Genomic DNA, 288,358 nt, shown 5'->3' on the forward strand with positions numbered 1-288,358 from the left:
TGACTATAGCCCCATTTGTTAAAACATAGCAAATGATAAGAGTTTATAGGAATGAAGAAAAAAATTACACTTAATGGAATACCCTTTTCAAAAATCATTTAAAAATTAAGAGGACAAATTTTAAATGAAATCCAAACTAAAAATTAATTTCATAAAAATATCACTGCAGTTTTGAAAAATACCATAATTTAAATAAAGCATGTACATTTTCCTTTTATTTCCTCCCCAATGCCACCCCCCCAAAAAAAAAACAACTTAATTGAGTGAAGGACCCAAGCAATGCCGAGTAAATCTGCTAATGAATTATAATCTAACTTTGCTCCCTTTCCATTCAGCTGGAAGAGTTTTTAAATGGAATAAACCTCGTCTGACAATGTCCTAGACAGTATTAAAGAAATTAACAACTGTCCTTTCCGGGGAGAAAAAGAAGTAGTTAAAATGGGCTAAAGCTGTCTGTTGCTGCTGTGGTTAAAGTCTGGTACCATTTCCCAGAAGACAAAACAAGATGAACATCCCAGAACAGGAGAGAAAAGAATAACAGAGGTAGAAAATGCAGCTTCTGTCTCTCATTCTGACTCTCATTTGCAACCTCTCTAAAGGAAAAAACCAGAGGCATAGCACCTGGTTTTAGTAGCACTCCAAAAGCTGGCAAACTTGTACCATCATCAGACTGTTCACAGCGTTGTATTTCTGGTCATAGGCAGACAGCAGTGACACAAAATATACAGCCATGGATGGCTGGAATTTAGCCACAGCCAGCAGTAGCAATGTCATATGGGCATCTCTTTCCTGCATGGTCTGGTCAGGACTAAGTTCATGAAAGCCTAGTATCCTAGGAGGCTGGTGGGGGTGGCAGATGAAATTTGCTCCCTTTACCTAACATACCTTTCTTTAAAGGATGTCAGAGGGACTGGTGGGTAAAATAGCTCCTCTCTTCTTTACTTTGTCTGCCAGTTAGGCCTAGTTTCTGAATTTTGTTTAATTGATTTATGATCTCATGCTGTTCTTGTTTATTCTGGATGATCTTAATGCAATCCTTGAATTATATCAAAAGGGCATTTTGTTGGTTCTAATTTAATCTTTCCATCTCTCTTTTGTAACTTTCCCCATCAACACTTTTATAAGTTATTGTGATATTTTATGAACTTTCATTCACATTTTACAGTTGGTATGACAGTGAGACTCTAATGACCATTTGTTATGACATCAGTGAGATATATATTAGATCAGTTTGGGAGCAGATGTAAGTATAGTAGGAACCAAATTATCCACAATATTGCTCACCTGTGTCCTGATGATATTGGTCACAGCTAAGGACTGATGATGAATGGCTGGTCAACACAGAAATGTTACTTTGGAAGAGCTAAGTATCGCAGGGGTGTGAAAAATCCACACTCCAGAAATAGAACTAAGCTAATCTTACCCCAGTGAAGAAAGTATGAGGTTGTCTGAATTATTTCTGTCCTAGCTACTACTTCTTAGAGAGATGGGTTAACATTTTGCTTTCACAATGCAATCGTGTTTTAATATCTCCTATTTTACAAATATTAGGAAAGTTTTACAAATTAGGAAAAAGTTCCTAACTGTCAGGGTGGTCAAACAGTGGAATAAATTGCCAATCGCCAAGGGAGGTTGTGGAATCTCCATCGCTAGAGATTTTTAAGAACAGGTTAGATAGATGTCTATCAGGGATGGTCTAGACAGTACTTGCTCCTGCCATTAGGGCAGGGGGCTGGACTCAACGGCCTCTCGAGGTCCCTTCCAGTCCTAGTATTCTATGATTCTATGATTCTGTGAAATATGATCCCTTGACCCCATTTGTCTCTCTAAACATAGCCCCAACTCTCTTCCGTTTCTACACTCTCCAAACATGCTGTTTGAAATTGCTGTCTGGAGTGCCTTTCCTCCAATTCAGTTCTAGACCCTCTCCAATCTGATTTCCATCCCTTCAACTCCACTGAAACTGCTCTCACCATTAATGACCTCTTCCTATCAAATACTGATACTCAGTAGGCCCATCTTCATCATCCCTGAACAATCAGATGCTTTTGACACAGCTCACCATATTTTTTTCATACTGAAATTTTGTCCTTGCTTGGCCTCTGTGACTCTCTTCTATGGTTCTCCTATCACTCCAGTCCTTCAGCACATTCTTTAGAGGATGATCCAACTTTAAAAAGATTTCCACAGAGTTCTTAGCCTCTCTCTGAAACCTCATCGGGAACGATTAGCAGTTGCCTAGAATATCATACTCAATATGGCTACTGTAGAGGTCTTAATCTCCCCCATCACTTCCTTTATTGATTGCTGTCAGGGGCACTACCATCTTGCCTATTACTCAGGCCCATAAACTATATTGGACTCAGCCATTTTTCTAGGTCTTCACATCTGGACTATTCCTAAATCTTGCTGATTCTTTCTGTAACATCTGTAATATCTGGCTTTTCCATCTACATAGCTGAAATTCTGATCCAGGTTCTGTTCTCCCGTTTTGATTATTTCAGGCCTCAGCACAGGCAGTCATGCTTTACTCCTATCCAGGCAACATACTGCTGCTGCAGAGATCATCCAGTCCATCATTTCCCCCATTCTTCTATTTGCATCCCTCTGCTGTCTTCCCCTTCTCTTTTGAATCAAATATAAGTTGCTTGTCTTCACTTTCTAGGCCCTTCATGGCCTAGCCTCATCATGCCTATTATCATTCATTTTCTACGATGATGTCAGTTCTCTCAGTTTGCAAACCTCTGCCAAAATGCTTTTATTTTCCTTGTTTGAGATAGCTTGTTAGATATTAATGTAATAACACATTTTCCTCCTTCAAATCCCTCTTTAAAATGTTTTCTTTCCATGATTCCCATAAAATATTTGGTAGTGGTTAAGCTGCTGGTATGTTGATACAACTGTGTAGCATGCTGAAGAATACTGTCACATGTTTCTTTGTACGCTCGTTTGCCTGTCTGCATCCGTATATTATCTTCTCTAGATTGCAAGCTCTTTGGAGCAGGGTTTTCTATTTCTTTTTCTATTTTGTGTGTGTGTGCGCGAGCGCGTGCGCGCGTGTGTGCATTATCCATGACTAGAGCTCCTAAGCACTACAGCAATAATAATAATCTCTGGGATTGTTTATTCTATTATTGCTATTTACTTCCAGTTAAAAATTGGGACTCTGCTGTGCTAAGTTCTTCACAAATTCCATAAATCTCTCCCAGATCCTTTTTCTTTTCTTTAAGACAACAAAATGATTTTCCTTTTCCCAGATTCACATTCATAGCCACACGGGAGGGAGATGAAATAGCTTTCTTGGGATGGGCACCTCACATCCAAGGACAGGTGTTTCCAAGCAACATGGATTTTTAAGTGCAGGACGAGATGATCTCACTTCCATTAATCCTCTTTACCCTCAGGCAGTTCTTGGACACACTTTTACAGGTTTTCTTGGGGACTAGCCATCTGTTTTAGGTTGACCTATACTCTGAATAGGTCAGCCTGCCACAGAGCCATCATCTGTGGCCTTTGAGGGCCTGCGTGGTCCACAAAATTATTGATATATTGTGCTTTTTATTCCTTCTTGCATGAAATCTGAAATCATCCCTAACATTCATAGGTCAAGTTTTGTGCAAGTTAACAACTACATCAGACATCAAAGTTTCGTACAAAGGAATTTTGTCAAAGTATTCTAGGGGCAAAATAAACTGTATAAGCTTCTTAAGTCTCTCCAAGCGGTATATGCTTTATTGTGTACTTAAAATGTGCAGTGTGCTAAGGGTTAACCAATTGTGAGTTTGAACTTTGACTGTCGTTGATTTTATTAAACAATCTTATTCTTGTAAAAGGTCTTGGGCATTACTGCATTGCTTTTATTGTTAATACTATATAATATTATTTGTTACTAGGGGTGAATTAAAGCTAAATATGGCCAGTCACACAAATTTTTCAAGGTAACAGAGAGTAAGCCGTGCTAGTCTATACACTATCAAAACAAAAAGCAGTCAAGTAGCACTTTAAAACAGCCACAGTCTATACCCCAGGAACACCAGTCCTGGAACCTTTCCCTGCAACAAAGCCCGCTGCCAGCTTTGTCCACATATCTTCTCTGGAAATACCATCACTGGACCTAACCAGGTTACTCACAGAATCACGGGCACTTTCTCATGCTCCTCTACTAACATCATATATGCCATAATGTGCCAACAATGCCCAGATGCTTTGTATATTGGACACGACTTCTAACTCCCTTAGACAAAGGGTCAACAGGCACAAAACAGACATCAAAACGCTCCAGATCCACAAACCAGTTAGTCAACATTTTAATGGAATGGGCCATTCTGTCAATGACCTCAAGGTATGTGTGTTACTGAAAAGAAATTATCGCTCCTTTGTAGAAAGAGAAGTGGACGAACTGACATTTATATTCAAATTCGGAACATTAACACATGGTTTAAATCGTGATGGGAACTTTCTGAGTCACTATAGGGGCTCGTCTGCATACTTGACTCAGTCTAATTCTTGATCTTCCCCCCCACCCCTCCACTCTCTGATTTGCTCACCTTGATTGTCTTTTTCTGATTTGTCCTCCTTGCTTAATGTTTTTGGTTCTCTGTGTCTTAAATATTGAGTCTGTTCTGGTATGGCTGTGGTCTGAAGAAGTGGGTCTGTCCCACGAAAGCTCACCTAATAAACTATTTTGCTAGTCTTTAAAGTGCTACTTGACTGCTTTTTTTAAATTTTTTTCAAGGATTCCACATGACAGCATTTCACCTTTCAGCTCCTTCACCATCCCAGAATGTCTTCTCTAGTCATTGATTTCATTCTTGTTTGAACCTGGGTGTTGTCTTATGTCAGTGTAGCCATGTGGTATGGTTGCTTTAATTGTCATTTCCGCAAAGCAATGTGTGCAACACACTGGGAACTACTTCCACATGTATCATCTAGCTTTCACCTGCCTGGTACTGCCATTTTCCTACTTATTGGGAAGTGCTGGGGAGTGAGGAAGAGAAATACTCCCTCTAGATATTTTAAAGCATGAAGAATGAAAAAATACTTCCTCAACCCTGTCATCACATTGTCCAGGCTGCTACTTATCTTAAATTCATATTGGTGCTTTTGTAATGCCCATCTTCTCGGTAATACATGCCAAACAGTCATGTAGCAAGCAGAAAGATGACCATCACGGTGTTCTCTCAAGCAAAGTTTCATTCCTGGGACAATAGGTAGGATACTAATTTTCCTTCATGCAGCCTTCCAGAACCTGGGAGGACGCTAAGCATTCTTCTATCCTCAAAAAATGCTTCCTGGTGTGGTGATGAGGTCTTGGTTTTGCATCCCATGTGAATTACAGGGTTCTGGAAATCTCATTTTCATCCATCCCTATGGATTGGGAAGGAAGTGGCTCTAGTATTTTCCAACAGTTTCTCACAAGGGCAGAAGTAGTGAGGCTGTCTCCAAAACACTGTTAGGCCCTCTTTCTGAATTTCCTGGGCAGTACTAGCTGTCAGACCAGTGAGCAATGGTCAGTACATTCAGTATAAGGAGAAACAGTTTCTAGGCATGAATTATTGTTGAGTGACCATTAGTACTCAGCATTTCCAAATGCTTTATTCCAGGCCCATGACCTAAAGTCCTAAGGAGCCTACCTTAATCCACCACTGTCAATGATATTAAGCCTTCACAATTTCATGAGAAACAGTCTTCCTTATTTCAGTCTGTTTCAGCAAACACAATGAGGAATCCTGCGGCACCTTAAAGACTACCACATTTATTTGGTTATAAGTTTTCATGGGCTGAAATTGTGAATTTGTTAAAGTGCCGCTGTCTTCCTTATTAAAGGCAAACTTCATTATATTCCACTTACCTTCAGCCCCAAACAGATAACCACATTGCTGACAGCAAATAAAAAGAAAACTTGGAAGTTGTGTTTTACTCCGGCTTTTGTGTTTGTATGTGTGTGTGATATCCAGTTAATCAAAGAGCACTCTCCCTTTCATAGTTAAGAACCCAGGCCAATGACACAGCTGAAGCTAAAACTATTTCAAAGGGAGTGCCAGCTTTTGTTGGCTTTGGCTGGAAGTCATAGCTTAGTGGCAGACAAGAGTACTCCTTGCATTGTAAAGGAACTTTACAAGGCAAGGAACTTTAAAGAGGGTTGACAGCAAAAACTATTGGAAGATTAATGAGGATCCCCACAGCCTGGTCTTTTATGGATCACCAGTTTTTCTTTCATTGGCTATATGTAGTGGGCAAGTAAATCTATTGCAAAAAATATGAAAGGCAACTCCCACGGGGTTGCTTAAAGATAAGAGTCCCTATACAAAAGAGTTAACAGCATTCTAGCAACAATGAAAGCCCTAATAAAACATAATAAAAATAAACACCTAAGATAATCATCCTTGTGCCTGCCAATTAGTCATTTTGCTATTCACTGCCATATAAACTCTGGGTCTGTCTTTTCTTAAACATAAAGAAGATAACATAGTGTGGTTAATCATATCACTGTATTGATCTTTTATTAATCATTATGTCAAAGCTCTAAGATTGTTAATAAAACTCTAATGTATTTATGAAACCCAGCATTCACACACAGAGTTATGACTCAAAGGCTACATCTACACATGAAGCCTACATCGAAGTAGCTTATTTCGATGTAGCAACATCGAAATAGGCTATTTCGATGAATAACGTCTACACGTCCTCCAGGGCTGGCAACGTCGATGTTCAACTTCGACGTTGCGCAGCACCACCTCAAAATAGGCGCTGCAAGGGAACGTCTACACGCCAAAGTAGCACACATCGAAATAAGGGTGCCAGGCACAGCTGCAGACAGGGTCACAGGGCGGACTCAACAGCCAGCCACTCCCTTAAAGGGCCCCTCCCAGACACAGTTGCACTAAACAACACAAGATCCACAGAGCCGACAACTGGTTGCAGACCCTGTGCCTGCAGCATGGATCCCCAGCTGCAGCAGCAGCAGCCAGAAGCCCTGGGCTAAGGGCTGCTGCCCACGGTGACCATAGAGCCCCGCAGGGGCTGGAGAGAGAGCGTCTCTCAACCCCTCAGCTGATGGCCGCCATGGCGGACCCCGCTATTTCGAAGTTGCGGGACGCTCAATGACTACACGGTCCCTACTTCGACATTGAACGTCGAAGTAGGGCGCTATCCCCATCTCCTGATGAGGATAGCGACTTCGACGTCTCGCCGCCTAACGTCGAAGTTAACTTCGAAATAGTGCCCGACGCGTGTAGCCGTGACGGGCGCTATTTCGAAGTTAGTGCCGCTACTTCGAAGTAGCGTGCACGTGTAGACATGGCTAAAGTGCATTTAGGCACGGTCACACACTAATGAGGTGAGACAACTTCAGGGTATTCAAAATGCATTTATCATGATAACAAAGTGTATATATCTATCTATCTATCTATCTTAGGGCTAGATCCATAAAGGGAATTTAGATTTAGCATTGCAGCACCTAATTTTAGGCTCCCTGCCACCCAGTAGAATCCACAGCCTTGAGTTAATCAACCAGGCTCCCTAGCCAATGCATGGGGAAAATTAGGAATCTAAGAAGGGGATCCAGGAAAAACAGCATGCTGGGTAGGGAGCTTTGCTTAAACTAGCAAACAGGATGCACCAAGGTGAAGCGGGGGACTTACACCTCCTCCCAAATACTAATTCTGGGCTGGAAGGATCCTCTATCTCTGCTCCAGATCCACAAACATGAATCCTTTTCTGTAATGAGAGGCCTAAGCCAGGTCACCCTTCTCTCTCGGAAAAAAAAAAGAGGTGGGGGGTGCAGAGCCATCTGACTCCCCATTATAAGCAAAAAACCAGGAATTGGAACCCAGGTCTCCCACCTTACAGATGAGTATTCTAAGCAGAGGGCTATTGGATATAGGAGAGGGATATTACCACCACGGTGGCTGTATTTTGAGAAAGCTAATTATGCTTTGGGAAAATCAGCTGGATCAGGCCAGCATGTGAGATAACTGGGATAAAGCCTAGTTTGAGCAACCTACCAGGATTTAGAACTGAGTTAGAGGCATCAGGACTGAGATACCTTTGTTCAAGCCCACAGGCAGAAAATCTAAGCACCTAGCAAATGCACAAGCTTCTTGGGTGAGGGGGCAGCAGAAAAATAATTATGAGGATGTGCCTATTGGATAGAGGAATGTAAAGTGGCGACTGAGCACCTAAATCCCTTTGTAGCAGAGGGGTAGCCATGCTAGTTTGTGGATCCAGACCTTAATGTTTCAGTTAGATGCTGATGTTACAAATGCAGTTTATTATGTGTTAATTTATTACAAATTATGCTCATTGTTTTATGTAATAGCCTATAGATGTACAACTATATTGCCAGTTTTCATATGCTTGTATGTTATTTTCTTGATGGCATAGCAGTTCACACACTTTTTAAAAAGACCATGGTAAGTTCAGCCTAGAACATATCCCCAAGGAGCCTTTTCCTCCAACATCACCCCTACGCTTACATGCACACACCCATAGTGAACATGTCTGTATTTTTCAACGTCATCCAATTGCTGAGACCCTAAGTCAACAAGGTACTTAAGGCTGATATTAACTGTAAGCATAATCCCACTGAAGCCAATGTGACTTAGAGAGCTGAGGGTCTGGAACAGCCTTCCAGTAGGATTTCTGATGGCAAACATTGTAATTAATCTCAAAAGAAAGATATACAAACATATGAATGGGATCATATTATAAGGATGCTATGCTTGTCACGCAGGTCATTGGTGACCGAGCCCTTCGGCTGAGTCACAGTCCATGTGCTGAAAAAAAACAAATCCCTTCAGAGTTATACAATCTGAGATGTCCTCCAACACCCTAACTCCCCCCATGGGCTCAGTCTGGTAAAACAGTTCAACAGGACCCTTCACATTACCCTTGGCCAGAGTGTCCTTCTCTGCGGTCATCCCTGGGCTCCTCTTCAATCAGTCCAACAGGGCTGACCATGGTGACTTCACTTGGTCTGGCTATGCTGCAAGACTCTACTCCGGAATTGAGCAGCAATTCTTCCCTGGGGACTCCTTGCCCTTACTTGAGCCCTCAGGTATGCCAGCTTTCATGCTGAGCCACCCTTCTTGGACTCAATGCACTGCCCCAGCTCCCTGCTCAGCCTACTCCCTTGGGGTGCCACAATTACAGATCCCTTTCTTAGAGCATAGCCATGCCCTGCCTCCAGTGGCTCAAGGAGGGGACTCAGTCCCACCCACTGCTCTAGCTCCCAACCCAGTGACTCTTTAAGTGGGTACCTTACACTGCCCATCAAGGTCTCCACACCTACTAATGGAGTGGGAGAGGCAAAGGGGACTTAGTGTACAAAATCACATGATCCTCACAAGCCCTGTCAATGTACTAAAATCCTTCACTCAAATTCAGTGATCTTTTTAAGTTGAGCCATCTGCCCCAAGAAGACATATGGAACAAAACTCCAGTGATTACAACTCATTACTAACAGAATCACACTGTAGAGTAGATGCAGGCTAGCCCCAGACAAGTGCCTCTGGTTCTTCAATGCCTTTCTATAATTTCACCCGCACGTCCAGAAAAGATAGAGAACATTACTCACAATAAACTGGGAAAGAATCAACAGAGGGGCAGTGCTTACTGCAGCACTATGAACACGGGATGTCCCCCCAAACGTCCTTGCACCTCACACAAAGTAAGTAAAACACCAGTGTGGATAGCAGAATGCACGTTATTTCACAGTGTGACTGTTCTCATTCAAGCAAGGCTAACTCATGAAGAATAACTCAAGTGCAGATAATTAGAGTTAACACAGCAGCCAAGAGCTACCCTACTTTTCCTTTCCTTTGATACTGAAGCAGAGGCGTTACTCTAGCTGCACTGTTTAGTTGGAAGACAGTACAGTAATTACTCCTAGCTGGAGCTGCTCAGACTATTGGTTAACAATATTCCAAGCAAATCTAGACCCACTTTCGGTTAGTGGATCATACCCTGTTTTTGTTTTTCTTACTACTCACTAAACAGTTGGAGAAAATAATTTTCATGCTATATGGGTTGCTCCAAAACTGCTCAGTCCAGTTTGTCAATGCTAAGTGGTAGGCCATCTAAACCTCACAGTGTTGGTTCTATCTTCCCCTTTTCTCCTCATTTTATTGAAACAAGAGAATAAAATACAGGGAATAAACACACTTCTTATGAATAATTGTGCATGAAACATTTAGGATTGACAAGCATTTCCAGAAACACCAATTGGTTGCCAACACAATAATATAATCCCACAAATCAGAGTGAACTGGGATTATAACATATGCCATGAAAATATTAATGGAACAGGATTTGGGGGAGATTACTATTTCATCAGCTTTGCTTTTCATTTTCTGCAAAAATATAAAATGGATTTATTGGTAATTGGAACCAAGCGAGCATTCCAATTTTGAGTTATAACTAACAGCAGGAGCCCTTTACCACACATTTTATTTCAGTTAAAACAATCACCGTGTTGAAATGGCTTTAAGAGAAGATGACATTTGTAAATGAAAGTTGCATTAAATTGTTTTCTCCATGTATGTTGGGGGGTGTGTCCCTTTTTCTGACATGAATAATTTAACAGTTTGACTCTTCACATTGCCTACAAGTACACTGATTTTCCCCCATCCTAGATAATTTTATACTTTCAGTTTGGGTTCAGTAACCTTTGTGCAAATTTTCTACTATCCCCAGGATGATATACTCTGCATAAAGAAAGTATTACAAGGAATTAAATCGCAACTAAGAAGAAATCTCAACTGAATGACATAGTTTGCAGAACCGAGCATGGAGAATAGGATAATTTCAAAGCCTTATTTCAGAACAAAATAAGAAGTTTTAAATCTTTATTTTCCACAACCTCTGCTGTACCTATAATCCAAGCTTATCATATCATCAGACTGCATTACAGTTTGCAGTTCTTTCTAATACAAAGTCTCCTAAATGGAAGTGGAGATGATAGACCATGTATTTTTGCCATTACACCCAGTATTTTGAGGAAAGATTATAAAATTCATATATTTCACCATAACAATACTAATGCCATAAATAATAATGTCGGCTAAATTATCCCATTTTTAAACACCAGAGTTGATCAAAACCAAACTTTCAATTGGGTGATGTTCATCAGATTGTGCAAACATATTCTCTTCAACAAGTAAATAGTTCTTTGAGCGCTCTGAATGTTTGTTTTATTTTAAATTGCAGAGTTTCTTGAGCCTTCATCTTCTCTTCCTCTGTGGATTTCCTTTTCCTTACATTAGTGGGTTGTATTTGTAATATATTCATTCTATAAAGTAGCCTGAGAACCTTCATTTTCTTTTTAGTACCTATTCATTTCCAGCCTCTTCATTATCCAGAGGTTGTTGCCCAACCCTGCTCCAGTTCTAAGATCCAGGTTCATGCTTTTTGGCCGGGCATGCCTAATGAACATCAAGAAATAAGGTGCAGGTATATGTTTCTACAAAGGTATGGTTATGCTAATTAGTCAGACTGGATATGCAGAAAGACCATTTTCTGAAAGCACCCTTATATTGGATTCAGTTTGAAAAGGATACCCACCTGCAGGTGGAAAGAAGTAACTCAAGACTTAGGCTGATTAAAGTGACCTGCCTCTGTCAGGTAAGAGGGGTTATCATGCAGATGATAATTTCATATAGCCATAAATATTCAAGCCTAAGTAAATCTGGTTTTTGAAAAAAAATGTTATTATATCCTTTTAGGAACTTCACTAGCATTCAATCATTTAGATAAGGCAAAACACCAATTGTATTTAAAATTGTATATGACAGATAAGCTGTGTCTACACGTGCACGCTACTTCGAAGTAGCGGCACTAACTTCGAAATAGCGCCCGTCGCGGCTACATGCGTCGGGCGCTATTTCGAAGTTAACTTTGACGTTAGGCGGTAAGACGTCGAAGTCGCTAACCTCATGAGGGGATCGGAATAGCGCCCTACTTTGACATTGAACGTCGAAGTAGGGACCGTGTAGACGATCCGCGTCCCGCAACGTCGAAATTGCTGGGTCCTCCATGGCGGCCATAAGCTGGGGGGTTGAGAGATGCTCTCTCTCCAGCCCCTGCGGGGCTCTATGGTCACCGTGGGCAGCAGCCCTTAGCCCAGAGCTTCTGGCTGCTGCTGCCGCAGCTGGGGATCCATGCTGCATGCACAGGGTCTGCAACCAGTTGTCGGCTCTGTGGATCTTGTGTTGTTTAGTGCAACTGTGTCTGGGAGGGGCCCTTTAAGGGAGCGGCTTGCTGTTGAGTCCGCCCTCTGATCCTGTCTGCAGCTGTGCCTGGCACCCTTATTTCGATGTGTGCTACTTTGGCGTGTAGACGTACCCTCGCAGCGCCTATTTCAATGTGGTGCCGCACAACGTCGAAGTTGAACATCGACGTTACCAGCCCTGGAGGACGTGTAGACGTTATTCATCGAAATAGCCTATTTCGATGTTGCTACATCAAAATAAGCTATTTCGATGTTGGCTTCACGTGTAGACGTAGCCATAGGCTACGTCTACACGTGCACGCTACATCGAAATAGCTTATTTCGATGTAGCGACATTGAAATAGCCTATTTCAATGAATAACGTCTACACGTCCTCCAGGGCTGGTGCCGTCGATGTTCAGCATCGATGTTGGGCAGCACCACATCGAAATAGGTGCTGCGAGGGAACGTCTACACGCCCAAGTAGCACACATCAAAATAACGGTGCCAGGAACAGCTGCAGACAGGGTCACAGGGCGGACTCGCACTTCCGGGGCAACAGCTAGCCTCTCCCTTAAAGGGCCCCTCCCAGACACACGCAGCCTGCACAGCACGCGGTCTGCAGAGCCATAGGCACGCACACCTCGAGCGACGCAGTCATGGACCCCTAGCAGCAGCAGCAGCAGCAGCAGCAGCAGCAGCCAGAGGTCCACACAGCTGCCCCTGTAGGAGCAGTGCTCACCCTGCTCCATGCCATGCAGGAGACAGCTGAGAACATCCTTGCCACAGAGGAGAAGCTGCCCGCAGGGGAGGAGGACGCAACCCCCAACCCTGCAGCACCCCGCCCCTCCGCCTCATACGTCGCCGGCTGTGGAGCTACCCCACCAGCACTGACTGGTGGGAGCGGCTGGTGGTCAGAGAGTGGGACGACGACCGCTGGCTCCAGAACTTGCGCATGAGCTGGCAGACATTTCTGGAGCTATGCCAGTGGCTCACCCCCGCACTGAGGCACCAGGACACCGCCATGCGGCGTGCCCTCAGCGTGGAGAAACGGGTCGGCATCGCTGTCTGGAAGCTGGCCGCTCCAGACAGCTACCGATCTGTGGGCCAGCAGTTTGGCATCAGCAAGGCCACCGTCGGGGCTGTCCTCATGAAGGTAAGAGGACCCACGGGGGAGCGGGAGGCAGCCCTGGCAGGGGAGGGGAGGGGAGGGGAGCCCTGGCAGGGGAGGGCCACACACACACTGCACACCCCTCATTGGTGCTCTCCCATGTGCTTCCCCTGCAGGTCGTCCGCGCCATCAACGCCCTGCTCGTCCACAGGCTCTTGAGGCTTGGGGACCCAGATGACGCCATCACGGGGTTTGCCACCCTGGGCTTCCCCAATTGCTTCGGGGCTCTGGATGGGACCCACATCGCCATCCGTGCCCCGGAGCAGACTGGAGGATGCTACTTGAACAGGAAGGACTACCATTCTGTGGTCCTCCAGGCCTTGGTGGACAGCCGGGGCTGTTTCTTGGACATTTATGTGGGCTGGCCTGGCAGCACCCACAACTCCTGAGTATTCTGGAACTCGGGCCTGTGCCGCCGGCTGGAGGCGGGGACCTACATCCCCCAGCGGGAGATCCCTGTGGGGGACACCACCATGCCCCTCTGCGTCATCGCAAATGCGGCATACCCCCTCCGGCCCTGGCTCATGCACCCGTACACGGGCCACCTGTCAGCCAGCCAGGAGCGCTTCAACATGCGCCTGAACCATGCACGCCAGGTGGTTGAGTGCACATTTGGCCACCTCAAAGGGCGCTGGATGTGTCTCCTCACCCGCCTGGATGCAGGCCCCACCAACATCCCCCAGATTGTGGGTGTGTGCAGCGCCCTCCACAACCTGGTGGAGAGCAAGAGGGAGGCCTTCTTTCAGGGCTGGGCTGTGGAGGCCGGCAGGGCTGATGTGCAGCCACCCGCTGCCCCCAGTTGCCAGGTGGACCGCGAAGGGCCCCAGGTCTGGGAGGCCTTGCAGGCCCAGTTCGACGAGGCCGCGGGGTGAATGCTGGCAGACGCCCCACTGCACCCCCCCATCCTCCACAACACTCCCTGCCCCTACGCCCACACCACAGAGCACCCAAGAGCACCCCCCCACACTTTTCTTGTAAATAAAAGCAGACATTTGTTCTTCAAATCAAATATCTGTGGAACTCTTATTATTATTATCATGACTGACTATTTACAGGCAAAATCAAAATTATATATATGTATTATAAATAAGATAAGATGAAAGGGAAAGACAAGGAAGGGGAGAACTATGTATATGGGGGGGCAGGGATCAGTATAACAACAGGGGTCTAATATAGAAACTATTTACAAAAGAACATTAAACTGAGGGGAATATATACAAAGGGGGGGCGGGCACGTCCTGGGCCCCACAGCCCCTAATGTCCAGCGCTGGGGGTGGGTGGCCGCGACCCACGCCTCGGCCTCAGCCCTGGCCGGGGCTGGCTGGGGGCCGGGCGGACCAGGAGATATGTCTGGCGGGTGTCAGCTGGCCCCAGGTCCCCCTCGGTGGAAGGGCCCTTGGTGGCGGGTGGTGGTGCGACAGCGGATGGTGCAGCGGGTGGAACAGGCAGGGCGGGCACAGCAGCAGCCGGCACGGCATGGGGGTCCAGGTAGTCTGCGATATGGTTGAATGTCCGCATAAAGGCCCCCCATGCTTCCTGGCGCCAGCCCAGTGCCGATTCCTGCAGCTGGAGGCGGCGCTCCTCCACCCGCAGCCGCTGCTCGGTGACCTCCAGCTGCCAACGATGGATGGCCAGCAGCTGGGGGGTCCATCGCCGTCGGGTGGTGGTGCTGGGTCCGCCGTCGTCCCCGCCGTGGGGCTGGTCGGTCCTCCGCCGAGGGGCTGGCCTGGACTGATGGCCCCGGTGGGCTGTCCGGGACCACTGACGCCTCGCCGGTGCTCTCCGGTCCTTCCGATGGTGCAGCTGCGGAACACAGGAGCGGGGGAAGAAGAGTGGAGATAGCCGTTAGTGTGGGCCCCAAGCCGTGGCCCTTGTCCCCCCACCCCTCTGCTGCTGGTTCCCCATCCCCATCCCTGGGAGATACTGCTGCTGATGATGATGGGTGTCCCACCCCGTCCCCCTGGGGGACCCTAGAGGTTCCGCTCCCCCCGTCCCGGGGATGGGGCATGGCACTGTCGTGCTGGGGGGCAGGGGCTGATGCACTCTTCTGAGGGACATGCCACTGCTGTCCTTGGGGCCATGGTCATCTGGGCATGTGGAGGGCCCTGGTCATATCTATTACCCCCGCCCCTCAACCCGGGGGGTGTGCAGCAGGAGGGGTACATACCTGATGGTCCATTCCCACGGGCAGGGGATGCCCAGTGGGCGGACACCCTGCTGGAGCTCTTGGATGGGATGGCGATCCAGAGGCCGGTGTCGTTGGAGGAGGACTCCCCCTCCTCCTCCTCCTCCTCCTCTGGTGCCCCGGGGGTGGGCTTCTGGGGGGGCCCCCAGGGTGCAGGGCTTGCCTCCGGGGTGGACTCCGCCTCCGGGGCCTGCTGGGGCTCGTCGGCCGAGGTATCAAGAGTGGCTGGAGGGGAGGAGGTGTGCCGGGGGCCCAGGATGGCCCTGAGCTCCCTGTAAAAGGGGCAAGTGACGGGGGCGGCCCCAGATCGGCCGGCCGCATCCCAGGCCCGGGCATAACCCTGCTGCAGCTCCTTCACTTTACTGTGTACATGATCCAGAGTGCGGGTAGGGTGACCCTGGGCGGCCAGGCCCTCGGCCAGCCAAGCAAATGCATCCGCGTTCCGCCTCTTGCTCCCCATTACCTGGAGCACCTCCTCCTCACTCCAGAGCCCCAGCAGGTCCCGAAGCTCAGCCTCCATCCAGGAGGGGCCCCGCTGCCACTTCCCCGCCTGGCTGCCAGCCTGCGAGCCCTGGCTCCCCTTGGGGGGGTGCCCTGGGGGGCTTAGGGGGCTGGGGGGCAGCCATCGCAGCGCTGGGGTTTTTTTCTGGCTGCAGAAGAGCGTGCAGGCTAGCCGAGTGGCAATGCTGCTGCCTGCATGCTCTCTCAGCTTCCTGCACAGGAAGGCAGGGGGCGGGGAGCTTTAAGGGGCCACTGCATGCGGCGACCATCGAGCTCAGGGGCTGGAGAGAGCGTCTCTCAACCCCTCAGCTGATGGCCGCCATGGCAGACCCCGCTATTTCGATGTTGTGGGACGTGCAACGACTACACGTTCCCTACTTCCACATTGAACGTCGAAGTAGGGCGCTATTCCCATCTCCTGATGGGGATAGCGACTTCGACGTCTCGCCGCCTTACGTCGATGTTAACTTCGAAATAGCGCCCAACACGTGTAGCCGTGACGGGCGCTATTTCGAAGTTGGCGTCGCTACTTCGAAGTAGCCAGCATGTGTAGATGTTGCCATAGAGTGCAAACGAACTCATTTCTACTTATTTTGTCAGATTTGAGTGAGAGTACAGGGCCAGAAAATCACCAGATTAATACAAAAGATCAGAAATCCTATTGGATAGAATAATACCTGGAATTCAGAAGACCAATGCTCAATTCCTGGTTCTTCTGCTGGGTGACCTTAGGCAACTTCCCCTCTATAAGCTTCAGTTCGCCCACCTGTAAAATGGAGATAATGGTACTTACCTTTTTGTATTATAATATCCTGATGAAAATCACTAGACTCAGAGAAGCATAGGATTGGAAGAGACCTCAGAGGTCATTGAGTCCAACATCCAGCTGAAGAGCTCTAGGGAAAAAGATTCTACCACCTCCTTTGTCACCCCTTCCAGAAGTTCACCTCTCTCCCAGTGAAATAGTTTTTTCCTAGTATCCAACCTACACCTTCCCCATCACAACCTGAGACCATTGCTCCTTGTTCTGTCATCTGTCATCACAGAGAGCAGCCTGTCTCCATCCTCTTTGGATTACCCTTTCAGATAGTTGAAAGCTGCTGTTGATTCCCACCTCATTCTTCTCTTCTGTAGACTAAATAAGCTCAAGTCTCTCAGCCACTTCTCATAAATCATGTGCTCTAGTTCCCAAATCATTTTTGTTGCCCTCCACTGATTCTCTCTACTGTATAAGGGCTATGTATTATTTTTCTCAGAAGGTGTGTATCAGCATGATTCCATTGGCTCCAGGGGAGCTATGTTGAGTTACAACAGCTGAAAATCTGCTTGCTCATTGTGCATACATGTGGAAGTAAAGGTTAATTACCTTAGCTAAGAGTCTGCAGTTCTACAACTAACTCCCATTCCTATAGCATGCAGGCATGCAAATCTTCTGTTGACCTTTTATAGACTTACATTTAAGTATTACAAAATCAGATCCTGAAGATGTGGTAGCAGATGTAGCACGTATTTGGAGGACTTATCAAAAGGTGATACTGAGTTCTTCTCTAACATATTCTCCTGCAGCAGTAACTCACTTGGGGCTGCAGAGGCAGTACAACTGAAAATATGTATTGGATTTCACTAGGTTAGAACAGGATGAAATCACTGTTACCCCTTTACACATATACACATATATACACGTAATCTAGGATAATTATGTGGTCATGATCTTATTTACACCAACTAAAGATGCGTCTCTTTATTTGAATTTGGTGGTGTATGTAGCAAAGTTCCTAATATGAACATTCATACCATTCTTGACTCCTCCGCCACACTTCTGCCCCTCTACTCTCTGATTTCCCCACCTTGATAATATTTTTCTGATTTGTCAACCTTGATTACTATTTTTGGTTCTCTGTGCCTTAAAAATACTGAGTCTGTTCTGGTGCGGCTATGGTCTGAAGAAGTGGATCTGTCCCACAAAAGCTCACCACCTAATAAATTATTTTGTTAGTCTTTAAAGTGCTACTGGACTGCTTTTTTGTTTTGATAGTATACAGCCTAGCACTGCTTTCTCTCTGTTACTATCCACACCATAGCTGACTAAAGATGATTTCAATTTGCAGTTTTTTCACAACTACAATAGAGATAGCCCCAAAGCTCAGCCAACAGACATGGATCTACTCTTGAATTAAAAAGCACCAGACCTTCTTTGTTGATATAAAATTACTATGAACAGTTTGTGGGAACCATACATGTACTTTTCGTGTTGCACACATAGTAAAATATTAGCCTCTAAATAGATACACTCTGGTATCTCTTCAATAACAATACGATATTGGGTTCTTCTAATGAAGAAGATATTGGGTTTCCAACGAAGCTGCCCCCCTTTCAGGCTTTGAGCGCAGTAATGCATAGGTGCAGTAGAGACAGTACAGACTTAAAAATAGGACTAATTTCCACAGGAAGGAATGTGACCAAATATGGTGATTTGCTGAGCCTAATTAAGTGCTCCAAATCTATTATAATTGCTTCAACTGCCTATATGTAATGCACATTATATGGAAGGATACAAGGGCTGGAGGTTCACCAATTACACTAAGTCTGTGTTTACCTGGGCAGCCTTGATCAACAGATGGCACTGGCAGCAGAGTTACTCCAGCAAAACATCTGTTGACAGAGAGCGTCCACACATAAAAGCAGCTTGCCATAGCGAGCGGCTCTGTTGACAGAGAGAATCTACGTGACACGCAGATCTGTCAACAGAGGGAACCCCTTAACCCGGGATGCATGGCTCGCATGGAGGGCAAGCCCTTACAGGACCACCAGCTGTGCACACTCTTAAAGCCCCCCGTGCCCACAGGCACTGCGTGTGGCAAGCCTTGCAGAGGCCTGCAGGCACAGCCAAGCCCCTGCCAGGACCCCAATCTCCACTGAGATAGCTCGTCCCTACCACCCAGCAGAATGTCACAGCAACCCCCCAGCTCTCCCTAGAGTGAGGGCCAGCTGCTGCTGCCTCTTCCCTTAGTCCTCATTGGGGTGTTCCATCGCCTCTGGGAGGACAATACCAAGGAGGAGCCTGCCGAAGATGGCCCCATTGTCCTGGCAGACCTCTCTGCCTCAGGTGCCCTGACGGGTCTGGTGGTACCTCACCAGCTCAGATTGGTGGACCGGCTTATGATGGGGCAGTGGGGCAACCACCAGTTGGTTCGCAACTTTTGAATGTGGAAGGCCACCTCACTCAAGCTGCGCAACCAGCTCACCCCTACCCTGCACAGACAGGACACAAACATGCAGTCCACCTTCACCCTCGATAAGAGGGTGCCATAGCTTTGTGGAAGCTGGCAACACCTGATACCCACTGTTCCATGGGCTACCAATTTGGGGTCAGGAAGTCCAACATTGGAGCTGTACGGATGCATTTAAAGCAGCCTTGGGCTGCAGGGGGAGAGTGAGACAGGAGAAGTGGGAGACTGTGGGATGGGGGACAGAGGGAAGAGGAGGGGGATGGGAGGGGACTGTGGAGCTCACAGGGTCCCAGGGGTGCCATCCCCCCAGTGACTCACAGCCATGTTCGGTCTCCTGTCCCTGCAGGTGGTGTGGGCCATCAATGACATACTGCCTTGCAGGCTCGTCTGCATCACCAGTGTGGACTCCCTGGTAGCCAGCTTCAACAGGCTGGGCTTCCCCAGTTGTTTCAAGGCAATGGGTGGCACACACATCCCTATATGGGCCCCAACCACAGCACTGGATGCTTCATAAATTGGAAGGGGTACCATTCAGTGGTCATGCAGGCTCTGGTAGACTACTGAGGCAAGTTTCTCAATGTGTATGTGCACATGCATGACACCCAGGTGCTCTGGAATTCGAGCCTATTCTGGAGGATAGAGGTGGGCACCTGCGACCCCTGCTGGGAGCTGGCCATTGGGAACATGCAGATGCCTTTGCTCATCACTGGGGATGCAGCCTACCAACTCCTCCCATGGCTCATGAGGCCCTGGAGCACACACGAGTACAGTTCAATGGCTGCCTCACCTGGGCAACGAACCCCTTTGAATTGGCCTTTGGCCACTTGAAAGGGAAGTTCTGCTGCCTCCTGATGCAGCTAAATGTTGGGGAGCAGAACAGCCCTGCAGTCATGGTAGCCTGTTGTGCCCTCCATAACTTGGTAGACAGGAAAGAGGAGGAGTTCCTGCAGGGCTGGGCACCAGAGAAAGGGGGCTACTACAAACAGCTGGCAGGCACACGCAGATGGGGTGTGCATGCACAAGGCCCTACAGGGGTCCTTTGCCCACAGCCCCCAGTGACTCCATCTAGGCCACCAGTCCCACCACAACCCTCTTCTACTGCACAAACTCACCCCTAGTCCACCTTCCCGCAAGGAGGGATGCAGGGGTTGTGTGAAAATATATAATCAATTGAACTTTTCATTCAAAAATAAACATACAACATTGTAACCATAAGGTGTGTTAGCTATTTACAAAAGCAGGGGAGGTGGGGACCCTGAACTGGTGGGGAGAGAGGGCCGTGACCCATGCCTCCCACAGGAGCCCCTCTTGCCCCATGGCAGGGCTCCCCCTTGGGGCTGGGTTGGGGCCAGGACCACGGGAAGGTAGGGGGCCGGGGGAGCTGCTGCTACATCCAGCTTGGCAGAGGGGCAGGAGAGACTGGGCGGGAAGGTGGGGGTGGGGGTCCCTGCCGGAGATGGATTCCGGCCATATCCACCACCCACCACAGTGTGTGAAACATTACATGGGGCATGGGGTCTAGGGGAGCAGGGGTGGGAGCAGGGCACTGGCTGTGAAGGGGACAGGAGCGGCAGGCTCAGTGGGTGGGGTAGTTCAAGTTACCCAGGCCTCCACTATGTCCAGCTGTTGGCTCACCTGGGCCAGCCACTGCTCAGACTCCTGCACGCAGTCCCGAAGCCGCTCGTTCTCTTGGCACATCTGCTTCTCTGTCAGATCATTCTGGCACTGGAGGGTGGCTGTGTAGGGTGCCATTGTCTGGCCAGCGACATGTCCCCCAGATGCAGGCACACCCTGGTGGTGGTGGTGGGCTGCCAGCCCCTAGGGGTGCCACTCAGGTTTCTGCTGCATCTTCCTCCTCCCCAGGGCTACTTGGGTGCATGGCAGGGCTGCCCAGCCCTCAGATGGTGCCGCTGTGGCGAGAGATGGGAACTGGATGATTCCTTCTCACAGTACAACCCGCAGGCCCTGTCTCCTGTTCCCCCCACCCCAGAAGACATAGCCCCCACCCCTGTGCTGTTGGATGGAGCTGGCCTGGGTGCACACATCTGTGGCCCCGCGCAGTGGGCCCTACCACACAGTGAGCCTGAGATGTTGGAGGAGAATGGCCTGACCACTTTCCCCTGCCTGGTAACATGTGGTGATCCCAGGGTGGGTGGGGGGGCAGTGTTGCCTCTCCCTCCCTGGGGCCCACCCCATATGTGTATGGCTCACACCACTATGCAGGGGTGCGGGCTTGGGGTTGGGCTGTTGGCCAGGCAGCTGTCCTGCACCCAGCCTTGGCAGAGGTGGCCTGGTGCCCACCCCCATGACCTGGGATTTCAGAGGGCCCCCATGGGGTTGGCATAGGGCTGATGGCAGTGCGCTGTGTGTGGGTGGTATGCACTGCTTTAGGCATGGGCACATGTGGTGAGTCCTTGGGGCACCTGCTTGACCAAGTCTTCCCAGCTGGCCCCCTGGCACGACTCACCTGCCCCCTATCCCCCATGCCCAGGGGGATGCAACAGCCAGGGTACTCACCAGATGCTCCTATGAACAGGTCTGGGGATGCCCAAGTGGATCTGGCAGTGCTGGGGGTAGTTGAGTCCAGGGCAATGACCAGCATGCCCTGGCTCATCTCTGGGTTCAATAGGTGCTCCTGGGCTGGCTCCAACAAGCTGGTAGATTCCTGGGAGGCATCCTGTGGTGGGGGAAACCGCTTCCCAGAGTTCACAGGGGCAGTGCTGGGAGCCCTGTCCTTGCTCCTGAGTAAGTGGTCCAGCTCCTTGTAATATGGGCAGGTGGCAGGCCCTGCCCCGACCACTGCCACACATCCCAGGCCTGCACATAGCCCTGGTGGAGCTCTTTCACCTTCAGCTACACCTGCTCAAGGGTATGGATCGGGTGGCTGTGCTCCGCCAGGGCTTTGTCCATCCACACATAGCTCGGGGTGTTCCTGTGCTTTGTGGTGGGGTCCAGCACCACCTCTGCTTCAGCCCAGAGGGCCAACAGGTCCTGGATTTCCAGCCCACACCAGGATGAGCCCCACCTCCTGTGCCTCTTTGGGAGGCTGGGATTCCTCCCCTGAGCTGTGGGAGGGCCCAGGACAGTCACCAGCTGCCTGGAACATTTTGGCTCTTGTGGGGAGTGGCTGGCAGGATTTTTCTGCAGCCGTATGCAACAGGCCTGTAGCCACGCTTCCAGTTTCCTGCCTGGGGCTGCCGGGGCTGCCAGACCATTTAAATGTGGCCGGGTGCATGGATGAAAGAGTTGTGCCTCTGGGGGAAGGGTGCTTTTTGGTGCCAGTGAGCAGGCACCACAGAGGACTTGCTCTGTCGACAGAGCAGGCCCCATGTGTGTACATGGAAGTTTTGTTGACAGAGTACTGTCAACACAGGATGCTGCTACACTACCATTGTCCCTTCGGAGGAGGCATGGTAATGAGGCAATTCGAAGCAGGCTAATAAGGTGCTGACCTGCATATTTAGCACCTCATTAGCATAATGGTGACCACGTGAACAAATGTTGCATTTCAGATTGACAACAAAGATGGGGGCAGCTTTGAAATAAGAGCCCAGCTTCAACATTCCCTTAGGCTGTGTCTACACTAGCCAAAAACTTTGAAATGGCCATGCAAATGGCCATTTTGAAGTTTACTAATGAAGCGCTGAAATACATATTCAGCGCTTCATTTGCACACGGGTGGCCGCGGAGCTTCGAAATTGATGCGGCTCGCCTCCGTGCAGCTTGTCCTGACGGGGCTCCTTTTCAAAAGGACCCTGCCTACTTCGAAGTTCCCTTATTCCCCTCTGCTCATAGGAATAAGGGGACTTCGAAGTAGGCGGGGTCCTTTCGAAAAGGAGCCCCGTTGGGGCGAGCTGCGTCAATTTCAAAGCACTGCAGCTGCCCACATACTAATGAGGCGCTGAATATGTATTTCAGCGCTTCATTAGTAAACTTTGAAATGGTCATTTGCATGGCCATTTCGATGTTTTTGGCTAGTGTAGACAAGGCCTGTCTCTGATCTAGTTCTGTGGGAGTTTAAATTATACAGGGAACAGTCTAGTCTAGACTTTTGCATTAAGTGTTCATCTAGTAACATCTAGTTCAAAACTACATTAAACAAAATTACAAAGTATGAAAAATAGTGGGGGTTCATTTAGCCTCCAAATATATTCCCTATTGTAAAGATAATCATTGCAGCTCACATACCCAATAGTTTGGACTCCCAACAGAACATAATACATGAACAAACTACTGCAGTTTACTTCAAGGCATCTTACTTCCAAATTTCCTCCTTCTGTAGATTTAAATTAGCCAGTTCAGATTATATGAGCTCATATATGAGGTTTCATTTCATCTTATTGTTTATGATCATATTTAAAAAGAAAGAATAAAATTAAACACGAAATGAAACAGGCGAGTCCCTCACAAGAGACTATTAAGGAAACTGAGTTACTGCAGGCTGACAGCTAATGTTCTGTCAGATTGCAAACTAGGTGAGAGATAGGAAATAAAAAGTATTAATAAATGGTAAATTTCATTACAGAAGCAGGTAAATTTTGGGGTAGCATACTATGACAAAGACCATTGAATACGTTTTTAGCAGTGATCTCAAAAGAAGTGAACAACGAAGTGGAAAAATTTGCCGATGACACAAGATTATTTACAGTACTCAATTTTAGAAATGGCCGAGGAACTCAAAAAGCATCAAAAAAGCTGGGCAACCAAGCAACACAATGATAGATAAATTCACTGTAGACACCTGCAAGGTTATGCAATTGGAAAGAAAAATGGGAATTACTCAAACACATTCAGAAGAAAGATCTAGACATCACTGTAAACACTACAGCTCAGGGACAACTGCTCAGTGTGTCATCACTGATAAACAAACCAAAACAAAAGAAGGCATTAGGTTGTATTTAAAAAGTCATATTGAACAATGCCAAAAAATATAATATATCATTTCAGAAATTCAGGCTTCAATTTTGTGTTCACTTCCTGTCACCTCCTCCTCCGAAAACATATAGCTGAAATAGAAAAGAGCCATTAAAATGATGAGTGCTACGAAATGACTTTCATCTGAAGGGGAATTAAACAAGATTCTGAGTGTTCTCTTTAGGGCCTGATTCTGTCATTCTTGTTCATGGTTAAAAAGTACTTTACACTCGTGGAACTAAAAGGACCTACTCATGGAGTAAAGTATTGCCTGAATAAAGTTGATCAAATGTAGTCCTTAGAGAAGAAATATGTAAGAGATGACAAGATGGAGGTATAGAAAACAGTGAATAGCATAGATGAAGTCAGGCAAGTGCTTCTAATGCCCTTTGCCTTAAAACAAGAAAAGGAGTTTAGAAGTCAAACAATAAAATTAAACCAAGCAAATTTAAACCTAATACAAATAAATACTTACTAAAAGTAAAGTATTGCTAATATATGGCACTCACAATCACAAGTAGCCATCTATAGTTACAGTGCTTATGAAAAAATATGCAGAATATAAAACATCATAGGTCACGACAATATGTCAGCACTAACTGGGTGTAAGGAGAAACTCAACAAACAGGAATGTTAGATTAGATAATGAGTAATTGCTGGTAATCTATCGCACGCTCAGCGTCTAACTGATGACCCCAGGTGAGGTTGAGAAGGATTCTCCCCATTGTGAGATTGGCAATGCTGGGGGGGGGTTTCCCTGCAGTATGGAATGCAGGTTGCTTGCTGGTGTCCCTTTATCATTTCTATGCTTTTGCTCACACTCTGGTGTACCTCAGCCTGTTCTGTTCTCTTGACTGCGGCACATAACAGTTTCCTGTGAGCTGCATTGATCTAATTTTGGTTGTTGAGTTTAATATGCAGCTGCTGCGTGGTGTGGGTGGCCTCTAGTACACAGGAGGTCAGACTACTAGTTCTACCGTCCCTTCTGGTCTCAAAACTATCTCTTGAAAATAGGAAGAAAGATATCATTTTTGGCAGGGGGAGAACTGATTTAGTGCGGGAAAACAGCTGATTGCATAGAGGGATTAAGACTTCAGGGCTTGTAGGAGTGATCTGGAGGAGGAGAAAGAGGGAGTTATGTAACAAAAAGTTTTCCTTGGGGGAATTAATTCACAAACAACAACATTCCTAGGACAGGAAGAGGCGGGTTTACTTTAGCTTGGAGGGCAGAATGTACATCGAGAAGGAAGAAGTGAGTAATGAGACACAGAGGAGGGAGTTAGCTGTGAGTATGCAAAGCGCATACATATTCTGTAAATGGTAAAATTAGTTCTCAAGCTCTTCGATGAATCAGTGTGGTGAAGGCTGATGGAAAGTGGAAGAGCAAAAGGCCTTGAGGGAGGCATCGGTAAGCAGAGTTAGAGTATGTTGGAAGGGAGCGGTGAAGATTCAGTGGGCAGGTTCTATGATGTAGAGGTTGTGAGAGCAGTATGCTGGTTGCAAAATAGAATGACACTTCTGATAAATGTTGCCCCCTTTGTTACTTCAAGTGTGGACTTAAACAATCATCTCAATTTCAAATTTTGCAATATTTCTACCACTTCTAGTAAAGATCTGCAATCAGGGCAGAAGCAGTGACTGAAGAAACCATTGGAGTACCACAGCCTAGCAAGCACCATCTCATTCAACCCCAAACCATCTATCCCCCTGCCTAAAAATAAAACAAAACAAAACAAAACAAAACAGAACAACCCCCCCAAAAAAAAGAAAAACAGAAAAACATTGATTAACCTCTTCCTTCATAATCAATCATGGGAAGAAACAGACTACTATGGCATATACTCATCAAGACGGCATACCTAGCATCAATGTTTATTAACAGTACACACACAAACTGATCACACAAACACAGTGAACCCAGCATACCAAATCCACTCCTCTTTTCACCAACACACAAACACTCTTTCACATATCCTTTCAGATCACATCACCACTACCCCTGCCAAACCTAGGGGGGAGCGCACTAGAACTTCTGCCACTGGTTTCTGCTCTGTCTCCTCTGACTAAATAGGGGGCTTTTGCCCCTTCTATCATCATATCATGCATCAAAGGAGGAATTCAAGAGCTGAAGAATCTTTTCTCCCCCTCAGACATAATAGTGTTTCATAGGCACTAGAGGAGATTGGAAGAGGCCTACGAGAAACTCGTGTGAGCACAGGGTGGTCTTGCTGGCTTGACCTTTACCTCGACAGTGCTGGTAGAGCCACAGTGAGAAGGAGTAAGACACAAACAAGCAGGACTGAACTAGAGAAGGAAGTAAGTCACCCCAGCTGGAGAGTGCTTCAAGCTGTGGGTAAGAATTCTCACAGGGAAAATACTCAAGAGGAGTAGCCCTACAGCTCCATAAAGCAGGCCACTTGTGAGGCACATCTCCAGCAGAATCTTTCAGAAAAGAAGAAGACGTAAATTAATTAACATAGATGTTTTATCTTTAGGAACAGCATTGTCAAGAACCAACTGGCTGGATGACTTCACTGGGCCCTGATTTCAAGAGGAACTCTGTGGCGTATGGAGATGTGCTAACAAAATCCTGAAAAGAATGTTGATTTAGAGAAGGCTAGCAAGGGATCTAAAGGCTCAGTCCTAGATAAGGAGGTCAGCATTTCATGGGGAATTGTGTTTTGGGTCACTGAGAAGGGTTTTTTTTTTCTTTATATTTTTCCCTTTTGTGATCATTTGTAATTTTGGCATTAAAAATGTGTTAGATGGAATTGCAACATTTGATTTAAAAAAAAATCTTTCCAATGGGTAGAAAATGAAGTTTGCTGAATATGTAAGATAAAACTACACAATCTCAAAAAGCAACATAATAAGCAAAACATTGAATGTACAATTAATACACACACCTTACACAATTCCTTACTACTGTTTCCTGTGACTGCTGGAATATTCATTATATTTCAAAGAAATCCAGATCTTTCCAGGCCTCCTATTCCAGTCTATAACTAGAGGAGGGACGTGCTAGTGGTTAAGACACTGGGGAGATCGGGGGATGTTTCTTCACCTGTTTGACCTGGAGCACCTCTGTGCTTCTGCTCCACATTAATAAAAGTAGAAATGATATTTTCTCCCTCACAGGGGTGTTGGAAGATTAAATACTTCAGAGATAATGAAGTTCTCAAATAGGACAGTAATGGAGTGTGGTCCAAGTATATAAGAGGGCAGAAAAATGCTAGTTTGTATTTATCATAAAGTCAACCTATTGCATCAGTGGTAGCAAAGAGTGAGACATCGAGCATAGAGAGGGTTCTGGCCAGCTGCTTGCATTTCACTCTCTCTTTTACACAACTCTGTTCAGAGCCACACCAGCAGCTGTGGGAACTCTTGGAGGGTGTGGGGAGAGGCGGAAGAAGTACAGAATACACAAAGCTCATACATTAAGGCTACAGTTACACTGACCCAAACTGCAATCAGCAGCATGCAAATGGGCGGTCTCAAAAATGCAAATAGATGGTCATTTGCATATTTTCTGACCAGCAGAGACTGCTGCCAGCAGAAAAAAGGCAGTGTAAATGTGGTTCTGCTAGCAAAACCTCTCTTTGTTGGCAGCCTCTTATGCCTGATTTTTTTCTAGGTAGAAGAGGCTGCCAACCAAGGGGTGTGGGGGCGGAGAGGTTGCCAGCAAAACCACTTTTACACAACTTTTTTTCTGCTGGCAGCAGTCTCTGCTGGTGAGCAAATGTGCAAATGAGCATCCCCTTTGCATTTTTGAGACCTCCAATTTGCATATTGCTGCTGGCAGTTTGGGTCAGTGTAACTGTAGGCCAGATGTGTTTTCAATTGTTGGAAAGGGTAGTCTGCAACATCAGCTCTTCACTGCTAGTGGTGATTAATGTTCCCTCTAATCTTGTCCATCAATATGTGGTATAAACTATATTATGTGTACCAAGGCATGTGTGAATGTGCGCTAGGAGGAGAAACCCAAATCTAGCTTTGGGTGCTCTGCTAATCAGCTGGGTGGCACTAGATTCTTTCCTGAGCAGCCACTCAAGCACGCAGTTTGCCAGGGACACAGCTGGTGATCGACACTTCTGAGTAATACAGGAAGTATCCCTTTAGGAAGGATAGATAGATGGAGAGATAGAAGCACTGGGCTCTGGAACACACAGTCTTTTTGAAATCTAGTAAGTGAAAATCTGACACAATATTATGTCTACAGCATTTAGGTACTCTCTATTAGGCTCTCCAGTCTGAAGCTTTTATAGGATTATGAGGAGTTTGTATTAAAAGAGTTATAAAAATCATTTGCAAATCCTACCAAAATCATGAGAGTATTTTGTATGAAAGTATGTTTGAGGCCAACCACCCCATTTTGCAATTTATGAACTAGCAGTAGTGATTTATAATGGAATAATTTTGATGTATAAAAACTGCCAAAGGATTAAAATTACACCTCTGGACTAGATTTTGATAGGTAAATACTGCTGAATTTTGACAGCTAAATGTTAAGGAATGCTCTTATTCTTAGCAATCATTTTTGGTAAATCATGGGAGACGGGAGAGATTCCAGAAGACTGGAAAAGGGCAAATATAGTACCCTTTTATAAAAAGGGGAACAAGAATAACCCGGGAAACTACAGGCCAGTCAGCTTAACTTCTGTGCCAGGAAAGATAATGGAGCAGGTAATTAAAGAAATCATCTGCAAGCATTTGGAAGGTGGTAAGGTGATAGGGAACAGCCAGCACAGTTTTGTTAATAACAGATCATGTCAAACCAATCTAATAGCTTTCTTTGATAGAATAACGAGTCTTGTGGATAAGGGAGAAGCGGCGGATGTGGTACACCTAGACTTCAGTAAAGCATTTGACACAGTCTCACATAATATACTTATCAATAAATTATGCAAATACAACTTAGATGGGGCTACTATAAGGTGGGTGAACAACTGGCTGGATAACCGTACCCAGAGAGTAGTTATTAATGGTTTTCAATCCAGCTGGAAAAGTATAACTAGTGGGGTTCCGAAGGGGTCTGTTTTAGGACCGGTTCTGTTCAATATCTTCATTAACGATTTAGATATTGACATAGAAAGTGCACTTATTAAGTTTGAAGATGATACCAAGCTGGGAGGGGGTGCAACTTCTTTGGCGGTTAGGGTCATAATTCAAAAGGATCTGGATAAACGGGAGAAATGGGCTGAGGTAAACAGGATGAAGTTTAATAAGGACAAATGCAAAGTGCTCCACTTAGGAAGAAACAATCAGTGTCACACATACAGAATGGGAAAGGACTGCCTAGGAATGAGTACAGCAGAAAGGGATCTGGGGGTTATAGTGGACCACAAGCTAAATATGAGTCAACAGTGTGATGCTGTTGCGAAAAAGGCAAACATGATTCTAGGATGCATTAACAGGTGTGTCGTGAACAAGACACGAGAAGTCATTCTCCCGCTCTACTCTGCGCTGGTTAGGCCTCAGCTGGAGTATTGTGTCCAGTTCTGGGCACTGCAGTTCGGGAAGGAGGTGGAGCAATTGGAGAGGGTCCAGAGGAGAGCAACAAGAATGATCAAAGGTCTAGAGAACATGACCTATGAAGAAAGGCTGAAAGAACTGGGCTTGTTTAGTTTGGAAAAGAGAAGATTGAGCAGGGACATGATAGCAGTTTTCAGGTATTTAAAAGGGTGTCATAAGGCACAGGGAGGGAACTTGTTCTTCCTTGCCTCTGAGGATAGAACAAGAGGCAATGGACTGAAATTGCAGCAGGGGAGGTTCAGGTTGGACATTAGGAAAAAGTTCCTAACTGTCAGGGTGATCAAACACTGGAACGAATTGCCAAGGGAGGTGGTAGAATCTCCATCACTGGAGCTATTTAAGAAGAGGTTAGATAGATGGCTTTCAGGGATGGTCTAGAAAATGCTTGGTCCTGCCATGAGGGCAGGGGGCTGGACTCGATGGCCTCTCGAGTTCCCTTCCAGTCCTACTCTTCTATGATTCTATGTGTGGTAGTTACATTTTACATTTCAGCTAGTTCTAGATCAAGGATCAGCAACCAAAATGGCCAGCTGAGCTGCTTTTTTTTTTTTCAAATTCAGTAAGAAGTTCAATAATTCAAGAGCTGCAATGCATGTGAATACAAGATGGTCCTTAATAGATAATGTTAAACCATACCCTTTTAACCCCTATTTTAAGAACAGCACACACTCACTATGATTTGTAATGGGATATATGTTTACTGAAAGATGTTCACAAACTTTTTACATATTCTACTCCCTCACACTTTACAAGTGTGTGTTTGTGCCACTATCTTCCTGACTTTCACTTCCAAACCTATTTTAGTTATGCCAATTTTACTTCATGTTTAATTTCAGTTTTCTTTCTTAAAATATGTGTTGCCCTTCACAGCAGGAATGCCGTGAGCTTCCTTTTCCTTTTCAAAATCAAGACTTTATTAGCAACATCATCAAAATACAGATACAGTATCGCATCACACAATGCTCTGTGCATATTAAAGGTGGAGTTATCCAGTGTTTTGAGATCACATATCATTTGCTATTTAGAGATGAGTTGTTCATTGTTGGGCTTTTACACATTCACCGTTTATCAAAAATAATCAGGAGGGTTTTTATTTTGTTTGTTTTTTCACTTTGCAGTGATAACACTGGGAGACACAAAGAAGTCCTTAAAGAGCTGCATGTGGCTCCGGAGCTGCAAGTTGCAGACCCCTTCTCTGGATGGTGCTTGATCCTGCTATGAGTGAAGGGGACTGGAACTGAAGACCTCTTTCTGTTTTAGTAGTCTGTGGTTCTAAGTATTCTATATAAGGTGGAAAAAATCTTCTAGTATATATAAACAGAACATGAAAATAGTTTTCTACACATAGAAATGATTATTAGGATTTAGACTGAAAAAAACAAGAAGCCAAACTGTTTCTTATCACTTCTAGTAATTGAGACTGATTTCTACTTCCATTCACTGTTTTAAAACAGCTCTTATGTGACAGCTCCTTGAACTGGTTTTGCGGGTACTGGCTTATGTGGATGACCCTATATTCAAAATAGTTTTCCTAAACCATGCCTGCGGCTATTCTTGGATATCTTTATAAGTTTAGTTTTGAACTTGGTTTAGCCCTGTAAACATAGCAAATAAAGCCTGTTCAAAATAAGATCAGAGGAGAGCTGTGCGTGAACTGATTTTTGAAATTATTTGCAAATTCATGTCTTCCTCTAATGTTAACCTGTACGAGCTCAGAATTTGTACAATTTTTTCTGCATCGTTCTTTTATTAATTCAGAATAAATTATGACAAATGTGCATTTTCACATTTGCTAGGAAGCCAATTCACTGAACAGTGGTTCAGATTGTGTTTTTATACACCAGTGTCAACCCATGTAAATGTCAGCGTCAACAAGATTACTCCAGATTCACACTAGTTTAACTGAGAGCAAAATTTGGCCTGGTAAATGTAAATTTTCAATCAGAAAAATAAAATTACCTTTAAAAAACAGACTTTGATTTTATTGTTGCAGTTAACCATTTAATTTGATGGTTTTTGAGTTGTAACATACTGAGTTGAATAGAATTTCAAGTTACTTTTTTGTTAGGGATTTCTAAGTGAAAATTGATGGTTACAGTCCATTCCCCTGAGCTATTTCAGTTTACTTGTAAGTAATATTTCTTCTTTTATAATCTGTTCTTTTTCACAGAAGGTAAATAGCAATCACTCAGCAGGATGAGACAAAGTAACTTTCTGCCTCTTATAGAATAAAAGGAAGTATTAAGAAATAGTATCAAAAGGCCGGAGAGAAGAAGAAAAATCAAAATAACTGAAAAGGATTTCAACTTCCATGTACATCTCATAAAGATTTCTTGTGGTAGCAGTTGAAAGAATTACAAGTATGCTTTTCTTTCCTATCCATATGACCACAGAAGAGAGAGAGAACAACAGAAGAGCATTAGGATGCTTTATTATTGTATTTTAAAGTTGCTTCATATAAACTGTGAAAAAATCCACTACTGTCTTTAAGATACAGTAGGTACCGAAAATGTGTAAAGGATTTTGCAAAACTGCAAGCTTTAGCCCAGTTTCTGATGGTCTGGTAGGCAGATCAGTTTGAATTTGGTGCTAGAGAGGAAAGAAAAAAACAAATATTTTTAGAAATGCAGAAATTTTATTTGTGTTTGTGTACGAAAATATATACACGTTATTTTTGTTTTCAGATTTGGATGAATGAAGTGTTGAAATAACTCACATAATACAACATGGAGGAAATACAGAGAATTATAAGGATTTGTGTATAGTACAGGTGATAAACATAAGTGTCTGCTATTGTATTACTATACCCAGGATATGTATGTACATCTTTATTGCCTACTTCCCTAGCTTTCTTCTAAAAAAGCTTCTATGTTCTCGTTTTCTTTTCTTAGCCAGCCCTAGTCTCAACTACAAATATTGGATCTAGAGCTTCTGGGGGTGCTGCTGCTTCCCTGCCTTGAAGTTGTTTCTATCACATGCAGGGTTTATAGTTTGGTTCAGTAGCTCTCAGAACCTCCAAATTGTTACAAATTCTACATTTTTTTTCCAGCACCCCTGTCCCATTTAAAAAAAAAAAAAGACAAGTCCTGTGACACCTGATAGACTATCAGATTTTTTGGATAGTAACAGAGAGGTAGCCCTGTTAGTCTGTATCCTAACAAAAAAAAAAAAGTGTAGATTGGAGCATAAGCTTTCGTGGGCAAAGACTCACTTTGTCAGATGCATTGTGGTTTTTCTAGATACAGACTAATGTGGCTACCTCTCTTATACTCGTCCCATTTGCAAACCATACATTGTTCTTTACTTTTGCAAATGCTAGTGAAAAACACCTTGCTGACTTTGTGATCCTGAATTAAAATGTTATCACACATCACAGTTACATTAGGGGACTGTATTAAGGACTTTTTGAATTTGACTTTATTACTGTTATAGGCTACATCTACATGACAGAGCTTTTTTTCTGGCAAAACTGGGCTTTTGTCCGAAAAACCCACAGCACGTCTACACGCAAAATGTGCTTTGTCAACAGATTGTTGATAAAACTCAGCACATCTGTGGGCACTGTTATAACACCTTTCTCAACAGTTGCCTGTTGACAAAACACCTGTGTAGATGCTCCAGGGCCCTTTTGTCAACAGACAGGGCTTCCAGTTCACCAGGCACCCGTTTACAGACCTTCTGGTCAGCCGCTCTATCGAGGGATGGCCAGGCAGTCTGGCTGCTCTCTATTGACAGAGCAAATTGCTCTTTTGATCTGTTTTTATGGATAGATGCAATCTGTCAACAGAAATTTTGGGGGGAAATCCCTTCTGACTGTCACTTTTGTCCACAGGTGCTGCTTGTATAGATGTAGCCTATTGTGTGCTATTTTGATGCTATAGGAAAATCAAATTTACCTGTGAAAACTTTCACGGAAATTACAAAATACCTGTTCATATGGATTACATTTTTTGTTTGTTAAAAACAGCCTTTTAAACATATACAAGCAAATTCACTTTCTCTCTCTCATTGTATCCATGTACGTATGAGTGTGAGACAGACAGCAAGAGAATAAGAGCACCAGAAATCATGTCACTATATTAATAAAAGTATCCACAGTAGCTAAAAATGCTGTTCAAGAATTTCTTGAATTTAATAGAAAAATATTTAAACTTTCACAAGTAAATGTAAGTTATTCAGTAGATTCAAGGAATACTATAAACATCACGTGCTACCTCCATGTCATTCTCAGAAGTAATGATGAGACCACTGGGGGGAAGTGTTGAAAGCAAGGAGGAATTATTTCATATTGGTGGTTGTTTATTAGATAATGCTGCCTCATATGGCTTTTTTATTTCTAATTTTGTTTTAGCTACTCAAATATCCTACAAACAACCTCCCACATTGTACTTTTTTTATATATAACATGCCATTTTTCAATAGCTGTGTCTCCATTTATGGAAGGATTGTCTCAGATTCTGATATCATTATCCTGGCACTGTATTGGTTTTATATTCCCTGTGTTTCTTTATACTTGTCTGCTTCAATGCTGGTCAGTTTATACTTTTTGTATTCTTTTAAAGGGCACAAACAAGATATTTATACACTTACATAACACATTAAATGTAATATAGAATAAATCTATGGACCATGCACATTTCAAAATAAAAACTATTAAGCCAAGAATTTGAGAGGAGGAAAAGAGAAGCTAATTTACAGCAAGACCCTACAACATAATAGCTGAAAAGTGGAGGGTTCACGTGCCTTTACAGCACAACTGTGCATGTCGCAGTTGTTGACAAATTTAGAATGTGTATTCCGTTCAGACAAAGGCTATCCATGATAATATTCCCATTACAGTCATCAGTAACACCTCTCCCCCGCCCTCCATCCCTACCCCCATTCACTTCCCCACACTCTTTAAGGCTTCCTTTAGGGAACACAAACTTTGATTCACTAATTAAAATGCAAGACATACATAGCGGAGTGGGGACGGTGGATCTGCTGAAAAATCAGTCTTCAAGTCGGTGGGGGGTGAATTTGTTAAAGGCAGATTTAGCAAAATGCTTTCTTTTTCTTATTATCTCATTGTTCTCGGATTACTCCTCGTGTTGGATTACATTCGACACGGGACGGGGGAGGGAGGAACCCGGTGTAACAGCAAAAGGATTTATGTTGTCGTTAATTGGTCTCTTCATAGTTTTGGGAAAGCAGAGAAATAAAACTTTAGTGTTATGTCTCAAATAGGTTTTTACAGCCCCCTCTTAAAAATGAAACCCAAAACGTCCAAAAGTTCTGAGTTTCAGTCGCAGAGTTGCTCTGTTATAGGCAGCATCCCAGAGATGGGGAAATGTACTTGTAAAAGATTCTTGCAGAGGTCAACAATCCCGATCTTTCCCCACCAACCCTCGCTTCATCATTAGTTATGCTCCTTGGGGCACGGATATCGCGACCGAAGAGGACATAAAAGGGATCACGGTGTTGCGGGGGAGAGGGTCCTTTCTTTTCCCCCTCTGCACTGTGCGAAGCTCGTTTAAAACTTGCCAACGCGCAGTTTCCCTGCGATCAGTACCACTGTGGTCATCAGCCACTTCGAGCGGTGTCCGCTCTGGGGAGCTAATTTGGAGAAGGGGGGGGGTGGGGCGGGGACTGCAGGGAAGATCATTAACGCCGTTAACAGGCAAGGCTGAAAAGTCAGCTCCCGGAGAGCGAATCGCTTGATTGAGAGCAACGATCACAATCCCCGGGGCCTGGGGCTGGTGCGCAGCCAGCCTCCTACAGCCCTCCGGGAGATCCCCGCGCCTTCTTTCACGCACCGCTGCTGGCTGGGTGCATTGCAACCCCCCAGCCGCAAGGAGCCTGCCCGCAGCGCAGCTCCCCACCCGACCATACCCACTCCCCACTCGCGTCCCGGCTACGCGCTCAACCTGCGGGGAAGCCAGTGCCAGGCGCAACCCGACACCTTTCCCAGCTCATTGGCCAGCGCCGCCGGCCCCACCTCCGCGGCCGGGGAGAGTCGCTCCTCCGTTCAGCCTCCCAGGGCGAGATCGCCGCTCCTCTTAGGCCGGCTGCGGCTGCCAGTCATTTTGAGGGACGGCCCGCTGGCCAGGCTCCCGTCCCGCCCCTTTCCCGCCCCCCTCCCCCCCCCCATTGATATTATTGGAGTGTGGAGCTCGCGGCCGAGCTGCAGTCAGAGACTCGCAAGCTGCAAATACGGTGCGCGGAGAGGACTAGGCGAGAGGTACAGGCAGCCGGGGGACAGAGCTCCGTGCAAAGGCAACGTAACGCACACAGCAGAACAAACCCTTTAATCCCACCAAGAGGCGGCAGCAGCAGCGGTCGTACAGTAAATACAGATATAAAATCGCCTCCTCCTGCATCATGGTTTTCCCAACTAGGCTCCCTTCTTGGATTATGTTATGCGCTATGTGGCTGTTTCGCTTTGCACACACGGGGGAGGCACAGGCTGCAAAAGAAGGTAAGGTGGTGCGCAAAACAAACTTTGGGCTTTATTTATTTCCTCGCGACCCCGGTGCAATGTTTCGGTGCTTCGTCTGTTGCAAAGTGCATGGCCCCCCGGCCCTCCCCCATGAATCAGCCTCTTGCTGAGATGGGGAGAGGCACCCTGCACGGGCGGCGGGGGGGGGGGGTCCCCGCCACGCTCGCGCGCTCTCTCTCTCTTAAACTGCATTTAATTTGAGACGTGGGGTTTGCAAGGCATTGCACTTGTGGCAAAGACGTGGCTCGGGGGAAGAGCGGACATAGGATATGGGGTGGAGGGGGGGGCTCAATGCAGGGGAGACTCGGCTTGTGAACGGTAGCAGCCTTCATTACTCCTGCCACTAAAGGTGAGGCTAAGCATTTGTCCCCCTCCAGGCGGAAGGGGCCCGAGTTTGTCAGGGGCGCGCAACCCGAGTGCCAGAGCCAGGACTGCAGCACACATCCGAGCCTGTGGACGCTTGCCCAAGGGGTTGGGGCACTTTCCTCGTAGTGCCCCAGCTAAAAGAGAAGCTAGCTAATAAAGTCCGCTCTCCCTTTCCTGCTAGTGAGGGCCTGCAGCTCTCCGAAAGCCATTGGGGCTGACACACTAGGCGCAAAGATAGACTCTGGTGGGCTATAATTAAATGGATCTCCAGGAGGTCCTGTACACGCGTTATATTTGCATGCCGGTGTCTAGCTTATGAGTTGGTCATCTGCAGGCATCTCTGAGTACATGGAGGGAGAGGTTTTTGTTCCAGCTGCGTGTCACAAGCAGGGCTCCCGAAATCCCACCCTGCCAGCATCGCTACAGCAAACCAACGCCTAATATTGCGGATTGGGAAAGAGCCCGGGCAGGTTTCTAGCAGGGACTAGCCCACTTCAGTTCACAAAGTCAGGCCGGGCATGTCTTTTCTGGTTGGCCGGGGGTGGGGGTGGGATGAAAAATTCGAAGACCCCCTTGGTTTGGGGGTTCCCCCCGTATGTCATTGGATCATTGGCATAAGGAGAAGCCCCTTATCACAAGCTCGCTTCCAATGAAGAGGAGGGTCTTTCTGGGGGGGTAGTTGGAAAGTTGATCTGAAGAGCCTGAGCACTGGACTCGCGAAGTAAGCCCTGGACGGGCGAGGGAGGCTGAAAGGGGGAGGCGAGGGGAAGCCAGGAGGGCTGGCCTGGCCTGGTAAGCGGCCGGCTTGGTGCCGGCTGCGTGGGGAGGGCGCCTGGAGCTGGGACAAGCTGCTGGCCAGGCCGGCGTCCCGCGTCCGCCTTGAGTTCGGGTGCCTGCCTCTAGCGCCCCGGCAGCCGCTGCTGGGCTGTCCCTAGGCTGAGCTGGCGGGAGGAGGGGGGCGGCAGGCGGGGATCTCGGCCCGCGAAGTTACTTTCGCTGCCCCCTGTCCATCCCCGGCTCCGGGGGTGAGAGAAGCCAGCCCTGTGCGCGCCCCCGCTTCTCCCTCAGAGCCGGGGGCGAAGGAGGAGGAAAGCGCCGAGGCTCAGAGTTGGCCCTGCAGGGGGCTGGGCGCATGAGCGCCTGCAGGGGGCGGGCGGCCGCGGGGCGGAGGTCACCCGGGCAGGCGGCGCGTGGAAAGTTCAGACGAAGGCGATCGGGGCTGTTTGAAGGGAGCCCGGGCCGGAGCGTGGCGGTGACGCGAGACGCGGGCCCGCTGGCAGGGTGCACGCTGGCCTGCGCGGGGCGGCGAGCTCCGCTCCTTTCCCTGCCGCAGCGATCCGGAGCGCAGCGCCTGGCGCGCTGGTTCGCGGGTTAAATCGCGCGTGGGGCCCAGCTCCTTCCTGCCTCGCCTCGGCTCCGGCTGCCCTCGGGGCAGCTCCCGCCCTGCTGAATACGAGGGTTGCCTTTGCCATTGTTTTCGGGAGGGGGGCACGGCTGCACCCGGGAGTTGGGCACGGAGGTGCCCTGCCCGCGCCCATTGACGGCCTTTGAAGCCCAGTCCCGAGGTGAGGGCCCGGCGGAGGTTTAGGGGGAGACAGCGACTCCCCGGAGAACACGCGTGGGTCGGTGCGCGGAGGCGAGAGGCTGCCCGTGGCTTGTGCGCAAACAGCGCGCCCCTCTGGCTGGGCGCAGGGCCCGCGGAGGGAGTCCCAGTGTCCGGCAGCGCACGGGAGCTCAGCTTCAACGGGCACCGTGTGTGTATGAGAGAGAGAGGATGATTCAGGCAGGATTAAAGGCCCCCATTGACTTCCCCAGGACCTTGTCTCTCTCTCTCCCCCAACTCTGTCTTGTGCCCGCTATAGCGCAACGAACCAGGCGGACTTGACTTTCTTTAAAACAGGGTAGCTAGTCAGTTTCTGCAACCAGAAGTTGTGCCGAAGCTCAGCTCCGGGAGCTGGAGCGCTGCCTAGGAGAACTTCAGGGCTGCTTGGGAAGCAGATGGAGAGTGTTTCCCACCGCTTGGGGAAAGAGTTTTCATCTCAGAAACGGGACATGCTGGATGTAGACTGCAACTGTACTACTACTACTACTACTACTACTACTACTAATTAATAATAATAAAAACGCTATCACCCATGTAACTTTTGAAAAGAAAGCCAGCAATAGGAAACGAGCATTTCATATAGCATTTTACCTCTTCAAGGCAGTGCACAAACATCTGACTAGGAAAGCTACTTCCCAATAACTTTTAATGCAGTGGGCAGTACAACACATAATTATGCAAAGGTCATCTGTGTATCACTGGTTTATCATACAGCATTTTTATTAATGAGTTATTATCTTAGATTACAACCTGATGTGCCATCACATATTCCCTAGCCATGGCCATGAAAGGGTTAAACATGTACTTGTATCTAAATTTTCAGCTAACTAGGATTGTCCTTGATTAGCAAGTCAACATACACATCGGCAACTCTTCTTTAGGTAATGGTACCTGCTAATGCACCTTAGTTAAATATTAATTGTTTAAGATAATTTATGTAACAAGAGAACAGCAAATTTAATTGACTGGCTCAAGTGCATATTAACATATGGAAAGGGAAGTTATGGTTTCGTCTTCCAATTTCAGCAAATAATGTAATGTACAGAGAGTAGTAATTCTTCTAAAATATTTTTAAAAACTATTCTTCTAACTTTTATTTTGATATAGATTGCAAATCAAAGACATTGGTAAACCTAACAAAGTTTATTGTAATCTATTTAAGAATTAGATCAGAATACCAGAATTATATGTAACTCTTTGTTCATGTACCATTTTACATTGGTAGAGATGTAGTTTTTATTATTCAAATGTACATTGCGATCATTTGAAATCGCAACATACTTCTCTTTTGTTACAAATAGGGCATTTATTTATTAAACAGTAAATATGGCTTTTTTTTTCTTCCAAAGAAATAATGTCTATAGACAGAGGTAACATTGGGATTTATGTCTTTCCAGTTTACAAGATTATTTTTATAGTGCAATTTAATAATTTATTTCTTAGAGTTACTTAGACATATCAGGCTTAACTAATGTAATAGATATTTAGAGATTTTGTGAAAACATGTAATAGTATGTAGAGGTTTATGATTATAACTGCATATAATCTCTTGAGTATGGCCAATTAAATATGAGTTCCCAATGTGAAATAAGGTGGACATTTTTGTATTTTGTTTTAATGGATTAAGATTAATGGAATACATTGACTGGACTAAGATTTAGAAATAAGCATTAAACACTTTTACCAGCAAGCTGAATCTTACCAACAGTTTTGTCTATCAGAACTTGTAAAAGTCATATTGGATGTGTACAGATATGAAAATATTTAAATAATAAAATGTTGTACGTGAATTAATTTTACTAATGTGTATGTATACTGTTTTGAAAATGCAGAATGCTATGTAAGTGCAAATTCTTGTTTTGTGGAACTTTATTTGTCTTGTATTCACTTGTTTGAATTAATATTCTCATAAAATGTTAAGGGACCATCTATTCTTGTGCACTACCCTTGACTTCAGAGTGGGAATCCAGGTAGGATGCAACTGTCAGCTGTTTCCAAATGAGTCTGAACAGAGTTGAAATATTGCTGAACTGTTTAAAATTCTAATTTTAAAGGGGAATATTGTTTGTAAGGAATGAGAGGAACAAATATTTGCTGCTAAACATTAGAATTTTTATGACACTTAGGTACTATATCTATACCTATATGGCAGAGACAAAATCAAAAATTAAGAACTGAATACTTTTGCTTAATAAAAATGTGAATGCCATACCTTAAATATATATGAAGACTTTCCTAATTACAAATATTTATGTGGTGGTGAACAGAGAAAATATATTTATCCTTTTATTCAGATATGATTTTATATATATTCTTGTTGAATTTCATCACAAAGCTTTTGATTTAGATTTTTAAAAATTCTTAAGTTCTTTCTTTAGTACATTGCAGATATTTTTCTCTTTCAGTAATATTACTGGACTCTAAAGCACAACAGACAGAGTTGGAGTGGATTTCTTTTCCTCCCAATGGGGTAAGTACTCAAAAAACTAACTTGTCTCCAAAAATTGTCTGGTGTCTGATGTAGGCAAATTTTTAAACATACTTTAAACAAGCTGGTATTCCCCAAATTTCCCTCAGTAATCACAGTGAGTGTTTACAGCTCCTGAGTGTCTCTTGTGAAAAGAAACATACCTCAGGTTACAGTGTACAAAAGCAAGCTAATTACAAGGAAGCGTCTCTTCAGTAACTCACTTAAACCCCTTTATTAGCTTTCTGTTTTGTGGTGTAATCTTTTATGCTGTACTCAAAGGTTTTGTGTACTTGTGACACTGTATTCTAAATATATTTTTCTACTCTCTTTCTATTTTTAGAAGTACTGTAGACAACAGACATATTTGATATGGAAACTGGCTAAGGATACATTACTTGATATTTTTCAAATAAACAGTGCAAAGAAATGTGTATATATTTGTTGTAATTAAATAGCATAACGTGAAGTGCTCTGAAATGTAAACATCTGTACTAGAGAGTGATCCAAACAGCCCCGGATCTTGAGGAGCTTGAAATCTGGCTCTAGGTCCAAATTTTGAGGCTTCAGCATAGCTCTCATTCGTGTGCCTCAATGCCTTTTCGACAAATGCATTCTCAGATGTCCTGTGAAAACCTGTCAACGTACAAATACATCATTATACAAAAAATAAACTTAGCACATCCTATTTTAATTGCCATTTTTGTCTATTAAAAATTATCAAATAGTTGTGTCTTCATCTCTTAAATAGAAATTAAAAAAAAAAAGATCCCTCATGTCTTGAGAAGAAAATTTAAAGAGAGAAGAGTATGCCCAATTATATTTACATTAGAACTCAGTCCTACAAACCTGAAGTGAGTGATTCCTGCTCCTGGAAGCCACGTCACTGACTTTACTGAGGCTACTCGCGTGAATAAGGGGTTGTGGGATCAAGCCCTTAATCTTCAGCGCATTAAGAAATCTGGAGACAGAAGAGCATGGCTTGTGAGTGGGGATATAAAAGCGTAATAAATCCTTTAAATAAGAACAAAAATCTGAAAGTGTCTTAGTTTAAAAGCAAGCGCGTAAAATCAATACAAGCAGAAACTGGAAATGAGTCTGAAGACTTGAGAAAGTACATAATGTGAGCTGAACACTTAAGATGGATAATAACTGTGGCATTAACATTTTGCATTGATTGAAGCCTTTTAATAGAAGTGTCTGAAAGATTAGTTAGAAGAATTGCAATAGTCTAGCCTGCATGTAATGGAAGTGTGAACTTTGTCAATGTATTTGAGAATGAAAGGTGGAAAATATAGTAGACTAGTATTGTATAGATTGTAAAAAGGTGACTTTGTAATGTGGATTCAGAAGAGCATAGAGTATTCAAAAAACAGTGAAATGATAGTAAGGATGCCTGAAAAAATAATTTTTTACATTAACAGAATACACTTTATTATGTTTGAAATTAAAAATATAGTATTTTTTAAAATTCAGCTGCCTTTAATTCTCTTCAATCCAGGACAAATATGGAAACATGCCACAAATAGAAGAGAAGTTTTTTTTTTTTTATAGCAAGAAACGAGTGCATAATCATGTGCTTGGTGAAGTTCAGTAACAAATGTATTCTCTGGCTCTGAATGGCATCAAATACCTTTTAAATAACAAAGGAATTAACATGCATTATGGCAATATGTATTAGCAGAAGAGTACTTCATGTCTTACTCATATAACAACTTTATTTCTTTTTAATATCATTAAGTGTCAGAAGAAAATCAAACATACTTTTCAGATTATTGCAAGGTGATTTTATAAACAGTAGTTTTTACATATGGTAGACAGAAATAGTTATGTTCCAAAATATCTGTAACATGAGGGAGGAAATTCTGAATCCTTTCAGAGTAGCTAGAACTCCTGACAATTCTCAGATAAACATAAAAAGAAACATGCACATCCTTTTGATCTTTTCTGTGGTTTTAGAAAGATGAGGAAGGTGAGATGATGAGTGTTGGCAAAAAAGATTATCTCTGCTGGAATTTTTTTCCATGCAAAGGAGTAATCTGAACATCTCTGATATTATTTACATTGGTGTGGTAGGATCTTAACAGAATCTCTGCTCTTCTGGTTTGTGTTACCCTACCCAAGGCAGAGTTCTGTATTTGTATGATTTTTTTTTGGGGGCGGGGAAAGGGGAATTCAGAGGTTTTCAGATTTCAGTGGTCTGTACTCTGCTTTTTGGATATGCTAGGGTAACTCTCTTGACTTCAAAGGTATAACACTGTTGTAATTTGGGAATATCTGAAAGTAGGCTCTCAATCATGATGTGGAAACTGCTTACATGAGATAAAATATAAAATCCTGAAAATGAAACTGAGAATGAGAGTATCAGAGTGAAACTCTTAGAGTGATCTTTGGCTCTTGAGCGTTTTTTGTGCATTGCTCCATGCGTGCTCTCTCTCTCTCTCTCTCACACACACACACACACACACACACACACACACACACACACACACACACACACACACACACACACACACACTCTCTCTCTCTCTCTCTCTCTCTCTCTCTCTCTCTCTCTCTCTCTCTCACCTTATCTGTACTAAGCTGAACAGGAGAAAAAATCTTAGTTAAAATCTATTAAATGTATACTGAGGATAAGCTTTCTTCCTCTCTAAGAGAGTATTAAGTTTTAATATGTACTCATTTGTTACCTACAAAAGCATTTAATAATATTTTACAGTAAGATAATATCAGATGTGTGTTACTATATCTAACATAACTATAGTAACTGAAATACTTTGAAACACATTTTAATATTTACAACTTCTGTGGATTTCAGCACTTACAACCATAATATATTTAGTGGTAATAACTTCCAGCATCAGTTCATCAACGTTTACTTTTCTTGGAGCAGTAGAACAACTTGAAATGATCTCATTTGCTGTCAAGTAGGCTCATGAAGTATTACATACTGGGTGAGTTTTGGTCTGGGAAACCAATATCTGTTAGTGATTGCCTTCCCAGTCTGATTACCAAAGACAGCACCTTCCATAGGGGTTCAGTTCTGGAAGTTGTAGTGTGCCAATAGCCAATCCAGAAGAGTACATGCATAATGTTAAGCACATGAGTAATCCCACTGATATTAAGCATGTAGTTAAGTGCTCTGTTGAAACAGGCTGAGTGCTTGGAGGGACTGAGCTCTAGTTAGCTATGTTATTTGACAGCCTTTAACTTACTGATCTCTTTCAAAGTTTTCCCTTTTAAGATGTAATTTGCGTTATGAACTGAGCACTACAGGACATTTATAAAAGGTACAAGGGCTGGATTTTTCTCTTAATTATCTCTGGGTAAATCTGAAGGATCTAACTTTAGCCCAGCTGATGTCAGAGGGATTTTTTTCCAACTTAATCGAGATAATGCAATTATTCTGCATGTACCATTTTAGCACCTCCATACCGCGGAGACTTGGAAATAAGAAGAAAGGAAAGGCCCTGAACTTGCAGATCTTTATTCACACATGCAGCCCTTACTCAAATGTGTAACCTCAATTACTTAAAATGAAATCCCAGTGTAGTCAGGTAAAATAGTTTTACCATTGGTCACTGGGCCTATTCATATGAGTAGGGGTTTTCAGGATCAGGTCTGTAGCTTGTAAATGGGAGATGAAATTGTCCCTAAATACGTAACAAGATAAAAAGCTGGATATGTCATCTTTGTGATCTCTTTTCCAGTTTGTTATTTTCCCTGCAAGTGGTGGTCACAATGAGGGCCATATACTGAAGTGTAAAAATATTTTCAAGTGCAGATTCTAATTATTAATTAAGATTCAGGGCAGGTTGCTTGTGCACCAAGAATGGCACTAAGGTTTAGGTATGCAAGGATATAAAATGAAAGGCTTTCATTTTCTAAGACTACATGGTTGATTACAGATGTGTTTCTGTCAGCACATCATTGATCATCTTCATTCCTTGCTCACCTAAAATTCTGATTGATATGAGAGAACATAGGAGTGAACCCCAACTATAATCAGTGTGTGAGTAAATTGTATAGTACTTTATAGAACTTGCAATCAACATAACTGTAACCTGTTGTAATATGAATAATGTATTTTGAAGGTTATTTATATGCTAAAATTCATGGAACACAAACTAGAACACCATTAAAATTTGTGCTTTTCTTATGCAAAATATTAGCATTTTAATAATTCTCCACTATTTTTGAGGCATCACTGTTTACAAAGAATGAAGACCAAACCTGTGTCAGAATATTTTTATACATGTATAAATTTAATATAGCGGTAAGATGCTATCTTGTATTAATAACTGTTTGTTGCTGTTTTAGTGGGAAGAAATTAGTGGACTGGATGAAAATTACACTCCTATACGAACATACCAGGTATGCCAGGTCATGGAACCTAACCAAAATAACTGGCTGAGGACTAACTGGATTGCAAAAGGCAATGCACAAAGGATTTTTGTAGAACTGAAATTCACTCTGAGGGATTGTAACAGTCTTCCTGGAGTACTGGGGACATGTAAAGAAACTTTTAACTTACATTATTATGAAACAGACTACGACACTGGCAGGAATATCCGAGAAAATCAGTATGTAAAAATAGACACAATTGCAGCAGATGAAAGTTTTACCCAGGGTGATCTTGGGGAGAGAAAAATGAAACTTAACACAGAGGTGAGAGAGATTGGACCTTTGTCCAAGAAAGGATTTTATCTTGCATTTCAAGATGTGGGTGCCTGCATTGCTTTGGTTTCTGTCAGAGTCTACTACAAGAAATGCTGGTCTATTATTGAGAACTTAGCTATTTTTCCAGATACAGTGACTGGCTCAGAGTTTTCCTCTCTAGTTGAGGTCCGAGGAACTTGTGTGAGCAGCGCAGAAGAGGAGGCCGATAACTCTCCTAGGATGCATTGTAGTGCAGAAGGAGAATGGTTAGTGCCTATTGGAAAGTGTATCTGCAAAGCTGGATACCAGCAGAAAGGAGACACTTGTGAACGTGAGTAAACCTACACTTTTAATAATATCTTACAATAGCGGTTGTGTTTTGTTCACATTTTTGTTGTCTTTGCCTCAAAATATATTATTAGGCCCATCCTAATACATGGAGCATTTGAATCTATACTCTTCATGCTGGCTAACCTAACTAAATTAGCTCTTTTGAGGATGAAAGTCAACAGTTGCATACTGCATTTTCAAATATAAAACCAATAGGCAATTCAGAACACAATTCAATGTAAATACAGTTGCAGAAGTTATACTTCAGAGAGGAATAAGGTAAGGATGACAGTCACTGTAGTTCATTGTAATGGTACTGAACAGATCATATCTTGCCAAGAAGACCTTATTAACATTCTTGTATTTGTGCATTATATAAACTATTTGGTGTTGTTCCATGCTTTGTGGCAGAAAATTGTGAGGAATGTTAAACTTTTCTTGTAGAAGCACACTTGTTCGCAGTGCTGCAGACAAAAGGTTTTCCAATAAATGTGAAAGTGAGAAAACACCAAAAAGTAAAACTATTACAGGCATTAAATATCAAGGGAGTGACATATCTGACTTACGTTGAGATTTGTCTAAAACTGAATTCTGCAGTCAGTGGGTTTAATGGGAGTTTTGCCTTTCTAAGGATTGGAAAAGGACCACTCGATTTGGCCGCTATTGAAAGGAAGAAAACAAGCAGTGTCTCATCTTGAATCCCTAGTCTTCAGGAAACTTACATCTTTCCTTTCAGCAGGGGTTCACAGTGAAATATTTGGTAGGTAGTTGGAGTGTGTGGAGTTGATCTGTGACTTTTCCAGCATTGCACAAATCTTTCAGCATTGTGGGAAAAGGACTGAGTTTCTACAGTAATGAGGGTGATCTCATTAAGAGTTATAATGTGAAAAACTGCCCACATGAATCAGTTCAATACCATTTATCTAAGCTCTGTTAAAAGAATTAAAATAATTCCGCCTAAAGTTCTGAAACTTTAAAAGACTTTTCTTTGGGACACTATTTTTTTGTTTTAAAAAGCATCTTAGGTAACTCACACTTGATGATGTGATCGGTGGATAGGTCTATAATTATAATACTAATTTTCTTTGCCTTTTTGTAAAAATTTACAAAGTGCCTGGCTGAAGGGAAAACTGGAGCAGTGGGGGAGGACAAGGGAATCAGTGTTTTGATAATTGGAATTCAAATATTTATTTTTATTAAATAGGCTTCTTAATTTCTAACCACAGCGATGTTGACAAAGGAATTAAATGATATCTTGTACTTGAGTATAGCACTGTGTTCATTTGCAAGGAACACTGCCCATTTTTGGCCTGCTTCCAGAGCAATTGCTAAGAGAGTACTCAACTCTGGAATCAATCCAGAAGCACATGGATAGGATTTCTCCTTTTTTCTTTCAGTGATCTTGTTAAGAGTTCACAAACAAATTTTGGCTCCATATTGAGGCAAACTGATGTCTTGGGGAGAGAGAGGAGGTCGGATGCAGTCATTCACAGAATGAATGTGTTACCAGCTTGAAGTCAAAATGGTCTAGGTGACGCTGACTCTGTGATAGTTGCAGTCTGTGATACTGGTTAAGATTCTCTGCACTTGAGGGTGTTATTAAGCATGATCAACTTATAGTGACTGATAATACAGCTGACACACTGATACAGTTGCTGTTTTTGGTGACATATTGAAAGAATCTTATCTGAACGTTGACACTAATGCAAGTGGCTATCTGTTACTGTCAAGCTTTGTGACAGATCAGGCAGAAGCATGTTGGTGCATGCTTCCTTAATCCAAAGCTTCTATGGCTCTTCTTAAGGGCTCAATTCTGAAAACAAAACAAAACAACAACAAAATACAAAGAAACAAACAAAAAAACCCCCATAAGACCAGGCATTGGCTTCTTTGCCACTACTCGTGCTAGTAAGCACCAGGCATAAGATTCTATCTTGGTAGGCGAAAAAGAGAGGTTTTTTTCAATCATGGTTAACTCAATGGGCTTAACTGAACACAACTGAAAACCCAGTTAAGAGGGAGGCTAACATGTTGGAAGATGTATTATTTGGTTGTGCGGCAGGCAAGAGAGAATGCTTGGTGAGAGCACAGGCTACAACATAGCCATCTAACTCCTCCTCAGGTATGTTACTGGCACCCTAATAGCGCTTTACAGTTGCGTTATGTTAGTTCATTTGAGCTATACTGATTGAAAAAGTCATCCTTTTTGTCTCTCCTGACATCTCTTATAAGTTAGTATTTTCAGCATCTTAAGAAACAAAGTTTATCTTTCAATTTTAACATTGACTACCAATATTTTGGCAGAGGATATTTTTGTCATATAAACAAATACTCTGCAAATCGTAGTAAGTGCTAGAGCTTACCAAAAAAAAAAGGAAGAAGAAAAAAGATATTCAAAGATTGAATTCAGGTTGAACCTCTTTAGTCTGTCACTCCCTTGTCTAGCAACATCTGTAATCTGGCATGGTTTGAGTGATTTGGCCAACCACTTATCATGGCTGTGGCCAAGTTTCCCATGGTCCCATAAAGTTTATTTACAGCCACCAGTCCTGGTTCTCAGTGTTCTGTGCATTTATTTAGCTGTAATCTACCCCAAAATGTCATCAAGAGTCCAGTAAGTCATGAAAGTGTTGATAATGCTGCTAAATATTGACCTCCCAAGGTCTGGCAAATTCTCTTTTTCGGCACTGGTCTGCTCCATAGGATGCTGGACTAGAGAGATTCAACCTGTACTGAACGTTGGCATTAGTTTTCCCTTGTGTTCTATCTCCAGATTTGTTAAAATATTGATCCATATAAATACTCTTATTTGGGATATGCATTGAATAAGTCACATAAAAATTTGCATTCCAGTAGCACCTATATGCATAAACGAACTTACGGCTGCATTCTGCTAGGTACTGCACACTTATATGGTAAATAGCTGTCTCTGCCCCTAGAGAATTTAGAGTCCTAGTTTTAGGCAAAACATAATAGCTGGGTCAAGTGAAGAGGGGGACTGGTTAGTATTACTATGAGCTGCTTATGTGTCGGACTCTATTTGCAACATGCATATCCGTTATTTCTTTAGTGCTGGCAGCATGTTCAGTGTTGTGTGATATACAATAAAACATTGTCTTATCATTCAAGAACTTGCATTCTAGGGCTTGATCCTGACAGTACTTAGGAAATGGTGAGCCCCGAAGACATCCTCAGACATAGCGTTTCTGCTGCTGTAAAAACAAATGGAAATGTTAGCACTCAGGAGCACTCGTTCCTGCAATTCTCACATAGCCTATGACCTGTGCAGTGGGAATTTCACCTATTTTGTCTATGCAAGGACCACATTTGGGACAGTATCTGAATGACTGTGGTCTGTTGGGAAGGAAGGGAATTCTTTGTAAAGTTCTAGTGTAATCCACTTTCCATATGGTTCACATTATTTAAAAAGAAACTGTACCCATTTGCTCCTGAGCAGCAGTATGATATTTCACAAGGTAGGAAGTACCTCTCAACATGAATGAACTGAAAAAATATATATGAAAATTAATTTGGCACCACGGCTGAAAATTCAAACTTCTGGAATAAGCCAGACAGGCATAATTTACTCTTATATGTGCATTAGAAGAACACAACAGAATAAACTTTGCTTTCCCCAAAAATGAGTGTTACAGCCTGTTGTGGAATGTATATCCCTGAAGTGAAGGGTGGTATATACCTGATTTTTTTTTTGGAGTGGTATTGTGCATTCCAAGCAGCAATTTGCAAAAAGCTACAGACTGCTGCAGTAACTTCTGATCTCTTTTGGGATGTAAACTTTTGGTGCTAGTAGATGTGACTTGACAGAGAAGTCCAGCCAATGAGGTACATTATATTTGACATGTAGCCCCCTCTCCGCTTTCCTTCCTGGGTTATGTGGGAGAAGGAAATACTCATTTATGTGTGGGGGCACCTGATGTTGATATTAAAGGAGATCTTGAGTATGCCAGTGGTTATGTTGCAATCCCTTACTCGCAAAGGAATTCACAATTAGTGGTGCCTCCATCTGGCTGACCCCTGTACATTCTAAGTAGTATGTTTTCACAGCATCTTCTGGCAAGGAGTTCCACAGGTTCAGGTGACCCTTGTAATAAGACTAATAATCTGTGCCATGGTTCTAAGGCCGTGGATCAAAAAATCTGGTGCCATGAAAAAAAAATTTTTTTTTTGAAAAACGGGCCCCTGAGGCATCTATCCATCATTTTTTCCCAAAGAATCTTTTAGAAAAAGGCACTCTTCCTCATCCAGGAGCAGGGAAAAAAGTGCCACATTCTTCTGGTTTAATATCTAAAGAACGCATTTTGTGCGTAGACGTTCCATGGAATTTTTCGAAAGAGCCCAGGCTTTTTCAAAAAAAACAAACCCCTCACTAGTATAGATGTAGTCTACCAGTTGTGTGAATCAATGATCAATGTAGGCAAGGTGACAAACTGCACAACCCCTCTGAAGCTGTGAGCTGGCTCCACTAACTGCCAGCAGCTCTGGTTCCTGATTCACTGAGAATATCACTCTGTGTCAACTCAAGACTCTGACTCTCACTGCTCTGCATATTCTCTTGTAAGCATTTTACCAAACAGCCAAAGTTACTCACAGTTTTTCCCTGCACGCCCATCTCAGTCAGCTCTAAGCACAGCAAGAAATCTCTCCCCAGGATCCATGAGAAGCTGCAACCATCTCTGAAGCCCCAGCAGGCTCTCAGTACCAGCTTCCAGCATCCTAGCAGTAGCTCCTGTTAAAGACAGAGATGCACACCAGCAGTCTCACTATATGTCCCTCCTTTTTTCCAAGGTGTCATGGGAGTTGAAGTTTCTAAAGCCAGACTGCAGCACACAGGATCTTCCCAGTAAAGGTTTGAGGCTCCTATGGTAAAGGGAGTCTACAGACATACTTGTGATATGGCATTTTTTGTTATATTTTCAGGCATATTCCACTTCAGAATAATTTTTCTGAGGAGTCTGAGTTCATCCTGAGCTAATGTTCTAGCTTTCTGTTAGAAGGATTGTACTGCTGCAGATGCCTGCTTCTGAGGCTTAAAGATTGGTTATTAAAGATCTCATAACACCTCTAACAAGAGTAAGTTGGATGGACTGTGAATCAGGGTAGGATTTGGCCTAGAGTATCTATTTCAAGAACTGGCTAACCTGCAGTTCACAGGTAATTATCACCCATTTACCTAAATTCTGTGCTGTTTCAGTTTGCCCTGTTTCTCTTCATTTGCACTTCGTATCTCTTCCTTTGTTGAAACAGCTCATATAGGACTAAAACCACCTTCATGTCCCTTGCTGGCATACAGCCCGTGTGGCTGGATCCTGTCTCCCACCCCATACATCCTGGCACAGAGGAGCTGTATTAAGTAGAGCATTTCAGGGTGGAGAGGTGATGTGCTTGGTATATAACACATTAGCTCTTCAAGTTGTGGCTCAGGAAGAACACAGGTGATCTGGTAGCTGATAATGACCTCCCTCCTTTCAGCACCCAGAAGAAGCTGGATGCGGGAGATTCTGCTTCAGATTATTTTTCCTTTACTGAAGTTTTTCTGTCAAACAGTTGCTGACTTGGTCTCCAAATGTGACTCTGTTTCAGTGGTGGCTGTTTCTGTATATGTCAATTTATGAAGAGTTTAGGCAGGCTTTGAGGTGTGCCTGATAGGTACTTGCTGAAGGATGAGAACTACTGGATGGACTGTGATTCCCGACCATCCCCAGCTGTTCAGAAGGGAACTGGGATTTCCATAGTCTTTCCTGAAGATGCTGCTTTTTATATTTGTCTCTGGCAAGAAAGAATCTCTAAATTTGAAGTTTCGTTCCCTTTCACTTGCTAGGAGGTAAAAGGATATTGGTTTGCTTTTCTTTCCTGGAGTGTTCTGGCTGCCATTTGTGATCTTGCCTGGTGGAAGAATCACAGAACTGGAAGAGACCTTGGGAAGTCATCAAGTCTAGCCTCTAGTACTTATGGTAGGATCAAGCACTATAGACCAGTGTTCCTTAAAATTTTTGAGACCACAGAACGCCAAACAATATTATTTTTCATGTGGAACACCTATGAAAATGTTCTTAAAAATGTTGTCAGCCCTAAAAACCGAAACAGTAACATATACAACAAAAACAAAATGAAGTAATTTAATCAGGTGTCATATCAATGAAGTAACATTGTATCTGAGTTTAATAGCAGAAAATATATATACCATGAGCGTATCAAAAAAGTGTCAGATGCTTGCAGCACACTGGCGAGTTGTTCATGGAACAACAGAGTTCTGCTGAACGCAGTTTAAGAAGCACTGCTATAGACTATCCTGACAAGTGTTTGTCTAACCTGCCCTTAAAAATCTTCAACAGCAGAGATTCCACAGCTTACCGAGGTAATTTATTTCAGCGGTTAACCACCCTATCAGGAAGTTTTTCCTAGGCTGTGGTCATGCTAGCCCTCCCTTTGGGAAGGGGCATGTTAATGAGGGAGTTTGGAAAATGCTAATGAGGCACTGACATGAATATGCAGTGCATCATTAGCATAATGGCAGCCGCACACGATTTGGAAGTGTTGCTTTTGGAACTCACATTGCCTGTGTAGCTGGGAGCCTTTGAAAAGGATCGCCAGACTTCAAAAGCCCCTTCTTCCTATTTAGTTTTAGGAAGAAGGGGCTTTTGAAGTCAGGGGGTCCTATAGAAAGGCCCCCAGCTACACAAGCAGTATGCATTCCAAAAGCGGCATTTTACGTTGCGTGTGGCTGCCATTATGCTAATAAGGCACTGCATATTCATGTCAGAGCCTCATTACCATCTTCTGAACTCCCTCATTAACATGCCCCTTCCAAAAGGGAGGCATATTGTGGTCGCAGCCGTAAAGTCTGTCCTAAACCTCCTTTTGAAACAATTTAAGCCCTTTTGTTACTTGTCATGTCATCAGAGGTTAAGGAGATTTTTTTTCTCCCTTCTTGTAACATTCTCTTTGTCTTTTATTTTCCAGATGAAACAAACCCAGTTCTTTCAGTCTTTCCTCATAGGTTGTGGTTTCTAGACCTTTAATGATTTTTGTTGCTCTTCTCTGGACTTTGTCCAAATTACCCCCACTTTTCCTCAAATGTGGTGCCCAAAACTGGGCACAGTACTCCAGTTAGGATACTCTGCACTGATTAGGCCTTATCTGCTTATTTGGACATTGTCAGCTTCATTAACCCTTCCAGGCTAATGTGGAGATAACACTCCATCACAGATGCCTAGAGAAATGGGAGTCAAATGTGAACATTTCCGTTTCACACATACAGACTGTGGAGAGACTGTCTAGGAATGACTACAGCAGAAAGGGATCTAGGGGTTATAATGGACCACAAGCTAAATATAAGTCAACAGTGTGATGCTGTTGCAAAAAAAGCAAACATGATCCTGGGATGCATTAACAGGTGTGTTGTGAACAAAAGACGAGAAGTCATTCTTCCGCTCTACTCTGCGCTGGTTAGGCCTCAGCTGGAGTATTGTGTACAGCTCTGGGCACCGCAGTTCAAGAAAGATGTGGAGAAATTAGAGATGGTCCAGAAAAGAGCGACAAGAATGATTAAAGGTTGAGAGAATGTGACCTATGAAGACAAGCTGAGAGAATTGGGCTTGTTTAGTTTAGAAAAGAGAAGATTGAGGGGCAACATAAGAGCGGTTTTCAGGTATCTAAAAGGGTGTCATAAGGAGGAGGGAGAAAACTTTTTCTTTTTGGCCTCTGAGGATAGAAAAAGAGGCAATGGACTTAAACTGCAGCAAGGGAGGTTTAGGTTGGACATTAGGAAAAAGTTCCTAACTGTCAGGGCGGTCAAACAGTGGAATAAATTGCCAAGGGAGGTTGTGAAATCTCCATCGCTGGAGATATTTAAGAACAGGTTAGATAGATGTCTATCAGGGATGGTTTAGACAGTACTTGTTCCTGCCATGAGGGCAAGGGGCTGGACTTGATGGCCTCTCGAGGTTCCTTCCAGTCCTAGTATTCTATGATTCTGTGATTTCCCAAGTGTGAGTTTAGGTGTGAGCAGTTACAAAGCCAACGCTCACCAGGTATGAGTCATAAATACAGTAAATTATTTCTGTTTTCACCTTTTATGTTTGTTTAGTGGAATCCAGGCATGGGGGAGACAGGGTGTGTGTGAGGGAAGTGTGGCTACAGCAGTTCTCAGACTGGTTTGGAACTGCAAAGTGGATTGTGACCCCATTTTAATCGGGTTGCCAGAGCTGGCATTAGATTTGCTGGGGTTTGGAACGGAAGCCTAAAATCCACCTCCTGGGGCTGAAGCCAAAGTCTTCAGTGCTGGGGAATGGGGTTTAGGTTACGGGCCTCCCTACCTGGGCATGAGGCCTTGGGGCTTTGGCCCTCAGCTTCATGTGGGGCTTGAGTTTAGGCTTTGTCCTTCCCACGACAGGGCAGTGGCTTTTGGGTGGGCTTTGATTTCCCTCTCTGTCGGGGGTCATATAATATTTCTTGTTGTCAGAAAGCAGTTGCTGTGCAAGGGAGTTTGAGAACCTCTGTGTTAGAAGGAACTGCAAGCCAGGAGGAATTGAGGAAGGGTCAGAGAGGCTACAAAAGAGGAGGGAGAAGACAGCAGTCATTTTTGTTTACATAGGAGGGTTGGAGGCCTTTGTATGTATGTCTGGCTTCTGTCACATTGATACCAAGAGCTGAAAAATGGACAAATGTGTTTGGATAAATTATTTTTGAAATACAACGGGATTGTTGTGGAATAATAAGGGTATGCAGAAATAATAAAGAGGCGGGATTTGGCATTTTTTGGATAAGAGGGCCTATAGCTGCAACTCTTGGTACAGTAGCTGAAGGCAACAGAAGTTCCATGCACAAGTTTTTTCTTGTTTTTCTTTTTGCGTGATTGGGCTGCTATTTCAAGAGTTTTGTTGTATCTCAGAGCTTTAACAGTGTATAACATGAAATCATGTTCTCACTTTGTCCCAGCTGGTCTGTTCATTAGTATTGATTAGCTCAGGCATTCTAAGAGTACCTGGTTCTTATTACCTGAGAAATCATGAAAAGTTGTTCTTTCTTTGATCTTTAGGTGGGTCAGCAGTTGCTATTGTATTTATTACCACTTAAGAATTTTAGAGTTAAAAAAATCAGTTATTGCTTTCTCACTTTTAGCCTCCACATTAATAATACACAGTTTCAATATTTTCCCTCCATTCTATAAGTCCTGTACTGCTGTGGTAGTCTACTAGATTTAAAACACTAAATTCTATGAATAGTAACAGAGAGGAAGCCGTGCTAGTCTATACACTATCAAAACAAAAAGCAGTCAAGTAGCACTTTAAACACTAGCAGGATAGTTTATTAGGTGAGCTTTCGTGGGACAGACCCACTTCTTCAGACCATAGCCAGACCAGAACAGACTCAATATTTAAGGCACAGAGAACCAAAAACAGTAAGCAAGGGTTTTTTTGTTTTGTTTTAAGTTCTATGAATGTGAATGTATATTCACTTAACCTGAAAGACTATGAATTGAATTATGTCAAACTACTGTCTCTGCAAAAGGCAAACTAGAATTTTCTATGTGGATTTGCTTACTGAACTATTTCAGTAGCTCTCTAAAAATGGGTAAGTTTGTTTTACGTATTACTCTTCTGTAAATATTAGAACTTATTCTTTTAGTAATCAGAACTAAAGTTTTGTTGTGATCTGAACTAAGAACAAAAAGAACCAAACCGGAATTATCCATAAAATCACATGCATCCAGTCCAGGGTTTATAGTAAATATGACCCTCTCCCTCATGTAAGTGGAGAAACTTTCTCTTTGTCACTTTTAAGTCTTCACTAAAAATGTGTTGTGATTGAGTTTTTCATCAAGCCCAAGAAACAAAAGGCAGCTCCTATTTAATTCAGCATTACCTGTCATTTAATCCCCTGAAGTGACCTGCCGTTTACAAGATTTTCTTTACCAGACAATGAGTCAACTGTCCAGCTTCTCCTTTGGCCTTCAGCTGGTGCAATTCATAGATTCCAAGGCCAGAAGGGATTGCTCTGTGACCATCTAATGTGACCACTTGTATAACACAGGCTATAGAACTTCCCGCAAATAGTTTTTCCAGAATATCTTTTAGGGGAAAAAATCTTATCTTGATGTAAAAATTGTCAGTGATGCTAAATCCTTTCAAGGGTTAATTTGTCTGTCACAAATTTTCACTTTATTGCACAGAGATATTTTCAGGGTTGAGGTTACCAGACACTTAGAATTTCATTGATAATTTAACAGCTCACAAATTATTAAAGTTTAAACCTCATTTAAGAGCTTTCATTCTCTCACATTTGAAACTCCTTTAACTGTCCATAAGCATTGAAAGCATTTGGTCACTAGAAGAGGTACAGTAAATTCTGTTTTAACCGTTATTCAATCAAGTAATCAGCATTAACAATAACTGCCACCAGGCACTATCTCAGCACCTAGGTTTCTTCTTGCTGCTTCCCCTTCTTAACATGGGACAGGTGGTGGGATGCAGATGGGGAGCCAAGACAAGGCTGCTGCATCTGCAGCTCCCCATCCCTCCCTGGGCCTGGGCTGAGGAGGCTCCAGGGCTGCTTGGCAACTGCCACCAAGGGGGAGGAGGCGGGCACCCCTCCGCCACGTGCCAGCTCCCTGCGCGGCAGCATGGGCCGGGGCCTGAGGTGCGAAGAGCTGCTTAACCCTGGTGGGGAGTGCAGCGGGATGGGTGACCAGAGCACAGGGAAGCAGCATGGGCTGAGAGCATCTGACCCCGTGCAGGGATAGTTGGGATTATTTTTTCCAATGTGCATTACTTTACATTTATCAACATTTAAATTCATTTACCATTTTGTTTTCTAATCACTCAGTTTTTGAGATCTTTTTGAAGCTCTTCGTAGCCTATATAGAGTATATTTTCTGTTATTAAAGCCAGATACAATGTTACTTATTCATTACTATGATACCTGGTTAAATTACTTTATTTTGTTTTTGCTGTGCGTGTTGCTGTTTGGAGTTTTGTTTTGTTTTGGTCTGGCAACAATTTTTTTGGAAGAAAATTTTCATTGGTGTTCCATATGAAAATATTATTGTTTGGTATTCAGTGGTCTCAAAAAGTTTAAGAAACACTGGTTTATATCATAAAAGCATTCTTAGAATTTTTCCTCTCAGACATGTGGCAAAATCTTCCTAGTGTGTAAGGGGTCATGCAGAACAGCAATTTTGTTTTTAAAATCTTTGCAGCAGCAACAGCTTGTGACTTTCGTTGAATGTCTGTAGTAGACAAATGTTGCCCAATGCATTAATCAAATGATGAACATTTTGGAAACCAAACTTATGACTTCTTGATTACATTGATTTCCGTGTGGAGGTAGTTTACTACATCTTTTGAACAACAATCTTACATGTAAAATAAAACTTCTGCCTTTGTTCTAAATCTAATCTGACTTCTAGTGGACTAAATTAGGAATAGTCCTGCTAAAGGCAAGGAAGAGTAGAAGTGGTGTAAGTCAAATCAGAATCTTAGTGAATTATTATACCTTAGAAACCCCTGTGCATTTGTTTCAGTAGCCCCACTGATTTCAGTGAAAACAGTTTATGAGGGTAAATTAATGAAGGTTAAAGTTAGGCACATGCAAAAATGATTGCAGGACTAGAGCTTAATATTTTGGTTTTTATTTTTTGTTTTACAGGCACAGCAGCTGTAGTAACCCTCTATTATTGATTTGTGTTTTTAGATTATAACTTTATGTGACTCTTTTAAATAACAGCAGATCCACTGCAAAAATAGCATCAGACATCTTCAACAAATAAATATATGCTAATTAACATTGCTAATTTGTATAGTTTCTGGTGCTTCATATTTTCTACTAAATATATGTGAGCTAGGATTTTCATAAATGTCTTGGCTTTAAACAGAACTTTACTGTGCTTATCTCTTGCTGCATAAGATGTTGTGTAACTATTGACTAAATGTGATGACCAAATTTTCAAAAGTTGCTTTTACAAATTGTGCACTCAATGATCATTGTGAAATTAGCATTGTATAAAATTTTCCAGTGTAATCCCAACATATTTCCCTTGCATTTTGTTTTGGCTGTGTGTTGTGGAGTTACTGCAGACCACCAATGATTTTTTTTCTTTTTGAGGACATTGGATTATGTGACCCAGTTTTGGGTATATAATACCCAATCCTACAAACTCTTCATTTAAAGCAATGGAATGATGGGCCCAGTCCTGATCTATCACAGTCAATGGCAAATCGCTTATTGATTTCTGTGGAAGCAGTGTCATACTTAAATTATATCTTTAAATCCCGTTGAGGTCATCAGCAATATAGCAGGTAGTTTAAATGCTTTCCTGAATATGTATGGTTTCCGGGTTTGGGTCTATGGATAGGAGTAGACATATATTTGTGAAGTCAATATATGATGAGTCAAGAGTTATCACCTACAAGTTGAACTTCTGTAGTCTGACACAGTCTGATCTGGCAACATCCATAGTCTGACATAAGTTTTGCTGGCGATCCACTTATCATGGGCATGGCCAAGTTTCCTGTGATCCCATAAAATTTTGTTTGCAGCCACCAGTCTCTCAGTGTTCTGTTTTATTATGTAGCTCTAATTTACCCCACATCTTTTCGGAGCCCAGAAAGCAGTGGAGATGTTAGACAATATGGACCTCCCATGGTCTGGCAAATTCTCCGATTTGGCACTGGTCAGGTGACAAGGATGCTGGACTGGAGAGGTTCAACCTGCATTGATGCACACAACAAGCTAATTTCTCTCATTAGTGACTGCACCATTTGTTATATATTTCTTTCTGATTTATTCATGAAAATAAGTGACATCACAGAAAGCATCTGCTATTTATCTATATATCACAGATGGCCAAGATGAAATTATTATATTAACATAATGTATTAGGACTTGTCTTCATTATGGCAATAAGGCAAAATTATACTGCTTCAGTTATGTAAACTACATGACAGATGTTGGCATGACGTATGTCAACTTCATGTAGTGTAGATATGGCAGTATGTCAGTGGGAGAGAGCTCCCTACGATATAACTCAAGGGTCAGCAACCTTTCCAAAGCAGATGCTGAAATTTGATCTTTTGACCTCTGTGCACAGTCTGCATGCTTGATATGTTTTAAAATCACCAATAATCCTACTTACAACAGCTTAATTAATAAATAAAGATGCAGATCTTTACTCTTTAGATGGTGGTTGGAAGCATTAGGTGGTCTTTTGTTAATCCACAGACGTCATGGGTTTGAGCAAACTCTTAGATGCATCGGGGAAGAGGGGCAGGACTGAGTTCCCACCTGGTGTTGCAGATTGGCTCAGGTGCTACTCCTGGCACCCATGCTGATCCCTGATGTGACTTATATCCCTCGTGGAGGTGTATTTCAGAAGTTGATGGGAAAGTTCTCTGCCACCAACTTCACATGTTTTATCCATAGCTGCTGAATCAATGTCAGTGATATCAATTTTGTGCCATAGTGAGGACAAATCTTTATCTATTAATCTCCTGTCAGTAGCAGTGTGTATAGACTGGTAAGATAAAATCTTGGCCCCAATGCTGAACATTTTTGCAATTAACTTCAATGGGCCAGGATTTCACCCCTAAATTCTTAAAGCTAGAAGAGACTCTTAAGATCTAGTCTGATCTCCAGCGTAACACAAAATACCAAATCCAATGTCCTGTATTCAACATACAACTTTGGACTGAGATAAGGTATGTATCTGAGACTATGTCTACATTACCCAGAAGATACATCTGCTCAGGGTTGATCTTTTGTGGTTCAGTTTCATGTGCCTGGTAGGGATGCACGCAGTCGACCTATCAGGGGTCGGCAGTTGACCCCTGTGCTCCTCACTGTGGTGAGGAGTAAGGAAGGTTCTTCCACTGACCTTCCTGAGTGAGGACAGACAGGTAAGTCGATTGCAGATAAGTTGATTCTAGCTATGCAATTGCCATAGCTAGAATTGCATATTTGCAGTCATCTTACCTGCCTACTCTAGACCAAGCTTTAGACAGACATCCTGCGATTTAAAGGTTTCAAGTGATATAGTATCCCATGTGCTTATTGGTTGGTTAACCTTTACTGTTAAAAGAGTGTCCTTTGAGTTTGTCTGGCATCAGCTTCCAGCCATTGGATCTTGGTTTTCCTTTGTCTGCTAAAGTGAAAAGCTCTGTACTATTAGAAATTTTGTCCGAATATAGGAATTTAAGAGTTGATTTGATCACAGTCTATAACTTTCTTTTTGAATAAATGTATAATTGAACTTTCACTGTCAGACAGGTTTTCTTGAGTCACTGATACTGTTTTTGATACACAGTGTTCTAGTAACTGTCTCACTAATGCATGGCCTTTGCCATTGTAGTCTAAACTAGCAAAGGCCTTGACCAGGTTTTTAAAGATGTTTAGATGCCTAAATATACAGAAGTTGCTTCTGTTACTATACAGAAGTCAGTGGGAGTTAGGCAGCTTGCCACTTTTGATAATTGCAGTATGCGTCTGTTTTCATCTTTAATTGCTTAAATTTATTTAAAAATCTGTCCCTGAGTGCATGTAAAGCTATTTTCTATTTGCCTATGTTATCATCCTATTTATACAGCAATGTAATTCTTAACAATACTTATTCCTAACTGGATTTTCTCATGTTGTGCTTAAAAGATTGTTTCTCTTCTTTGCAAGTCTCTCCTATGTTCTCTGACTTGTTTTAATGCTTCTTTCCAGGGCTTTTTTCTGCTAGAACACAGTGGAACTGTGTTCCAGCACCACTTTCCTCCCCACTGGGGTTCCTTGGCTGAGACTGCCAGACAGGGTTCCACGCCCCAGCCATCTCCAGGGCCAGGGGTCTGCAGGGTCCCCTTCGCCACCCTCTCCTCTCCCCCTGCTGCAAGGGATCCCAGGGCTAAGGATGCTGCCAGGACTTGAGTTCTGGCACTTTTTTTTTTTTTTTTTTTTGAGAAAAAAAGCACTGCTTCTTTCTTAATTGGAGTTATTTCAGAACATGAGCCAAAGCCCATTGAACTCATTGAGTGCCTTTTTATTTATGCAGTGTTCATTCAATCTTTTAACTTAAGTTGGATGTTAGAACTGGTCATAGTCTTTCAAATTTCAATACTTCAACATCTGCTGTTGGATTTTGGTCAAAAATGTGATTGAACAACTTTCATTGTTTTTACTTGTTTCATTTTGACAAGTTATATTGGTTGTGTGTTGTTGTGCCTTTGACTCCTGGACGGTAGGAATAGATACAGATTTTCCACACTGAGCGAGCCTACTATAACTAGAAAATACTCTGAGTCTTAACATTCTTATTTTCATGTTTGCTATTTATGAAGAAATCTAAAAATATGCCCAGTTCCTTTTGAAATTAGGGGGAACTGTTTTTTATTTTTTGCAAGATTAAGAAAGTGACATCGATATTTTAACTTGCAGCAAACCCCAACATTCCACAGTCTCAGCTACTAATCACATTTCTAGCCAGGCCCAACCTGCAGCCTCTTTAGAGACCCAAAAGTACCACATATATTTAAAATATTAAGGAATATGGAAAAGTTGGTTTGGTCATGAACACAATATTCGATCCAGGGACCAATTTGCATGGGTTTTCATTCCACGCACTTTTGCCTTTCATTAGTTGTGTAAGGGTGTCACTGGCTGAATGAAAAGGGATGCATTTTGGCTTCCCGGGGACTGCGGTCTATTAGTTGTTTCAATGTGTCAGTTAAAACAAATCTGTTTATGTCTGACTAGCCTAATGTAAAAAAAATTCTTATCAGTGAGATTGCTAGTGAATTATGACAAGAAATAAGGAAGAGTGGAATAATAATGTCTTTCTAACATGTTTCTTGGAGTGTGAGAGAGGAGTGACACACTTCCTTTTGATCTTTAGTTTAAAGATTTCCTGTCATAAGTACAGAGTTGCAGAGTAGTGTGTATTAGAATGGTTAAAAAATGCATATTCAGAGATCTGAGATTTAAGCTTGTATAATATAAGCTGAGACAGGGTTGCCTTGTTAGAAAATAAAATCATTCATGTTCACAATAGCTCAAGTTAAATATGAATCTTTCAACACAGATTTTTTTGCCCATTCTGGTGCAGCATGTAGATGAAAACGTAGATTGATCAGGAAAACCATAGACTGTGTTTTAATTCCACCATTTTAAAGAGATGCATGTATGTTTAAGCAATGACAAGGTTATTCATCATTCATTAACATTCACTAGATAGCTGACTGCCAGTTGTCAGTCAAAATGGGGTGTGGGTGAATATTGACATTGATTGATGGACATTCTCTCAGAATATGCGCAAACAGCCTGCTCAGGTCATTTGCACACATAAAAACCACTGTAGCTAAGCTCCACAGAAACAAAAAGACTATTTGCTTGGGATTTCCTTTCCTTCTAAAGCATCCCAGAATATGCAGGATTCACATGATTGATAAGGTAAACCTTAGTTTTCTAATAGCACTGTCATCAGTTAAGAAAAGTGTCTTGTTTGATCTGGTAAATATGGGCAAATTGTATTCATGCTGCTTCTAGCTGTGAGCTGAGTGTCTAAGGGGGAATCTGGTGCTTCATCATTCAGGTTGACACATTTTTATGTTGTTTTGTAATGTGCATTTTATATGCATACCTAAAGATGATTGGTTCTCTCCAGGGGGTTGAGGAAGCAACCTCATAGAACACTAAAAATGCAGAGATTCAGGAGTTCACATGTTGATACTACACCACCCAGTATTCCAGCAAAGCTGTCTGTCTCCCAAATAATGCAGAAATGAACAGTAGTTCTATTTACTTAGTGCAGTAACTAAGTACTATAAGGGACTAGATTATGGTTTTGCCACAAACGCAAGTTAAATAGCACTCTTGTGTTGTGCTTCCCTGGGAGGTAAACCGTTGGTCATATTATGACTGCAGTTGGGCTTTTGGTTTCTGATTCCAAGGGGGATGTAGAATTTGTGCTAGTCTTCTAACTGGTACAGATTACTTCCTGTCCATGCTGGCTCAGCTGTGCTGCCAGGTGCCCACTTCTCACTGCTCCCCACCCACATTGTTGCATGAAGAGGGACAGCAGCCTATGCTGCAGCCTGTGATTTTTGGAGACAATGGAGAGGAGTCAGGAGGCCACCTCTAACTGTCTTGGGCAGGTATACAATATGAGCAAGTCGAAGCTGTGGGGTGCTATATAAGCACTAAGCTTTATTATTAGTGTTTTTCTGCATCTTAACACTAATGTCCATCAGCAGAGTGATCATATTTGACTTGCATTACGTGGCCAATGTTAAACAGAATGAGGGGAATCACTTGGACTAAGGATTTCCCTAGTGTTTGCCAGTGGGGAACAGACCCTCCATATAAATCTCCCCTGCCTCATGTGCTTATTGAATCTTAGTAATGTAGGGCTGAAAGTGACCTCAAGGGTTGTCAAGTCTTGGCGCCCTGTGCTGAGGCAGGTCTAAGTATGATTAGATCATTCCTCACAGGTGTTTGTCTAACCAGTTGTTTGGAAACATCCAGTGATGGGGGTGCCACAGTCTGTCAGGAATCTCATTCAGGAACTTAACGACCAGGGTTAGCCAATGGATCTCTCATTCTTCTCAAGGGCCAGGCCTATCTATATGAAGACCCAGTCCCCTAAGCCAGGGATGATGCTGCATTGCTGGGCCCTCTCTACTGCTTCCACTTGTTGGAGTTTGTCACATGGATTGGCAATCCAATGGAAGTTACCATAGCTTCAGGCCTGGATGAGGAAACTCATCTCCCACTTGTGGCACCCCCCCTCCAGCTAGGTAGAGGAGACCCCTTTGAGCTTTCTTCATGGAATTTTTCACAGTGGAGTTTCATTGCAGGGGCAGTCCCCTTTCTTTGGACACAAATTTCCTTTTCCCTACATCTTGGAGTTGAGCAGGTGACCACAAACTCTTTTCTCTGTCTCTCTCTTTTTTTTTTTTAAATACAAAACTGCTTATTTTCCCTTGGGCAAAAGGCTGCTTGTGTTAGACATACAAGTAATTAGTCCCATGGGATCACTTGTGTGAGTAAAAAGAGCAGGAGATGGCCCCAAGTCGGAACCATCTGTTGTTAAGACAAAATACAAGGGCCCAAACTTGCTGTCCTTACAGAAACTAAACTCCCACTTTAATAGGAGCTATTTTGAAAATAGGCTTCAGGATTAGCCTCCTTAAAATGCAGTTTTCATATTATCAGTGTGATATTTCTGATTTAGTGTGTTGGTGGTTTTTTTTAAAGTGTTTGCCAACAATCATGAGTGTTGGCATAAGCTTACACAAACATCATATATTTTAAGTTGTATAATGCTATATACAGTAAGCATCACATTTTAGGCAAATAGACGTATTGCAGTATTTTCAGTGTTAACTTCATATGCATTTATGCAATCTGTCATTCACAGTACATCTGTATTAAATTTGTGACTGGAGTTGAGAACAGATTTATTTTTCTGCTGGTTTAGGGATAGAGGTAAACTTCTATTTTTCAACTAGTTACAGTTAAAAGTGATTTTTTTTCTCTGTGGGACATTTAGACTTTTTTGGCCAAAAAAAAAAAAGGGCAAAGTATTTCAGCAGAAGAATGAAATAATTTAATTTGGAAATACCACAGCGGTGGAGTTGTTTTTCAGATGTCTCTTACTTCCATTCAATTCTCCAGGCTAGAATCCACATTTGTAGTTGTAATGATAACTGTACAAATGCTTTTCTTATCTGTCACTGTTCCTCAGTAGACCTCAGAGCATTTCACTGTCTTTCTGAGTATTTATCTTCACAACTTCCTGTTTAGATAGGGAGGCACTATTATCCCCATTTTATAAGTGGAGAACAGAGGTACAGAGATGACTTGCCCAAAGTTACACAGAAAGTCCATGGCAAAGTATTGAGTTGAACTGAAAGAACATATTAGGCAGGTGCCCTAGTTACTTCACTATCCTGCCTGACTGCAGCACAGCCTGATTAAACAGTTTGAATTGAAATATTTTGGTTTTTGAGCATTCGGTGGCTTTGTTTTTTGGGAAAAAGTGCTTGGAAAATCCCCTCCAATTCTGAGTTAAAATCCGTTTAAATGAAAAAGATTTTTGACCAGCTGTACTTTTATCTATTTGGGGAATCCGTCAATTAAATAGTGAAATATTATATTGGCTAACTAAGCCTGCGAGTCTTTCGGAAGTCTTGGATTCCATGATTTCTGGGACCTCTGTGACTTCTGCAGCTGGCATGGCTGACTCAGGAGCAGCTTAAGCAGCCTCTTGGCCAGAAACATGGCTGCCAACAGTTTCAGGGCAACATGTGCCAAACTCTGAAGTAGCAGTGACAGTCTCAAGCTGCACCTCCCAGTACCAGTAGGGGTCTGTGGGCCACCTTCTATCCTGCCCCATCCCCACAGTAGTGGGGGTGTTGGGCTGCTGTTGGCACCAGTGGTGGTCCCAGGGCATGCGCCACTGCCTGTCCCCTGAGGACCAGAAGGGTCCTGAGCTGTGTGCCATTGCCCCCTCTCAGAGCCCCCTGGGACACCCATGCTCCAGGGCATCCAATATTTAGTCAGGTTTATCTAGTACATATCATGTCATAAGCCTTGAATTTTTGTTTACTGTCTGTGACCTCTTCATGACTTTTACTAATAATACCCATGACTAAAATGCGACCTTATTAATAAAATATATTCTCACCTGTGGCCATGAAATATGCAACATAGCTCCAGGAGACCTGAGTGCTGTTCTGTCATGTGCCAATTTCAAATCAAAGTGATGACGTTGATGTATGTGACTATTTTTCCTTTACTCCTGGTTAGGCACCCTTATTGGCGCTGGTGGAAACAGCAGAAAGATTGTCACATGGTCTGTATACCACTGGAGGATCAGTTTTGCATTACTAGCTATGCTGTTTGTAGAATCACTGTGCACCACCAGTGTGTGTGTGGGTATGCGCGCACACGTGCGCATATGCATGTGTGCGTGCGTGTGTGTGTGAGAGAGAGAGAATACAGGTATTGTCCCAGAACACTGGGACATATGGGCCATGTCTACACTAGCCCCAAACTTCGAAATGGCCATGCAAATGGCGATTTCGAAGTTTACTAATGAAGTGCTGAAATGCATATTCAGTGCTTCATTAGCATGCGGGTGGCCGCGGCACTTCGAAATTGATGTGGTTCGCCGCCGTGCGGATCATCCCGATGGGGCTCCTTTTCGAAAGAACCCCGCCTACTTTGAAGTCCCCTTATTCCCACGAGCAGATGGGAATAAGGGGACTTCGAAGTAGGCGGGGTCCTTTCGAAAAGGAGCCCCGTTGGGACGATCGGCACGACGGCGAGCAGCATCAATTTTGAAGTGCCGCGGCCTCCCGCATGCTAATGAAGCGCTGAATGTGCATTTCAGCGCTTCATTAGTAAACTTCGAAATGCCCATTTGTGTGGCCATTTCGAAGTTTGGGGCTAGCGTAGATGTAGCCATAGTCCATTATATTTACTGTGGCAGTGGCCATCGGTGGATGATTCAGAGGAATGTGCTAGAACCCTGCAAATCTTTGCTTCTCTCTGAAGCATTCTCTTTAAGATTTTTAATTTTTTCTTCTTGTTCTTGTACCCTGCCTGCAACTTTGATATGGGATTGGCAGAGAATTTAAGCCTTTAATAATTTTTTTAGCATATCTAAAGTAGCTGTGGATATTTTCATTTATCTACAGCCTTAAAGCGTTTTGTCAATCTCACCAAGCTCTTGTGTCAGCAAATTCCACAGGTTAATTATATGTTTTTTTTTTAAATTGGTTCTTCAGCCTTTTACAGTCTTTCAGTTTGATTGCAAACAGCATAAAAATAAACTTCTGTTGTGGACAGACAGATTTCTTAACACTGCTAGGAGAATTAATAGCAATTAATAGTATTTTTTGTTATTTTTGTCAGTGAAATTAATTCGTCTAGCCATTAAGGCACTGTTGCCTGCCTGGCTGCAAAATTACAACAGTTTGCTTCTTTGCTTGCCTGCACTCTATGAGCCATGAAAGGGTTAAACCCTCCAAGCAAACTACATATCACTTTCCTTAAAATGCCATTGGGAAACTGCGATAAATGGTGAAACATTTTCTGTGTTGACATGATGTTCGCCTGTCCAATTGCATCCTTCCCAACAGACAGAAGAGAAGCAATTACAGAAAAAGACATCTGTGCCAAGGTTTGGCTAGCCAAAAAGGGCAAGCTCTTGTGTTTAAGAAGTATAGAATCCAATCGATGAAAATGTCTGGACCTGTTAGCACCAATAAAGCTGAAGGCCACTGGGAAGCTCAGAGAGGGTCTTTTGTTATGGAGAGAGAAAGGAGGACGAAACTGTGACACTTAGGGAAGCATGGGGTCAGCTAGTATGATCATCCATCTTCCTCTGTGGCAGCTTTTTGTCAGCTTCTAACCCTGCTCAGCAGAGGATCTAAACCTCTATTGTTGACACCAGCCAATTCTCAGCCGAGTGTAAATGAAGTTAATATTCACTGACCTTATGCATAGCCAATGAAGGCACTCTGATGACATCTTGGAAGTAATGATATCTGACACTTCAAAAAACAAATGTTAGCGGGTTGAAGCTCTTTTGTTTTTGTTTTTGTTTCTGAGCAGGTAAACAAATATATATTGGATAGTAACCTCACATTTTATCTAAGTCCCATAATAATTACAAATGTCTTTTTGCCCTTAAATCAACTTGGTTATGTTTTTGGTTTATGTATCATTACATCTTACTCTGCGTTTGTGAGAAGTAGCTCGGTTTGTCTGGGTTAGAAATTCAGAGGCCAGTGAGCAAAGCTGTATGTATATTGATAATCAAATTAGGAATGTTGAAATGGGGTTAGCTGGTTAAATGATAGCACGTAACTGGTTAACTGTTTTAAGACATGTCCTGCCACCCAGACTGCCAGAACTGCTCTGGTCCAGCATATCTGACTGCTGCCAAAGTTAACAGGCAAGGGCAGTTAAGTAGTTAATGGGTAAGCCTCATGCTTACAGGGTAACTGGTTAACATTCCTATATTGAGTGGGAAATTAGAATAGTTTTAAAGATAACCTGTGAAGCAAGGAAGTATATTTTTCAGAACTTAATGAGTTAAAAGTTCAGTCTAGAATTGAACAGAAATTCATTGAGGGAAAGTACAGTATTTTAAAACAAGACTATGAAATGCTTTGAGAGACTTTATTGAGAAATCACTCAGCTCTTCCTTTGTCTTTGCTGCTGTCATGACCAAAGCTTGTTAATCTACCAGCATGTCAATTATAGAAAATCCATCAGTTGTCACAATCCTGATTTGCTAGAAAATTATGTGAGGGAAAATATCAGCACGAGCTTTTGCAGAGGTACTTATAAGTCAGGAAGATATTAGCTAATGAAGAGCCACAGGATGCGGTATGTATATGGTTTTCTTGAACAGGTACTCCTGACTGTTGATTATTACGGAAATAACACTATTTATATTGTACTTTTCTTCCAAATGGATCCCCAAACATTTCACAGGCTTACTAACTGCATGCATATGCACCATCTCTGTGTAAAATCAATTGGAGAACAGCAACTCCAGTTCCAAAATGAAAAACTGCAGTTATTTTTAAATCACAGCCCTGATTCAAGGAAGCACTTGGGCTTAAGTGCTTTTATGAATAAGCACCTAGTGCTGGAGATGAAAACTACCTTATCAAGTATAAATGCTTGTCCACCTTCCGTTAGTCTTCCTGGAGGTATGTCAGCTGCATGCTGTCCCACTGCAGGCATAGTTAGTTTATGAGAGATTGCAAGATCACAGTTTGTGGTACCAAATTTGGCCTCAGGATGAGCAGTCATTATTAATCATGTATGTCCAGCTGTATATACCAGCAAACTTTACATAGCTGCATTAATCCCCTGGCCCACCATGATCAGAAAGCCACAGTAAATACCTATTGCATACTTAAAGATAAGTCAGTTACCAGTCTTTTTGCAAATTCAGTTAAATTCTGATTATCAGTGTTTGGGCTATAACCCATACCAGTATCTGCAGGGAAAAAAAATCTAAGCCATGACATTTTTGGCAAATATTGGGGTATGGTTGAAATGAGTGTTACTATCCCAGAAATTGGTGATGTGTGATTATCTGGCATGATAGCTATCTTGACAATCATTAGAACAGATCTGTATCTAATTGGGATCACTCATATTTGATCTGAAAGTAAACAGTCCTAGAATATTTTGGAAGCTGTATACTGATTCTGTTCATCTCATCAGTTTTGTTATTTTTGTCTCTTAAAGTTAGGAACCTCTTTCCTGTAATGACAGAGTTACTTTGACAGTATCTGATCAACTAGATATTTTACTGATGTATTTTGCTTGATAGTAACTCAGATTAGATGGAATTTAAAAAAAAAGTGAGTCTAAGTATGTTCCTGGATTTATGAAATCACTGATCCGTTTTGTTTAATATACAGTACTGTGTTGCAGTAGCTTTTTGATAGTCACCTGTGGACTAGATAAATGTCTGTCTCACAGAGCAAATAATTGATAGATCCACTTTTGTAGTGATCAACTGGAGTGGTCAACAAGACCAATCTGTAGAGACAAATTAATTAAAACAATACATTTCCATGTTGGCTTTTAATTGACAATATTATTATTCTCAGGTTACCTGGAGAAACAAAAGAATTGCTAAAATATAGTTATACACTGAACTGTGCAATGCATAACCTCGACCAAAACCCATTGAACACAATGTGAATCTTTTCATTATCTGGCTTTGGAGCAACCCATACAACTACTAAACGAGCAATTTACTACCTACAAGACTTTTTAAAAGGATCTGTTGATTGTGCAGCCAATATCCAGTAATAGCTAGATTCTGGGCCAGGTCTTGATTTCCTAAATCCGCTGACTTCTGGCTCAATTCTGGTATTCCGTCCCTTGGTGAAGTTTATCCAGGGGAACACCAAAATCATACTAGAACTCTTTTTGGTTTTGATTTTGCCATTACTTTTACAATAAATGACTGGTGGAATATGCTGTGGCATTTAATATTTCTGATGTAGCGCTGTGTTTTGCTTTGAGGGAGAAAAACCTGTTTCTCTGAGGCCATATCTACACTATGAGGCAAAGTTAATTTTAGATATGCATATCCAGCTATGTGAATTGCATAGCTGTAGTGAATGTATCTAAAATCAATTTTTGCAGCTGTCTCCACAGTGGGAGGTTGATGGGAGAAACTCTCCTTTCGAATTCCTTTACTCCTCATGACTGCTTGGAGTACCGGGGATGACAGCAGGGCTATGACAGTTCAATTTATCACGGCCCCACTAGGCACAGTAAATCAAACCCTGGAAGATCGAATGCCGATGGGTCAGTCTTACCCCATGTGTAGACTTACCCTGACTTATATCAGTGGGAAGTTGACTGATTTTTTTTCATTTGGTATTGAATGTGAGTCCCATTTAAGTTGAAACTTTACACAGTCTTACGTTTCTATAATCAAGGAACTGAGCAAGTGATCCAAAACTAATGTAAATTGAAAATGTTTGGTTTAATGTACTCTTCTGTTTGTTTTTCTCCCTTAAAAAGACAGAAGACAGGTTCTTTGTACTAAATGTCAGTGGAAGATTCATTAGGCCAATGGTGAACGGTGGGTGTTGGAGGAGGTTCCTGTTTTCTCTTTGTTGTTGTTTGAAGGGAGAAATAAGCCTCATAGTACCAACAGCTGGTTTAACATTGTCTCTCTGTCCAGCTGTTCCTGTGGTGGAAGCTGGGCAAAAGAATATACCAGACACTGGTGATACAACACTGGAAGCTGGGGTGATTTTATGAAGATTAATCTAACTTGTAGGGGGTGAGGACACCAGTGGCAGACTTTGGCTTGCTTCTGTTGCTCAGAATAATGGGTAATTTTCACCTACTACCTCTGGGTCTCTGAAGAAAAGATCTGTATGGATCGGTGTTCATTCTGAATTGCATTGTCAGCATAGCTGTGATTTTCTTTGACAGTTACATCAGTGGGGATGAGGGGAAAGGAATTAGGCATGAAAAAATTGCTTTGTTCTCTTGAGTTCTAGACAGTATTTTGAATGTGTACCATGCATTTCTGCAGCGCATCTGCAGATGATTACACTTTTAAAGAATAAACATAAAACATTGTTTGAAAAACATAATAGTGCTAGAATAAAACAAAAAAAAACAATTTGAAAGAGGAGACTGAATATTTTATAGTGAGTAGCCTACAGTATTCAGTCAAAAATAGCATGATTAATAAAGAATCAATCTTGAAAGCTAGAAGGATTAGAGTCTACCAGGTAGTTAAATTACTGTTAGGCTGACATGCAAAAAGTTTCTTCAGTTAAATCTTAGATATTTTCTGCAGTCTCCATTTTAATAAAGCAGTCCTCCTGTTCTCAGTGCTGGGACAACTTCAGGATAATGCCTCCAATTGGTGAAAAGGTTTTTCATGATGTTCGTACAGTCATATAATTACCCTTCAACCGTGGTACTGTCCATCATGCTGAAGATCAGTGCTTGGGGTTAGCCACAGAAAGATACAGTTTAGGCAATAGGTTTATTTGAGAGAGTCTTAGAGGTATCTTTCAGTTTTGATAAGCAAGAAGTTGATAAAATGAAAAGAAATGAAAATACGGTTGGGGCCTGATCCTGCTTCTCATGAAGTCAGAGGGAGTCTAGATTGTTGCCATCAGTGTTTAGTTTACACTTTGTATCTTAAGATAACAGTGATTCCAGTTTTATTTTACTGGAGACAGAGACATATTGTCTGATAGATTGAAAGACCTTAACCTGGAGAAGTAAATTAGACAACAAATAGGCCCGGTTATGAGCCTCACTGTGCATCCACACAGTGAAATAAGGAAGTATGTGGTGCTACCTGACTGTACTGTGTGGGCTGAGAGCATCACCATACACTGCGCTGGAGTTCACAGGAAGGGAGTAGGCCCTGGGCTTCTGTCACTGGCCTTCCTGCTCACATGTGTAGGAATGGGCATACAGAAGTGGATAAGGTTAGAGGCTTTCTCTGTGGCCTGCCTGTTGCCAGAGCCTTTTCCTTCTGCCAAAGCCTTTCACTGCTAAAAATACTGTAATTGGGGCTTGCACAGCTTGGGTGCACAGAGAGATGTGTAGGGTATGTACCTTGTGGGCTCAGGCACGTAGGGCACTCTACTTGTCTGAGCTGTGCCCCACAATCTGTCTGTACCCATGCTAGCTGTGAATGCAGTGTCCATATATATTCCATACATCCCCATACGGGCTCACCTTGAGAGAAGCACCTAATGTCATGCAAATCCCCATAAAATCATGTGAGTTCCTTTCTGAAATTCCTGCATAAAAATACTACCTTGTTACTGAATAGATATGTTCTGTATCTGTATGCATAGTCAGACCTGCTTACTGTCTTGCTGGTTTTTAGTGCTTTTAGCCCTACAGAATCAACACATTTCAGAAGAATGAACTGTGGATGCTACTGTATCTGATCATTGCCAACAGCGTTGTGCACTGAGTTCCAATAGATTATATCTAGGCAATCACAGTGAAGATAAATGTGTTGCAGAGGTCTGTCTAAATACGGTGGGGTTGCAAAGGTATAATTCAGGGTGTAATTTAGCTTGCAAAAACTTCATTATACCTGAGATGGAAAGAAGACAGTTTGGCTTCCACAGTGCAGAAGCCTGGATGGAGTTTACCTGGCTGGCAACTACCAAAAATACCTCTTTACTTGCAAACTGAGCAAATTTTATACAGAAATAATTGATGGCCCATAAACATGGAGCCACATGAATAGAAACACACTTTAAGGACTGTGTGCTGAGCACCCCCAACTGACAGGTTAAATAGGACATTCAATACATAATGGAATGATCATGCAAACCCTTCTCAGGTAAACATCGTGGAGCACATATGAATGGAAGCTATGTATGGGCTCAGGTTGGGCTCCGATTTAGGTATATTCCTCTGCGCTGAGCAGGATGGGTTCAGGGACACCTATTCTGTGTACTCAAAAGTGCAGAAGGAATGGGGTAGAACTGGTGAGAAACAACCATATTTGAGGAAATGTGGGTTGAAAAATAATCCTCAGTTTGCAGATCAAATTCTTAGCTGTAGAGTTCTCCATTTGGTCTCACTATCTCTACTGAACTGGAGCAAGTTGGTGGCTTTGCAGAGCAATCACATTATTTTAGGGTGGGTTTTCATTGCTTGTCCTATCCTGTACATCTTCTTTAACATGTACAGCACTACACTTCCACAGTGCAGATCTAGGACTATCTGTTTAAAACTGTCTTTTTGTTTCTCTCATGTCTTGCCATGTCTAGCTCTGCTTGGATTACCAATTCCTGCTTCCTTCTAATATTTGGCATGCCTTACACTTGTGGAGGTGGCCCTGTATGTCAAGTAATAACTCCCATCTCTCCACTTGCCACTTTGCTCAATGTGATGCAGTAGCCACTTATACCAGGGCAGAGATTTACTCACTCATCAAAGAATGGTGTTGCCAAATTGCAGAATTTTATCACAACTCTAGTAGTACTGTGTGGGGTTTTCTTTCTTTTCTTTAAAGATCCTCTTCTTGGGGCCATGAAGTTCAGCTTTCATTTTTGATTAAGGAGCAAAACTGGAAAATGTGATCTGAATATACTTGAGAGGTTCATAAACCTGAGAGCAATGGAAAAAATGCTACAATTATTATTTAATATATTTTGTGACTGTTAAGCTAATTTCATGATTTTGGGGGCCTGGCTTATACTTCTTTTTTATTTAATACTCGATATTGGTAGTTGTGAACATATCGCCTTTTCATTTCCCAGTAGCATGTGCTTGCGTTCTCTCTCTCTCTCTCTGTATGTTAGTGTCTGTCAGTTGTTTCCACTTGCTGACAGGGAAACATGATTTGAGTATGATGCCACATCACTTTTACACCACTAACTCCTCTAAGTTCAGCAGTTTATTCCAAATTTTCATGGGCATGAGTAGGATCAAAACAAGGCGGTTGACATGAACAGATCGTGCCAGTTTCTCAAGTTTGTGCATTCATGTGACAGGTATGCGTTTTCTATGTGGGGACTACTCTGACAGCTGGACTAAAAATGTGTTTCCAGTCTTATTGTACCCCATAGAGTGTAGGAGGAGAACTCTGTCATAGGAAAGCAATCACATCCCTGTCGTATGGGATGCTAAGTCATGTGCCCAGAAGAAAAGAATCCGGTAGCCTTCTAAGAGTACAGGGAAGTATTCAGATTGGACTGCTGTATGTATGTCTCAGTAGACAGAAGTCTAAGGAGCTGGGCAGAAAGACTAGAAGGAAGAGATTTGGAGGGGGGGAACCCAGAAGAGTAGAGGCAGGACAGTCACATTAGCACAAGTAGGTGACGTTACATGTCCCGTGGCAGGACTTTCTGGATGACTGCCACATTACTAGGCAGGGGACAGTAGTTTTTGTGAGGTTTAGGGTGAACTAACTGTACCTACCTGCTAGACCCCTTTGAGCTTCCAAGAGAAATATTCATGCCTTGGAGGAGGAAAGTAACTAATATTTGGTTGTATTTTTGGGCAGAGAAGACAGGTAGTTCTGATTTTTTGTGGGCTCATTTCCACTCCTCACGGCCATTTCTTTTTAATTGCCTGTTATGTGCTTCAGAGGTGGAAGAAGAAGAAATCTGATCTATTTATTAATAACAAATAATGGATTGTTTTTGTGAATAGTGCCTATCAGCAGGAGTATCCTTGATGCTGCCCAGAAGCATCCCAATTAAACTAATTGGAACTGCATTGATATAGTAATTCCCACCACCATGTATTGATACCATACACTACTATCAGTATCTTGCTATTGTGCATTTTCAGGAAATTGCATTCTTGGGTCAGCAAATACACTTCTTTTCTATGATAAATGAGCAATGTTAATTATCAGGGCAACAACAGATTAAAAAAGTTTAGATGTCAGCTTTTTATTTGACATTTTGGCTATTTTCCTTGTGTTGCTAAAATGCTAAGGTAAGTGGTGATTAGGTAGTATGTAGTGTTTGGACAAAATATGCCATAAAAATAATGTTATATGTGCAGTTTATGAATTACATATATTCTCTCTGGACAGACCACTTAAATTGCCCCAGAGAGTTCCACCACAACTTCAGCAATCACCACCTGTCCATTAAACTCTCTCTGGAATGCTCCACTGGTGGTATCCAGTTTCAGGACATCATAATCAGTTTCTACAGTGGAACCCACAAATACCAGAAATTAATGGATCTTCATAGCTACCTTCACAGGCTCAATAGTTATCCCAAACACACCAAGAAATCTGTTAGCTGTAGCCAGCCGTTCAGATACCACAGAATATGCTCTGAGAGGAAGTCCAGGATATGTACTTTAACACACTCATGGCTAGTTACACTAAATAAAGAGGCTCTACTGGAGTAGTGGATTGCATCATAGAATGGGCCACCCAAATACCCTGAGGCTGTATCTACATTGCAGGGCTTTTTCAGAAATAACTTATTTTCACATTCTAATGTCTAAATAAGTTATTTCTGAAAAGAATGTTCACACTGTAAGAGCATTTTGAAATTCAGTGTTCACGCCTGAGAGCCCAAATTCGAAATAAGAGCAATGATGGGATGACTCTCTGGAGGCCAATTAAGTCATAATTACTGTTGCTTAGTACACACTGAGGCAATTTTGAAATTGAAAGGGGGCTCGGCAAAAGTTGTTTGTTTTGGAGGTGTTGCTATTTGGAGTTAAATGACCTGCTATTCCATAATAACAGGCTTTACAGTGTGGACACAAATGTTTTTTTTCCAGAAATTTTTTTTTTTCTCCCCACAAAAAATGCTCCAGTGTAGACAAGCCCTGAGACAACGTCCTTCAGTATTGAACTAGCACCCCATATCTGTAAAGAATATGAAAGTTTCCTGATGGTCCCTGTGCTTTTCCTATCTCTGTCAACAGTGCTGGTACCACTGTCTTAGTTCATGTGATAAAAAGGCTTTGCCTTTTGGAAGTGCCATTGAAGAAGCAGCTTCCAGAGATTCCCCAGATTTCTCATTCATAGAAGATGAAATATTTTGAGAAATTTTTAAAATACTTGCATTCTCCTGGTTTAACTTACCTGTTCTGATCAATATCTCAGTCTTCCAAGGTTATGAGTGCCTTTGACATCTAACTGCTTTGATTAGAGTTGAGAACACAGGCACCACATAATAAATATTAATTAATAAACATTTCATACTTATATAATGCTTATATATATATATATATATGTATGTATGTATGTCAGAGTGCCTTACAAAGAAAGATGATGTCATCATCCCAATTTTTATAGATGAAGAAGCTGAGATACATGGGGTGAAGTGACTTGCTCAGGGTCCCACTGCAAGCCAGTTGCAGCAGAAAAGAATAGAATCCAGCCTCTGAGTCCCACTCAGTGACATACTGGAACATTTTCTTCTGCAGTCACATAGTAAAAATCATTGTGGCTTTCCTTCAAAAATTTGTGATGGTATCACTAATGGTGACAGAGACAGCAACTTTTATAGTATCAGTTGCATAACAATTAGTGCCACAAGTATAAATAGATCATGTTTCATAAACTTCTCCCACTCAAGTCAGTAAGATTCAGCTGTTCGATCCACTGATTGCTGGTGGAGGGTTCCTTTAAGTTGATGAGTAATATTTCAAAATATGACTAATAACTTCAGTTGGAGCTCTTGAGGTATTGTCTCCAAATTGTTGTCTAATAAACATGCACTGCTGCTTATTTGGGATTTTTTTTGCTAAGAAGTACAGTTCTCTCAAAGTACTGTACCTGGATAGCAATATAGAAAAATCAAGAAGTATAATGTGGTCCCTACAGGCTAAATAAGAGTGAATAAAATATGTCTTTTGATTTAGGATCTTCCTACATCCTCTTTTTCTAATTTTCAGTGTTCAGAGTCACAGTGTCAAACAAAGTCAGGAGAAGTGGAATTCCGGAAAGCACTGCAACCATTATTGGAATGCTCTGTTCCAACTACTTATTAGATGCAAATAAATCTTGATATTTATGTGACTGATTACAGTGAAATTAAATGAGAAAAAATAGACATAATGTGATATGTATTTTGAGCTTTTATTTCTAGCTCAGTGAAAGATCCTGAGGTACAGTAAGAAGCAAGGAATTCTGTAACTTTTGGGAATATATGTTTTGTTAGTGTTTGCCCTTTGCATACTTCATTAATCTTTATGACAGATATAACCAACCAACAAAGGATTCTTCAGTGGGCCCATTTTTACACTTACGATTGCCAACCCTCCAGGATTGTTCTTGAGTCTCCAGAAATTAATTACTACTTTTCTATGAAAGCTACTGTGCTCATGATGAAACCTCCAGGAATATGTTCAACAGAAATTGGCAACCCTATGCTACAATTCATCTAACTGTTTCTCTAAAATTATTGTTTGCAGTTTAATTATAAAATGTTCAAGGCAGAACTAAAAGCGGAGTGAGTAAGCAAGCAAGGAAGACAGATCTTTTGCAGCTAGTAACAATGTTAAAATCCATGGTTCCCCTTTTATAACTGCATGCATTGTAAAAGCACAGAAGCTCTATGTTCACACCAAATCAATCCTCCATTTACCCCTAGACATTTTAATCTGTTTCCTTAAAAGGACAGGTGCTGATAAAGATTTGAAACAGAGCCTGAATTAAGAAAATGACAGGAAGAAAGGATCCCTGCTGCTGGTAAATGGCACTCTCACTGGGATTGCATTTCTTGAATATTCTCCTTCAAGGAGAAGAGCATATCAGTTTTTACACTTCAGCCAGGGAAAGCGATAGACTGAAATAAGAGCTGCTAGACCCAAACAGGTACTATGAAATCTAAGGAAACAGAGCACAGAGACCTTAAAGGGGGGAAAGGGGATAAAATTCTCTTTATCCTAATAAAATCGGCACATTATTCCAACTGAGCTAACAGGCTTAAGTGTAATGTAGATTACAAGGAAGCTGAAGACAAATGTTTCATTCAGAAGTCCACCATTCACAGCCAATAACTTTCTGAACAAGAAGCATCGTAAAATCACCTCTCTTATTAAATTCACTACTCCTGTTACTTTCGAAGATACTTTTTTTTTTTTAAATGTAGTTCATTGATGTGTTGTGAAGTGCTCCATGCATAGTCTGTAGCTACAAATTTCAGCATGGAAAAGTAGCCTAACACTAGTAAGCATATTTCAGAAGGTTGGCATTCTTTTTTTTTTTTGGTTTTGCACATCTTGCCAGTATTCAGTAAGGAGCTGCTGACTCACCAAAATCCTATTCCCCTCCTCTACCTACCTCCCCCGCCGCCGTCAAACCTTACATATCACATACTTCTCTCCTTTTTGTTTTTTTTAATAATCTGATATTATAAAACACTTTCACATAAAACACCTCTTATGTTGTTTAAAAGTTTATTTTTTGCTAATATTTCTTATCTGCTGTCACAAGTTTGCATAGAAATGATTATGGTTGAATAAAGAGAATATTCAAAGTCAAATACTAGAACCGTTGCACTCAATGGGGGAGGGGCAGCTTTTCACCAAGTGGCTTCAGTTGAGAAACAATCCACTGGAACTGAGCAACAAAGATCCAGTTTTCGTGCAGATATTTCTACCAATCCTGTACTAACTAAATTCAATATTTTTGCCATTTATTTTTACAGGAGTACAAGAAACCAATCATTATAAATAGAACAGCAGTAGGAATAAATACACGCACACATGGGAACACACATGAAGAAATATTTCTATGCACTATGGAATGTTTTTCAGCCTTTTCACAAGGAACTAGTAGTTCTTTATAGTGACCGCAAATATATTTTTGTACAATCGCTGTAACTTCACCAATGTTTTTTTGTTTCTGCTTTCTCTCCCCTATCTGAACATAACAAAGGGAGTAGAACTGGGTGGAAAATCTGCTCCTTGCCTACGTTAAGAAATATGTGTATCTTAAAAGTTCTTTTTAGCTTTTCTTCATGTATTGAAATATGTGTGCCTTATATGAAGGCCAACTGCATCAAGGAAGATTAAGAAGTAGCAAACCTGTTCTGTCATGGTACTGGTTCCATCTCCCTTGTCCATCACACTCTGGATCTGACTGGTCTGGGATGAAGGAATTTTCCAGATGAAGGGAGATCCCCTGCTCCAGCCACGCAGTCTGCTGCTGGCTTCTCTTTTGCCCATCCCCTCCAACTCCAGCCCCACGGCCCCCTTACCTCCTGCCTGGACTTCGGCCCCTGCTAGGCCTACACTGACCTGGCCACCTTGGGCTGCTGGATATGGAGATGGCTCCAGTTCTGGCCAAACTGCCAGATATGGTGTGAGCACCAGCCCTAGATGTAGCTGTGGCCACAGTCACATAGTGCTGGCTCAGGCCCTGACTGGGCTGCTGTCATGGCCCCCAAGGACTCACAAAGAGTGGTTCTGGTCCTAGCCGGGCTGCTGGCTGTGGCCCTATGGAGCCTGGCTTTGCTCCCAGCCCTAGCTCCAGCCCTGCAGATACTGGCTGTGGCACAGGCTGGGCTGCCAGCACAGTCCTGTCCCCATGGAGACTGGCTCTGGTCCTGGCCAGGTTGCTGACTCTGGCCCAGCAATGCAGCCTGGTGCAGCCAGGCTATCAGTGCGGCCCCACCTCCACAGGCACCAGGTACAGCCCCAGTCCCACGAAGGCTGGCTCTGGTTGGCTGTGCCTCTGGCCAGGGATACAAGTCCCACAGGGCTCCCCCCACCCAAGGTAGCCAGACTCTCTCTTGTAATGTCCCATCCCAGCATCTCTGGTTCAGTAACATCCACAGTCCTGGCGGAGGACAAATGTTGTCAGATGAGAGAATGCCGGTTTTGGGTGTTTCAGCCTGTAGGTGTTAATTGAACTCACCCAGCAGAATGGATCAGCAGTGATTTCCTTGTATTTTAATGTGAGGTTGTAGTATTTCAGCCGAGGGTGACACAACATGAGAACCTGCATTCTCTTGCAGGGTCTTACAATCTTCAGACTTATGGAGATATGCCAGTTTTCATAGAACTAGAATGCACCTTGAGAGGTCATTGAGTATAGTCCCCTGCACTCACAGCAGGACCAAGCATCCTCCCTGACAGATTGTTTTTATTCATTTATTTATTTATTTTTCCCCAGACCCTTAAATGGCCTCCTCAAGGACTGAACTCACTTGTTATGGAGTGTTACAAAGAGCAGGATAATGTGTTCTCACCTGTCAGTGGCAATAAATAAAGATGTTATGTGCTTAAATTTCACCAGGAATCTTTGTGTTAGATTTTGGGGAAGGCAGAATTAGAGAGTCAATTAGACAATGGGAGAAGCTACCAAGCAATGTTGTAGAAACATCATCTTGGAGAAAATCATGTCCTGATAGCAAGTGTGATAGACTGGGCATTCTGGAGTAGCTTAGTTAAAGCATATGATGGTTGTGCCATTGAAGTAAATAGGAAAACAGGTTCAACTGATACAGGATTCCCTGTGTAACTTTATGAAATTATGTTTATTTTCGGCTGCCTCCTATTTTCAGACTGATGTGACAGATTTGTCCTGTTGCTGATGCAACATTATATGGCATGTGTGAGGAGGGAGATCAGGAGGTTTTACAGCCATGCGTTTGGCGCTTTGGGCACCTGTGGAAAGACAGGAGACAGTTTGTGGATCGGAAGCAGGACTAAAGTTGTTTTAATCTGAAAAATAACTTCTTACACAGTTTTGTTTATACTTGGGCTGGATCCTGAAAACACACTTAAATAGAGTTATTCATGTGAAAAGTGTCATTGATGTCAAGCATGCAAGAGTTTGCAGGATGAGGCCTTCTGTTTTAGGTGAGCTTGGTGTTCCATTTTAATCTTTCATTCATGTTACAACTAGCCAGGTGTTTCTGTTTTACTTGGCAGAGTCATCAGCCATTTTTTTATATATATATATAAAGTGCTGCAGGTCAAACAATGTTCAGCTTGGTCCATTTGGGTTCCTTATTGGGCAGTAAAGGTCAAAACAGAAGTGCTTTTTGGTTCAAATAGCGAAGGAATGAATGGTTAGGCAGAGGAGCTGGCAGCCTCTTCGGTGTAGACCATGATGGCAAACTGTTTATTAGGGATTCTCATAACCTGGCATTGTCTGTGTTTTCTGCTTGTTGTGCCTCATGTACATGATGGCAGAGTACAAGATGTCACTCTTGCATCTGTGATTTCATATGCATAATGTGTCTCAAAATTTGAAAGGAAAATACAAGGGAAAAACTAGTTGAAGTGCTTTGCTTTTTTCAAAAAAAAATGTGTAATATTAGGTTCCCAACGCATTGTCATTTTTCTGAGCTTTTGCAAGGCCAGAAATAACTGGTAACGTTTAACTGCTCTTGGATTCATCTCAGTTACCTAGCTGTTCCTGACACTTACTAGTTTAAAAATAAAAGACCAGAATAGAGCATAATAGTACAAAGCAAAATAGCAATGCACTTTTGGACTTTTGCTGATTTGTTTTACTGTTACAAATAAAATAAAATAAAATAAAATGAAGGAAGTCTAACATTAGCGCTTAACTTTAGGCACATAAATAACTTCGTTGATGTCAGTAGAACTTGTGTACTTTTATTCATATGATCAAGTCTTAATAGGTACAGTATTCATGTTAGCTTGAATTACCTTCAATATAAAGCAGTGTGTAATTTTTTTTTAAGAAAGTTATTGCATGATTAACCGAGTTTGGTTCTGGGACTTTCAGGAGATTTAATATGCACTGTATGGATTCTTGTAAAACTAAATGTATCCTAAAACACACATACCCAAAATGCATCCACCAATTTCTATTTTGCAGAACATGTCTACTGTAAGTAAATGTAATACAATCATTTTCTCAAAATCACACAAAAAATACCAAATAATGAGTGAGATATGGAAACAAAGAAAATCTTAAATAGAATTTCAATTTTTCCTGCTTTCCATAAGATTACTTATCCATGTAGAAAATTACCAGTTTTAACATATTTTTTTCCTGTGGCTTTCCAGTCCCTGGTATTGCTTTTCACTAACTTTATTTAATTTAAATTTTATTAAACTTTATTTATTAAAATGGTAAACCATTATATACCACTGCAATGCAAAGTCTTTATTTTCCTTAAATTTTTTTTTCATTTTTATAACAGAACTCATTTCTTGTAAGTGAAGAATCAGTTTCAGGTGTTTGAAATCCCTGATAAATCCTTGCTTCCTGAATATCAATAACACCTTGTAATATTCTCTTTCTTCCAATATCTTTCTAGGGTTTAATTTGTTTCTGTACCAAAAATCACTGTACTACTCTTTTTGGTAAGTGTTAGCAAAAAAGATGCTCAGTTCTTTTAATACTTTGTTGTCTTTATGATATTTTTATGTGCTGTTTTCTGTAGCAGGATACACTTTAAATCCCTCATGTGATTTATTACTCAATTTCTACATTTTACTTTCTGAATGTATACTTTTAATTATTGTAAAGGCTCATAAAAAGAAAACAAAAGAAAACAAAAATAGCTACACATTTTAAGCTGTGGAACATAAATTATTCCCTATAGATTCAGTTCTTCCTTAATATAACCACAGACATGACCACAGAGAAAATTCTTAATTTATGGTCCAGTGTATGTTCATTCAGTACAGTCACTGAAAGTCAAAGAAATTACCAGCTAAGCCAATGTTTTCATTCACACCAACTCTGTCTTAGTACCTTATCATAAAGTTGTAACATTCCTGCCCCCAACTCCAAAAAAGTCTCTCAGAAGATTCAGCTCCATAATTGACTCACTTTCAGTTCCAGCAGATAGCCAGTCACAACACACTTGACCAGTTCTTCACATGTTCACTCAAATATACCAGCCTCAACTGATTAAGATCTATTCCCCCATAGACAGATTGTTGGCCTCAGTCACTTGAGACATTGCTGGCATGACAGAGCAATGCAAGTGTGGAGGAAGAAAACCCAGACCCCTCTGGTATTTATCGGGGAAGTTATGAGCTGCACAGGATAGCTTTACACACACTGTAGGGAGAAATGCACTTAGGGGATCCATCTCTCAACTTTAAAACCTGTTATTCAACAGGTAAACTTTTTTTTAAAAAAGGTGGTGTTTGTTCACGGAACAGTGTAATATTGGCCATGTGACTGTGTGTTGGAGTATGATTTGAAGAACTGGATGGGTGTATAAGGGTTGGCTGTATACATTACAGCTTGCTTGAGTAGCTGAGAAACTAGTTAGTCAGCAAATTTCTTCACAGCTTTGTAGGGCACACCTTGGAGTTAGTTGTAACACCTCAGCTCCTGAGCTCCCTTGCAGATTTATTCATGCCATTCAGTCACCATACATGCCTCCGTCTCAACAGCCTCCTCCCCTCCCCCAGCCTCCTGAGCTTTTCTGCAAGTGGCCGGTGGGCACTCCTCCCTCCCTCCCTCTCTCTCTCTCTCTCTCTCTTTCTCTCAGGCTATCTAATAAAGGAGTAGGGGAAAGTGGCATTTTGAGCTGCAGGATTCTCAGGCGTAGGGGTAGCAGGTCAGCTCTGGAGAGGCTCTCTCCCTTTAAGCACCCTGGACTTCTCCAGAAGGCAAACCCATTTCACTGAAATGAGCAGGTCCAGTGGGGCTGACAGCCTCACTTGGCTCCTGGGCTAGGAAGGAGGGCCTGCTCCATGCCCCTGGATGGTGTGTGGCCTCTGGTGGAAGGGGTGGGGCTGGGACAGCCAGTCCACAGCACTCCACAGCCTACAGTGCACTCTTCCTCCAGCCCTCAGCGCTGCCCATGTGGTACACCAATAATGACTTAAAGAGCCCACAGTGTCGGCTGCTGCTGCAAAAGTGACAGTGACAGCTATGAACTCTGTGCCCTTTCATATTGCTCAACCCTGGGGCAAGTGCCCCCTTTATACCTACCACCCCAGTCGGCAGGTCTATCGGACTGTATGCCTATTGCCAGATGTAGCTGTTTCCAGGGGATCTCAGGTGGAAGGAATGTAGATGTAATAGGTAATGGATAATAGATGTAGGCAAGGGAACTAATAGGTAGGGTTCTTGGCTGATCCCGTGCCACTCCTCACAGCAGAGCTTAGTTTCTTGTCATTTATTTGGCCTCCTCACTTCTTCCCTCCCCCCACTGCTCATCCTACTCCATTTCTTTGTAAAATATATTTTGGTTAATAAAATTAAAGGTAAGGCTCATTTTTTAAAAAGGGCATGAAGGCTGGTTGGGGTTGTGGGGCAGGTGGAGTGGCTGAAACTGGCATTGGTATCAGGCCTCTGGATTGTGCAGTGGGACTAGAAACAGATACATGGTGGAGCCCAGAGAAGCAACAGGGAACGCCGTCTGCCAAAGTCTGCATATCACATCCTGTCCAGGCACCTTCAGCCATGCCCATCACTGCCTCCCTGGGATGTGGTCTGTCCTCTTCCTTGAGGCAGCCCATATGTGAGACTGACTCCTGTTGATGGTCCTCCCCTGCACAAACTGAAGAGATTTAAGATTTATTTACCTGAATGTCCACAGGTAATCCTGCTTGCTGTTCTATTGCCCGTGGTTCGCTGTTCCCAGCAGATGGAACTTGAACCGCGCCACTTCCTGTGGCTCCCATTGTCAGGGAATAGCAAGCCGTGGCCAATGGAGAGCTGCGAGTGAGCATACCTGTGGAAAAAGTCTATTGCTTCAGAGAATGCCATAGTGGCACTAAAATGCTTTTTCTGGAACCCAGCTCCTCCACTTTGCATGGTGTTTAATCACTTTTAAAAGCCATGTGTTGCTGCATACTCATCAACCAGGCACACGATCCCTTAATTATATACAACTGAGCCCCTCTTGACTATAAGATGCTTTGTTTGTTCAAAATAATTTACAAATACATTTTCTTACTAGTTCCTTGTTGAATACTTACACAACAGGGAACTGTTTAAGTATGAAAACAAACCATTTAAAACAAAAAAAAAAAACCTTGTTTGACCCACCCACCCGCCCTCCATCTGTGATTGTTCTGTTTTCACAATCTGTCATCTGCTGTTCCTCTGCATGTTCTTTATTATTTCAGATGGCTGCTGTCTTTGAACTGCTTTACTATCCTTCCCTATTTTCTCTGAGCTGCTTAGTGTGAAGTGACATTTTCATATCCTCAGGATGATCCAGGCAGGTTTGATATCTTATCAGCTATAAGATACAGTTGTGATCAGGCTGTGCAATTAGCAGAGACAGCTTCATTACACAGTATTGTGCCTCTTGCTTTACGGTTTGGATCTGGAGAATTATGAGATTCGGGGAAGTTTCCCTGATGAAAACTTAGAGCAAATAAATCTGTCTTGGGGTTATCACCCTTTCTATTACCACAGCCTGACTGAAGCAAAGTGCAAAAAATAAATCTGTTCACTTTTTATTCTAACTCCATTTGATTCTAGTACATATCCTTCTTCCTGAATGTCTTTCAAATGGGGATGTTAGATATTTTTATCTCTTCAGAAACTACTGCCTATTTCTTTAGAGTAAGTTACATTAGGTTTTATTGACATTTGTGTTATTGTATTAGAAGTGAAGCTGGAGATTCTGAATTCAGTGTCAAATGCCCCAGTGCCTTCAGTGGGAATGGAAGTGGGCCCATATTTTGAAAAAGTTAAATGTGTTTTTAATTTTCTTACCCATACCCTCTAGTCCAGCGGTGGGCAACCTGTGGCCTGTGGGCTGCGCATGGCCCACTGGGATTCCACCTGCAGCTTGTGGACCTCCTGGCTACTTCCCTCCCTCATGCATCTCTTGTGTACCAGGACACTAGACCCCCACAGTTCCTTCCCATCCTTCTAAGCACTTTCAGAGGAACCATGAATTGCCTGGTTTGGTTTCTACCATTGCTGCTTTGCCTTCCTTCCAGAGCTTGAACAGCTGCAAACAGCTGATTCGTTCTAGTTCTGAGAGAGATGGGAAGGAGTAGGGACTTTTGCAGTGCCCCAGAAGTGCTGGGAGGGAGGGGGATGAGCTGGTAACTGTATGGCTCCGGTGGCTCACTGTGTGAGATGCATTAGAGAGAGAGTGGCCATTGGGCAGCAGGTGGAAACCCAGGGGGCCGCTGGCTGATGTGGACCACTGATGTGAAGGAGGGCCACTCATGCAGCCTGCTCATGATTCGTGGTTGTCCATTACTGCTCTAGTACCCGCACCCAACCTGTGGAGTACAGGGCACTCGTTTACATAAATTTCCCTCCATAAAACACTGGTATGCTTATGTGCTTCCTTAACTGTAGCCATGTGACTGTTCCCACTGACTTCAATGGGGATACCTATTGTTTAAATTTAAGCACATGAATAAGTATTTGCAAAATAGGAGCCTAAGATAGGTCCTCCCTTCCCCAGCACAGAGATGCAGAAAATGGTCTGTTTTGCTTTTCCTTGTCACAAGAAGGCTGACCTTTCTCTGAGGCTATATTTACACTAGAGCGATCTGTTGACAAAAGTTTCTGACAAAACTTCTGTCGACAGATCACAGACAGACTGCCAAGCAGATCAAAAGAGTTATCCGCTCTGTTGACAGAGAGCAGCCGGACTGCCTGGCCGCTCTCTTGACAGCACGGCCAACCAGAAACACGCCAGACAGGGCTTCCTGGTGGCCTGGAAGCCCTGTCTGTTGACAGAGGACACCCCCCGGAACGTCTAGAGCAGCTATTTGTTGACAGAATCTGTCAACAGAGGTGTTCTGCCTCATGAGAGAGTGGCAGAGTGCTGTCAATAAAACTACTACTTTGAGAATGTGAACACTATGGGTTTTATTGACAAAACTCTCTAGTGTAGACGTAACTGTAGATAGATTGGCCTGTTGTGTTGTTGGGGCATTTGGTGAACTCGCTGTACTCCCCCAGATATATTCAGCTGGGTCATGGCCTGGAACACTGACAGGAGATCCAAGTATCGGATATTACCTTTTTTTAATTATATTTCAATTGGAAAGCCAATTGAGATATCTGCTTCTGTTTCGCATTACGAAATAAGCCATCCTGATGTATTTCTTCCTGGCTCCTCATTAAGCATTGCTACAATTAAATTAAAAATTTAAATCTAATAGATTACGTGAAAGCATTAAAATTCTACACTCAGTGCTTTTAAAAAATATACTAAAACGGTTTTCTCGAGAAAATCCCTGTAATTCAATTTGGGACTGAGATTTCATCTAATGAAGCAGAATTCTGAGATTATCCTCTGGAGATCTGTGCGTGTATGTCAGGAGCAATGGAATAATTTTGTAGTGAGGATGCAGAGAGCCAATGTCTTAAGCTGTAAAACCTGTATATAATGGAAACTACTTCAAGATAGGAGGTGTAGCAGCACTTGTAGTTCCAGCACCTATGATGCAGGTTGTCCTTTGTGTATGGAATAAGTTGGTCAACAACTTTGAGACACAGAGCTCAGATATGTCAGAAATCTCTCTGTAGGGATGAATCCAGGACCGAATAGATTTGAGGATTGACGGGAATACTCTTAGGCCATGTCTACACGGCGCTGCTTTCCCAGCAGCTCCATGCTAATGAGCAGTCCCACAGTTAGAAATAGCTGCTCATTTGCATACTTGTGCAGCTAGTTAGCATAGCTGTATGAGATTTCGCTGTCAGCAGAAGGTGAACATGCAGCATGGATGTGCCCCTGCTGGCTAAACCCTCCTCTGTCACCAGTCAGGGATAAGGGACTGATGACAGAGTGGGGTTTAGCCAGCAGAGGCATGTCCACACTGCGTGTTTACTGCTGGCACCACCCTCTGCAGAGAGTGAAATCTCTCATGGCTATGCTAATGATCCATGTGAGTATGCTAATGAGCAGTCATTTGCAGTTGTGCCGGGAGAGCAGCTCCATGTAGATGTAGCCTTAATGTCCTTTTCTCCAGGTCTGGGGGAATGTCTTGCAAGTTTGTACATTACAATATTCCTTGTTTTTCCCCATCCATACGTGGAATAGATTTTGGTATGTGCACCGAGGTATGTGCAGAGGTGCACCACCAGTAGAAACATGCTGCTGGCTGTGAGGGCTGTGTGTGCTCTGCTAGTCAGCCAGCTGGCACCTGAATCTCTCCTGCTTCGCCGGCTGAGCACTCAGCTTGCAGGGATAACTGGTACTATAATTCCTGAAGTCACTCCTCTGAGGCAAGGAGCCTCCATATGGAAGTAGTTCTAGGGGCTGCTGCTCCATCAGAGCTGTAGTAATGTGGAACCAGAGCAGAGCTGTATTGAACAGGGAGAGGCACAGGACAGCTGAACACCTCCCTTGATAGAAGAATTTGGAAGAAACTCCACAAAGAGTATGTCTTGAATTTTCTTTCAACCAATGCCACAGTCCCTCTCGCAGGGTCTTCTGCCTGAGGCAGGGATAATGCAGTATGCCTTTGAATATTTGAATGTTAAGATCTGATGAGAAAAATATGGAAGACCCAGCCACTGACTGCAGTTCTTCACAGCAGGGTAAAGGAAATGACAATGTTTTGGACACTCTTCCTGGCTGACTTCATTCTGAAAAGCTGCTTCTGACTATATGACTCTTCTCCTTATCTGATTGGCTTTAGAAGCCTTCAGTCTGTTCACTGTATCCTCTAACATCATTCTCATGTGCCCAGTTGCCGTAGGCATTGGTCCTTACAGAATGTGTGGCTCCAGCCCCACGAAAGGGAGGATATATTTGACGGCATCATAATGCTTAAGCTAGTGATAGCCACCAAAGCAGAAGCTCCCATTGTATTGGGAACACTGTATGGCAGTATGGTTGCAGTCCTTTCCCAAGCTGCTTACTGTCTAAAGCCTTGGCCATGCTATGGTCATGGACAGACCCCTGTGTTTGGGCAAGTAAGTGGCTGTGCCTACACAGAACTCCACTGATTATGATAGAGGCAGAGTCCAAATTACAGTGAAGTTGGGTGGAAAAAAAAGAGAGGACAAAATGTAGCTGGTTTGTGGGTCTATATCATTGGGAAGCTTGACCTTTGTTAAAACAAGTTATGATGAAAGGAATAGCTGAGGAAAATAATCTATTTTATTGATTTCCTCTCTGGTGATTTGATTGCTTTTTTGTTTGCTCTTGGAGGTTTCTACATACAATCACAGAATAATATAGTGAAACAAAACAAAAAAGCAGTCAAGTAGCACTTCAAAGACTAACAAAATAATTTATTAGGTGAGCTTTCGTGGGACACACCCACTTCTTCAGACCATAGCCATACCAGAACAGACTCAATATTTAAAGCACAGAGAACCAAAAATAGTAATTAAGGTGGACAAATCAGAAAAAAAAATTATCAAGGTGAGCACATCAGAGAGTAGAGGGGCAGGAGGAGTCAAGAATTAGATTAAGCCAAGTATGCAAACGAGCCCCTATAATGACCCAGAAAATTCCCATCCCAGTTCAAACCATGTGTTAATGTGTCAAATTTGAATATAAAAGAGAGTTCATCACCCTCTCTTTCAACAGTGTTGTGAAAATTCCTCTTCAGTAAGACGCAAACTTTTAAGTCATTAACAGAATGGCCCACTCAATTAAAATGCTGGCTGACCAGTTTGTGGATCAGGAGTGTTTTTATGTCTGTTTTAACTCATTGTCTAAGAGAGTTGGAACAAAGTCTGTTCAATATATGAAACATCTGGGCATTGTTGTCACTTGATGGCATATATGATGTTAGTTGAGGAACATGAGTGCCGTGATTCTGTGAATAACCTGGTTAGGTCCAGTGATGGTATTTCCAGAATAGATATGTGGACGAAGTTGGCAATGGGCCTTGTTGCAACAAGGAAAAGTTCCAGGACTCGTGTTCCTGTGGTATAGACTGTGGTTGTTGGTGAGAATCCTCATACGGTTCGGAGGCTGTCTGTAGGAGAGAACAGGCCTGTCACCTAAGGCCTTCTGGAGTGTGGCATCCTGATTAAGGATAGGTTGTAGGTCTTTAATAGTGCGTTGCAGTGATTTGAGTTGGGAGCTGTAGGTAATGACCAGTGGTGTTCTGTTCTTGGCTTTTTTGGGCCTATCTTGGAGTAGCTGGTCTTTGGGTATTTGTCTGGCCCTGTCGATTTGTTCTTTTATTTCTCCTGGTGGGTAATTCAAGATTATGAATATTTGGTAAAGATCTTGTAGTTTTTGGTCTCTGTCAGTAGGATCAGAGCAAATGTGATTGTACGTAAGGGCTTGATTTAAACAATGGATCTAGTTATGTGCGCAGGATGGAAGCTAGAAGGGTGTAGGTAAGTATATCGATCAGTGGGTTTCTGGTAGAGTGTGGTACCAATCAGGCCATCCTTGATTTGTACTGTAGTGTCCAGGAAATGTATCTCTCGCATGGAGTAATCAGGGCATAAGTTGATGGTGGGGTGCAGATTGTTAAAGTCTCTGTGGAATTCTTCTAGTGTCTGTATACCATGCGTCCAAATCATAAAGAAGTCATCAATGTATCTTAAGTAGAGGAAGGGTAATAGGGGATGAGAGCTGAGGAATCGTTGTTCCAGGCCAGCCATAAATATATTAGCATATTGTGGGGCCATGCGGGTGCCCATAGCAGTACCACTAATCTGGAGGTATACATTGTGCCCCAATGGGACATAATTGTGGGTGAGAACAAAGTTACAGAGGTCAGGCACCAGATTGGCTGTGGTGACATTAGGGATGGTATTCCTGTTTGCTTGTAATCCGTCTTTGTGTGGAATATTAGTGTACAGAGTCTACATCCATTGTGACAAGGATGGTGTTGTCAGGAACTTTTCCGATGTTTTGTAATTTCCTCAGAAAGTCAGTGGTATCTTGGAGATAGCTGGGAGTGTTGGTGGCATAAGGTTTGAGAAGAGAGTCCACATAACTGGATCGTCTGGTGGTAAGGGTGCCAAAACCCGAAATGATAGGGCATCCGGGGTTCTCAGGTTTGTGGATTTTGGGAAGTAAATAGAATAATCCAGGCTGGGGGTCAGATGGTATGTCTGAGTGAACAAGGTCCCGAGTAACAGCAGGGAGTTCCTTAAGTAGTTGTTGTAATTTCTTTTGCAATTCCAAAGTGGGATCAGAGGAGAGAGGTCTGTGAAATGTGGTGTTGGAGAGTTGTCTGGCAGCCTCCTGTTCATAGTCTGATTTATTCATGATGACAACAGCACCCCCTTTGTCAGCTGGTTTGATTTTAATGTCTGGATTATTTTTGAGATGCTGGATTTTTGGTTCTCTGTGCCTTAAATATTGGGTCTGTTCTGGTGTGGCTATGGTCTGAAGAAGTGGGTCTGTCCCACAAATGCTCACCTAATAAATTATTTTGTTTGTCTTTAAAGTGCTACTTGACTGCTTTTTGGTTTTGATAGTATATAGGCTAGCATGGCTTTCTCTTTGTTACTATAGTGAAACAAGTCTGCAACCTTTTTTTCAGCATAAACCGTATGTTAAACTATTTAGAAAATGTTGCTGTACTTGTATTGAAAGGCTTCTTGAGTTTGTGTAGCTGGTTTTATTTTGTTATAACACACTCTCGTGACTAGAACCAGCAAGGCTAAATGATCTGTCAGTACTTTTACATTATATAATCTTAAAACTTCACTGTAAGTAACCTTTGGGCCGATTGTTCTCCTGAGGTGCACTGACGGTGGTTATTTTCCTGTACTCATGGAGGTGCCTTCCACTCTGCTGTGGATTCCTTTAAAGAGCCTTATCATGATAGACCCATCAGCAATGAATGGGATGGGCCAGTTGCTGAGATAGAATTGCAAAGACAGACTTGGGAGGGGAGAGATTTAGTGTATCATTCCTCCAACATCACCGATACTTTCCCATGCACAAACTTTGAGCAAGTGTGGTTGCACAAAGTTTCCAATTAAATGACTCAGGTTCTGGAAGGTGGAATCCATATTCTTCTTTGTCGGGGGGCGCTGGCGGTATAGTATGCTGTTCAGATGATGGATTGAAGGATCCATTTTTACTTTTCCAGCCATCCACACTCTGCATAACACTCATAACCAAGTATCAGGAATTCCACCCAGAGGGTAAAAGGTTTTATTAGAACATGTTAGCTAAATTAGCATGTTCAACTAATGGATTATAAAATTCTAACATCTGACAGGTTGTACTGAGCAGTACATACTGGAGTACAGTGTGACTCATATATATGAAAGTTTTAGAAGCTGTTAATTACAATGTGCTGGCTAACACATTCTATTGGGGAAACAAACAAACAAATAAACCCTATTTATCCCAGTTTTATCCCAGTTCACACAAATCCAAAAAGAATGTTTTGTACACAGTCTACCTGGAAAGATAAATATATATATATATATATATATATATATATATATATATATATATTGCTCTGTTCGTTTTTAACTGTTATTCCCTCCAGAATATCAGGAATTCTTGTCTTTGTGGCAGTTTCTTCAGCTCATATTCTAGGTTAAAAAATCTGTCCTCTTTTTAAGAAAATTTTGACCAAATATTCCAGTTGAAATCTTAACATTAAAAAGCTTGCTTTTGTTATTAAAATTACTTACTAAGTCAAAAATGATTTTGAAGAAGAATCTATATTCAGAACATTTTTACCAGCTCAGCCCTTTAAAAGAATAGGTATGTTAAATAATTAACAGTACTTTTTATACTTAATTTTTTTTAACTTCACCAGTTTTTTTTTTAAAGGCTACACATTTCCCTATCTCAGTCATGTTTTTTCCATATTTGTAATATCATAATCCCATTAATTCTTTAGTTTATCATAGAATCTTTTGGGAAAACTACGTTTCTGGGAGGAACTGAAAAAACCCAGGAATTCTCTAATAGGTATGAATCTGCAAGGTACTTGAGTTCTATGGTCTTTAAGGTGCACAGAATTTCATGCATTACAGTGAGCAGCATTTGAAGGTCTGAGACTTATGCTTTCATCAAGAAACAAAAGCACAAGAAAATTGTAAATTTTCCGATTTTCCCCATCCCTTTTTTGCAGGTCATCATTAACAGAGTTTCAGCCTTTCTGCATTATCTTCTTTTTTTAGAGAGTTTCACATGTACAGTTCTGGAAGCTGTTTGTGGTGATTTAGCTGTGCCTTTCTCATGAAGGTTCATGTGAGGTCACAAATCTCAGTCTTTACACACTTTGAAAACGTAGGGGACAAACGTTAGGTACTATACAACAGTAAAATTTGTCCAAGCACTTAATTTTGTTCAAGACTGTGCGAGTCCCTTTAATTGCCATTTAAATGAATTCTTTATTTTAGCTTTTTCTTTTATAATATTTAGTCTCTGAGTAGTTCTGTTGTTGTAGTGTAGTGTAAACATGTATTCTCTGATTTGCAGACTCAAGAAGAGAAGGATTAAATATAAGACAGCAAAACATTTGAGAGTATTGCTCTACAATTGTTGGATTGCTTTGCACCTAGCGAAGTTAAAAAAATCATCTGGCATTTTGCTACACTGCTTGAATCCTAAAAATAGCAGAAAGAACCTCTTATTTAAGAGGATCTATAGGAAGAAAGAATTTTAATTTCCTCTAATCCCTGACCCCTCCCCTTTAATATTACTTAAATGTCCAAAACTGACCAAAGCTATTTGCACAAATCAACAATATGTGAACTATTACAGGGATGACATTAGGAAGGTTTTTGACAACAAGGTCTTATTAGTCTTGGGAGGTGAGTATCAAGTCACAGAGATTCTTGACAGGCAACAGCAAACATTCTGCTAGTGATGGTATGCAGTCACAGGACAGCCCTATTTAGATATGTCATTCACACTACTGCTGATGCACCATTAAAAGTCTTGTGTTTACTCTGGCTAAACCATACAACATAATTCTTTGATTGAAACATACATAATCTTTAGACACTATTGCAGTTAGAAAAAAACATTTGCAAGATAAAATAAACATCTTTTTCAGCCAGACATTTATCATTGCATAGTCGTTAGATAAATGAAACACTACAGTCTGGGATCCTTATAAAACACTATATATTAGGTGCCATAGAAGGCATAACAGATGCCATCGCTGACTATAAAAATAATTTACACTGTCTAACTTAGTCATGGCTGGAACACACACACGAATGATTGGAAATGGGGATCTGGGATTATAAAGTCTCCCTTTGCTCTTGGATTTGTTCCCAGCCTCCACTTCCACCCCCTTAGCACTGAGATGTGCATTTGAGAATTATTATAGGATGATCAGCTTTCACTTACCTAACCTTTGCAAATAGACTGACTGTGTAATGTTATGAATTGCTAGTCAAACCTATGTTGTAAAAGAGTAAAACTTTTTCTTTTTTAAAAACTTCTGTTTATAACCATATTTATTGCCCATATGCTTACAAGTCTTTGTATGTCCAGTGCCAAATTGTCCTGTGTTTGCATCAGGTTAACACAGAAGGGGTCTCACAGATCTTAATATAATCATTACACCATGTCATTTTCATCCTTCCAGTCTGCTGTTCATTTTCATTGTGAAAAATCGTAGTATATCAGTGACAAGAGGGTTTGCGGCTGACTATTGCAATTACTCCCACTGAGGCACTGTCAATAGGATTAAAATAAAGATTCTGGACCTGTCCATCCTCAATGAGGTCAGCAACACTAGCAGTGGGAGTACTGTTTCTGCAAGGTGGGCTTTCAGTTCTGAATTGTAGAATTATAGATGGATATTAATATGATGCAAATATTCAAAAGCTACGCATGTAGAAAGACCAGCCTTCTTCTGCATTTGCAAAAGTGTTCATCTGGAATTCTGTAGAAATGTCCATCTCAGTCCTGAATATATATGTATGCTAATTTCCAAAAGTATCAGAACTCGAGAGAGTTACAATTACAGAACAATCCATTTTATGTTTTATAATTAATAAACTCCTTGCAGCTGCATAACGTCAGCCAGGAAACATCTGCTCAAACTCCTACCGTATACATAATGTCTGTAAGAAGGGTTTAGCTGAATTGTCTATAATGTCTACCAGCTTAAAAAGTGGTTTTGTGATTTGGTTTGCCCTGTTTAAAAATGTTTATGTTTAATGTGTACACTTCAAAACAAAACAAAATCTACCCACTGCTTTTGGAAAAATAATAGTCACTGAACAGAGCAAAACTAAAGGGTTCAAAGTTTACAGGAGGAGTGGAGTAAGGATGAAAATCCTGAACTCAGTTGGAGACTTGCCATTGAATTCATTGGGATCAGGATTTCTCCCCATCATCTGTAAGCAAATTGCTAACAGTTTAACCCTAATCTTCACTACAGTCCACTTCTTTGTCACTGTTAGATTATTAACTTTTTTAGAGAAGAGGCTAATATATTTTATCATTACTTTTCATCTGTACTGTGCATAATGCTGTCATTTATGCTAGTATGATTTGCATTTGATGGCAGAGTAAATTAAACATGACGTACCAAGAATTAGTGACTCTGAGAGAGGTAGCCATGTTAACCTGTACCTTGAGAAATAGCAAGCAGTCTTGTGGCACCTTAGAGCTTTCATGGGTAAAACACACTTCTTCAGATGAAAACAAATTCATGAATGAGCTCTCTTACTCTGGTAACAGGGTACATTGTTTATTTCTTTATACTGATTATGCCAGTGTTATAAATTGGTGACAAACTAACTGCATGCACCATAGATATATATTTTTTACTTTTCATGCAGACTGAGAAGTTATGTAAGTCATGTTGTCAAGTGTCCACCATGCCAAAAATGGTAGAGAGAATAGTTGCATATTTTTTGATTCCTGACTTGTGCATTAGAAGCAATTTTCATCTGTAATCCGCTTTCATTAATCTCATTTCTTTATAACAAATAATTCTCCAAAATGAATGTATCATTAACCTCAGTCCTATTTATCATCTTTCCTCCATTATCTGAACAAGATTTATTACTAATCTAGCTATTTTTTCGATATTCTCTTAGTTTAAATTCAGACCCAGGAGTTCTACTACAAAACAAAACAAGTGGAAATAACAACAACCACAACAAACAAAACTTTTCTAGCTTTCCACAGGTTTTACACCAGAAAGTTAAAGTTAAACTTGAATCAAAAATATCAATATCTCACCTAAGTTAACATTTTCCTTTGTCCTCTTTGTCTCCCACAAGTGAGACTCCAAATACCATATAATGCTTTTCATATCTGCTCCTTTCTCTTTTGTGGAATTTCTTGGAAAACTCTTCCTCAAGTATACAAAGATTAAAAAAAGAAGAAATTATTCAATCACCATTGGCCCTTAGGTCGCTGAAGCTTGTGCCGGGCTCATTGAAGAGTAGCTACCGTTTTTGTGGGAAGAAGGGTTCTTACGGGAAGAAGTGTTCTTTCAAAGATGGGGTTTACTTTTGAAAGAGCGACTACACTGCTTTTCATCTTTCAAAACAAACTCTTTTGAAAGAATATGCAAATGAGGCACCAGATATTTAAATCTGCTCCTCATCTGCATTTTTGAGTTCCTCATTTGCATGCCCCTTTCGAAAGTGCAATCCTATTGTAGACACAGCCATTATGTATATATGTGAGAAAATACCACACTACGTCAATGTCACCTTTCTATTCTATACACCATATCATACAGATGCAAAACATAAACTTTCAGGATATATATACAAGGGGTGTAAAAAAGAAAGCAACTTACTAATGCCAAGCCAAAAACAATTACTTTAGCAACCGTCACTGGCTTTAGCAGCTATATATCAAGGTTTTTCGTTGTATGATGGCTCCACATATGGACAGAATATAGAATGTTACTGCATATGTAAAGTTATCAAGACAGGAGCGGTTTAAACATAAATGATCAAAACCCCTGAGCAATTGCAGACTTCAGCTGTGCAGGCCAAGGAGTGTGTGTCTGCTGTGTGAATTCTTCCCTGCATAGCGGAACTGCACCAACTCTGTTCTTGGAGGATTCTTTCCTCTGATAGGGGAGGTGAGATAATTTATTCTTAAGGGCAGGCCAGGCTGTCTCGTATGAGTACACAAGGCTAGGATGCCCACATTGGTCAGGCTGAGACAGACTTTAAGTGAGGTGCTGTGCCCTGTGACTTCTTCTCTGTATTGCTTGCATGTTGCCCAGTGAAGCCTGGATGTTGTGTTATAATGTTCAAGTATTAAGAACAATAATCTTCATGTATTCATTATTTTTCGTATACTTTTGAAAGTGCCAGTTTGGGGGCTTGCTGTATCTTCTGTGCTGTTTAGCAAAGTGCTTTTGCTGCTGTCGGTTTGCAGCTCCCATCTGGGAGTGTGCACTTGCTTTCACTGAGGCAGTCTGGCCTCCTGAGCAGCTGTCTGAATGATGTACCCCTCATCTGAGGAAGAGCTATTCTGTTCAATTAGCAGATGTGAATAACACCCAGAATTGGGTGCAGGTCAACTAGGCATCAGTTTTACTTTTTTCTTTTCTGACTAGGCAGCACCCCACATGCCCCAATAACAGAACCCCCCCACTGGCCCATACTTTGCTTAGATTTTAATGTTAAACGAGCTCATACCAGGAGTTGAGTGGCTTCAAACCACACCAAGCTGCCCTTGCAATTAGAATTTGCTATGCCTTTCATACATTATTCATCCCATGATGCACTGTTATGCATCTTTAATATCACTATTTACGTTTGTGTTACCATTTGATTTAGCAGTTACAGGCTGAAATGTGCAGTAGGGGTTCTATCTTGGGTGAACAGTGCTGGAGGTCTGAGCACTGCCTCATGATGATCTGGGAAGATCAGCAAGTTACCGTTGCTAGTAGGCACCAGCGCTGCAACTCCCATTGGCTGGGAACTGCAGGCAATGGGAGCTGTCGGGGCAGTGTCTACAAGCAAGGGCAGTGTGTGCATCCAAATCTGGGCGCTGCCAGAGGTAAGCACCCATGTCCCCTCCTTCTCCCCAGTCTCCTTCCCCAGCCCTGGTCCCCTTCTCACACCCTAACATCATCCTCCCAGGCCCCTCACCAAAACTCCCTCCCACAGCCTGCACCACTACTCTGATCCACCCCTGAGCGCAATCCAGTACCCTAGCTCCCACCGCAGTCCCCTGCCCTGAGCCCCCTCCTGCATCCCAACACACATCATAAGTCTCCTCCAAAGTCCGCACCCCCAATTGGAGCCCTGTCCACGCTCTCACACCCCAGTCCTCTGTCCCACTCTGGACCTCTCCTCTTGGCCCCATTTGAATTATAGGGTTCCGGGCTTTCCCCACTGGACAGACTGGACATCATTTGCAGCAATGATTTCTGGTCTGCCCAGTTGGGAAAGCTGACAACCCTGAAAATCCAAGGGGAAGCCCTGAGCCACCTCTGCCCCCACCCCTGCAAGGCTGTGTGCAGCTTGCAACTGATTTTTTTCTTTGGATCAGTGGCCCTTCACAGGAGAAAGGATCCTCACGCCTGCTGTAAGAGACCAGAAACCAGCTCAGCTTTTAAAATACAATTCAGGAAGGTAAAAATCATTAATAAGCAAATATATTTCTTTAATTCTGCCAGGAAAGGGAGAGCATTGCCCTTTTTAATATGATGCATTGTATCTTTAACATATCCCTTTAACATATCTTCAGACTTTTTTGCATGTGATATTAGTAAACATTTGCTTTTAGATTTTATGTGGTAGAGCCAGCTTTTTAAGGCTGTGATGGAGTGCATTGCAGGAATAATGTTGCTATGTATTTATTGGGTGCTTATGTTGAAGAAATAGTAACTAATTGCCATCACATGGGCTCTTATTAGAACTAAAGATGATGGACATAGAAGCATGATACAAAGAGTGTCTGATCCTGCTGCCTCTTGTATCCACTGCACAAGAATAAAGAGCTTTAAGTTAGACTAGTAGGAGACATTCAAATCCATTGAACTATAATAAGAAATGCACACTGACTTTAAATAACAAGTGACTGAGCATATAAATGTCTAGATCAAGCTATCAGGAAAAATGTAAAAGGTTTTTCTGTGTGTTTTGTTTCTCTCTGAAATCTCTATTTTCTTTTGGCATCTTTGCTTTGTAATGCTCCCTGCTGAGAGGGACAGACTGAATTCACAGTAGGCGTCTGTACCTTTCAAGTTGCTCTTTGCTCTGCAGAGGGCTGCAAACTGGAAGATGCAGTGTGTTTGTCCAGTGCTTTCCTCATCTCAGGAACTTGACTAGCTAAGACAAGACAGGAAATGTACTATTTGGTCACTTGTCTGGATCTTTACTGGGGGTGCTGGGTTAATGGATTAATATTTATTTATAATTCATGTTTACAAAACAGTTAATGTCAGTACTGTCCACCCTTGACCTGGAAACCTTAGAATAATCTTGAAAGAGAATGAGAAAGGCATTTTATTTGTACTCTTTGTCTGTAAACTCAACAGGTCAAGTTTATATGAATGTTTGTTCCAGAAAGCTCTGATGAATGGGTACTAAGGCCTTGTTAGATCTTGTTTGTTTTGTTTAGTGGTGATATATTTAGTGTAATCATGTTACCTTGTAGTGATACAATCAGTCAAAGAGAGCATGTTTTTCAAACACGGGGCTAAATTCTCCCAACTTAATGAACTTTCATTGAAGTAAAGCATATAATTTGGCTTAGAACCCCTACCTTTTAAACAGGACAGACTCCAAAATATCATGGATGTCTTTTTGGACATGCTTTTTCTTTAGCAAATTGAAAAAAAAATGAGGTAAATCTTCAGATTTTTTATTTATTTCATTTGTCTTGAACTAAATAAACAGATGATTTTATCAGTCCAGAGGACAAAAAATTGACCTGCATAATTTTAATATCACAGTTGCACAGTACTCATATATAGTAGGTGGAATAGTATGGCTACAATGCACCCAAACTAAAGCCCACTTAAGTCCATATGACCCTTTTTTTCCCTCTTTCCATTGATTCTAATGGACTTTGGAGGAGGCCCAATGTGTTTTTATACTATGCCCTTCACTTCAGTATCTGATCTCCAAAATCACATGTAAATCTTTTAAATATTGTGTCTTTGGGACAGCTCCATACCTGCTGTGAGACAACCTCACCAATCAAATATGAAGGTTACTAGAGCAAATGTTCCCTCTGGGTATTTATAAGGAGTATTGCACTTGCTTTTGGCACCTGATATTAAGCTTCTCCCACAATACATTTTTCATACACACTCATGCAGTGGCTTATAGGTTAAATTGTCTGTGCTGTGATTGCCTGATTTATTGGAGAACAGAAGTTGAATGAAGCTGTGCAGTTGAAAAAGCCTGAGTTTCATTAGAAGCTTCTAGAGGAATTCTGTACTCTGGCATGCTTTCTGTTGACAATGGTTGCTATATTATCAAGTGTGCCCCTGTAACCTTCTTCTCCAAAGGTGAAACAGGGTCATAATGTGTTTAACATTGGTAGCATTTCCCTTTGTTTAGTACGATGCAGTCATCCTCCATTTAGAACATTCCTTCGGGTTTGGTAACCAGAAGGATCACTGAGAAAATAATCCTGTTTAATAATGTGTGCAGGTTGTTTTTCCACCTGGTAGTTAACAAAGATAAAGGTTAAATGTATATCCACTAATCATATTCAGGTAGGTTTTTAAATGTGTTTGCTCTACAAGTAAGAAAATGCACTGCAGTCTGCTTAATAGAAAATAAATGGTGATGATTGAAAATGTGTTTAAAATCACTGTTTAATAGCTAGTACAATAAGCAAGCAAGCAAATACTGTAACTTCACAGTGGGCTAGTTTATCCATAGACCTTTAGCAGGACACTGGAGTTGGATTGGAGATACAATGAGCCATTCTTCCCTCTTGTACCCCTGACACAATCATCCAGGAGAGTCACAGACTGCAATCATGGGGGAATGCTCCTTCTGCACTCTGACCTGCCTGCCCAGATAGAGTGGAAGGGAGGGAAAGGCAGAAGGACCTGGCTCCATTTCTCAAACTGGCCTATGATGTTGGTTGGACTCACTGGTGAAAACAGAATGCTTAACCTAAAAGAATGGGGTAGCCTGCACACTTTCTCTGCATACTAGGGAACTCTGGGAGGAATTATGCTTCCCCTTGATTGGAGAATAGCTGAATGTCACAAAATGACCCACTTTGTGCATATAACACAAGTACTGACTGCAGTTATGACGTTCATTGTATGCTAGTTACACACTCAAAGTAGTTTGACTTTTCCTGAGATAACATAACTAGAGGAGCATAATGTTCGGAGACACACATTTTTGAGGCCAGACACTATAATCAATGTGTAGTACAGAGGGTTACAAATCAGAGTTGTGCTGATTATAAAATCTGACATTCTGGCCCACAGTTTTCATTAATTTCTTCGTATGTGAATGGAGAAGTAGGTACTGATTGTCCTATTTCTTTGGTCTCCAGAGTCAGAATATCCTGCCACCAGCTGCTGGTGCAATTATATTGTGCATTTGCATTGCATCCAGTGCTGCAAAATCAAGTGAATGGTACAAGATGAAGAAAAAATACCTTTTTCATGATGCAGTTGAGCACAATACTTTGCTTTTGCTGAAATAATTTGAGGTAGACAATATCAATGCTGTGGAAGCGTAGGCTACGTATAATTGATACAGAGAAGAAAGCAAAGCAGATGACTATGCAAATGCATCTCTGAGGTTTTTTGTTCCTTCTCCCCTTAGCATGTGGACGTGGATTCTACAAATCGTCTTCACAAGACCTACAGTGCTCCCGCTGTCCTACTCATAGTTTCTCTGACAAGGAAGGATCTTCCCGATGTGATTGCGATGATAGTTATTATAGAGCACCTTCTGATCCACCATTCGTTGCGTGCACAAGTGAGTCAATCATGAATTCAGTAGTGAAGGACGTTGCTTAACCAACTGAGTACATTCTTGTTGTCACTAGTGCTTACTCTAGGCCTTCAGTGTGTTTGCAAAGTAATAAATGAAACTGATAAGTGAAATTGAACTGCAATGGGAAATTGTAAACGGAATATAATTTCTTGTTTGCCCAATATAACCTTGGGAAAGACAAGATACTGTGTAAATACATAACTTGGTTTAACAGAAAGAGTACAAGCATGGCTTTCGTGCAATCTTAAAATTGTCACAGAATGTGTTCCTAATGTGATAATACACAAAAATGAATTAAATGCAAAATGAAAAGTAACTGTGTGGCTTTGAACTTTGATTGAAATTTAATGGGATGTGGCTTAACATACCATGTGCAAATAAACTAACCTACACAGAAAGGTGGTTCAGGTAACAAAAGTTTCCAAAATCCAAAGCTGTACCCAAATATTGCTGATTAAGGAATGTCTAAATGAGTGTAGTGGTGTTTGTTTAAAATTGGGGGAGGGAGTCTCCATACAAAAATGCTGTAGGAGTAAACTTCTGAGGTGTGTTAACTGAGCCTTTTAATCACCCAGAAGAAAAACAGCTAAAGTCAGTTGCAGTAAATATATAGCCAATTGTTATCCTGATTCCGTAATGGAAAATAAATAAATAAAACTTTCCAAGTGAGCTCAAGGAGACTTCTGTATAGCTTGTACACTTGTCCCTCATTAAATGAGTACTTTATTTACAAGTACTTGCTAAAACAAGGGGCACATATACCTACTTTTGTTTACTTGACGAGTGAACTCCCCCTCGCTAATACAAGCCTTACCCCAGTCCTTGCAGACCCAAAGCGTCGCAGCCTGAACCCCCTGCCAGCTCTGCAGCCCCAACCCACTGCAACCTTAACACCCTGCCAGCCCCACAGACTCAACCCCTACAGCCCAACCCCTGCAGCCACCTGCGCTGCGGCCCCAACCTACTGCAGCCTGAAACCCTGCCAGCCTCACAGACCCAACCTGCAACGGACTTAACCCCCACCCCCATCCCACGGACTCAACCTGCAGAAGCCTGAGCGCCCCCTGCCCGCTTCATGGACCCAACCCACCACTGCATTAACACCCCACCCTTCCCGTGGACTCAACCTGCCACAGCCTTAACCCACCCCCACCTGCCACCAGGTTTTAACCCTCCATCCCACTCATGGCCCCAAACTGCCCCCAGCCTGTAATCCTCTCCAACCCCTCCCAACCCAATGTTCACTTACCTTTCAAAAGCAGCACCACGTGCTGCCCCTCCTTCGTCAAATTACAAGCACTTGGAATGAATCAGAGATTTTTCATGCATTTTAATGGGAATTTAGTGTCCTTCTTACAAGTTTTCACTTATGAGCGGAAAGTTGGGACCCATTGTGCTCGTAAAGTGAGTGATGGGTGTAGTAACATGTTTACGGGAAGAAAAATATTTCATAGATTGAACCTCAGTAAAGAAAAACACCGGGTAAATGTCCCTCAGTGATTTCATCGTCTTTTTGTAACAGAGAGATAGGCTTGTAGTCTATATTCTATCAAAACAAAAAAACAGTCCAGCAGCACTTTAAAGACTAACAAAATAGTATATTAGGTGGTGAGCTTTCATGGGGTAGACCCATTTATTTAGACCATGAAAGCTCACCGCCTAATGTATTATATTTTGTTAGTCTTTAAAGTGCTACTGGACTGTGTTTTTGTTTTGTTAGAATGTAGGCTAACGCGCCTATCTCTCTGTTACTATTCAACATGCAAAGCACTACATTCAGCTGTTTGGAATGGAGATCCATAGGTTCTGCTGTGGCTATGGTCTGAAGAAGTGGGTCTATCCTACGCAAGCTCACCACCTAATATATTATTTTGTTAGTCTTTAAAGTGCTACTGGGCTGCTTTTTTGTTTTGATCATCTTTTTGTGTGTGTTTGTGTGTGTTACAAAGGACCTCCATCTGCACCACAGAACCTCATCTTCAATATCAACCAGACTACCGTGAGTTTGGAGTGGAGCCCTCCTGCTGACAATGGGGGAAGAAATGATGTGACTTACCGAATTTTGTGCAAGAGGTGCAGCTGGGAGCAGGGTGAATGTGTTCCCTGTGGGAGTAACATTGGATATTTACCCCAACAAACTGGATTAGTAGATAACTATGTCACTGTCCTGGACCTGCTGGCTCACGCTAATTACACTTTTGAAGTGGAAGCTGTAAATGGGGTATCTGACTTGAGCCGTTCGCAGAGGCTCTTTGCAGCTGTCAGTGTTACCACTGGGCAAGCAGGTAAGCTTTCATGACATGCTGTGAGAGGAAGAGCGACTGTGAACTTGCAAAGTGAGGGTGCAGTTGATCAGGTTTATGTTTGATGAGTTCCACCTCATGAATATTTTCGTTTTGCCACATAATGAACTAAGTATATATGACATGATAACCTCCTACCTTTTCTTGGCATGACAATTGCTTGTGGCAAATAGTTTTACAGAACACATTTCTCTCCATTCTTTAATATAGGTTCTCTTGGCTCTGTACAAAAAGTCTCTCTTCTACTGATTAGGACACTAGTGCCACAAGGAAGAGAAGAAAAATACAGTGTGGCATGTCTTCTGAACAGTATCCCTTTCAGAGTATTTTACAGCTAAGTTTGTATCCTGGGTGCCTGGAACATGACTTAGGTATCTGAGAGCGTTTTCAGCATTCGTGTCTTCCCTCAGGATTATGCTTCTAGTTTTTTAATAGGTCCAGGTATTTGATAATGGGACAGTGAGAATATTACATTCTTTGTTTATGATATTTATCACAATCTGACAGGTGAAATGTTAGGGAAAATAAAATCAAACTAGCATATTGCCCAAGGAGGAAAATATTTTAGTTTTCTTCATGTGGAGTAAAAAAACTAGGAAATCTCATCTGAGGACAGTGCTTGTTGATAAAAAAAAAATGGTCTTGGAACTATACTGCATTTTGCTTTTGTGGCCTAATCTTGGGGGAACATAGTAACCCTGCCAGGAAACTGACCACCTGAGGTTTAAGCAGAAGTTGAACCAGCACAGTAATTGCATTTCCTGGGTTTCTGAAGGAGTTTGATGTGGCGAAGAAGAAATGAATGTGTGTAGATGGTTTAAAAAATACTGTGGTTTGTTTTTAAGTATTTCTCGTAGTTTGTCATTTTAGCACTGTTCATTGATCATCATAATCTGATTTTTCTTTTTATAGAGCAGATATTTATTCTTTTCTCTAAAAGAATTCATTATTCTAGTGCATTTAATTACTGTCTACCCACTTAGGTCTCCATAGTGCACTGAATTCATTTGCTGTGTGCGGGTCTGTGGATATAAGTAAAAAAAGCAGTAAACCCTGAACATGTTTAAGGATATCTTTTTGATGAAAAAGGGCTATATATTTGCCTGAAATTGAGATTGTCTGTGATAGTTCTAGGTTCTGTGAATCATGGTCCTCAAATTTAGGCTTTGTTAGGTAATTCACCTATCACGACACTGCTTTGCCGATGTATCTCCATTTTTGTGTGTAGGTGATCTGTTTCCTTGTTTATTCAGCTTTTAACCTTTCTGTTGGAGTTATGAATGTACATTAATAACATTCCAAAAGTTACCCCATTTTGGCATCCTACTTTTTTATTGCCTTTACATGACTCTGGCCTGCACTGTTTCCTGCAGCTCTCATTGGCCAGGAACTGCAAACCACTGGGAGCTGTAGGAGGGCTCATGCCTGTGGACGGTCAACATAAATAAAATGTCTAACAGCCCGTCAGCAGATTATCTTGATGGGCCACATGCTAAAGGTTGGTGACCCTTGCATAATATGTATCTTAGTGATCCAGTAGCATGCTAAATATGAAAGAGGAAGTGGGTACAGTGTCTGGATTCATAGGTGAGGAACGAAAAGACCTATTAGAGCATCTGCTTTATCTGTCTGCCAATATAGGATTGTTGCTAGTGTACTTTCTAGTATTTTCAAAGTCATGGATTTATAGATCTGTAAGGCCAGAGGGGACCATTATGATCATCTAGTCTGATATTCTGTGTAACACAGGCTGTAGAATTACTCCAAGTGATTCTTGCATTGAAACCATCATTTCTATAATAAATCCGGAAAGATATGCAGTCTTAATTTTAAAGCTTGTAAGTGACGGAAAAATCTACCAGATCCCTGGGGAAATTTTGTGACAGCATAGGAGTCGAGAGACCTGGATTCTGTTTTTAGCATGCTTGTTCTCTGTGGTTTGTTTTCTGATCATGAGGATGTCACTTCAGCTAGTGTTTCCAAGAGTCCCCTGATTTTGAAAGTTCAAATTGTGGCACAGAGGAGCCTAATTTCAGTTAACATTTTGGGTGCTAATCATTTCTGAAAATCAGGAACTAGAAATCTCTGGTTGGGCAATCATATAAGGACATACTCAGATTTAGGGTCCAGTTTTGAAAATTTTGTCTTCAGCCTCTTCACTACAGTTGCCTCTTCTGTGTAAAGGAAACAATACATATCCATGTTTAGAAAGCACTTTAAGATCTTCTAATGAAGAGTGCTAAATAAATTAAAAGTAGTTTTTCTATCTCAGCTCCAGAAATCCTAAAGAAAAGACTAGCTTCCTTTTTATATTTTTCAGAAGCAAATATATTCAGAAAAAAAGACATTCTCATTTATATTATTTTGTAGCAAATTATTTTGGTGAATACTGATGATTTCTTTGGTTATGAGGGAGAAATGTTTTATGTGTAATGGACTGATGGCTATAATTGAAAATGCAGGTACTGGTTGCACAAAGGAGAGTGTAATGCATATGTGCTCCTATTAGCTATAGTCACACTAGCCCCTCCCTTTGGAAGGACTATGGTAATGTGGCACTTTGGGATATGCTAAAGAGGTGCTGCTATGAATATGCAGTGCCTCAGTAGCATAATGGCAGTCGTGCTCTCTTCGAAACTGTTGGTTTCGAAATGCATGCCGCCCATGTATTCAGGGGACCTTTCAAAATGACCTCCTGATTTTGAAAGCCCCTTATTCCCATCTAGTTTTAGGAAGAAGGGGCTTTCGAAATTGGGGGTCTTTTTGAAAGCCCCACCCCCAGGTACACAGTCAGCGTGCATTTTGAAACCGGCAGTTTCAAAGTACACTTGGCCGCCATTATGGTAAAGAGGCACTGCATATTCATAGCAGTGCCACATTAGCTATCCCAAAATGCCACATTACCACAGCTCCTCTGAAAGGAGGGGCTAGGATGGCCACATCCATTTTGTTTTTACCCTAGGAGAAAAATGTAAGATTTATTTGTAGCCAAGTAAACTAGGGTTCATGCGGCTCTCATTTGTGATTACGACTATTCTATCCTACATGCAAAAATGGTTCTTTTTGTGCCCATATTGATTTTTGTGGGTGTAAATGTTTGTGTGCCTAAATCCTTCACACTTTCTATTGTGTTGTCCCATTAGGTAGATAAATGTAATGACTGGGCACACCACATGCATGAAAAAATGCAGTAAGACTTGGACCTTTCTACTTCATTTCAATGAGTGGGCCTTTTGGGGCTATATTACAAAATTCAAATAATTATATAATGATAACATGAAATTATTTATGCAGGAATGGGCTTATAAGAGTACTTCCTGCTCATTAATGTGCTTTAAGTTTCTTATATGTATAATGCCAACAGATGCAGATTGCTGGCCCTAGGGATAGAACCTGTGAGGATAGGGTTTAAAGCCCTGCACTTTACCTCACGAACTAAAGGCCAGCTTGCTCTCAGGTAACGTTGTGGAGTAGAGACTTCACTCACCCCAGCTGAGGTCTTAGGGCCTCTGGGTACTAGAAATATAAGAGTGTCCCAGTGGGACAAAGAGAGCATGTCAGGGAAGGCGATGCCAGGTTGGCTAACACAAGAGGCTAGATGTTTAGGATCAAATTATTTGTGTTTGTGAAATAAATATTGTTGGAGTCAGTGGATAAATGGATTAATGACATTCTCGTGTCACAGTGCTCACACTACATATGTGTCATACATAACTGTTGGATCTTGTGTTTAAAAACTGAATGGTGGCTAATACAGCAGATGCTATGTGGTGTCATTCTAAGCTGTATCTGGACCCATGCAGTCTACTTAAAGAAAAACAAAAAACAAAAAAACCCACATAGGCTATGTCTACACTTACAAAAAACTTCGAAATGGCCATGATAATAGCCAAATCGAAGAATACTAATGAGGCCCTGAAATGAATATTTGGTGCCTCATTAGCATGCCGCCAGCTGCAGCATTTTGGCAGTGCAACGTTTCGCTTACCTGTGGCTCCTCTACATGCGGGTGCTTTTCAAAAGGACCCTGCCAACATCGAAATCCCCTTATTCCTATCAGCTGACTTCCCTTGCTCTTCCCGTCTAGGGTAGAGTAACAGCACTGACTACTGAGTGATCTGCAATCAATTTGGCAGGTATTCATTAGACCTGCTAAATTGACTGCTGGTGTATTGGTCTCAGAGCACTGATCTGGGCTGTAGTCTCAGATGTAGGAAAGAAACACAGGAGGGCAGATAATAATCATGTCATTTAGGGTTCCTGCACGCTTGAAGGAAGTTCTGTCACTGCTTCAGTAAGAGAAGAGTCTGAGCCTTAATGTACTGGCTAGAAGGCAGTGTCACAGTAATGTTGGGTGAAATATATAGATTTTAAAATGACAGCTTCTGCTCTGTCGCATTTTACTATTTATTGCTGACTAAAGCCGTCTCATTTTCTAAACTGCAAAGGAGTTGGTCAATATTAGATAGTTTGGTGAAGTACTGGTTTCTTTGCAATTTTTTGTTCAAAACTATGTCCCATATTTTGGCCAACTCTACACCTGACAGTTTTCCAGAGAAGGATGCCACAATCGTTTAAAAGAATACAGCAAGTATCCTTGGCACAGATTATATTACATTTAATGATAGTGGTCTACTTTAACCAATGCATGGGAAATAGGAGATTGGCTTATAAATTAGCAGCTACAGTCAAACAGCAATGTGGAATAGAGATAATCAGAGCTGGCGATGTGACTGTTAGATGTTCAGTCTTGTGCACTGAAGCTACTTTTCACTTCCTTTGTATCATCATTCCTCCTCCCTTCCTAAATTTGTTAACTGATGTCACAGGATGGTGTATAGGATGCACAGAAACAGCATGCGTAAAAGAACATTGGCTTACTAATGGACTGTGCAATGCTAATGCTGCACAGTAAATTCACACAGAAAAATGGCTTTGTCCTGAACCTTGCATTATGTGAATTTAATTCTTTGCAGTCAGATTTTCCACTTAAACTCTTTTTTCTCTTTTTTTCTTTTTTTTTTTTTGCTTTGTCTTGTCACTGCATGTTTTGTTGGTCTAGGTGGAAGATGACTCTATGGAGAGACTATAGAAGAGGTGTGTTAGGTAGCCTAGTGTAAGCAGGAGATTTGAAGATATGTTATGATGATTCTCCAGAAGGGGAAGTAAGCTGTGGCACATCTTTAGTAAATCTCCTTAGTTCTCTTTGATGAATTTTTGAAAGTGGAACATGAAATCAAACTTCATCATTCTTTGCTGAATGGTGCCTGTTCTGTTTCAGGCAGAAGAGGGCATTAATCATCACTCTGTCATGGACTGTCACACATATCAGTTATTATTTACTGATTATAATATTGTAGCATGTTGAAACCCTCATCATAGTCCAGGACTCCATTATGCTTGTAACACGGCCTCAAAGAGCTGACCATCCAAGTTTACGATGAGACAAGGAGATGGTGAGGGGTTACAAGGAAACAATGAGACAGTATTGGTCAGCCTGATAGACCATGGTCTGAGGTAGCAGTCTGTTAATCAAGTAACAGAGAGATAGCTGTGCTAGTCTATATCCTATCAAAACAAAAAAGCAGTCCAGCGGCACTTTAAAGAAAAGGGTCTGTCCCACGAAAGGTCATCACCTAATAAATTATTTTGTTAGTCTTTATAGTGCTACTGGACTGCTTTTTTGTTCTGTTTATCAAGTTTTTTTTTTTGGTGTTCCTGAAAAAAAGGGTGTTTCAGGGTGGTTTTGAAGGAGGGTACTTTATAAGAGTTGTGGATATTCTCCCCAAATATGAGCCTTGGAGAAAACATGAGGAAGTTTCACTAGTGTGTGAAGAAGGCAGCTGGCATGTACCAGTAAGTTCTTCTTGGATGATGCTGAAAACCCAGTTTTACAGTTTTGGGTGTTTCTTTCTAGTTACTGTTTGATCTATTCACTGAAGCTAAGTCTACATGGCAGTACTATTTTGGGATACAAATGCATCCCAAAATAGCTACTCTATGTCTGTGAAACGTGCTTGTTATTTCAAAATATTTTTCGAAATTTAGGCATGCTATTTTGCATCCCTGTACTCTTTGTTGCAGGAAGAGTAAGGGAAGCTTCGAAATCATAGAATCATAGGGTTGGAAGAGACCTCAGAAGGTCATCAAGTCCAGCCCCCTGCTTCCAGCAGGATCAACCCCAACTAAGTCATTCCCCTCAGGACTTTGTCAAGCTGGGACTTAAAAATCTCTAGGTATGGAGATTCTACCACCTCTCCAGGCAACGCATTCCAGTGCTACACTACCCACCTGGTGAAGTAGTTTTTTCTAATATCCATCCTCTGCTTCTGTAACTTCAGACCATTGTTTCTTGTTCTGCCATCTGTCACCACTGAGAACAGTTTCTCTCCATCCTCTTTAGAGCTCCCCTTCAGGAAGTTGAAGGCTGCTATCAAATCACCCCTCAGTCATCTCTTCTGCAAACTACATAAGCCCATATCCCTCAGCCTCTTCTCATAGGTCGGGTGGTCCAGGCTGTTAATCATTTTTGTTGCCTTCTGCTGAACCTGTTCCAGGACATCCACATTGTTTCTGTACTGGGGGGGCCCCAAAACTGGATGCAATAATCCAGATGTGGTCTCACCAGTGCTGAATAGAGGGGAACAACAACTTCTCTAGATTTGCTCGAAATGCTCCTCCTAATGCACCGCATATGCTGTTAGCCTTCTTCACTAGAAGGACACACTGTTTACTCATATCCAGCCTTTCATCCAGCATAATCCCTAGATCCCTTTCCACTGTACTACTGCTTAGTGAGTTGGTCCCCAGCCTATAACGATGCTTGGGATTCTCTGTTACAGGTGCAGGACTCTATACTTCTCCTTGTTGAACTGCATCAGATTTGTTTTGGCCCAATCTTTTAATTTATCCAGGTCACTCTAGATCCTGTCTCTACCCTCCAATGTATCTACCTCTCCCCCTAACTTGGTGTCATCCACAAACTTGCTGAGGGTGCAGTCTAGTCCCTCATCCAGGTCATTAATAAAGATGTTGAATAACACTGGCCCCAGAACCAAGCCTCAGCGCACTCCACTTGAAACCAACCACCATGCAGATATTGAGCTATTGACCGCTACCCGTTGGGCCTGACTGTCAAACCAGCTTTCTGTCCATCTTACAGTCCATATATCCAATCCATACTTCCTTAACTTATGGGCAAGAATGTTATGGGAGACTGTATCAGAAGCTGTGCTGAAATCAAGGTATATCACGTCCACTGTCTTCCCTGGCTGCGTCTACACTAGGCAAAAACTTTGAAATGGCCATACAAATGGCCATTTCCAAGTTTACTAATGAAGCACTGAAATACATATTCAGCGCCTCATTAGCATGCGGGTGGCCGTGGCACTTCGAAATTGACGCAGCTCACCGCTGCGTGGCTCGTCCAGATGGGGGCTCCTTTTCAAAAGGACCCCGGCTACTTCGAAGTCCCCTTATTCCTATGAGCAGATAGGAATAACGGGACTTCAGAGTAGCCAGCGTCCTTTCAAAAAGGAGCCCCGTCTGAATGAGCTGCGCGGCGGCGAGACGCATCAATTTCAAAGTGCCGCAGCCACCCGCATGCTAATGAGGTGCTGAATACGTATTTCAGCGCTTCATTAGTAAACTTCAAAATGGACATTTGCATGGGCATTTTGAAGTTTTTGGCTAGTGTAGATGTAGCCCCTGTGTCCATAGAGCCTATTACCTCATCATAGAAGCTAATCAGATTGGTCAGGCACAATTTGCCCTTGGTGAATCCATTTTGACTACTCTTGATCACTTTTCCATCTTCTAGGTGCTCCAAAATGGATTTCTTGAGGATCTCCTCCATTATTTTTCCAGGTACTGAGGTAAGACTGACCGGTCTGTAGTTCTCTGGATTGTCTCTCTTTCCTTTCTTAAAGATGGGCACTACATTTGTCTTTTTCCAGTCATCCAGGATCTCTCCTGGTCTCCAGTAGTCTTCAGAGATAATGACCAAAGGCTCAGCACCATAGTGTGGGAGCTGTCCTTGTCCATGAAGACTGAGGCAAAAAAAAGATTGAGTACTTCAGCTTTTCTTACATCATCTGTCACTAGGTTACCTCTCTCATCCAGTAATGGACCCACAACTTCCCTGATAACCCTCTTATTGTTAACATGCCTTTAGAAACCCTTCTTGTTACCCTTTACATCCCTTGCCAGCTGCAGTTCCATTTGTGCTTTCGCTTTCGTGATTACTGCAAATCCTTTTCCAGCCATATATTAATACTCCTCCTTAGTCACATGTCCAAGTTTCCACTTATACACATCCTCTTTGAGTTTAAGGTGACTGAGGATTTCCCTGTTAAACCAAGCAGGATGCCTACCATATTTGTATTTCTTACTTTGCAGCGGGATGGTTTGTTCCCGTGCCTTCAGGAAGACTTCTTTAAAACACTGCCAGTTCTCCTGAACTCTTTTCCCCTTCATCTTCATTTCCAAAGGGATTCTGCCCACCAGTTCTCTCAGAGCTGAAGTCTGCTCTTTTGAAATCAAGGGTCTGTATTTTACTACTCACCTTTCTTCCTTTTGTCAGGCTCCTGAAATCTACGATATCATGGTCGCTGCGGCCCATGTTGTCACCCACTTCTATTTCTCCTACTTTTCCTACTAGAAGATAGCACCAAATATCACAATAATGAGCTGTTTAGATGGCACCAAATGCCACAATAGCTTAAATTCAAATTAAGGTACGCAAATTGCATATCTTATTTTGAGTTTAGGGTGCTGTGTAGATGTAACGTCATTTAGAAAGTAGCTGTATTACTTTACGCCTTATAATGCACAATGTGGTTGGTGGTAAAATTAACTTATTTTTGTATCTGACCACTTCTTGGGTTGCTGGGTCAGGAACAAAATTTGTCTTTATCTATAAATGGACCATCAGATTATGTAAGAGAGGTCATACCTGAGTTGAAGTACTAGCAAATTTAGAATAATTTTTTTGTCTCGTAAAAGCAGAGTTTTGAGAGCAGTGCTTGATTGTAATTGTAGATAAGGATGAAAAATTGAATGAGATGTTTTGACCTGAATTACCTGAGTTTTGTAAGTTTGCATCACATCCTTGGTATTATTGGAGTGTGATTCCCAGGTTTTTCCTTAAGACTACGATTACACTAGCAACTAAACTCATGCAGCGTGCATACACAAAATGCATTTTGTTGACAATATCTCAACGGAACACAGTACTTCTTCTGGCAGCATTCTGCCTCAAAGCATTGGGGCATAATGTTGCTGTCAACAGATTCTGTCGACAAAAAGGCAGTGTGGTCTCATTGGGGGAGGAGGGAGGGCTTCTCTCAACAGGGCATCCACAACAAAGGGTAGCTTTGTCTGTCTGTTTTGGGGTGCCTGTTATGTCAAGAGAGCAGCCGGGTGATCTAGCTGCTCTATCGACAGAGCAGAGCGCCCTTCCGATTCTTCCGATTGGCTTTTGTGTGTGGCTGCACTCTGTCAACACAAGTTTTGTCAGGGAATCTCTTCCAACAAACACTTCTGTCAACAGAGCACTGTAGTGAAGTGTAGCTTATATTGTAAAGGCTCACAAATGAACGAATGGTAAGCAAATGAACACTAGTGCTGAAATTCATTACTACAAATGCATATATGCTCTCATGTCTGAGAACCTAACTGAGCTCTTATAGAGTGAATTAAAATTTCTTTAAATTTAACATCTCTACCAAATGAACAATGTGAAGGTAAAGTGCACTGTAATGTTATGGCTTCTATGGGAACCTGTGAGTACAGAAAAAAAGATTTTTCACATCGTGATAAAGAGTTTTTACATTAAGTTAATATGAGAGAGTACCTATATCCTGGAATATCTTCAGTTTATCCAGAATACCTTTTCAAGTTCTGAGAGAGCGCTATGTGTACAAGTTCTAGAAATCATACGTTCCTCACAGTGATGCCTGTTTAATAGCTGGATGCTCACTGTGATTAATTTGTCACAGATGATATGCTTTGTAGACCAAATGTGCAATGAGGCAATGAACTGATTGTGCTTTGGGTTGAGTGCTTTCTTAAGGAGATGTTCAGGCAATTCTCGAGTGATGATGATGTTCAGTTCCATCATCTAGTACTTAAAAATCAAATCCAAGTGTGCTTATATAGCAACAGATGCAATGGAGTCTAGTCCTGATTAATTGTATAGTATTATAAATGATCCATAATAGGACTAACTGTAATAGTGCTGCCACTCGTTAAGACTAATCTTTTTTGCTTATATGGAGATATACCTATATAATAGAACTGGAAGGGACCTTCAGAGATCATCAAGTCCAGTCCTCTCACAGCAGGACTTATCACCATCTCTGACAGATTTCTTTTTTTTCCCTGAAGTGGCAACTTCATGGAAAAGAAGATTTTGGCAAGATTTCCACAAGTGTAAATGCATGTATGTGTGTTGAAAGAGAGAGTAATTGTTTTCTGGAAGGTGTAAGGATCATATTATCATTTCATCCTCCTCTTCTCCCTTGAGCGCTTAGTGATGGCCATGATAGGAAAAAAAGGGGGGTAAATTAAGATTAGGTAAAGTCTGCTGCTTAGTGATCCAAAGTGACAGTGATGAAGACATGGACCATTTTCTCCCAGGGCTTTTCTCAAAGACATCAAACTCCACACCCAATGTTGATTGGATAGTGCACTGATATTGGTGGTTCTTTTATTACTTGAACTATGTGCATCTAAATTTGCATTTCTATTTAAAATTCTTACTGGTAAAATCACAATTTATCATTGACTCAATTTTTAGGGCAAACTCTGTGGGCAATCAGAGAAAACCACAGTGGGAAGCTGCAAATTGAGAACAACAAAAAAAAACCAAAAAAAAAAAACCTGTTATCCTGTATTCAGTATTTAATTTTAAGTTGGTAGATGCTGATTATCTTCATTGCTTCATTAGTGATGAATGGAAGCAGATTTGATGCAGACAAGCAATCTTGTGCAACGATGCAGAGACATCTATAAAAACATCTGTACTAATCCACCAATGCAGTAAATTATAGCTGCAAGCAAAAGACATTGATCCAAGAGATCATTAACAGTTTTAATCAACTGATCTCAGTAATAGGGTAAATGAGAGAATGTTATCAAGTCTTGGCACTTTTTAGAGTTGTCATTTACAATTTCTAAAATACAGTCTCTAGGTTGCTTCAGTTTCAAATATTTTATGACTTAAGTTCACTGTGTTCTTTAATGGGAGGCCAAAGAGATTCGACAGAATAGTAAAATTCACAGGAAAAAATTATGCAGCTATCCTGCATTCCATTTACCGGGAGGTCAGTCACAAAGAGAGAGATAATTGCGGCAAGCCAGCAAAATTAATCGGGGCCGAGCCAGAAAGAATGATGTATGTTCTGTGACAACGTACATGACAGAGATGTTTGTACAAACCTGTAGCTGCTTGCCTTGTTGAGAACACAAGGACAGGAGAAGGAGACCTGTGAAAAAAAAATTAGTATGCCTTCAGTGTGAGCAGTTCTTAATTATCCATAGCATGTCGACAGCAGATAATTAGTGTCCCAGTTTTTAACAATATTTGGTCATTAACTATAGCAGAGTAGAGAAGAGCAAGAGCAGAGAGATTTGTCTGAGCTAAGTGTTACATAACTGCATCCGTATGTGACCACAAGTCAACTAAATCATGCTGATGATAAGAGCATGGAAATACTACCATTGTGTGACTGATTCAAATGCACCAAGTTGTAATGTACCATAAACTACATTTCATGTCCCTTTACAGTAAGCTATTAACACTTGAGATATCAACCTGCAAAACAAAGCACTTGTACATGAAAATTGTAACTTAAAATGCCCTGTGTAACCCACTGCCTTCTTTCCCTTAAACTGTTAGTGTTTGTGGCAAAGCATGCTACAAACAACTTTGGCCACCTATTTCAAGTCACTTCAGTATTAAGAGATTTTTAGAGTCATTGCTATGAGCTAATTACATGCAGCTCCTAATGGTTTATAAATCAGAATACGGATGAGGAAAACCCTTGAAGAATGGCAGTGTAAGGAAGCCCCTCCTTCTTTGACCCATCTCTCTCTCTCACACACACACCATTGTAAACTATTTTTGCTCTCATTTTCTCCTGGGCTTTGACTGTATTTACTGGGCTCTAGAGGGCAGAATGAATTCACCAACAGACCTCCCAAGATCTAGCCGTGTATCTATAATTTTCTGTTGTTTCCTGTTTTTCTCCCACAGGGCCATATGCTACAGGTCTTTACACATGCATAAAATGTTTTGTTGCACATGGTTGTCCTAACCAGTTTTTTTGTGCCCAGTGCATGTAAATGTCTGTAATCTCAGACAAAAGAACTGAGGAACAGCATTTCAGAGCCCATATACCATAATGACTTCAGTGGAATTGCTCCAGAGATTGACTGACGTAGTTAAGTTTCTTGTAATAGCTACCTGATTAGCATGGAAGAGGGGGCTACTATACTTTTTTGTATTGTAGATGGTATGTCAACACTGAAATTAAACATTCACGGTTAGTATGTGGGGCTGTGAAACTGGATGTTCGGGCTTAGTCTGGTATTTGAGCCCTTACACAGGATCATAGAGTTCAGACTTCAGCCTATCCCCAAACATATACACTGCACTTTTATAGCCCTGACACCCAACACCTGCCAACCTGAATCGGCCAACATTGGAGAATTGCAAGTGGTTTAATTGCAATGTAGATATATCCGTAGAGGCTAGTGAATTAAATCACATAGAAAATTATATGGCTCTATAGCCTCCTATGTAGGCATTCAATGTTGGTTTGTGGCCATTGATCCCCATTCCTATCACAAATATAATGAATTAACTAGCTGAAGGTTACATGTATAATATCTTTTCGGCCTTTGCTAATGTTTCATGAATTTTTGAGAAAATACCAAAAATCAGTAAACAAACATGTTGAATATTTTCAAATGCCCTACAAGACTATTTCCTGTATTTAATTATATTCCAGGGTACGTCTGTCAAATCTGATACTCTTTCATCTGGCAACATCCATAGTACGGCAGGTCCACAGATGCTGGACAAGAGAGTACTGGGGCTGGGGCCACTGTCATTTGAGGGTTTGCAGGCCATGACTGGGCTGCTGCAGATATTCTCTGTCTTATTCGCTATCCCTTTTTAAATGATTCCTAGCATTCTGTTTGCTGTATATGCAGGGTGGAACCTAATTGTTATTCTCTGATCTGGTGCATTTATCTGACACTTTCAAAAGAGGGGGCTAGTGCAGACTAGCCCTTAGTGTGTTATTTTTGATTTGGGGTATACACTCAAGTTGGACCTCTATTATGGTATCTTTGAAAAGTTTCCATGCTGCTTGCAGGGATTTTACTTTTGGCACTGTGCCTTTTAATTTCTGTTTCACTAACCTCCTCATTTTTGTGTAGTTCTCCTTCTGAAATTGAAGGTGCAAACTGTGTGTTTAAGACATTTGTTGAACAGACACACTTTATTTAGAATATGCATATGTAGGGATGTCTTTAAAATAAGGATAATTAATTTGAGAATTCAAATATTTAATTTTATAAGAATTTGATATTTGAATGCTTAAATCATGAATAAATGTAAAATACTAGTTTTATTCCATTTTTTCTTTAGATTTTAGCAACAGTAGTAAACTGCCGTGGATTAAGCTCTAGGTGTCCTAACAGTTAGTCAGACCCATAATAATGATTATCTATCTGTATTACGTATTCATCTAACACTATCTTAGCCAGACAGCCAGTAATATTTAATAAATGCATTCAGATTATTGTAGTTAGCCATTCAATCAGAACAACAGTATTCTTGCTCTTCCATTCCCCAGGAACGTAGGCTCAACCCTCTCCCCACTGCCCAGAAGTTATCAAGTTCAAGCAATATTGAACCAAGATGAGGAGCAAGGTCTCAAGGCTTGAGGCCTTCACCAAGAATATTTCTTGATGGCCTCTTCTGTTTAAAAAGGGGGGTGATCCATTTTCAGCATCTCATAGGCGATCTCTCAGAAAGATGGGTAAGGCGCTATTCGCTGAGGTTACATCTACATGACAGGCCTATTTCAAAATAGGATATTTTGAAATGGATTTTTTTAAATATCTTATTTTGAAGTAACACAACCAAACAAAAAATGCATTTCAAAATAGCACTTAGGTATTTCGAAATAGCATTTCTCGTCCACAGAGCTATTTTGAAATAGTGCCATTGGAGTCCATTTTGGCTTATTTTGAAATAGGTGTTATTCCTTAGGGAATGAGGTTTACCTCAATCAAAATAATGTGCCCACTACTTTGAATTTATTTCAAAATAGTGTGTGCATCATTTAGACAATGCCAAAAGTATCTCAAGATAACTGCTTTTATTTTGGGATAACTTGGCCTTGTAAGCATAGCCTAAGAGAGCAGCCATGTTCCTCTCTTAATTTGATCTAATAATCTAGTCTTGAGGAAGCAAAGAACAGATAATGCTCCAAGTTCCCCATCTAAAATAAAAAGTCCTTAACTCCAGGCAAAGAGCAGATGGTACAAAGGTGATCTGGTGCCTATTGTAACATGCTTCTCCAACAGCAGCTTGGGGTATGGAATCAACACTTGGTAGGACACTGTGACAACCAATGTCTCCACATGTCCTGTAATAAAGGGTCTGATATTACCTCTACTAGCAATTGTTTACTTCCCCAGATCTTGTTGGCTGAGTTGCAACTAGCTGTCTCTCATCTACTCCCCAGCCTCAGACAAATATTGGCAGAGGCCCTGAAGTACTTTGTCCAATTGGAGGAGAGAGGGACTTACAGTTTGGTGTCCTCAGGATACTGATAAGACTTTCCTGTAAGACTCCTTGCAAACACTGCTACTGACCTCATATGTGGTTTGAAGATAAGGGATGACAAAGTGACTCTCTGGGTGCTTGATTCCTCTTTAGGAAAAGGAGTGATTCTCCACAACTGCTCTCTGAGATCTCTCCAGGAGAAAAGAATGAAGCCTGTGGAGGGCAGCCCCCTCATGCCCTCTGAGATCTGTAGGTGAGATACCATCACACTGTGATAGATGGTATTGAAAGCAGCTGATCTAATAATACCAGCGTAAACATGCATGAGCAAAAATACTTACCATGAGCATTAGATATATTTAAGTTTTCAGTTTTAAGTGGGTCGTTCTTAGCTTTTTGAAAAGAAGCACCTCATGTGTAGTTAGAGTTTTGTATCTTTAGTTGGAGAAAGACTGTGTTCTGGTTTTCAGTTTAGGAAGACTATAGTCATGTTAGATACAACTGAAAATATTTCTGCCTCGTGTTAAGATGCCATGATAATTAAGAGTTTGATCTTGCAAACCCTTTCTCATATGAGGCAGGCTAATCCTTAATGAAGTCAATGGGATTACTCAAGTAGATAAAGATTACGAGATGCTGGGTTTACTGGATTGTATCCTAGGGCCTCAGTTTTACACACAAGCAGGAGGAGGATCCTAAAAGAGCAGAACAAGTTGCACTACATGAATTAACAACAAAATAAAATTGTAACAAAAGAGGTAAACAGGGGTCCTCAGTCTAGCTTTCTTTAATATGAAGAGACAGCGGATCATAGTGTACATTTACCATCCTGGTGTAGACAGGTAATCTTAATTGTAATAAGAAGTTCTGTGGCACTTTATAGACTAACAGATATTTTGGAGCATAAGCTTTTGTGGGCAAAGACCCGCTTCGTCAGAAATTCTAGGACATTTTGAAATCTTTTTAAAGAGTTGTATAGAAGGTTCTAATTTTGTATGCTTGATTGCACTATATGCTTTGTCCCTGAACAAAATTAGGTATTATAAGGTTGCCTTTCTATTTAGCTGCCCTGAGTTATTTTGCATGGCAGGACAATTTGATAACTGAATTTTTCAATTTAATGACTAACAGAATCATTTCATTTTAGTATGTTTGCTGTGCAATTTTTTTAGGTCTAATCCTGTTCCTATTGAAGACATTAGCACAATGCCCATTGTCTTCATGGGAACAGAGTTGGGCCCTCCTCGGTTCAGTTTTTCACTCTTGATACCTCTCACGTCAGAAATAATGTTATTTTAACTGACTAGGAATTTGATGGACAATCTGTAGATTTGTTAGTTAATCTACAACACAGGGAAAAACAAAACAAAACAGATATGGCTATTTCATCTGGAAAGGGGCTAAATCATCTGTGAACTGTTGCTTTGTTTCATGGGTGTTGCATTGTTTTCTCAGAGCCAGGATGAAATGGATGAATAAACCTTAATTGCAATGTCCTGCTAACTAAATTTCAGTGCACTTTCTAAAAGGGAGCATGGTAGTCTGATGTACAGAAAAGTTTTTGCTTCAGAGCTTGACTGGGATCTAGTTATAAGTGAAAACATGTCCAGAAAGGTAAAAATAATCTCCCAGGAGAAGTGTTAGAGTTTCTGTGGTTTTTAATATAATATATAGCCAGTAAGAAGATAAAGTAATACATACAATATTGTATACCTAATTGGTAACTCCATAACAGATATAGTTGGTTCATTGATTTGTCTAACCAAAATGATTTAAAAGTTAAATTAAAAATGATTTGAAGTTGTTTGTTGTATTACTTTCTCTTCTCCTGAAATGTCAATCTTTTTGACAAGATAAGATAGTCTGAAATTGTTAAAAAACTGAATTTGGGTTCACGGAATAAATTTCAGGTAAACTTAAACTTCCTGTTGCATTCTGTGACAACACAAAAATATTCATCTACTTTCAAAAGTTGCATTCCTTTCTTTTAAAATCTCTCCATTTTGTATGATTAGGGGAAATAATTAACACGAGAACTTTTTTTTTCTTTTTTTAAAAAAGCCAAGAGTTCTGCTTTTGAAACAGAAAATATTTATTTGTTAAATACACAATAATGCTTTCTGGAAACCTCTGATAAGCTTGAATATGCTTTTTGTAGAAGTAACGAGTAACTTGCTGTTTCAGGAATGCTGTCTTGATATAAAATACATTGAATTCAATAGGAATATTTCCATTACTTTCCATGGGCTTTGGATCAAGCCACTTAGGCCAATGGCAATAGTGGTGGTTGTTAATTGGTACGAAGGTACCCATGGAATGGGCCACAATTCTATTTGCTTTACTCACATGTAGAATTTGATTGTGGGTTTATAACAGTCTCACAGACAATGTAAAAAAAAGTATAAATGTGCAATACTAATCAATAGGAAAATACATTTTTTATAAGCCTGGGGAACTGCTGTTAACAACTAGACTGCTGCATACTCCAGTGCTCTTTGATCATTAGATGTGAAATCTAAAATCTGAACTAATATTTTTCCTGCTAAATGTGTATAAAAAGAAATAGATTTTACAAACCGTATTTATGTCAGTAGTCCTGTTTGAGTCATGGACTTTATGGATTTACAGAATCTGGCCAAATGGAGACCAAATCTTGTATTCCTTCTTCGTTCAAGTATCCATTTACTTTTAAGTGTCTTTCTGCCTCTGAATGTCTCTGAGGGAGCTTTTGGCATGCCAGGCTGTAAAAAAGTCAAAGGCAGCAATCTTTAGAATTAATATCCTATTGGGAAATGTCACTTGCCCTGTTGTTATTGTAAAACATTTTTTCTTGCTTTTATTTTTTCTGGACTGTAAATATATATATTGATGCTAAAGAACTAATGATAAATTTCACAGGATTTCACTAAATAGCAATAATGTGATGCTTCTTGTGCTATTTGATTTCTCTAATTTATAATCCTGTTTGATTATGACAGCATGTCTTTCATCCGTAAAGATTGTACCCAAGGGACTAGTCAACTTATTAATTCATCACTTGGTTTCTTTTATGGTTGCAGTCCTCCATTCTGACACAAAAGTAGAGTGATACTAATCTGAACGCTGCTCACCAACTGGTTCCACTCTAGTTGACCTTTTGTTTGCAGGCACAATCCTGATAACTTTTCTATTGGTTTCTCTTTCTCTGAGGTTGCATTACAATCTATCCTTTTGTCTTATAGTACTATGATGAGAGCAAGACAGCGTGAATTGAATTCAATGTCTTCAGTTACTGTAGCCTTTAAAGAGGAAAGACCTGCCTCAAGTTAACCTGTAGCTTTTTTTAATGCCTTTTGATTTATCTGTCACCTGATCCATCAGCAATGAATAATTTTCATGGAAGGTGCACTTTAATTACATTCCCATTTGACTTGCATTATCATGCCCTATCTCGGTAATTAATCTCACCAAGTATCCAATTTCGGCCTTTATTGCAGGCCGACAGACCTTCTGAATTATGTGTGCTTGAATGGGCATTGGGCCTGTTGTTAAACCAAACAGGACACAAAACACATTTTGGATGCTCCAAATTTTCTTCACAATTTGTCCTGTAAGATTTTTTCCTTTGCTGTGCACTGTTGTAGTTCAATCATTGTGCTCGATGCTATCAATCCTTTTAAAGTTTACAGAAGTTAAAGACACTGTAGCAGACACTGAATGAAGCGCAAATGATTAAAATAGCAGAATCCCAAGAGCTGTGCTCTTTCAAGTAGAGTCAGTATACCGTGAAACTAGTTATAAAAAATAATTTTTAGTCCCTTGAATAATATATCGAATTCATAGCGTATCCAAACAGCTAGTTTGTAGCATTGGTGCACTCAGTGGCCATATTAGTATTCTCCTTACCACTATGAGCTTAGGAATTGCACTGGTGTTTAATTTTGAATTTCACTGCTCTGTGGGGTGAATAATAGTTTTACGAAAAATTGTGCCATTGAACCAGCCGATTAATTTACATCTCTTGTAGGGTTGGTGGTTCTTATGTCTTATTCCCTACTATATAAAAATAGTAGCTAAGTACTCACATGCAAGAGAGCTACAGAATGTGGGAAGCTTTGGCAAAAATACAACCTTGAAGAATAAAATAAATAAATAAAAGAGCACAGTTAACACCTTGTGTTTAGGCGTCTGCTTTAATGTAGGACTTCTATGTCTATCTTATGACAAATTTCTTAGTGCTCCTAAAGGTGTTTGTTTTCCCATCTTGAAAAAGAATATTATTTCATATGAGTTTTAATTAAAAGGAACACAATTCTAATTGCTCATATGTTATGTAGAGCATGAGCAAAGCTTCTTAGTTTATATCCAGTTCCAAACTTGCCCACTGTTCAAAGTTTCCAGTTGGTCAGCAAGCCATAGAGCTTAAGGCCAGAAGTCTGTGTTTTGGACTGTGTTTTAGAACAGTGTTTCTCAACTTTTTTTTTTTAAATAAAGGACCCCTTTTTAAAAGAAAATTTATAATTACCCCCAGACCACTCTTGCATATCCCTAAGGGTATGCATACCACTGGTTGAGAAACGTGGTCTTCAAGTAATCTGAGGTCTGGTCTGGCTATGGTCTGAAGAAGTGGGTCTGTCCCATGAAAGCTCACCTAATAAACTATTTTGCTAGTCTTTAAAGTGCTACTTGACTGTTTTTTGTTTTGATAGTGTATAGACTAGCAGGGCTTCCTCTCTGTTACTATTCAACCTTTCCAGATTATGATCCCCTTTTCAGGAGTCAGATTTGTCTTGCATACCACCCAGTTATACCTCACTTAAAAACTACTTACAGAAACATGCAAAAATATCACAGGAGACTACTACTGAAAACTTGGTGGCTTTCTACCATATTAAGATCAAATAAATGAATTGGAATAGAACTATTGTACTTATATTGCAGTTTGAGGCATATGAAGTAGAAACAAGTCACTGTCAGAATGAACTTTTAGATTGTACTGATTTTACTAGTGTTTTTTATGTAGCCTGTTGTAAAACTAGGCAGATATCTAGAAGAGTTTATATACTGGAAGATCTTGGTGTACTCCAAAGGGTACTCATACCACTTGTTGACAAACACTGTTTTAGAGCTACATTTGGATAGTGTGGACATTTCTGAAGTGAATTAACAGTTTTTAAACTGTGAATGGCAGTTTTAAAATTAGTTGTAGCAGGCAGTTTTAGTAACGTTAGCATAGTCCTCCTAATATATAAAGGGAGTTTAATAGATACGAAGTGGAACTTGAACTACTTCCCTTCTGCCCCCGGTAACAGTTTTAGAATAAATATTCTAAATTTTGATTGCAAGACTTTATTATAAATCAGTTGACTGTCTCCTGTCCAATAAGAATAGTCTCTTTTTATTTGAAAAAAAGATTATCAATAGTTCCCATACACAGGAATATCATGTAGTTTACATATAGAATATTTAACTTCAGTAGCTAAAGTCTGAAAAATTTTAATTGTATCCTGTTGTGGAAGGTGAGGGGATGTAATTAGTTTTCTGATTGTTTAACCCACATGACACCACTTTGAAGCCTTAAAACAAAACAAATAAAAATATTGAGTAAATAACACCAGATTGATATTGGACTACAGAACCTTTCACCCTGAGGTCTGCGATTCAAATTCAGACCAGTGAAGTAAGGACCAAAAATTGTTATCATCTGAAAGTTGTTTGATAGCAAACTGTTACGTGAAATCAGATGGAGATCATGTTGTGGTATGAACATCATCGTACCTGATATTTGTGGCAGTCCCAAAGCAGAAGGCAAAGATTAAAAGGACATGGCCTGGTAAACCTTCTCATCCCAGAATATGATCTCTCTAAGTAGAGGCAGTACCTGGATACCCTTATATTGATGTGTTGTCCTGTGGATAAAGAAACAATGTAATTTTTCTGCTCTGTTTTGTTGGTGTGGACCTTCAACAGAAAAGTCTTTAAATACTATTTAATTTCATTGTATTTTAGCTTGCATTGTGTAGTATCCTACTTTCTGTCATTTCCACAGACAGCCTAGGTCTACAGAAGAGAACTTTGCTGACGAAAGTGGGGGTTTGTCAACCACACTCACCAAGCGTCCACACACAAAATCCGTTTTGTTGACAGTATATTGACAAAACTTAGCACTTTCTTCAACAGTCTTCTGCCTGTCTGCCATGAGATACTTGTCCCCAGAAAAGCTGTGTAGATGCTCTGGGGGACCCTCTGTCGACAGACAGGGCTTCTGGGTCACGTGGCAGCCCTGTCTGTTGTGGTTCTGGTCAGCCGCTCTGTTGAGAGAGAGACGAGGAGTCCAGCCACTCTCTGTCATCAGAGTGGATCGCTGTTTGGATTCACCTTTGTGTGTGGCCACACTCTGCCGGTAGAAGTTTTGTCAGAAGATCTCTTTCAACAGTGACTTCTGTCGACAGATCACAGTAGTTTAGACATAGCCACATATAGAATTACGGTACTAATACGAAGAATAAAAATGTACTGTTGTCCTGTTCGCTAACGTTTAAACACATTTACCATAGATTGTAATTGTTACTTAGTGAACCACTAAAACCAAACCAGTTCATGTAACTCAACATAACTCAAAGAAAACCTAAAATTTATCATAGCTTTCTCAGCACTGTTAATTCTCCTCTTCCCTCCCTGTAATTTCCATCTTCCTTAGCAACTACAGGTAGTGACACAATGATCTTGTTACGGTTCACATTTCATTGGGAGTTAACAAATTTGTGTACATTCACTTTCATTTCTCAGCAGTCCCAACATATTACCTGTTTCCCAAAGCCATGTGTATAAAGTAGGCAGACTCAGAATAAAGCCTGAGAAGACCCCACAGAGTCTGTGAATGATTTTGAACCTGTGCACAGCACAAAGGAGTCTCTGGCTGCCTGCTGTCTCTGAATCTCTTTGTAGACAATCTAGTTCATTTATTGCTGTATCCGAAGCTAAATGGTTTTCTGATTAAGGCGTTGCAGAGTGGGACTCAGGAGATCAAGAAAAAATTACTCAGTCCCACAGACTTCCTGTGTTACCTTGAGTAGGTCATTTAATCACTGTAGCACCATGCTCCATGTGAAGGATGGGGATAATAGAACCTTCCTGCCTCTGAGGGAAGTGGTAAAGAAAACTCCATTATTGATTGTGTGCAGCTCAGATAGGCAGATGTGGGGGCCATGTACATTCTTTGAGAGACTGGTATTCTCTTATCTTCCTGCCAAATTTTTTTAAAAATAAAATTAAACATTTGTGTGGTTTGTCCTAACTTGCATCTTTTTGTTCAATAACATGTAAATCCTGCTTTGCATAGAACCCCTTTGTACTCTGCTTAAAATCTTAGAAGGTTCTTAATGCAGCTCCTACCCGCGGCAGAGGATTTCCATGACAGTACCATGAATTTTAGTATGTAAAGTTTTGGAGCAGGGTAGGGTCAGAACCCCTATAACTCTTTCTACTGAAGGATCTACTGTAACCTGATGACTGCACCAGAATGCAGAGTGGTTTAGCTATAGACTGAAGCCTGGAAAGAACATTACCCTGCGTCCCCATATGTGTACCCCACCTGTTCCAAATGGGAATTACTCCTCTGCATGCAGTCAAGGCTTTCAGTGAGATTTTAGCCCTACAGTATTATTTTGTTGTTGTTTTGACGTACAATTACTTACAAAAGAATCTTGTGGTTTTGACCTTTTTGAAAAGGTTTATGGTTTCTGGAACTTTGGTGTTAATCATTAGTCATTTTCACACTTTTTCTTTTCTTTTCTTTTTTTTTTTAAAACAACCTGGTCCTTCTTGAATCTTTCTAAATCCTAAATCAGTCTCCCATGGGAGAAAAGTTAGTTGTTTAAATTGTTGATTTAAAATAGAAGTATTGGTGCACTTCTTCATTTCCTGTAGGCACTCTGTTTAAGGGCTTCTTTTGTTGTGGTTAATAGTTCACCTAAGATACTAAGATAACAATGTTTTGTCACACTGAAGTGATCTTTCATGTTTCACTGTCTCCTCCATAGCAGGCAAATAATTTGGCTAGATGCAGCATCATTGCTGTTTTTCTTTTGGATAAAAAGGTGTTAGAATGTTACAGATCACAGATGCTACTGAAACTCAGATATTCACTTTTGTCTCCATTTCTCCTGACTTGCACAGTCATTAAAGCTAAAAGCATTACTCAAGCATAGGCGCATATATAATACGATATCTTCTGTCTGAGTTGGTGTAAGGTCAGCTAACCTAAAATGAGGCAGTTTGGAGAATCATATGAAATGATTAGGAGCATAAGAACATCCAGAGTTCACTTAGATTTCCAATGGTGGCCAAAGCTAGGTGCCCCATAAGGACTGACCAGAACAGGTAATCATCAAGTGATTCCTTTCCTATCGCTCATTCCCACTTCTGGCAAACAAAGGCAAGAGACACTGTCTCTGCCCATCCTGGCCAATAACAATTGTTGGGCCTGTCCTCCCTGAATTTATCTTGTTCTTTTTGAAACCCTGTTACAGTCTTGGTTTTCACAACATTGTCTGGCAAAGAATTCCACAGGATGTGCATTGGGCAAAGAAAACACTTCCTTTTGGTTGCTTTAAACCTACTGTCTATTAATATCCTTTGGTGACTCCTAATTTTTGTGTTATGAGACATAAATAGCACTTCCCTGTTTACTTTGTCTACACCAGCCATGATTTTATAGACCTAATTCAAATAGCCCTTATATTGTTTCTATTTCAAGCTAATAAGTTCAGTTTTATTAATCTCACTTCATTTGGCAGCCATTCCGTACCTTTGATCATTTTTGTTGCCTTTGTCTTCACTTTTTCCTATATATGTAGGGAGAGAGATGGGGCAAGCATGTTTGCCTACCATACTTGAGATTTGGGAGTACCATAGATTTAGAGCGAGGCAATATGACATTTTCTGTCTTACCTTCCTCTTTCTTAAGAATTTCCAACATATTGTTTGCTTTTTTGACTGCTGCTGCGCATTTAGTGGATTTTTTTCCAGAGAACTATCTAGAATTACTCCAAGATCTCTTTCTTGAGTAACAACAGCTAATTTAGACCCCATTATTTTATATCTACAGTCTGGACTGTTTTCCATTATGCCTCACTTTGTATTTATCAGCATTGAATATCATCTGCCATTTTGTTGTCCAGTCACCCTAACTACTTTTGGAGCTCTTCACAGCCTACCTGAGACTTACCTATATTGTGTAGTTTTGTATCATATGTAAATGTTGCTACCTTGCTGTTTACCCAATTTTTCTAGATCATTTATAAATATGTTGAACAGGACTGGTTTCAGTACAAACACCCGGGAGATACTACTGAAAACTGGCCATTTATTCCTATGCTGTGTTTCTTATCTTTTAACCGCTCCTTTTATCCCATGGCTGCTTAATTTGCTTAAGAACCTTTGGTAAGAGACCTTGTCAAAGGCTTTCTGAAAATCTAAGTACTTTATATCCACTGGATGTCCCGTGTGCATATGCATATTGGCCCCTTCGAAGTATTCTAGTAGATTGGTGAGGCATGATTTGCCTTTACAAAAAAAATTTTGAGTCTTCCCCAACAAAATGTGCTCATTTTTATGTCTGACAGTTTTGTTCTTTTCTATAGTTTCAAGCAGTTTGCTTGTCATCTTAGAACTTAGCAAGTACCTTAATCACCTCTCAGCCCTTTTTAAAAATAGGCATTGCATTAGCAATCTTCTAGTCATTTGGTACAGAAGCTGATATAAATGATAGATTACACACCACAGTAGTTCTTCAAATTTACATTAAGTTCCTTGAGAACTCAAGGTGAATACCATCTGGTACTGGTGTCATACTTCTGTTTAGATATGACACTTCTGATAACACCTTAGTCTGGGACAGTTCCTCAGATTTGTCACCTATAAATAGCTGTCAAGCTTAGCAATCTCCTTTACTCCCTCAGCCATGAATACTGAAGCAAAATATTCATTTACTTTCTCTGCAATGGCCTTATCATCCTTGAGTGCTCCTTTAGCTTTTTGATCATTAAGTGGTCCTACTGTTTGCTTGGTTTTGTTTGTTTGTGTGTTTGTTTACGGAAGCTTCCTGGTTCTGATGCATTTATTTTTTTTTTCTTTTACTCACTGAGTCTCTGGGTAGCTGCACTTCAAATTCTTTTTGGGCCTTTCAGATTATAATTTCTCATTTAATTTGCCCCAAGTTTATTAATTAATCAGAAATACAAGTTTTGATCCCAATTTTATGAATTTCACTTTTACAGTAAATCTCATTAAAGTGAGATGTGGGCAAAATCAGGCTGTAAGTATACTGCTAACCATTTTGTTAACAACTTCGAGTTCTGATTAAGATATCATGGAAGCCTATATTAAGATGTGCAGTATAAAGTAAAACCTCTTATTCTTCATAACATACATCCTGTCTCTTTATCTCAGACAGTTTTAAATCCAAAAAGGAGGAGGGAAGGAAGATGAGAATAAAAGACAGCGCATGAGAGCAAATGCTAAAGTGCTTTGCGTTTTCAAATAGAACATTGCTTTTCAAACTTCCTTATTCAGAAGGTCACCCATAAGCACTGAGTGTAGGAAGAGAAATCTGGTTTTCCAAGTATGAGGACCAGCTTCTGTATTCAATATAGTATATAAAAGCAGTTAAAGAATATATGAAATGAAAAGTGAAAATTTCCACCTGATATTAGATGTGAAGGAAGTAGAATATTACCAGTGTGGTAAATACAAAATTTTTATACCAAGTGAGAAAGATAGAACAAAATTGTTTTATTTTAACAAAGACCTCTCTTATCTTCTTCAGTGCAGCACAGAAATATATTCAACTTAATATAATGCTATAATCCATTCTTAAACTGTCAGATTTCTTAATACGACTCATGCATCATGACAGTGCAGAACAATGTACTCAGTATTAAAGCTGTGTTGTTAGTGAAGGTGAAAATATGTAAATTCTGTCTCAACCATTGGGGAATCCAGGTATACTTGCTTTACTCTTTCCACCTTGATGCTGGTGTAGGTTGTGATCAGGTGGTAAGGTTTTTGTAATTAAAGAAAAATCTATATGACATATTCAACTAAACAAAAGGTTTCTTAGTGTGTTCTGTGTGACAGTGTTCTCAGCATGATTTGTTAGGATCCAGTCATTTTGATTTGGTCATATGCAGGCAATTGACGATATGAAAAATAGCAAAGAATGATCACCTTAATTTTTGAAGGGAACATATTAAAGGACACATTTTCAGGTCAGCCTTACCAGCTCTTCATTTTTATTCTCATGATATTGCAGGTGCATACTATGCCAGTTAGATTAGAAATTATTTGATTGTACTCACTAAATTGTTAACATAGAACTGCCTACTGTTGCTTAGACTCACAAATTGCACTGAAATGTAGGCTACTATTTGAATATCTAGTCGTACGTTTTCTGTGCAAAGTTATAGATTATTACATTAAGGTGCAGCAAAATTAATTGCACAGTAAAAGTGCTTAAACATACATACAATTTTTAATTTATTTAAACTCTTGCCAGATTAGTGCTAACCATTTATAGCAAATGCATTAGTAATTCCAAATCCATTTTCCTAAGACAGTGTAATTTAAGTGTAAGTATTGCAGTGGATGGAACACTTAGTTTTTATGTAGGTGATTTTGGAAATATTAAGGGCACAGACAGTCTCCTGTAGCAAAATTTTGAAGTAACTAGTCTGTGGCAAGAGACCGAGCCACACAAATATTCTCTACACAAAACATCCGCTTACTTTCTATCATGAACATATATACTACAGTTAAGCTGAGAAATAAAGTGTTGGCCTAAATTTAATATAGTTTGATATCTGCAGAGATTAGCTGTGATAAAAATAGAATAGAAGAGGCTCAAATTTATGTGAATTTGATATGTACCACAATTTTGTGACATTAGATACTGTTGTTTTGTTGTTTGGGGTTAGTGTGTTTTGTTTTTTGTTTTGTTTTTAAATATTAAAGGGCATTTTGAGGCTACAAACATAATAATAATAATACTGAACTTTAATTTGATAAATGGGGGGTCATAATGCTTTATGTGTGGGGATTTATGAAAGTAAAATTATTCCTTCTGAAAAGTACAAGGTTGGCCAACCTGGTTGAATTAATATGAAGAACAGAGACAACATGATCATTGACACAAGCTTCTGTGTATTGTTTTATGTGTCTGATTCCACCACAGACTGGATACTTAATCCTTAAGCAGGCTGCGTGCTGGGTGTGTCTGTTGAGATAAGTCAGGCTACTCGATGTAATAGTGGTTATGTGGACACCAGCACAGCTGGTGTCTGCCATGCTTTATGGCTCCTTATTACAGCTGTATCTGAGCACCTCACAGTTTCTAGTGTATATATTCTCACAAAATTGTTGTGAGGTAGGAAAGCACTATTTTCCCCATTTAACAGATGGAGAACTGAGGCACAGAGACAAGGTACTTATCCAAAGTCATACAGAAGTCTGGGGCAGGGCACAGACTTGAACACTCTAACTTCTGGACAATTCCATCCTCCTCTCAGTTTACAAAGCTCACTGGCTGTCCAGCAAATGGCAATAACGTTTAATCACTAGAAATTTCATGAAGAGCCTTCTTGTTACCATTCTCCAGAGATCTGTCAACTGAAAGCTGGTCTGGACATTCCGGGGGGTTCTCTGTCAACAGACAGGGCTTCCAGAACACCGGACAGCCCTGTCTGCTGTTCTTCTGGTTGGCTGTTTTGTTGAGAGAGCGGCTGGGCAATCCGCTTGGCAGTCTGGCCTCAATCTGTCGGCGGAAGTTTTGCTGGAAGATATCCTCTGGCAAAAACTTCTGTCAACATATTGCTGTAACCTAGACATAGCCTTAGAAAGCTGGGGCATGTGTTGTTAGAGAACATGTATTTTAAAATAATGAACATAGAGAAGAAAACAATCTAGATGAAACTGTGTAGGCTTCCTAGTACAACATATGAACAGGGTATTATGAAATAGAGCCAAAAATACATTTTTTTGTACAGAGTTTTGATACATAGTTTTCAACCATTTTGAGAGTTTATGTTGGTTTTTTAATATGGCGGTAAAAACCATAGTTTTTAAAATACTTGTTTTTATTGGTTTTACAAATCCCAGCAAAAATTCAGAACCATAACAAAGATATTTTTGCAAGTGTATTTTTAATGGATGTTACAATTGTTAACTTTTAAAATTGGCAGATTCTGTGTTATTGATAAGAAATATACATTAGCCTCTATTCTGACTTGATCCTTTTTCCTGGGCAGGTTTTAACGGAAAGAATGAAAGAAAAAAAAAACATTATATGGGAAGCAAAGTCTTTGGATTATATTAGAATCAGTGAAAAGAAATGTCCAGGAAACCTTATTCACATCTAGGCAAGAATTAAATGACTTTAGGTATAAACTTTCTATACTGGTTTCATTAAACCATTTATGGGGCCCTCCCTTTAATCATATGAGGGAACTTTATAAGTATTAATGTTGAGTATGTCTTATTATTGTGTTTTTAATAGGGTTGTGTTTACTTGTATAGTGGACAGGAAGTTCTGGGTATAAATACTAATAGTAGAGTCTTACATTGTGTTCAGGACTAATGAGCTTTCAAATGGCACATGTGTATACTGGTGCTGCTAATGTTACCATGTCACATATCCAAAAAGCTGCTTTATTTATATGATGTGCTACTAAAGACTTAGCGCTATGTGGGGCAATGAAACAAAAAGTATACTGGGGATAATTGCGTGCTAAAACATGGAAGGTTTCAATCTCCATCCAAGAAAGTTATTACAGCAGCAAATCATTTGCTGCTCTATGACACTGAACTTCTGGAAGATGATCCAGTAATCTGTTGATATTGAAGATCTTGTTTTGCCTAGCGTAATTGCCATATGACACAGAATAAAGTGCGTAGACTAAGGTTTGAAAATTGGGCCTGGCCATTTGGATAGCTCATTTTTGGAGGCCCAGCTGTTAATAGTCAAGGTCCAGATTTTTAACAGCTGATTAGAACTAACATAGCTGATCAGCATCTCTGAAAAGCAGGCTTTGAGGCCCAAAAATTGAGGACTCCGAATTTAGAGGCCATATTTGAGACCTTGAACTTATGTGTTACCATCTTTATCATTATTATATATTGTCATTCAGCAACTTAAAAAAGGAAGGAAGAATGGATTTCTCTTTCTTTCCTCCACCCCGGCCCCAATTATGAAAGCTTTGCTGATTAGTAACAGCCTACTGCAGTTCTCAATAATAATGTGTCCTTTAATTGCCTTGTAATGCTGTCAAGATCAGCAGAATATTCAGTTATTTGTCAAGAGGTAGCTATATCATTGTACAGCTTTTAAACCTTTTTTAAATTGGGTGTGCTTGCTGCATCTTTATGAACTTTTGTAGCCTGCTTGTTTAATTTATGCTTTTCTATTTCCTACACTCTTTTAGGCAAAGGGCTAATCTATTTGGGGTGTTATTCTGGAATAGCTGGTCTTGATCAACTCTTTGTGTGGGATGCTCTGCTTCCAAAATAATATTTTTGGAAGTGAATTAAGCAAATTTGGAATAAACCACTTATTCCAGAATAAAACCATTTGTATAGGGTATTAATGAAGATCTGTTACATTCATATTTTACCTGAATCCAAATTAACTTATCAGTTTAGATAAGATTTCAGTTAACCAGTGCGTATTTCAGACATATTTCAGTGTTCAGCCCAATATGTAAAGTAGGTTGCAAAACGTTGCTTTTGGTATAGTCGAGACAGGTTTTTCTGGCTAAATTATGGAAAAGTTTGAATCTTGCATGGTCTGTAAACACAGTACCTTAGGTTATCATCTCCTTGTATTTTATACTGAGTGGAATACCTACAGTGAGAATATGAGTATTGAAAGAAGTGTTCGTGATTCAGCAGGTACTACTTTCTCTGTGTATTATACTGGACCACAGTTCTATCATAAGTAAAGGAATTGTTCTGTTGGAGTTGCTGCATTTTAGATGAAAGACAAAACCAAAGTCCTGTCAAATATAGCCTTGGGATTCTTTGCAGAGTTACAATTTGAGTAGATGTATCTGTAAATTCAATTTGATAACCTACTCATTTCCTGCTGCAAGTTCTTGTAAATTATTTCTATCTTCCTGGTGCTTTTTAATTGTTTGCACATTTCACCAGAGACTTGATTGAAATGATCTTTCTCTCTCAGTGTCGTCCCTCCCCCTCATTTTTTCACTTTGTGAAGGCTCTTGCAAGTTCATAGAGATGCTTGCCAGAGGCCAACTGCAAGCTCATGAAATTGAAGCTAATATTCTAGACTTGGCAAAATCTGTAACTAGGCCAGGACGTGAAACTGAAACTCTTTGTTGGTACTAATGGATGATCTCCTTCTGCAGTGGATGGAAGGAAGACTTAGACATCCTTTCTCATCTTCTGGGACCTCTCTGCCACATTCTCTCCTCTCACCCATGCGATTCTACTATCTTGCAAGAGAGAGGTGGCAGAGGTTTAGGGAAAGTGCACTTCCACTGCCAGGCCTCTCACTTGGCCCTGGTTTACACTAGTGTGAAATCACAGGTTGAAATAACTGTCACCTTTTGAAATATTTTGAGAAGAGTAAATGCCTATTTTGAAATAGTTATTTCAAAATAGCGCTAGTGTGCACAGGCAGGGACCATTATTTTGAAGTAATTGGCCTCCAGGGGCCTGGCACAGCTGCAAGTGGCAAAACTTGGAAATGTATGGCTGGATTGCTGCTGGCCTGACAGAGAATGGGCACATCTGGACCTTGGACCAGTGCCGGTTCAAAGTCAAGGAGTTGCAGCAAAGTTATTGCAAGGCCCAAAAGGTGTCCAGCTGCTCTGGGACAGCAGCCCACGGGTGCTGCTTTTATGAGAAGATGGACACTATCCTGGGGGACAGGGAGGCACATCACCGCCATCCATCCCAGCAGTCATGGAGTCTGGCCGGGACATGCCCAACATCACCATTGAGGTGCCCAAGGATGATGATAGGGAGGCAGAGGAGGCATCCTCCAGTATCCCAGTGAGGGTACTTGAGGTGAGTTAGAAACCTTTCCCTATTGACTAGGGGACAGGCAGTGAGTGACCAGGGCCTATGTGGCCTGGGGGTCTCAGAACAGCTCAGTCACCTGTCTGCACGTGGCCTGCCAGTCCAGAGTAATCACCTTCAGGACGCTCCCACATGAGAACACTGTGGTCACTCTCATGATTTCCTGCCTCCAGCCTGCAAGGTCCACAGCCTGGCTGGCATTTTCCCATGCCTGTTTGTCCCTGGGCTGTGGTGTTGCAATGCTTTGCTTGGAGGACTGTGCCCCTGCTGAACAGTGCTGTTTGGGCAACATATGGCCATGTTTGAAGCACATCACTGACATCTGAGGCAAGACCTTCAGTGTTGGCTTAGGGATTGGGGCTGGGTGTCATACATGGAGTCTCCTGTGATGACAGCCCTTGTAGCTTCTCTTCACTTCTGGACCAGCTGCCAGTGGGCCCTCCACACCATCCATATGCCTGCATGTGATCTGCAGGAGGAAGTAAGTGCTCCTGGGATTACTTGCTCTGGGAGCAGTGTACTTGTGCATGAAGTCTGGAAGGTTGAGAAAATTCCAAATACTTCAGAACATGGTGGTATGTGTGTTCAGCAGTATAATCTACGATAAACACATCAGACCTGTCCTGTCTGTCCACTGTCTTTCCATAGAATGCTGAATTAAGTTCAAGATCTATGTACTTATTTCAAGGAGCTCTATGTCCTCGGACTAAACTTCCTAAAGCTCTGGGATGAAAACCATGGTCAGCAGCTTTGCTTTTCTGATACAGTGGAACCTTCCACAATAACAATAAAGTTAATCCATGTGGGAGATAGATCTTCCTTGGGGCTGCTCAGAGACAGTAGAATGATCTCCCCCAGAAACTTAAGGGGTGACACAAACCTCATTACCTTCTGCTCCAAGTGTGTGTTTCTTCGCCTTCCTTTTTCTGGCATAAATACATAGCAATATATATGTTCAAAACAAAATCACCCTAACAAAACAAGAGGCTCTGCTGCACTCTCTTCTCCCTGTGGGGATATAAGACAATGTATATGACACAATGGTCATTAGTCACATCTGTTGATATACTACAGACAGGCACTCAAGACATTATGGCTACGTCTACATGTGCCCCAAACTTCGAAATGGCCACACAAATGGCCATTTCGAAGTTTACTAATGAAGCGCTGAAATGCATATTCAGCGCTTCATTAGCATGCGGGTGGCAGCGGCGCTTCGAAATTGCCGCAGATTGCTGCCGCGCGTCTTGTCCAGACGGGGCTCCTTTTCGAAAGGACCCCGCCTACTTCGAAGTCCCCTTATTCCCATCAGCTCATGGGAGTAAGCGGACTTCGAAGTAGGCGGGGTCCTTTCGAAAAGGAGCCCCGTCTGGACGAGCCGCGCGGTGGCGAGGCGCGTCAATTTCGAAGTGCCGCGGCCGCCCGCATGCTAATGAAGCCCTGAATATGCATTTCAGTGCTTCATTAGTAAACTTCGAAATGGCCATTTGCGTGGCCATTTCGAAGTTTGGGGCACGTGTAGACACGGCCTATGTGTGGCATAAGAACTGATGCAAAATAGAATCAGATTGAGATCTTCCTGGATGTGTTGCCTGTAGGGGTTAAAAGCTTGACCTAGTGTGAATAGGTGCAGCTTTCAAAGGAGCTCAGTGAGGCTATGCTGAATTGTAAGAGGTGAACATCAAGCCTGTAAATCTATATTGTAAAGCCTGGCTGGATTAAATGGCTCATAAGCTTCTCTTTTAAAGAAGCTGCTAAAACATCTTTAGTTCTTAGTATTCATGAACATAAATGACACAATATTTACATTGAAATTAAATACCAAAATAATAAATATTGTGACATTTAATAATTTTTGCCTAATACACTGTAAGTGCTGTTATCTGGCACTCAGTTAGCCAGAGAGCTCATTTAACCAGCATTTCTGTTATCGACCAATACAAATCTTTTCAAACTACTAACCAGGACTAGTACATTGCCCAGCATATTGTGCAATTGCACGTTCTGCACTCTACTCTTACGCAGAAGTGGCAGAAACAAGAAAGCATGCTGAAATAAGGGACTTCTTCAAAAAAAGCAACTTCCAGGCTGTGTCATATGGTCACTGAAGATTAATCCCAAGTGCCTATACCTACATCTGTGATTATAATTAATGTTGATAATAAAGATCCCAAAGTGCTTCTGAATCAAAGAAAAATTACGTTCAGCATCCGTTTAGTGTTCAGTTGTGTTTTCGGTGATCTGGGTACATGATGCCATGCATTGCCCATAGTGCTGTGAAGTGTCATAAGGTTATAAACAAGAAAACCTTCCCTGTATACACATCTAAGTGCTTCAGGAAATGAACCACTCTTCAGGGCAATACTGCTAGTGGGTCGGTGAGTACTGTGTACTCTTTCCTACTTCATTCATTTTATTGTATTCTAATTCTTTGAAAATGGGTATTCCACTGGTAAAGTATAACTCACAGTTAACCAGAATATTCAATTAACCAAAGTCTCCATACTCCCCATTTACTGGATAACAGGGCTTCTACTGTATTAGTCATATTGCTGTTGCAGAGATATTGGGTTCTCAGGGAAGAGTTTGAAAACTAATTTCTGTATACTCAGTTTTGCCTATAGAGACTATTCCTGATATTTTTCTTCTGTTTCTCTTGTACTGAAGATAGATGGCTCAATTTGTGCACTTTTGCACAAATTTTGAGGGAGTTTAATGGAGTTTCTCTAGTTGAATTAAAACTCTGCAGGGTAAAATCTGAAAGGTAATGGAGAGAAAGTGTGGGCATTGTTCCCCTAAATGCCTAATATAAATTGTTAGGTTACAAATTACTAGGTTATATCTGTGATCAGGGACTCTGTTTGGGGGGTAGCAACTGAAATTCTTTATCATTGCCTCCTAGATTGTGCAGTTAACAGTTGAGGAAATACTATATGTGTGTTTCTGGCAAACAATACAGCAATAGGAATTCAATTCTTGTGTGTATTGACATTAACAACTTTGTGGAAGATGCCAGAATTAATCTGTTTGACCACATAGGATAATATTCTTGCCCAAGGTCCTCTTTGTATCACTTTATTAAATTTGTCTAGTCTGGGAATACAAATTACAAGTTGAGTGAGTCTGATATGATAAAATATACACAAACCTTCAATCAGAACTCTGCTACCTTTCTGATCTGAACAGCTCTGAGGGCTTCTCTGTCTGTTGCTTGTTAGAGGTGTGTAAATTGTAGACTTCTCTAATTGCCTGGTGTATATCCTGATGCACTTAAAAGGCAACAAGCATGCTTTGACATCATTTTGCTACCTCATAGAGCATGTCACCAAGGTCTTCGTGGAATAGGCGGAGGCAGCAGTTTAGGATGCTCTATAGTTTACCCCAATAATGAAGGAAGCAGTTAAAAATATCAAGTCTACCAAGAGTTGCACACTAAAGAGATTCAGGTACATCTGAATTAGCATCTGCCTTTTAGTTGCTTATCTATTTACCCATCATTCAATGATTTTCTTGTGTCTTTTGAAATATGGAAATGCGAGTTTGTAGGAGCCTACGCAAAAAATGTCAATTTTATAAGAGAAAGTTTGTCTGGGAGGGAATCAAAATGTCCAAAATTCTTAATATAACTGAATAGAAATTTTAACATCATTTTCATACCACTTATACTTCTAGTACCTGTAGGCCTGATCTCTTTCTTGCACTGATTTTTCAGTGGTAGAATTACTCTTAATTTGCATCACTGTGTCCATGTCTATACTAGTCCAAATCTTTGAAATGACCATGCATATTCAGTGCCTCATTAGCATGCCACTGGCTGCTGATAGGAATAAGGGGATTTTGAAGTTCCTGGGGTCTTTTGGAAAAGGACCCCTGTTTGGACGAGCCACATGGCAGTGAAAAGTGGCAATTTCGAAGAGCCATGGCCAGCGGCATGCTAATGAGGCACTGAATAGGCATTCCAGTGGTTTCATTAATGGGACATTCCCATTTAAGTCAGTGAGATTTTTTCATGTTAATAAATTTAAAACACGTGTATATGGCAGTGTGAGTCCTAAGAGGAGACTGTATGAAAAATGTTTCATTTCTGGAGTTCTGCATTTGCACATGAGCTCGTCTTGCACCAACTCCTCCCCCTTGTAGTTCTTTGAATTCTGAGGGTTTAAGACTGGCTGTTATTGCTACATAACTAGTTTGTTGCTTTTGCCAATATATTCAGCAGAGGAACAGAAAACTGAAGGGCCACCTGGAGTGAAAATTTTAATGTTTTGTTGTAACAAACTAACTCCAAACCATTTTTTCTCCCACCCCAGCAGATATGGTGTGAAAATGTTTAGTGGAGCAGATGGAGCTACAGCTGGTAGTGTACATGTTTATCACGGTAGCTGGCATTCAGCTGCATCCAAAACTGGTATCAAGCTAAAAGATGCTAAAGAGCAGCAGTAACTGGAAGCTGAGATGGTTCTTTATTTGATCAGTTAGGAGTAAAATTCTTTAATTTTCAACACGCCAGATTCTGAGGAATAGTTCTGCTCTGGAGGAGTTTAAAATTTTAAAAATGAAAAAATTGCAAAATGAAATATTATGATACTTAGTCTAACTATAGTTGAATAAATATCTGGAAGCATTTGAACCAAAACTATGGCTTATGTGATAGATTCCATGCATCTACAGATGTTTAATTATCACATATATTTTTCCAGGCAGAATATTGAATCTGTATAGTTTATGATTACCAATATGGTCACTTATCATACAGCAAAGTATTTAGATGGAGCTTTAGAAAGGTTGCATGACCAGGAGAAATAAGAACTCAAGAATTGCAATTAGATTACTATCATTAGTAGCACTATTACAATGGTGCTTATAGACCTCAACAGCATTTGGTGCCCTATTGTGCCAGGTATTTTACATATACATAGTTTTTGCCCATAAGAATATGTAATCTCAAGAGGACAAGTACATGAATAGAAAACTTCATTACAAATTGTATATGCAACTAAAAGATACTTGGGATAAACTTAAGACATACAAGCGACAGAAACCCTATGTTTATATATCCCAAGTAAACTGAAGTCAGTGCAAAAATGGATAGAACTATTCAAGCCAAATTTACACCCATTTACTGATTTGAATTAAAACCTCTGATTGTGGCAGTATGATTGGAATATTACCCTTCTAAGGATGACCAGATCAAGTTCATTTGTTTTCTTCCAGACAGTTATTCTTTCTGTACAGATTATTTTGCTTTGGATGCTTTGCAGACATAAGATATATGGAAGAAGTTCTAACAAGTGCATTAGTTTTCCTGGTTTCAGCTAATAACTATATATCAGAATGTTGAAATGGTACAGGATTATATTGCATGGCATTATCTTATGGGATACTTTCTTTTAATTCCTGCTATCTGAGAAGTTGTGGACTGTGATTGAGATCTATTCTTCTTACACTTCCATTCTGCAGATAGGATTGGCCAACCTGAGCCTCAGAAGGAGCCAATATTTACCAATGTACATTTGCAAAGTGCCACAGTAATATGTCAGCTGGAACATATGATCTTCCCCAGCACCTCCCACATGTCGGCACCATCACCACTCAATGCTTTCCCTTCTTCCCTGCACCTCCCGCCCACTGTGATCAGCTAACACCTGTCATGTGCTTGAGGCTCTGGGGTAGGGGTGGGAAGGTGGCTCCCTGGCTGCAGGTACCAGCAAGGTGCGGCTCCCTGGCTGCCCCATGCCTTGGGGCACAGGAAATGGGGCAGCAGCCACATCGGTGCTCCTCTGGGCGTCCCCAAGCCCTGGGAAGCCAGTAATGCAGTGGCAGCTGTGCCAGTGTGCTCCCGTCTTCCTCAAGCCACAGACAGCTGGGAACCAGGTGGCAGCTCCTCCAGTTCAGCTCTGCTGAGCTGTGGGGAGCGCCCCCCAGCACCCCAACCTAGCTTTATGGCAAGGACCCTGCTGACTCTCTCTCTGACCAGCAACTGCATCTGCGCTCATCAGGAGGCCTGTATATGGGGCAGTTAGCCCCTTGGTAAAATAAATTGGGATGCCTTCCTGGTGCCCAAAATACAGGGCTGTCCCAGCCAAACAGGAAGGATGGTTACCCTATCCTTGGGGCAAGAAATGAGGAGCAAGAGAAATGCATGATTGTGGGCAGGTGTGGGGGCAAACCTGGGGATTGAGCAGTTAGCACTCCTCAGTAATGTGGAAAGTTAGTGCCTGTAGCTCCAGCCTTGGAGTTAGTGCCTATGTAAGGAGCCACACATTAACTTCAGAACAGCTGCACGTGACTCCAGATGCACCGGTTCGCCACCTTTTCTGTAGACTGCAATGCTCATTTCCCCCCTTTTCACATGTGACATTCGAGGATGTACTTCTTTCACTTGTTGCCAGCGCAGAGGTAACAGACAAAGGCCTCTGCGGTCACTGGAAATAGCAACACTGTAAATGACTGAATTCATACAGTTCTGCTCTCCTAGCTTATACAGTAGCAGTAAATTTTGCCTTCTCACTGCACATGGGTGCTTGTTCCCTCTTTGTTGATGAGTGAACTTTCTGTTTCGTGGTTGTCACGTTGCAATTTTAGAATTGTAGAATCAGAATTCTAGGGCTGGAATAGACCTCAGGAGGTCATCTAGTCCATCCCTGTGCCTGAAGCAGGATCAACCCCAACCTATTCATTCCAGCCAGGACTATGTCAAGGTAGGACTTGAAAACCTCTACAGATGGAGATTCCACCATCTATCTCAGTAACGCATTCCAGTGCTTCCAGTGCGTTCCATTCTCTTGGTGAAATAGTTTTTCCTAATACCCAACCTACACCTCCTCATCTTTAACTTGAGACCATTGCTCCTTGCTCTGCCATCCCTCACTACTGAGAATAGTCTCTATCCATCCTACCTTCAGGAAATTGAAGGCTGCTATTAAATTCCTCCTTAGTCTTCTTGTTTGCAAGCTAAATAAGCCCGAATCTCTTAGCCTTTCCTCATAGGTCATGTGCTACAGCCTCTTAATCACTTCCATTGCCTTCTGCTGGACCCACTCCAATGTCTCCACTTCCTTTCTGTACTGGGGGGCCCCAGAACTGGACCCAAAACTCCAGATGTGGCCTTACCAGTGCCAAGTAGAGGGATGCCCTCAGTGGCAAGAAACCTGAAAATCAGAAGCTGATTATTTTATGTAGTCAGTACAGAGGGACAGAGGTGAAGCTGGCCAGACTGGGCTTTTTATCACTGAGAGAAATTCATACAACATTTTTAATCTTTTTCACTTTCTTTACTGGGCAGAATTTGGTGCATGATTCAGTTTAACAATTTCCTTGTACAATCAGTTAGGCCATCGTCTTACAAACTTAATGTACAAACTTAGCTTTACGTGTGTGAGTAGTCTCATTAACATCAATGGGATAACTAATATACATCTGGGGAGATCCTCTGGGCCCTTCATGCTGGGAAAGGGTCAGAGCAGCATAAAAAGGGGTCATAAAAATCCCCAGGGCAGGCCCTGTGAAAGATTGCATTTTGTGGATTCCTTAGAAGCCCTTGTGCAGTGGGCATGGGATGAAAAGTGTGGTAGCAGCACAGATTCCAGATCTCACTGCCACTCATAAGTCAGTTCTGGGAGTCTGATATTACTTAGACAGGCCCCCTTCCCCCACAGGGCTGTCAAAGTAACACTTGGGGCTTTCTCTAGTTCAGGACTGGGAGGTACCTCATTGGCTTACAGCCACATTTACAGCACCATTTCCTTGGGCTGTGCCTCTTGAAAAGTGATGCATGTTTGGGATTTGAGCCTTTGATTTCCTGTTGTTGAAAAGTCCCTTATGAAAAAATATCTGCAGAGCAGAAGGAAAACCCTTATGAACATGTAAAACCTGAAAAGGTTAAGTAATGCTGTTTCTTTACCAGAAATTCCAAATAATTACCTGCAAGTAATTCACATGGACAGTGTCCCTTTTAAGGGCCATGCAGCCCACTTACTTCTCCAAAAGTAGAAGGCAATTGCATACAATTAAAGTTATGGTTATGTCAGTCAAATGGTGGTGAGGTAATGCGTTATGATGTAAACAGCCATGATTTATGATTCAATGGCGCTGTTTAATGTGTTCAAACTTCTATTTTTCATACAGCATGAACATAACTACTCCTGTTCAGAAACATGTGAAATCCTTTAAACATGAGATTATGCTATAGTGGAAACCAGATTCTTTTTGCAAAAATTTGGTTCAAGAAGCTTTTTCTTATCTTCTCTTTTTAGCTTTTAATGTTGTCTCTGGGCTTCGTTAATTGTGTTGGGCCATTCTGGTTCCAGAGCACTAAACATTAGCACAAATATGCAAACTTTAAATATGAATTTAGCCAAATTATGTTTTTAGACTAATGTGTATGTAATTTAGTATATTATGACTAAATGAAAAGGAATATCCCATATTTTTATTTTTCAATTTTGATATGTTCTAATTGGATACAGGTTAGATGTTTTTTGAGAAAACAGAAAAAAGAATATATTGCTGATATATCAGATTTAGATGTTGCACAATGTAATTTTCATAATAGAGAAGTTTATGTTTCTCTGATGTGTGAAGACCTTGCATTAAAATGCTCTGTGTCCTAATGGTCTTGTTCTTTTAAAGCAAGCCAAAATAACTGGTCCCCATCCACACTGTTTATCATAGTTATGTAAAATTCACCTTCTTTTCAAGGAAGGGCAAAAATGCTCAGTAGGTACCTAAACTAAAAACTGCAGTACAGTAATGCCTCAGAATATGTGAGGGCTCCGTTCCATGTGCCCTCGCGTAACCTGAATTTTGTGTAAGTGGGTCTCCGACTTTTTCCCCAGCAGAACACATGTTCTGCAGCTGGGGAAGCAGCAGAAATGTAAGTCCTGGAGTGGGAGGCGGGGCAGCTGGGGAGGGTTAAGCATGGTGGTGGGTTGGGGCTGGGGGGGGTGGGGCAAAGCCTGCGATGAATGAAGGCTGCAGCGGGGTGAGGGTTGGAGTTGAGCCAGAGGTATGCATGGAGGTGGTGAGCCAGGCTGCGGGGAGGGGCAGGGGGGATGAGCCGGAGCCAGAGGTCGGTGCGGGTGGTGAGCTGGAAGGGGGTTGAACTGTGGGGTGGGGTGTTGGACCAGAGCCATACACGTGGTGGAGGGGGTGGCATTGAACCTAAGCTGTACGCGGGCGCTTTAAACCGGGGCAGAAGGATGGAACTGGGGCTGCATGCGAGAAGTTTGAACCAGCACAGGGGGTTTCAACTGGTGTGGGGGGTAGGGTGTGAGTTGGAACTGCATGTGAGGTGTGGTGAGCCAGAGCCAGGTTCAGGGAGTGAGTCAGCATGGGGTTTGAACTGGGGCTGGGGAGGTTGAGCCTGAGTTGCGCCTGAGGGGTGGTGAGCTAGAGCCAGAGGCAGGGATGGGGGGTGAGCAGGAGCTATGCACAGGTGGTGACTGGAGCTAAGGGCGGGGTGGGGTCGCTGAACTGGGGCCATCCAGAGCTGAGCGGGATTGAGCCAAGTCGGGGGAAGTGAGTTAACCATAACTGGAAATCATGCTACAGGGTTTACTATAGGAATCAGGGTCAGCCGCATAAGGGTGGGGTTGCATACTCTGAGTTTGCGTACTCTGAGACCTTACTGTATATTAAAACAACAAGAAGTCCTGTTGTGGCACTTTATAGACTAACAGATATTTTGGAGCAGAAGCTTTTGTGGGCAAAGACCCGCTTCATCAGCTACATGAGTTGTGGGGGGCGCTTCATGCTCATTTCTCATTTCCAATGAAAATACACATTTAATAAGCCAGTGCTGAAGAATAATAAAAAAAAAAAGTAGGTGTAAAAAAATATTTATTTCCCACTCTCAGGATGCATCTCATTTTATTTTGATGGCAGCTTGCAGCGTACATCATGTTGAACTCAGCAGATGGATCTTGGGTAAAATCCAGGTGCAGCTTTGCACTAACAGCTGGTGGCAATTACAGGAGTAAAAATATACAGCAAAATGTTGAGATTTGAAGCCAGATCATGCTTGCCTGGCTTTCTTCGTGGGAGTTTTGCATTGCAAAGGGCAGCAGGATTTTGCTGTTGCTAAAAGATATCAGGGGAAAAAGAGAATTCTAAACTGTAGTGTTTGGTAACGATAAGAACTATTCCAATTAAGGGAGAACCTGTATTTCACTTAAGAATTTATAATCCATGATTGTAGGTAGGAAAAAGGGACTGGCCTGTTGGAAAGCTTAATTATTATAAACAGAGAGATAATAAAAAGGCACATTGTAATCCATTTGCTAAGATTAGGAGTTGAAGATTAAACTTTAATAGGCCATACATAAATATTATAAATATGTTCTAAAAATGAAGGGCTTTGCATAAAAATGATAATTTCAAAGGGTTCTATTAATTTAGGCTAAAGCATATAACTTCATGTATTCTATCTTTAGAGGTATGTCTATGACATTCCACCATTATGGGGTATTGTCAAGATGCCAGTCAGTAACAGAATTTACCTGGATCAGCCCAGTGTATATGTACAGTACATAGAAAAATAGAGAGAGCTACAAATTAAAATCTCTAACTTACTTTTTAGATGTACCTCCCAGTTTTTATTTTATTGTTCAAACTTTGGCACTACTCCAGCGTCTCTATCTCCTCCAGTATTTTCAGAACTATGCAAGGCTGGTTGGATCTAATTGAACATAGCAGATGGGCAAATACAGGCGTGGATTAATGCAGACTGCTGCCTTCGTGGTATTTGCTGGCTTATAAAGGAGAACCAGTAGCTGGTTTCAAAATTTTGAGGAAGAGGGGGCTTCCAGAAGGAAGGTTTGCTTCTAGAAGATCGCCATGGGCAGCGCATCCGAGCATGTATTTTGGAGTCCGGAAGAGCTTCTTCCCGACTCTGAATCATATGTCCATATGCTAATGAGGAACAGAAAATTTACAGCTGTGCCTCATTAGCATCTTCCAGACTGCTCATTACCATGCCACTTCTGGAAGAAGTGACACATGTTGATGTAGCCGTAAAGTGATACCAGGGATGGAATAGTATTATTTCTTTTCAGAATGTTTGCATTGTATCAATTTTTTTGCTGTTAATCAAACTGGTTTTTTTTAATTTTTCTTTTTGGTTAACTGAACATTTAAAGTGTTCATGCAACCTCATCAATTTCATCTTTGGTTTTGTTTTGTTTTGTTTTGTTTTTTACAAATGCAAATGAAATTATTTTCTTAACATCTCTGTTGCATTAAATGATTTTATTATCCCCAATTTACAGATGAGACACTATAGTATAATTTGACTCATCATCACTGCATACGGAAAAGCAGAATTTCTCTAAGCATTAATTTTTTCTGTCTGCCAGATAAGTTCCGTGGCAATTCTTTTTAATTATCAACAGTTTGGGATTTTAATGGGAAGAATTTGAAATGGGTAACTAAATCGAAAACATGGTTTTAGCCCTGATTGGGCAAACTACCCTATTAAGCAAATCAACTAAGGTAAGCTTAAGAGCTGGCTGAGTCGGGGAATGTGTATTGAATCCTAGCCACTATCTGAAAATGCATTTTCACACCCAAGTCCTGAAAAACAGATATCACTTGCACTTGACTAGCTATTTGGTACAAGTAAATTGTTTGAGTAGAGTCAGGGTCTGAATTCATTCCTAGTTCTATCAGAGATGAATTTGGCCAAGTGAGTATCTTTAAGCAGCAATGGTGGGATGTTAGTTTAGTATCCCCTTGTGATTTTTTTTAATGATTTTTGTTTTAGAATTAACTTTTCAATAAAATAACAAGAGAATGTGCAGAAAATACTGCTTTCTGGGAGAGAGTGTAAATGTCATCCTCTTTGCATGGTCTGCTCTCACTTCATTTGTTGACATGCAAAGCTAAAGCTGCTTTTCTGAGCAGCCTGAGTTTTAACCTATTGAAGAATTTCAGAAATGGCAGATTTCTCTAAATGTAATCTCTTTCAGGGGGAAGGGAGGGAAGGGATCTTGCCAAGCATTCATTCTGATAAAGAAATACTGATTTACAAAGTAGCATTCAAACAGATTTCATTGATGAGGTTGAAGTGGATCACATCCTGAATTTATTGCAGATTAGGCTTGATTAATCCATAGTGCCGTATTCCACCAGCTGTGAACTTCACTGCAGCTATTTTTGAAGGTGGATTAGTTTTGATTTAGTTTGAAGGGGAATTGGAAGCCACATTTTTCTTCCTAAAGCACGCTGCTAATAAAGGGCAATTCTTTGACAGGTCTTTCGTTGGGTTTATTGAAACCTCTTGCACTTGCCAGAGCAGGTGATGAAGGAACTTTCTGAGCTTAGTTCAGCGAGCCATTGAGAAATAGGATGTAGTTTTCAGAAGCAATAAAAGTTCAGTTTGGTTAAATTCTGAGATGGAGCTTTGAGTTATCAAGTAGCACATCACTCAATAGTGATTAAGCCTCAAAGGCTTCAAAACAGTGACTGTTTCACAGGAGAGAAAGAACACATTGTCTTAGTAGGACCCCTTCTGTTTTTTTCTATGCCTCCGATCTTTTTTTCTCATCTGTCTTTTAAAAACAATGCAATTAGAAGACTTCTGTCTCACTCTGTCCTTTTATTCTCCATGGTATGAGAACCTACTGAATAGCTCACCCATACATATTCATTAGAAATTAATACTGAAATTCAAGAGCTAAGCAGAGTATTTCAATGTTTTCATGAGAATAGTGTCTTCTCCCTCTTTTCACATCCTCTCATTCATTCCCTTCATCTCAAAGCACATAAATAAACATGATAGATATTGTGGTCTCATTCTAAATGGGCATCCAAAAATTAATCAACACTGTGGATGTATTTGTACAGCATTCAGCTGAGGTCATAACTGTGCTCTATATGCTCAAGGTAGTTACTCTGATTTTGTGGGAGGAGCACAGAATAATCCTAATATGGACACGATGCGGTTCAGCATTTTTAGTTGTTATTTCATGCTGAAAATGTATATTGCATTAGAGCTTCTTACAGTTCTTCTTGTGTTATCGTGGACTAGGAGAAGTAGTGAAAATGTAAAAGAATTCATGTATGTGAGTGAGGTGAAGACAAGGGAATGCTTTTGAAGTTTCAGGTGTATTTTCTAAAAGTATAATGTGACTTACATGCTTTGTCCATGCCAAAGAGTAAGAGGCAAGAACCACTAGCCTTAGACCCTCCCACACACATACAGGCTACCTGTGTCTTAGTCATTTAGATCACATGCTTACTTATAATCTGTACCTGGGACAGGGGAGTGCAGTAGAGTAGGGAATGGAAGGAACCTAATCTCCACTACCCCATTCCACTCACAGTCCCATGTTTTTGGGTCAATGCAAGGTAGTTGCAGGTGGGAACAATTGTGATATTTTGCTGGTAACTCAGGCCAGGAAAGGGTTTGGTTACCATGGCTATGTCTACACTACAAGATAAAATCGAATTTATTAATTTTGATTTTGTAACTCTGGATTTTATAAATTCAATTTTGACTGTCCTCACCTCTCCACTTGCTCCTCACAAATCGCCTTATTGCTGCCACACTCAATTGGCAAACATTGACTGTTGCAGTACTGCATTGTGGGAACCTCTCCGACACTTCCCTCATCCCCACAGCATTCTGGGTCTACTTGCTGGTCTTTGACATCATCTTCCCACATTGCATTGTCTTCATTCCCCTCCTGTGTTAAGCAAACATCCATTTTTCCAGGCGGAAGGAAGGAAAACTAGAGCTCAACAAAGATGGCAAAGTTAACAGAAATCTCTTTCTTCTGTAACTGAATTATGAAGGAGGAAGGATTTCATAAAAATCAGCAAGTGTTTGACTTCTCAGCTGGCCATCCACTGACTCTCCTTCCCCTCCCTCCTCCCATGATTGCATCTGATCCTTGAAAATAACACAGGGATAATGAAAAGCTTGAAGAAACAGTAGATAGTAAAGATTTTGAAAAAAAGAAAGCTGCTGAGGGGAGCGTATTTGGCTAACCAGTTCATTAAACAGCTTCTGTGCACAGTCTTTATTCTCAACTGGTCCTTCATTGGCCTTCCCTGTGTGAAGGGGTGCGAAGTTAGAAGAGGATAAAAAAGGCTAGGAAAAAAAGGTGTTTGTCTTCTCTCTTCGCTACACAGCATTGCCAACCCAGAGGAGGCAGTGAAATCTCCAACACTGAACTTATAACAGAAGCAGGAATCTCAGCTGGCCAGTTGAAGTAGTCCCCCTGAATATTTTTGCCACTAGGGGAGACTTTGCCCCCCGGCAGCTGCAAGCGCCCAAAATTCTTTCCTGCCCTTGGAGCCCTAGCCGTGCAGAAGCCAGGACACGGTACTGCCTGGCAGCATGGTCAGCACCGAATGGGAGGAACATCCTTTTATTGGGTCGGGGGCTACCCATGTGATGTGGCTGCATGCAGGAAAAACCCCAACTGCGTGGTGCCTGTGGGGGAGGGGAGGTGCACAAATGTAAACTGCTGAGAAGAAGTTTCTCAGCCTCTTAGGCAAGCATGACCCCCACAACAGCCTTTCTGCCATGTGCTGCGGCGGGGCAGCGGTTGGTTCCAGGCAACAGAAAATATACCAAGTGTAGAGATAGAATGGTGAACTCTCTGCAGGGGCTACTTGTAATGGGTAGATGCTCTCACAGCACTAATAGCAAAGAAAGACATTTCTCAGGCTCTCATACAAACATGAGCCCATAGCCACAGTCTTCCGCGTCCCAATTTGAAATTCTCAGTCTTCCTGTTACCTAATTCCTTTGCAGCTGGAGAGCAGAGGCCAGAGCAGAGCTGAGAGGGGCAGTGTGTGTTACATACGGGAAACCTCTGGAGGCTATTAAATTTGATTTTAAGATGTGGCACTTCCACACTGGCCTTTAATCAAACTTTTGAATTAGAGCTTGATGCTGTACCCATCAGGTACCGATGATATTATGATATCGATATTAGCACTCTGTAAATTGAACGAATGGTATTTACGTTGAAGACAGTCATGTGGTGATATCGAGCTAACTGCTTTAAATTCAGATTTATCTCATAGTGTAGATGTAGTCCATCCGTCTTGTAATATGGGGTGTTTTGTGGCTGGGTACTTTCATTCCAGAGTTCTTATCCCGGCACCTCCAAAGCCTCACCTTGCCTTTGTCCAATCTGATTTCTCCTTGCCTGCTAGCCTTAGAACGCTTCCTGACCAAAATTCATGCCAAAATTATGCAACTGTAACGATCATTCCTCCTGGTAGGACCCTCGTAGAGACAATAATAGGACTGGTCCCCTTGGTTGGTCCCTCACTGGGACATTATTAGGTTTGCTGCCTTTACCGAGACTCCAATCTGTCAGATTTCTGAAGCACACACTTTGCTGAATTTACACAGCATTGATGATTTATAATGAAAACAATACATGCTTATTAACATAAGAACACCAACTAATTATAGCAAATGAAGGAGTCAAAGATATAAATGGTTACAAGTAAATCAAAGTGAAAATGCATGTTAAAGACTAAAACCACCTCTCTTCCTTATATATTGAAAGGGAAGTCTTTCTCTTAAGGGTCAGAGAGGCCTCATGGGAATTCATCCTCCTGCTTCTCTATGGGATGTAGGAGTCATGTAAATTCTGTTTCTCAAGCTGAAGGTCAGGATAATCATCACCACTTTGCCTTGATAGCATTATTTATGACTAGTATGTAAAGTGTGGTAAACTATTATTCCTTTGGCTAGGACAGACCTATTCACCTTTGTCTAGCCTAAGCTGTTCTTAAGCATGTTCTAGTAAAAGCATAAAGAGTCAATTCATAACTTCAGATATAATATTAGTACGTATATTTTATAAGAAATATTAATAACTAGTGTGGTGTTAAGTATCAGAGGGGTAGCCAAGTTAGTCTGTATCTTCAAAAACAACAAGAAGTCCTGTGGCATCGTATAGACTAACAGATATTGTGGAGCGTAAGCTTTCGTGGGCAAACACCCACTTCATTGGATGCAGTATGGTGTTAGCATTTACAAGGCACATTTTGTACAAATACTATTGTAGCAGCCTGTATGAATATAGGTTGCCTAAGATCTCATCAATGTGATTAGTAATGTGGTTAATAGTGTATTGTTTGTACAGGCAGAAGTAAATCTCTACACACTCCACCTCAAAGCTAGGAGAAAGGACAGAAACTGTGACTCAGAGATTTATCTGAATGCATTCTCTGAGTGCATACTGCTAAAGATTTCTGTCAGAGAGTTGTTTGTATTAAAATGCAAAAGAAACTTAGGTTGTTTATTTACAGTGTTACTGGTTATATGTAGGCCGTACTTCAGTTGTTTTCCTTACAAAACTTTGACCTTTACAGTTTTAATATCCAGACCAGATCTCTGACCAAAATTAAGGGTTTTTTTTTGCTTAAGAAAGAGGGGTTATGACTGTCTAATGAAAAAAAAATCAGGTATTTGGAGACGTAAAAAGAGTGGGTGAATAAAAATACACTTTTCTAAATTAAAAAAAAATATCTTGCAGTATTATTTCAATGGGTCTGGTACCAAAGTTGGTTGGGGATAGAAATTTTAATTTGTTTAGAAAATATCCATGAGTAAGTTGACAAAAGCCATGACTGTTTTAGTGAAAATTTGTTTTGATTTGGCAGTGTCATGAGCCTTTGTAAATTGCATGTCAGTCATGTGGAATACCTTCGGTGGAGTCTTATTCATTTGTCACTGGAGTTGACATTCCTGGAATCTGTTTCAGGAGCAGAAGGTTTGTATAATTTTTGGCAGTGCCCAGGATGATTCCAGGTCCCGCCCTCCCCACTTTCCTTGTAAGTTGATCTCTAAAAATTTTAAAGTCAACATGGACTGGAAATCCTCCCTCTCCCCCTCCTGTCCAGTACACCACACCAGACCTCCCTACACTCAGGTCACTTCCCCACCTGGGTTTTGCTGAGGCATTATCAGTTGTATCCTCCTACCTTGTGTGTTCCTCGGGCTGTTTGAGGTGAAGGAGCAGCTGTCCAGTGCAGGAGGGAGCAGCAATGCCAGCTGCTTTGTGCATCCAGAGCTGCGTCTACACGTGCACGCTACTTCGAAGTAGCAGCACCAACTTCGAAATAGCGCCCGTCGCGTCTACACACGTCGGGCGCTATTTCAAAGTTAACTTCGACGTTAGGCGGCGAGACGTCGAAGTCGCTAACCTCATGAGGAGATAGGAATAGCGCCCTACTTCGACGTTCAACGTCGAAGTAGGGACCGTGTAGACGATCCGCGTCCCGCAACGTCGAAATTGCTGGGTCCTCCATGGCGGCCATCAGCTGGGGGGTTGAGAGACGCTTTCTCTCCAGCCCCTGCGGGGCTCTATGGTCACCGTGGGCAGCAGCCCTTAGCCCAGGGCTTCTGGCTGCTTCTGCGGCAGCTGGGGATCTATGCTGCAGGCACAGGGTCTGCAACCAGTTGTCAGCTCTGTGGATCTTGTGTTGTTTAGTGCAACTGTGTCTGGGAGGGGCCCTTTAAGGGAGCGGCTTGCTGTTGAGTCCGCCCTGTGACCCTGTCTGCAGCTGTGCCTGGCATCCCTATTTCGATGTGTGCTACTTTGACGTGTAGACGTTCCCTCGCTGCGTCTATTTCGATGTTGGGCTGAGCAACGTCGAAGTTGAACATCGACGTTGCTGGCCCTGGAGGACGTGTAGACGTTATTCATCGAAATAGACTATTTCGATGTCGCAACATCGAAATAAGCTATTTCGATGTTGGCTGCACGTGTAGACGTAGCCCAGGTGGGTCAGTTTCCTCACATGGTTGTAGGAGGGGATGCAGAGGTGCAAGGGTAGGAGTGAAAGGGACACAATGCAGAGGGCACAGTGCAGGGGCTGTTGTACAGGAAGAAGGTGAGGGCGTTAGGGGCAAAAGGAGCATAGTGCAGGAAGGGAGTTGCAGGGATTGGGTGGCGGGGGAATATGAGCCTAGGGAGCTTACGGGGGACCAGGGGAAATGGGGGAGGGCACCATGACCATGGGGCCAGGGACACGAACGTGCAAATTTGCCCAGGCTACCATTTTCCCTAAGTCTTAAGAATCTTTCATAGGGCTGTAAAATTTAGGAGACCAAACTTATAGTGGAATCCATTTCAGATGACAAATAATTATCCTTTTTCTCCCCTCCATTTAGAAGTATTTGGGGTATTTTTATTGAAATAAATGCTTTCTCCTCCCACACCCACACCCTACCACCCATCTCCTAGTGGTTTCTTCAGGACAGTCATAATCAGGTATTCATGATGGTCTCACACTGTAAAAAGTAATGATATCACCGTTCAAGTTTGTGATTGGACAGCAAGCTCAGACTCTGCTAAAGGAGATGGGAAGAGACATAGGATGGCTTGTTTCAGCACCACTTCACTAAGAAGAGCTGACCAAAGCAAGGAAATAAAAGTAACTGAGTTTAAGTCTGATATGTACTCTACTTTGAATGTGCCTCTTTCAATCTGTGGGAAGGTGGTGTGCAAAGCAACTAATTCACCTTATGTTTGGAAGTGCCAATGAAAATATTACACATCTGCAAGGTAAAATCGGACAGTGCTGCCAGTCTTGCACAGGTCATAATTAGGCATCCTTCATTATTATTGATTGGATATATCTTATTTGTATTGTGTTAGTCTTCTGTCCGGTTCCAAAACCTAGGGATTGCATATACATGTAAGCAAAATAATAAGAATAAAAAGGTATGTGACCCAAAGAGCTTTTAAGACTAAATAATAATACTATCCCTATGCTAATGTCTTATTTATATGTGGAAGGTGACCTTTATGCTTTGTATTTGTTGAGTTCCCAGGGTAATTGAAATATGGCCCTCTATTATGGCACTGTCTGGGGCATGGCACCAGTTCCCGTTTTTCCTTCCACCATTTTAAAAAGAATTTTCCATCCCATCGTTAAGTACATATTGCCTCCTTTCTTGTCCTTTTCCATGGTACTGAATCCTTTCAGCTAACACAATTGAGAAACTTAGCGTAGGTAAGACTGAGAAAATGTCACAATAAGTTTTTGGCTTTACTGTGGGAAGCCCCAGCCAACTGGTTTTCTAGGTAGCCATTTTCTTCCTTAAACAGGCCTTGATTACCTGTATTATCATGCATCTGTGATGTGGAGCATTGTGGGTCAGAAACAATTGATTTAACATTTCCAAGTAGAATTTGGGAAGCAAAAAGTCATTCCCCTGGAGGATTTAAACTGATGCATTTACCAGCTCTGGGCATAACATAACTATAGACTAGACTATGGAAATGTACATGTCTTTTCTAGACAAGTCAACTGTTAACTGTTTTGATTGTTGACCTATTTTGAGATTTCTGGATACAGTGAGCAATAATAATTGCCAGATGAATAGTCTCGTAACAATGATTCATAATTTTTTCCACAAACAAGTGACATCTTGCTTGTATCTCTATTTTTGGCTAAAATGGAAAATATTTAAATAGAAGAAAAGTAAAAATTTTTAGGCACTAGTTAACTTACTTGCCAATTTCAATGTTGTACAGGGTTATTATGGCAATACTCCTCTTTTACCTTTAAATGTTAATAAATCATATACAGGTATAATTATTAATCTATTGTGGTTTTCTTATACAATAGAATAAAGTGCTTAGAGCTTTTGGGAGTGTCTTTTTTATTTAGCTGTTGGCTTTTCTAAGTGGTTATAGAAGATACATTATTTGAGTACTACCTTCAAAGAGTATTTTTAACATTTTAGCTTATGTATGTATCATATGCCTTGTTCAAGGTGAGATAGTGGATTAAATTCAAAGAGATAAAGACTACCTTAGTAGATTTTTTGTATTATAGTTGAAATTATAACAAAGAAAAAACGCTCAGTCACGGGACAGAATGGAGCTATATCCTGGTCTCAGTTACTTTGTCAGTGAAGTTGCACTAGTGTTAAAGAGACCTGAATTTGGCTTCTGCATTTAAAATAAATCATTTTTCACCCACATTGTGACTACATCTGTGTAAGTTAATGTACAGTATTTACTGGACCTATTTACACCAGCTGAAGATCTGCTTTAAATCTTCATAATAGGAGAGGACAGAGTACTGGAGGGGCCATGTGACCACATCCCAAACCACTTATTCTTACTCCTTAGGATGTCAAAGTCATATGGACTCAAAGACAGTGACTTCTTTTTTGAACACTGAATAGAATTATGATAGTTGCTGTCACCAGATGCTATTTTCACAGTTGCCTCACATATATCTTATCACTCTTTCCTTACATTTGGCAAAACTCCAACTGACTTTCGTGGAAGCAGGATGGTGGCTATAATAGGAAATAACCAGAATAATCTTGCATGATGACTAATGATAAAAATTAAATGGTTAACATTGACCACTGTCCTATTCATAAGGAGATGGGTCCTAGGCTGACGAGACCTCCTTGTAGTAACAAGAATTTATTTAGACACTGTCAGGGAAGGTTAAGTAGAATGTTTAGACACCAAGGCAAAAATGAGTGTTATTTCTTATTTTGAAAAAGGGAGAGCCAGTGAAGGGACAAGGAGAGGGATGTCATTGTGTGGACAAAGAGCCACAAAGATGCATCTGCATCTTTAATTGACTTCTAAGGAAAAGGTTGTAGAAGTCAGTGCCAGATTATAGTCCTTCCAGGCTATTTACTTCAGCCCCACTTTCCTGACTGCTCTTTCTCAAGCACTGAGAGGCAGATTGACCATCTCTCCTTATGCTGTGGCCAGAAGAAAGATCCATTTGAAAGAGATATTGAAGTTTGCAGTCTGTTTTCTCTGTTTCTCCACAATAAATTGCTGGGTTGATGCTTTCATTTGGGCAGACACAGCTCTTACCCAGGGCAGCCTGGTGAGTAATTGTCCCTGAGTTTTCTCCACTTATTTCTGTAAGGGACTTTTCATGTTATTTCCAAAATGATGTGATCAGGACTGAATAAATAAGAAGTTTAACAAAGCAAGTAATGTTCAATTAATATTACATAACAGCCTGAAATTCCCCTGATTTCTTACATGCAATTTATTATTTTCTCATGTTTATATTAGTATTGTTGACCTCATTACCCCTGTAGAAATAAGAGCAATCAGATTTTTTTTCACATTTCTCCTTTCCAGTGTTTCTTTGTATATTTGAGTGTTGTAGATGCTATATCTGTGGAAAATATGAAACAAACACTAGGGACTCTAGCTACTTCTTTTTGCTCATGTGATGCAGAAAGACCAATTAATCATTTCCAGACTTGGATACAGACTAGAGTAGTATTACCTAAATACTATTATGAAATAGATTTAATAAACAGCAGTTTTCCCAAACAGAAATCAATATATTTTAACTAGATGACTTTGTTAGTATGCACCGTGTTCTATTATTTGGTTTGTCTGGAACCGCAGCTGGTCAAAATTGATAGTCCCAGTGACATTACACATTTTCATATGACATTTTGACCAAGCAACTGGATTCTTTTGAATGAATGAGATGGTTCAAAACTTCTTCATAGAGTATTGATAGTAGATCTAGGGTTATACTTCAGTACTGCAAAATTCTACTTTCCCCTTCACTCCATGGAAATAACATTTTCTTTCACCTGGAAATGAAATAACTTATTTTATTTTATTATCAACATCCTGTTGAGGGTGGGTGAATAGATATTTTGTCTGGGGTGGTAAATTTCAAAGCAGTTTTATCAGGCTGGTTAAAATTCTTGAACATATGAAAATTCTGTGGCTGACCAAGTCTCAGCCTGGACTTGGATGTCATTACTGTACATCTCTTGTTCCTAGGTCCCTTCTGGGATCCATCACCATTCATTCCCTGTGGAAGCTAAGCTCGCTTCTGGGCCCTTTCTTAGTCCCATTTATTCCCAGTCTCTCTGAGGTTGTTCCTCAGGTCCATCTACAGGGCACTGATGGAAAACAGGAATCCAGAGCCTCACTCAAGGCTGCGGTGTCTGTTTGCCCCAAACAAAGCGGGAAAAAGCAGAAGGCTGATCACTGCCTCTGGCTGGGCTCCCCAGGCCACAGGGATCCTTAAACTGAGCAAATTCCTCCTGCCTGTTGCCCTGTGGTCAGCTTGATTTTTAAGGTCCCCTTCAGGAAGAGCATGCTCTCTGCAGGTGTACCTAGTTGGCACTACATGAGTGTGAAGGGGGCATAGCCTAACAAGGATTCTTCTAAGAAATGTCCCTACTTCCAGTCAGCACACCCTCTTCCACCTCAGAAATCCAGTGGTGTTTCCCAAGCTGTTGGACTCCCAGATCTTCTCTTGTTAATTGCTTAATATCAAAGCCTTGGCAATAGAAAAGTCAGGCAATCCTTACAAATAAGCGGCTTTGTCCTTATCTCTGCAATGATGTAAGGACTACAAAGATTATTAGTTTTACACTATTTTCTTTGTCACCAAAGTAGAACTCCTTAGTAACTGTGATTACTTATTGTGGGCAGCAATATAAAACAGAACAGAAAAACCAGGTTCCATGCATGGTTGAAGTTTCAGTGAATCAGACTGGCTAACAAACCAAATGAAAATTAAACGGGGGGCGGGGGTTAGAAAAAAGAACAGGCAGCATGTGTTGTACAGAAGCATGTTGTATTAGCTCCATTGTGCTGGAAGTTTGAGTTAAAAATGGGCTTGTACTTAGTTGATTTTGTCCATCTTAACTAGGGCAATTGAGAGAAAATAGGTACACAAGCAAATTAACGTAGGAAGTTAAAAAGAAGGGTATAATGTTCAAATCAACAAATAAATGTATGTCACAAAGAGAGGAATGGTTTTAGAGAATAAGTTAAATGAACCGTTTTTGAAGTTTGAAAATTACAGAACTCTAATTTAGGACAAAACAAAGCCTTTGAGACTTTGAAGTAAACCTGATGAAAAGACAGAGATTCAGCATAAAACAGATTGGGAAAAGGGACAGATGAGAAAACCAGAAGGGATACATAATTCCTTTTTTTTTTTTTTAGAGGATTATCATTTCATACCATATGTGTAATTCAGCCTTTTCAATCTCTGGTTTAAGGCTGGGTTGGCTGCGTCCAGTGATCAAAAGACCAGAATTTGTTTTTCAGTACTTGGCAGATGCTCCTGCCTCAGAGCCTGCCTCCTTTTCACCAATACACACCATCTTCATTTCCCATCTGGAATGCTGACAGACACCCTCCCTCGATGTCTGTCAACAACCAGTCTGTGGAGCAGTGCCAGTCCCTGAGATCTCCCTGACACAGTGCTCTAGCCTAGAACATCTCCTTGTGGCTTGGCTTAGACTGATATTATTTACTGAAAAATTGGTTCCCAGGCTTTGAGGAGTTTTTAAAGGGAAATGAGGACTTCAGGTGAGAGTGGGTGGAAAACAATGGCTAATTCTCCCCGCAGCAACTTTGAAGTGCCAGCATGCCATATAGCCATGGGCACTTTGAAGTTCCTGTGCTATTTCAAAGTGCCTTTACTCCCCAGATTCATCACAGCACTTCATTAGTAATCTCCCAGCAGCCTGATTACCATGCACCCTTCCAAGTTTGGGGCAAGTGTAGACGTAGCCTCTCTGTAATGACCTGCCCAACAGCCCCTGGCTACCTGTTCTCATTTGGAGTGACTTCTAGCCTCTTTTCTCACTTCTCTAATTGCCCTTCTCTCCTACAGCTGGACTGGAGGGAGAACCAGGACTTCTTTTCCACTTCTCTGCCTGCTACTGTATCTTGGACCTTCGCTTTCCCTTGTCATAATCAATGTGGCACCCTTGTTGTAATAAGTGTAGCTTAAGGCAAAGGCCTATTTTCCCTCTAAAGTTACCTGGATAGTTAAGGATGAGGAGGAACTCATAACATTTTTCCCCATCTTGACAAATCCGTAAGAGGGAAGAAGCCTAAGATATTTGTTTTCACATCATGTAATGTCCTTGGTGGGATTCAGCCTTTTGGCTGGGCCGTACAATCACCCAGTTAAAGTCCTGCTCTCTATGCTGTTAAACTTTGAGGTTCAACATGTACATGCACGTGAAATTTAAGTTAGGTGGTCACTGGGTCAAGACCCACAGAGATATAGCGAGAAATAAAGCCTACAATTGAATAAAAAAAAAAAGGAAACAAGGGAGGGATCACAGAGGACCACAGAGAATTGTAAGGAATCCAACTATATCTCATTGTAGAGACACAAAAAAGGGAGGAGAAAGAGGTGGAGTCACATCAATATCTTCTTCCATTTGTTTTCATTTTCCTGGAGAGGGGAAGGATGGATATCTTCCTACAACTCCCACTGAAGTATATAGAAAGACTCTGAGTATCCTGCATCAGATGCTGTGTGAAATGTTAATCTGGAAGTTTTTAATTCAATTCTTATTGAGAATGAATCTCTCCTCCATCAAAGTGTCATGTCTGGGGTCTTTGCACAGAGGAGCAGGAGAGAAAAGCAGATTTACTCTTTTGATGAAAATGAATGACACAAAGGGAGCTGCTCTAATCAACAGCCTTCGTGAAAATATGCCACATCATGGATAATCAGTGGCAGGCAAGCAATCTGGATTGCTCAGTTCAGCAATAAGAGGACTCTCAGTTTGCTCCATTTGTTTTTTATCTGTCATACTACCTTATTATTAAAGTGCTATTAATTTTTCTTTTTATCATAATTTAAAAATTGTATTACTGCAATTTAAAAAGCATGTTAAATACACTAGTATGCAATTTGTTTTTATTGATGTTTTCACCTTGGGGACTCGATTCCTTTGTGGATAACCTTTGAAATTAGCTCTCTGTTAATGTGTTAAATTCTTCAGGTAATTAGATTGTTCTCTGAAAAGCGCTGAAGAACACCTGCAACGTCTTAAGGTAATAACCATCAAACTGTCACAGGCTAAGATGACAAGCAAAACTGTTCACAACAAAGTGAAGGAGATGAGAGCTATGGAAAGGAAAACAAAACATAGTGTTTATAAAACAGATTGTAAAAATTGTTAATGCTAAACGTGATGTTTAAGCCAACAGAATGTGCCAGATCTGCTTCAAGTGAAATACTGTATTATATGCTGCTGAATGTTCCCTGTGCCAGCGGGGACAGGTTACTAACCTTCCAATAACACACACAGCCAACTCTTCAAAAGAAATTTCCATCATGTAATATGAGAGCTTTAAAGAAGTCCTGTATTTATCATGTTTGTGCAGGATTTGACTTGTTAATCACTTGAGACATAGGTAAGATTCCTCCAGTAAACATAAGTATTACATGAGAGTTCCTGAGCCTAACCTATATTAATTGATAATGTGTTCTCGATAAGCTAGTGAATTGATTTTTTGCACTACCTCTCATGAAGCTGCACTAATCACAATATTATAATATATTTTAAAAATTCCTATGGAAAGGTTTTCAAAGCTTTGTGAGTTTTAGAGTGTAAGGGATGAAAATACTTTCTAGAGACTTCAGAGAGATAAGATCGAGATGGAGGATTGATTGAAGAATGAATAAAGTGATGTTGTCCTTCTACATTGGAAGACAGGCAGGAAGCAGTAGATGTGGTTTCATTGAGCCACAACATTATTCAGTTACAATAGCTGGGAGTACCTTGCAATAAATTGTATAGTGATGATGGTCATCATGTTCTTAATCATTTCCATGCAAACCCCAGCCAGGGTCGTAGTCATCTCAGTGCTGGTAACCTACCTATCTCTCTTCCCTTGTAAGATGTTAAAGGCTCTAGAAAATGAGGGCCGGGGGTGCTCCACCCTGCCTCAGAAGTGGGAGCCCAGAACAACATTTCCAAAGCTCCCTTAAATTTTTTTCAAGTACATTTTATCTAATAGCTCTACCCATTCTATAGACAGTAGCTGCAATGGTCATCTGCCATCTCTGTATCCTTCCCGTTCCCTTCTGGATTCCTAGATATTCTGTGCCCACTTTGGCTGTGCCTCAACTTCCAAAATCTGAAGGGAAGTTCTGCAGATATTTCAAGCCCAGTAGTGTGCCCACATTCTACTGTAATAAGCTCTCTTTATTATTACCCAGAAGGTGCCTGGCTAATTTTTGATGAAAAAACTTCAAATTCCAGTATGATCAGACTCCAGATTCACCTTTCACGAAGCCCTTAATTCACTTAAGAAAGGCAGAAGATGATAAAAAAAAATCTAGAAGTGTTTTAACATAAGATTTGTCCTTATCACCCATTAAATTTTTACGTCACTGGTTAATTGGAAGGTGAATTCTTTTACTATGTCTGATCCTTGTATGCAATGAGGCTTTCACTGAGTGGCTGAACAACTGTCCCTCTAATTCTGAATAGTAAGAGAGAGGTAGCTGTGTTAGTCTGCACTCCAACAAAACAGAGCAGCAGAAATGTAATACTTTAAAGGCTTACAAAATGATTTATTCAGTGATAAGCTTTCGTGGGACAGACCCACTTCCCCAGATCAATCTCATTTCCAGTACAGACTGATGTTTATAAGTACGGGGGAAAAAACTTGCAATAAAAACTGATAAATCAAATAGGATTGAAGGAGGGGGATGAGGGATGGTGGGATGTTAATTGTCCTGCCTGAGATAATTACTAACTTCAAAGGAAGGGAAGCAGTCCTTGTAATGTGTGAGGCAATTTATGTCTCTGTTCATACCATATGTTAATGTGTCAAATTTGAATATAAATTCCAACTTACAAATTTCTTGCCCTCTTTTTCTCTAATTCTTAATCCATCAGGATGCATGCAAAGGTTAGAGATGGCCTCAGTAGAAAAATGCATCCTGAGGTAGTGAGTCAATGAACAATTTTTATCACCAAATAGACAGAGAAGTGTGGGGTTCTTTTAGCATAGCAACATTTTAAGCAAGGATTTTACATATGAATCCAAGTGAAAAGACTAATATACACAATGGCTATGTCTACATGAGAGAGGTTTTCCAGCAAAACTGAGCTTTTGTCGGAAAAACCTGCAGAACATCTACACACAAAATGTATGTTGTTGGCAGTCTGTTGACAAAATTCAGCACATCCACCGGAAGTGTTATACCTCTCTGTGTTCAGGTATAATGCCTTTCTCAACCATTTCCTGTTGACAAAACAGACAGGGCTTCCGGTTGAGAGAGCGCCGGGAAGTCTGGCTGCTTCCTGTTGACAGCGCAGATTGCTCTTTCAGTTTGCTTTTATAAGTCGATGCAATCTGCCAACAAAAGTTTTGCCAGCATATCCCTTCTGTGAGTCACTTCTGTCAACAAATGATTCTCGTGTAGACCTAGCGTATATGTATTGCCAGTCTATTGCATTGGTAATCACAAATAATTTTTTTTTCGTTCTCATGCAGAGAAAAATATTGAAAATATTAGTTTTTGTACTTCACATTCAAGCTCAGGAAGTAAAAGTTATAGTCGTTCACGTAACTTTAAATCTATCCATGCATGCACATACATGATGTAGGGCCTGATCACACTTACATTGGTATGAGGAAAAAATGGATTCCAGTGAAGTGTAGTCACTTAGAGCACTGGTTTAGCAGTCAAACAACATGGGTTATCTGTCTGACTCTTCTGTGAGTCACTGTGTGACCTTGAGAAAGGCACTTACCCTTTCTGGCTTCTAGTTTTGTTAAATACATGGACAGTTATGTTCATTTGCCCACCCCCCCTTGTGAAGCATAGTGGCTATGTCTACACTAGCCCCAAACTTCGAAATGGCCACGCAAATGGCCATTTTGAAGTTTACTAATGAAGCACTGAAATGCGTTTTCAGCGCTTCATTAGCATGCGGGCGGCCACGGCACTTCAAAATTGATGCGCCTGGCTGCCGCGCGGCTTGTCCCAACGGGGCTCCTTTTTGAAAGGACCCCGCCTACTTCGAAGTCCCCTTATTCCCATCTGCTCATGGGAATAAGGGGACTTCAAAGTAGGCGGGGTCCTTTCGAAAAGGAGCCCTGTGTGGACGAGCTGCGCGGCAGCCAGGTGCGTCAATTTCGAAGCGCCACGGCCACCCACATGCTAATGAAGCGCTGAATATGCATTTCAGCACTTCATTAGTAAACTTCAAAATGGCCATTTGCGTGGCCATTTCGAAGTTTGGGGCACGTGTAGACATAGCCTAACAGTCCTACTTACAACAGCTTCATTAATAAATAAATAAAAAGGCAGAGCTTTACCATTTAGATGGTGGTTGGTAGCATTAGCTGGTCTTTTGTTAATCCACAGGCAGCATGGTTTTGAGCAAGCTCGCAGCTGCATGAGGAAGGAGGTATGGGACTGAGCTCCCACTTCATGTGCTGATGAAAATCGGTTCACTTGCCACTCTTGGCAACCATGCCAGGGGTTGCGGATCCCTGGTCTACTCTATGAAATAGGGGTGTGATCCCAGCCTTCTTACATGTGCTTCAAACTCAAGTTATCTAAGTATCAATAACAACGTAGCCAAGGGTATACTGGCAAGGACAGCATAGCTGAACTGTGGTGGGTATGTACCCACTGGTTTCAGGTGGATATTTATTCAGCACAGCTTGGATATACTACTATTTATATGTGAACTAGCTGTATGAGTGATAGTGCAAGCAAGTGCATATGAGCTGAGCATCACAACACTAGCTTGTGAAAGAGCACAGAGAACCTTTAGTGTACACAAGCCAGGGCCAAATGGGTCATTTAGTTAGGCATGGGATAGTGAATTTTAAAAATCATGTGCTAATAATGTGTGCTGCTGCACTGTATAGACAAGTCATAAAAATTATGTAGCATAAGTTTAAAATATTCTCCTACTGTCGGGCTACATCTAAACGACAAGCCTCTGTCAACAGAAGTCACTTTTGGAAGGGATTTCTCAGCAAAACGTCTTTCAACAGAGTGCATTTACACATAACAACAGATCAAAAGAGCAATACATTCTGTTGACATAGAGCAGCCAGACTGTCCAGCCCTGTCTCAACAGAACAGCTGACTGGAAGCTCTGCAAACAGGGCTGCCTGGTGAACTGGCAGCCCCGTCGGTTAACAAAAGACCTCTGGGGCATCTACATGGCTGTTCGGTTGAGGGGAAACCATTGAGAGACGAGTTACACCTAACTGCGGAGAGGTATAAGGCTGCAAGTGGATGTGCCAGGTTTTGTCGACAAACTGTAGACAAAGCGCATTTTGTGTGCAGACGCTCTGTGCTTTTTCCCAACAAAAGCCCAGCTTTGCCAGGAGCTCATGGGAATAAGGGGACTTCGAAGTAGGCGGGGTCCTTTCGAAAAGGAGCCCCGTCTGGATGAGACGCGCGGCGGCAAGCCGCGTCAATTTCGAAGCACCGCGGCCACCCGCATGCTAATGAAGCGCTGAATATGCATTTCAGCACTTCATTAGTAAACTTCGAAATGGCCATTTGCGTGGCCATTTCGAAGTTTGGGGCACGTGTAGACACGGCCTTAGTGAGTTCTGTCAGTGCAGGCAGAGTCGTGGGGAAAAACCCTCCGCTGACCCCACACCAGCGTCCTGTTCGGATCCCCACGGGGCCTCGGACGAGGGTAACGAAGAGATGGCAGAAGCCTGCCAACAGGCAAAGGCCGCTCCGCTCCTCAGCAGGCCAACCCCACCCACCTCCGGCAGGGGGCCTAGAGACTAGCGCTGTATTAGAGGGGGAAGGCTGGAGGGAATCTAATTCCCGGCGGCCAGAAAGCTGACTCGTTCGCCAGAGGCAAGGGTGAGGCGAGAAGAGGAAGATAAAACAAATGATAACCGTTTTTATTAACAAAAGTAACAACATACAAACAAACAACACAGCATATAAACTAAACTCATACAACTATTCATTATAACATTAGAGGAAATATGAACAAGCAACTTTACTAAACCTATTGATCCTAAAGAATATATTATTTAAACACTTACACTCACTAACAACAGGAGTTCCATGAAGGGAGTCTATGTGAGGGTTTTCTTATAGAACAAAAGGGTAAAATAGTTAAAAGGAGACTTAATAAGTTTTGAGGTAAGTTTTTCTCCGAGCTAGGGAAGGCAAACTGGTTTTTTACCCCTTTTTGCTCTGGGTGACTAGTTGAGCCACCCTATTGGAGACCTTGAGGTCCAGCCTATCAAGGTCTCCTCCCTGCTGAGACGATAAATGACGGATCTCCCAGTGGGGATTGGAGAGAGAAAATCAGTCGAAACGATTAGGAAAGAAATGGGATAGAGAGGGAAAAACCTTGACACAAATAACAATTAACAGTTAAGTAGTAAAGCCTTAATTATGGGCTTATTAACCAATTGCGCAGCTTGGAGCAAATAATTTAGCTCTAAGTTATAGCTTTGAGTAGGTCCGGTGGAACTGCAGCTTGAGCTACAGTCTGTTAAGTCCCCCTTACAAGGCCCGAATTATTTATAAGAGTATTAAGTTTTAGAGTTAGTGTCCCAGGGCTTATAGGGGTTTTTACGTGTCTTGAAGCGGTGGTCCCGTCGAGTTTTATGGTCGTGTTTGGTGGTCCAATCAGGTGTAGGTGTCCTTTCCAGTAGTCCAGTTGAGTGCGGTGGTCACGTCCAGTTGTCCAATCAGGTACAAAGCAGAGGAACTGCTCTGGGGAGGCAAGATGGCGGCCTCTAGGTTAAGCAGCCGAGCGTGCAGTACCTGCTAAAGCAGGCCAGTTCAGCACTCGACTACCGCTCCACAGAGGCCCCCGGGGTTTGGCTTGTTGGGTACGCAGTACCTCGCCTTCTAAGGCGAGGCCAGTTCGCCACCCGACTGCCTTGCCCTTGGCCTAACAGCTCTTTTTATTTAGGGACTGGAGGCGGCACCGGGCCAGTCAGGAGTTCTCAGTGAGGCAGGAGCTCTTCGCAAAGGTCTTCATCCGCAGCCAGACCCCCCCCAGACTGACCGCGAGGGCTGCGCTGCCCCGCCTTATATCTAGTGTTCTCATGTTTAATTCATGATTTTATTTAAATATTCATGAGTTTGCCTCTGGTTTTCAATCAGGTCCTTCGGGTTATAGATGTTTCTGGAAGGGCTTTACTAGTGTCCAATCAGAGGCCTAGATTTGATGCGTGTGTGAGTTCAGGGTTACCAGGGAGACCAACTGACTCAAAGAGACTGTTACAAGGGGCTGCTAAAGGCAGCCTATGGGGTTTTTGATTTATACTTGTGCCCGCAGTGTTGTTAACTGGCCAAAGGCCTGTTTCCCCTGACCCACGGGGGCGATAATGCCCGAGGGATGGAAAAATCCCTGACAACTTCAAGCAAAATCAGACCATACAGAGAGGTCAAAAGGTCAAATTTTGGCATTCTGCCTCGGAAAGATTGCTGACTCCTGAAATACAGGTAGCCTTTGTGCTCACTGGCAGCATCTTCACAGATCAGTTATTGCACAGAACAGTAGTGCACTGTGTAAATCCCCTCCAAAGTGTACATTACAGCAGCGTGTAAACTAGCCCTTAATATAGTACATAAACCCTGAAAAACATAATATTTTTATCAATGTAATTTGTTTATCATTATTTGTAGGAATAGTAAACTTCAGGCATTTGCATTTCTTTGACTTTAATAGGAAATACATATATCTTCTCTTTGAAATACCTGTTCTGTTTATAGAGATTTTGAAAAAAATAATGCATTTTCTGTGTCTTAGTTTGCCTGATCTAATTTATGGAATAGTTTATGGAAGAAAGATTCTCATGCCTGAAATGTTTTTCATTTAACATTTTGCTTTAGGGATACATCAAAGTAATCTTGTATCAAATGGAATTTCTGTCAGTGGACAGGAAGTTTGTACATTCATAGATATAAGGCCAGATGTAGATCACTTTATTCACACTAGTGAGCAATTACTCAAAACAGTAATCTCACTTCCATCAACAGGATTAATTTTGCCTCTTTTGTCAGTAAGAAGTTCACAGTCTGGCTTCATTTACACCCGTTTTATAGCTGTGAAGGTTCATTATGTGCAGTAGAGTTACTTCTGATTTGTGAAGGATCGGAGAATCAGGTCCATCATGTGTACTTGCAAGCCCTCTGTTCTGGAAACTCTCATGGCAGTCTCTGGGATTGCAGCCTGCTGTGCTTGTATAAACGTACTTGCTGTTAGCAATGCTATTGTAATGCATTTTGGTGGATTTGGAAGGATGATATAGAAATGCTACACATTTTAGTGGTGCTAGAAAAGAAAACTTTTTTTTTTTCCTCCAAGCACATAATTATGTGCCTGAATGTGATGATTTGATCCAGCTTCTGGCACAGGACTAATTATTGTTTTCCAGCGACATCTTCATGGAATATTTATATATTTTGCAGTTCATATTTGATCAGTTATTTTTTTTGCTGTGGCACTCATCTCCAGGGTTTTGTTGGCTGTGTCTGAAACAAAGTGTTTGTTCAGAGATTGGAGTGTATGCAAGTATCGCTTGGACATCCTTCTTTAATAAACATAATTGTGTCAGTGCGCAGGCCCCGGAAACCATTGTTTTATTCATTAGACATCATATTTCCCTGCAGAACATATCATCCTTGTTTGTGGACAAGTTAAGCTTGAACAGTATTACCAACTATCTAGTAAAAATCAGCATATATTAAAATATTTTTTCCATGACTAACGCCCTTGAAGTTGACATCTTGTTGTGACTGAGGAGAGGAGCAGCAAGAAATTCAATTACTGCAAACAGTCTCTGTCATTACACCTGTCCACTTGCACAGGAAATGATTTGTAAATTGTGCTTTATTTTTCCTTTCCCATCAGTCTTTTTTCCATAATTGACACTTGTCACTAAAGATGAATAGCAAGAGAAAGAAAACCTAAAGTAGATGACTAGCCCACTGGGAAAATAATGTTTCTGTGCTTGGAAGTCTTTTACAGATTTCAGTACCTGTGCGCCAGGGTTTTACCCATAACCTGCTATTTTTGCATTTGAAGCATCAGTGTAAAGGTTGGATCTGCTATTAAAAAGGTAGAACAAACATAAAAAGCCTAATTAATATAAAATATTTCTTACGTGGAAGAAAACAAACCCTGCCAGAGAACAAAAGCCTCACTGTATTGGTTGTAAGGCTAGTTTATTATTCTAACACGTTATAAGTATCAACTTCGTGCCTGACATGTCAAAACTCATTCAGGAAGCAAAAATTGTAGATTCCTTGGGAACTGATACTGTCACTTGTTACGCAACTCAGCACCGGTAGGGTGCTGACTGATACCCATGTCAGCAGTTTTGAAAGAAATGGGAGACACAGATGATAATCATATTTGCACCAGATGTGAGGCAAAAGAAATAGGAGTTCATATGGGGTATTTTTGCCAGAAAAACCATGACAAATTTTCTACTCTTATTTTCATTAACTGTTTTTTTTTTACCCTTGTTATTGACAGTTGGATTTTTTTTGTCCTTTTGTCCTAATTTATTTCTGCCCCACAATTTTGTCACAGTAGATGGCACCCATAACTGACCCCAGGACTGATTTACAATGCTTGATAACAGGAATTAGCAATGAACTCTTTTCATGATTCTGAATACATCAGAAATAACTAACATATGGAAGTTAGTAAATTATTGCACATCCAATATAAAATAAGAGTATTACTTGCAAATTTTAAACTGCATACTTTTAGTATGAATTGTGAATATGGTAATTTTTAGCTAATTTGGGGGTTTGGGAGGGAATCAAAACCACCTGATCAGAATGTAGATTCCTTTAAATCTTTTTCTTTCCCTTGGTTTTTCCTTAACTGATTTGCGGATGTATTCAAGCAGCCGTTCTTACTGTTGCTGCCCATAAATAAGCTGGTAATTCAGCAGCTTTTCAACCACAAAAACAAGGAGAAGAAGCTGTAATGGAGCCATGCAGTCAGCTATTATTTGAGCTTGTTGCCTTTACCATCACTACTTAAAAATCCCCAAGTGGTTCAAGTGAGCTGGTTGTCTGTCCACAGCTTACAGAGAATTGTAAGAACACAGTGTTATATTTATGAGCCAGAAAGCAAAGTGTGTTGGAGGGGAAGTTAAAGTGGCTTCTCTGTAGGATGCTGTTAGTGTAAAATAACTGATTTATTTGGTTATGTTTCTGTGTGCTGCACGTTGTAAACACAGTGGGGAATTTCTCTGTCATTGATCCAGAGCAATAGGTACTAACGGTATAATACAGTGGTACTCAATAACCTTTTATCACAGGCTGCTTTCTCATGTGGAGACTTAACTGAGGGACGGAGAGATACGCTGCAACAAAAGTGAGAGTGCTGTAAATTTTTCCTCTCTGAGTTAAAATATTCATCTCAAGAGTTGTCATGGTTTCTGCTGTCACTTTTGTATGTGTTACTTTTTGATTTTGGCACATTAATGCAAGCAGGAAGATGAATATACACAAATGCTCGAAAACAGCCAAACCTTCTTAGAAAGAGAGGTAGACAAGATCACTCTCATAAACTGAGCATCAGTTCCATACTGCAGCACAGATTATTTTACTTCGTTCCAGAAAATGCTGTACAAATAATATTCGTGGGAAATCTAGTAAACAAATGAGGGAAATATTTACACTAACAAGTGTATGCAGCACAGACCGACATGGGGCAAGATTTGATTTTATCTATGCCTGCCTAAACCCAGAGAGACTCTGTTGAAGTCAGTGCCAGCATATACTTTCTACGTTAAATTGTGGCATTTAGCTACAGTCTAGCATAACATATAGAGTGGAGCTGCACCATCTCCTCAAACTCCTTAGTTGCATTGAGGGGAAGAGTAATTTGCCTCAACCCTTACACAGGACTGATAATGGAGAAGCAGAACAATTTTTATTACCTCCTTGAACAGCCATATAGGGGCTTAAATAATCTAGTCTTGTGCTAATGTTCCTATTTCAGTGTCTATCTATGTAGACTTCTGAATATATTGTATATAATGGGCCACATACTGAACTCACTGAAATGGCTGTAAATTCAGAGCAATTCCAGGCCATGGTAATCTGCACAGAAAACAGATAATACACTGTTGAAAGAGACATTATTTAAATAAATATAGTTAATGAGATGACTGGTGCTTCTACTTTTAGGAGGTGTACCTGAATGCTGAAAGCATCGTCAATTGTTACAATATAGCCTTTTGGAAAAAAATATTACCAATATTTCATGTAACTTTATTGTAGCCAAATATAAATATTTACAGTGCTATAAAACTGGATCTGAACACTGCATTACAAAAAATGTACTCTGTAATTGCAGCATACTTTGGGAATACAAAAAAATACAAGGCCAAAAGGCACACAGGGAATGCTGTTAGGATGCTGTGTTATTAAAGCAAATGGGAGCTTTGACACTGATTTCAAAGAGTATAGAATCAAATCCTAATTGTCTTAAGTGTCTGATTGATAAAAAATAAAGGGCTATATTAAAGATAGTCAACCCTGTTGACCTACTGGACATAATATTGTGGCAATGCTAAGAATTAATGAGGATATTCCTTTTGCATTTGTTGTTCTGTATAATATTCCTTGTATAATAGGAATGACCCATCTTGCAGTATTTATAGTTATAATTCAACTGGACTTTTTTGTATAAGCTAGGGCTGCAGAATTAAGTCCCTCATTCCTTAAATATTTGAGCAATTTTGTTTAGTGCAAACACTACTTCTACATGAATACATGTTGCCTGGAAATGTTTTTTCAAGACAGATTTCTCACGAAGCACATCAAATGAAAAGTTTCCATGACTGATGTTGCTGGGTGTAATTGTACTGCCTTAATGTACAAAACTTTAAGTCTGGCAGATCTTTGAGAAATGGCTGAGTAGCTCTCTTTTGCTGAGTATTTTTATGAAAACTGCATTTCAGTTGATTTTTGTATTAAAAGTGCCTTAATTGCTGATACACAGCAAACTCCAGCTTCCTATATCTTCAGTTTATCAGCTGTCATTGTTTTGTGGGTTTTCCCCCCCATTCTGGTCTCAGTTTAATATAAAGCGGAAAACATTTCATTTTACGTCAGTTACTACACTGCGGAAATGTTATCACACTGTATTGAAGAAAATTCTAGAATGGGGAACCATAGAGATTAAGTACATTTATTTAGCTCAGGATATAGGTTAAAGACATGGTCAAGTAAGCTGTTGAAAAAAACAAAAAACAAAAACAGGGTTATCACCCCCCCACCACACACACACAAGGATCCCAAAAATGTAGGTATGAACGAGATTTCAGTACTAACACTGTCATTACATTTTTTTTTAATCTGTAAGTATTCACATATATTATTAATAATATGCCATGTGGTTGATTTAGGGAGGTTAATGCAACCTTTTGCCCTACTAAGTGCAGTGTTCTCTCCATAGCAAAGTACTTCCTTGAAATATTCTGTTCCTTTTGACAGTTCAGTTTTAATTTCCTCCACAAGCTGATCTGAAAATGATGACCAGTTTGAAATCCATAAAACTTGAAGGCTTTATCAGTAAAGCCCAGCAGAGTTATTTTTCTCTATGGATAAGACGTTGAAACCCAGTGAAAAATCAATTTTTTCATGTGCTGAATGGTGTATTTGAAGCATTTATAAAAGGTAAAGGGGTTTGCTGTGTGCCTGTCATGCAAGTAGTGCTTTCTTATGCATCATGGGGAGGTACATCCACCAGTGAGCCCTGCTCTGCGGTGAGTGTTTGATGCACAGGTTGTTGTGTCAGCATGATGGAAGGAAATGGGGGGTGAAGCATGTCAGGAAGGAAGTTGGTAGCAGACAGTGTTCTGAAGAGCATGTGTTCCCTGATGGAGCATATCATAGACATAATTAGCTAGATTCTGAGAAATGCTGTCTCCTGGGAGCAATGGTGCAGTGGGAGTTGAAGAAAGCCTACAAAATCCCCACAGTCAGGTTCATAGCTGACTGGGAGTGCTGTCAAAAATGTCTCTACCACAAGCCTCTTTGCTATGGATCCTTCTACAGTTACCAGTGTACTGGAATGAAAATATTCTTTAGTGATGGAGCCATAATTCTAGTTTGTTTTTTGTTGTTTAAGGTTGCTTGTTTGTGAGCTGATGTTTTTTTGTACCCTGTCTTTTGCCTATACTAGTTCTTTTTAAGGGGTGGAATCAACATGGTTTGATAGTTTTTAGAACTCACAAAAACATTATGGATTCAAAAATTCTATTTGTTTATTAATGAATGCTCATGTCCTTCAAGAGGGCTGTGGGGAGGTGGCCAGGCATGGAAAAAAATCAATGAAAACTTGCATACAAAAGATAGTATTATGAAAGAAAGAGAGAAAAAGAGACAGAGAGAGAGAGACTATGGGGAAAATAGCCATGGAGAAAAGTTCTAATAGAAAAAAAAAAAAATACTGAGAAGCACCTCTCACAAGAACCTTAAAAAATGCAGCTCAAGAAGCAAGCTAAAGATATCTTAAAAGCATCTCTGTGCCTAGGCACTGGTCCTGGAATTCAACAGGCAAAGATAGGCTAGCCTATTTTGTTGCTCTAACTCTCAGAAGATTCCTAGAGGCACCTGTGAACTGCCTGTCCAGCACAGGCAGTGTAGAACACTGGGGTCAATGTCAATCCCTTATAAACATTCCTCTCCCAGCCTAATCGCAGGCTTCATGCAGTGCTACAATATGTCTGAGGGCCACCATGCATCAAGCAAATTACTGACTGTGTGTTTTTTTAACACTAAGGCTGGGTCTACACGTGCCACCTCTTCCAGAAGTAGCATGGTAATAAGCCATCCAGAAGATGCTAATGAGGCCCATATGTAAATTTCTCATGCCTTATTAGCATATTGGCACAAGGTTCGGAGTCTGGAACAGGCTCTTCTGGACTCCAAAATGCATGTGCAGACGCATGGAAGATCCCCACAGGTCACGCATCTGCACATGCATTTTTGAGGCCAGAAAGAGAACCATATGCTAATGAGGCACGGGAAATTTACATCCACGCCTCATTATCATCTTCTGGATGGATCATTACAATACAGTTTCCAGAAGAAGTGGAATGTGTAGACATAGCCAGAGAGTACTTCAGTTTGATTATTTGGTTAAAAGAAAAATAAATAGGATGACCAATAAGATGACAAAATTAAATCAGATGAAACTAAAGGGAGTGAACATTGAGAACAATCTCAGCCGACCTAAGTAGTGTATAATTGTATAAGATTAAGTAAGAACATTAACAGTTTTGGACAGCTAAAATTTTAAATTAACAATGTGAAAACATTTTTCTGGGTGAGATAGAAAATGATACGTGAAACACAATGCCCCATCTGAAATTCAGCCAGATGCTATTGCTACTCATTTAGACAAAGAAGACAACTAGTTAATCATCACAAAGAAAATTAGAGTAAATTGGTTTTCTGCATTCCTGAGTCTTAGCTACCAAAGGAATATATGCCACTAATTAGGGTGAAAATACTGTAAGCATGCCATTGTCAAGAGAGGGAGAGATCCTGATTTTGGAATGTTTTTACTAAACCAGGAAGTTCGTGTCATACAGTTGTAAGATTTTATCAGTTCAGCAGCTTATGTTAAGGGACTTCAACTTTGATTATGTAGACTAATGACCTAATAAGTCATAATGAAAATTATCACGCATGCTTTGAATTCGTTTCCCAGGATTCTCTGAGCCCTCTAATGAAACATAAATAGGTTACATTTTAAAAGGTATAGTAATGAACAATTAAAAAGAGTTTGGGGAATGCAGAAATTGCATTTTCTAAAGTAACATTAACATGGACTTGCTGAACATATTTTCATTTTGTTTGTACAGTGTTTAATTTTGCATTGAAATAAATGTTACAGTTTAGCTATTTTTTTTGAAAAATGAAGTAGATAAAAATGCTTTTGGAATTGGTTTGAATTAGGCATTAGATGAAAGAAATTAGAATTCACTCATTTGCTACAGCAAATGACCCTCAGCCTTCTTTGTCTTTCTTATCAATAAAGCAGCTATGTCTACCCTTGCATTCCTCTTTCGAAGGGGATATGCAAATGAGGGAAATTGAAAATGCAAATGAGGTGCCAGATTTGCATATCTGGTGCCTCATTTGCATATTCTTATTTCAAAATAGCTTCTTTCAAAAGAAGAAAACCAGAGTAGACACTGCTCTTTAAAAAGTGAACACCATCTTCAAAAGAATCCTTTCCTTTTTTATGGGAAGAAGGATTCTTTCAAAGGTGGGGTTTACTTTCGAAAGAGCAGTGTCTACACTGGTTTTCTTCTTTCAAAAGAAGCTATTTTGAAATAAGAATATGCAAATGAGGCACCATGTATGCAAATCTGCACCTCATTTGCATGTTCAATTTCCCTGATTTGCGTACCTCTTTTGAAAGAGGAATGCAAGTGGAGACACAGCCAGCCTGAATCTAATGGCACAGTAGAATCAGGGCCATTGTTTGTCTCGAGATACAGTCAGCAAATGGGACATGATGCATTATCTGCATGTCTGAAAACAAGGCTAACATTTTTTTTTCCCTGACTAATTGGATATGACTTTCAGAATCTCACAGAAATCAGGAGAACTTGTAGAAAGACGCGTAAGTCATGGAATCCATGATATTTTTGCCACTGATGATTTTCTCTTATTGCTGATACTAAGCGCTCATTTTTAGGGGTTGACTTTTGTGCATTTTCATAATAAATAGACAGCCTTCACTGTGCAGCAGGCCCTGTTTCTATCAGAGAAGAAAAACTTTAACATCACAGAAGGTGTGGGTTTCTTCAGGATCTTCAAAAAAAATCTTAAAAGCCAAGGAACACGCTCTGAAGTGAGGAATCTTCTTTGTTTTTCTCACTTCTTTGAAAGGATGCCATAATTCATGGATATTCCTGTCCAGCTCAGGTGAATGAAAGCAAAATTGGCTTTTTTTTACGTGTTGAATCTTCCTACCTGTTACCATATTAACAACATTTTCCTCTGTCTTGTTTTACCTTACACAAAGGTATCCTAGACTCCCATTTTAGGCTTATTCTTAGAGGACTATGCCACATCTTGGGTGCATCTACACTAGCCAGCTACGTCGAAATAGCCGGCACAACGTCAAAATAGCATGCATCACATCTACACGCACCGTGTGCTATTTCTCTGTTGAAATCTATGTTAGGAGGTGACACGTCGAAATCGCTATTCCCATCCAAAGATGGGAATAGCGCCCTACTTCGACGTTCAACGTCAAAGTAGGGCATGTGTAGACGATCCGCGTCCTGCTACTTCGAAATAGCAGGGTCCTTCATGACGGCCATCAACTGAGGGGTTGAGAGAAGCTCTGTCCAGCGCCTGTGAGGCTTTATGGTCACCGCGTGCAGCAGCCCTTAGCCCAGGGCTTCTGGCTGCTGCTGCTGCAGCTGGGGGTCCATGTTGCGTGCACAGGATCTGCAACCGGTTGTCAGCTCTGTGGATCTCGTGCTGTGCAGGGGAAGTGTGTCTGGGAGGGGCACTTTAAGGGAGCAGCTTGGGGCTTTGCTGGCCCCTTATTTCGACGGGGAGCTCTTGTGTGTGTGGACGCTCCACATTTCCTTCCGGGGTGGCTCCTTTCGATGTTCCTCATCGCTGCTTCGACATGGAACATCGACGGCACCAGTCCTGGAGGACGTGTAGACGATACACGTCGAAGTAGCCTATTTCAATATCCTTATTTCGAAATAGGCTACTTCGAGGTAGTGTGCTAGTGTAGATGTAGCTCTTCAGTGGGTAACGTTAAGCCAGGTTATCAATGTATGCTATATCCTTCAGTCTGCTGTAGGCACCTTAATTACAGGTTGAAACATTGTGATATTTAAAGAGGAGATGAAATGCACATATTCTGTAATTTTATGCATAAATGGGAGGAGTGGAAATTTCCTTCTGGGAATTCCTTTTTTAATAGTTTCAAAAGTACTGGAATAGTGTTTGCTGAATCTTTTAAATTGCAGACTGAAAGTGTTATGAAGGGATTGTTTTTCTTTGACCCAGAGCCACCTTTTTCCTGTGCTAGTAGTGACTATTTTTGTGGGTGTTCGGTATTTTATTGCTTTCACTATATATTTGATCACTTATCAGGAGCTGTGAATTTTGTGTTGGACAAATGGAAAATTAATTTTCTTTCTAATTTTGATTTCTCCTCAAACATATGGCTCCATTTCTCTGAAAAGACATTTTGGATCTGATCAGGCTCTTATGAAAATCAGTGGGAATCTCACCACTGATTTCAGTGGGAGGAGGAGCAGACCTCCTCACTCACCTTGTTCCACATGAACTTGATGCCTTACCATTAGCGTTGATGGGAGCTTTTCCACTGATTTGGATGGTAGTAGGATCAAGCTGTGATGTGCCTGGTATGTGATGTAGGAATGTAGACTCCTGTTTAATTGTTAGCCAGTTAAATGGTTAAATGGGTTGTGTGGGGCAAGGGGGAGGGAATTGGTTGGAGAGGCCATTCTAGCCCAGCATGGTTGGGGCAGCCCCGTTGCCACTGACAGAGGCCACTCTAGCCAGGCTGAAATGCCCCTGCTGGAGACCGGCAGACTGCAGCAGACCTGTTCCACAGCAGCCTGAGCTGTGCCACAGGCGGTGGCAATCCAACTGGGCATTTGAAGCCCCAGTCTCAGCACACTGCAGGCAGGGGTTCTACAGCCCAGCCAAAGCAGCCCCTGTCTTCTGGATCCTCCATGGACAGGGGTAGTCCAGCAGTGGTCAGAGCAGCCCGTTAAATGTTACTGGTAAGCCTCATCCATTTAGGTTAACTGATTAACCTTTAACATCCCTAATACCATGGCATTCTTTCCTCAGGATAAGAGGTAATGTCAAAGAAGGCTAAAATGTCATACAACTGACATTTGCACAGTAGGGATGTTTTAGTCATTTTCTATTTCACATTGTAATTTCATCCTTTTTTTTTCTTGCTTTTGGATGTTCTGATTCAAGAGGTGATATCACTAGATCCACTGGAATCCACTAGATCAATTGGAAGAGCTGCCCCCATTTAGTATCATTAAATGGGATTACCATAAATAAGTGTTTTTAGCCAAAACTTGGATGCAAAGAATGAAAAATGAAAATGAGTTGTGGAAAACCCAATATTAACCTGACTTTTGTGGTATGTGTATCAAAAGACTAGTTCAAAAGGAAAAATACAGAGTATGGGCTTTAGTTTGGTTGGTTTTTTGTAGTCATTGTTTTGTTTTACCTCCTCGCTTGCCAAGAGTATACTGTATTTATTTGTCAAACTTCCCCAATACTCTGAGATAAAGCCTTGACAATTTCATGCACAAAGAAGAATGTTTCAGAAAGTTCTGAGTGGAAAAAAAAAATCAAACAAAGCTTTATACTGTAATTGAAACAGGTTTGCAATCTTTACTATGTAGTTTCTCTACCCAGTAAGTGCAGTCATAAAAGAATATTGCTGGTAATTGTTTGAACTGGATCTGCAAGTAGCATTTTGAAATCAGCGAGAGTATGATACTCTTTTTGTTTCTTTCTCTTCATTTTTCTTTTTCCTTTTTTTAAAGTGTTGTCAAAACACATGTAATAAATATTTGGACTCTTAATTTACCACAGGAGATCTATCTGAAAATCTGCTTTCCTAGCTTAATTAGAATTCATTTGCTTAATTGTCATTCTGATCCTCTCAATTCCAGTTTTGCTCTAGCTTGAACAGTGTTATCATGTTGCTGTTTGCGCTTTAATTTAGATTTCTATTATGGTTTATGAACAGTAATAAGGTCCTGCTTGAATATTCATTAACTTTTGAATTGTGAGCTATGAAAAGGTGCTTGCCTTTACTTTAATGAAAGTGGCACAGCATGGGACTGATCTGTAGTGACATTTGATTTGAGACATCCAGCAAATTTTCCCATTGTTTATTGATGCATCTCGTCCAAACAGCTCCCTCGCAAGTTAGCGAAGTAATGAAAGAGAAAGTGCTGCAGAGGAGCGTGGAGCTTTCCTGGCAGGAACCCGAACATCCTAATGGAGTCATCACTGAATATGAAATCAAGTATTACGAGAAAGTAAGTGCAGGTGAAATGCATTGCAGTGTGCTGTCTGCATCATGTCATCCTATTCTTCCATGGGCAAATGTTAATGCCATGGTAATTATACCAGCTGTTACATGTTGGTGTCATTTCAAGCTCTGGTTGACTTTTCTTTAATAACTGTCATTCTCCCCCATCAGCTTATTATCATCACAGGTGTATTTGTATGTATTACACAAATGAAAACATCCATTCGGTACCAAACATTTTCTTGCCTGTTTTATATGACTACATTAAGCTGGACTGTAAACGTTTTTACAAGAGATTGGTGACCTTTCTGTCTCTTTTCCCTTGTTTTTAATAGTTCTGGGTTGTTGAAAATACGCTGTTGAGATCAGACATAAAGTAAAGCTCCTGATCATTTTGGTAGTAAAATAAATTGTGGAAGTTTTCCAAGAATTCGGCAAGTTAGACTTGATGTCTCACATTTCCATCCATTACCTCTGAAATTTCAGTTGGATGAATTATTTTTCACTTGCCCTGATAGAAGCTCTTAGTAATGTGGTGGTAGAAAAATGGCTCCATTTCTATGCTGGGTGAAGTTATCCTTATGCACCTAGGGTGAAATCCTGGTCTCAGTGAAGTTGAGGGTTGGTTTGTCATTGACATCAGTAAGGTCTGTAATCTGTGTTAAAAAAAAAAAAGTTGTACTCTCCCAAAATTAAAAATTCTCTATAGATGTGGGTAATTAGTGCTGTAAAAGCTTATTTTAAAAGGCTGAATTAAGATATAATCAGTGCTTTTTAGTGCCAGTATGGGCCGGGACACCTTACCTGTACCTCAGCAGCCCTAGCTGGGATCCCTGGCTGTGTGGCAGGGGGACCCCACCAGCCCCATGTCTGGAAGCTGTCTGGGGTGCCCCACCAGCAGCTCCAGCCCTGGCGACCTGAACAGGGCCGGGGGAACTCTCGGAGCCCCCACCAGCAGCTCCAGCCCCAAAGACCCTGGTAGGAGATGGAGAGGGGCAGCTGGGAGGGGTTAGGTAGCTGGCCCAAGTACTGGCTCCTCTTTTTTAACAGAAAAGCACTGGCTATAATGAGGGAGAAAGGAGCCACCTTGTGATCACTGTTGAAGGATGTGTTCTAATTCCATATCCAAGGTAGTTATCCTATTTATGTCAGAGCAGAGTATGTCAAGTTTGTAGGTGACATGCAATTAGGTAAATTCAGACCATATCGTATTCTAGTATTAATAGTTTCATTCAGTTTTCTGTGCTGAATAACACACCATATCTTATGGATATACATGGGTTGGAAAAGAAATTAAAACATGTAAATATTTGAATGATTGTAACTCTGAGTTACACGGTTTAATTACTCACATTACAAGACTTGTCAGAGAGTCGCATACCTTAATTTTCAAACTGTGCAGGAAAAGTATCTCTGTTTTTACAGGTTAGCTCATTTTTTCACACACACAAAATAGTGAAATTCTACCTTGGAATAAATTACGAATCCTCATGTATTTACCAACAACTAAACAGTACTATTTTTTTCCAAACAAATACCATTTTTACATATCCTAAATATTTTCTTGTCTGTAGAAATCATCATTGGTCTTTGTAAAACAGTGAAAATGGTAGCTAAAATCACAAAACATTTAGCTTTTTTTGTGAATAAGACCCATGAAAATATTATTTTTATTATTTATTTGATATGTTGTGTTATTTTAGTGAGCTGTGCAATCAGATTGGTAATAAATGTATACGGTCACTTGTACAGGGGAAATATATGCCAGTCACCAATTAAAATTAAATTAATCAATGAGAATTCAAGACTAAGGCCCTGATCAGGCAAACATTTTCTCAGAAACTAAACTTTGCACCTTGGAGAGGTCTTTTGGATTCAGTGAGGATGGTCACATGCACGCATTTCCATGTTTATGGGATTGGGCCTTATTTCCAAGTAAATGTATTTTAATTTTGCATTTGACAATTTTTTTAACAGAAGGAGTGGCACAATATACATTACTTAAATTAAAAAGAGAAAAAGAAACCTGCTTGAGTTTGTACCTTGTTTTAGAACGAAACTCATACTGAAAGTTTCTGAGGTTCTGAAATGTTCTGATAATTTTTTTTTCATGTCTGATTGCTGGCTAGGGCTGGAACTGGAAGTGCCAGAAATCTCACAAGTAAGTCTGTTCTTCTGAGATTTCTAGCCCATTTCCCACCCCACCCCCCAATGCAAGAACATGGCACAGTTCAGATAAGCTTAGTTTATGTGTTTGCACTCAAACTTCTGGAGTTCTACTGATGTTTACAGCGCTAAAGCTGCAAAAAATATTCAGCATTACCTTCTATTTCTTCTTCCTTCTTCGTTACATCCCCTTTTTCTTCCATTCCCACAAATGCTGTCCCTTTTGTTTACAGATGACAGATTTCATTTTAGGGAAGATACGAAAAATACCAGTACACTGAGCCCACGTCTACACTAGAGAGTTTTGTTGGCAAAACTCACGGAGGGTCTACACACAATATGCACTTTGTCAACAGTCTGTTAACAAAACTTAGCACTTCCCCCGACACTGTTTTGCCTCTATTCAATGAGGAACAACTCTTCCATCGTCAGATCACTGTTGACAAAATGGCAGTGTAGACTCTCCAGGGGGTACTTTTGTTGACAGAGAGGTCCTCCATGGCACTGGCCAGCTGGACGTGGGAGGCACCCTCTCCGCCACAGTCAAGGCCCTATGGCCTGTGCCTCCGGCCAGCCTTAAAGGCACAGGGATCCCAGGGAGTCCTATGGACAGCTAGGCCCTGGGTGGATCCCTGTCCCCCTCCCAGCCTGCATCCACCCCAGAGCCCTCCATTCCCACCAAAGACCACTTCCTTCGGCAGCAGGTCTGTGTGAGGGTGGGCTGGTGCAGTCCCCAAAGGATGGGGCTTCCCCCTTGGCCCCACCCCATGCCATGAGGGTCCCCCCTGGCAAGACCACCTCCTCTCCATCTGTGCAAGGCCTGTGGACGAAGTGTCTTATCTGAATAAAGATGATCCCAACTATTGACCTGCTCACCCCAAATTGGTTCCCAACAGAGCAGTACTGTCTGGAGTGGTGAGCTTCCATAAGGTGATGGCCGTCCTCTTCTCCAGGAGGATGGCAACTTGCATATGGGTGTCCTCCCTGTGGAGGGCAGGGGTAAGCCAATTGCAGAGCTCCAGGAACATTTCCTTACACATTTTGAAGTTCTGGATGCAACACTGGTCATCACATTTACCCATGACAATGCACTCCCACCAGTCACAGTTTGTGGTGTACCACCACATGCGCCTGATGATCCAGAGGGTCATCAGAGGGGGGGGCCCTATGGTGCCCCTGACAGCAGGGTGGAGCATAGGCCGCCATGATAGGTGGTCAGCAGCTGTGGCAATGATAAGGATCAGCTCCTGCAGCTCTGCCTGGGTCCAGGACATGACCAGGGTCTGGTCTGCCTTCTGAATGTGCCCGTGGTTTGTGTTACAGCTTATGTAGCATTGAAAAAGTGAATGATTGTGTATAGATATTGCTATTGTGCTATATGTATTTTTTTTCTCAGCCAAATACTGAACTCCCTATTCAGTTAATAATTTGTTTCATCTTATGTAATGGAATCAATGTGAATTTTCCTGAGTGAAAAGTAGTCAAGGATCATCATTTGGCCCAATTGCTGGTATAGTGCCATTTGAACTAAAATAACATAGAAAGACTCAGAAAGAAAAGTAAGTAGCACGGCTCTGATGAAGAAGAAGAGCTCCTTAACTCTTTTAAGACCAGGGGAGTTGTCTGAATAAGGGAGGGGTTCAGGATAAAGACTATTTGCTGTGGAACAATATGAGAAGTTGATTTATCAAATGTAGGAGCTGAATTGTTAAAAAAAATACAACATAATGGTGTTTCTCAAGCAACAGAGAACTTTTTTGGAGTTCACTGTTGACCAAACCCTTTATACATCAGAATCTGAGGAAATGCATCTGAACAAAGGCAATCATTTTATCTCTGGATTTTTATGGCTGGCAGCATGTGCTTCCTGTTTAAGTTTTATGTCATTTTAAGAACCCCTCCATGAAATGACACTGTGTTGTAATGCCCCACAGAGTGTGCTACATTCTTTATATGCGGTGCGAGGGGTTCGGGAGGGGCACAGCAAATTGAAATAAACTGCCAGAATCAGTTTTCAGTTGCTTTTGTGCAGCAATAATGAAATCTTACCTATATATATAATGTCATCCTTTGCCTTATATTTTTTTCTAGGATCAAAGGGAGAGGACCTATTCAACAGTAAAAACCAAGTCCACTTCAGCTTCCATTAATAATCTGAAGCCAGGAACGGTGTATGTTTTCCAGATTCGTGCTTTCACTGCAGCTGGTTATGGAAACTATAGCCCCAGACTAGATGTTGCCACACTGGAGGAAGCCACAGGTAAAATGTATTCACATGTAAAGCCAATTAACATTTTTATTAGAAAAATAGTATTCTATAGCATCATGTGACCTAGACACAGTGGAGTTAGTACTAAATTAGTATTTTTTTCTGATGCTGAAACCTTAAACTTTGGAAAGACATGAATTACTATCATGGTAGTTTGGTATGGGTGACGAGCTGCCCGCTGAGTTTTACCATATTAGCCAGGGAGGAATTGTATATTATTGGGCTACCCGTGTCTGACATCTCCATTCTGTAAAGAGAAGGGATGTGTGCCCCAAATGCTATCCTATGCCCTCCCCACATAAGAGGGATGGGTGGAAAGAGGGAGGACCCCATAGGACAGGGACGGGCAATCATTTTCACAGAGGGACCACTCCACGTATTTTGGTACTGGTTCCTTCCCCGCTCCCTCTGGACGGGGTGGGGCCTCAGGCAGAAGGGGTTGGGCTGGAGGCTACAGAGAGAGACAAAGAAAGTGTGAGTGTGAAAGAGAAGAGCTTTGTGTGTGAGAGGCAGACTTTGTGACACTGAGGCTGTGCCTACATTACCACCTTCCTTCGAAGGAAGGATGGTAATGAGGCTGTTTGGAGTTTACTAAGGAAGTGCTGCCGTGCATAGGCAGCACTTCATTAAGCAAATTCCTCCCTGTGGCAACTCCGAAGATTTAAAATTTTGAGGAGTAAGGGGACTTTGAAGTTGCCCCGGCACTTTGAAGTACCGGCGGGTGAACCGTGGCTAGACGCGTGCCGGTACTTCGAAGTTTAAAACTTGGAAGTTGCAGAGGGGGGGAATTTGCTTAATGAAGTGTTGCCTATGCACGGCAGCACTTCCTTACTAAACTCCCAACAGCCTCATTACCATCCTTCCTTTGAAGGAAGATGGTAATGTAGACGCAGCCTGAGTGTGTGCTGCAGGGTGTATGTGACAGTGATTCTGTGTGTGTGGCACACACCAGGTATGTGTGACAGTGACACAGAGTGTGCATGCTGGCTGCTGCTGGAGTAGTTTCTAAGAAAAGCTATCTGCTGTCTCTTTAAGAGATATCTGTTGTGCTCTGTTGTCTCCCCCCTTCCCTGCTCTGCACTACTGAATCACTTACCATCCATGCTTCAGGCTGGAGCGGCTCTGCTATGTGTCTCCCTTTCCCCGATCCTGGCTCTGCAGAGGTGGGCTACGAGGCCAGGGGAACACCCTGACTTCGGTACTGTCCTCTCCCCCACTGCACAGCTAGCAGGAGAATCCTCAGAACAGCTTGGCTGCAGACAGAACAAGGTGGGGAGAGTGGCAACTGAAAACATGATAATGGCTGTAAGATATGTACACTTGGCTAATCAATTCGGTGGATTTTTGCCCACCCCGACATAAAATTTTCCAGTAGTAGGGAGTGTGAAAAGAAGAGGTGCCTCTCCAACACAACACTCTCTGCCTCATAATTTAATTTTTTCTAAGAAGTCTGTAGCCTTCTTTTCCACCTAACCCTTCACCACCACATAACTGCATATAGTGATGACTGTAGGATGACAGCAGTTCTTGCATGTTTTGTGGAACCAGATGAGAGAGGAAGCAGAACTGCTGAGAGCCTGAGAATGTGATTTACGAACAGTGAGATCCTTTATGTGAGCTACCTACCTAGCAGCTCCAGTACTCTGCTGCCCGTAAAGCAAAGGGCTCCCTTTTTTGGGTAGAGTGCTTCAAGCAGACTTCTCAGCCAGACAAGGTCAGCCTGATGTGGAGTCAGAATATGTAACCTGCCATGGCTTGCAAGGTGAAATGGCCTTGAACTTTGTTCTCTAAGGCTATGTCTACACTAGCCCTAAACTTCAAAATGGCCATGCAAATGGCCATTTTGAAGTTTACTAATGAAGTGCTGAAATACATATTCAGCGCCTCATTAGCATGCGGGTGGCCACGGCACTTTGAAATTGACGCAGCTCGCCACCACGCGGCTCGTCCCAGTGGGGCTCCTTTTCGAAATGACCCCGCCTACTTCGAAGTCCCCTTATTCCTGTGAGCAGATGGGAATAAGGGGACTTTGAAGTAGGTGGGGTCCTTTTGAAAAGGAGCCCCATTGAGGCGAGCCGCATTAATTTCAAAGTGCCACGGCCGCTCGCATGCTAATGAGGCGCTGAATATGTATTTCAGCGCTTCATTAGTAAACTTCGAAACGGCCATTTATATGGCCGTTTCGAAGTTTGGGGCTAATGTAGACACGGCCTAAATGTGGTATTTCTCTTCACTTTGAAGAATTATCATCCCAATATATACATTCAGTGCCAGGCGTCAGTTTTATTCATGCAACCATGAAAAAGAGGAAGCTTGTAGTTGGGTCTTGCTCCTGACCTTGTTTGTTCAGAAAAATGACAACCTTTGAACATGGAGTTCTGTCCAAAATATAGCACGTCACATTTTTCCGTTAGGCCAATCTGTTGACAGAGTTTGCTTTGAATTGATTTCTGACAAATAAATTCAATGTCTAGTCTTTATTTCTGATTCTCGCTGTTTTAGGCATCAGTCGTCTTGGTATTTAAGTTCTAATTATCAGTGTCTCTAATTTAGTGTCGGTAATCTGCTTCATTTTGGTTGACCAATCAAGAAAGGCTTCTTTATAGTCAAAAACAGCCTTTGAGATTAACATAAATAATTTTAGGAGTAAACATTTTTGACAGGCTCTCTCAGTACCTGTATGTCTGTTGACATCTTGCAGACCTGAAAATACAATAGTATAAATATTGCATAGACTTTTTTTATGCACTCCATTTGTGACTCCTATAATAAGAAATTGGAGGCAGTCTAGAAATATAGTATGCTTATTCAGTACACAATTCAAAGCTTTGAAATTAGGGTGGGCAAAAGCATGTCAAAAGGTAGGTTCCTGTTGTGACATGCCACATAAGCTGCCTCATTCCTGAATAGTAATAATAGTAATAATAAAAATAATAATGGCTGGTTTCCACTTGGACAGAAATCCCTCAAGATTCAAGTCTCTTTCATTAGGAGTAAATCTCTTCTCTTCTCTTCTCTTCTCTTCTCTTCTCTACGTCTTTTTCAAAAACTAGAATAGAGGATATTTTTAATTTGTTAGTTATTTATATTGAATTCTCATGCATATTGAATATGTCTCATGCATCTATACTCCTGGCCTTATCATATCTCGTCTGGCTTAGCAAGAAGTGGTTAGCAAGGTATTCTTTTTATTTACAGATATATTTAGGGTATATTATCTCCTTTCTCTGAAGCATGGAGAAGGCCATTGGTGAACTTGGGACATTGAGTGGGATGAGCCAGTGCTCCGATATCACACTTAGCATTCTCTTTTTTCAACTCCTTGGATGGCAGGTTCTTAAGTTTATGGAATACGTTGTGCTTTGGAATAGTATTCTTGAGTTGAAAAAGAAGTATGTAGCAAGCTGGTTGAAAAATTTTTGGACTGAACATGTTGATATTTGTAGTACAATTTTGACAATTTAAACAAAGTATTTGTTAAGTATGCAGACATCTATGAAGTAGAGTTAAAATCCTTCCTGCTTTTATCAGACCACACACTGTTTGAGGGATTTTTCACCACAGACAGAGCATTAGATGGGGATGTCTGTTCTTAGATGGGGATGTACACACTTGAGGACTTCAGTGTCAAAGAAAGATTTTTGTGGGGAGCCTGCTTTAACCCTTCTTCCACAGAGTTCCTTTTTATCTGTATAGGTGCTTATGTGGGATTAGAATAAATTATTATTTCAAGCATGCAAATGTAGCTTGGAATGAGTTACCTGCATCAGAAACATACCAAGTGGGATCTGGTTTGTCAAAACTTAATATTTCAAAATGATGGGCTTTGATAGCAAACACTAACCACTTTATAACTATAGCAATCAAGGAGTGTTTAGCACATAATTGTTGGTTAGAAGTTTATCTCCATATCATACCTAATTGTCCGCAATAGGGGTAGCTCATCAGACATCTTAATCCTAATACTACACCCTCAGTTTGTCAAAAATTACCCAAATCATAGTTACCCTTGACTGTCTTCATTAACAGCTTGTCCATATTGATTCTTTTTTTATCAGTAGACCTCAAAGTGCTTTACACATCAGGTTAGTACAATCATCCCCATTTTCCAGGTGGGGAAAGTGAAGTTCAGTGAGGCCAAGAGACTTGCTCGAAGTCACCCAACTGGGAAGGTGTGGAGCCAAAAAGGGAACCCAGATTTCCCAAGTTCCCAAGCAGTTCTCTCACCATGAAGACCAGTTGCCTCTCTTTTAAAGTTACTTGTTGTGCAACAGATATTTCATGTGCTCAAGATCAAAGAGTAGACATTTATATGACTAATGAGATCTTTCACACTTCTACCAGGTAGGAAGTTTGCAAAATATAGTTCAGAAGAGGATTGTATCCTCATGTTCCAGGGAATAAACATTCTTCAGATACGAGTGGATTAGGAAGAAGGTTCCCTTGTTGACAGTTTATTCCATAACTGTATCCTGAGAGATTTCTTGCACATCCTTTTGAAAGCAACTGGTGTTGCCCACTGTAAGAAACAGAAAAATCATGCTAGTTGGCTCAACTGCTGTGAAACAGAGCTAAGAATTTATGAGCTTTGTTTTCTGGGGAGCTTATGAATTCTGGAACAGGAACCTGATTTGGAGGCCATGACACAAGACCTGTGCAACTCACATGGCCATGTCACCAGCCATTCTTGTTTAGTTAACAATACAAGTCTTAGGCTGCACTAGCCCAGAAGAGCAACCCACTTAAGATCACTCTTCCAGGGGTTTGATTTCATGTGTCTGATTCATGGAATAAGGAAGGTTGACGGGAGAAACTCTTCTGTCAACCTTCCTCAGCAGGGATGCCCAAATAAGCCAAGTGCAGATACGTCAGTTCTAGCTGCACAATTGCCGTAGCTAGATTTGCATATCTGCAGTTGACTTACTTTGCCTAGTGTTGACATAGCCTTAACCATATAAAAAAAACTTCCTCAAATGTATTTAATGAGTCTTTGCTGTACGTTCTTGCTCTGACCCCTCCTCTGCCTATAAATGACTCACTTTCAGAATGCTTTTTTCAACAACACTGCCTGATATCTGTTACTTGATTCTAAACTTCCTGGGCCAGCTTCTCAGTAGGGTAAATCAGCTCAGCTCTGTTGTCTTCAGTGGAGCTCTTTTGATTTATCCTTTGTGAGCATGTGGCCCTCTCAGTGTATGATGACCAAGCTACATACATTACAAACAGAGAGATCCCTCGAGCAGGGTTTTTACTTCCTCTCTTTACATTTTTATGACATATATATTAACAATAGCAGAGTCACTGAGTTAAAAAAGAAATTATGTTTAGATTTTTTGAAGGTAAGTCCTCTGAAGCAAGGACTGTGTTTTCTCTTGCATTTGCAAAACACTTAACATGTCAGGTGAATCTGGTAACAAATGGTAAATAATAGTAACCATAATTACAGTCATGAACGTTATCAGCAAAGAACAAAAATATGATTCCAAAATCCATGCACATGGGGCTCCTTTAGGTAGGGTACAGTCTAGGAAAGAGTTATTGTATGCTTTCAACTAAAACAGTCTCACTTTTAAGATCCTATTCCCCATGGATACTCATTAACTCACCCACTATTTCTTGTGAATTTCAGATAGAGGCCTTTCTTTAGACCAACATTATCATTAACATTTAGTGTCTGCACAAAGTTTCAGATTACAGACGAGGTAAACTATCTGTCTGTGATTTATGAGGGTTTATTTAACCTTTTCAATTCCTTTATACAGTATATATTTGAGTTAATCTGCAGCTCTTTGCTCTGTTTGTAGCCACAGCCGTTTCTAGTGAGCAGAATCCTGTCATTATCATAGCTGTGGTTGCTGTGGCAGGCACCATCATCCTGGTCTTCATGGTGTTCGGATTCATCATTGGACGAAGGTACCGTATACTATGTAGCTGTAGGCATTTCTGACCTCACTGTTGTAGAATTATCCCAGCCCGTATCTTAGGATCTGTAAATGGAAACGAAAGCAATGCATAATCTAATATAGACAATTCAGATCTAAATTCCATTATGGGATGAAAAATTAGCCAACTTAATTTACATTTGGAAGGACTCTGTGAGCTTAAGAAATTCCTTTTTTTGTCTTTTAGTACAAGTATTCTAAATATTTGCAGCTTCCTTAGTCTTTTCCTTGATGTCTGCTGTTTCTGTTCAATTGTTCACATGTGGAGAAGCTTGACATTTTACCTATTCAGCCATTCAAGTAGCACTTGCATTTGGAGACAAGAGCCAGAGAAGTAAATTTAAGAGAAACATCATGTCAAAAATACCAGTCTTGCTACTCCTATTTCAGACTCTTTAATCTTCAGGCTATTTTGCTCAAAGCATCACAGAAAGTTTCTAATGGGGACTGCAATTTGGTTTTTTTAAGCCTTTAGGACTCTTTCCAGCAATTATTACATACAAAAGCCTTTTGTTTAGAACTGTTCATGTTTTGTTTTCAAACCCGTTGTTGAAAGAATTACCGCTGGGATATTTTTAAAATGCCTTTGGAGTTAGGCTGCTAACTTCCAAAAATTCCAGTCTAGTAGAATTTAAAATATGAGGAAGTAAATCATTATTTTCCTGTAAAATTGACCTATTTTATTTTATGCTTTTCAGGCACTGTGGGTATAGCAAAGCTGACCAAGAAGGGGATGAAGAACTTTACTTTCATTGTAAGTGTTTTGCTTCCCTCCCTCCCCTACTCCACCCTCAAGATTTCCCAGCCCAGTTATAGGACATTTGGAGTGGCAGTATTGAAATATAGAGAATACCAAAACAACATTCCTTTAAAGAAAAGGCTATAATAAATCTGAAATACTGTGTAAACAGCAAGTGTGAAGTTAAAAACCATAAACATATATGACCCACATAAAAAAGAGACAGATTAAACTCAGCATTGCTCATGCCGTGCATTTTATTTCTGTATATTTGTGATATGCTTTTGTTGCCATTCTGCATTTTTCTTTTTAATAATTGTTTAACACCCACTTAATGATCCCTCTGGAGATTCTGTAAATAATAGGTTCTTGGCTTAGTGGCTGGGGGCACATTCCCTCATGCAAGTTTCTGATTAACAAAATGAGGGTCACTATGTCAAAACTCTTCTGGTCAAGAACTGTTTTCTTCTACTGTGATCTTGGCATCACTGACATTTGTAAATCATAATATTCATGGGAAAAAATAAATAATCTGAAAAGGTTTATCTCTGTCATTCCCAAACTTTGCATTGTTTCACTTACCTAGTTGCAAAAATAGCACTAAAAACTGCTCACCACTGATACCAGTAGTTGAAGATTGGCTTAGTACCTGCTTACCGTGCCTTTAGGAGGCAAGAAAGTTACTAGATATTCATTGCATTTTGGCTCTGAGCCCATTTCTCATAATTGTCATTGGGCATATTATTACAAAACTTAGTTTGACTATCTGTATCACTTTAAATGAGCCTATAATGATATGCAGCATATTTACTTTTCAGTATAATTTTCACAAATCTTTCAATTAAATAATTTTCCATTGGAAAATGCCAATTTATCAGAAACCAATGTTTTCTAAGTTGTTTTTAAAAAATCTGAAAAAGTTCTGAATTTTTCCAAATGTTTTGTCTCAATGTTTTCTAGAAAAGAATTCCACTTTTGAAATCATTTTTTATTTTGAATACATAAGCCAATTTTAGCATAAATGAATTCAAAACCCTTAAAATTATCTAAATATAAACAAACAATTATAATTGACCTGTATTATTATTATTATTAATCATCATCATCATCATCACTATGTTTTTATTAATATTTTCCTTTCGGTTACAATTTAGAATATGATTTATTTTAAATGTAGAAAATTATCACAGAACATCCAAACCATTTCCTATCCAGCTGCCATTTTTCAATAGCAATGCAAAACAATTTTCTAGCTATGCCACTATACTCTCATATGTTCTAATTCAAATATTAATACTGTACTCTGTTGATTCTTACCATGCCATCAATTATCTTTAGTGCTGACTAAAACCGTAGGTTAATTCTTGCAAGTGACTCCTTGCAAAAGTTACATTTTAATCATATGTTGTTTTGTATTAAAGATACTGTGGCAATATATTATCAGGATCTGACATTATATAGGCTACATCTACACTAGCACACTATGTCGAAGAAGCCTATTTCAAAGTAAGCACATTGAAATAGGCTACTTCGATGTGTATCGTCTAGACGTCCTCCAGGGCTGGTGCCATCAACGTTCAACATTGAAGCAGCGATGGGGAACGTCAAAAGGAGCCACCCCAGAAGGAAATGTGGAGCATCCACACACAAGGGCGCTCCCTGTCGAAATAAGGGGCCAGCAAAACCCCAAGCCACTCCCTTAAAGGGCCCCTCCCAGACACACTTCCCCTGCACAGGACAAGATCCACAGAGCCGACAACTGGTTGCAGACCCTGTGCATGCAGCATGGACCCCCAGCTGCAGCAGCAGCAGCAGCAGCCAGAAACCCTGGGCTAAGGGCTGCTGCACATGGTGACCATAGAGCCCCGCAGGGGCTGGACAGAGTGTCTCTCAACCCCTTAGCTGATGGCCACCATGGAGGACCCCGCTATTTCGAAGTAGCAGGACACAGATCGTCTACACATGCCCTACTTTGATGCTGAACATCCAAGTAGGGCGCTATTGCCATCTTCAGATGGGAATAGCGATTTTGACATCTCACCGTCTAACATCGATTTCAACGTCGAAATAGCACACGGTGCATGTAGACGCGACGCGTGCTATTTCGACCTTGTGCCGGCTGCTTCGAAGTAGCTGGCTAGTGTAGACGCACCCATAGAGGGCGTGACATTTACTAGCCACAGTCCTTGCTTTCTAGCATCACCTTAGTGCAAAACTCTTTAAATTAGTAAGGCTAGCCAAGACTCAGGTCAAAGTTGTTGAAAATATCTGTCTGACCTTTCTAGCCTAACACAATTAAATCAGCCTGGACTCCCTGAGTTTTGGATGCATCACTACTTTAAGTCATTTTATTTATGTCCAGGATATATTGAATCAAACGGTGATATAATTGCAGGCTTAGTCAGACAATCTACTATATTGTACATAAGAAGTGGAAAATAGAAATGGGTAAAGGATTAATTATCACATAGTCTGTACTCCACCTTTTTCTTATAAAATACATTAGAAAACTGCTGCTGTTTAAATGTACCTACTCTTGAGGGTGACGGATTTCAAAATTGCCTCTTTTCATTTTCAGAATAGGTTTTATACATCTCCAAAAGGTCCACGCCTTTTTCTTTTATTTGCCCTTAAAGACCAAGTGAATATGTCAGCTAGAAAATTCCCTTACCCAATCTAAATTATGATTGGTCATTTTTAGATTCTGTGTTTCAGTGAACATGTAAATAGGTTTATAAAAAAAGCTAGTGCTTAATATTCACAGCAGCTGGTCAGGGAATACTACGTCTTTCTGTCTTTCTTAAAATCTAGTTAGCCAGTAACTGAAAAAACCTTTTGGAACAGTTAGGATACACTATGTTTATTAATACTATAGCACAAAATATTATAAGTTACATTTTTTACCAAGCTACTTTTTAACTGTTTTGATGGGAAGTTTTATGTTTAATTTAATGTGATGACTGTATCCCCAGTGATATGAAATACAACATTCTGGTCACCAGCTATTTGCAGTTGGGTGTCCTTTTATTCCTTTAGTATCCAGACAATTTTCTTATGTGCTAAGACACAGATTCAATTTTCACAGTACCTTGAAAGCAACCATTTGACTAGCTGTTAGAGCATGGCATTTAATAGAATGGCTGATCTTATTCTTCAGTCCCCCTCAACTTTCCATGGCCCCGAGTGCTACATTTAAAGATATAAGCACAAACAATGGAGGAGTTTTGTTAAGCAATTCCAATTTACATTTTCTTTCCTCCTACCATTTTCTCCTAACAATGTGTTCGAATCCACGCCAGCACTATTTCACGTTGGCATGCCAAGATAGCTTTAGCCTGTCAAAATGTTTTATGACAGCTTGAATAAAGAACCATCAGAGTCCCATTTGAGATTCACAAGGTTACCTCCAATCCAGTCCCTTATCACAGACACAAGAGGATGGCTCATACTCCATCTGCCTGCCTGAAAGCACGATATAGGAGGCTAGCCTATTGTTGTCATTTTTTTCTATGATCTTGTTGTTTCATTTAAATGACAAATGAGTGTTTGTCTGCCCAGAAATTTGAATCATGGACATTATGATTAGAATTAAATTTATTGAAATACAGAATATAGCTAACTTAACTTCTAGGTGAAATCTTAAATAATTTCTGCAGCAATTTACTATATTCACTTGACTCTTCAAACTCATTCACTGTGGTTTTTCTTTTTTCCATTTTATGTTTATAATGATTTTATTTGAAACATATAATAACATACTACTGACTAAGCTATTAATACTTACATTTCAAAATGCACAATAGATTAATACATAATTAAGAGGCTGTATAACATCCTCAAATTATCTTGACTTTTATATTGACTTCTGATCCAATTCCTACATCTCCACAATTCAGTAGTTCAATATTTTCAGAATAAGAACATTCTTAATTTCATACAGAGAACCATTATTATATCATCTTAAATGAGTGGATTTACTTGCAATCACTGATTGTAATGGTGGGGATTCAAGTTTTCTTCTATAACAATGATTTGGTTAACACACTTTCAGTATGGACCCTCAAACTTTTTTTGGCTTTATTGCAAGTACTAAACAAAGGGCAAAGTATAGGTATGTTCCCCCGGAGCAAAGCAGAAACTGGTTGTCCCTTGGTTACCCCTCTGCCCCAGGAAGGAAGCAAACTGCATCAGACTTATAATTGTGCATCCAACTTCCACAGCTGGGCTAGTGGTGTGTAGGGGAGAGGAGCCAAGGCCCCATCCACTTACTTCCTTGCTTGGGAGGGGAGTATTTGTCTCTCACAGAATCAGACTCCCATTGTGTGCATCTTCCATTGAGGTGGGTAACCCACAGAAAGTAAGGACTTTCCCAATGTCCTTTTTTTGCACATCAGTTCAGGAACATAGCCAGCATTCTAGTGTGGCCTATGAAATGTTTGTTAGGTTCTCTAACCGTAGCCTGTAAACACAGTTAAATGCCATTGTTAAAGTACATTGAAACGGGAGGGGGAGCTCTGATCCCCCATCTACAGACAAGGTGAAGTTCCAGGAGGGTGCTGCTTATCAAAGCCTGGGGAGGAAGAGGGAGGAGCCCTCCATTCCTTTCTTCCCTCTTATTTTAATCCCTGATTACGTTTCATGCATTCAGAAGTAATTAGTGTTCATGAATTTTATGAAATACTTTATACCTCCAGCCATGGACATAGTTACTAGTTTTAAATAATTATGCACTTGTGTAAAGAAACTTACAGATGATGCCACAAAGGAAAGATGCCTCTTAAAGCTGCTCTGGTTCAGATGTGTGGATCTGATTCACTGTTCCAGGGAGCATTCTGCATAATGAAATTCCTGGACTGACTGCACAATAAGTGCTTTGCTTCATCACAGTCATGCTTTCTTACATCATTACAGTTAAATTTCCAGGCACCAAAACCTACATTGACCCTGAAACCTACGAGGACCCAAATAGAGCTGTCCATCAATTCGCCAAGGAGCTAGATGCCTCTTGTATTAAAATTGAGCGTGTGATTGGTGCAGGTAAGGCTGCTGTGGCTTCTGTATTCAACTGTTGTATTTAGCTGGGATCAAAACTCATACATCATAATGACAGGCAAATAATTGTACTTCAAGTGTAGAACTTTTTTTACACTTACCAGAGCAGATAGAAAGATGAAGCTGCACTTGTTTATAAAATGTAAAAAATTAATATAGATAAAATAAAGAGGCTTTTGTGACATTTAAAGCTTGTATGCTTCTAATTCCAAAATCATTTTAAAGACTTGCACACAATATTCTGTGAAATAGTAAGGTTGCTACGTGTTGTTCATTGTTGGAGTAAAAAGAACATTTGATGTTAATTTAAATCCTGTTTGTTTAATGACATAAGTAGTTCCCTTGACTTCTGTGTATCAAGAAAACAGGATATAATGAGGGTTTGATTTTTAGTAGAAAAGCCTTTAAAACTTTTTTTTGCCATTGTTCTATATATACACATTGTTCTACCATATATGTGTATATATATATATATATGTGTGTGTGTATATATATATATATATATATATACACACACATATACACACACACGCAAAGATATTTTTGTTTTACCTCTTATGTGGGATAATATTTATACTGGCATTCCATTGCTTTTCTTCCTCTTGAACTGTCTACCACCTACTTTAGCAGTGTAGTGTTCATACTTTAAAACAGCAATTTCATCTGTTTGCGTTAATGAGATATGTGACATTTTTACTGCATTGGGCCATGTAGTGAAAATAAGTTTCCATGGGTAAGAAAAATATCAAATATTTTGGATTCCTGGAGGAAACATTCCTTTTCTTCCTGTTCTTTTTATCAAATATTGTTGGAATAGTTTATATATCACCCTACTATGGTTTGTCAAGCTCTGTAAATTGTGTAACATTGCTATTTAAAAAAAAACCTCTATAAATATTTAGGTTTAGGCTATAAAAATAAATAACGGCACTAAGAATTAGCTAATGTTCCACTCAGAATCATGTTGGTTCTTTTAGGTACCCTTCCTCATGATGAAGGTTATCTCACTTTGGTTGTAGCCCTGTTGAAATTAATAAAATTTATCATCAGTTAGCTACAACTCAAAATTAGTTAAAGGTATTAGAATCAGATTCCTAGGCCGGATCTCCACTACTACTTACTTCACTCCCCCAACATAGCTACAGCAGCTTGTGGAGGTATGTTTATGTGCAACTGCACCAGTGTAGAACTTAAGGCTAGACTTGCCTAATGTAAGCAACATTTAGGATGATGCTGGAACAGCCGTATTTCTTTCAGTACAGCATTACTCTTTGGGCTTCAGGTTTTAAATTCTGGATTGGCCCAGTATAATCAGTAAATTGGGTCTTTTTCTGGCTTCCTAATCATTTTAGATGAGAGACAACATTGTTAACAGTTTAGAGTAAAAGGCTTATGTCTTCCTATTTTGATTAGACTAAAATTACATTTGTCAGGTCACTTTGTGGACAGCCCGGAAAAAATACCACATTTGAATGTGGTGGAATTTAAGACTGAACACCAAAACACATAAGCAAGATCAGGTTTTTTTCACTATGTAAAATGGGCATTCTGGAGCATAGAAGTTAGAAGCAAAGTCCAATCTTGGTGCAAGAGTCATTTTTGCTGGGTTTAGGTCCGGTCCAAATAAGTGGATGAAATTAGCCAGTAAGAATGAAAAGAAAGAGGTACTGAGAGAGACACAAAGGAACTGCTATACTATACACCAAAGAAGAATATGGAATGTCTTCTAGGGAAAGTCAGAAAACAACACAAAATTCTTAGTGTGTGCCCCAATTATTACAGTGGCATAGAATACCGAGCCTGTTGTGGATGCATTGAGGTGTGAGCATGTGCTTGATTTTTCACAATGGTTATGTGATTTTTCTCACTAACTTTGTCATTTCCATTTTGCTCATGCCACCTGTTACACGCATGGTTTGGTGCCACTGTGCCGTATCTTTGTTGTACATTATAGTCTTTTGTTTCTACCCAGTTCTCTGGTAACATGCTGAGCCAGTAGATGCTTAGCTGTGAGTGTTACATGCTCTGTGACATATCTTCTGAGGCCATCTTATGGGCATGGCCTTGAATGCCCATGCCAGATGGCCACCTTTAGCAATCATACTGATTGGACAAGCAGTATTTGTGCAGATGTTTGGACTTTGCCAGCCAATGCCATTTTACTATATGAGAGTGTCCCTATTGTGTTGGGTTGGTAGAACTGTTTGGAACAAATGTGCACTCTCATCATTTAATCAAAGCGTTTTGGTTTCTGTGACACTTTCATTTGATGTTGGGGCATGGGAGAGACAATTTACCCAATTCATTAATTGATTAATATCTGTTTCATTTTATTTTAAATTTTTAAAGACAAAATTACTGATATTTTATGAAGACCTAAATAGTGGGCATTGGGGAGGTTGACATGAAGTGTTTGCTGATTGAGTCTTGATTTGTCAAAGAATGTGTATATTTAACTAACTTTAAATTCTTGATTAGTCAAGTTAAAATAAATGTGACTATTCATGGAATTCAAGTTAGGCAGATACTTATATACCATGTGAATCAGGGCCTCGGAAAGTATGTCATTCTCAGTCAATCTGCTTTATTTTAGGAGAGTTTGGTGAAGTGTGCAGTGGGCGTCTGAAACTTCCAGGCAAACGAGATGTTTCAGTAGCCATAAAAACCTTGAAAGTTGGCTATACAGAAAAACAAAGGAGAGATTTCCTGTGTGAAGCAAGTATCATGGGACAATTTGACCACCCCAATGTTGTTCATTTAGAAGGTGTAGTTACCAGAGGTAAGTAGTGGCTAGATGCATTAATCAGATAATAAGGTAGCTGACAGAAATTGCTGTAATATGTCCATGGTCAGAGATTCAAATTCAAGGTGTACTGCATGCTCTTATGGATTTTCTCCTGAGGCATAACTAACCAAAACAATAGCTACTTCATGCTGCAACTTGAAGAAAAAAATTAGATCCACACATGATGAAAAGTTGGAGTGCTTTGAAATATATTATTTTCCCCATTTCAATTAGCCTCAAAGACCATGCCAGAAGATAAGGTTTTTTATGTCCTTTTGTATTATCTGAAGTGTCATTTTCACCAAGTCCTAGTCACACAGCAGGAATGGGGAGAACACTGACATTTTGATTTGCAGTTTAATTTTGCGACTCATGACCATGCTCCACGGAGACATTTAAGGACTTCGAGTGCAGTAACAGTGCTGGAGGCTTCAAGAATGTTTATGTCTCAACTATTCAGCCCTTTTATAGGAGCAACATGTGTTTTATCAGAAAAAAAGACAGTCCGTTCAGTTTGTTTCCTTAAACAAAATGTCCCTTCTTTTTATTTTAGGGAAACCCGTCATGATTGTAATAGAATACATGGAGAATGGGGCCCTAGATGCGTTTCTCAGGGTGAGTTCCTAAGGGAAATATATACAGTTCTTCAAAATAGAATATGTATGTTACCAATTTAGCATAATAAAACATTTTCTCAGTCTGAAATGTCAACAAGACAAACACCAACAGATATTTAAATTATTCTACCAAAATCAGATTAGAAATTAGAAGACCAGATGGGATCAAACTGATACCTGTCTTGGCATTTAAGTGACCCAATATGGTTCTTAAATCATGGTTTTGATTACCATTGTAGGTGGAGGTTAATACCACAATATCAGAAGCCCTGTCATGCACAGGGATTCCTAAAAGTACAGTGATATTTCAGAGAAGAACGAAGAGGAAAGGAAAAGCTATTTTCTGACAATTTAGCATTTGCTGAGTGAGTGCTCAGAACTGCCAAGCAACGCCTTCAACATTTTAGCATTTTATATGTCCAAGCCAGCAAATGCAGAGTGACTTGCAATTGTGTACAGAAGACAGAAAGGTTGATGATGTTGCCTTGATAAATTCTATGCTGTAAATAAATCATAAGTGTCTACAATACAGAGAGGCTTTGATCCCCAAAGTGTAATATTGTTTATTTTTTACCTATATTCATCACTGTAAAAGGTGAAAATGTGGAGGCAGGCTACAAACAGTGCAAGAGAAAGTTGTTTGTTTGTTAAACTGTCATGTCACAAGTTAATTAGGCTTGTATAACTTTTAACAAGTTCTATTCATTTTAAAAGTTTAACTATTCACACCTTTGTCAACCTTGTGTTTTACTTTTTAGCTAAAACAAGTGAGTTTAAAATAGGTAGTTTTGCCCCAAATGCATTACCTTTGAGTTAATAAGGCATGAGAATGAAGAAACTGCAAAACTGCTTTTCTTTTCCTCTCTCAACTGCATTAACAAGTGTGCTGCTCCTGTCTTCCCTTCAGAAACATGATGGGCAATTTACAGTCATTCAGCTCGTGGGAATGTTGAGAGGAATTGCTGCCGGAATGAGATATTTGGCTGATATGGGATATGTACACAGGGACCTAGCAGCACGCAATATTCTTGTCAACAGCAACCTTGTCTGTAAAGTGTCAGATTTTGGCCTGTCCAGAGTTATAGAAGATGATCCTGAAGCTGTCTACACCACTACAGTAAGAAATACAGCCATTTGACAATATTTCTTAGTGGTTAGCTGATTACAAATTAAGCAACAGCCTCTTGAAAATAAGGTTGAGGGAAATACATTAATGGCCTGGGCGGTGCTAAGTAGTCCGAGAAAGCCACAAGTCACCTTCAGAAACCTGGCTTGAAAAAAAAACCTTTCAGTTAACGTTTAACAATATATCCTCCAATGAGGAAAAGTCTTTCAAGTTTTTACTAGCTTTAATGTCTCGTATCTATGTATTTTTTCTGAATGAATGGATGTGGAAGGTTAAGTTATAAAACATTTAACTCCTGTGTGAGCAAACAAAAAGTATTTACAAGGAAATGGAGGGTCTCTGCTTTTTCAGAGCTGAATTAATCACACCTGAAAGCTAACATGAGGCGTGACTGAAACATTGTTGCTATTCTTACATGAAGGACAACAATTTCTCCTCTGGATCGTCTCTTATTCCTGGGCAGGATCATTTTGTCGTAGCTGTTCACAGCTTACTCCTCTAATCTGTGTCCTAGCCAGCTCCCCGTCCATCTTTCTCTACCCTCATCCTGCTCACTTATGGTATAGACAGTAGCTGCCTCATGCAATCTGGTCCATCATTGGAACAACAATCCGGAGAGAGTGCACCGAGAGATAGAGTTGGCACTTACACACATTGAGACTAATGCCCATCTGGCCCTATGTGACCAGACGTGGATTTCAAAGGAGCCTTAAGGAATTTCAATAGGTTTGGAACACCTAGTTCCTTGAGAGTCCTACTCCTTTGAAATTCCTCTGAAAATTCCGTCATTGATGAACAATTGAGAATCACATTATTTTGGTGCTAGCATTAATGGAAATAATGGTAAAACTACATCTAAGAAAAATGCCATGAGAGTGTTATTTGTAAACTAATCTTTTATTTATTTTTTTAATAGGGTGGGAAAATTCCAGTACGGTGGACAGCTCCAGAAGCTATCCAGTATCGCAAATTCACATCAGCAAGTGATGTATGGAGTTATGGAATAGTTATGTGGGAAGTAATGTCTTATGGAGAGCGGCCTTACTGGGACATGTCAAATCAAGATGTAAGCTATACAATTGCTATATTTGCAAAATTGCATACATAGGTACATATAAAGAAATATTCACATCAAATTTTTCATAAAAACAGTCAAAGATTTTTGTACATTGAAAAATTAAATAAAGGATCATTTAGCTAACAACAATAAAACTTCTTAGACACATGTATGGGCTTGTCTACACTAGCTCCCTACTTCAAAGGGAGCATGGTAAGTAAGGTGTCAGGAGATTATTAATGAAGTGCTGTGCTTCCCATGCAACACTTCATTAAGCTAATTCTCCCCCGCGGCAACTTCGAAGTGTTAATCTTCGAAGTGCTGGCTCGTGTGTAGCAAGGAGTAAAAAGAGGAGTAAAGGGACTCAGAAGTTGCCCAGGAACTTTGAAGTACCAGCGGGTTAGCTGTGGCTACACGTGAGCCGGCACTTTGAAGTTGAACAGTTCAAAGTTGCAGCAGGGGAGAATTAGCTTGATGAAGTGCTGCATATGCAGCGCAGCACTTCATTAATAATCTCCCAATACCCTACTTACCGTCCTCCCTTCAAAGTAGGGAGGTAGTGTAGACAGAGCCTACAGGTTTTAGCTTTATCCCATGAGTGTCAAACAGGATGGAGGTTCCACAAATGGTAAGACAGACAAGTACTTGTTGTTTTATTACACTAAGCTTAAAACAATTACATGTTTTCAGTCCAGTAATAATTCTTAATTTCTTGAATTTGTAATTTTGGTTAGTCAAATGCAAAAGTCATCCAGAGTCAAAGGCAGCGGTAAGTGACATTGTGTAGCAATTTCACTATATTTTAAAAATATTCTTGTTTGCCAAATGTGACCTAAAGCAGTAGGTCATAGAACATAATTTCATTAATCCTAAATTTCTCACCAGCATATTTGTTCATCAACTATACACATAATCATATACCCAAAAGTGTCTCATTTTGAGTTGTTTTTTGTTTGTTTCGTTTTTTGGATTGAAAGCTCAACATCAGAGTTTTAAATGAAAAGAATATAAAATTCTAAATGATGAGTCAGTTTGGCAGAGTGCAAAGTTGTTAATATTTGACAGGTCTCAGTGTCAAAGATTTCATGGACTGTCAAAATATGGGCAAATAAGTCCTTGGGGCAAAGAGAGGGAAATATTTACATTCCCTAGATGCCCAGTAGAGTTTCATTTCTTTTGACACCTTCCTTCTCTACTCGAGTCAAACATAAAAGGGCTCTGACAGGAATATAAGATGCCTCAAAGGCAAAGCTTACCTATCTTTCAGCAAAGAATAAAAAAGAACTTTAAAACTGAAATAAAAATCCAATGCCCCTTGTTTAGTTTTGGAAATGCTTCTAATTTATTTCCTTGCGTTGCAAACAGCTGAGAGAAATGTAAATTATCCTTGTTGATAAAAAACACTAATCTCAAATCCTTACAATGACAAAAGGAATAAAATGGCAAGTTATCTCCCAATTAGCATATAGATTAAGGATTTCTAAATTCATGCAAAAATAATTTCAAACATTCCTGTGTACTGTGATATGCAGGTGTGACGCATGCACACAAACTAACTCTGGAGACTGACCCATGAGACTAAATTTTAAAAACTGCTTCTAATTACCCACAGCGAATTAATTGCAATGCACAATGCTTAAATTTGTCTCAACCAAGCAGTTTGTACATTTAAAGGCATCGTTTGTGCCAACAATTGAGCGTGGATGTCGAATTACAGGCCATGCTGGCTTTCCTTTAAAATATGCCTCTCTGGGTTTGCTGAGTTTGAAGGGTTTTTTTTTTTTAATCCTTTATTGTTTTATCCTATACGAACCTTTTTGAGTGCCTTTGGATAGATGTATGTGTAGCAACACCATTATGACTGTCTAAGCACATTCCTACTCTCAACAGATACATCCATACAGAGCTGATGAGTGCAAGCTGAGCATTTAACCCAAGAGCATTCCTATAAATGCACAGCAAGATGGCTCGGGGTGGTTGCAGAGAACTTTGCTCCTTTGCCTTTCTGCAGGCGCAGTGTCCATGCATTCCTAATCCTTGCTCCCAAAACTAGCAAACAGTAGTCACTAACTAGCTCAACTACAATGCACAGTCCTTCTCTGATACCTATTACAGCTTTGTACCATAAGTTCCAGATTTTGTGTGGAAGGGTGAATATGCTAAACTTCCTTTTCTTTATATTTGTGTCCTTCACAAAGTAGAAAGTTTTTCCTTCAGTTACTCCATTGTTTTCTGGTGTGGATTTTTTTTTAAAGCAATGTCACTGACAGTACCTGATACAGCAAAGAAAGCATCACAGTACCCAATTAACTCTGGTCTGTCCCCAGAGTCAGTAGCTCCTTATCTGCAGCCAGTGCTTACAGGGGAACAGATACAGTGCTTCTCTAACTTACTAGTATTTGTCAGGACCAGGCAAGATCACAGATACCCTGGGAATTTGAGAAGCAAAAAGTGTCCAAAAGAAACAACGTCCATTCCATTTCTGGGCAAGTCTGAGAAATGGAGAAAGAGACAGTTGTGGAAAATGTAAGTGATATAAATTTGTGCTGTAAGCATGAAGGCTTGCTGTATTCAACTGGCTATATTTTGACTATAGGATCAATCCTTTGACTATCATCCTATAGTTATAGGAAAAAATCCTATCATTAATTTATTTTATTTACTGCTTGTCACCGAGTTTAGAACTCTTTTCCCTTAAATATTAGCAATATTTTAAAGTTGCTAATCATTTTAGCTGTTACCCTTCACTTTGATTCTATGAATCTTGACCATGTAGAGACTCCATTGTTAAAGTTCCGGAAATCACCTTCCCCCTGTTCCCAGTGTTCTTTTCTGTTGCCCAATTTGATCCTTCAGCCTTGTTTGCTCACAGCAGATGTCAAGGAAACTGGCCCTGTATCTTCCCTAAGGGCTTTCTAAAAATAATGTCATTATCATAGTCACTTCCTATCTTCTGGGATCTCTCCAGGACACCCTGAGCATGTAAAAATACCTGTTATGTGCCTGTCTTCTCATTTGACACTTCCTCTAAAGCCCTTGAATGGGTGTTATTCCTTGTTGTCTTGTTAGTTTTAAAACCCTTTTAACCTCTTAATGTCTGTGATGGTGATGTCCAGAACAAAACAACGCAGCAGAAATGTAGCACTTTGAAGACTAACAAAATGATTTATTCAGTGATGAGCTTTCATGGAACAGACCCACTTCTTCAGATGTCTGGAGTCATTCTTGTTATTAACGGCTTGTTTCTACGAGTGTAATCGAAAAGTCACACTTCTGTAATGAGAGCTGGAAAAATGTGTTTTCATATATCTGTATTCATTCTTTCTTTATCATTTATCATTCATTCATTCATTCTTAAGCACATCAGAATAGTGCTTGTTTTTTTCTTTTTGAATTGTTTGTTTTTAAATATGAGGATTTTCCCCTTTAATCTTACTAATGGACCTTGTATTTTACTCTGTAAAATATTTTCGCTATGTGTGTATAGTAGAACTCCTTCCCTTCCCTCTGTACCCCACCCTTTTTTTTCAGTCCCCTCACCTTCCTGTTACCCGAGTGGCACTCAAACTATTTCTGACTGTTCTTTCATTGATTGCTCCTGTGCATTTTGATATGGGTGTGGGTGCACACTGCGTGCCTGGCCATTGGAAGACTTTTCCTGAGCAGTACTTGTTGGGTTGGCTATGGCACACCCTGTGGCGATGTCTTCCCAACATCAAATATATTCTTCTGCCAATCTGACCCCCTACTCAGTTCGATTCCTTCTTTCCATCAGTGACAGTTGCTGGAGTTTCTGACAGTCCTCAGCTCTAGCTGTAGAGATGTTTTTGGCTCTTCTTGGTTCTTTATAACAAAACAGACTGGCAGTCATGTAGCATCTTAAAGACTAACAAAATAATGTATTAGGTGATGAGCTTTTGTGGGGCAGACCCACTTCCTCAGATCTGAAGAAGTGGGCCTGCCCCACGAAAGCTTGTCACCTAATACATGATTGTATTAGTCTTTAAAGTGCTACCTGACTACCAGTTTGTTGTGTTAGAATACAGACTAACACAGCTACCTCTCTAATACAGTTCTTTGTAGTGTAGATTGGCATAGTTAAGTTGGTAGTAGTAGTTCCTGCGGATGGCCTTTCCCCCTCTTTATTCGTGCCCGCCCCCAGGATATGCAGTGGCCCCATGAATTCAAGCAGTGAGCAAAGTGATCAGCACTCTGCTAGACTAAAGCATTTGAGAGAAGGCCACCTACAAGATAAGTGTGCTATCTGCCTGGGGTTTAAGCCAACGACCAAACAGGAAAGGGACCAGCGACTCTAACTTTCTCTTTATGGAGTAGGCATTTAGGCCTCAGCTGGGGGAGGCCACAACTTCACCAGTGTGCAGTGTGCTGGTTTTGACATGGGAACCCTTGGCATTGCTCCCTGAAGAGCACAGGGAGCAGGGCCACTGCTCCCCAGCACAGAAAATGGGGTCATCTTCTCGGGACTAGTCTGATTTTTCAGTGCCAAAGTAAAACAAGAAGATGGAACTAGGCTGTTCCCCCTACAGGAAGTCTGGTAATGCCCTAGAGGCAGCATGTGTTATGCCTGGCCTGCACAGGCTGACTTCTTCAGCCCTGGCACCGTTGATTCCAGGCCCAGTGGCAGGTCTGTCAAGTGCGATAGTGGTGGACTTGGCCACATGAGTGGTCGTGGAGGAGGACTTTGACCTTCCCTCCATGCTGGACACATTGGAGGCCATGACTGACTTCATTAAGATGAAGGTGCTGACTCCCTTCCTCTGCATTTGTCAAGGCATTCAGCTTCAGGCATCTTACCTGCCAGGCACACAGAACAGCCTGGCAGACTGTCTCAGTTGGTAATTCCAGTCCCACAAATGGTTTCTCCAGACAAGATGTCACCCTAACATTTTCTGAGGGGGGGGGTCATCCCTGATTAAACCTGTTTGCACCCTGCCTCAGTAGGATATGCCCCCAATTCTGCTCCTTTCAGGGCCACAGATGGGGTCCCTGATGGATGCTTTCTAAATAACCTGGATGGAGCAGCCCTGTATACATTTTCCCTCATTCCCCTTGATACCCAGGATTCTCAGGAAAATTTGGTAAAACAGGGCCTCTGTTATACTCATAGCAACCTCTTGGCCCAGACAGCACTGGTACACTGTGCTGCTGTCTCTGTTAGTGGCTGCACTGATGACACTTCCCCTGTTCCCCAACCTCCTCACATAGGATTACAGCCAGTTGCAGCACCCAGACCTAGAGTTGCACCACCTAACAGCATGGAAGCTAAATTGCCTTGAGCATCAGTGTTCAGCAGTGTCAATAATGGGCAGCCATAAACTTTCAGCCCAGGTTTCCTATATTCTTAAATGAAAAAGGTTCTCCTCTGGTGCCTTAGTAAGGGAGCCCTGCCTCAGAACAGCAATAGAAGAATGCTGATGTGCTGTCTCCTCCATTTGAAGCACGAGGGCTTGGCTGTGTCATCCATTAAATTCCACCTAGCAGTGATTTCAATGATCCATCTGGGCTCAGGGGCCTCGTCCCTATTTGGGGACCTGGTAATGGTGCGCTTCCTTAGAGGGCTCGATATCCTTTACCCCCAGATGTGGAACTCACTGCCATCTTGTGATCTTAACCTAATCCTCTCTCCACGGGTAGCTCCCCTATTGGAGCCTTTAGCTTTCTGCTCACTAGCCTACCTCTTGTACTATAAAGTCGCCTTCCTGGCAGCAGTATGTTCCACCCACCAGGTACCATAGTTGAGGGTCCTTACCTCAGAACCTCCATACACTGTATTTTTTAAAGATAAAGTACAATTGCAACATCACCCTGCCTTCTTGTCTAAGGTGGTATTGCCCTTCCACATCAACTAGGGCATTTCCCTTCCTGTTCTTTTGTTTTGTTTTGTTCCTGAATCCCCATGTTGCAAGTAGAGACAGGATGTTGCACTCTCTAGAGTCTAGAAGTAAGGTACACCCTTATGTTCTACACAGAACTTACTAAACCACTCCACATTATCTCCTCACCTTTTTGGTACTTTTACGGACCACATCTAGGGCCTCCCAGTTTCATCACAGTGCCTCTCATCCTGGATCTCCACATGATCAAGCTCTGCTATGACTTGTTCAAAGTGCCTGCTCTGCCTACGATGCTGCTCTTGACAAGAGCACAGGCCACTTCAGTGGCTTTTCTGGTGTAGGTCCCTTTTCTAGACATCTGTTTGGCAGAACATGGTCCTCCATATACGCCTTTATTGTGCATGATGCCATTGTCCAGCAGGCAGAGGATGATGTGGCATTTGGCAGAGCTGTTCTGCAGTTGATAATGAGCTGAGGTCTGACCACTCCTCCATGCAAACTGCTGGTAGGTCACATATTGGAATGCAAAGGAGCAATCTCTCAAAGAAAAAGAAAAAAAAAACAGTTACTCACCTTTGTAACTTGTTCTTTAAGACGTGTTGCTCCTGTCCATACCAGACCCCACTGCCTCCCCTCTGCCAAAGTATTCTGTCAAGAAGGAATTGAGTAGAGGTCAGGTCAGCAGGGGATATATATACACTGTCCACCACTGAGGGCACCACCGCTGACACAGTTGGTGCCACTAAGGTAAACGTCTCCCAATGGCCAATCAAGCAGTATGCACATACCCATATTGGAATGGACAGGAGCAACACATCTCAAAGAACAAGAGTTAGAAAGATGAGTAACTGTTTTTTCTTCATCACTGTCTGTATTAGCTCCCAGTGTAGCCTCCATTACTAAAGGAGCTGAACCTTTCACAGTTTTAATGTATTTATTCTGACAACATCCTTGTGATGTAGTAAGTGCAACTTGCAATTTTACAGGTAGAGTATGCAGGCATTCACAGGCTGGTCACTTGCCCAGGACCAGAAAGCAAGTTTGTGGCAGAACATCACACTGAACACGTCTCTGATGAGACCTGTTTCCACTAGACCACGTTTTCTGGGACTTCTGTCCACCTCTGTGGAAGATTCTTGTACAACCATTGATTCCAATCCATTTACTGAAGTTCATCCTGCATTCTTTGCAGTTACCTTTCATTTGCAGCCCAGTTCTCTTGTACTTTCTTGTACATCCAATGGAGTATTTTATAGCTGAAGTAATTATATCCACAAAACCCTGGATATTCACCAACCTTTGTGGATTGTGGCAGATTTATTTTATAGTGCTTAAGCCCAGAACTGATTCTGGTATCTCTATAAATTAAGAGGAAACAGTCCTGCACACTAACTGTCAAGAATTAGCCCCCCATTTTTTAGCAATTCTAGTACAGTTACGCCAGTTAATGTCAGCGTGCTTGAAATCTCCCATGAACAGTGTTTTAGCCCTTTCTTACAAACCTTTCTTATCTTCATTGCTTCCTGACATGCTTTCTTATCCTGCCTGCAAGGTTCATAGCCGTTTCCTGTAATTTTTCTCTAACCATTTCTGGCTTTCTCTTAAATCCAAATGGACTTGGCTGAGAAAGTCTAACAGTGGGTATAATTCTTGCTTCAGACATTGTTCTCTCTCCTATCACCATGTGCCACCTCCTCATATTAAGTCTGACCTTGCTTTAGACTTTTACATTAAGATACCACTCAGGCAGGCCTCACTCCTCCATATCACATAGTATTCAGACTTATTTTTCTTGTTTGCCTCCAATAACATGGACGGACATAAAATACCATTTTTTTCTTCCTGATAATTCTTGTCCACTAAATATTTTCTAACAATTTTTTTAAATCTGGGGGCTTTTTGGATTTTGTAGGTAAATGCGCATGCTCATAGCCATTTACAAGTCAGTGCTTATACTGTATCCTCTCTCTCAAAGGCCTCTGGACAAATAATATTGCTTTCTATAATATCTCCATCGATCTATTAATCTATTGCACCCTAGGTAAATCTAATTGTTGCTCCCTGCTGCTGATTTGACTAGGTAATACAGCGATGTTCTGCACACTGTAAAATAATATGTTTAATAATCATGGAAGATAAAAATCAAGGGTATTATATGGAAACAAGAATGCTAGAGTTAAAACAACAGACTCTGCTTTCATAATGCTCTGACTGCTTAATTTAGCTGTTTGATTTTTTTCCCAGTTATTAAAATTCATTCCCTAAATATTTCTGCCTTGATGAAATCCTTTTGTTCTGGCCATTAGGTTATAAAAGCAATTGAGGAAGGCTATCGTTTGCCAGCACCCATGGATTGCCCAGCAGGACTTCACCAGCTCATGCTGGACTGTTGGCAGAAGGAACGTGGTGAAAGGCCAAAGTTTGAACAGATTGTTGGTATTCTGGACAAAATGATTCGGAACCCAAACAGTTTGAAAACCCCTCTCGGAACCTGCAGCAGGTAAGGAAACTGCCAGTCATTGTTTAGAATTCTCTGAACGCACATTGACTCGGAATGTGTTCTGATTAGCTGCTAGATCCAGCTCCCTCCAGCTGCTTGCCATGCTGCTTTCCTTTCTTCCTGCCCTTTTTGTTCCTTCCCTCCCCAGGTCCACCCTAGAGGTCATTCAACAGAAATAAAATCCACCCCAAAATGACCTAATTAAAACAAAAATACCACATAAAAGAGAAGAATGCCACTAATATGCTTCTTGACAAACCATCACTCTGCATGCATGTTCTATCTCTTTCCCCCACCCTTCATATGACTTGCTGTTGAAAATGTACATTCCATGCTGGAAGTGACTGATAAGTGGGATTCCACAGGGGTCCATTTTGGGGCCAGCTCTCTTCAATGTCTTCATCAGTGATTGAGATACTGGCATAGTGAATATGCTTTTCAAGTTTGCAGATGATACCAGTCTGGGAGGGGTTGCAAGTGCTTTGATAGTTAAGGTCAGAATTCAAAATGATCTGGACAAACTGGAGAAATGGTCTGAGAAAAATAGGAGGAAGTTCAATAAGGATAAATGCAAAGGACTTTACTTGGGCTATGTCTAAATTACAAGGATTTGTCAGCAGAAGTTTGAGTCAGAAGATATGTTACAACGAAGCATCCATCAACTGATCACGTCCAGACTGCAAGGCGGATAAAAAGAGCGATATGCTCTGTTGACAGAGAGCGGCCAGACTGCCTGGCCATTTTGCCATCAGAATGCATACCTGGAACCACAGCAAACAGGGTCACATGTCACCATTTCCTTAGAATCATAGAACACTAGAACTGGAAGGGACCTTGAGTGGTCATTGAATCCAGTCCTCTGCCCTCTTGGCAGGACCAAACACCATCTAGACCATCCCCAATATGTATCTATCTAACCTGCTCTTAAAAATCTCCAGTGGTGGAGATTTCACAACCTCCCTAGGTAATTTATTCTAGTGTTTAACCCCCCTGACAGTGAGGAAGTTTTCCTTAATGTCCAACCTAAACCTTCCTTACTACAGTTTAAGCCCATTGCTCCTTGTCCTATCCTCAGAGGCCCAGGAGAACAATTTTTCTTCCTCTTCCTTGTAACCCTCTTTAAGGTACTTGAAAACTAACATGTCCCCTCCAAGTCTTCACTTTTCTAAACAAAATAAGTCCAGTTCTTTCAGTCTTCCCTCATAGCTCATGTTCTTTAGATATTTAATTATTCTTATTGCTCTTCTCTGGACCTTCTCCAATTTCTCCACATCTTTCTTGAAATGTGGTGCCCAGAACTGGACACAGTACTCCAACTGAGGCCTAATGAGTGCTGAGTAGAGTGGCAGAACGACCCCTTGTGTCTTGCTCACTAGACTACTGCTAATGCATCCCAGAATCATGTTTGCTTTTTCTGCAACAACATCACACTGTTGACTCATATTGTTTACTCATATGTAGCTTGTGGGAGCCCTTGTGAGACATGCCCTTAAAGGGACACACCCCCCTCCACCCTCGACACCTGTTTCGTGCCTATGCTGCAGGCATGCCTGCCTCCTGAAGGGACAGCACAGCTTGAACAGGGCTTCGATTCTTTCTGGGAGATGCAGCTCATTCCATGGAACCATGCTGCCAGAGCAGCCCCCGGGCTTGTTGCACTGGCCCCACCCAGAAGTGCTTCAGCATCTGCTGAGCCATCTAATGGCTGTCCTCTTTCTCACGGAGGGCGGATCCAAGGCCACCTGCGAGGACCTCACTGTGTCTGTAGGATGGGCACACCTGTATCAGGTGCACAGGCGGATCTGGAGGCACCGCAGCAGTTCCAACTGGTGGAAGTAGCTGGTCATGGGGCAGTAGGACAACCAGGAGTGGCTCCAGAATTTCTGAATGCAGAAGGCCATGTGTCTGGAGCTCAGTGGTTTGCTCATCCCCGCCCTCTGGAGATAGGGCACCCAGGGGCAGCCTGCCATCCCCATGGAGAATCGGGCCGCAGTCACCATCTGGAAGCTTACTACTGCTGACAGCTACTGCTTGGTGGGCAACCAGTTCGGCATGGGGACTCACCTGCTCACCTGTCTGGATGTAGGGGAGTACAATGTTCACCAAGTTGTAGTGGCGTGTTGTGCCCTGCACAATGTTGTGGAGGGGAGAGGCAGGCCTTCCTCCCAGGATGGCGGGGTGGCCACTGGCCACGAGGGGTGTGTGTATGAGCATCTGGGCACAGCCGCCATCTACCATGGCCATCAGGATGGGGTGCAGATCCACAAGGCCCTGACGGAGGCTTCTCCTGCAGCCCCCAATTACCCTCCCCAGGGCATCCCCAGAGAGGGTTTCAGGCCCACTATCTTACCCTGTCCCCACCATGCTCCTCCCTTCGCCCTCTCCCTGACCCCTTCACAATGAAGATGGATGCGGTTATGGTGAACAAATAAGTGGCTTTTACTCAACAACAACAACAAAATTGTGCACAAACTAAAACATTGCAATTCAAACCTATTTACAACAAACCAGAGAGCAGTGAACTATTTACAGTGGGGTGGGGGCTTGGGATAAAGGATTGAGGGGGCCTCAGAACATGGACAGGGTGGGGGGCCATGAACCCAAGCGGCAGTGCGACCCTGAGCGTTGTCTCAGGATCCTCTCCTCAGTCTGTCTGGGGTCAGGCTGATGCTCTTGTGGTTAGCCCACTTCCAGCCATGGCATGTGCTGGGAGGCCCCCATATCCGGGGCCTGAGGCTCATCCCACCTGCTGTGAGGCAGGCAGCAGGATGCCACCCATGCGCAGGGGGTGTCTGCTGGTCCCAGGTGGTGTACACTACCTTTCACATGGTTTCATGTGCTGGGGCCACAGCATGAGGTCTGCCCGAGCCAGCTGGGTGAGGCTCACAGCACAACCTGTCTGCACCCGTCTCCCACGTCCTAACGTGTGATATACAGGGTACTCAACAGAGTGACCCTCGCTGAGCTCCGATGATGCCCTGGATGTGGCCTGGCTCCCAGGGAACCAGGTCCAGGATGATGCAGAGGCTGCGGCTGGCCTCCGACTCCATCTCCAGAAGTATCCCCTCCCCAGAATGTCGTGCAGCTCCATGTAGTAGGGGCAGGTGGCAAGTCCTGGGCCCAGACATGGCCCTGGCTCAGTTCTTTTACTTTTGCCTGGACCTGGTCCATGCTTTGGTGAGGGGGTTGGGAGTGGCCCCATTTGGCTAGGGCAGTGGCCTTCGTATACATGGAGGGCGTTGTGGTGGTTTGATTTGGGGTCTTGGAGGATCTCCTTCTCTTCCTATGGGTCCAACAGGGCCTGGACCTCAGCACTGGTCCAGAAGGGGGCCCACCTCTTGCTGCCCTGGGGTGGCATCTGGGACCTCTCAGGCCGGTCCTTCAAGGGACCCAGGGGTTGTGGGCTCCCTGCTGGCCTTGCATGGGGGAACGCTGGCTGGAAAAGAGGAGCTGCAAGGGCACTTGCACAGCAGGTTGTTGCTCTGCTGCTCACATGCTCTCAGCTCCCTGCGACAGGGTGTCCAGGACTCCCTATGACTTCAAGAATGGCCAGAGGCAGGAACCATAGCGTGCTGCTCACTGTGGCCAGGGTGTCCCTTGGGGCACCTGCACGGCACCCTGGAGACCTTTTTGGTCGACAGAGGGCCCACGGGGAACATCTAGACTGATGTTTTGTCAAAAGATCTCTCTCGACAGAGGCGTTCTTCCTCGTGGCAAGCGGGATACAGTTGTTACCAAAAGCACTGTGCTCTGTCAACTTACTCTCAACAGAACACCCTTGGGAATCTAGATGCTCTGCAGGTTTTGTTGACAAAATGCCCCTCTAGTCTAGACATGGCTTTAGAGAGCAACAATCAGTTTCACACACACAAAATGGGAAGAGACTACCTAGGAAGGGGTACTGCAGACGGGGATCTAGGGATTATAGTGGACCACAGGTTGAGTATGAGTCAAGTGTGAGACTGTTGGGAAAAATGCAAACATGCATTAATGGGAGTGTTGCAAGCAAGACACAAGAATAAATTCTTCTGCTCTACTCTGTGTTGATTTGACCTCAATTGGAGTAGTGTGTTCAGTTTTGGGCACTATATTTTAGGAAACGTGGAGAAATTGGAGAGGGTCCAGAGAAAATCAACTAAAATGATCAAAGATGTAGAAAAATATGACCTATGAGAGAAGATTAAAAGAATCTGGTTGGTTTAGTTTGGAAAAGAGAAGGCTGAGAGAGGCCACGATAGCAACTTTCAAGTACCTAAAAGAGGGTTGCGAGGAGGAAGGAGAAAAAATATTCTCCTTAGCCTCTGATGATAGGACAAGAAGCAATAAGCTTAAACTGCAGTAAGGGAGGTTTAGGTTGGCCATTAGGAAAATTTTCCTTATTGTCAGGGTAGTTAAGTACTGGAATAAGTTGCTGAGGATGGTTGTAGAATCTCCATCAGTGGAGATATTTAAGAATGGGTCGAAGAAATATCTAGCAGAGATGATACAGATAGTGTTTGATCCTGCCATGAAGTCAGGGGACTGGACTTGATGAGCTATTGTGGTCTCTTCCAGTTCTAGTATTCTATGATTATATTCCTCAGGTAAGGGGCATTGTCATATTTGTGGTTGCGTGATGAGGGTGTGATTTCTGTGTAATGTTGCAATGTAAATAGTAGTCATAGTACAGTTAAGCTTGGAAGAATTCGATTTTTATCAATAAATCTGGGTAAACTTTGATTTCACCATTCTCACGTGCAAACTAGTGAGAAAATATTTTAATTAGTAACAGTCAGCACTCACAAAAGCAAAGTAAGAAAAAGTCTGTCAGTCTGTATTGGGAATGAAAGTGATCTGGTGAAGTGAATCTGTCCCATGAAAGCTCATCACCAAATAAATCATTTTGTTAGTCTTTAAAGTGCTACATTTCTCCTGCTTTGTTTTGTAAGAAAAAAGCTGTCTACCAAAATTAGGGCCATGAAGAAAATGCTTCATGTGCTGTAAAATCTGTCTCCTCTCAACTTCTCTGTGAAAGCTTGTCTTTTATGTGCTAGTACCCTTTATTTTACAGATTTCATGGGGTGGGGAGATCCACATTTCATCACCAGCAGAAACTAAAAAACCTACCTGTGGGTGCTCCGCCAGTCAGCTTGGTGGCACTTGAATCTCTTTTGAGTGGCCACACAAGTGCATAGCTAAGGGGCAGCAATGGTCACAGTGTAGCCACCCCTATTTCTGCACTGCGTTCAGCTTCAGACAGCCAGTCATTAGCGGCAATTGGAAGGGCAGGACAGAAGTAGACAGCAATACTGCACCATACCATCTTGGCTTCTGTGCTGCTGCCTTTGGATCTGGGCAGGCAGAGTGTGGCAGCTACTTACTGAGGGCCCAGCTCTGCAGACAGCAGTGGAGAAGTAAGGTTGTCAGAAGGCCATCCTTACTTCTGAACTGCTTCTGTTGGCAGCTGTGCCATCAGAGCTGGGCCCCTAGCCAGGAGCCACCACCCGCTATCCACCTATGAAGGTAGCACTGCCGCCAGCAGCAGTTTGAAGCTACGAGTAGCAGTAATGCAACACCTCCCGCAGTAACCTTGTGACCCCCACAACTTATTTTCGAGCCAGCATCCCTACATCTGTATAAACCTGACATTTCAGGTCTGACTAGTTGAAATCATGAAATTTATGATTTTTACATTCCTATGACTTTGGCCAAAGTAGACCAGAAATTTGGTAGGGCCCTGGTTATTAAGCTTTAACTTTTAAATGTGCACATGGACTGTCATTAGATATTTTCTGATCCTATTTTTGTCTGAGCCACCCAAAATTTCCAAGAACTGTGAAAGTATAATCAAGGAAGATAAACATGAATGTTATTTTTCAAGCTTAAATACAAGGTCTGTATCATCAGCCTTCTTGTACTGGGCTAGCGTGAACTCTCTTTTTTACCATCACAGCCCTTATTTTAATGCCATTAAGTCATCTCATCTCATTTAATTCCTTGGTCTGAGCTCAGTGTTTACTTCTTATAACTCACCTACTCTCCAGAGTTGCTCAGTCACAGTTATCTTGTGGTCCAGTGGCTAACACATTGGTTAAGAATCAGGAGCCCTGTGTTCATTTCTCAGCTCTGGGACTGACTTCATGTATGACATTAGGAGATTTGCTGCTTCTTTTTTCTGTTTCATCCATTCTTTGTCTGTTCTATCTATTTAAATCTCCAGCAGTCTGGGGTAGGGGCTGTCTCTGATGATGTGCTTGTATAATATCCAGGATAGTGGGCCCTGATCTTATTTGGTGCTGTCATACAAATAATAACAATTAATGTTCATTTCCCCCTTGATAACTGCCTCATCAGGCTGATTTCATTCTTAATGCACATTTGCCATGCATAACAATATGCTTAGAACACAGTTTTTGCAAGCTGCAAAATACTCTTATGTATGTGATGGCTAGCCATGGCAAAGCAATTAAAAGAATAAGCGAAACCACACATTTGACCCGAATATTTTCCACTTGTTAGGAATTTTGAATACCTCCACCCTTTCTGACTCTGCCAAATACTCCCTTACGTTTTATTATTTTTGGAAACAATTTACCTCATTGTTTTCTTCTGCCTAGACCAATTAGTCCTCTTCTGGACCAGAACACTCCCGATTTCACCACGTTCTGCTCTGTAGGAGAATGGTTACAAGCTATTAAGATGGAAAGATATAAGGATAACTTCACAGCAGCCGGCTACAACTCTCTGGAATCAGTAGCCAGGATGACTATTGAGTAAGTGGACATTGGGCATGACTGAGCTAGGTCTACCAGTTTATGGCCTTCTCATTCTGTGCCCTGCACAACTAGTATAGTTGGGAGCCGCCCAGCAGCAACACTAAGCTACATTCGGTGGTACAGTCATTTTAGAACATTTCTGCCAGCTAAATATTGGTGGAGGACATCAGTGCAACAAAACCAAACAAACCTCTTCTCTTTCCTCACAAGGCCTTATACTTGGGCAGAGGAGGCAAGAGGTGCAGCAGTTGCCCATGCCAGCTGAGAGCTCCCCTGAAAAGGGGAATTTTCTGGTTTCCTCAAATGGCCAGTGTTGGAATTGTTGTTCTGCCTAAGCAAAACACCTTTTTTTAATGTATATGAAAATCACCACCCTCACTGCAGGTCACACCCCACTAAGGAGCATATCTCAAGGACTGGAGAGTTGTATGATTCCCCACAGAGAATGTCCTGCAGATTTTTGTGTGCTGTCTGTGTTGTGGGAGAGAGGGGTTTGCATCCCTGCAAAGGAGGCAAGTGGTTAGCATGGCAGGCACAAGTGTCTGCTGGAGTCAAGAATGCCCATATTATCTCTGTGGCCTTCTGCATGCCTCCTTGGCCCTGCCCAGTCCACCCTCTTCCTAGAGGGCCTTCTGCAGGACATGGGGATGATGTTTTAAAGGCAGCTGTACCCTGTCTTCCATTTAACATGTGTCAGGGTTAGATCTGTGTGAACATGCCTGTCTCTGAAGGGCACAATCTGGTCACGATAATCCTCCCTTTATTATAATGACTTTATACTGAAAGCATCCCAGAAGATGTTTTTTTCCCACACTGAGTTTTCTTCATAGGTACATTTACACGTAAGTGATGTAAAATAATTTCACCTCACACCCAAAATTAGGGAAACATGTACAGTATGTACATTTCTGATGAAAAGAAGGAGTAGGGTTTTATGGACAATTGTATTGATAGAAGGCTTTCATAATGGCCTTGTTATAGTCAAATATGGGTGCCCTGAGGACCATTCAGATTTAAGTGACAGCTTTATCCCATACACATGTGTTATGCGTTGAATAATTAACACTGTGTACGTTTATCTTTCTCAGTGATGTGATGAGTTTAGGGATCACGCTGGTCGGTCATCAAAAGAAAATAATGAGCAGCATTCAGACTATGAGAGCACAAATGCTACATTTACATGGCACTGGCATCCAAGTGTGATAGACATTTCTCCCTTATGAGGGAGGTGACAGACTGAGAGAACAGCGCTGGCCTTCAGTGTGCATGAAGTGCTGCCAGAAGACATTTGATCTCCTGGGTCCTTCCTGCAGTGAAGAGAAGATCTACTAGAAGCACCTATAGACTTGAACTCCTAAGTGCCATCAGAAGTTACTGAAGGGGAAATGGGATCCACCACTGGTAGCAAGGAAAACAGCAGTGACAATAAACAAAGTACTACCTGAAATACATACAAACACCTTGAGCTCTCTAACCTCCTTTTTATCTAACAGACTTTTTAAAATGTACATAAAGAATTTAAAAAAGAATATATTTGTCAGATAAAATCATGATATTGTTAAATTCAGCAAAATATTTTCCTTAAATCTTGATTTAAGAAGCTTTTTTTAATCATTTGTGTTTATCCTTCATAAAGACTTTCTTTTATTATGATGTTTATATGTCTGAACCTTTCTAGGGCTAATTCTATGACACATTACTACACTGGGTACCTCTGAAAAGTTATTAGCGGTTTTAGAAATGTATGAAGCATGACTGAGCAACACATATCTGTCCAAACATTGGTATCCTTTTTTTATGCCATTTTATTCTGTTATATCAACACTGTATTGACATGGTTTGCTTACTGGCAGGGAGTCAGGAAAATGCAAGTTGCTAAGAGCTCTGATATTTTTTAAAGAATTTTTTAAGGTTGAACATATATTATCTTTTAAAGGAAAAAGAGGAAAAAAGCAATAATGACCCCTAAGTAGTCCTAGGCAATTTTAACAAAGTGTTTGCAAAATAATTTTAATGGAATAGATTTAAGGTGAGATTTTTCTAAGGAGTAGATCCATAACTGTAAGCCTACTGACGCATTTCATGGAGTGGATGATAACAGGAGTGTCTCAGAAGTCAGGCACAGTTCTCCAGTGTTACCTAACTATTTTAATCCGAGCACATCATAGATTTTTCAATGCTCCACATTACCAAACAGGAGAAAAGTGGCTGGCATATATTTTAAATACATCTCAGTTGAATGCTGGCCAGCTGTGAGAGTAAAAATTTACCTTTTATATAAGAACTGTACAGCATGAAGCAAGGGGCACTTCAGATTTTTCAATTCGCATTGTCTAATCGCAACACGAACAACATAAATGCACACATTCTTTTGGGAACTTGAGTTCAAAAGTACTTGCTCAGTTAAATAACTTTGCTCCATTTTTATTCATGTATGTACCTTGTTTAACTAAAATGTTAAACTACCATAAGCAATACGGAAGTGTGACTATAGTTATTGCAGGAACGCACAAACATCGCAGAGGAATGCTTTCAAAAAGTGACGAAAATTGTGAACTACCCCTTCAGTGAAATGCTGAGCTTCCAAAGAGAATTGGGCTGCTTCTGTTGATTTTGACAGAGAAAGATACCAGGGATCAGTCACAAATTGGTCTTGTTTGATAATGTGGGAATCCACAAAAAAATGTAAATGTTCCTTTGTAAAACTTGTAAATTTTATTTATACTGTCTTGTTTTGTACACACATTTCGGTGTAGTGAGCTCTGAATACATTGAAAATGCACTATATTTTTCTATTTTACTTGCAGAGCATCACGAAAGAACATGTATTTTCAGTGCTACATAATGTGTTTTCCCACATTTAGGACCAAAGACAGCTACAGAAAACTCAAATTGATCATTCCTCTCCTTCCCCTCCCCCTCCCTTTTTTGATCATTCTACAGTGTTACATTTGACATTTTATTTATTTGTTTGATTAGAAAAATCAGTTTGATTATACCATTCTTTTCTCCCTCTGCCTTTGTTGAAGAAAATCTGTAAAAAGCTTTTAATTAGCATAATCCCATTACGTAGACGCTTCCATTTGTAATCTTTGTAATAGACTGTAAATATATTTTTGGAACTATAACACAATGTTCACAAGGATTATTTTTTCTTTTGTAGAGTTTACTACATTTTGCAGTATGCTGAGAAGCCTATTCTATGGCCTGGTTTGGCTATAAGAAAGAATGGTGAAGAATCTTACTTTCTATTTTATTATCGATTTAGAAGAAATCAAGTTATTTACATATGCATAAATCAACCAGCTTTATTTACTGTTAAAAAAATGCTAAAAATAATATTAGAAAACAAAGTGCACCTGAAGCCCAGTTTTCAAACTAATACATGTAAACCCACAGGATCGTAAGTTAGCAATTGGGAATTTAACCATTAACAGTTTTGAACATCTTGATACTAAATCCACAATAAGGACCTTAGGCTGGACTTTTCAAAGAGGCCTAATATACTCAGCTTCCCACCCCACATTCTACTGCAATGAATATTGGTTCTTAACTCCACTGGGCCTTTTTGATAGCCCCAGTTGTAAATATATACATCTCATGGGAGAAGTGGACAAACCCCCTTTAAGTGGAAAATGAGGCAAACAAACATGACTGTGTTGAATGGACACCCAAGATGGAGCACATCATATTGCACTGCCCCTTTTGTTCTTTCATCAAGGGCCAGCCTTGTGCTGGCTGTCAAATCTAGATACATGTGTGTAAGTACTGCTCCCTAGCCATGCCAATAAGAAAAAACAGTTCCAAATAAATGGCTTGGCTTTCAGTATTGAGCCTCCTTCAATATTCAGTCCTTGACTCAGCAAGATGTAATCATGTGCTTCACTTCCTAGACCCTTCATGGGACTTGAGTGCGTGCTTAACCTTACACACGTATCCAAACTGCTTTGCTGAGTTAGGGGTAACTTACCATGTAATTAAGGGCCTTGACATATTGGAGCCTCCTAGGCTAGAAGCTCTGGGATGATCAATTATTTTCCATATCAAGCCATTTAAGACCTAGTCATGTATTCAGGAACTGAACTTCAGGCCCTCACTTTTCAAAAATTTGGGGGTTTAAATGCTTAATCATGTAAAAGTCAAGGGTCACTCTAGGGATATGTCTACACTCAAGAGTTTTGTCAACATAACGGACATTTTGTCAACAAAACCCGTGGACAATGTACATCGCCATGGCATTCTGTTGACAGTAAATTGACAGAACACAGCACTTCTGTTGACAGCATTCTGTTGCTCCTGCATGACTCAGAATGCCTTTTTTGACAGATGCTGTTGACGGAAAGCCAATCTGGACATTCTGAGGGGGCCTTGTGTCAACTGACAGGGCTTATGGGATACCGGGCAGCCCTGTCTGCTGTACTTCTGGTGGGCTATTCTGTCAAGAGAGCGGCCGGCCAGATTGCTTTTTTGATCAGCTTGACAGTCTGGCCATGATCTGTTGACAGACGTTTTGCTGAAAGATATCTTCCGACAGAAACTTCTGGTGACAGATTGCTCTAGCGTAGACATAGCCTAGGAGACACTGGGAAGCTTGGAGCCATCAATGCAGATCTGAAATCTTAATTTTAGGTAATGAAATTTTAAAAGGACACTCATGACATCAACTATGTCTAGCTTATCTTTCCTCATTAAAGTCATATGCTAATAATTTGCATTGAGTAGATGACATAGTATTGATTGTTCATCTATATATCTTGACAGCCTTAAAATTATTGCGTATTCACATGCCTTTGAAATGGGTGGGACTGAACTTCAAAGAATAATCAATATTCAAATACCTAGCACATTACTGTATTTGGGGCGTAAGTATGCATATAAATTTTAACTGGCAAAGCATCAACGTTGTTATGGTGATTTCAATTTTCAATGTTCAAAGGAGAGATGCAACAAGGTAAGGACAATAATGGCAGAAAAAGGTATAAATCTTCTATTGAAATGGAAGCATTTGGAGAGAAGTATAAGAAGAATTGGAAATTAAAAGAGTAAGATTCCAAATGGTTAGATAATGAAGCAAATTATTCAGATCAAATTCTAGCCTTATACTCCATCCAATTCTATTGAAGTCACCTGGATTATACAAGGCATATGTTAGAAGTTTTCACTGCGTATGCTTGACTGCTTGAAAGTTATTTTTCCCCATGAACCAAATTTTGGTCTTATAACTGAGCAAGCTCTTCCATCACCAGACTCTTCCAGACTGTATTAAAACACATTTGTCACTGGAGGACCTGTTTCCTTCTAACACCATGCAATGGATCATCTACTTGTAACTCATAAGTAGGATATTAATTCTTTATTGTTCTAATTTTCTTGATGTTCTAGTGAAGGACCCAGACTACGTCTACACGAGAAGCCTCTTTCGACAGAAGTCACTTTCGGGAGGGGTTTCCTGACAAAACTTCTGTTGACAGAGTGCATCTACACATAAAAGCAGATCAAAAGAGCAATGTATTCAGTCAACAGAGAACAGCTAGACTGCTTGGCCCTCTCTTGACAAAACGACTGACTGGAAGCTCTTCCAACAGGGCCATCCAGTGAACCAGAAGCCCTTTGTGTCGACAAAAAGGCTGTGGAGCGTCTACATAACAGTTTTGTCAACAGAACACTTTCGAGAGTGGTATTATACCTAAACAAGGTGAGGTATAATGCTGCTGGCAGATGTGACGGTTTTTGTCAACAAACTGTCGACGAAGTGCATTTTGCACGTAGAGACTCCATGGTTTTTCCTGACAAAAGCCTAGTTTTACTGGGAAAAGCCTTTCATAAAGATGCAGCCCCAGTGAAGTGACCCACTGCGATATTACAGTTCTATAGCACCTAAAATAAATTGAAATGTCATTTACATATAACTTCAGTCAAGAGTGTATGTTGTCATAGATGACAGTTATTGTTTGGATAAAATCATGTTTAACTGAAGCCCGGGCATGGCCATGTGAAAAACTCCAGGAAAGAAGAAATGCTTATATGTATCTAAAAATGTAATCTTGTTTTTGGTATCTTAACTCAGCTCCACAGATATTCTCCACTTTAAAATTAGTTTGAAATATGTTTAAACTGCAGTCATTTGGAATCCTCTGAATGAGTTTAAAGAAATTATTTTAAATTACATTTGCTTTTCTCCACTAATAATTCATAGAAAGTAGTTTCACAGGGGTGGGAATGTTACAGAAGCTTTTATTTTAGTACAGGGAATTTTAGTACAGGGAATTGGTTAGGTCACAGTTGACTTCAAGTGGAAATTCTCTCCTTAACTTCCAAAAGTATTGATATATGGCAATTTAACCAAAGTATAAAATTATATTATGTTGGATTATTAATTAGAGTAGTTTGTGTTAATTCTGCATAGGCCATAATTAGAAGTGATGCAGACATACATTGGCCAAGGGCAAATTTCAGAAGGCTGTCTACCACTAAGAAATAAAATGGATCAGATAATTGCCCATAGGCATGGAATAAGATGCTACTGAACCAAATAAGGGTATGCCCTTTTATCTTTTCACTTTTTAAAAAAAGAATACCTAAAAGATAGGGATTAAAGAGTAATTGTTTAAAGCTAAGCATGCCATTTCTGGAGTTAGCAGAGATACAACTCTTTTCACAAATGTCTATGGCTTTTCTATTTCAGATTTATTTAAATAGAGCAGGCACGGAGGGCAGGAGAAGAAAACAGTTCCCAGCACCAGGTCAGAAATTCCAATCTGCAAAATGTGTAATGCAAATGCTTGTCTAGGAATAATTGACAGTTGTGGACAGTCAGATGAATTCAATGATGGTGATATACGATGACAGAAAAGTTGTCTTTTTTCTTTTTTATAAATCACATTGGGGAACCCCCTGAAGATGGTAGATTCTGGATTTAGGCAATGTCTCAAAATGTCTGAACTTTGAGTTAGGAGGGTAGGAGTAGAAGAAACACGTTGGGTCATCAAGTCCAATCCCCTGCTATCACAGGTAACCCTGTCATAAATCCCATTATATTTTTTTCAAGCAAACCCTAAAAAGGTTGGTTGTCCCCACAAATAATGAAATAATGCAAAACCGAACACCTCTGAGGATAAAGAATATTAGTTTGCAACCTAAATGTATTCATGTCCAGATTATATCTATTCTTGTGCCAACATTATCATTCATCTTAAATATCTCTTCCCCATTCTTGGGGTGTACTCCTTTGATGTATTTATAAAGATCAGTCCCAGCCTTTCTCAGCCATCATTTTCATAAGCTAAACAAGCCAAGTCTTTTTTGTTCCCATTTTTGTTCCTATGGAACACAAATTTTGGTCAGCAGCATAGTTTTTCCCCATTAATTCCGCTAAGACTTAGAAGCTAGCCAACAATTACTTTCAAGCAATAATCTTTATTACTTGCATAATGCAGCCTTCCATCTACTTAGGAGCATACAGTTGTAAATTAAATTTCCCTTGAAAATCAAGGGCTTAAGGGGGGGAAAAAGTAGTTGGCTCACTTTCAAAAAACATGACCAAATATATATATATATATATATATATATACATATATATACATACATATATATATATATGTGGTGGCCATGAATGTCATGAAATCCAAAATGATACAGGGTTCTTCTGTCGTCATTGGTAATACATTCTATACAGTGCTTTGCAGAACATGCATAATTACAGAAGCATAACATGTAAGATTAAAACATAAATAAAAAATGCATTTAACACTAGAGCTGATTAGAAACAGAAAGCAAGGTACATAGGTACATAGCTTTTTTTTTTAAAAAAAAAAAAAGAATGTATTTTTCGGTGTGGGGGGGTTTACACTTGTTAGGGCAGTAATGCTCAACCAGCGATACACATGCCTTTGAGGGTATGCAGAGGTCATCCAGGGGATACATCAACTCATCGAGCTATTTGCCTAGTTTTACAAAAGGCTACATAAAAATGCATTAGAGAAGCCTGTCCAAACTTAAATTTCATATGATGACTTATTTATACTGCTCTGGATGCTATACATTGAACTGTAACTACAATATTTATATTCCAATTGATTTATAATTATATGGTTAAAATGAGAAAGTAAGCATTTTTTCAGTAATGTGCTGTGACTCTTGTAGTTTTATGTCTAAATTTTGTAAGCAAGTACTTTTTAAGTGAGGTGAAATTAGGGATTACACAGCATAAACACTGAGAGCCACTCTGTTAAGATACAGGGTTCCAAAATATAAGAACCAATATATGATATCCATGAAAACATGGATGGGTGTGAAGGATAGATAAATGGTGTGGAGTTTGAGAGTGAAGGACACTATTTAAAGTTTTTGAGATTGAGACCTTGTAGGGTATGTGCAGTAAGATCATAAAAAGCATTAAGAAGGAAAAGCCTTGCCCTGAACTTGACCAGAACCAAAAATGAATGCAACTGTTGGGGAAAATGTGAAGGTGCGTAGAATGTGTGACTCTTTAAGTTATAGAGTTTATAGTGTGATGTTTCACGGGCTAGTAGGGAGGTCAAGAAGCATCAGGATTTATTTTTAAAGTCTCATTTTTAATAAAATATGGTTAATAACCTCGAGTGAAGTGTTTTTAATACTATGATTTTTCTGAAGGCCAGATTGGAATTTGTCAAAGAAACTAAATTGAGACAGATGGCAGAACAACTGGTAATACACAGTCCATTGAAGCAGACTTGAAAAAGACATGAAAGGAAAATGTTACATTAAAGGCATGAAAGTAAAATGTGAAGTATGATGATATTTCCTCTCTGAGGAATCTAGAATGGATTTCTTTGACTGGTATAATGATAGCAGATTTCAGCACTGATGGTATGCAAATTGGGCAAAGTGAACTCTTGATTAGACTTGATTAGACCAGGAAAGAACCCCAAGTCAAGGAGGAGTCAATCACAGTCATCATTGACAAAATGTGAAGAAGATGAGATATGGCTATGCCAACCTAATCCAGTCAGCCAAATGCATATTGGATGAGGAGGACACATAATTTTATAACCTGAGAAGCTAAATCTGGAGTGGTTAATGTAGGATTGCCTGTGTTAAATTGAACCTAGCACCTGACTGTAGAAATGTAAGGTTTCGTAATGAATAAGAAGCAATAATTTAGGGTTCATCTAAAATAATGTGGTTAACACAGAAAGACACAGCAAGTGGTGATCCTGTAGTTTGTGTTATAGCCAAAGGCCTCACTATGCCAGTGATATTAAAGCAGGGCATCAGAGCTCTCAGATGCTTTTGTCTTGTGCACCAGAGAACTACACACACAACAGTGAAATAATAAAAAGTGTGTGTGTGTGTGTGTGTATGTGTGTGTGTGTGTGCATGCTCATGTGATGGATTGAGCACATTACAGGAATTATTAATGCTCTGAAGCAAATGTATTCTATTCAGAGATATAAATATACATTTGACTTTACCTAGTACATTGAAATGCAGGGTTGCTGTCCCAAAGACCCAACCCAATGTGTCAGAGAAAATATGTCTTCTTCAGGCCTCAACAGGACATTTGCCATTTATCTTTCAATGGGATAGAGATTTGGCCTGGAAAGAGTAGCTCTGCAAACAGAGAAGACAGGAACACAATTATTGTAAAGAGCAGAATTTTGTGCAAGGGTATATGACCCTTAAGAAATCAGTGTTTATTCATCCTAAAATTATGCTGGCTTCCACTGGCTTATAGCAGGACTATCAGGTAAATCTATCTGAAAGCAAGATTCACTGGCTCAAGGCACCAAACCCCCAGTTCACCAACTACTGTTAATCTGGATCCACGTTCAAGGATTAGATCATCCACTTTGAGAAAGATGGTTTCAGTTCTTTGCTCTATTAATGAATAGAATCATAGAACTGAAGGCAACCTGAAGAGGTCATCAAATCCAGTCCCCTGCACACACAACAAGAGCTAGCACCCTCTACAACAGATAATTACCTAACTTGCCCCTAGATACTTGAAAGCTGTTATCATGAAATGCATTTGAGTGCACCCCACCCAAAGGGTTGAATTCACAACTTGTCTACTGTAGCCACTGACTTAATACTCCTCCAGAGCTTGTCAGGGATTTGAACACAGGACCATTCACACGCTGATTGAGGCCATACCCTTTGCAACAAACCATCCTTAAAACATCATATTGGAAGATTGGAAGATTCAGGAATTAAGCCCACTACTTCTCACATGCAAAGTACACACTCTACAACTTCAGCTAATTCTTCAACTAGAAAGTGTCTGTGAGGTTTTTCAGCAAGTCACTTAGCTTCTCTGTGCCTCAGTTCCTGGTCTGTAAAATGGAGTTTGCATCGCTTCCTTGCCTTACAGAGGTATTGACATTCAGATGCTGTGACTATGCTGTAACTATCTTAGAGAGATGTTACCCAAAAGACAGAGATTATTTTAATTTGTCAGCTAGATGTCATCAATGGTGTTCATTTGAAGCCATGGTTGCAACTGAGGTTGCATGTGAAGGCGCTTCAATGAGTTTCTTCTCAGACACACCTGATACGCATTGCACCACTGAGGAAAGAATGTTAGCCCTATAAATTTGAGTTCTGTAAGGGGTATGACAAATAGTGTGGCCAACCAACTCAGTAAGTCCATCCTGCTGAAAATCAATGCTCTGGGATCCCTCTACATCTTGGAATATTTTTTTGGGCTCCATAATGAGGACCACGCTCTGGTCCTTCTTTTCCCTAGGTGACATTGCTGGCATTAAACACCTAGAAGAACTTATGGCCTATCACTAGGTGTAGGGAAATAAAAATAGTAACATGGTAGTGAGCAGCAGTATTAATTTCAATTAACACACCCCTCTCCGTCACTCACTCCCTAGGTCAGGAGGGACTTGTGTGCAGAGCTGGGTCTGGGAGCTATAGTCACCTGTTGAAGTTAGAACACAGTTTTGGCTAACTAGTGTCTTGAGGCGGTGAGGATCCAGCACCTCCCTTGCAGTAAACTGACTTTTGGTGTCGGGTCAGTATATCTGTCCAGACACTGTCAGGTCCCCTTTCCAACTTGTCTTTCCAGTCTAAAACTGGGCACTTGGCTGCCCTATATTGAGTTGTTCAGAGGGCCAAGCCACAGAATACCCACAAAGGCAGGCTGAGGGCCTGCAGGGATCACTAGCAGCTAAAGAGAATGACAGCACTGTGATCGGACAGAACCTACTCAAGAGGTGAATGCACTTAGTTGACCAAATAGTATTACGAAGCTCTGATAAATTTGTTGGCAATCATAAATGGTTTCTCTATATGAAGGTGGGGTTCCTTGGGCAGAATGCAGAATGGTAACATCACTGAACAGGGTATGTTTAGTAATTGCTTCCTTTTGATCATGGAAAGTTTCCATCATGGTGGAGTTAATTCTGGTGTTACCCTGAATATAGATTTTGCTGTTTTGTACCTTCCCTGGCCCTTTTGCAAAACATGAGCAGAACCTCAGACTTAACTGGTTCTTTCAGTCGGATGTCCATCTCTGGACGAGGCGCATATTACTGTTGGGACCACTACATATGTCCAGCCTTCATTTCTTGAGAATACTGTGTATGTGAGAGACAGTGACAGTCAGTCAGTCAGTGAGGGGAGGGAAGGATGACATGGTCCTAACTGGGTGCAGAAACCGTGAATTGGCAACATGAGAAGCCAGTGACAGGAACAGGTGGACTATTGAATAGTTAAAACAACAATGAACATAAATGAACTCATGAAGCAATAGTAGTTCTGATAAGATGAGACAGTATGACACCCTTTGAAATAACACCTGGATCCATCACTTCATCTGCAAATTTTCTATTTGATACATAATCAAAACAATCACACTGCAGTTAGGGTTGCAATGAAGAAAGCAAGACATCATGATGATGGCTATTTATTTCACGTGCTTTAATGTTTGTACACTGCAGATCACATTTGTAGCTGAATTAAAGAGAGGGAAAATTCTTCTCATCTTTTTCCCCTACGCTTGCACTAATATCACAAACGTATTACTTATGTATTTCATAATATGTAGAAGGATTAATGTAAACTATGGGAACTAGCTCTGTCCCTTTATCTCTTTCTGAGTTATTTTCTGAAGGAAAAGCAGTTTACACTGGAATTATTTTTTAGCTTGCAGGTATCTATAGAAAGGCCCATACTCTATGGAAATCAAAAGTATCTAATAACTATGCAGAACATAGGAACAAATCATTACAAAATAAGTCAGCAGAGACTCCAATGCTCTTCTTAATATCAGTAAGTTGTAATAGAATTGTGTAAACCTGGGGGAAAAGATTGAGCTAGGCAGGGTGAAATAATTTGAATGGAAAATCCTAGACAGCTGGATATTTTATATTTTTTCTTCCATGTTCACAAGGATGTATAATACTTACAGCTGATTTTTCTATGTCTAAGATCTCAGTGTTTAACTTCAGATATGAAGGAAGTCTCATTAAGTATATCTGTGTGATACCCTTTGCGTGGCATGAAACTATCTCAGCATGTTTTTTCTTCCTGAACATAAGTTTACATTAGGTAGTATTACTCCTGTTCTATCCCCAGTTTTTCAGTTATCCCCTACTCCCCAATTTGTCTTGTTGTATTTAATATTTTCACATTTAAGATAATATTCATTGTCCTTATGTGAACCAAAATATGCAGCCCTATACCCAGCACGTCACAGGGCTCCGTAGTATGCATGTCAGTGGAATCCTCTTATTCGAAGTGCAGAGGTAGTCCGCGAAGGATTTTTTTTTCCACAGCAGCTGAGACCCCTTTCTAGGTGTGAAAACCAGGGTACAGCAGAGACTCTGACCTTGCCCCACCCACAATGAAAACATACATTACAGAGAACACAACCTGCCCCCACAAAGTCCAGAGTTTCTGGATTTAATACAGGTTAAACCTCTCCAATCCAGGATTCTCTTGTCTGGCAATATCTATAATCCAGCATGATTTTAGTTAGCTGAACTATGACTTTCCTGCAGTCCCATAAATTTTTCTCCAGGTCAGATTGGAACAGTCATTTTATTTGCAGTATGACTATGGGTCATTGGCCGATTAAATGGTAGATTCTCTGACACTTGGGTTTGGGAAGAAATTTTTCTCCAGGTCAGATTGAAACAGTCATTTTATTTGCAGCATGGTTATGGGGCATTGGCTGATTGAATGGTAGATTCTCTGCCACTTGAAGGCCTTATATAATGCTTTGAGGACTTCAGTAATTTAGCCAGAGGTTATGGGTCTATTATAGGAATAGGTGGGCGAGGACTGGCAGCCTGAGGAAGACAGGAGATCAGACTAGGTGATCCTGATGATCTCTTCTGACATTTAGGTCTATGTAATAATAATTGTGTAATAATAATTGGAGACTTAATACCTCTCCAGTTGGAATGGAGGAGGACAAAAACTGGCAAGAAGAGGGATGCATGGGTTACAGTTTGGCCTTAGGCCTTATTATAACAATGTTTCTATTTGGTCCATGATTTTTGTCTCCAGCAAAGTTATGAAGCTGAGCTCCTATGCTCTTCTTTTGAAGGCATGCAGGTTTCCTTTGAGGATGAGGAGTGAGAATTCATATAGGCTACATCAATGCTACAGCAAGAAAATGGATCAAAAAATCAGTCCACTCTTTTGGTAGAGACTGTCCACACAGCCCCCATCCTTTTGAAAGAATGGGCTGGGGATTGAAAAATCTAGAGCCATGAGGACAGCTCTTTTGTTTTGTTTTTTTCTGAAGAACTTGCTAGTGTAGATGCACCCATAGAGAGTAGTGGTCTTTTTAACTTGTGTATCATATTTCTGCATGCACTTGAGAGTACAGTTAATGTCTCTATTCCCATATTATTGGGCTGCCCCTGGATGATACTGGGGGCATTTAGGGCACCAAACAGTGGGAGCAAAGAGTAGTGTGGGCCCAGCATGTCTGGGATACACCACTCTTGGGTCCCGAGGGGCCTGGCTTCAACAGTGCTGGGGATGGGTCTCTCCTGCACTGCCTGCTGCCCCTGCTCATGTTCCCAAGTGCATTCCCCCAGCCACACTTTCCGGTCCCCACACACTCCACAAATATTCCTGGCAGCTGTCTTACCTGACCAGCACTCTGCCCCTCCTGCAGCAAGCAGCTCTGCACTTCTTTGCCAGCTGTTGTTGCTGCCACAGCAGCCGAGCTATAGGGAGTGGTACTGGGAAAATCAACATTGGCGATGTGGAAATGCCCATTGTTATGTTGGGCAATCCTGCTTACCCTTTCCTTCCCTGCCTGATGAAACCCTACACAGGAATCCTGGACCCCACAAGGAAAACTTTAATCACAGACTGAGCAGGTGCAGAATGATGGTGGAATGTGCCTTTGGATGTTCAATAGTGAGGTTCAGATATTTAATGACACGTTTGGACATTTCTGAAGCTAATGTCCCTGCCATTATTACAGAGTGTGCTCTTTTGCACCATGTATGTGAACCAAGGTGCGAGACTTTCTGGTATATCTGGAATTCTGAGGTGGAGGCCATATGCAGGGCTTACTCCACACTCAGGCTGCAGCAATAAGGGACTCTTTAAAAAGCAGCTTTATGGCTGATCTGTAACGCACATGCTACCAATGTATTTCTGTGCTATAATGCCAATATATCATACCATGTCATAATGAATGAATGCTTTTACTTGGTGGGAGGGGGTTAAGTTGCAGTAAACAGAATGCAAGTGCCTTCAGTGACACCCCACCCCGCTCCACCCACACCATTCCCTCCGCTGTATGCCTGCTGCAGACCAGGGAGTATCAGTGGGCACCTGTGCCTTCAGCAACACTCACCCTCCCCCAATCAGCCTCTTTTGATTTGTATTTCCCCTACACACACTCCTGCAGGACAAGAAATCACAGCGAGCTCAAAGGGATGATTTTACTTTATGGGGAGGAGAGGTTTAAGTGGCCAGGAAAAGAAGCCTTCTGAAGTGTGCTTGAATAGCCTTTTGCAGTGTTGCTAGGGGCTGGAGCAGCAGCCTAGCCTTGCTGTCCCTCCCCACATGCAGGGATCGTGATGACAGGGGGTGGTTGACCTCTCATCAGGAGACTCGACATGAGGACCATGATGACAGGCGGTGGCAACCTCTCCTCAGGTGATTCCGGCCAGTGGGTATCAGCTGATGCCCTGCTGGGATGGAAGACCCTCTGCAGCTGAAGCAGGGAGCACAGGACTTCCATCTGCTCAGTAACGGCCTTTACAAGCTTTGTTGCAACCTTGGTCTGCTTTGCCATGACCTCAGTCTGCTTTGCCGCAGTCTCATTCTTCTTTGACAATTGTGCTGCTGGACGTAAAACATTCTCTTGTTAAACTGTACTTGACTCTGACACTACTCAGCTGTACTGTGATGCCACTGAACAGCATCCTTTGTCAGGTTCTTGTGTCCTGCCTCTGTGTTTTCCATGTTCTGGAGGATCAAATCTTATTTTCATTTCTTGCATCTTCTGGTTTTCTCTGGAATGCTGGGCACTGAGTTTGGAAAATGAAGGTCAAAATTAAGATGGAAGTCATATAATGTGCTTTTAAGTGCAATGAATGCGTCTTTTTGTGTACTATCACTGAAAGTCTACTTTTGAAGGACACAGGTTATTAAGGATGGGACAGTAAGCGAGCATTTCACAATACTTCAGTTGCCATCACTGATTCAGCACATTTCTTTGTGGACATGGTAAGCTATAAGCAATTGTCCTCTACTGGGTGGAATTGGAAGGTCTGTAAAGCAGGGGCAGCTGCCAGGTGTCCTGGCAGGGTGTCCTGTGCCAGTGAAAAATGGATGGCTGTGTGGGGGTTCAATGTACAATAAAAATAATGTAAAAGAATCCAACAAAAGGCTGGATATAAAGGGACATGAGAGGGGAAAAGCACAACAGAGGAATCTCCCACGTGGCATGGGGGATTCCTGAAAAGAAAAGGCGAATGGTGCTTGGAAGGGGACATGGGAGGGGAGACTCCTTTCAGAACCCAGCAGCTGCATGGCACCAGGGAGCCCTGGAAAGTGCAAAGAAATGGTGGACAAGAAATGCTGTGGGAAAGGGACATGGGATGGGAAAAAACCAGCAGAGACTGGCAGCAGCATGGCATGGGGGAGTCATGAAAAATAAAAGTAAATGCTGTTTGGAAAGAGACATGGGGGGAACCCCCTCAGAGTCTGCAAACTGCATTGTGGGTGGGGAACGGTGCACCTGCCAGCTGCTGCAGGCCAATGTAAAGGGGCAGGAAACTTGTTTAAAAAAAAAAAAACAGATGCAAATTCCCGTGCTTCTGTAGGTTGCCAGTGAAGACATCACCCTCCTAAAACTAACAGATGCGGAGAAAGAACAGCTACTCCTGCGGTGTGACCAAAAGCCTGGAAAATTTCCTAAAATGCTGTGTGGTGCCATGACACCAGATCGCTATCTGGTTGCTTGGCGTGGCAAAGTGTGCTACTGTGGAAGCTGCAACAAGTGAGGCCTACTCAAGAACCTTGTGAAAAAAATACAAGAGTGCCTGGATGAGGCCCTCGAGGAGCTCTCCAAAAAGAAGAAGTGCTCCATCCCAAGAAACATTAAGACGCTGGTCTGAGGGGCAGAGAACCACAGCTAGCAAACCTGTACCTATACACAACCCTATAGCATTACCCACCCCCAACCCTCTTCTAGCATGGAGAATAAATACTCACCCAAAATGCTTGCTCCAGGAGTCTCAGGGGCCAGTGTGGAGGTGGCCAGCATGGAAGGAACTGCCAAGGAGGGGGCCAGTGTGGAGGGAAATACTGTGGAGGAGCTTGCCACGGAGGGGACTGGTTCCAGGCTGACGTTGAAGAGCTTCAGGCTGTCTGAAACAACTTCCTCTGTCCCCTGCTCATTGCTCCTTTCCTCCTTTACATTGACCTTTTCCTCTAGGCCACGCTGCTCTTCCAGGCTCACCCTGAACTCCACACCAGGGCCTCCACAAGTGTTGTAATTCAGTCTGGACTCCATGGTGGGGTCACTCCCCGTAAGCATGTGCAGCTGTTGATAATAGCAGCAGGTCCGTGGAGCCACCCCGACTACTGGTTGGCTTCACGGACTTTTTGATAGGCCTGATGGAGTTCTTTAACCTTCACCTGGCATTGCATAGAGTGCCGGCAGTAACCTCGGGTGGCCATTTCATGTGCCATCTGATTGTAGATGGCCACATTTCTCTTGGCCACCCTAACTCTCTTCACCATTGATTGGTCTCCCCAAATTGCAATGAGATCAAGAATCTCCTGGTGGGTCCAAGCTGGGGCTCTCCTGCGAGCCTGAGAAGTGCTAGTCAGATCACTACCCTGAGTGCTTATTATTGCAGTATAGGAATACTGAAAATTTTGCTACTGATGTGGTGTGCTGACCACCGATGCAGTGCGATGCAATGGGCAAAGAAATTTTTTCATAATGGATGCCCTTTATGTTTGCAGGACTGGGCTGCTAAATTCCAATTTAAATTTTAATTCAAATTCAAATTCAATCAAAACTTCATGGGCTGACTTTGACCTTCTTCCTGCACACCTGAGAGCAGTGCACAATGAAGTGGCCATTGGTGGAGGGTCACTGCACAGCTTTGTGGGATACATACGGGATACTTCTGAAGGCTAACAAATTCGAATTAAGAACATGGTGATTCCACACTTGTCTTGATTCAAGATTTTAAATTCAAACTTGATGCTATACACATCCTGTAATATCAATATTTTGTAATTGGTATTATGGATCAATAAATCAAATGAACAGTGCTAGGTGCGAATACAGTCACGTTTTAATATCGAGATGGCGCCTTGAAATTCGAATTCATCTCATAGTGTACATGCAGCCCCAGTCTGTACAGAGCTTCTAATGATGAGCTTGTTTTTTTTTGAAAGTCAGAAGATGGATATCAGTGAAGATTACTTTCAGACTATGGTCTCCCTTGAGTATGGGTTGCAACAGTTTGGTTATACTCTCCACGGATTCTAGTTTGAGGTAGTAGATGTTAACTACAGGTCTGTGGTCAGATACAGTTTTATTTCTGTAGAGAAAGATTCAGGAAATATGGATGAGCCATTTCATGAAATGATCTACTTCTCTGGTGGCCTGTCCCTGTGCTGGTGTGGGTGATTTTAACTGTGTTGAGGTTTATATCCCAGGTCTTCTCTTTGGAGCATATTCTATGGTATTTGAGTGTCTGACTTCAGATAATAGATTTCTTGGTGTATTTGAAGTGGCTATTGGATCTCTATAAAGTCATGGAAGATGGGAGAAATTCCAGAGGACTAGAGAAAGGCACATATAGTGCCATTCTATAAAAAAGGAAATTAGGAGAACCAGGGGAATTATAGACTAGCCACCTTAACTTCAGTAACCAGAAGGATAATGGAACAAATAATTAAATAACCAATTTGCAAATACCTAAAAGATATAGGGTAATAAGTAACAGCATGGATTTGTCAAGGAAAAAAATCATGTCAAAATGACCTGGTAGCTTGCTTTGACAGGGTGACAAGACTTCTGGATAGGGGATAAGTGATAGATGTAGTATATCCTGAGTTTAGTAAGAATTTTGATACTTTCTCATCTCATATGACATTCTCATAAACAATCACAGGAAATGCAACCTATGCATGGTGGGTGCATAACTAGTTAGAAAACTATTTCCTGGGAGTAGTAATCAGTGGTTCAAGTTGCTAGTCATATCAGATGGGGTCCCGCAGAAATCAGTTCCAAGTTTAGTTCTCTTCAATATCTTGAGCAATTATTTACATAATGGCATAGCAAGTACAATTATGAAGTTTGCAAATGATATCAAGCTGGTAGGGGTTTCAAGTGCTTTCGAAGATAGGATTAAAATTCAAAATGATCTGGGCAAATGGAAGAAATGCTCTGAAGTAACCACAATAACAGTCAGTAAGGACAAATACAATGTATTCTATTTAGAAATGAACAGTCCATTGCACACATATAAAATGGAAAACAACTGCCTAGACAGGAGTACAGGTTGCACCCCACTGGTCCAGCATGGTCTGGACCTGCTCAGTCCCAAACAAGTGAATTTGCCAGACCAGGGGATCTGCCCTGTCACTGCCTCCCAAGTCCACTGTCTGCTATTAATACAGCAGTCATCCTGCATCAGGATCCCTGCACCCACCTGCTGGGCTGCTCATCCAGCTGCTGCAGAATGTGGCTTCTGCCAGGGGACTCAGGCACCAGCCGTGAACTGCCACATGGCAGCCGGGGAACTCTGGCCCCAGCTTCCAGACTCAGTCCTCTGTTGCTCCCAGTTGGGCTACCAATGCTGTTGCCCCTGACCCCAGCTGGTCCTTCTACCCTTAGGTTCCTGAGTTCTCTGGTCCAGGAGCATCCATGGTCCTGCTGGTTTTCAGAGGTGCAATCAGTATGCCATAAAGGGATCTGGGGGTCATAGTGGATCAGAAGTTAAATAAGAACCAACAGTTTAACAATGTTACTAAAAAATCAGTCGTCATTCTGGGATATATTAGCAAAAGTGTTGTGAACAAGAAACAAGAAGTAATTCTTTCACTGTACTTTGCACTGGTTAAGCTTCATCTTGAATATTTTGTTCAATTCTGGATGCAAACTGGAAAAAGTCCAGAGAAAAGCAACAAAAATGATTAAAGCTCTAGAAAGCATGAACGATGAGAAAAGATTGAAGAAAATATATTTGTTTAGTCTGGAGAAGAAAAAGATTGAGAAGGTACATGATAACAGTTTTCAAATACACAAAAGCAAGGAAGAGGGAGAAAAATTGTTCTCCTTAGCTTCTGGAGGAAGGAGAAGAAGCAATGGGCTTAAATTGAAGCCAGGGAGATTGGACATTAGGACTCCCTGACAAGCACTTCAATAAGCTGCCTAGGATGGTTGTGGAATCCTCATCACTGGAGATTTTGAAGAACAGGTTAGAAAAACACTTGTCAGGCATGGTCTAGATAATTCTTAGTCCTGCCATGAGTGAAGATGATCTCTTGTGGACCTTCCAGTTTGATGAGTTTATGAGGTTATGTCAGCCAGACTTCAGGGTCTTACTGCCCAAGAAGAGTAGCCAACACAGAGCGTGTATATGAGCAATGCAGATGTAAGAACAGGGATCATACATTGCCTAAACCTGTAGGACTTATAAGCACTTGAGATGCAGCACTTTTGTCTGTGCAGGAAGTGGACTGAGCCAGGCTGGAACAAATGAATCTATTTAATCCATACAGCATCACCATATAATTTAAAACATCAAAATGGATATAGAATATTTATGCCTGTTAGACATTAATTTGCTCTGAAAATCCAACTACAAAGGACTGTCAGGATTCCCCCAGATGTGCCAGAATACATAGTGTTGAGTGACTTAGCTTCAACAGTCACTTCCAGAGCACCTCAAGACTGGTTCATTTCCCTCTTGATACACTTTTTGTATAGTCACAATCAGAAAGCTTAATCTAAACATAGTTTGCAAAGTGACTCAGTTTTTCACTGTGTCTAATTCAGAAGAATTCTTGAGCATCACTTGGACATCATCACTTGAGCATCATCACTTATTTCCTCTTTGGCTGACTCAAGAACTGTAGGTTAAAAACTTCCCTCTACCAGGATAAATTTAAGAGCATCATATATGATTGGATAGTTTGCCATTGTGATATATCCACACCAAGATAAAAGACTGTTTTGATGGTGTAAACGTGGGGTTGTTAAAGATGGTTTTTATCACCTAAAGAAACTTTTACAAGTATCAGACTGAACAAATACATCTGCTTTCTCACTTGTTTTAATTCCCGTCCTTCCCCCACTCAACTTTGCTTATAGTCAAAACTATTTTCTTAGATAAATTTCTGCTCTTGCAGTGAAGCCTTCAGCCTATGCATGTGTTATCAGCTATTTTCAAGTAAACAGACCTTGGTTTTACAAATTCAGGAGGGTAATAAGTATCAAACAGAAGGAGAAACAGGACCCTCAGGGAGGGCAACCTTATTCAAATGCAAATATCCACCAAAACATCAGAAGAATAGAGCTATATACAAGAAATGCAATATCTCGTACAGCTGTTCCCCTTTTTTCATCTCTGCTTTTGTGCATCTTTAGATTTCCTTTGATATTTCCCCAACAACATGGTTTTCATTTGTTTCAAAGAAAGTGGCTTGATTTCCTCTATTTTGTTCTGATACGCATGGTCACCACTGAGATATCTGGGTGCCTCATTTAACTTTGTATCTGAATAAATTAATACATCAGTCATCTTTACTAATTCAAGGAGTAACTCATTTGCCTTTAGAGTAAGTACAAAACTCTCACCTCCGGGGAATGATATATTTGTGATTTCTTTGCCACACTTTTCTCCAGTTCATTCTCTATGTTGCCAGCATTTCAAGGGCAGGTGCAGAGCAAGTAAGAGAAGAGGAATTTATCTTAACTACAGCCTTCTAATATACAATTAGTTGAAATTATGGCACCTGCGTACATAAAAGTTCTCTCTTCATCAGATCACTTCCTTTGGCTCTTGCTGAACCTTCGAGATGTGTGGCTATTAATTCTCGTCTGAACTTCTAATGAAACATCTGCTGCCTTTTGTCCAGTCTGGTGATTGAGATGTACAGAATGTTATCATATATTAATAATATTCTTTTCTTTTCTTGAATGAAGATCTTCCCTTTGATTCACACCATTAAATAATCTTTTAATATGTGAGCCAAAATGACAACCAATACGTTGGAAACCATCCTAAGTATATTGGTTGGAATGATGAAGGGGGAAGTGGAGAACATTCCTTTGCTGGTTTATTTTTCTTTAGTATTAGTGTTACTTTGGCTCATCTCAAATCCATAATAAATTGCTTTTCTCTTAGGAATTTGCAAATAATTTAGTTAAGGGATTGCTAACCATATGTATAATTTTTTTATTAAATCCTGGCCTGAATCCATCACTCCTCAAGCTATATTATTTTAAAGATTTCGTATGGCGGGTCTGTCACTAAAAGCAAAATAAAATCAGCTTCTTTTCTTGGGCTTTGTTTCCTTTGGCAACATAAGCAGTTTGAAAAGTTCTCCGTATGTGATATCGTGTAACGGGACAGGTCAGTCTGTTAAGGTTTCTGATAATACTCTTCAGTAATACTGTGAATTTTGATCACCTCATCAGGAAAACTGAAATAATTGATTTACCAAACACTTTTGGTAAATGTGCACTACTAACTGCCCATAGGGTGTGTGTTTTAAACTGGGATCTAGTTTAGTTACTACACAATAAATCCCCAAACGTTTTTTCCCATTTTTTATGAAATACATTTGAAAAACACCCCTAACTGGATAGATATCCTTTACTTCAAAAGTTCAAAGTACCATGTGAAATTTTAGCCATGTGACTCATTAAAGCCTTATGCAATGTACACTACATCAATGTTAGGGGTCATTTATTTGGGGATCTTTCGTTTCTATCAATATTTATCCAGTAAATCTATGAGAACTTTTAATGAAATTTTTGGTTTATTCATCAAAATTGTCAAGTGGTGATATGTATATGGGAATGACAAAAATGATGTAATTTGCTCCTACTTCATCCTGATATTAGCAGTCTGCTCAGCTGCCAGTTTCGTATCTGCCTTTATTTATTTGTTTGACAGCACCCAAAAGCATGCCAGGGGGCATTGCAAAAAGATCCATTTCCAGAGCTGATGGTCTAAATAGAGATAACATGTTGACAGAAAATGACAGCAAAGACAGCAGATAAGGGGCACCAACTCTGTGGGTGAGACAGGGATGGAGCACCCCTGAAAAAAAAATAGTGAGTATTCAGTACTCACTGGCAGCCAAGCTCTCCCCTTGCCTCCCTCACCACCCCTCCCAGCACCTCAGCCCTGATGCAAATAGCTTTGTTTCTGTGCACAGGATACTCTGGGAGGGAGGGAGGGGAGGAGAAGATGCAGAACATGCTAAGGAGCGGGGATGGAATGGGTGCAGGGCCTGGCACAGAAAGGGAGGGTTGAGCATCCCTGGGCTAGAGGGGAAGTTGGTGCCTGTGAAAGGTATGTTTTCCTGCTGCTGACAGATGCAATGGACTCAGTTTTTAAGGCTGTTCCTCCTGGGTTAGTGTTTCTAAGCTGCTCTCACATGAACTGGTGGGAAGAAACCTGGGGTCTGAGTAACATGAATTCATGCTCAGCTGCTACCGCTGCTAGCAAACATGCAGTGATATTTTGCTTACTTTAGTCATGCAAACAGTGAAGTGAAGTCACTGGCATTACATGCAAACAGAGCTGTCTACACAATAGAACCTGCTCGATGGAGGTTCTAATTTTTCAAATTTCCCTTTTGACCCAGATCAGAAAGAAAAGATGAAATTTTGAAATATACTTCATAATTTGCTACCATTCTGAATATTTCATTTTGGAAACACCAGATGACCTTACTAAAACATTTTGTTTATACACATTGAACCTCTCCAGTCCAGCACTCTCTCATCTGGCAACACCCAAGGTACGGCATGATTTTAGTTAGCTGGATATTTATCATAGTGGTGGCCAAGTTTCCTATGGTCCCTTAAAGCTTACCCTGGCTCTCAGTCCTCTGTGTTGTTATTTAGCTGTAATTTATTCCTAAATGTCCTCTGAGAGCCCAGTAAGCAGTGAAAGTATTGATAATGCTACTGGACAATACTGACCTGTGGATTGGTGTCATTCAGGTCCCATGGGTGCTGGGTGAGATAGGTTCAACCTGTATTTTGAAATGTCTCAATCTGATGATGCATTGACTTAGGTGACTTGGCAGTCTCTTTCTGAGTTTGATTCTTGTCTATGTTATGCACGGTGATCTGTTTGGGGAGCTGTGTGCTGAGCATTGCAGCCTGCTAGGCGAGGTAGAGAGCTCCTTAATGAGGCTTTAATCCCTACCATTTTACCACCTTTAAGAACTATTAACTGCTAATCAAGGGGTAAGGCTACTTGGGAGAACAGGTTTTAAAAAGCCAACTCCTAAGCAACCAGAGGAGCTAGCAAACAGGGGAGTTTATGGAGGGAGCAAGGCAGCCAGATACACCTAATAAACATTCTCTAAACTTAGGCCAATAACCTCCACTACTCCCAAAATCAACCAACCAACCAACCAACTGAAAAAAGGGGTGGTGGGGAATAAAAAGAATGCAGGCAGAAGTCTTCAGCTGAATAGGGACTACCCAGTGTATTACACTAAAGGCAGTATGTGCGAGATTACTTGCTTTGTTGGCTGATGCTGTATGTGTGTAGTGTGTGACCCATGGCTGGAAAGGGTTAAGAAGCTCACAGGCTGAATGACTGAGAGAAGGTGACCCAGATGAGACATATAAGAAACCTATGTAAAAAGTAATCAGGGCCATTCCATGTTAGGTAAGATGGAACTTTCAAATGCAAACCCATATTTTTAGAGGTGATATTAATTATATGTGTTTACTTATAACTTATTAGACATTAGCCATGTCTATTATTGTAGCTATCAATTCAGAGATCAAAAGGAAACAATAACAGTTAGATGAATCTTGAGTGAAATAATGCCATTTTCTATGTCCCTATAAAGTTTGTGATAAACTTCTAAATGAATAAATTACTTTATATTAATCTAACTAGTTAATTATCAATGATGTCTAGGAAATAGAAGGTTAATTCAAAAGCCTGTTGTTTACCCAGGAGTGTATGGTTAAAAAGTCTGCCAGAAAAATCTTGGTACCTGAGTCTTTCTTCAGAGCTGCTTGATGTTTTTTTGCTGGAAAGATTGAGTTATCACACTGAGATCTCCAGTCTTATTTGGAGCACCCTGAAAATGAACAACAGACTATAACCAATGGACTAATTCTGAACAAACTCTATGCAATGATAAAACTCACCATCTCTGCTATAAAAGCAACAAGGAGTCCTTGTCACCTTAAAGACTAGCAGATTTTAACAGATTTAAGGTAAACCCTTGATTTTATGGACCCCGATTTAATGGACTTCAGGAACGTCCTGGATGTCCGTGAGCCCCCACCCCCGCATAGAATCATAGAAGAGTAGGACTGGAAGGGACCTCGAGAGGCCATCGAGTCCAGCCCCCAGCCCTCATGGCAGGACCAAGCACTTTCTAGACCATCCCTGAAAGCCATCTATCTAACCTCTTCTTAAATAGCTCCAGTGATGGAGATTCTACCACCTCCCTTGGCAATTCGTTCCAGTGTTTGATCACCCTGACAGTTAGGAACTTTTTCCTAATGTCCAACCTGAACCTCCCCTGCTGCAATTTCAGTCCATTGCCTCTTGTTCTATCCTCAGAGGCAAGGAAGAACAAGTTCCCTCCCTCTGCCTTATGACACCCTTTCAAATACCTGAAAACTGCTATCATGTCCCTGCTCAATCTTCTCTTTTCCAAACTAAACAAGCCCAATTCTTTCAGCCTTTCTTCATAGGTCATGTTCTCTAGACCTTTGATCATTCTCGTTGCTCTCCTCTGGACCCTCTCCAATTTCTCCACATCCTTCCTGAACTGCGGTGCCCAGAACTGGACACAGTACTCCAGCTGAGGCCTAACCAGCACAGAGTAGAGCGGGAGAATGACTTCTCGTGTCTTGTTCACGACACACCTGTTAATGCATCCTAGAATCATGTTTGCCTTTTTCGCAACAGCATCACACTGTTGACTCATATTTAGCTTGTGGTCCACTATAACCCCTAGATCCCTTTCTGCTGTACTCATTCCTAGGCAGTCCTTTCCCATTCTGTATGTGTGACACTGATTGTTTCTTCCTAAGTGGAGCAGTTTGCATTTGTCAACGATATCATAGTTGTATTCATTTATTAGTACTTCCAATTCTTCTTGCTTATTTCCCATACTTCTTGCATTTGTATGTAGGCATCTCAGACATTGATTTGGTCTTGCCTCCCAGTTTTGCCCTGGCCCTCTTTTTACTCTCCCAGTGTAGCCCATACTTCCTCCCATTTCAAATTCATCTCCCACATATTCATGCTGTCCACTTACCTGTGGGCTTTGCTCCCCTGCCCCCGTCGAACCTAGTTTAAAGCCCTCCTCACTAGGTTAGCCAGCCTGTATCCGAATATGGTCTTCCCCCTCATTACTTGTTCCCAAAGTCCACTTAACCAGGGCCTATAAAATCCTAAATTCCCTCACTGCAAAAAAATATGTGGGGTGACTTACCATTGCCGCAGCCAGAGGGTCCATTGTTTCCATCCATGGAGCTGTCATGTGCTCCTCCCACCACGAGTGGGGCACATATCAGACTGCACTCACGTATGTACCTCATCTATGGTGGGAGGAGTACGTGGTGGCTCTGATGGTGGAGGTGGCTCCAATGATGAAGGTGGCTCCTCCCGGTCCCAATGATGCTTTCTGCAGTGGCAGCTCCTGGTGCCATGGCAGAGTCTCCAACTACAGTGGGGCTACCAATCCTGGCAGAGTCTCTAATTGCTGCAGGTTCCCCAGCCATGACGGTGGTTCTGGTTCCAGCAGCAGCGAGTCAGGGCATATATTTGGGGGAGGGGACTGGGCAGTAAGCCCTCTGATTTAACAGACTTTGGGTTTAATGGACACCCCTCCCCCTATTAGTCCATTAAATTGAGGATTTACTGTATTGGGTCATAAGCTTTCCTGGGTAAAAAATACTTCATCAAATGTATGCCTATCAAAAGAAGAGAGTTAATTCTCCACTGTAGGGCCAATGTTAATAAGGTTCATTTAGTCAGGCTGGATGTGATTCACTCCCAGTAGCTGATGGGGAGGTGTGACTACCAGGAGAAGGGACATTGCCTTTGTAGTGAGATAACCATTCTAAATCCATATTCAGTCAATATTGGGTTTGTAATTTAACATACAGGTAGGAACTGAAGAGAAATAGTCAAAAAAAAAAAGAGCCCCTTCAGTTATATCACATCAAGGCTGACAATAAAGAGACACATTTTGTATGTTCTTGTATACACGTTACAAGTCTAAATACTCAGATAGGTGAACTAGAGTGCCTGGCATTAAATGAGGTTAGTGATATAATAGGCATCACAGAAACTTAGTGGATCAATGGGACATTGTAATTCCTGGGTACAAAATATATGAACTATATAAAAATGACAGAATAGATTGCACTAATGGTGGAGTGGCCCGAAAGATTAAAGAAAGAATAGAGTGAAATATTTGACCTGGTTCCATAGCTCAGGGGCCAGAGCATTAATTTTAAATGCATCAAATTGTACCAAAAGATTTGTATGGATAAAAATTCCATGCTTAAATAATAGGCGTGTGCCAGTAGGAAAATACACTGCCACCTGACAAGAATGATAATGGTGAGTGTGGAAATGTTCATGGAGATTAGAGAAGCTGTAAAAATAGAAAACTCAGTAATAATGTGGAATTTCAACTATCTCCACATTTACTGGACATGATGAAATAAAATTTCTAGACACCATTAATTACTGCTTCTTGGAGCAGCTAGACCTGTAACCCACAAGGTGAGAGGCAAATTTTGATTTAGTCCTAAATGGAGCACAGCATCTGATCCAATTGGTGATTATATCTGAACTACTCGGTAATAGTAAACCTACTATAGTTAAAATTAACATCTTTGGCGGGTGAGGCCCACCACAGTACAATTTAACTTCAGAAAGGGGAACTTTGAAAAAACAAGGAAGCTAGTTAGAAATTAAATGAACGGTCACAGGACTGAAATGCCTGCAACCTGCACAGAAACTTTTTAAAACCACAAAAATGGAGGCTCAACTTAAATGTATACCCCAAATGAAAAAGAATAGTAAGAGGGACAAATTTTTGCCACTATTGCTAAACAGAGTGAAGGAAGCAGTTAGAGGCAAATGACATTCTTTAAAAATTGGAAGTAAAATCTTGCTAAGGGAAATGGAAAGGATCTTTAACTCACTTAAGTCAAATAAATAAAAAAAAATATGGAGACTAAATAGCAAAAACCCAACAACAACAACAACAAAAAAGAACTAATGTTAAACACACAATAAGCTGGAAGTTTGCCAAGCAATCATTGGCATGTCTGGACAATTGAAGTGCTCACGGAACATTCAGGGAAGACAACACTGTTATGGAGAACCTAATGAATTTATTGCATTAGTCTTTCCTTCAGATAATGTGAGGGAGAGTCCCACACCTGAGACTGTGTAGCTGACAAAGCTGAGGAACTGTCCCAGACTCAGGTGTCAACACCAGATGGCACTGACCCAAGATTTTTGAAAGAGCTCTAGTGACATTGCAGAATTACTGTTATGTAACCTAACACTTAAGTCAGCTTCTGTGTCAGATGACTGGAGCATAACTAATGTGATACTAATTTTTAAAAAAAGCTTCTAGCAGCAACCCTGACAATGACAGGCCTGTGAGCCCCACAGCTATAACAGGCAAATCGTAAAGAACAGTATTATCAGGCAAATAGCTGAACACAGTAAGTTGGGGGAGTCAAAGATGACTTTTATAAAGGGAAATCGTGTCTCACCAATCCATTAGGTGAGGTGGTTGAGGTTGAGGTGGTCAACAAATGTATGGACCAGGAGGATCCAGTGGACTTTCAGAAAGTCTTTGACCACTAGATCCCTCCCCAAAGACTCTTTAAACAAAGTAAGCAAACATCGAGTAAGAGGAAACGTCCTCTTATGGATCAGTAAATCATTACACAAGGAAATAAAGGTGAAATGGTCAGTGCCAGGCTGGAGAGAGATATATAGTGGTGTCCCCCAAGGATCTGTACACAGAACTGTGTAGTTCAACATATTCAAAAATTATGTGGGAAAAAGAATAAGCAGTGTGAAGGCAAAGTTTGCAGAAAATACAAAATTACTCCAGATATATATGTCCAATGTAGATTTTGAAGGGATGTCATAAAACAAGCTGTTTCCACTCAAGAGAGAGATTTTGGAGTCAGTCTGGTTAGTTCTCTGAAAACATCTATTCAGTATGTAGCAGGGGTCAACAAGCTAACAGAATGTTAAGAACCATTCAGAAAGGAGAAGATACTAAAGCAGTCAATATTTAAATGATATTATATAAGTCCGTTTTGTACGCACACCTTGAATACTGCTTGAAGCTCTGGTTGCCCATCTCAAAAAAGATACATTAGACATAGAAAAGGTAAAGAGAAAGGCAACCAAAACTAGGTTAAGAACGTAGAATGTCTTCTATGTGGGGGACTCTTAAAAATCTCAGATTATTCTTCTTGGATTTTGTGGGGATTTGATAGAGATCTACAAAATCATGACAGCTATGGAAAAAAGGTAATAAAAAGCATTATTTATCCATTTTTTATATAATACAAGAACTAAGGGCACTGATTGAACTCAATAAACAGCGAGTTTAAAGCAAACAGCGAGTTTAAAGTATTTCCACACCTAATGCACAGTTCACCTGTGGAGCTCATTGTGAGGCAATGTTTTGAAGGCTGTAACGGGATTCAAAAAAGAATTTTAGAGAAACACTGATGGACTTATGTTTCACGAACAATATTAGCCAAGATGGTCAGGGATGCAATACCATGCTCTGCTGTCCCTAATCCTCTGAGTGTCAGATGCTGTGATCGTCTGACTGGATGGATCACTTAATGATTGCCCCATTCTGTTCATTTCATTTGAATATCTGGCATTGGCCACTGATGTAAGACAAGATATTGGGCTAGGTAGACCATTGGTATGAACCAGTCTTATGTGAGTTATAGCAAAAGTCAAAATGATAACATCAAAATGAAACATTTGGACCTTAGGTAATTTTTGTTTTATAATTTCCTGTTGAAAAGGTTGACAGAATCATCACTTGTCATAGAACTCTCTGATTTAATCATATCAATCTTTTCCTAATGAAAATTCTTCTGCCAAAACTTTTTTTGAGAAACTCTACTTAGAAGATAAATAGTGTCCGTTGGGAGAAGTGAACAACCCCAGAGCAGTCAAGCATGCACACTCTTCCCCCCCATACACTTTTGAGCTGAGGGGTTTTCAGTTCTTTACTAGATTGATCTAGCATCTGTCCCCGCCATCTTAGGTGGTTGGTGAAGTGAATATTATGGTCAGTGTCTCCATTTGGAAAGGCAAATGGCCATCTTTTTAACAAGGTATTTGTTAGATGTTTGCACAAAAAATATTCACTGTCATAGTTAATTTCTCTTCTACCTTTCCATTTCAAGTTTCCTATTCTGGGTGGGAGAAATGACATATTAGGAATCCTCATAGTTTTACCCCAAGTCAAATTGTTTTTAGACATAATTATAATGGTTATAATGGTCATAAAAAGGATCATATGATTGATTGAGCATTAACAAGGGAAAGACCAAGACAATGAGGATCAACCAGCCTAACAACAAGACCATCACACTGGGAGGGGATGACCTGGAAGGTGTGGAGCAGTTCACCTATTAGGGGAGTATAATGGGCAGAGATGGAGGAACTGATAAGGATATCAATGCCAGGATGGGGAAAGCAACAGTTGCATTCAAGACTTTCTGTCCCATATGGAATTCACAAATAATACCTGCGAAGATGAAACTGCAGATCTTCAACACAAATGTCAGGAGTGTGCTCTTGTATGGATGAGAGACCTAGCCTACTAAAAAGTCTTCAAATTACAAGCTACAGACAGATATAAACAGATGCCTGAGGTACATCCTTCACATCAAATGGCAAGACTTTGTCACAATGAGGAGATTTGGAAAAGAGCAGGATGAAACCAATTGACACTGAAATCAAGAGAAGAAAGTGGGGATGACTAGTCTACGCTCTCAGAAAACCATCATCCAGCATAGTCCATTAAGCTCTCACATGGAACCCACAAGGAAAATGCCAAAGAGGAAGACCTCAGACAACATGGAGCAGGTCTACTGAGACTGAAGAACTACAACTGGGGTGCTCTTGGAGTTAGCTAGAAGTTTTGTCCTGAGGCACGGTGAAGTGGAGAAGACATGTAGATGACCTATACTCCACTCAGAGTACATAGGTTAAGTAGTAGTAGTAACAGTACAATAGTGAAACTGTACTGGATGGATGGTTAAGGATCTTTTCCTACTGCTCAGTGTGTACCCATGCTGACTCCATTAGTTTTTCACTTTGGTATCAACTTCTGAGTATTTTTACTTTCCATTTTACTTAAGTTGCCATATTTCTGTGGACCCTAGCAAGGACCAGTGAGATCACTTGCATGGCTCCATTCATTTATTTCTTGGGACTTCCAGAGGGTTGTACCAGGCAGCTGCTCTTTTCTCCCAAAGGAGAGAAATGTTGTTGTCATTCCTCTTGTTCTACATATATACAGTGACTGAAAGAGGGTTACAGGTTGCAATGTCTCCTCATAAGGATGATGCCCATCTTTAAACTTATGTATTGTCTAGGAATAGAACAACTTAACCACTGTATATGAAGATTAGCATTTAGATAAAGACTGAGTGGATGAAGCTCAGTTCAGATACGGCTCAATATTTACAGATTGGGGATAATAATTTTAAAAAAATGGCTGAAATTATACCACCCTCACACTCCTGAATTACTAGGTTTTCTATCATTTGTTTCAAGGTGTCATAAAATGGTAGCTTATCGGAGTTCCAGACAGCAGCAGCTGCCAATAACACTTTTTATTCCCTGCAATTTGAACTTTGGCATAGCTGTCAAAGCTCTTGTCACCTCAGGGTATGATTCTAGCAATGAGATTTACGAGGGCCAATACTTTCAAACTATTCAGGAACTGAAGCTAATACGTAGTAAATACAGAGAGTATGCACAACACCCAGTAATGTTACAGGACCAGGCCCCTGGACAGAAACCCACCTCCTTAGTCAAGAGTCATTCCAAAAGAAGTATTGGTGAAACAAGCAAGGGCATGTTAGTTAAATTATATGGTGATTACTTATTTTGCAAAATGTACCTTGGTTAGATTCCTGTCTCTTACAGTCCTCAGTAATCCAAAAGGACATTAGATATCTTTCAGAAAAAAATATGATAAGGGAATGTCATAATGTGTCACAATAATGCACTTAATAAGGGCATAGATTCAGCAGGAACCTATTAACATATCTGCTGTATAACACTATAGCTGCGTCTACACGTGCACGCTACTTTGAAGTAGCGGCACCAACTTCGAAATAGCGCCCGTCGCGTCTACACGCGTCGGGCGCTATTTCGAAGTTAACTTCGACGTTAGGCGGCGAGACGTCGAAGTTGCTAACCTCATGAGGAGATAGGAATAGCGCCCTACTTCGACGTTCAACGTCGAAGTAGGGACCGTGTAGACGATCCGCGTCCCGCAACGTCGAAATTGCCGGGTCCTCCATGGCGGCCATCAGCTGGGGGGTTGAGAGATGCTCTCTCTCCAGCCCCTGCGGGGCTCTATGGTCACCGTGGGCAGCAGCCCTTAGCCCAGGGCTTCTGGCTGCTTCTGCGGCAGCTGGGGATCTATGCTGCAGGCACAGGGTCTGCAACCAGTTGTCAGCTCTGTGGATCTTGTGTTGTTTAGTGCAACTGTGTCTGGGAGGGGCCCTTTAAGGGAGCGGCTTGCTGTTGAGTCCGCCCTGTGACCCTGTCTGCAGCTGTGCCTGGCATCCCTATTTCGATGTGTGCTACTTTGACGTGTAGACGTTCCCTCGCTGCGCCTATTTCGATGTTGGGCTGAGCAACGTCGAAGTTGAACATCGACGTTGCCGGCCCTGGAGGACGTGTAGACGTTATTCATCTAAATAGACTATTTCGATGTCGCAACATCGAAATAAGCTATTTCGATGTTGGCTGCACGTGTAGACGTAGCCTATGCTTGTAATAACAGAACTAATGTAAGGAAATATCACATTTTCAACATTTCTGCCAATTATATCCAGGCAACAAATGCGTAATGTTGCCTCTCCTGACTACCCTGGGCTTTGCCACTGACTTAGCTGGGCCTTGGGCAAGTCACTTCACACCTGTCTCAGATTTACCATCTAAAAAAGAGTACATACTTATATTTACTCACTTAACTCCACAGGAGTGCTGAGAATGAATTAGTTATTAGCTGTAGTGTTTGAATGTATACAGTGCTATATAAATGGTAAGCAATATTGCTAAATGTTCAGCTAAGTAACATGGGTTCCCTCTCTACTGGTTCTGTGATCTCCATTATTTAAAAATGCACTTGTTCTGCAGTATCTGTTCTTACTACAGAATGTCTGAAAACCTTTCAAGTAAGAAACCTATGCACTTTAACATGGCTGTCAAAATCCTGGAAGCACTGATGCCAATGGATAAATTTCTGTAGACTACAATTGGGAGTGATCACCTGGAATGCTGAACTGAGGGCAGAGACTTCTAGAGCTGGTAGAAGTTTTATTTTCATATGGATTCAGCATACTGGAGTCCATGCCAGAGGGAGAGGATGCCATTGAAAAACACATCATATTTTCTCCTGCACATATTTCTGTACTGTTCAGCGATATCCACACTAATAGCCTTATCTAACTCCCACTTTTGAATAGGCCTACATGTAGTGTCATGCAATACAGAAAAACTGAAAGAAAAGAAAACTGAAGAGATCAAAGTCTACCATTATTTGCTCCCAGAAATCACAAGAATTGTGTCACAAGTTTGCCCATTTTATCCTAAAGGATTGTAGATGCCCTCGCTATGATAGCACCCCTGGCTGGGCGGCATGGGCTACCCCAGCTTGTCCCAAGCCCTAACGGACCCCAGACTCTGGCTCCTTTAAGGAACCAGCTGGTGGTCGGCCCAGCTGGGGAGGCTGCCTCTGGCCCGGGCGGGGCGGCCCTGAAGGCTTACCCTTCCCTGAAGGCAAGGCGGCAGGCAGCCCGCAAGAAGTTCAGGTGGCCCCAGCCCTTGTGGCAGGGCAGGGTGACAGGTAAGGCTGCAGGGTTTGGGGAAAAACCCTGCACTCAGTTCAGGGTGAGGCAGCAGGTACAGCATTTGGGGGAAAAGCCCAGCCCTCAGTTCAGGGCGGGGCAGCAGGTACAGCGTTTTGGCTCTCCCCTCCGGGGGGTTGGCTTTAGCTCAGCAAGGGTTGACCCCACCAGGGATGGGGTAGGGGGTCGCAGGCCCTCCCACTCCACTGTGACCCGGCCCGGGGCCCTGTGGATCGCTTACACCTGCCCGTGGCGGTGGGGATCCAGGCCGCAACACAACACCATGGTGAAGCGTTCCCCGGGCCACTTCCTACCTCAACCTCCATCTGGGTAGGGTCCTAGTCAGCCTGGTCATGGGTCCCGGTGGGTAGGTCCCCTCCAAGTCGTCTGCCTTCGGGGGCTCCGGCCAGTCCGACATCTCTACGTCATTGGGGTAGTCTGGCGGCAGCAGCACAGCGTGTCCAAGGACGTCAGGGGCTTCTGCACTGCAGGGATCCGGTGGAACTCCGGGGTCAGCCGCTCCCAGGGCCTCTGGGTGGCTAGACCCCAGGCCATCTGTTTGGGCCTGGCAGGCCCTCCGGGGAGGGGGTTCTCCACTGGCGTGAGGGCCCTGGTAGATCTGGGAAGTCTGGGTAGGTCCCCTGGGGCATCCGTATCTGCAGCTGCCCAGGCTGGTCTGGGCAGCTGCGGGGCAGCTCCCGCCGACAGGCCGGGCGGCAGCGGGCTCTCTGCCCCTGGCACCCAGGAGCCTGAGCAGGAGCTCCCTCCCAGCACGGCGGCCTAACAGTTAATGGGCCCCGAGCTCCTCCCCTGGCCCTTCTGGCTTCAGGCCCTGCCCTCTGTGGGGCGGGGCCCTGGTGTTCCGGGTCAGGGCCCGCCCACCAGGGCCTCTAAGCAGCCTCCTCCACCTCTGAGTCTGCAGAGGGCAACAGCGGCTCACTACAGGGATGCACACCATTCCATTCTTCCCTTAGAAAATCCTTATTAATACACCTATGAAAGAGGGCGAAAACAGTGTTCAACCCTGACCCAGCAAATCAGCCTAACCCAATATTTTATTTACCCTGAAATACCACTGTAGTAATTGTCCAAGACTTAACCGTGCACTCCAAGTTTAATATACCCAATTAAGCTAGTTACCATGTATAAAACCTGAAAGTGCATAACTCCACACAGGTAACAAGAGCCCATGCTGTATTCACAGCATATCTAAAATACAGAGTGGAGAACATAAGTGGATGGTGACTGACACTCAGAGATTACGGAGATGTATCTTGGATATTTGATAAGAGCAGCAAAGAGAGAACCTTTTCCTTTTTGAAGATTAAAAGGTAAAACAAGAAATGTAGTAGTAGGTCTATTTCCCCTTAGTCATAAAAATGATTCTTTCAAGAGCTGCAACTTCACTGTCTAGTAACAAAGAGGGCTAGCTGTCATGGAAGCCCTTTGACCTTGCTAAACAAAGCATTATGAATTTTGGTCTGTTCCACCATGCTACAAATAGCTTTATTCATTGTTTAAATTCATCTGAACTCTTAAAAGTAATGTGCAAAAAACAGATGCCCCTACAGACTAACAGGTCATCAAACTACTGTGCTTCTGTCTTTCTTCTTTCAAACTGTGAATGGTCTTCTTAGTGTACAGACATAAATGTGTGGCTAACTGTGACATTCAGAACTAATCTTGTATCTCCTCAGTTTATTATAGGAGTTTATTGTCTGTTTGAATGCTACCTCTGCACTTTCTTTTCCTTATAAATATTCAATCTAGATCTACTTCACTCAACTTTTGAATGTGGTTCATATAAATAGTGCAGCGAAAATGCAACTATTAAACTATAAAAATACAGCAGGGAGGAGGAGGAGAGAGACTGAGAATAAAGAAAGACTTAAATCAATCTGTCTATGTCTTGTGTGTATTGGATGTGAACTTTAGAACTCTGTGAAGCAGAAGAATGATCAATACAGTTGATATTTATGTGCCTTAGTATCAAGTTTCTGTGTTTTGAGTGAACAAGATTCCAAATAACTTTGCCTACAACTGCAGTCTTAAATGTATCTCTGTGACTGAAAGGTGAACATCATTCTCAGTTCACTGTTTGATTACAATAATGTAATTTGATTAAGTGAGTCAATCTTTGAAGAAGATTAAATAATTGATTTCCTCCAGGTTTACAAAAACAACTAAGTTTCTTATTAGCATTTTCTGGAATGAGCATTTGGGCCAAGATTTTCAAAAGTTATTAGAAATTACAGGTTCCTCCATATTTGAATATCCAATTCGAGACACTTTTAAGGATTTTTTTTTTAAGATCTGAGTAACCATCTTCTGAAAATTAGGCTTATTCAGTTTATCAGAAGTGAATATTCAAAAATGATGTTATCCAAAATCACTACATTATTTTTACTATCATGGGTTTGATTTATTCCAACAAACATTCAGTCTTGTACCTACAAACACATACGTATTTCTGCATCAATGAAAACAGAAGGCATGGTTCTCTGCATGTCCCCCCAAACCCCAGGTTGTTAACAGTATATGTGAAACTTCAGCCAGTGGTTAGATATTTTATCAAAGCTGTGATTTCCAGAAAACAAATTGAGATGGCTGATTTGGAGGCAGGCTTTCTAATGAATTCCAAAGTTTGGCTTTATGCTTCATTGGATAATTGATCAACTGTGGACCTTTAAAGAGGATTTATCCTTGTCATCCACAATTAGTACAGGTTGAACCTCTCTACTCTAGCACCCTCAGGACCCGACCAGTGTCAAATGAGAGAATTTGCTGGACTGTCAGAGCTCCATATTGTCTAGGACATTACCAACACTTCCACTGCTTACTGCGCTCTTAGAAAACATTTGGAGGTAAATTGCAACTAAACAGCAGCACAGAATACACAGAGCTAAGACTGGTGGCTGTAAACTAACTTTATGTGACTATGTAAAACTTGGCCACACCCATGATAAGTGGTCATCTGGCTACCTAAAATTATGCCAGATGACTGATGTTGCTGGATAAGAGAGTTCTCAATAAGAGAGGTTCAATCTGTTGTATTGGTTTGGGTAACAGTAACTCAAATCCTTCTGTGACCCAGTATTCAGGCTACTATTCCCATGCATAAATAATGCAGTAATATTTTTTCATAACTTTATTCTAACAGGCAGAGACAACAGGCCTCCCGCATAAAATTTAAGATCTGCATTTTTAGAACATTTAACCTGTCAAAGTCTTGCCAAGTAACCTGTGAAAATTTCAAATACAGCACACGTAGGTTTATATTTTTAAAATTGTCAAGTTGTAGTGTTAACTGCCATCAAAAAGTCACTTTGAGCTTAATTTTTATAAACAATAAGCAGAGACTAAATTCTGTTTTTGGAGGAGTGCTAGAATTCAGATTAATGTAAGTTAATTAGCATGTTTTTGTCATAGGAATGAAAGAATTGTATATCTAATTCAGTCTCCTGTCTCTGAGAATGGCCACCACCAAATAGTTCAGAAAATGGCACAAAGAACTTCAGAGCTATGATAGTCAGTTCTTCTCATTCTAATGTCTACCTATTAGATATAACCATGAGAAGTCCTGTGGCACCTTATAGACTAACAGATTTTTTGGACCATAAGCTTTCATGGATAAAGACCCACTTGGTCAGATGCATGTCATATCATTTCAGAGCTTATGTTCCAAAATATTTGTTAGTCTATAAGGTACCACAGGACTTCTCATTGTTTTTGCGGATGCAGTAGCACGGCTACCCTTCTGATAATTAGATATAGTCATAAATGCTGAAGTATGTTTCTCTATCGTCCTCTCCATTATAGACTCTGAGCTTCTTGTTGTATTGCCGAATGAATAGATTCCTTTCTAGAAGATATGCTTTAGACAAACACACAGTTATTGGGCTTGCTACTGGAGTGACTGCATGAAAAGTTAGGACTTGTGTTACAGAGGAGATCAGGCAAGATAACCTAATGATCCCATCTGACCATAAGATCTACAAAGCTCAGAATTTATCCTCACAGTGCCCTTCTGAAGTAGGGAATTAATAGCCCCCACTGTATGTGTGAAGAACACAGGCACAGAGAGACTAAATGGTTTGCCTGAAGTCACACAGGAAGTCCGTGGTAGAGCTAAAGTGAATTTGGGTCTCCTGTATCCCAATTTAGCATCTAAAAGACTGTTATTCCTCCTTATGCTGAGATTTATTTCTTCCTCTTCCCATGAGGGAAAACTATTCTTATCTGTGATTCCGCTTTTATATCTATGGTTGTGCAATGCACAAAGGAAGTGAGACTGAAATCTAGTAAACAAATCAAACTTCAAATAAGTATGCTTCTAAACCAAACAAGAGGGAAAATGCAGCCTTTGTGTACAAAGGATGGCCTTATACAGCCTAATTTCCTCACTACTAAATACCGTTTTAGTTAATCTGCTATTCACTGATAACAGTTCTAATTATTCTGGCTCAGATACGTTTATCTCACTCGTATATCAGGAAAATACAAGATAAGGAGTTCAAATATAGAAAGGTGTTCTATTATCACTATTTTGATAAGAAGAGAGAAAGAATTACTGTCTCTCTCTGCAGATACATGCTGAAGGATTTTCTTTATTTCTGACAGCCATCCCTGGGGAGCAACCCCCCGCCAAAAAAAAAATCATATAAACCATATTGGATGGCTGGATGGACAATCATAAAATGCTTTCCCCATTCTTATTCTTGACTTCAACAACATCAAATGATGAACTACAAGAAGTCCTGTGGCACCTTATAGACTAACAGATATTTTGGAGCATAAACTTTCATGGGTAAAGACCCGCTTCCTCAGATGACTTCGTCTCATGCATCTGACAAAGCGGGTCTTTAACCACGATTGCTTATGCTCCACAATATCTGTTAGTCTATAAGGTGCCACAGGACTTCTTGTTGTTCTCGATGATACAGACTGATGCGGCTGCTACCTCTCTGATAATCATGAACTGTCACATAAAGATTCCTTCAATCTGTTTGTTCATTCCTGCTCTGGTATCCTCAGAGGGCAGTGCCAGAAGTTGCCACTTAGCTGTCTGCTTTCAAGTATCTGTAACAGGATATATGTGCCCTTTAAAGAGAGAAGGTAAAGTCAGGGAGAGGGGTGGTAAAGGGACAGGTTACACCTCTCCAGGAATTTTGGAACAAATGAAGGCCTAGGAAATGATAGAGGCAGTAGTTGGGAGTTGGATTGGCTACATTATGATAATTAGTGTCTGGGTATTTCTGGGCTACTATTGAATTAAGGAGCTGGAACCAGATAGCTTGGGGAAGGAGAGGGTGGGATAGAAGGTTTCCCGCTCTTCCAGACAAACAAGTTATTCCTAGCAAGAATAAATGCTTTGTTAGCTGGTGGCTGGGTAATGTGGGGTGAGGTATTCCCCTGGGTCCTAAACAACCCAGTTTTCTACTGTTAGAGCAGGGAGCTCCTAGCACTCTCACCTATGGCCCGGCTGTGGTAACCAAACGGTTAAAGTTCTTTTTATTGTGCCGGATGTGTTGTAGTGACAAAAGGGTAACAGCAGTCAGGCTTAGATCTTAACTAGTTACAAGTTTATTTAAGCTACAGTTATAAGCATGCAGTTACAAAAGGCTATTGTCCACTTCTTATATGCTAGCAAAGTACAGGTGTTAACAAGTTACGTTACAATCCAATACAAAGATATCTGTTACCATCTAACACAATGATATCTTGATACAACGACATCTAGTTACAGAGCTCTAATTCTTTAACTGTGCACAAAAAAAAGGAGACCTTGCATGGGTATCTCTTACCCTCTCTGCATCTCTCGATACCAGCGTAGCCAAGCTGGATCGGTCACTCAATTCCGCGGAAAGACGAATACGAGGTTGGGCGTCCCCAGTTGCGGACCTCAGGAGGCAATCACCTGACCCGACCAGCAGGTAGTTGGTGAAATGCACTCAGAGTTAGAGTTCTGCTGGGCCCACCTTTTATACCCCTTTTTAGGTTACGTATTCTCTTTCTTATCTATGGTGCCAGATCGTACTGGTCTGTCTTTTGTGAAGCAGTTTGTTACAAGGGCAATTCTTACTTAATTTGCACTTGTAAGACAGGAGATAAGAAATTTAGGAGTACAGGACATTCTTTTTGTGTGGGTGGAGACTTCCTCTTCTGGGATGGCTGTGTGGTCATCATATCCATCAATGCCAGCTGGGGTGATTTCCTGAGGTCCCCCCACCCTCTTGTTGACAGTTTGGCCTGTTAGCCTTTTATCTGTACTTTCTGTTTCTCAGGGTCACAATGAGCTAGCACATCTGGGCCTCAATAAGAGGCATCAAAGACTGTGCTGTCAGCAGCCGTTTTTCGTGCCCTGTGTGCTTCTCAGTGGGGGCGGGGCAGTGAGCAAGCTGGCTTGTAAGGGGGAGACTTTGTCTGGCTACAGGCTTATAACCTGTCTCTTGTCTCATAAGAAGAGACATATCAGCAGAGGAATGCTTGCTGACACTCTCAGCCCAGGAAGGAAAAGGGCTGAACTACAAAGGAGAATAGCTGGGGAAGAGTTGGTTTTAGACTGCAGGAAGGATGAAGTAGGGAAGCTCCAAGAAGGAGGGGGGTACTCCTTTAACAGTACCAAATGTAACACAGGATCTCTTGGCCAGGTCTAAACTAGGCATTACAGTCCATTGTAGATATGCAATTCTAGGTATGACAAATGCGTAGCTAGCATTAACCTATCTACAGTCGACTTACCTAGCCAGCCTCACAGAGGAGGTTGGTGAGAGAAACTCTCCCATTGACCGCCCTTAGTCCTGAGGAATACTGGGGTTGACTGTTGACCCCAGGTAATCGATTTCATGCATCCCTACTAGGTGCGCAAAATTGAACCCCAGAAAAACGATCCTGACAGGATCAATCTTCCACGTAGTGAAGACATACCCTTTGAATGATGTCAAATCCTGCTACTGTGTCAACAACAAAACTGCATCTGAAACAATGCAGGAGAGGGCACAGATGCACACTGAAGCAACAGGATTAACTAAATTTATGAACATTTCCTATCTGTAACAATTTCATGTGTCATCAGTAGCGAAAGAATCTAAGATCATCAGAATCATCAGGGTTCTACCACTTGGACTAAAGGGATAATAATCCCCAAAGGGTAGGAACAGTAAGCTTACTTTATGATGACTGACCAGCAAAGGATGAGACAACATAGCTATATATAAAATAAAGTACCCATGTCTTTGTGTTTCATCTCTCCTTGAGCTGTCAGACTACTTTGTTCTCCTTCCTTTTGTAATTTTATCAGAAGAATGAGAGCTGTCATGAATCAAATCCTTTCTCTTTCTCACCTTAACAAGATAATCTTCCTTCATCCTTAAAAAACAAATCTCAGAACCTCAGCTTATATTCCGAGGCCAGAAAGAACAAATATCATATGCTAAGTATTTATTTTATGTGACAGTCCTGGAGCTGAATGTAAGAATGTAAGAACACTATTGCTATATATAGCTTCAGATTTTAACAGTGGTTAGACAAAAAGATTTTTTTTCTTTAGGTTCATTGCTTAATAACTCACTTAGGTTATGTCTACACTATGGAGCTCTGTTGATAGAAACCACTGTTGGAAGATATCTTCCAACAAAACCTATGTCAACACAATGCATCTACACACAAAAGCAGATCACTCTGTTGATATGCTCTGATGACAAAGCAGCCAGACACCCCAGCCTCTTTCTGTGCAGAACAGGGCCTGGAACCCCAGCAGACAGGGTCACATGGCTGGCAAGCCTGTCCAGGAGCCCTGGCCAGACACACCTTTAAAAGGATCTTCCCCTGACTCATGTTCCCTGCCAATGCTGAGGGTTGCCTGCCTCCTTGAGGGACAGCAAAGATACCTCAGGGCTAATGTTTTCTGTGAGAGCATTTGTTTTTCCCATTAGCCGTGGTGCCAGAGCAGTCCCCGGGCTTGTGCTGTCCTTACACATAGGTGCTGCAGCTTCTGCTGTACCTCATTCTGGTCATCCTCTGGAGGGACAAGCCTGATACCTTCATCAAGGAGTATGCCCTCACTGCTGCAGGACACTGCTGGTGCTGGCTCCCTTGGGTGAGCAGGCAGGTCTGGAGATACATCACCAGTTCTGACTGGTGAAAACAGCTGGTCATGGGGCAGTTGGACAAAAAGCAGTGGCTCTAGAACTTCCGAGTGAGGAAGGGCATATTCCTGCCTTGTTCATCTCCCCCCCGCCCCCGCCCACAGACAGGACACCCACTGCAGCCCACTATCCCCATGGAGAAGAGGGATACCATCACTCTTTGGCAGCGTGCCACTCCTGAGAGCTATCACTTTGTGGGAAACCAGTTTGACATGGGCAAATCCACCACTGGGGCCGTCCTCATGAAGGTATGGCACTCCTGGGCAGCAGGCCCCACATGTGGGAGAGGGGAGTCCTGCTTTAGAGGGACCTGTGGGAGAGGTTGAACGGTGTGATGGGAGGGGCAGGATGTGGGGGGGAGACTCTTCCCTGGGAGAATCGTGCTATCCCATGATCGCACAGCCCTGCCACTGGGGATTGGCCTCCAAGGGGTGGGGGGCTGGAGAGTTCGAGGGGGCTAAGAGGGGGCTGGGAACCCCTTGGGCCCAAGGACCTACCTCCCCCAATTCATCACGTGTGTCCCGACTCCTCCCCTCTCAGGTCATGAGGACCATCAAAAGCATCCTGCTCCAGAGGGTCAGCTGTCTGGTGGACGAAGACATGGTCATGGCTGGATTTGATGCCCTAGGGTTCCCTAGTTGTTTTGGGGCCACTGATGGGACCCACATCCCCATCTGTGCTGTGGACCACTGTATGGTTGAGTACATCAACCAAAAGGGCTACTGCTCCATCATGCTGCAGGCCCTGGTTGACCCCCCAGGGAGAGTTCATCAATGTGTACATCAGGTAGGTCAGGTGGGCACACAATGCCCATGTGTTCTGCAACTCTGGTCTCTCTGGAGTATGAAAGCAGGAACCTACATTCTCCGCCGAGAGATGGTGGTCGGGTATGTGGACATGCATGTTGGGGAATGCTGCCTACCCCCTCCTGTCCTGGCTTATGAGGTCCTAAACCTGCAAACTGGACCCCACCCAGGTACTATTTAATAGCCATCTCAACTGAGCAAAGAACCAGGTCAAATGTGCCTTTGGGCATCTGAAGGCATAGTTCAGGTGTCTTCTGACATGGCTGGACATGGGGAAGCAGAATATCCCTCAAGTTGTGAGGTCATGTTGTGCTCTCCACAACCTTCTTGAGGGAAAGCCTCCTGGAGCGGTGGGGGCAGATACTGACTGTGCCTATGAACAGCTGTGTGCAGCTCACAAATACCAGGCCCTTGTAGATGGACTATGGATCTGCAAGGCTGTGAGAGAGAGCTTCTTCCAGGGACTCCAATAACCCCCAGGGTACCTCCAGTGGGGATCGTGGGCCTGCAGCCCCACTCCATCCCCACCATGACCATGGAGGGGGTGAGGCTTGCAACCTCATAGGGGAGCAGAACCTGATCAGGGTTGGCTGTGGGATCCCCTCCTGTTGCAGGTTCAGGGTCCCCATTGGGGCTGGGATAGGGTCAGGACCATGGGGAAGTACAGAGGTGCGGGGTATTCAGTGGGACCAGGCTCAGCAAGGGGAGCAGTCTGAGGGATGGAAGGTGGGCATGGTGGGGGAGTTTACGGGGGGTGAGGAACAGGGGGGTGGGCTGCAGCCATCAGACATTTGGTGTCCAGGACACTTGGGGGTATGTCTGGCAGGGGCAAGGCAGCAGGACCAGGGGAGGGAGACGAGGCAGGAGGAGTGGGGGAAGTGGGTTTGGGTGGCTGGACCAACTGCTTCCACCAGATGCCGGTGACGACATCTAGGTGGGACATTAGTTGGTCACATACCTGTGCCTGCCACTCCCAGTCCTGTGCCCACTGTGCCTCATCAACTTGCAACTGCTGCTCCATCAGATTGGCAACCCTCCAGAGGGTCCCCTGGTCCTCCCCTGCCCAGTGATGAGTCCTCTGCACCTGGGCCTTCCCTGATTACATTGAGGTGCCAGCATGTCCCAGTGCTGCTGGTCTGGGCATCATGCCTGGTTCTGGCTCTGGCTCTGGCTCTGGCTCCTCCCTGGAGATGGCTGGTCCTGGTGGAGAGATGGGGCTGGCCCAGCTCTCCAATGGTGCAGCTGTAAAGGAGACAAGGAGGAAGGACGGTGAGTCTTCTCCACAGGGTCCCCCAAATCCCTTCTGCCCACCCACTGTGACTTGCAGCCCCAACCCCCAGGCTGGGGGCCAGTAATGTTCCAGGAGCACAGGCAAGCTCTACCTCATGGGGAGCCCACAGCACCCTGGGGACCAGGCTGCATCTTGCAGCTCTCTCTCCCCCTGCAGCCCAATGAGCCATTGGCCAAGGGGGTGGTGTCTGGCCACGGAGGGTGGGGTGGGGAGAGAGGTCCCCACATGGGTGACAGGAGGGCCAGGTAGAGCCTGGTCCTCCCCAACCTCCCCCCCTCCTTGATACCTGTGGCTCAGGGTGCTGTCCACAGGGGTGGGTGCTTCCTTTTGTCTCTTTTTTTCTGTGTGTGTGCCCATGAGCTGAGAGCCACAGTCTCTGGTGGTGTGTCTGGGGTTGGGCCATTGTCTGTGTGGCTGGCCTGTTCCCAGACATGGCAGGGGCAGGTGACTCCTCCTCCTATGGCCCTGGGGCTCTTGCAGCCTCCCATGGGGCTGGCAGCTGGCTAGCACCTGTTCCCAGAGGCTACACACTGCTATCCTGCTTGCATGATCTTTCATTCCTACCACAGGGTTACTCAGGTACACTGTAGCTTTAAGGGCAGCTGGGGGCAGAGACAGTAGAGCTTTGTTTGTGGTGGACAGGGAGCCTCCCTAGCCAGCTGGCCAGGGCCGTGAAAGACTTACCTGTCAACAAAGGTCCCCCACCCTGGGTGTCCACACTTGTTTTCTGCAGACAGAATCTGTGGAGACAGGCATTCTCCCTCATGGGGGAGAGGCAGAAGTCTGATGAGGAAAGTGCCGGGTTCTGTCAACAGAAAGCATTTGAGGTGTACAGTATCAGAGAGGTGGCCGTGTTAGTCTGTATCTTTGAGACCAACAAGAAGTCCTGTGGCACCTTATAGACGAACAATATATATCCAAAATATCTGTTTGTCTATAAGGTGCCACAGGACTTCTTGTTGGTCTCATTTTAGGTGTACACGCTCTGGGGGTTTTGCTGACAAAACACTTGTTTTGTTGAGAAAACCCTATAGTGTAGACATCGCTTTAGTTTTTATATTTGTCTCAGAGGGGTAGCTCTGTTAGTCTGTAATTTCACAAAAAAACTTGAAGTTCTGTAGCACCTTAAAGACTAACAAATTTATTTATTAGGTAATGAGCTTTTGTGGCTAAGAGCTATTTCTTGATTTCTAGTTAATACATTCAAATAGTCACAGTTGTACCTCAAAATTTTCTGGTGAATAGCAGCCTTCAAACTGTCGGTAGCTATGCAGTCGTCCTTTTATTTTACATTATTTTGAAATGCAACCATGTAGTGCTCAGGGTATGTATAATTTTAATATCTTTACCAATCAGTTGTAATTTGCAAGAGGCTTTGACAGAGAGACATAATTCTTACATACTATTGCTGGTATTTCAATACACATCTCCAACATAACTGATTTTAAATGCTATTTTGATTTGAGTCCTGCATTTCCCCAGCTATAGTTTTGGCTATATGGACATTACATGCTCATGCTTCATTTTCTTTTTGTCATTGGTGATTTCTGAAAGGCTTTAATGATTTTTGAAAAATGTCTTTCTTCTTCAGTTGCCCTTTTAAAGTCAATAAGCCACTTACAGTAGAAAACACTCTCAGCTTGGGTAAAGGAATGACTCGTTCTTTGGAATTACACAGAAACCTTATATTAATGATAAACGAAGAGGTAGATTTCTGCTATCTAGAGCAAACAGTGAACCCTGAGAGATGTATTCTGCCTTCTTGCCATTCTTCCATTTTTTTCCCCTTTTCTATTTCTGGAGAAGATCATAGAATCACAGAATAACTATGCTCATATGTATTTCACAAGGAAATAGTCCCATAGGAAATACTACAGAAGTTCTACAAGTCAGACATTTTTCTTTTACTTTGTGGCAGACAATAGAAGTGTGCTTGGGAAAGAATTCAACCAGAAACAAAAATCTCAGATTTTATTATATGTCATGAAATTTCAAGATCTAGTTAATTTGTTATCTTTCCTTATCACCTATTATTATATACCAATAACTGGCACCAACAGCTACTATGGGTATTTACTAATCAATCATATTATCTGGTTTGTTTGAGTTCATCCAATCATCCAATCTGAGTCTTGAACTTTCTGAGGAAAGCCAAAAAAAAAGTGGTATAAGCTCGCAGTTCAACTATTCCTTTATAGTATGCTAATAGGCATGTGAATTATATAAGGTTGGTAGTTACTTATTTTGGAATGTTCTATAACATTAAAAAATAAAACATTTAAGCTACAGTTACACCACAGATATCTGTTAATAGAAGTCACTATCGGAAGAGATTTCCTAACAAAACTTTTGTCAGAGTTCAGCCACAAACAAAAAAACGATTGAAAGAGTGCTCTGCTCTGTTGACAGAAGGTGGACGGCCCGACGGCTCTCTTGACAAAACAGGAACCTAGAAGCACAGTCCCTGGATGCCCTGTCTGTCTAGAGAAGTCCCCCTGCCTCCCACAGAATGTCCACCCTATTTTTTTGTTGACAGAACCTGTTGACAAAAGGTACTCTTCCTCATGTGGGAAAGGCAGAAGGTTGTTGGGAGAAGTACTGACTGTTGTCAACATACTGTTGCCAAAATGCTTTTTTTGTGTGGATGTTGCACCAGTTTTGTCAACAAAACCAGGGTTTTGTCAGCAATACTCGCTAGTCTATCATAGAATCGTGGAATTGTAGAACACTAGAACTGGAAGGGACCTTGAGAGGTCATTGAGTCCAGTCCCCTGACCTCATGCAAATTACAACTGTTTGCTCAATATGTTTAAATTATACATGCCTTCAGCACTACATGGATGCATTTCAAAAATGTCTAGACCATCCCGATGTCTATCTAACCTTCTCTTAAATATATCCCTTGATGGAGATTCCACAATTTCCCTAGGCAATTTATTCCAGAGTTTAACAACCATGACAGGAATGAAGTTTTTCCTAATGTCCAACCTTAAAATACCTCCTTTGCTTCAGTTTAAGCCAATTACTCATTGTTCTATCCTCAGAGGCTAAGGAGAATAATTGTTCTCCCTCCTCCTTGTAACCCTCTTTTATGTACTTGAAAACTGCTATCATGTCCCCTCTAAGTCTTTTCTTTTGAAACTAAACAAGCCCAGTTCTTTCAGTCTTCCCTCATAGCTCATGACATTTAATCATTCTTGTTGCTCTTCTCTGGAACTTCTCCAGTTTCTCCACATCTTTGTTGAAATGTGGTGCCCAGAACTGAACACAGTACTCCAACTGACGCCTAATGAGAACTGAGTAGAGCAGAAGAATGACTTTTCGTGCCTTGCTCACAACACTCCTGTTAATGCATCCCAGAATCATGTTTAGTTTTTTTGCAACAGCATTGCACTGTTGACTCGTATTTAGCTTGTGGTCCACTATGAACCCTCAATCCCTTTCCACAGTACTCCTTCCTAGACAGTCACTTCACATTTTGTATGTATAAAGCTGATTGTTCCTGCCTAAATGGAGCACTTTGCATTTGTCCTTATTAAACTTCATCCTGTTTACCTCAGACCATTTCTCCAGTTTGTCCACATCATTTTGAATTCTGATCCTATCCTGCAAAGGAGTTACAACCCCTCCCAGTTTGGTGTCACCTGCAAACTTAATAAGAGTACTCTCTATGCCAATATAAAATCATTGATGAAGATATTGAATAGAACCAGTTCCAAGGCAGACCCCTGCAGAATCCCACTTGTTATGCCATTGCAGCATGACTGCGAACCATTAATAATTACTCTCTGAGAATGGTTATCCAGCTAGTTATGCACCCACCTTATAGTAGCCCCATCTAAGTTGTATTTGCCTAGTTTATTGATAAGATTATGCAAGACTGTATCAAATGCCTTACTAAAGTCTATGTATACCACATCCACCACTTCTCCCTTATCCACAAGGCTTGTTATCCTTTCAAAGAAAGCTATCAGATTGGTCTGGCATGATTACAAGTCCATGCTAGCTATTACCTATCATCTTATTTTCTTCCAGATGTTTGCAGATGAATTCCTTAATACTTGTTCCATTACGTTTCCTGCCACAGAAGTTAAACTAACGAGTCTGCAGTTTCCTGGGTTGTTCTTTTTTCCCTTTTTATAGATGGGCACTATATTTGTCCTTTTCCAGTCTTATGGAATCTCTCTTGACTTCCAGGACTTTCAGAAATGGTATCTCCTCCTAGAGTATTCTAGAATACATTTCATCAGGTCCCGGTGACCTACACACATCTAATTTTCCTATTGAATTTTTAGCTTTTTTTTTCTTATTTTATCCTCTAAACCTACTCCTTTCCCACTAGCGTTCACCATGTGAGGCATTTCTGAATCACACTCCTTGGTGGACACTGGAACAAAGAAGTCATTAAACGCCTTTGCCATTCCAAGTTTCCCCATATTGTTTCTCCCTCTGTACTGGACCTACCCTGTTCTTGGTCTTCCTCTTCCTTCCAATATATTTATAAAATGTCTTCTTGTTACCCTTTTTGTGTTTACCTAGTCTGAGCTCATTTTGTGCCTTTGCCTTTCTAATGTTACCCCTGCATATATGTATTGTTTGCTAATAGTCATCCTTTGTAATTTCTCCTAATTTCCACTTTTTATATTACTCCTTTTTTACTTTGATTTCATGCAAGATCTCCTGGTTAGTTCAAGGCAGTCTTTTACCATACTTTCTATCTTTCGTACATGGTGGTATAGGTTGCTTTTGAGCTCTTAATGATGTCCCTTTTAAAAACTGCCAACTCTCTTCAGTTGTTTTTCCTCTTAGTCTTGTTTCCTGTGGGACCTTACCTACCAGGTCTCTGAGTTTACCAAAAATCTGCCTTTCTGAGATTTGTGTAGACATAGCCTTAGGTACTAGCCAGACAACCTGTTTGATTTCTAAAAGATAAGATTTCTTCAAAGTTCAGTGTTTAGTAATTCTGAGTCAAAGTTCCTATTTCACAGTTAAATATCATCATAGGAACCTAAATAAAGAATGCATCAGAGAGAAACACATCACTGCCAGGGCATGATCCAGGGAAAGCACAAAAGCATGCACATAGGTTTAAGCACAAGAATAGTTCCACTGAAGTTAATGGGACCACTCAAATTACACAAGAGCTTAAGGACTTTGCTGCACAGGGGCCTAATAGAAGGATTCTATTAAGATCAGCATTTGTAAATTTTTTACAATGTATTTAATATTTGACATTCAAATAAAAAGCTAATCTTTTAAATTATACCATTTATACATGAATGACTTTTCAAAGAGGCGACACTAGAAGTGAAAAGATTGTTTTGTCATTAGTCTAACACAGTTCTCAAACTGTACAGAGAGAGTCTCCAGTTCCAAATAAACAAAAGTAGACCAAGGAAGAAAACTTGTTTATATGTAATAAGCTCCGGAGGATTAGCATTTCAGTGGGTCCGATATCCTAAACCCGTTTCATTCCAGATAACAGCCACCAGCCTGAGGTACCACACCAGAAAACATAAATTATCTACAGCTGTAGATAAGCAGAGGCCATCAGAGGGTTGTGAGTGCAATATAAATAGATGCAAAACAGTAGGAGAACTGGTGCTCATCACAAACCTCAAAAGGATTAGCCGTTTAAGCTCTGATTTCCTTGCTGTTGTTAGCTGTGATTTATTTTCAGGCAACGACTGAAACTCTGCCTCATTGGTGATAATTTAATGACTTAATGGCAGTGTCTGTATCTGAAAGTCATAATTAAGCTTGTTTGATCAAAACCCCAAAACAGACCTACCTGGTATTTTTAGCTAATCTTTTTTTTTTTTTGGGTGTAGAAGTATTGTTGATAATTATTATTAACAATATTATTGTTTACAGCTATTAATGATGCTAGCTAATTATATCAGTGACATATTACCGTATATGATTAGCATTTATTTGGAGGGAAGAAAGGAACAAACAAATGGCAACATACTGAATTTAAATAATTTTTAGAGAGTTTCACATTTCAAAGTCTCAATTACTCAACTTGATTTGCCAGTTTCCAGGCAAGCTCAAAGGTAAACCTGAAAATGAAGAAGGCTATGTGAAGTCTTCTTCATGGAAAAACCCTTTACAGAACAAAAGTAATATCAGCTAGAAAGAAAAACAAGCCGTCTACTGTCATGCTCATTTGCACTAATCCAACCTGTTACCTCATTAAATTCACCTCTGTGAACTTTTCCCTGCACCGTTATCTTATTCACCTCAATGAGATATGAACTTCAAAGTCTGATTAAGTCCATTTAACGGTTTAGTTCTGTTTCAGTGAGTGACATTTTTTGCTGCTGACTTCAGCGGGAGTGAAGTCAAATCTTATATGCTACCATTTCAAATGTTGAAATGTTTTGATTTTTTTAAATTTTAATGAAAATTTTCAACATTTTCCCCCAAAAGTCAGACTTGTTCAAGCTGCTTTGGTTAATATTAAGCATAGCTTATATATAAATATATATATATATATGTTTTTTTCTACAAAACAAATGAGCTAAATAAAAAAATAAAAATTTGTGAAAGCAATATTAACTTTTTTTAAAAAGGAAGGACAAATAGAAGATGTATTTCCTACAGTAATTTGAAGCTGGCTATGTTTTAATCCCGTTTCTTATTGTTTGTTATTTTTTCTAGATTATATATATATAATCTAGAAATCCTAGTCTTATCAATTTGTGAAGTTTTGTGCAAGGAACATAAAAGATAGACTGCCCCAGACTCTTAAAATGTTACTATTTTACCTTTTTAATAATAGAAGACATTCTAGCACTATGCCTCCATGCTGCAAGGAAAATGGAGTGAGTGGTATGAGGGTTTTTGTGGCTGCAGTGGGTAGTTGCTGCACTCAGCCACATAAAGCCCGCTACCACTCACTTTTGTTTTCTAGCTGATATTAACTTTATTCTGTAAAGAGATTTTCTATGAAGATGACTTTACACAGCCTTCTTTATTTTCAGGTTGACCTTTGAGTTTGCCTGGAAACTGGCAAACTAAGTTGAGTGATTGAGACTTTGAAATGTGTCCTTGAAGTGCGCTGCCTGTTGGACACCCCTGCCTTAGGCAATTTATTCCTTGCCTAACCACCCTGACAGTTAGCAACTTTTTTTATTCATGGGATCTATCCCCTAGCATCAGCTTACTGGAGGACTTAAGTGTAAGCTTGTAGTTGGAAAGAGTTTTTAACCTGAACTTCTGATGTTTATATGAATGCCTTTGATAACCCTTGAAGAGAGTAACAGAAAGGTAGTCATATTAGCCTGTACTCAAACAAAACAACATTTCTGCTGCTTTGTTTTACTTGAAGAGAGGACATTTTCCAAGACAGTGATGAAACAGACTTTTAAAAGCTTGATTTGTCAGAAGCCAGCAATAGTGGAAGTCAGTGGAAACAGTGGGCATGGAACACTTCTTAATATCAGGCCCTTAGGACTTTAAAGGTCAGAACAAACAGTCCAAATGACACATTGAAATCAAACAATGGCCCAGTGTAGCATATGTAGTCCCAGTGTAATGCATATTTTATTTAAGAAAAAGAACACTGCATTCTACCTGCATCTTCTGGCTGATCTCAGCTCTATTTAGACTTACAATGATTTAATCAACTTTGATTTTCTATGTTGGATTAATGCGTGCTATTTTGTATTCATTAACGTATTTGGGTGTATATTGCTATTGTTATATAATAATTTAAATCTCTCTCTCTCTCTCTCTCTTTATATATACATAACTTTTAGAAAATATTACATTGGTGGTCAGGGGAGGGATAGAGAAAAGAAAATACCAGATCAAAATGTTACAATAATTTTGTCAAACTTAAGATTCATTGTAGTATTTTTCAGGTGACAATTGAATATCTAAAAAAAGCAATAGGAGAAAAATTCTATGCTCCATTGGCATGTTTCTTTGTTAATATTAAAACATACAGACACAAAAATACCCTAACTTAATATGGATCAAAGCTCTTTTAAGTCAGTTGTGCAACATACCAGCAGTCCATTCCACTCTTCCAACATGTAGTACCAAGCATGCTACAGTGATGAGCACATAGTTAGCGATACAGGGATTAAAAAAAAAGTTCTGCAAGTGGGCCAGACATTTGACATTGACATTTGCAAGTTCTTCAAGTGGGTCAGAAGAAGTACACACTCTTTTGTCTGTATCCATCAGAGTGGTGAGTTATTTTGAGTTTGTTAGACAACCAAACAGCAGATAGTGTATGTTGGGGGTGGGATAGTCAGTTGTAATATTATAGGAGAGGAATTCAAGCAAGCTTTGTTCTGTACAAGGCTCTGACTCAGTTTCCGTTCAAGTCACTGATAATCATTCCACTGGTTTCAATGGCCGCTGGATCGTGCCCTCAGCTATGTTTTACTGGGATTGATCTGGAGTGACAAAAGTTCACTGAAATGTAAAACAAGGAAAAAATGTAGTCAAGTAGCTACTTGACTGCTTTTTGTTTTGATAGTGTATAGACTAGCACGGCTTACTCTCTGTTACTAAGGAAAAAATGTGTGGAAGTGACAAGAAGGGACAGTAGCCTGCAATATCTCACAGTGAACTCTTTCCTCAACTCATGCAGAAGTTGCTGGGGTTCTTTGCTGAATGTGACATTCTGGCTAGATTCAGATACAGACACCTGAACAATCAACAAGAACCAGTCATCATTTGCTGAGGATTATTCTTCTGTCTTGACATACGTGTGTGACAAAGCTGGCTAGATTTTTTTTTTGTGCATCACCAGAACAAATTCGAAGGGTATAATGCCACAAACACATTGATATGCAGCTTATAGGTAAAGGCCCTGAACATCCTGTGAGTAGGAAAGACCCAGGATTTGGGTGGCCTTTCAAAGGGAAAATGATACATGGGTCTTTAAGGAGAGTTTCTTCTAACTGGATGGGACGAGTTTTGCCTGCTGTGGAATGAAGTTCACCCACCAGAATTCACTGGATACCACAGGATGCAAATATTATCTGCCTGAAAGTCCTACATCTCCACATTTGCCCTAGCATCTCCAGTCTTCCGGAATTGGAGTGTGTCTTAGAATAGTAGAATCACAGAACACTAAAAATGGAAGGAACCTTGAGAGTTCATTATGGCCAGTCCCCTGTACTCATGGCAGGATCCCTGACAGGTTTATTTAACTTACTCTTAAAAATCTTGCATGAATATTGCTGTTTCCTAGTCCACTCTTGAAAGGACAACACGTCACTAACAAAGAAGCACCACAGAAAAAGTACCAGCTGGAATTGTGTTCTTAGTAGTTTGTGTGGGCCTTGTGGAATCTAATCTTGGAGGTTTGGGGAGAAAACAATTTAGCCAAGACTCTGTCAATTACTATGCATGGGCTCTCTGCATACAGGAACATGAGACTAGGATCCAAAATCAATGCATAACTCCCAGGTGGTTATGCAGAGTGAGCAGTCTCAATGAAGTAGAACCTTTAGTGCACGTCAAGATCTCAAATGTATTTTAAATTGCTCTTTTAACAAAACAATGCTGAGGCAAGAATGAGGCACATTCACTCATCCCAAATGAGTAACAATAAAATAAGGCAGTCCCCTTTTCAGTATGGTGTATAGGGACACCCGTAAGCCAGTAGAAGAACAGTTCTTGTAAGTATTCAGAGTAACAATGAGTGGCTATGGCAGTCTTAGTCATAGCAGGCCAACACAGCAAAGCGCTTACACTTATAATTTACTTAAAGCACGTGAACAGTCTCACTGAGTTCAACCACAACCTCTTTGATGCTTAGATATCTGAGCAAATCAAATGTGCGATGTAGTGATAAGTAAAATACGTGCTGGGTTTTAGCTTCTTTTAATGTGATATAACAGCTGATAAGATGGGGGAGACCCAACACCATGAGACTGATCCAAGCGCATCAAAGTGAATGGGTAGACACCAACTGATATTGTGTGGATTTGGGTCAAATCCCACAGGCTTAACAAGCCCTGTACACAACCAGCAAGAGCTCCATAAGCCACAGTTTGGGAGCTGCTGAGTTAGTGGGAATTTTTTCTTGGGTTCCTGCTTAGAGTAAAGTCACGTAAATGAAGTAAAATCCAATTTTGTGGGCTGTTTATGTTACCTTAAAAAAAGACATCCAGCAAGTCCATTTTTAATAACACTTTTCTGTGTTATTTCTTCACCATAGACAAGGGAGTTGGGTCATGGATGGGAAAAATCATCCCCAAGAAAATCTGTCTCTTAAGATGTGATGCACGGTATGCAAAAGCACATTCTGATTATTAATCTCAGTCATCATTGCTTGCTATGCTGTTGCATATGGTTGTTACAGTGTTCCTTCATCCTAGATGATAAGTTGTTAGTCAGGAGGCTATTAAAATAGACGGTTGTGATGTGTACCTTGGAACACTCAAAATATTGAAGCAGAATCAAACATCTTCAAAATACAGACATACAAATGACTTGTAAAAAGGCCCTATTTCTGTAATTACAAGGTTAGTCTCCTTCAGTACCACTGATCACTTCAGATACATGTGTAGGTCTATTGATTACAAACCTGCTTTGCTGTTAAACTAGCAGATGTTCAGTTATTAATCTTGGAAAAGATCCATATATACTTTTCACAAAGATCAGAGAAGCCAATTATAGGATGACATGGAATCTTGTGCACAGGAATAGCTCTACCCTTCGACTGGACAGGCTCAAATAAATGCCTGGACCTAAACGGGGGAGGGCAGGAAATGACAGAAAGAGAAGCTGGGTTTTGTGCTGCTGTCTGCCAACTTAAATAAACATTGTCCTCAAACTAAACATTTAAACATCAGTGGACCTTGAGGACTTAAGCAAAATTTTGATGGCTGGTAAGCAGACACTTTGCCCTCCCAAAATTTCCATATGCCAAACTCTAAGATCCCCTAAAACATATCGTGGGTTCATACTGAAAAATAAATAGCAAAAACTGCTCTAACAGAACTAGTAGTTCAAACACAGAAAGCAGGGATATTCAACAATATCTTGTGTGTTGTATGGGTTATTAGGAAATCTAAGTAAGTTTACCTGTATATGAGCTCATAATAGATTTTTACTTAACATTCTAGCACATGATAGGAGCTGGAGCAATGAGTATACAACACATTTGTATTCATATTACCCTGTGAGACTTTGAGAATTTGGCCTGTCCTCTATTTTATTATTATTAGTAGTAGTAGTAGTAACAGTAGTAGAAGGAGAAGAAGAAGAAGAAGAATTGCCTCATCATAATATATTGAAGCCATGTGTTTGCAAAGAAGGCCTGATTATTTTTCCTCTCTTATAAGATCATAAGAATGGTAATTATGAGTATAATCTATCTCTTCTCATCCAGTGCCAGTTTCTGGCAGTTGGAAGCTTAGGCACACATGGAGCATGGTGTTGCATCCCTGATGACTTTAGCTGACAGTAATTGATGGAGCTATCCTCTATGAATTTATCTAATTATTTTTAATCCATTTATACTTTTGATCTTCACAACATCCCCACTGGCAATGAGTCCCACAGGTTAACACTGTGTTATGTGAAGAAGTACTTCTCCTTATTTGTTTTAAACTTGAACGGCCTCTTAATTTCTGGGGATGACCCTTAGCTTTTGTATTACTTAAAGAGGTAAATAATAGTCCCCCATCCACTTTCTCCACACCATTTATGATTTTATACGTCTCTATTGTTGCACCCCTCTCACACCCAAAATTCACTCTTTAATAAAATGAACCACTCCAGTCCTTTTAATCTCTCCTCTTCTGGAACCTATTAATTTCTATTGCCCATGTGTACATCTTTTCTCATGTTAATATATCTTTTTTACATTTTCAGAAGTTAGCCAAAGAAGACAATATATAAATCTCCATAGATGGTGGGTAAGGTCTTAGAATATTTCATTGACATTTCTTGGAGATGTGATTGTCAATAAGAAAATTTTCTACAAGGACAAAAGTCTTAAAAGTGCGCAAGAGGTTTAAAAAGAGTTTCTATCATATTTATCAGATCCAAATGCAAGTCTCATTGAAATGGAGACTCACAAGTGCAGAATGTTTCAGAATTATTTTAGCAATTGAATGAGTGAAGGCAGAGTATACCGAGAATGTCAAGTAGTGGGGTGAGTCATGTGCTGAGGGTATATGACTCATCTATCTGATAAATTCTGTGCTCAAAGACAACTTTGAGTTTTCGCAGGACAGCAAACTGTATAACATAACATGGACTGTTGGAGATAAAGGAAGTACAACTTTAGCAGATATCCACACAAAAATAGTTTCCATTCTAAAACATAACCTTTTCTTGGAGAAAGCAAAGGTCTCTCTAATAGGATTCTGTGAGACTCCTGGCACAGTCTAAATGAGAACTCAACAAAATCTACAATGCAGGCTTCATCAAGTTGAAATTATTGTGTATTTGTAGTATAGCAGCATCTATAGGCTTCACATGAGACTATGTATGACTTGATTGTATCAAGATCCGTGCATGTGGTACATAAGCCAAAAAAAAAAAAGAGCAAGAGAAAAATATCTCTGGTTTACAGATGGGGAATTGAAGTACAGGGAGATTAAGAGATTTGCCCAACTACTCACAGGAAATTTATGTCAGGGCCAGGAATTAGCTTCATATTTTCTGCATCCTTATCCAGGGCATTAACCAGAAAACCATTTTGCTTCTCAGTCTGATTTTTTTTTCACCTAAAAATTATCAAAGCAGCTCTGGTGTCCTTCAGAGCTCATGCATGTTGAGTGCTGTATCTGTCATTCAAGTAGCCTGTTAGAATACATTTTTTCTCAGGGAAGTGAATTGCTCCAGTCAGCTGACTTTTGATGCACCACCCAAAGTTGAATCAATTCTTGACACACAAATCATAGGCAAATTCAGTTTGTTTGTTTGTTTTCCATTATATTGCAGTGGTATTTTATGTTAATATTTATAATTCACAATTTTGAATATAAGAAAAATTACTAAAAGAGCAAGAAAATGGCTGTCCATTCTAATATTCACGTGGAGTTCCTCATATGTTTGAGGTATCCATGTTCAACACGATATCTTTTGATAGAAGACAATGATCAGAAAAAATATCATCACAACTGTTTTTCTAGAAATGTTAGTCCTGTGCATCTTGGGGCATGGAGAGGTGATGTTGTCTAGTTAAGGACAATAGATCTTCCTTTGCCATTGTCGTAGAGATTTTAATTTGAGCCCCAGAGCTGGAGTTTAAGAAGCCCATGAACCTCTGGAATGTAGTTTGTATAGGGACCTAGCTAGATATTTGTCCCTTGAATTTCCTGCCATGTGTCCTGAAGATAAAATAGAATTAAAATATTCCTGGCTCCCAACCTGAAGTTCAGTTCACTCAGTCATAATTCCTCTCTGAATGAGCAGTTTCTAGTTCACCTGACATTCCCTTTCAATGATTTTGTGGCCTGATCAGTCTCTTCCACTTCTTAATTGCCATATACATTTAGTCATAATTTTTAAATGGTCTTGCCAAGTCTCCCATTTTTCACTATTCTTTCATATGGCTGAAAGTATACTTTTACCAGTGCAATATAAACAAGTCCTTATGATGCTGTGATGAAGTGGGAATTTTCTAACATATTTTGAGTCTTATGCATGCCTCAGTTTCCTCTGTATTTTACATTGTTACTTGTAGGGGCAAATGAGTAAAATTACTCCTGGAGCAGAGCAAAGTGTTTGCATCATACGGTTGGCTGAGGTGGAATGGCTACAACTGATCTGAATCTGAAAAGAGAGTATAAACTCAGGCCATTCACATCTAGCAACCAATAACCAAAGGAAAATTATTTCCCTCTAATAGGTGCCAACTGCACGGGTGCTGCAGGGCTAGAGAACCCAAGAAAAAAATAGAGATGCTCAGCACACATCGGCCACAGCTGTTCTGCAGTTGGGGGAAGGCAGAGAGCACCAAACAGAGGGTAGGCAGGGTCCACAAGTATGGGGCCAGAGCAGTGGTGGGAGGACAAGAAGTGAGGGCATGGCTTTAGGGAAAGAGTAGAGTTGGGTGTGGCCTTGGTATGGAGCAGTGGGAGAGCCTCACCCACCCCAGAAAAAATAAAAGTCAGTGCCTACATTTCCCTCTATTTCTGACAGGGGACCAGAGCACAGGAGCTACTTGGAGAGCAAAGAGGAAGAGGGTGAGGTAGATGGGATAAAAACCCTCTTTGGAGAAACACAGGATCCCACCTTGGACTAACAGAGTGACAGAGACAGAAACATGCTGTGTGACAGAAGCCACAGCAATGTGAATGGGTGAAGTGCTGATGTGGCCAAGTTGACTGTGTCTGAACCTTTAAATCTCCATGTTAGCCTAAGGACCCCCCAATGCTGAGTTGTAAGTGTCTAATAAACCCTATTCTGTTGAAAAGGCTTCCTGGTGTCACTGCAAATAACTGCTAAGGTGTACCAGTTCTCTGAAGAGTCTAAAAGTCTCTGACAGGAATCTGACTCTATCTTTGACCTCACTGGGCAGAGCTCATAGGGTGAAGAAGGAGTCCTGGAGCTCAGATGTTCAGCCTCAGAGGTGTAGGTGATATGTCCTATCCTTAAGAGAGAATGAAACCACTTACAGAATTGGGACACCCAAGGGGTTCTAGCCAGGGGCTGCTTAAAAGTGGGGATGTATCACAGATCCTTTGGATCTGTGGCAGATGTGTGACCTAGAGGCACAGAGAAAGGAAGAGCAAAGTCTGCTTTACTGCTTTAGCTAAGAGTCAGCTGGCTTTTAGCTCATGCCGTACAGGCACATGGCTTTAGCCCTCCAGGTTCAATCCCAGCTGCTGACGACCCCATTCTGTCAGTTTTCCAGCTGCATATATAGTGACAAGTATCAGAGGGGTAGCGGTGTGGCACCTTATGGACTAACAGATATATTGGAGCATAAGCTTTCATGGGCAAAGATCCACTTTGGTAGCTGCATATATAGTATTTTAAAAGCAGAACTTAGTGTTCCTTAAGACAGTCACTGCTCATTGTGACGATACCTACCTACAAGAATATACATTCATAGATAAAAAGGTACCATATTGCACTCAGCAGGAAGGAGGAACAGTGAATTCGTAAACAGTTTTTAACAATTAAAATCTCGTGTTGCAAAATAAAAAAAAAACAACCAACCAAAACAAAAAAATGAAAAAAACCCGTCTTACACATAAAAATTAAAATTCAGAAATTGCTAAATATATGTATTTTATTTATTTGCCAACAGCCAAAATCTGATATTTTGCTGACGCTGTCACATAACAGAGTGTTTTTCTGTTAATTAACGTTAACAATATTAATGTTATTCCCTCCCCCTGACAAAAATATTGATAATTAAATGTTAAGGGAATGAGCAAGAAAAGACAGAAACAGATTTACCATTACGGCTACATATTGGAAGCATGATCCTGCATTTCTTTCACTCCAAAATCCCATGATCAAATTTCCATTGAATTCAATAGGTATACACAAGGAATGCTAGAGGAAGGACTTGCTGGGAGCCAGTAAACACCACTCAATAACACTTTGTCTCCACTTGGGCCTGATTCTTAGCTAGTGTAAATCAGAATAGTTCAACTGAAATAAACAACACAACATTGATTTATAGTATCTGAGAATTTGCACTTATCCCCCATGGTATCTGTGCTTCTGCAATAAACTTTCACTTACATTTTGGTCCTTTGCAAATGTGTCAGAAGGAGTAAGAACTCCCCTTCATATTCATGCAGGCAAAACTGCCTTTGGGGCAAGGTGTGAAAGTGAGGCCTATTTCTTCTTCCCCAGGGCAAGTGGCAGAATGGATAGGGAAGATTAGGGAGTAGGTTGGGGTCAGCAACTGCTGGCACAGGGGCCAAGAGTGGCCTGTGAGCCAATTTTCATTGGCACATGAAGTGGGAGCTCAGCCTTGCTCTTCCTCCCCAGTGCAGCTGGGAAGATGCTCAAAGCCATGCTGCCTATGGATAACAAAGACCAGCTAACGCTTCCAACCATCACCTAAACAGTAAAGTTCTGCATCTTAATTTATTAATGAAGGTGGTGTAAGTAGGAGTACTGGTGACTTTAAAAAGTATCACCTGCACTCAAACTGTACATAGAGGCCAAAAGATCAAATTTCAGCACTCCACCTCACATCTCCCTTGCTGTCTTCTCTCCTCTCTGTTCGTAAACAGGAGACCCAGCAAGCTGTTGGAAAAGAGGCATTTAGTGTTGTGATGGAGCAGTGATAAATTATTACCTCCCCTAGAGGAAGAATGAAGCAGTGTGAGAATCATGGCTTACCTCATAATGCCTCCTGAGGCAACTACTGATGTGGGACAGCTGACATCCTACCCCTTACTAAGGGTTGTGCTTAAAGTCAAAAGCGAGCCATTTGTAATTTTGCATGGATGTCATCAGGCTAACATCACTTACAAACAAACAAAGAGATAACCTGGCTTCTGGAGAAATGCAGGGATAGTTGATTTATTTATTTTATTTTTTTAAAAACTTCATAAATTAAACAAATGTATGGGAACAGAGCCACATTTGGGATAAATCAAGTCCCCCCACATTGACTTCTGTCTACTGAGAATGTGGCTTTATAGATGGAAGTTAAACAATATAATCTAGTTTGCATGAAATGATACATGCCTGTTGGAACTGTGAAACAGGTGTGTAGCCCTTTTGTTCAGTTTTTACTTTCCTATGTTTCTTAAATACTATGATTATTACATTCATAGACCAATATTTGACATCTGTGTGACTAATTTAAAAGATCTGATACTGAAATGTCAAGCATATGAATTACAGTAAGATACAAAAGAAGACAAAATAAACAATATTTAAAAATAAAAAAGAGCTGGTGTTTTATCTTCAAAGCTGAAAAGAATATTTATTAATTTTACTCATACCACCCGTTGGAGGCAACAAAACATTGATCTCCATGTTACAGATGAGGAAACTTAATCTCTCAAAGGCTGTGGCCATACTAGCCCCTCCTTTCAGAAATCAAGAAATTAAAAACACTTAGACGTATTTTGTACAGATGCGAGAGAAGAGTTGGAAAAAATCTTTTACAAACAGAAGCAACAAGAAATGGTTCGATTTTAGCCAAGGGATAGAAAGAGTGATGAGTGAAAGAATGAAGGAATGAAAGAAGAATATTTTTCAATCATGAGTTAGTGTCTATTTAATTTTGAAAAGCATATGGTATCTAGGAGACATCAATTCCAAAGTTCCAGTCCCAGGTCTGAAACTGAGTACATTTCAGAATGGAGCAAAATCACTTTTGGAGGGGGGCACAGTAATGTGGCACTTTGGCAGATGCTAATGAGGCGCTGCCTGTGTAGCTGGGAGCCTTTCAAAAGAACCCCCTGACTTCTAAAGCCCCTTCTTCCCAAAACCAAATAGGAAAAAGGGGCTTTCAAAATCAGGGGATGGTTTCGAAAGGCCCCTGGCTACACAGCAGAATGCATTTCGAAAGTGGCACTTTTGAAGCATGCGCAGCCACCATTATGCTAAAGAGGTGTTGAATATTCATGGCAGCACCTCATTAGCATCTTCCAAAGTGCCACCTTACCATGCCCCCCTCCAAAAGTGGTTTTGCTCCATTCTGAAGTGTACTCAGTTTCAGACCTGGGACTGGAACTTTGGAATTGATGTCTCCTAGATACCATATGCTTTTCAAAATTAAATAGACACTAACTCATGATTGAAAAATATTCTTCTTTCATTCCTTCATTCTTTCACTCATCACTCTTTCTATCCCTTGGCTAAAATCGAACCATTTCTTGTTGCTTCTGTTTGTAAAAGATTTTTTCCAACTCTTCTCTCGCATCTGTACAAAATACATCTAAGTGTTTTTAATTTCTTGATGCTTCTAATGATCAATTTAAGGATAACAATGAGATTTATTTTTACTACAATTATACAACTGTGGAAAAATAATTATAATGTAAACGAGGATATCAATCTTATGGGGTGAATGACTAAGATGTAAAGTAAAATTATTTTTACTTGGACTTGTTTTATTAGTCTTTAAAGTGCTACATGCTGTTTTGTTTGGTTGCAACACAGACTAACATGTCTACCTCTCTGTTACTATTGGTCTTGAACAGAACAGAGTTTTTGACCTTTTCCCCATCAAAAAAGGTTAAAAGCATAACAGCAAAAGAAAAGCAAATAAAGATTGAAAACAATGTTTATACTTAAAATAAGCAGCCACATCATTTGAACTTGGATTACCAATAGGCAGCTATTTATTGACCTTAATACCAACTTGTGGTCCCACTGTTAAAGTCCCACCTCAAATTAGAGATCTAACTGTAAATGTAAAGTGTTCAGTTTCTTTTTTTATTCACTCAGTCTCCAAAACTGGCCCCTAAAGTCAAAGCTTTGCAGATTTTCCTCTCATAAAATATGACATAAAAACCTGCACGAGGAAAATCATAGGTTCCCAGCTCAAGAGTGCCACACACCTGAGAAGTATTTTGAAGTCTGGATGCATTTATCAATAATCTTTAATTACAGACACAAATTTGGGATACTTGAAGAAGGCACGTAAAAGATACTGAATTGCTTTGAAATGGTCCAGTAACATGCTGGGAAAGATTGTTCCTTTGCTCTCTCCTCATTTCTTGAAATTACGCTGTTTTTGACGGCATGTGTGGGCGGCTAATCTTGAGTTTAAAATTAAGCTAAAAATGCACCAGAGAACAAGCCAACAGCAGTCATTATCTGAAAACATGCATTCAGCATTCAAGAAGAGGATGGAAAAGTAGCAGCAAGGAAGTGGCTTAAGGCCAACATTATATACAGTGTAAATAAACCACATACCCTTTATAGACCTCAGACAGTTTTGTCTCCTTATGCTGGTTATGATGGTGTACTTGCAGAAGTATGGAACTCACTTATTCTAATCACTTAGGGTCAGATTGTGACACAGCCTATAAAGGGGAATAAAGTGGAGTAGTTACCCCCACCACTCCCTTTACGTTCCTGATAGACCTCCCTGCATTTCTGCTTCAAGAGCGTTGTAGAAAGTAGAAGCTGTGCACTCTCACAAACAGCCTGTGGATGAGGAGCAGGCAGAAAGGGGTGAAGAACAGACATAGTCTTTAGTAACAGAGAGAAAGCTGTGCTAGTCTATATACTATCAAAACAAAAAAACAGTAAAGTAGCACTTTTAAGACTAACAAAATAATTTATTAGGTGAGCTTTCATGGGACAGACCCACTTCTTCAGACCATAGCCATACCAGAACAGACTCAATATTTAAGGCACAGAGAACCAAAAATAGTAATCAAGGTTGACAAAACAGAAAAAAAAATTATCAAGGTGAGCAAATCAGAGAGTAGAGGGGCAGGAGGAGTCAAGAATTATATTAAGCCAAGTTTGCAAAAGAGCCCCTATAATGACCCAGAAAATTCACATTCCAGTTCAAACCACGTGTTAATGTGTCAAATTGAATATAAAAGAGAGTTCAGCAGCCTCTCTTTCCAAAGTAGTGTGAAAATTCCTCTTCAGTAACACACAAACTCTTAAGTCATTAACAGAATGGCCCACTCCATTAAAATGCTGGCTGACTGGTTTGTGGATCAGGAGTGCTTTTATGTCTGTTTTGTGCCCATTAACTCTTTGGTCTAAGAGAGTTTGAGGTCCGTCCAATATACAAAGCATCTGGGCATTGTTGGCGCATGATGGCGTATATGATGGTAGTTGAGGAACATGCGAATGTGCCCGTGATTCTGTCACTAACCTGGTTAGGTCCAGTGATGATATCTCCAGAATAGATATGTGGAGAAAGCTGGCAGCGGGCTCTGTTGCAAGGAAAAGTCCCAGGACTGGTGTTCCTGTGGTATAGCCTGTGGCTGTTGGTGACACTCCTCATAGGGTTGGGAGGTTGTCTGTAGGAGAGAACAGGCCTCTCACCTAAGGCCTTCTGGAGTGTGGCATCCTGATTAAGGATAGGTTGTAGATCTTTAATTATGCATTGCAGTGGTTTGAGTTGGGGGCTGTAGGTAATGACCAGTGGTGTTCTGTTCTTGACTTTTTTGGGCCTATCCTGGAGTAGCTGGTCTCTGGGTATTCATCTGGCCCTGTCAATTTGTTTTTTTTATTTCTCCTGGTGGGTAATTCAGTTTTATGAATACTTGGTAAAGATCTTGTAGGTTTTGGTCTCTGTCAGTAGGATCAGAGCAAATGTGATTCTACCTAAGGGCTGGACTGTAAACAATTGATCTAGTTATGTGTACAGAATGAAAGCTAGAAGCGTGTAGGTAAGTAATCAGTGGATTTCTAGTAGAGTGTGCTACCGATCAGACCATCCTTGATTTGTACTGTAGTGTCCAGAAATGTATCTCTTGCGTGGAGTAATCGAGGCATACATTGATAGTGGGGTGCAGATTGTTAAAGTCTCTGTGGAATTCTTCTAGAGTCTCTATACCATGGGTCCAAATCATAAAGATGTCATCAATGTATCTTAAGTAGAGGAGGGGTAATAGGGAACGAGAGCTGAGGAATCGTTTTTCCAGGTCAGCCATAATTATATTAGCACATTGTGGGGCCATGCGGGTGCCCATAGCAGTTCCACTAATCTGGAGGTATAAATTGTCCCGAAATGGGAAATAATTGTGGGTGAGAACAAAGTTACAGAGGTCAGAGACCAGATTGGCTATGGTGACATCAGGGATGGTATTCCTGATTGCTTGCAATCTGTCTTTGTGTGGAAAGTGTACAGAACCTCTGCATCCATGGTGGCAAGGATGTTGTTATCAGGAACTTTTCCGATGTTTTGTAATTTCCTCAGGAAGTCAGTGGTGTCTCAGAGATAGCTGGGAGTACTGGTGGCAAAGGGTTTGAGGAGAGAGTCCACATAACTGGATAGTCCAGTGGTAAGGGTGCCAATACCCGAAATGATAGGTCGTCCGGCGTTCCCAGGTTTGTGGATTTTGGGAAGTAAATAGAATAATCCAGGCTGGGGCTCAGATGGTGTGTCTGAGTGAATAAGGTCCCAACTAGCAGCAGGGAGTTCCTGAAGTAGTAGTTGTGCAATTCCAAAGTGGGATCAGCAGAGAGAGGTCTGTAAAATGTGGTGTTGGAGAGTTGTCTCGCTGCCTCCTGTTCATAGTTTGACTTATTCATGATGACAACAGCACTCCCTTTTTCAGCTGGTTTGATTATAATGTCTGGGTTATTTTTGAGACTCTGAACAGCATAGCCTTCAGCATAGTTGAGATTATGTCTCATTTGACATTGTTTGCCAGTCTGAGCATGGTTGCGGAAGCATTGTATGTAGAAATCTGGACTTTCGCTATGACTGTCATTGGGAGTCTACATAGAGTTCTTCTTTTGGTGTTGGTATGGGGGCGTCGAGAAAGTCAGACTGTTGTTGAACATAGTTGTGTTGAAAGAATTCCTTTAGATGGAGGTGGTGAAAGAAGTCTTCAAGGTCACCACAGAATTGTATTAAGTTCGTAGAGGAAGCAGGGCAGAAGGAAAGACCCCAGGATAAGACAGACTCTTCTGCTGGGCTGAGTTGGTAGCTGGAAAGGTTAACAATATTGTTAGTTGAGCTGTTGTTATTGTTGTTGTAGTATCCTGAGGTATAAAGTAATTTAGAAAATTTATTCTCTTTTCTTTTTTGTAGGAAGTGGAAGTGTGTTTTATAAATTTATTGTATAGTACAAGTAAAGCCTCATTCTGTGAGGTCTTGTGTGGATGCCTGATTGTTGATGAGAATTTCAAGTTCAAAGAGTTCATTTTTAATCATCTTGGCTATGTCTACACTAGCTCAAAACTTAAAAATGGCCATGTAAGTGGCCATTTCGAAGTTTACCAACGAAGAGCTGAAATACATATTCAGTGCCTTATTAGAATGCCAGCAGCTGTGGCACTTCGAAATTGATGCGGCTTGCCACCCCATAGCTCATCCAGAGGGGGCTCCTTTTCAAAAGGACCCTGGCAACTTCGAAATCCCCTTATTCCTAACAGCAGATAAGAATAAGGGGATTTTGAAGTTGCCAGGGTGCTTTCAAAAAGGAGCCCCTTCTGGACGAGCCACACAGTGGCTAGCCGCATCAATTTCGAAGTGCTGCAGCTGCTGGCATTCTAATGAGGCGCTGAATATGTATTGCAGTGCTTCATTAGTAAACTTCGAAATGGCCATTTGCATGGCCATTTCGAAGTTTTGGGCTAGTGTAGACACAGCCCTTTTGTTTATTGTAAAGAATTTTGATCAAGTGGTTCCTCAGTTTCCTAGAGAGCGTGTTGGATAGATGCTCGCTATAGTTGGTGTAGTACGTTGATTGTAATGGGTTTTTCACTGTCAGTCCCTTGGGTACTATGTCCATTTTCTTGCATTTGGAGAGAAAGATGATGCCTGTCTGGATCTGGGCGAGTTGTTTCAGGTATTTGATGGATCTCCACTCCAAATGGCTAAATGTAGTGCCTTGCATGTTGATTAGTAACAAAAAGAAAGCTGTGCTAGTTTATATACTATCAAAACAAAAAAAGCAGTAAAGTAGCACTTTAAAGACTAACAAAACTCTCTTGATCCACAAACCAGTCAGCTGACATTTTAATGGAGTGGGCCATTCTGTTAATGACTTAAAAGTTTTCATGTCACTGAAGAGGAATTTTCACACTACTTTGGAAAGAGAGGCTGCTGAACTCTCTTTTATATTCAAATTTCACACATTAACATGTGGTTTGAACAGGGATGCAAATTTTCTGGGTCATTATAGGGGCTCTTTTGCAAACTTGGCGTAATCTAATTCTTGACACCCACTCTCTGCCCCTCTACTCTCTGATTTGCTCACCTTGATAATTTTTTTTCTGATTTGTCAACCTTGATTACTATTTTTGGTTCTCTGTGCCTTAAATATTGAGTCTGTTCTGGTATGGCTATGGTCTGAAGAAGTGGGTCTGTCCCATGAAAGCTCACCTAATAAACTATTTTGTTAGTCTTAAAAGTGCTACTTGACTGCTTTTTTGTTTTGATAGACAATGTTGTGCCTGAGCTGGCCAGCACAGATGAGCCAATGACAAGGAGGAGGCTAGAATGCTACCATCACAAGGGAGCAATTCCTTCCTTGGGGCACTCCAGGGATGCTGCAACTCAGTGCTTCCCCTTATGCCGAGTACTTATAAACAGACAATGTAGTAATTAATTAGGGCCAGAAACTGTCTCATATAAACAAAAGTATGAGAAGCTGGCTCTTCCTAAACCTCCTGAGCATCCCATAGAGGCAAGCCCTTACAGAAAAGCACAGTTTATTTCTGGAGCATTCCAAAATCCAGTGCACACTACCATAACCAGGAGAAGGTGAAATGATGGGATAGTTCTGTATGATACCTGATTAGGCTTCACTTCCCTGTTTTGCGGCAGTTCCAAAGGTAAAAGCACAGGTCCGTCCCATTTCTCAATAAGCAGAAGAGAGATCCATCTCCCTCCAAGAAAAGCCTCTCAGATGAAAGGAGGAATGATTTACACTCTTTCAGCTGATCTTATAAGAGCTTGGTTCCTTTTCTTGAATGTATAGTAATTGGTAACTTGGACTCTGGGGTGCAGCAAATAATCCTTCAATGTATTGAGGTTATTTTGCTGGTATTAAGACAATGGTGAATAATGCCATGGTATACCTGGACTTTTTCAGAGGCTTTCTTACCCCTGTAAAGGGAAACTATTTTTTTTTATTCTGAACAAGTTTTTAGCTCTGAATCGTTTCTTTCTAAAGGAATATGTCTAGTTATTTAAGTTGGAAATGATGTGCATTAAATTCAACCAAGGTCTTTTGAATGATGGCAAATTTGGAATAATTATTTTTTCATTCAGAAAAGGCAAAAATTCTTTTCATCCAATACACGTGCACATTAATATATTAATTACAAACCTGAATTTTGTGTTTCAAGCCATTCAACTTTCTCCAAGCTTGTCTTCATAATAATTTTCAATGGCAATTTCCTGTCAAAACTGGAGTGGGTCAACATTTTCATATAAACCAAAATCAGCTGCAGCATTTAACTGTGAGCTAAATAATAAGTGATTTGAAATGAAGATGGAAAATGTTTCATTAATCAGAGAAGGATTTCAGGCTTCAACTCTGAACTAAGCTACATCCTTTAGTTAACATTTCTATTATATAAAAATATTAGCGTCAAGGAGCAGAATACATTTTCTGCTTGTGGTGATAGGTTAAATTTTCAAAAGTGCCTATGTCCTATTGATTTTTAGTGGGAAATGGGCTCATCAATAGAATTGGGTGGGAAATGGTTTTCCCGACCTGCAAAAATTTGAGATTTTGAAAAAAAGTGCCATCTTGGATCAAGATAAACTCACCTTTCGAAATGGTTCAGAATTAAAAAATCTCAGCCATCCTACCAAGTGGATAGTCAGCAGTAAAGTGGGACACTCCGCTTCAAGTTCCTTCTTTTTTTTCTTAATTTAAGATGTAAAATTTAATTTAGGGCTTGAGTCTGGTTTTCCCACATGAGGGCTATAATGATAGGATTATTAGCTAATCTGAACAATCTGTCTCATGCACCTCTTCAGGCCTACACCTTTTCCTAACCAAACTTTTCTGGGACAAGCTTTGGTTTCAATGAAAAAAAATATGGAAAAGTGCCAGACAGCTCTGCTCTTACCTTACTTACCTTTGTTCCACAGGTATTCAAATACATGGTTGATTACTAAAAAAAATGTTACATGTCTGCATACACTGAGCTTGCAGGTAGTGCCTATAACTGCAAGACCACGAATGTGAATGTGGCTGTACCACAAACATTAGAAATATAACTTTGGCATCATAAAATTAAATTTTTTCCTCGATATTTTCATGAAAAAAGCTGCAACTCACTGATGTAATATGATAAAACAATATAAAAAATACAAACTATTGGCTTCTTTATTTTTTTATTTTTTTGTCTATGGTACATAGCCATTGTACAATAAATTGCGTATTGAAATTGTTAAGTGGCAAAAGGGATCCATTCTCTATCAAGTTACCATTTCATTTTACGGAAGGCAGACTCTCCCTTAAATCTGTATAAAACATTTAGCTGTGTCTCCATTACAAAAATAACTTGGAAGTTGCTAACTTTGAAATACAACTTCAAAGTAAGCAACTTCGGAGTAGCCCATCTACACACACTTAATTTAAACTTTGAAGTAGGGCACTACTCCATTCCTGTGGCTTTCCTGGGAATGGAATAAGGATTTCGAAGTTGGGCTGCCTACTTCAAAGTAAGGGAAAATGTATGTAGACTCTCCGCCGGCTACTTCAATGTAGTGCCTAACTTCGAAGTTAACTTTAAAGTTAGTTCCAAGTGTAGAAGCACCCTTAAGCCGCGTCTACACACACTAACCGCTGTCTCCACACTTCTTCCCCCCCGTGTTCCGCAGCTGCACCATCGGAGGGCCCGGAGAGTGCCGGCGAGGTCTCCATGGTCCTGGAGAGCCCACCGGGGCCATTGCTGCAGGCCAGCCCCTCGGCGGAGCACCGACCAGCCCCAGGATGCGGCCAACGGTGGAGCCACCACCCGAGGATGGCCATAGACCCCCAGCTGCTTGCAACCTTCCGGTGTCAGCTGGAGGTGTCGGAGCAGCGCCTGCGGGTGGAGGAGCAGCGGCTGGAGCTCCAGGAGCGAGCGCTGGCCTGGCACCAGGAGGCATGGGGGGCCTTCACGTGCACATTCAAGCACATAGCGGAATACCTGGCCCCCCATGCCATGCCGCCCGCCACTCTGCCCGCCCTGCCCGCCGCGCCACCTGCCGCTCCAAACGCTGTCCCACCGCCATCCACCACCCTGGGGCCTTCCGCTGAGGGGGACCTGGGGGCCTGCTGACACCCACTGGCCATACCTGCCAGTTCGCCCAGCCCCCACCCAGCCTTGGCCAGGGCTGAGGCCGAGGCGAGGGTCGCGCCCTCCAACCCCGGGCGCCAGACAGTAGAGGGGTGCGGGGCCAAGGACGTGGACCCCCCTCCCCCTTTGTACATATCCCCCATCATATATTTGTTTATAGTTTGTGTTAGACCCCTGTTTTGTTATGGTACCTGCCCCCCCATGTAAATAGTTCCCCCCTTTTGTTCTACTATATATCTATATTTGTAGTATTAATAATAAGAGAATTCACTGTTTTTTGGTTTCAAAAGCAACAGGTCCATTTTTATTTGCAAAAAAAGTGTGGGGGGGTGCTCTTGGGTGCTCTGTGGTGTGGGCGTGGGGGCAGGGAGTGCTGCGGAGGATGGGGGAGGTGTAGTGGGGGGTCTGCCAGTGTTCACCCTGCGGCCTGGTCAAAATGGGCCCGCAGGGCCTCCTGGACCCGGATCCCCTCAGGGTCCACCTGGCAACTGGGGGCAGCGGGTGGCTGCACGTCAGCCCTGCCAGCCTCCACAGCCCAGCCCTGGAAGAATGCCTCCCCCTTGCTCTCAACCAGGTTGTGGAGTGTGCTGCACGTGCCCACAACCTGGGGGATGTTGGTGGGGCCTGCATCCAATCGGGTGAGGAGACACCTCCAGCGCCCTTTGAGGTGGCCAAAAGTGTGCTCAACCACCTGGCGCGCATGGTTCAAGCGCGTGTTGAAGCGCTCTTGGCTGGCTGAGAGATGACCCATGTAAGGGTGCATGAGCCAGGGCTGGAGGGGGTATGCCGCATCTGCAATGACACAGAGGGTCATGGTGGTGTCCCCCACAGGGATCTCCCACTGGGGCATGTTGGTCCCCGCCTCCAGCCGGCGGTACAGGCCCAAATTCCTGAACACCCGGGCATCGTGGGTGCTGCCAGGCCAGCCAACATAAATGTCCAGGAAGCAGCCCCGGCTGTCCACCAAGGCCTGGAGGACCACCAAATGGTAGCCCTTCCTGTTCAGGAAGCGTCCTCTGCTGTTCTCCGGAGCTCGGATGGGGATATGGGTCCCATCCAGAGCCCCAAAGCAATTTGGGAAGCCCAGGCTGGCAAACCCCGCGATGGTGGCGTCCGGGTCCCCAAGCCACACGAGCCTGTGGAGGAGCAGGGCATTGATGGCGCGGTCGACCTGCAGGGGAAGGACATGGGGGACCACCAGTGAGGGGTGTGCAGGGTGTGTCTGGCCCTCCACCCCAGGGCTTCTGTCCCCCCCAGGCCTCCCTCCCCCAGGGCTGCCCTCCACCCCAGGGCTCCCCCCAGCCACCCCCCGGGTCCTCTTACCTCCATGAGGACAGCCCTGATGGTGGCCTTGCCCACGCCAAACTGCTGCCCCACGGATCTGTAGCTGTCTGGAGTGGCCAGCTTCCAGACAGCGATGCCGACCCATTTCTCGACCGTGAGGGCATGCCACATGGAGGTGTCCTGATGCCTCAGTGCGGGGGTGAGCCACTGGCAGAGCTCCAGGAATGTCTGCCGGCTCATGTGAAAGTTCTGGAGCCAGCACTCATTGTCCCACTCGCCGAGCACCAGCCGCTCCCACCAGTTGGTGCTCCTGGGGTAGCTCCACAGCCAGCGGCATGTGCGGAGGGGGGGGCAGGGGGGGTTCGGAGGGCAGCAAGGTCTGGGGCTGCTTCCTCCTCCCCTGGGGGCAGCTCCTCTTCTGAGAATAGAAGGTGGTCAGCTGCCTCCTGCATAGCATTGAGCAGGGCAAGCACTGCTCCTGGAGGGGCAGGTGGGTGGACTTCTGGCTGCTGCTGCTGCTGCTGCTGCTGCTGCTGCTGGGGGTCCATGCTGCCTCAACGGGGTGTGCGTGCCTGTGGCTCTGCAGACCGCATGCTGTGCAGGCTGAGTGTGTCTGGGAGGGGCCCTTTAAGGGAGCAGCTAGCTGTTGCCCCAGAAGTGCTAGTCCGCCCTGTGACCCTGTCTGCAGCTGTTCCTGGCACCCTTATTTCGATGTGGGCCACTTTGGTGCGTAGACGCTCCCCTGCAGCCTCTACTTCGATGTGGTGCTGCCCAACATCAACGGCACCAGCCCTGGAGGACGTATAGACGCTATTCATCGAAATAGCTTATTTCGATGTTGCTACATCGAAATAAGCTATTTCGATGTAGCATCCCCGTGTAGACGTAGCTTTAGAGTGTCCATGCCATTTTTTGTGCTACTGCAGATGGGAAAGAGGCAAGGAATCAGTGAATAGAGTGGTATAAATGAAATATTCTGAGGCTTTAGTGTAACTTTATAAGCCAGAGCATGCTCTGTTTCTTTATGTATAAAGACACTGCACTAGTGCCAAGTCTTAGATGCATTGGGGCTGCAGTGAGTGGAGTTAGAATTAGCTCTGAGCGTCTAGTACTACTTAGAAGTGGCTTTTATACCTTTTTGGTTTTGACAACAATATTCCCCTAGTGCTACAGTTTTCCAACTTTGGAAAACACAGACAAGAATTTCCTCATGCACTTCTCTGGACCTCCTTTGAAATGTACAGTCATGAGCCCTTCCCTGTTTTTAAAGGGATATTTCCTGTTAACCAAAATATAACTGTTCCTCCAACATACATTACAACAACAACATCTATATTAAGTGCTGAATAAATTTTTTAAAACTACTTAAATAATTAGAGTTACCTTCAAATAATGTTAAAGTGTGAGGATTTCTGGATGCCTCTTGAGGGAATGCAAAGAAAGGATTTCTGTGTCTTGCTCACATATGCAGGGAGGTCAGTATCTGTCCTTATCTGACTTACCATCACAGAGGCCTTATTTCAATCCAAAAGTGCTTTGGAAAAGTTGTACAAATGGAATAGTTTAACCACTACATAAATGAAACTAACCTTACTGGTAAATTTTGATGAGATGTTTTTCCTCTAAAATTTGGGATACAATTGTTTAAACTTTCAGATTAATGAATTATGTTATTGTATTTACTTCAGTGATCGTTCTTATTGTTAAAAATCCTTTTGACACACTGTCCCTGTGCTAGCAAGATTTTGGAAATAGGGCCTGACCCAAAGCCCAATAACTTCAACGTGGTTTGGATCAGTGCCATTGTGCAATGGGAAAATGTTAATGAATACAGAGTAAGCCCATTCAAAGAGACATTGCAATGGATAGAATTTCCATGTGACAGGACTGTGCTCATTTTTATACGTACACGTCCATAGACTTCACAGGTTTCTTTTGCTTTTTAAACACAATAATGTTAAATCTGAGAATTTCAGCAAATGTAAGGTCCAATCCTAAAACCTTTATGAAGAGTGAAAACCACTAAAAAGAGAAAAGTGAGTCAAAACATGAGTTAATTGTGCTGCAAGTAGAAACATGAATATTTTATAAGTATCTGCATAATTCTGTGAATAACCAAAATACACGTGTATCTGGCACTCTTCCCTATTGTTACATCTAAGAGTGATAGTGTACTTCTAGGAAGTGCATGTTGTATATTTATGTACTAAATGTTTCAGTATTGTAGTGTCAGCAATAAAATCACCCTTTCTCATTAACAGTATATGCTCAGGAAAAATAGCGAGCATGACATATCACACAGGTAAGCAAAGCTGTGTTTGAATATTCACCGAGGCCTGAAAAAATAGAGGATCAGTCATATGTTGAAGTCATACACATGCTGCACATGCTTTGCTGGATTGAGGTCCTAACCTGTTGGGTGATTTGGAGGTATTTGGATATGTAAAAAGTGTCAATTGAAAAAAAATAAACCCAACCAAAACTCTTTACTGCAGTGAACAATTCTGTGTGTCTCAAATTATAATGACCTGATGTCCTGTTCTTACTTTTCTCTGATGTGACACAAATTCTTGTGGGATTTGGTTGCATTTTTAACTTATCCACACAGTGTCATACAGAGAAACCATATTTGTGCAAGAAAATCTTGGGAGTCTGTTAAAATATCTCTATATTAAAGTTGTTACCAGGCAGATGCATTTCTTTCTAGTCTGATGTCTCAAGGGCTGTGGCCACACTAGAGAGTGATTTCAAAATGGCTTATCCCTATCCGTTGTTTCGAAATAATCCATTTTGAAATAAGTGGCATGGAAACAACTACATACGAAATGCAGATCAACGTTGCGATCTGCAACATCGAAATGACTCCCAGTCATTTTGAAATGGAGCGGCTACACTGCCACAGCAG

The 288,358-nt window shown here is 41.4% G+C and overlaps 1 protein-coding gene across 5 annotated transcripts; it reads left to right on the plus strand.

Moving 5' to 3' along the window:
* Positions 1–35,926: 35,926 nt before the first annotated feature.
* EPHA7 (EPH receptor A7) lies at positions 35,927–217,358 on the plus strand. 5 transcript variants are annotated; one of them, XM_074990866.1, is made up of 17 exons: positions 35,927–36,198; positions 40,594–40,658; positions 44,976–45,645; positions 101,191–101,346; positions 103,314–103,649; positions 177,265–177,389; positions 181,640–181,808; positions 187,622–187,730; positions 188,458–188,513; positions 193,410–193,535; positions 196,144–196,329; positions 196,889–196,950; positions 197,860–198,069; positions 198,995–199,144; positions 207,297–207,490; positions 214,087–214,242; positions 215,334–217,358. In XM_074990866.1, the coding sequence occupies exons 1-17, from the start codon at positions 36,102–36,104 to the stop codon at positions 215,446–215,448; spliced, it is 2,982 nt and encodes a 993-aa protein (XP_074846967.1). In that variant the 5' UTR covers positions 35,927–36,101; the 3' UTR covers positions 215,449–217,358. The 5 variants fall into 5 exon arrangements, with proteins under 5 accessions (XP_074846967.1, XP_074846968.1, XP_074846969.1 ...); XM_074990867.1 differs by having other exon boundaries at positions 193,422–193,535; XM_074990868.1 differs by lacking the exon at positions 35,927–36,198 and adding an exon at positions 37,218–37,306.
* Positions 217,359–288,358: the final 71,000 nt, after the last annotated feature.

Source organism: Carettochelys insculpta, chromosome 3, assembly GCF_033958435.1.
Source record: "Carettochelys insculpta isolate YL-2023 chromosome 3, ASM3395843v1, whole genome shotgun sequence".
In the NCBI taxonomy this organism is placed as follows: Eukaryota; Metazoa; Chordata; order Testudines; family Carettochelyidae; genus Carettochelys; species Carettochelys insculpta.

What these genes read in the sequence shown, in the direction of transcription:
- EPHA7 (XM_074990866.1), top strand. Translation starts at nt 36,102, where the DNA reads ATGGTTTTCCCAACTAGGCTCCCTTCTTGGATTATGTTATGCGCTATG. An exon ending in TTTCTTTTCCTCCCAATGGG is followed by an intron (nt 40,659 to 44,975) that starts GTAAGTACTCAA and finishes TTGCTGTTTTAG; the next exon opens with TGGGAAGAAATTAGTGGACT. An exon ending in ACCATTCGTTGCGTGCACAA is followed by an intron (nt 101,347 to 103,313) that starts GTGAGTCAATCA and finishes TGTGTTACAAAG; the next exon opens with GACCTCCATCTGCACCACAG.